This window comes from Lissotriton vulgaris, unplaced genomic scaffold (assembly GCF_964263255.1).
Source record: "Lissotriton vulgaris unplaced genomic scaffold, aLisVul1.2 SCAFFOLD_3316, whole genome shotgun sequence".
Lineage (NCBI taxonomy): Eukaryota > Metazoa > Chordata > Amphibia > Caudata > Salamandridae > Lissotriton > Lissotriton vulgaris.
In genome coordinates this window covers 1-251,268 of record NW_028250703.1, presented here as the reverse complement: position 1 = coordinate 251,268, position 251,268 = coordinate 1, and the positions used below count along the sequence as shown (strand labels likewise).

Below are 251,268 nucleotides of genomic sequence, written 5' to 3'. Positions count from 1 at the left end.
GTAAGCTCACACAGAGGCGGGGGTACCCCATAGGCAGTTCCTCCTAAAGGGTAGAGGACAGTGGCGGCTAGTGACATTTGAAAGTGGTAGGGCGTACGGGGCTTATTAAATGTCAGTCCTCTGCCATTGTTCGACAGCCATTGTTTTAATGTTAACATAACGTGCATCTTTTTGTAATCCTGATTGACGCATTCTTGTCTTCTGGCACGACAGGCAAAAAGCCACAAATGTAGCCATGACAAAGGGAATCTTTAGCACACAACGCAATTAGATTAAAAGAAGCATTCTCACCTGTTGCTCATCCTACCCAGCACTGCTGCCGGCCGCAGCCTCGGTGCTCTTCTTCTCCTGCCCCGAGCCAGAAGCCATTAACAAGAGAATAGCAACTGAAGGCCATTTAACAAACAACACAGCTACCCGAGCCCTTTCACAGAACGAGGAAGCTATGCATACTTCTCAGCTCGCAACACATACCATGTGGGATCTTGGATCACTCATGAGTTTATATTTACTAACGGGCTATCTTTGAGCAAGCAACGATCTGATAAAGCCAGGGGCGACTAATCTACAGCACGTGACTATTAACCCCCCCACACACACACAAGAAATATGAGAATGTCACACACTTCACATAAATGTAGATATTTCAGCAAACTGCCCACTGTCACATTTCAAGGTTTGGCATACGTTTTGCACTTTATTACACATCTATTTATGTATCTGACATACTTGTAAAGTGCTACATAGAGTCATAAAACTAATTCAAAGCACTGCACATATCTCAACCCAAAGGAAGGAGAAAAGTTCGGATACATTCACCCTTTCCTTGAAATGCTTGCATGACGGGGCCTGCTAAGTGTGTGAAGCAGTAAACGTGGGCATGTTTTTGGTAATGCACTTCGAGGCATTTTAAAAAACACCTCGTTGTCTATTCTTCGAGGGCGCGCCAGCAGCACAAAGGCTATGCCGCTACAGACAGGGATAAAAACGCACTTACTGCCGAAAGGTCGCTAAATGCTTTCAACAGTACACAGAAAAAGTTGTGTGGTAAACACAAGGCCCATTAGGTTGTGTCTCCAAAGAGTCGTTTGGGATATTTCCCGTGTTATACTTTATATGTGCATTTTATTAATAATTTGTTTTTAAAAGATCCATGTTAGAAGCACCGCTACACCTTAGTTGTCAAGTTCTGCCCATACGAGGCTTTGAAACAGAAACGAGACAGGGCTTTGTGTCTGACCTCCCAACATCTCGCACAAGTTTCCAAAGAGCATCTACAATGTGTATTTAGATTTCAAAAAGCGTGCTCAGGTTAAGGCTAGTAAAGGTGTGACCCAACCAAAAGGAGCGGGCTGAGTAACGTTCTCCGATGCGTCACTAGTTTAAAAACAAAGGGGAAAATTAGACATTCTTTTTTCAAAAGGGAATAATATTCTTCCACAATGTTTTAGGAGCAGAGGAGAACAAAGGTGGCCCGAATCAGACGTTTCGTGCTCACAATACCATTGTCGAACTCACGTGGTGCCGGGAAACAACGCATAAACCACTTTACCGACATATAAGGCAAACAGTCGCTGCCGGCATTACGGGCGGGAGGTGGAAATGGGGTTGTCGAGGTGGAGGGGATGGGGGGGGAGGTGGGATAAATAACTTACCTTGGCTTCCCGCTTTTCTTAAGTCCCGACTCTCCAGACTCCCGACTCCTGCCATCGCTGCATTTGAATTCCTCTGGGCTCGTCGTCATCAGGAAGGTGGCAGGCAGCCTCCCTCCCCTCCACCGCTGCGTTGTTGATTGGTGCGGCCGCTGCCCCACCCGCGTCATTTCTCTCTGTATGCTGGAGCATACAGAGAGAAGAGGGAGAGTGGGCGGTGTTACTCGAGGGCATGGGGGAGTGACTTTCCCACTGTTGTTAATACTGCTGCCCAAACAGACAGTATTAACAACAGTGGGCAAACCACTCCCCCCTGCCCTCGAGTAACACCGCCCACTCCCAACCAGGAACGTCTGCTTTCTCGCCGTGCGAGAAGGCAGAAACAAATGGTAGTTATTATGGTAATAACTACCATTTGTTTCTGCCTTCTCGCACGGTGAGAAAGCAGGGGGGCGGCGCCCAAACGCCCCCATAGAGGAGTGTCAGCCCCCCCCTGCTACAAGCACAGAAGGTAAACACAAATAAATAAAAAGGCAGTGCAATACTATTTTACTTTGCCACCGGCTCGCGCTCACTGAGTACAGCATGAGTATAAGGGCAAGGGGGATTCCTGTGATCGCAGGATAAGTGCTGCCCCTGCCAGTGCGCATCTAGGATTGGCCGGCTGTCTTGCGACGGCCAGCCCGACATGCGCACAGCAATCCCAGCACTGTGAAACAGCCATGGGATTGCTGGCACAGGCCCCTTGCCTCAAAATGAGTGCTGGGTTGTTCCTGCTCCGAACAATCCGGGAGCTGCTCTCGTCGCGAAAACAGCATGAGATTAGCTCCAGGATTGGCTGAATTAGTGTTACAACTAGGCAGAAAGGAAGTCCTTCCCTTTCCTGCTTGTCGTCACCAGGATCCCGCCGGGAGAGGAGAGACATAGCAGATGGATGTAGCATATATGGTGAGTTTTTCGACATACCGCCCACCATATTTTCATGGTGCCAGCCACCCTTGGGCTACCCCACCCTGTACTCCTGCGCTATCTGCATCCCATTTCTCTCAATAGACATCTCTTACTTTCTTACTAGTGATTGAAACTTTGCCAACTGATTTACTTTGCAGCCTATTTAACTCATCGTCCTTCACACATGACATAGCTGTGTTTGGTGTCTATTCAAATGTTATGTTCCAGTTTTACTGATATGCTAAGGAGTGTTTCTATCTTTTCCATGAAGCTTACCCAGTGGAACTGTTATTTCTTCCTATCTTTGTCATGGCCCCATTGTGTTCCAAGCCCAGCTTATGAGTGTTTCTTTGAATGCAACAATATGAGATTTCGTTTTGAATTATTGTATGTACATGAATTGTATATGTATAAAATAAAACAGAATATATTTTAAAAAATGATGTTAGTTGTATAATGGTTGAAAAAACACAAAATCTGCGAGTCTCATGGAAAGCACAGACAGTGCACAAACCACAACAACAGGGAGAGGAAACAAACTCAGGAAGTCCTATTTAAGAGGACGGAATCCCATCACCCACCGGAGTGGCATGCTTCACCATCTGGGATCTCCTCTTGGCTACAAACCTAGTGCAGCCAAGGACCTACAACTCCTTCACCTTGATGGAGGAGGTCGCAGATGTTTTATTGTGATCAAATAGCTAGATCTCCAGAGATCAATGGAGCATGAAATCAGTGTGAGTGGAAATGCGTTATGCAGTGCATGAAGTGACCTCTTGGCATTGCCGGTGCTTCTTTTCTTCATTTAGTCCCTTTGCTGAATGGAGAGCGTTTCAAGCATGCTGTACCCCAGGAATGAAGATGCCCGGGCAAGCAGATTCATAAAGGGGCGAAGTGAGACTTGCAGGGGCCCTGGAATGTGCCCAACCCGCACCGCAGCTGGCGCGCGCCAGACCGCCAGACCCTAGGACATCATAGGAATCGTGCAGTGACTCAGGGGCGTTCCCCTCTCCCGCCCTCGATGAGCCTGCAGTTGGGAATATGGGATGCTGAACTGTGGATTTGTATTGCCCTTAATAGGAAAGACCCTTACTTACAAGAAAAGCGCACGGGCTCCGGTTTTACTTTCAAGCTGAGTAGTGCGGGGGGGGGGGCCCGCGGGGGCACCAGAGAACGCCCGCCCCCTGCACGCCCCCGAGCTCGCATCCTTCCGAAGGCTATGTTAGAGGCAGTGGAACAAGAATACGGTACTTATTTCAGGAGAACGGGGGCCGTGTGTGAAAGAGAGGGGACCTCTGATAGACCCACGCCAGGCATCCCGTGCGCCCCCGCCGGGCACATCATGAGGTTACAACTCTGCTCCAAACTGCTCAGAACACAACTCGCCTCCAACTGGCGCGTGATGGAACTCCCAGGCACTGATCCGTCCCACGCGTCTGAAGTGACTGGGGGGATTCCCACTCCACCCCCTGATGAGCATGCAGATGGGAATGAGAACAGATGGACTTTTTGTCTTAAATAGGAAAACCCGTTACTTAAGGGAAGGGCGTCTGGCCTCCACCACAGTTTTACTTTCAGGCTGAGAAGCACCGGATCTCTCACGGAAACCCCACACCAAAGCACGCGCTGAAGTTTCACTTTTACGCTGACTGGCGCAGGATTATATTCATGCACGCACTGACCCCCTCCCTCCGTGCAGCTGCAGTTACAAGCACTGGGGCAACAAGGGCGCAGATTTACAAGCCCCTTGCGCCAACTTTACGCCATTTCTGTGACGCAGCGGCATCGTATACCATGCTCCAGGATGCAACATATTTACAACATGACGCATCTAGGGAGATGGGTCACATTGTAAAGCCCTGCGAACAGGGTGGGTGCTCCGTCGCAAGAAAGCCTCGTAAAAGTGACTTTTACTTTTACAACGTCACTGTGTCAAAACCTTGCGCCTGCTTGAAGCAGGTATAAGGAGTGACGCAGCATGGTCGGAATAGGCATTCCTGACCATTGCTGGAGTTGCGTTGTGCTTACGACACGACTCGAGCAATGCGTTGCCGTTCCGACATAAGATGCATCTGTATGTCCTTGCGCCACGATGCAGCGCATCCATGGTGGCGCAAGGCTTTGTTTCGGTCACGCAAATGAACTGGCGCTTCTCTGCAAATATGCAGAGATGCGCCATTTCTTGAAAATCTACCCCAGGGTACTTACTGCAGCAGGCCAGGGGCAGTGTGTGAAAGCGTGGGGATCTCCGATAGTCCCAAGCCAGGCATCCTATAAACTCCAGCTGGGGTACATGAAGTTATTTTGGCTGTAAGTGTATGTTCGCGTTTTCACGTATGTAAGATAGCGAACACCCTCCAGGAGTCTACACTCGCTCCCTGATTGCAGGGCCCACTCACTTCTGCTCTCCGCCCTGGTTGGCACAAACACGATGACATCACTTAATTTTCCGATCCTGCTATGGATAACCATTCCGGCTCCAGCAAGTGCAGTTCTCTTTGCCACAGATGCCAGGCTGTCCTCACATGTACACCTGCCTAAAATTATAACAGGCATTGGCAAAGGAAAAAGGTCTCAGCAATCCGAGAGCTATTGGCGTGGTCAATGAAAATGTCTTTTAGCCATGTTGAATAGCAGCACGGCTGAAAATCAAGTAAGTAAGCGCTATAACTCAGCCTATGCTGTATTTTAAACTCACACATTTGAAAACACTTTCATGCGTAATAAAGAAGAAAAATGTTTGGTTGGAAAAAAATATTTGGGCCAGAGCACACAAGGAGCAGCTCTTAAGCAAAATGCAACCAAGTGCACCAGCAGCAATTGCCCGAGCCCAGCTCCCACGACGGCCCTTTGGCCTGGCCAATTCTGGGCTCTGCCCAGCCCCAAACAGCAGACCTGATTTTGTCCCAGAACCAGCTTTGAGATGAGTTTTGAGTATTTCTCCATCAATAGTGAGACCTTCTGACTCGCCGTGACCTAAAAATGTAGGGGCCCCTGGGGAAAGATTTTATTAGGGATTGGGCGCTGGCAGGGCTTTAAGTAGGCAGGGTCCATTTCTAAAAAGCTGGTGCCGAAACGGGTCCCTATCAAGCTCTCCATTTTTATCATCACCCTGGGTGATTTTGTGATTTTTGTTTAGACTGTGCCACAGTACTACTTTTTACTGTCTTTGATGCAACTTCAAAGAGCCTGGTTATAATTTTTTCACTGTCCCATCATTTTAGAACTGATGCATTGTAAAGAGAAAGCCAAGCTGGGGCCGGCACCTGCACCTAAACAGGTGGTAAAAAACCTAGGGATTTGGATTGATACCGCCCTCAGCTTTCGAACCCAAACCAAGAAGGTGGCAGGGACTTGTTTTGGGCTACTGCGGGGGCTCAGACCTCTGTTGGGTTTCTTTGATCCCCCAATCAGGCAGGTTATTGTCCAGACATTGATTCTGTCGAGACTGGACAATGCCCGCTCCCTTTATTTGGGGGCTAACCAGTCTGAAATTGTCAGACTACAGAGGGTCCAGAATGCAGCGGCTCAAGCTCTCCTTGGCCTGCCGAGGAGGTGTACTACTTCTAATGCCATTCGTCGCCTCCATTGGCTGCCTGTAGCCAAGCGTCTAGAGTTCAAGGCCCTCTGCATTACTTTCAAAATTCTTAATTTTTCATCTCCATGTATTCTGGCCAATCTGCATACTTTTTACAGCCCCTCCCGCCAACTTCGTTCTATCGGTCTGAATCTTGTGGCTGGCCCCAGTGTGAGGAGGGTCCGTCCTGGAGGACGCTCCTTCCGTGAACTGGCCTCGAAACTCTGGAATGCACTCCCCATTTCCATCCGCAGTGTAAATACCTATCTGACTTTTCGTAAAGCTGTGAAAGCATTCCTCTTCCCTCTGTTATAAGCTGTCTTTTTTGCTACAAACTGTGCATTTTTCTGTTTTCGGTGCCGGGACACCCCTTAGCTGGGGCAGCCATGTGCTCTACAAGTCATCATAACATAACATAACATTTTCAATGATATATACAACAAAGACATAATTGTTGCTTTTTTATCATATGCAACTAACAGGGATTGACAAAGCCAATAGCTCTAGCTTGTTGTATGTGTAATGTTACTTGTTGTAATATGTATCTGGATGCAATGACAGAAGCAGCAAAATACCAGTCGGGTGGTACACTATTCTAAACACAGATTTTTAGTATGTGTTTTTAAGCCATGCCCATAATTACATCTACCATTCCCCTTTGAGAGACCCTCCAATTTTTTCATCCCATTTAAAGTCCTGTCCGCTGGGCTGGTGCTCTCCACTATCTGCGCTACACACTACCACTTCAGCCAGGGGCGTAACACCGGCCCCCGCATCCCCCGCAGTGCGGGGGGGCCCACGAGCTCCAGGAGGCCCCCTCAGCACTGCACTTTGGCGAGGGGATCCTGATAGAGTCCCGAGGGGGCCCCTCTAGTGGGGGACGCCCTCAATTATCGTTACGCCATTTGTGCAAGCCTGGTTCATTTCACACATTACAGGCACATCATGGGCAGCACTCTGTCACCGGTCCTGCAAACAAAAAACACATAGACACAGGGCAAGCACCAGAATCACACATCTTCTTCATACAAAGCCGATTCAACAAAGCAGGACACAGCTCCTTGACATAAACAAATCAAGCACATCTTGGGAAACACAAGCACAAGATTTGTTCATTAAAAAGTAGATGAAACAATTAAACTCAGCCAAACTTTTGTATCTCAATCACATGCATGTCATGGGCTGCTGAAAGACAAGCTTTCCTCACACACAAACACTAGCCTGGCAGCAGCACTGCAGCTTCGCACACATAGAATAGATACATCAGCCTTGAAGCAGAAGTGCAAGCTTCCCACACGCAGATGAGACGCAGCAGAGGCCTCAGCAGTTCTGGTGAACTAATGTACAGAGCAGGCATGGCAGGAGCCATGCGAGGTTCCAATGCACACAACTGAAATCGCATAGCATCAGCAGTGCAAGCTTCCCACACACAGAACTGAAACAGCCAAGGCTCTAGCAGTTCTGGTGAACTAATGTACAGAGCAGGCATGGCAGAAGCCATGCGAGCTTCCAATGCACACAACTGAAATCGCATAGCATCAGCAGTGCAAGCTTCCCACACAAAGAACTGAAACAGCCAAGGCTCTAGCAGTTCTGGTGAACTAATGTACAGAGCAGGCATGGCAGAAGCCATGCGAGCTTCCAATGCACACAACTGAAATCGCATAGCATCAGCAGTGCAAGCTTCCCACACAAAGAACTGAAACAGACAAGGCTCTAGCAGTTCTGGTGTACTAATGTACAGAGCAGGCATGGCAGAAGCCATGCAAGTTTCCAATGCACACAACTGAAATCGCATGGCTACAGCAGTGCAAGCATCCCGCACACAGAACTGACGCAGTCAAGGCCCCAGCAGTGCTGATGAACTAATGTAAAGAGCAGGCGTGGCAGCAAGCTCCCCACACATAGAACAGATACATCTTCAGCATGGCAGCAGAAGTGCAAGCTTCCCACACACATAACTGATACAGCCAAGGTCCCAGCAGTGCTGGTGAACTAATGCAGAGATCAAGCATGGCAGCAGCCCCCAACACGAAGAATAGATACATCAGCATGGCAGCAGAAGTGCAAGTTTCACACACTCAGAACTGACACAGCCAAGGCCCCAGCAGAGCTGGTGGTGAACTAATGCACAGAGCAGGCATGGCAGCAAGCTCCCAACACATAACATAGATACAAAATCAGCATGGTAGGAGTATTGCAAGCTTCCCACCTACAGAACTGATGCAGCCAAAGTCCCAGCAATGCTGGTGGTGAACTAATGCACAGAGCAGGCGTGGCAGCAAGCTCCCCACACATAGAACAGATACATCTTCAGCATGGCAGCAGAAGTGCAAGCTTCCCACACACATAACTGATACAGCCAAGGTCCCAGCAGTGCTGGTGAACTAATGCAGAGATCAAGCATGGCAGCAGCCCCCAACACGAAGAATAGATACATCAGCATGGCAGCAGAAGTGCAAGTTTCACACACTCAGAACTGACACAGCCAAGGCCCCAGCAGAGCTGGTGGTGAACTAATGCACAGAGCAGGCATGGCAGCAAGCTCCCAACACATAACATAGATACAAAATCAGCATGGTAGGAGTATTGCAAGCTTCCCACCTACAGAACTGATGCAGCCAAAGTCCCAGCAATGCTGGTGGTGAACTAATGCACAGAGCAGGCGTGGCAGCAACCTCCCCATACATAGAATAGATACATCAGCATCCCAGCAGAAGTGCAAGCTTCTCTCAAACAGAACTGATGCAGCCAAGACCCCAGCAGTGCTGGTGAACTAATGCACAGAGCAGGCATGGCAGCAAGCTCCCTACACATCGAATAGATACAACAGCATGGCAGCAGAAGTGCAAGCTTCTCACACACAGAACTGACGCAGTCAAGGCCCCAGCATTGCTGGTGAATTAATGCACAGAGCAGGCATGGCAGCAAGCTCCCCACACAAATAATAGATACATCAGCATGGTATCAGAAGTGCAAGCTTCCCACTAACAGAACTGGCGCAGCCAAGGCCCCAGCAGTGCTGGTGAACTAATGCAAAGAGCAAGCATGGCAGCAAGCTCCCTACACATAGAATAGATACATTTTCAGCATGGCAGAAGAAGTGCAAGCTTCTCACACACAGAACTGACGCAGTCAAGGCCCCAGCATTGCTGGTGTATTAATGCACAGAGCAGGGATGGCAACTAGCTCCCTACACATAGAATAGACACATCAGCATGGAAGCAGAAGTTCAAGCTTCCCACAAACAGAACTGATGCAGCCAAGGCCCTAGAAGGGCTGGTGAACTAATGCACAGAACAGGCATGGCAGCAAGCTCCCCATACAAAGAATAGATACATCAGCATCCCAGCAGAAGTGCAAGCTTCCCACACACAGAACTGACGCAGTCAAGGCCCCAGCAGTGCTGGTGAATTAATGCACAGAGCAGGCATGGCAGCAGGCTCCCCACACATAGAACAGATAGATCTTCAGCATGGCAGCAGAAGTGCAAGCTTCAGACACACATAACTGATGCAGCCAAGACCTCAGCATTGCTGGTGAATTAATGTACAGAGCAGGCATGGCAGCAAGCTCCCTTCACATAGAAGAGATAGATCTTCAGCATGGCAGCAGAAGTGCAAGCTTCTCTCAAACAGGAACTGACGCAGCCAAGACCCCAGCAGTGCTGGTGAACTAATGCACAGAGCAGGCATGGCAGCAAGCTCCCTACACATCGAATAGATACAACAGCATGGCAGCAGAAGTGCAAGCTTCTCAGACACAGACCTGATGCAGCCAAGACCCCAGCAGTGCTGGTGAACTAATGCACAGAGCAGGCATGGCAGCAAGCTCCCTACACATAGAATAGATACATCAGCATGGCAGCAGAAGTGCAAGCTTCTCAGACACAGACCTGATGCAGCCAAGACCCCAGCAGTGCTGGTGAACTAATGCACTGAGCAGGCATGGCAGCAAGCTCCCCACACATAGAACAGATAGATCTTCAGCATGGCAGCAGAAGTGCAATCTTCAGACACACATAACTGATGCAGCCAAGACCTCAGCATTGCTGGTGAATTAATGCACAGAGCAGGCATGGCAGCAGGCTCCCCACACATAGAACAGATAGATCTTCAGCATGGCAGCAGAAGTGCAATCTTCAGACACACATAACTGATGCAGCCAAGACCTCAGCATTGCTGGTGAATTAATGCACAGAGCAGGCGTGGCAGCAAGCTCCCTACACATAGAAGAGATTGATCTTCAGCATGGCAGCAGAAGTGCAAGCTTCTCTCAAACAGTACTGACGCAGCCAAGACCCCAGCAGTGCTGGTGAACTAATGCACAGAGCAGGCATGGCAGCAAGCTCCCTACACATCGAATAGATACAACAGCATGGCAGCAGAAGTGCAAGCTTCTCACACACAGAACTGATGCAGCCAAGACCCCAGCAGTGCTGGTGAATCAATGAACAGAGCAGGCATGGCAGCAAGCGCCCTACACATAGAATAGATACATCTGCATGGCAGCAGAAGTGCAAGCTTCTCTCAAACAGTACTGATGCAGCCAAGGCCCCAGCAGTGCTGGTGGGGAACTAATGCAAAGAGCAGACGTGGCAGCAAGCTCTCCACACGTAGAATAGATACATCACCATAGCAGCAAAGTGCTGGTGGACTATTGCCCAGAGCAGGCATGGCAGCAAGCTCCCTACCCATAGAATAGATACATCAGCATCCCAGCAGAAGTGCAAGCTTCCCACACACAGAACTGATGCAGCAAGGTCCCAGCAGTGCTGGTGAATTAATTCACAGAGCAGGCATGGCAGCACACTCCCTACACAAAGAACAGATAGATCTTCAGCATGGCAGCAGAAGTGCAAGCTTCTGACACACAGAACTGATGCAGCCAAGACCTCAGCATTGCTGGTGAATTAATGTACAGAGCAGGCATGGCAGCAAGCTCCCTACACATAGAAGAGATAGATCTTCAGCATGGCAGCAGAAGTGCAAGCTTCTCTCAAACAGGAACTGACGCAGCCAAGACCCCAGCAGTGCTGGTGAACTAATGCACAGAGCAGGCATGGCAGCAAGCTCCCTACACATCGAATAGATACAACAGCATGGCAGCAGAAGTGCAAGCTTCCCACACACAGAACTGGCGCAGCCAAGGCCCCAGCAGTGCTGGTGAACTAATGCACAGAGCAGGCATGGCAGCAAGCTCCCTACACATAGAATAGATACATCAGCATGGCAGCAGAAGTGCAAGCTTCCCACACACAGAACTGACGCAGCCAAGGCCCCAGCAGTGCTGGTGAATGAATGCACAGAGCAGGCGTGGCAGCAAGCTCCCCACTCGTAGACCAGATACATCAGCATGGCAGCAGAAGTGCAAGCTTCCCACACACAGAACTGGCGCAGCCAAGGCCCCAGCAGTGCTGGTGAATTAATGCACAGAGCAGACGTGGCAGCAAGCTCCCTACACATAGAATAGATACATCTTCAGCACGGCAGCAGAAGTGCAAGCTTCTGACATACAGAACTGACACAGCCAAGACCCCAGCAGGGCTGGTGGTGAATTAATGCACGGAGCAGGCGTGGCAGCAAGCTCCCCACACGTAGACCAGATACATCAGCATGGCAGCAGAAGTGCAAGCTTCCCACACACAGAATTGATGCAGCAAAGGCCCCAGCAGTGCTGGTGAAATAATGCACAGAGCAGGCATGGCAGCAAGCTCCCTACACATTGAACATATACATCTTCAGCATGGCATCAGAAGTGCAAGCTTCTCACACACAGAACTGATGCAGCCAAGGCCCCAGAAGTGCTGGTGAATTAATGCACAGAGCAGGCATGGCAGCAAGCTCCCGACAAATAGAATTGATACATCAGCATGGCAGCAGAAGTGCAAGCTTCTCACAAACAGAACTGATGCAGCCAAGGCCCCAGCAGTGCTGGTGAACTAATGCAAAGAGCAGACGTGGCAGCAACCTCCCCATACATAGAATAGATACCACCGGGTCAGGAGCGACTACAGTGCCTGTGCTCAGGCCTGGTCGCCCCCACGCTCCTGTGCTGCTCCTACCTACCTGCCTGCTGCCGCTTCCTGCCTGCTGCCGCTTCCTCCTCCCTGCGGCCCTGCCCCCCGCCAGCCCATTCGCCGCCCCGCTCCCGCCAACCACCTGCTCCGCCCACCCAGCTCCCTACTTATGCTGCCCTCACGCACGCGCAGCGGGCGCGCCGATTGTGCGCCGAAGGCGCGCCAAAGGCAAGCCCGTCTGCGCCCGTCCGCGCCTGGACCGCGCCCAGCGCCAGAACCCCTGGTCCCCACCGCCGATGCAAGACTACACGACAGACCTACGACGCCGCCACTCTCAACGCACTCAATACCGGCCGGAACCCTGCCTGCTACCGAGCCACCCCAAGACGCACCAACGGACCCTTCGCCTGCAAAGCCTGCCGTTTCACCTGCTACCGGACCTGCACCGCCCCCGCCGAGTCCAACACAAACAGCAACCACCTGAAGTGCATCCTGCTGAACACCTGCTCCGTCCACAGGCACGCCGTGGAACTCTGGGACCTGCTCGACGGGACAGCACCGGACGTCGCCTTCCTCACCGAAACCTGGATGAACGCCTCCTCAGCGCCCGACATCGCCACAGCCATCCCGGACGGATACAAGATCACCCGGAAGGACCGCGTCAACCAGACGGGAGGAGGCATCGCCATCGTACACAAGAACACCATCCGCATCTCGACTAACTCCGACGAAACCTTCTCCGCCGCCGAGCACCTGCACTTCCAGATACACACCGACCCCAAGACCACCCTCCGAGGCACCCTCATCTACAGACCACCGGGACCACGCACACAGTTCAGCGAAGACATCGCAGACTTCATCAGCCCGCACGCCCTTCCCTCCGCCTACTACATCCTCCTAGGGGACCTCAACTTCCACCTGGAGAACAACAACAACAGAAACACCACCGCCCTGCTGGACAACCTCGCCAACCTCGGACTCAAGCAACTGGTGAACACCCCCACCCACTACGCCAGCCATACACTTGACCCCGTCTTCTCATCCAGCAAGCACGTCTCCTTCAGCCACACCACCGGACTCCACTGGACCGACCACAGCTGCGTCCACTTCAGCTTCAGCAGAACTACGACCCACCACCATCCGCAACGGGTCCCCCGCCGCAGCTGGAGCAAGATCACCGCCGAGCAGCTCACTGCCTCCCTCAGCCAGAACACTCCCACCAGCACAACGGACCCCAACGAAGCAGCCAGCAACCTCACCAAGTGGCTGACCGCCTGCGCCGATGACCTCGCACCACTAAAGAACCCTCCCAGTAGACCCGGCAGCAAGAAAACCCCCTGGTTCACCGACGAACTCAAGGAATCCAAGAAGAACTGCCGCACCCTCGAGAAAGCCTGGTGGCACGACCACACCTCAGACAACAGGACCGCCCTCAAGCACGCCACCCGCAAACACCATCAGCTGATCCGCGCCACCAAGAAGACGGCACTCAAAAAACGACTGGACAACAACGCCCACGACAGCAAGGAACTCTTCAGCATCGTCAAAGAGTTCTCCAACCCCAGCGCTGGAATCAACGACATCACTCCCTCGCAAGACCTCTGCGACTCACTCACCTTGTTCTTCCACCGCAAGATCGCCGACATACACAGCAGCTTCGACGTACAGACCATGCACCCTACCACTGAACCAACGCCCGCCACCACCACCCTCTGCAACTGGACCCCGATCAGCACCGAAGACACCACCTGCACGATGAACTTCATCCACTCAGGATCACCAACCGACCCGTGCCCACACCACTTCTTCAACAAAGCCGACGCCATCATCGCACCCCATCTCCGAGACACCATCAACTCCTCCTTCCACACCGCAACCTTCCCGGAGAGCTGGAAGCATGCCGAGCTGACCGCCCTCCTGAAGAAACCAACGACGGACCCCACCTACCTCAAGAACTACCGTCCCATCTCGCTCCTTCCTTTTCCGGCCAAAGTCATCGAGAAGACCGTCAACAAACAGCTTGCCGCCTTCCTCGAGACGAATGGATCCCTCGACCCCTCGCAGTCCGGATTTCGGGCCAACCACAGCACCGAGACCGCCCTGACCGCAGCCACCGACAACATCAGAACCCTGATCGACAACAGGGAAACAGCGGCCCTCATCCTTCTGGACCTCTCCGCAGCGTTCAACACGGTCTGCCACCTCTAGTGAAGCGCCTCAGCAACATCGGAATCCGAGAGAAAGCGCTGGAATGGATCATCTCGTTCCTCACCGGAAGAACCCAGAGAGTCCGCCTCCCTCCGTTCAGATCCAAGGCCACAGAAGTCATCTGCGCGTACCACAAGGATCTTCTCTCAGCCCGACCCTCTTCAACGTCTACATGAGCCCCCTCGCAGCCATCGCACGCCAACACAACCTCAACATCATCTCCTACGCTGACGACACCCAGCTGATCCTCTCCCTCACCAACGACCCCACCACCTCCAGAGCCAACCTACACGAAGGGATGAAAGACGTCGCCGACTGGATGACGAACAGCCGCCTTAAACTGAACTCAGACAAGACGGAAGTCCTCATCCTGGGATCATCACCCCCGCCTGGGACGACTCCCGGTGGCCCCCGGCCCTGGGCACCACTCCCAAACCAACGGACCATGCACGCAACCTGGGCTTCATCCTGGACTCCTCCCTGTCAATGACCAGACAAGTCAACGCCGTCTCTTCCTCGTGCTTCAACACCCTGCGCATGCTCCGCAAGTTCTTCAGATGGATCCCCACTGAAACCAGGAAGACCGTCACCCAGGCACTCGTCACCAGCCGACTGGACTACGGGAACGCCCTCTACGCCGGAACCACAGCCAAACTCCAGAGAAGACTGCAACGCATCCAGAACGCCTCCGCACGATTCATCCTGGACATCCCCCGACACAGCCACATCACCGGACACCTGAGAGACCTGCACTGGCTCCCCGTCAGCAAGAGAATCACGTTCAGACTCCTCACCCACGCACACAAGGCTCTCCACGACCTGGGCCCCAAGTACCTCAACGACCGCATGACCTTCTACACGCCCACCCGCCAGCTACGATCGACCAGCCACGCACTCGCCACCGTACCACGCATCCGCAGAGCCACCGCCGGAGGAAGATCCTTCTCCTACCTGGCAGCCAAGACTTGGAACTCCCTCCCCACCCACCTTCGGTGAACCCAAGACCATCTCTCCTTCAGGAAGCAGCTCAAGACCTGGCTGTTCGAGCAGTAACATACCCCTCTCCCCCAGCGCCTTGAGACCCTCCCGGGTGAGTAGCGTGCTTTATAAATGCCGTGATTGATTGATTGATTGATACATCAGCATGGTATCAGAAGTGCAAGCTTCCGACACACAGAACTGACGCAGTCAAGGGCCCAGCAGTGCTGGGGAACTAATGCACAGAGCAGGCATGGCAGCAAGCTCCCTACACATAGAATAGATACTTTAGCATGGCAGCCGAAGTGCAAGCTTCCCACACACAGAACTGGTGCAGCCTAGGCCCCAGCAGTGCTGGTGGTGAACTAATGCAGAGAGCAGGCGTGGCAGCAATCTCCCCATACATAGAATGGATACATCGGCATGGCAGCAGAAGTGCAAGCTTCCCGCACACAGAACTGATGCAGCCAAGGCCCCAGCTGTGCCAATGCACTAATACACTTAACTGGCCCAGCAAAGCATCAATGTTGCAAGCTTTACATGCACATAACTAAAACAGCATCAAAGTATCCGTGTCAGCTCATCACACATAGAATAGAAACAACATCTACATGGCTTCCCACTACCAACAATTCTTGGTCACCAACACAGTAACCTACCACATAACTCGATGCTGCATGAAGAGGACATTCGATAACACCTGCGACCCACATCAGAAATTACTATGTACTTGTGATTCTGCATTTTTTTTTCAGCCGCATCGTCTCAGGGGTAAAGCAGGTTTACAACGCGTCCCGTTCAGCACCACAGACAGCTATGACAACTCTGCACCCGGAATCAATGAACCAGGTAAAATTTACTTGACTTTTGGTCCCTGGTTCTGGGACCTGTACCACCTTTACTCTGCAAGAGTACAAGGCAACTCGACCCTGGGTGACTGATTGTCACTGGTAGTTTTTGCCATTGACCAAAATGTTGAATGCCTGCTATATTTACTGCATTTATTTTCTATTGCTTTGAAAGTCTATAATTCCAGTTATATCTATGCTATTTTGTTCATTTTGGTGTAGGAATTAAGATAGAACTACTCTCTTTTTTCATAAATCGGTGTCGGATTTCAATTGAGTCATGTCAATTACTTGTGAACTGTAAGGGTACTGTAAAATGCTTAACACATGTTCCTCTGATAAAGCCTAACTGCTCTTTACTGCACTACCAGGACAAAGCTGTCGTGTCGTTAAGCCCCCAGAGATCACAGGACGCGGTGGCTGATTATAAGGTACCTTTATTTAGATCGTGTGGTACAGCATGTATATCGCCTGACCCCTTGGTCTGCTGGTCGTCTTCTGAATGTCCTTGTCCCCTCCCCTGACCAGAAGTGGTGTCCGGTGTCCCCCTGCCCTTTGCTCCAGCTCAGGGTCCTAGTGCCCACTGTCTGGGCACGACATCTCCCCCTTGTTGCAAAACAATATGTCAAAGAGAGAGAGAGAGAGAGAGAGAGAGAGAGAGAGACCTTCACAGGCCTCCATCACTTTACATCTCATCAATCAGTCTCTGTGGTTTCTTCCTTCTCGGCCGTGTCTCTCTGTTGTCCACTTGTGCCTCTTCCTCCTGTTTAACTTCCTCCAGCACTGGTGCTTGTGGTTCTTCTTCCTTTGTCTTTAACTCCTTGAAAAGCGAACTGTTTCTTGTGATGTGATATCGCCCTGCTGATGCTGTTATCATTGGTCCCCTTACTTCTGTCACCGTCAGAGGATCCCTTGAGAACGCGCTGTCCGACTTCCGCAGTTGTCTTTGCCGCACTACCACGGAATCTCCTTCTTTTATTTTTGTTTGTGTGGCGTGCCTCCTCCGATCAGCGTATGCCTTAATTTTTGCTTTCGCTTCCTCATCTCTGACAGCTATGTTGCTTCGCTCCACACTTGTCATTGCTTCTACTTGTGGTAGCCTGGTCCTGCTCGAGCGCCAACTCTGCGGGGCACCATCCCGTGGAGCTGTGAGGAGTGTTCCTGTAGTCCCGCAGAATTTGACATAGGGCTTGCCCTATCGATATTTGCGTTATCTTTGCTCGCTGTATCACCTTTTTGATCGTTACCATAAATCGTTCAGCCATTCCATTTGCTTGTGGCCCCAGAGGTGTTATTTTCGATGATGGATCCCTAGGTATTCCATAAATCTTCTAAACTCTTTGCCTGAGATTGGGGGGCCATTGTCTGTCTTTAATGTCTGCGGTGAGCCCCATGCTGCAAACACATCTTCCAGGAAAGGCAACGTTGCATTTGCCGATGTTGACGCTACCTGCCTTACAATTGGAAACCTGGAAAACTCATCGATTATCACCAACAGGTAATTTCCTGTCTCCATGGGCCCATAGAAGTCAGCCGCCAGTTCTGTTCACGCTGCCTTCGGGAGATCAGACATATGGAGTGGCTCCGGCTTGGACGGCGGCCCCGTCACTTGGCAGATGTGGCAGTGCATGATAGCTGCTTCGACCATGCTGTCAAGTCCCGGAAACCATACTTTTTCTCATAGAATTTTCTTGGTTGCTACCATTCCTCGGTGCGACTCATGGGCCAGCTCTACCATCTGTCTCCGCAGTGTGTGGGGCATCACTATTCTGGTGCCTCTCATCATGATTCCGTTTTCGCTTTCTGAGAGCTCTGCATGGATTTTTTTGAACGTCAGAAGTTCCTCTTTTACTACCCCTTCTTCCAGAATGCTGTTGTTGTTGACATGCCTCCACCATTAGTGTCTTGTCACCTTCTGTATCGCTCGCATGGTAGGGTCTTGTTTTGTTTCCCGTTCCAGATCTTCCATCGTTATTGATGCTGGTGTGTTGTGTTTCAGCACGAAGTTTAGGTATCCCTCCGCCATTGTGGTCGCCTCCACTGCACGTGGCATGGGGTGTCTTGACATGTAGTCAGCCGGGTTGTGTTCCTTTCCGGGCTTGTGTATTATTTTCAAATTGAAGTCCATTAGCCGTATTCCCCACCTCTCTATCCGGGGCGGTATTTTTGCATTGGGATTTTCCATAAATTGTTATCAGTGCTTGGTGATCCGTTATTATTGTGAAAGGTTTTCCATAGATGAACATGTGATAGTGTTCACATGCCCACACTACCGCCAGGCTCTCTTTCTCCGGTTGGGAATATGCTCTTTCAACACCTGATAGGCTCTTGCTTCCGTAGGCTACTACGCATCTCGGTGAGTCTTTGCCTGGTCTGTGTTGTGCCAGTATGGCCCCCAAATCCACTGGGCTGGCATCTACTGTCAGTTCAGTGCACAGCAGCGGGTCAAAATACGCCAGGTGATCTACTGCCGTCACGGCATGTCTTATCTCTTCAAAAGCTCTGCTGCAGTTTCAGTCCACGTGAAACTCTGGCCCTGTTTTGTCAGTTCTCTCAAGGGTGCACTCGCTGTGGCAAAGTCTTTGATATATCTTGCACAGTAGCTGGCAAGGCCGTGAAATGACCTCCCTTCTGCAATGTCACCTGGTTGTTTCGCTCTTTCCAGCGTGTCTACTTTGCTGCGATCTGGCCGCATTCCTTTCTTGGAGAAGATGTGGCCAAAGAATACTAGTTCGTCTTGCCCTAGTTCACACTTGTCCTCATTCAGGGTCAACCCCGCCTGTTCCAGCTGGGAGCATACCTCTCGCAATGCCTTGTCGTGCTCCTCGTCCGACTTGCCAAACACCAGAATATCATCACTGTTGTTTAAGCTATTTTTTACCGGCCTTATCACTTGCCTAATTGTTTCCTGAAATATCTCGGCAGCGGACGATATTCCAAAGCTCAGCCTTTTGTATCGGAACAGACCTAGGTGCGTGGAAAACGTGGTGATGTATCTGGACTGAGGGTCGAGCTCTAGCTGGTGATATCCCTTGCACAAATCTAGCTTGGAAAACCGTCTTGTGCCTGTTAGGCAGCTGATCATATCATCAAGGTGAGGTCCATGGTGTCTCTCACGTTCGATCGCTGTGTTTGGTATTCTCATGTCAACACAGATTCTTATTTTGGACGTGTATTTCTTCGGTCCAGCTCACTATTGGTGACACCCAGGGCGTCGGTCCTTCTGCTGGTTCTATGATATCCTGCTTGAGCAGCGCTTCAAGCTCTTCTTCTACTTGCGGTTGTAGGTGTATTGGCACTCGCTGGTGGTGCTGAGCTACCGGTTTCACTGTTTTATTGATGTGCAGCGTTATTTGACGCCCCTTTAGCTTCCCTAGTCCTTGCAGTAACTTGAGGTATTCCTTCAAGATGTTTTTTTTCTGACATGTTGTATGTCATTTCGATGAGGCCCATTATCTGTGCTGTGACATTGCTCAGTAAGCATGGTGCTGGAATGTCACCCTTCAGCATGTGAATCTCTTCCTTTATCGTTTGACCTTTGTATGTTAGGTTTTCTGTGAATTTTCCCATGTTTGTCACTGGTTTTCTTGCCTCTCATGTGAAGACTTCTACTTTGGACGGCTTCAACGTTGGTTTCACCTCCATCTTCTCGTATTCCGACACGCACATGATGTTACATGTTGCGCCGCTGTCCAAAACAGACCTTGCCTTGTGTGGTCCTACGCCTATGGTCACAGACTCCGTTTTCTTTATCGCACCAGGCAGATGCTTTCTTGCTTTCCGATTTCATCAGCAGACATGGCAGCAGCGTCTGACATGAGGTAGAGTCGTTCTACTTTTTCCTCTTCCCTTTCTTCTCCTGACTCTATCGAGGAGCTTCTGTTCGCTGTTTCGACATGTCTGACATGTCTGCTGGTCATCATTCGCGGTCTTCCCGCTCTTCCTCTTTCATTTCTAAATTGCAGTCCCTGGCATACGCTGGCAAAGTGGTTGTTTCTGTTGATTTTCTGCATGTTGGGCCAAATGCCGGGCAAGTGCCCCTGTGTGGAAACTCAAGGCCACATCTGCAGCAGGTAGATTCTGGGTGCTTCCATGTCACCTGTTCATTTTGCCCTTTTTTCCAGTTGCTCGTGCGGCTGCTGTCCATCATGCGGTGTGCTTGTTCGACTCGCCTTTCCTTTCGCTCCATCTCCTTCACTTGCGCTGTCGGTCTTGTCTCAGCTCGTGCTAGTGACAAGATCTTTTCCAGGGATGTTGGTTTCTTCAGGTTTCTCACCCGGAAGTTCGTGTAACGGCATCCTTCAATGATGCGCAGGCGAATCGCTTGTTCATTGTCGTATTTGTCAAACTCGCAATGAGTTACTAGCTTCCGCAGACGCGTTGCAAAATCATCCAATGATTCGTCCTCATGCTGAAACGTGATTGTGAAGGTGTATCGCTCAAAATCTACATTCCTCTGCGGATCAAACTTGTTCATTAGGCACTTTATTAGTCCCTTGTATGTGGTAGTCTCTTCTCCTGGTAGGGTCACTAGTAGATCCTCTACTTCATCGCCTACGAAGTTGAGGAATAGGCCCAGTTGTTTGGCCTCTGTCACATCCGTTGCTTCCATGTACCTTTCAAATCTCCTTATCCATTTCTTCCATTGTATACCCACTTGTGGCTCGGACAAGTTGAATGGGAGAGGTCTGCGATATTGGGCGCTCTGCCTTTCGCCCCTTTCATCTGCCATTATTGTTGTTCTTTGTGCTCTTTGTGGCACTTGCTTCTATGTTTTTCACTGTTGTTTTCTGTTACTTCTTTTATATATATATATATCTATTACATTTTCTTTCCTTTAAGGTGCCTTTCTTTGCATCTGTTTGTGCTTTAATTTCACCTTTTAAGCTTCTTTTGTCCTTATTTAGGCATTTGCATAGCCTTGTGCTTCTTTTTTTTCTTTTTGGTGCTCTTTTCGGCACTCTCGAGGCTTTTTCTTTGTTGCCTGACTTAAAAATGCCAGCCGCGCTGTTCTGCGCCCTTATTGGTCCAATTTCCTGACTCTTAAATGGCCGCCGGTAGTCTCGCGAGACTTCGTGACCAATCGGAGCACTGCCTGACTTCAAAATTGCCGCCCGATCTTCTCTCGCGCTTATTGGTCCTGGCTGCCTGACTTCAAAAGGGCCGACGGTATTCACGCGCAAGGTCACGCTCGAATTTCTTTATGATCACGCTCACCGGGGTCATTTAATCGGCTCACCGGCTCTCTCACACTGCTCCTTTTTCTTCTTCCGTGGCGGTCGGGGTGCACTCCCACACCGCTTCTTTCACTCAAACGCGACCCAGGGTGGGCTCCTGGTCTCGCTGAAATCGTCACTCGATCCTTGACGCGAATCAGGGTGGGCTCCTGGTCTCGCTGGGCATCAGACACGATGAATCTTCGCCGTCTTCGCCGCCAGTTGTCGTGACGTTAAGCCCCCAGAGATCACAGGACATGGTGGCTGATTATAAGGTACCTTTATTTAGATCGTGTGGTACAGCATGTATATCCCCTGACCCCTTGATCTGCTGGTCGTCTTCTGAATGTCCTTGTCCCCTCCTCTGACCGGAAGTGGTGTCCGGTGTTCCCCTGCCCTTTGCTCCAGCTCAGGCTCCTAGTGCCCACTGTCTGGGCACGACACAAGCTAAGGATTTTTTAGTGTGGATCCGCGTCCCTAGATATATACATTTCTTTTTCACTTACTCTTTACAAAACTACTGAACAGATTTACACCAAATCACAAAAAGGGCTCTTTCTGGACTAAGAGCTAACTTTCTGCCACATTTGGTGTAATTCCAGCCAGTGGTTCGAGCTGTAGTCCTGTCTAAAATCCCTATGTGAAATTGCATGGGAAAACATATTTTGGGACTCCCTCTTTTTTTCCACCCCTGCATGATGAATCACCCTGAAACCTTCCACGCAGCAGCTGAAGTGAGTTGCATACTAGTTTTGAAAATTATGGGAAGATTCATCAAATTGTGCCAAAGTTTTTATGAAAACAAAAAAGGCTTTTCCTATGGAACTAGTTCTTCACAATAACTACCTACATGGTCAGTGACATAATTAATGAATGCACTGATGACATCTTAAATTACATCACTGATGAAATCATCCAGTGACTGTATGTGTTTTTAAAAAGATTATTAGTTTATGAGTGTTAAATATATATACCTAGGTGTATTGTTAAATCAGTGGGTATATGAGTTCCTGTTTGGATGATTCAGTTGGTGTGGCGCTGACTGTATAAGTGAGTGATTAGGTGTCTCAGTGAATGTATGGGTGAGTGACTGGTTCTGTGAATGTCTGTATCTGTTTGTCAGTTGGTGTCTAAGTGTTTGTATGGGTTTGTGAATGTGTACATGAGTTTCTGTTTGAGTGAGTGATTGGTTGTCTGAGTACCTTTATGGGTGTCTGAGTCTCTTTGTGGGTTTGAGGGTGTGTGGGACAGCCTGTATGGATGACTTAGTGGGCGAGACAGTGGCTGTATGGGTTAATGAGTGTGTGTGTGAGGGGCTGTGTGGGTGAATGAGTGTGTGTAATGCTGTGTCAGTGAGTGAGTGCATGTGTCAGTGGTATATGGGTGAGCAACTGGGTATGTAAAAGGCAGTATCGGTGAGTGAAGGGGCATATGAGTGACTGTATGGGTGAGTGAGTGAATGTGAGAGTAGCTGCACGGCTAAGTGTGTATTTGTGTCTATGCTTATGGGTGAGTGAGTACATATTAGCATCTGTATGTATCTCTATGAGTGACTGAGTTTGTGAGTGGCTGCATGGGTTACTGAGTGGATGTGTGTGTTCTATGAATTAGTGAGTGGCTCTGTAAGTACTAGTATGGGTGTGTGAATGGGTTTGAGATTTGTAGTGTGGAAGTTGGAGTGGGTGTATGAAAGGTTATATGGGGTGTGAGTGGGTGCATCAGAGATTCTGTGGATGATGTCATTAGTGATGTCATTTAAGATGTCATCAGTGATGTCACTGACCATGTCATCAGTGATGTAATATGTGAGGTCATGAGCAGTGCACTACGAGAGCACGAGTTATAGTCAGCTCTCTAACTATAATGGTTGAATGTAACTAGTTTTGTTTGAGTGAAACCTGAGCCTAACTATAACATCCCTGCAACCTTTGGTTTTTTCATTAAATTCCCAAGTTTTTTTAATTACATTTCCTAACTATAATGTCCCTGTAACCTTTGTTTTTTGCATTGAATTTCTAAGCTTTTTTTAAATGCTAATTCTTACCTATAACTTTCCTGTAACCTTCGTTTTTTTCAGTGAATTTCTATGAGTTTTAACTAGATGATGTGTTTGCAGAGTGGTGCAGACCAGCTCTCAGCAATCCCGCAGTCTACTATGTACTGGAGGTAACAGAAGGGGCTCCTGGCCCCAAGGATACTCAGCAACTAAGGAGACTTCATCCCCCAACCAGCAGTATGCCAGGAGGCGCATTTGCAGAGTGGTGGAGAAAGGGGGTAGGGCCTCCAGCCAGCTCTAGGAATCACACTGTGTAGGACTTATAGGAGACGCCAGGAGGGCTTCTTGACCCCCAAGGTCCATCAGGAGTAAAGTGGACTTCATCCTCCAACCAGTAGTGTGCCAGGAGCCGCATTTGCAGAGTGTTGGAAAAAAAAGGTGTGGCCTCTCACGACCTCTTATCAAACCCGCTGTGTGGGACTTACTGAAGGTAACAGGAGTGTTAGTTCCCCCTCCTTTATTACAATGCCCCAGTGATCTGGCCCACCTGGGGGCCAATTAGAAACGAAGTGCTGCTACTAACTACTGGGTGGTAAAAGTGGTAAAGGTGTTTTAAGGTTTTGAGTTGGGTAAGGGTATTGGATGGTAAGGGTGTTTTCATGGTTTAGGTTTGGTAATGGTTTTGGGTGGTAAGGTTATCTTTAGGGTTTAAGGGTGAGTTCAGGTGTAGCGTGGTATGGGTATTATGGTTTTAAGAGTTGGTAATAGTATTGGGTAGTAAATGAACTTTTAGAGTTATGGGGTGACTAAGGACATTATGTGGCAATTGCATTTTTAGGGTTTAGGATGGGTAGGGGTATTAAATGGTAAGGTTGTTGTTGAGGTTTAGGGGTGGGTAAGGGTGTTGAGTAGTAAGGGTAGCAAGTGCCCATGCAGCATGAGCTGCAGAGTGGTGAGGGCATGGTGTGAAGCCGTGGTGCATTTTAGTGCACTCTGTCACAAATATATTGCTAAAGCATGGTGTGGTAGGACACCGTCATTTACAGACAGAACATTTTCCATTGAAATGGCCACTAAAGTTGCATAGACATGCAGTATTCCTGGTAAAAATATATAGTTCAAACACAAGGAGATAATGGACAGAGCACTGAAACTTTTCAGACTATCACCCCCAATCACAGATCTGGGCTGAATCCATCATCATTCTTTAGCTCACTTCGCCACCTCAGTTCATACCCAGCTACATGCAAATCAGTCTTGACCCTGTGCCTCATGGGAGCAGTCCAGCACAAACTGCCAAGTCAGGTTTTCCATGAACCGAAAACTAGTATCCTGGGACCGGTTTCGGGGTAACACCCCTCATCACCCAGGCTAGCTTGAATCCAGTGGCAAACGTGAGGAAGTACCCACGTCTGGGCATACCCTGCCAACTTATGGCTTGTTTCCGGTCCAGGGAAGATCTGGCTTTCCAGTTCGGGCTGGGCTGTTCCCATGAGGCACAGGGTCAAGACTGATTTGCATATGGCTGTGTCTGAACTGGGGTGGTAAAGTGAGCTAAAAAACAATGATGGACTCAACCCAGATCTATGACTGTGGGTGAGTGTCTGGAAAGGTTCAGTTCTCCGTCCATCATCTCCTTGTGTTTGCTTTGCAAAAATATATAGTGCATATATGATAATGTACAGAAATCGGGTTCTCTGAATATTTATAATTTGTGCATCACCAAGTAAAGTGTCTTGATTTGTTTTCATCCCATTCAATTCTTTTGTTTATGTCACACTTCAGAATGAAAGAAAAAGGGCTTCCATAATTGCTGATATGTTTTGAAATATGTGTACAGTATATTTACTTGCATATAAAGTAGTTGTGTGTTAGAAAAAAAACTGACATCCTACAGCCTTTCCTGCCACTTCCTGTACCTCAGCAAGATTGCAATCCCAGGTAATATTTACAAAAGTATTCTCACTTTGCAGACAGAGAAATAAAAGTAAAAGCTAGTTTCAGAATAAGCAGAAATTTGTCAGAAGACACAGCTTAACATTTGACCTTTGTATTTGAACATGTAGCAAATGTGCATACATGCCAACCCTCCCGATTCAGGCAGGAGACTACCGATTTCAAGGCTAGTCTCTTGCCACCCAATTCGTGCATGAAGACACCGATTTAGAGTTCTGTAAAACTGCCAAAAATAAAATGTTGATACCTTTCACCACTCTCCAATTTCCCTCTCCAAGAATTACCTTTGACATCAAAGGTCAACGCTTTGTCCTTAATTGTTGGAAAGGGAGATTAGAGAATGTGACATGCTTTAACATTTTATTTTTGGCAATTTTACTTACCACATACAAAAGCAGATTTTATAACTTTGTTTTTGTTTGCACTGGTATTAAACTGCCAAAAATGAAATGCTGTTTGTCTTTCACTATATATATCAATAGACCAGATTCAGGCAGTTTGTCTCTGCTTCATTATAAGTCTGTGTGGAAAATCCATTCTCTCGACAATTTGTTATAAAATCCAACTTGCCTGTTCTAAAATGTTGGCATGTATGACTGTGATATGATTAAAACAAAATCTAAAGGTATCTTTATAGCTCATTCACTGTCTGCACTCCAGCATTGCTATTTGTTTAGGGTGCTGTAGCACCCGCCGCACGTCTACTTCCAGCACCAATGTTCAAAAGTTTAACGGGCAAAGCCAGAGTGATTGGTTTCCCCAGTCTATTTTAAGTCTCACCTACAGAGAGCTTGTGCTGTGCTTGTAAAATCTCTTGTATTAAATATATCTTAAAAGAGGTCTCTTATCAGATCCCATTGCCGAATTACGGTGATCATTCGCTTTTGTGTGGAACTTATTTTTTGGCAACATCCCCTGGCTGCACACCTTTAAGATACTTCTACTAAAGCTGTTCACACTCTTTAAGCCTCATTCACTGTCAAGATAAGACCTCTTCCCACGGAAAAGGCAACACCAAAGATTGCTATATCTTACTACTAAACAGGCAGTCACAACTGCAGTTATCATGCAGGCACTAGGGCAGCAGCATCCCGTGCAGGTAAGAGCGATGGGGCAGGGTGGGGGAATTTCGACACAACATGGCAATGTAAAATTTGTTATTTATTTAACTTTCCTTTGTGGTCGCCTGTCGGTTCCCCCCAACCCAGCACCACCGCTCTTACCTGCACGGGCCGCTCCTGACAATGGAGCATGATTTGATGGTTGATTTGGTGCAGCAGGTGCAGTGGTACCAGGCCCAAAAATTGTTAGAACTCCTCTAAGCACATCATTTTGCTATTACATCAGTTCATTCTATTATTTCCCTCTTTCATTTCATCTTTCAAAATGTTTCAGTTACTTACCTGCGCTATACCACTAGTAATAGCACAATATATTGCCTTTTTGTAATTAAACAAGTCAAAACACTTTCTGTAACTTACATTGTACAACTACTCAGTAACCTACAACTTACAACAAACAGGCATTTGCAATGCAATAGGTCTTGCATTTGCAAGAGTTGGAGCTATTGGCATTGTAAATGACAATGCCTTTTATTCATTTGTTTTGTAAACCTGCAAGCGGTGCATAAACACGCACTTTGTTTGTATAGTCCTTGCTTACGAGAAGCAAGGCTAGCAGTAAAATAGACTGTCAGTCTTGATTCTCATTAGCAAGGACTATAAGTTCAAAGTGCTTGTTTATGCACAGCTTGCTGGTTTTCAAACGCATAAATAAAAGGCATTGTCGGGATCTGGTGCAATAGCAAGATTGTAGGCAGGATACTTCTTCCTTAAAACTATTAATTGCTCTTATACCCGATACATTTACATTCATTTGTTTAATATTTTTGAAAAACGCATTTTCATTTTTTTTACTTTTCTTTCAATTTTTAAATTTTTTGTTTTACATTATTTCTCAGTGCATATTTCATCTGAGAAATAGAGAAACACCTAGATAGCACGATTTCCGATGGATGAATGATGGATGGGTGACGGAAAGATGGATGGATGGATGGATGGAAGGGTGGATGAATGGTTGTTGAATGGATGATGAATAGATGGAGGGACAGACGGACAGATGGATGGACTGGAAGGACAGAAAGGTGGGATCATTCATACAGTGATGGATGGAACGAGGAACAGACAGACGGGCAGAAATATGGAAAGATTCAAGGTTGGATGGATACATGATTAGATAGATGCATGAATAGCTGGACGTATGTTCATTCAGTTGTATGAATGGATAGGCCATACCATGGATGGGTGGGTGGTTGTGTGTAAATTGCTGAATGGCCGGAATCAGACATGTAGATTGTCGGACAGAGATGCAAAAGGCAAACAGTTATGCTGTATTTAAGATACTACACGTGATCCGTGTGGTACTCACAATGTAAACACGATCCAGAAAACGCATTTTAGGTTTTAACTTTGCTTTGTCTGGGCGCACCCTGTGCTCCTCGTCAGCGCTCTGTGCAGGCCTGGAGGAAAGTCAAGGTTAGGAACCAGCTCCAATTACGCGGCAGCCCGTGAGGTCTGAGAATAATTTGCCGTAGCGCTGCGACCAGGGGGAATTGAGTCCTATGCATACGGAAAGGGCACCTCTGCTTCAATTATTTGTGCAATGAGGTGTCCCCCTAATGGGCTGCCAGCTCCGCGGTGGCTGCTACTGGCTGCCTGGGCAGCATCGATGCCTCACACTCGGGTCCTTCACTAATACGCGAACACGTGTGTCTCTGGTAGCCACCGGCCGCGATTACAAAATAAAAGCATCTGCATGTAAGCGAACAGGGGTCATGGTCAATTAGAACGGTAGGGAGTGGGAGGGGAGTTAAGAGAACTAAAACATGCATATCTCAACCACGTATTAAGATTAATCAAAGTTGTTGAATTCGAGTGGCCCTCGAGTGGCCATTCCTGTGCACACCACTGTTCGCCCAGGATGGCCCTAAAGCCATCCCTCCCTGAAACATCCGTGAACATGTTGATCTCAGGACTGTCAACCCAGGGAGCCCTCCAGATCACCGTCCCAGTGAAGTCAGACAGAAACTCCACCCACATGGCCAGATCCTTCTTCAGGCCCAGGGACAACCTGAAAAGGTGGTGTCGCTTGACGACCTTCGCAGGGGCTCTAGCCAATCTCCTGGCAAAGACCCTACCCACCGGAATGACTCTTGCCTCAAAATTGAGTTTGCCCAGCAGGCTCTGGATGACCCCTAGAGGCGCCTTGTCTCTACCCGGCAGATACTGGATGTCCTGTTGCAAGGCCTGCACCTTCCCGGCAGGGAGTCTAGGCATGCTCATAACCGTGTCCAACTCGATGCCCAGAAATGTGAGAACCTGCGCAGGGCCTTCAGTCTTGCCGGGTGCTAACGGCACCCCCAGGTGTCGGGCCAAATCCTTAAAGCATTGGAGCCCCTTGCTACATTCCTGCGTACCATTCCTCCAATGAATAGGAAGTCATCCAGGTAGTGGGTCACTGCCTTGACGTTATACCTCACCGAGAGTACCCACTGCAGGAAAGAGCTGAAGGCCTCAAAAAAGGCGCTGGATACCGCACAGCCCATGGGCATGCATTTGTCAAAAAAGAAGTCTCCCCGCCACTTGAAGCCCAAGAGGTGTTGGCTCTCCGGGTGGACCGGCAGCAGTCTAAATGCTGACTCAATGTTGGCTTTCGCCAACCAAGCGCCACTCCCTGCCCTCCTAATGATGTCGATGGCCATGTCCAGGGAACAGTAGGAGACAGAGCAGGAGCCTCCGCCAGCCACGAATTCACTGAGTCGCCTTCGGGGAAAGAAAGGTGTTGAATCAACCTGAAAGACCCCTATTCCTTTTTGGGGACTACGCCCAAGGGCGAGACCGCAAAATCCGGGAGAGGAGGATGCTGGAAAGGGCCCGCCACCCTCCCCAGAGCCACTTCTTTACCAACTTTTTCTCCTACCACCTCGGGTGGTCCCTAGTTGACCTTTCTCTGAATCCCTGCTAACCCTGGGGCCCTGGTATGGGATTCTGAAACCTTCCAAGAAGCCTTCGACTAACACGGCCCTATCATTGGCATTAGGATAGTCCCGCAGTAGCGGCAGCAAGTTTGAAATGACAATGGGAGACGGACCTTTGGACAGCGGGTGTCCAGAGAGCCCTCCGAGAGCAGACTTACCAGCAAGTAGTTGATTGTATGAAAGCGGGGAACAGGGGTACAAGGCAACTGCAGGGGAGGGAAGGGACCTGTCTAGCATTGGATTTTCAAGGCTGCTACTTGTCCTGCCTAGTGGGCCCAGCGGGGGAGTCCCGATTGTCACATGTGGTGGCAGGATGGGAACTGCTACATTTGCTGCATGTGTGGGCGAATCTACAGGCCTTCCCCCACGTGCAATTCCCCCCATTGTACAGCCGGCATGTCCCTGTGAAGCTCCTTCTGTTACCTTGCTTCAGACCACCTCCTCCTCGGCCCCCCCGAAAGGACTGCCTGAACTGGCCCTTTTTGTCCTTGTTCTGTCCCTTACTTGTTTCCCCGTTCCTGTCGTTGGATATCGGCTTTTCAGCAGATTCTACCTTTCCCTTGCCCATGTGCTGCATCCACAGCCGCACTTCCTTCTGGTCCCACCCCAGATCTTCTTCCTGAATTTGCAAACATACTTGTACCAACCCATTGGTTTCTCCCTAATTAGTTATGTTGCTAGCGTATTGAAACAGGCCCTACCCCTGCTCTGGGAATTGCTCCATTATTACTGCTGCCAGGATAGCGAAGGCCTGCCTCCACGTCTTGATGGATTTCTCGGGCCAAGCCTGAAAGCTCACTTTCTTGTCTTCCTCCTTGCCCCCCATTTTTCTGGTGTCCACCCCCTCCGCCCCGTGTATGAGCAGTGAGAAGATGTGAATAAACTCCCTGTGCCATATTCCTTTCTTGGTTGCCAGTGGCACTTCCCAGGCTAGGGAGCACCTGCCTGACAGCAGTGGGGCCATGGTTACTTGTGGGACTGGCACCGCTGGCACCACCTTAGTTGCAGTACTGGGAGAGGGGCTGGTCACTGCGGGATGCGGGGGCGCAGCTACGGCAATCGGGGGCAGTGGGGGCTGGACTGGAGTGGGTGAAGCGACAGGTGCTGCCCTCTGTTGGCAGCCTGAGTCCCTTGAGTCTCCCCCCACTACTTCTGCCCTGGCTGAATCGCTGCTTGTGCTTAGTCCTCCCTGAGGGCCCCTGCAGGGTCAACCCTTCCGCCCCAGACTTGGGTGATGGAAACCCCTGCTGGAGCCTGAAGTGTTGGTGCTGGCGTCACTCCCCCAACCCCCGGAATCACTGCGGCCGCACCTACGGGGTGACTGGTGGCCCTGAGGCCCGCTCTAACTTCTGCCATGAAGTCCGCAAGGGAGTTTGTGAGCTTACCAAGGTCCTCACGTGTAGCAAAGTTCGCAGAAGGGGACGCCGCAGGCGGGGGGGTCGCTGCCCTGGCAGTGGGGGCGGAGAAGCGGCACGCATGCACCAGTACTGTTCTTGCCGGCTCAATGCTGCGGACCTTGCTGGCAGCGGTTCTGCCAGGAAGTCTCCAACCGTGGGCTTACGAACCCTCTTGGACCTGGTGGGCCCTGCTTCTTCCACTAGTTTCTGCCCCGCCGGTGGGGCCGACATGGCAATTCCAGAGCCCCCTGGACTATTTGCCCTCAGTTGCTCACTGGCCCATGCCAAACCTTTAACCCTTATGTCCATAACAGCCGCCAACTGTGCATCTTGGGAGGTTCCTGGCAGGGAATCCTCCTCTTGGGACGTCTGCGAGAAAAGCGGGGGATCCCTGGCTAGTCATGCTGTCACTTCAGAGTCTGTACTCCTTTAAAAGAAATAGAACTGTGAGCCAGCGAACTTGCGGGCGGTGGTGGTCCGCATTCAGGGACCGCCTCCCGGTCTCTGCCGGGCCGTGCCCCCTTCTCATCGCCGTGTGACATGGCTGGAAACCCCCCCTCGACCGTCACTTCGCCTTTCCCTTCAACACCTGTATATTACCGTAGCAAACTGTAATCCTGGGCGTAGACGGTTGATGCGCTAGGCTGCGACCGGCGACAAATATTTAAGCATGTAGGCGGGCTGAAGGGAAAATTGACACATGAGTACTGCACTGTGGCCTGAGGCCGAGGGGTTACCTTCGGCGAAACTGCCAGGTAGCCCAATGGCTGGGCCCACGTCTGCTTCCCCTACTTCAGTCCTCACTCTCAAAGCCTGCCCTGCCCCGAGCCCGTTGTGGTTGTGGCCACCCTGCCGTGCCTACACCATGTCCCTCGTTGCCCCCTAAAATTACCTGGACCATGTGCATCAATGCTGCTCTTTGTACGCACGCGGATAGCCGCTGTCGTTGACCTGCAAAAGATGATAGAGGTGAGTGCACACAAACACACTCCACAATCCTGCCTTATCCTCTTAATGGCCCTTTGCCTCGCTCTGCCAAATTTGCGGCGCCTTTCGGTCGGTACCCACTGCTGTACGCCCTCTGTTACACCTGCAAGGGGAGCCCAGCATGGGTACATTTGCCAAACGCTGGCCACGGGCCCTCGTGGCGTGTGCGCCATAACCATTTCCCGAGCACCCCCCCGCTTGCCAAAACAGACTAGCTTGCCTTGCTCTGTGATCACTCGTGGGGGGAAGGAGGCGTGTGAACTGTTCTGTGTCGCTGGTGCTTTAACCTTGTCCCGCAGCTCCTGGGATATTTGATAGGAATTGCCGGCATCAGTCTGCTCGTACCCGTTCCCCTAGGGGGTGCCACCCTAAAATATATCCAGAGCTGCCTCCCCCTCAGACCACCACGTGTCCACAATTTATTAAATGCTGGCAGACACGGGACTAGAACCCTGGTCTTGAAAGGGGTTATAGGAGCTGAGTGCTACCCAGGTGATCCATGGGGCTGCATAACACGCAAAAGCCGCCATTTTGGAGCTCGATCCCCGGGCCGGATGCGCGCGGTGCCCGGTGCAGCCAAGCCCCAACCTGACCGATTCCCCCCCGGCACCCTCCCTGAGGTTATATCTGCAGAACGATGGGCCACCCAACACCCTGCCCATGTGTCAGGTTCAGCCCCCCCCCTTCAGTGCGCCATGGGTGCCCCCTATCTCACCTCGTGTGCCCCTTATGCTGCCTCATTTCCTAGCGAGAATTCCCTTTCTCCCCCACCTCGCTTTCCTACACGTTGCCGTTTGTGGAGCACGCGTGCAATGTCCTGCACGCAAGGGAGGTCGGCAGAAGCGTGAGGACTGTTCCCCGCTGAAAGGTAGTGGAACTGCCTGGGATCGCACTTGGAGCCTCGTACTGAAAAGCACGGGCTCTACCACTGAGCTACCAAGCCTCGTTTATGCTTGCTCTTCCGACTCCGGGGACCGGAGACAACATGGTTCCCGAGCTGGAAGGCAGGCCGCTGCCCACAACGGTGCCCGCGATGCATGGAGCCCGGCAGGTAATGGCGGACAAGAGGGGGGGGTGTGGAGGATCCTGAAATCCGCGCCCGATGCAGTGCGGTGTTTGGGGGTACTCTGCGGGCCTTACCGTGGGGCTCTCGTCTAACAGGCCAAACCCCTTACTTTTCAGGCCTCACAGCCGCCGGGTGGTCCCAACCCGTAAACGGGTGAGACATGTGTTTCATCTGGGACCTTCCCCGCCCCTCAGCGGCCCGCACCTAAGCAGGCCGCCCGCCCAGCATCGACCCCCATATTGGGGGGAGAGAGCAGAGGGGGGGGCATCCACACTTACCCGAGTTGGGAGCCCTCCCCGCAACCCCCAATCTCCGTCATCCTACTGCGGATGCCCCACCCCGACCGACAGCATCTCTGCTAGCACCACCAGACCCCTGCCCCCTCAGCGGCCCGCAACTAAGCAGGCCGCCTAGCCCAGCGTCGACCTACCGAGTGGAGGGAGCGAGCAGAGAGGGGGGACAGACTCGTTGAATCCCAACTCACAGAGAAGTTCAGGATATGGGCCTCCGAGATTGTGTGTTCCCACGAGGCCACCCCGACGCGTCCGGTGCAGCAAAGAGGCAGGTAAAATGGCGAGGGGGACTTAAGTACCCCACGCCCTGCCTGCTGCACCGGATGTGACATCGCAGCCCCCACGCTCTCTTCGGGACTCCTCCTGTCTAGGGGAGGAGAAAGGTGAGAGGGGGCACGGGGGGCGGGGGAAGCCCTCTGTTACTAGAGGGCGGCCCTCCTGAGTGGCCACCGGTGGTGGCCTCGGGCAGCCATATTATATTTGCACGTCTGACACCAGCATTTACAACTACTTGGAATATTTTATCTTCGGTCTAATACAGAATTATAAGATATTTTTTCTGAACATTTAGAACCAGGCCGTGTTTTGTCCTCACACTATCTGCACTTCTCCAATGCTGCAGCAGGTCCTCAGGGGGAGTTTCGGCGTGCAGCCTTCGGCACTCTCAAGGGGAGGGAGACCAGGCATTGTATCCACCGGCCACGTGACGTAAACTCAGCAGCAGTGCACTTTACACCCCTACGCTCCTCTGTATACATAAAATATCGTACAGGTTATGTGGTAGAGGGGACATAAGGACACTGGTGGAAGAATGGTTGCCTTCAAACGTAGCAGTGGTGAAGCGGCAGGCTGGAGGATTAATGCACTTTTGCTTTAGGGTGCCACGTCGCCGCGTTGGTTGTAGAATATTGCCCTGCAAAGGTGTGTGACTAAGTAATGGGAGGCAACGTTTAAAGATGCAATAACCCTCTAGCTCCACCCCACGCCTGGCCCCGGTAATGCCTACTATTTTCAATGATGACTTTCTGTCAGAGTGTTGTATACACGTTACGCCTTGCCATCGCCCTGTAAAATGAGACCGCGGCCCAGGTAGCCCTGCCTGCAGTAGTACACTGTAGCATACATCCAGTTCCAATTTCTCAACAAAAGTTGTGTGGTCTGGATTGAGGGAGGGAATGTACCGCCCTCGTTAGTGGCATGACATGCTTTGTCCTCTCTTCTCCTTTTGGGGTACTCTGTTGATTTCCCATGGTCAGTAAATGCTGCATTGTTTGAAAAAAATAAAAAGTCATGACACTAAGACAACTGTTGACTGCTTGTGCAGCTACTGTGCTTATAGGGCGTGCAGCCCAGGGACTCTATGCTCTTCCACTACTTTTCTGTGTGCCACACTGTGGGGTTTAGTTTCACCATGGCTATAACCAGGTATTGTAAAGTGCCGGTATACTAGCGGAACTTGCGCACTTCACTGGGAGAGAAGTAATCTTCTGCTGTGTAATGTTCTTGTCGTGAAGCACTGTGCTGAACTGTACAGTAGTAAGCAGTGTACTGGGTGTGGCGATTGAATGAAAAGCATGCATATGCACTGAGCTGTTGTGTACAGCAGCCGTATCTACTGCAGATTCAGTATCAAGTATTAGTATACCGCAGCACACACCCTGTGGGTACGTACAATTATTTACCTGGTTTTCCAACACAGCACCAGCATTTACTAGGGCTCCTTTACGGATTTGCAATGTAATGTGTGGTGATGCAAGAACACAGTGAATTCAGGCTTGTAACGCATGCACGTGGTCTTTGGCACACAATATAGGTTTTTGTGTTGCTTCTTGATTCCTGTGCCCGCCACCCCTACCCCAACCATAACACAAAGCACAGAGATGTTATTTACCTAAAACTGTTTTATTTCAATTCTTAACAGTGGGCCACTGTCATTTTGCAACCAAAGGCAATAAATATGTTAGCATTATTTTTACAAACATAAACACGATAAAATTTCGGCAAGGGATATGAAAGTGTTTTGTTATATCTGTTCAGATACGATGACAAGTGCAGTGGAGAAACTTGGAAAAGGCAGTGCGTTGTTTAAACATGTAAAACACAAGAACATGCTTTTGCAGCTTTTTTGTAAAACTTTGAAGGAAGCCGGAAACAAATGTGTGCGCTGAAACCTTAACATTCCCGAGGCAAAGCTCTAGAGCTCATCATGACATTGTATATTTACAAATCCAAAAATAAACAAGAAGCACACAAGACGTCAGCGGTTCTTTCATTTACTTGCTTCCCTGTGAAATGTATCAAGAAGCCCGCGAGTGGTGCGTGCACGCGCGCCACAGCCAGACATGTGGTTTTAATTATCGCGCTCTTGTCTGGGCACGATAATTGAAACCGCATGACAGCCAGTGCGCGTAATAGACACTAATAGGCCATGGGCGGAGCAATGCGCCCACCTTTGGCCAATTGCATGCTGTCTTTCATAAAAGGACGCACGAAAAGGCCAATAGTGTGGGCCGAAAGGAAAAGCACACGCACATGCGTGTGCGATTCCTAGGTCCATTTTCAAACCCCACACAAGAGGTCTCGGCAGTGCTGCGCACTGCAACGCAGGCGCGAGACCTAAAAACTGTTTATGATACACATCATGCCAACAGACCCGTTTCAGGTGGTAGACCTACTATTTTACAACCCAAAAATGGCATAAATTGACCTGTCTCTCGCCAAACATAGCCTCTGTTACAATATAAATCAATGGGAAAAATGCATTCTCTATATTTTGTTTTCAAAATCGCCTTCTTTCCTGTTGTAAACATTGCCATGTATGTTATTATTATTCACATAGGTGAAACCTAATGCATTTAAGAATGCTCAATACCAACTGCTCCTTCTGTGGGGGATTCAACGCTTCTTCCCGGAGCAAGATCTCAAAACCTTGGTCCAATCGCTGGTTCTCTCTAGATTGTACTACTACAATTCTCTTCTTACTGGCCTCCCCAAATCCCACCTTTCCCCTCTTAAATCCGTTCTCCATTCAGCGGCTCATTTTATATTTAGAGCCAAAAGAAGTGACCACATCACACCTATTTTGTCTTCCCTTCGTAGGCTTCCCATTGAGGCAAGATCAATCTACAAGACGGTTTGCATCACCCACAAAGCCTTGCACACTTCCTCCCCTCGTTACCTGGTGAATAAACTGAAAATCTCTGGAGGCTCTAGTCCGCTCATATTGTGGAAAAATTACTGCTTGAGCCTCCCAATTTCAAAAGGGAGAGATCGATGGTTCACTCCTTCTGATGCAATGAAGTGAGAATCTTGAACTCACTTCCGCTGCAGCTCCGCACCACAACCTCTACCCAGACCTTCAAAACTGACCTTAAATTTATTTTCTTCCAAAGACATTTCCAGAACTAATACACACTCTTTCAAGACCCTCAAGGAAGTTCTTTCACTATTGTAAATTTGTATTCTATGCCTAAGCAAGCATAATCCCAGTGTGCATTTGAGTGACTGAAATCTATTGCTGTATTATACTTCTTCTTGTATCTCATTTGCTTCTGTAACATGTATATTTGTAACATTTTCCTCATGTAACGTAACTGGTCTTACAGTGAAGCGCTCTGACACCTTTGGGCAAAGTCTGTGCTGTATAAAAATGCATAAATAAATAAATACCAATGCTTGATTGAACTGTGACCAGGCGCGCAACGCCCATTGAGCTCAACCCCCCCACCCCTCTGGTGTGTATCAGCTCAGGCTGAGACAGCTTCCTGGGCACCCACACTGCCGCACCCAAGTACTTCACAGGTCTTTAACCCATTGTGTGCTCATGACAGAACCACGCTGTCATGAATCATGTACAAAAGGGGGTGGTGATGAACGGAGCATCTGAATCAATCAAACACTCACACCCAGTCAAAAGATCTGGGTTTAATCCATCACCGTTCTTTAGCCCACTCTGTCACCCCAGTTCAGACATGGCTATATGCAAATCAGTCTGACCCTGTGCCTCATGGGAACAGTCCAGCCCGAACTGTCAAGCCATGTCTTCCCTGGACCGGAAACAAGCTTCCGAGGACCGGTTTCTGGCATTCCAGCCGTCTTCAGCCCGGCTTGCTTGAATCCAGTGGCAAAGTGAGCAAGGGACTCACGTCTGAGCATACCCTGCCACACTTATGGCGGCCAACAGCGGTACAAAAGGGGGTGGTGATGGATGGAGCATCTGAATCAATCAAACACTCACACCCAGTCAAAAGATCTGGGTTTAATCCATCACCGTTCTTTAGCCCACTCTGCCACCCCAGTTCAGACATGGCTATATGCAAATCAGTCTGACCCTGTGCCTCATGGGAACAGTCCAGCCCGAACTGGCAAGCCATGTCTTCCCTGGACCAGAAACAAGCTTCCGAGGACCGGTTTCTGGCATTCCAGCCGTCATCAGCCCGGCTTGCTTGAATCCAGTGGCAAAGTGAGCAAGGGACTCACGTCTGAGCATACCCTGCCACACTTATGGCGGCCAAAAGCGGTACAAAAGGGGGTGGTGATGGATGGAGCATCTGAATCAATCAAACACTCACACCCAGTCAAAAGATCTGGGTTTAATCCATCACCGTTCTTTAGCCCACTCTGCCACCCCATTTCAGACATGGCTATATGCAAATCAGTCTGACCCTGTGCCTCATGGGAACAGTCCAGCCCAAACTGCCAAGCCATGTCTTCCCTGGACCAGAAACAAGCTTCCGAGGACCCGTTTCAGGCATTCCAGCCGTCTTCAGCCCGGCTTGCTTGAATCCAGAGGCAAAGTGAGCAAGGGACTCACGTCTGAACATACACTGCCACACCTATGGCGGCCAAAAGCGGTACAAAAGGGGGTGGTGATGGATTCAGCATCTGAATCAATCAAACACTCACACCCAGTCAAAAGATCTGGGTTTAATCCATCACCGTTCTTTAGCCCACTCTGCCACCCCAGTTCAGACATGGCTATATGCAAATCAGTCTGACCCTGTGCCTCAAGGGAACAGTCCAGCCCGAACTGCCAAGTCATGTCTTCCCTGGACCAAAAACAAGCTTCCGAGGACCGGTTTCTGGCATTCCAGCCGTCTTCAGCCCGGCTTGCTTGAATCCAGTGGCAAAGTGAGCAAGGGACTCACGTCTGAGCATACCCTGCCACACTTATGGCGGCCAAAAGCGGTACAAAAGAGGGTGGTGATGGATGGAGCATCTGAATCAATCAAACACTCACACCCAGTCAAAAGATCTGGGTTTAATCCATCACCGTTCTTTAGGCCACTCTGCCACCCCAGTTCAGACATGGCTATATGCAAATCAGTCTGACCCTGTGCCTCATGGGAACAGTCCAGCCCGAACTGCCAAGCCATGTCTTCCCTGGAACAGAAACAAGCTTCCGAGGACCGGTTTCGGGCATTCCAGCCGTCTTCAGCCCAGCTTGCTTGAATCCAGTGGCAAAGTGAGCAAGGGACTCACGTCTGAGCATACCCTGCCACACTTATGGCGACCAAAAGCGGTACAAAAGGGGGTGGTGATGGATGGAGCATCTGAATCAATCAAACACTCACACCCAGTCAAAAGATCTGGGTTTAATCCATCACTGTTCTTTAGCCCACTCTGCCACCCCAGTTCAGACATGGCTATATGCAAATCAGTCTGACCCTGTGCCTCATGGGAACAGTCCAGCCCGAACTGCCAAGCCATGTCTTCACTGGACCAGAAACAAGCTTCCGAGGACCGGTTTCTGGCATTCCAGCCGTCTTCAGCCCGGCTTGCTTGAATCCAGTGGCAAAGTGAGCAAGGGACTCACGTCTGAGCATACCCTGCAAATATTTTAAGGTAAATGGAGTAATTGAGTGGATGAGTGAGATTGTGTGGTTAAACCGTCGGAAGGCTGTAGAAGCTTTCCGACGGTGGTAACCCCGGTGACGGTGGTAACCCCGTTAAGCCCAAGTCCTCCACTACTTTGTTGAATGCAGACAGGTGGCTCCCATAGCGTTTCCTCATACCTGGGGCCCAGGACCGCTCCCCCAGAGCTCTCAACTCCTGCTTCACTCCAAGATGCGCCAGAGGGTTGGTGGGAAGGGGGTCATCTCTGCTCTCGCCCGCGGCCAGGCCGCCCGGAAACGATCTCACTGGAAACAAGAGAGAGCGTCAGCTGACACATTTTTTACTCCCTCAATGTGTCTGACCCTAAACTCAATATTGCAATGCAGGCTCCCTCTAGCAAGCTCCCTCAGTAAACATAGGACCAACGGGCATCTGGCTGTTTGCCCGTTTACTGCCTGTACCACCGCTATGTTATCGGACCAGAATAGGACCTTTCTGTCTGACAAGGACTCTGGCCAGAGGTGTAGGGCAATGACAATAGGAAAGAGCTCGATTCAGAAAAGGGGGTGGTACAGAAAAGGGGGTGGTGATGAACAGAGTGTCTGAATTAAGCAGACCACTCTTACCCAGTCCAAAGATCAGGGCTTGATCCATCACCGTTTTTTAGCTCACTGCACCATCCCAGCTCAGAACCTGGCTATATGCAAATTAGTCTGTCCTTGGCCCAGTGCATCATGGGAACAGGGCAGACCAGACTACCAAGCCAATTCTTATACTGGGAAGCACCGTGATGTTGGACGTAATGCCGCGCTTGCGCCAGGCGTTGGTCCATTCCTGTGCACACCACTGTTCGTCCAGGATGGCCCTAAAGCCATCCCTCCCTGAAACATCAGTGAACATGTTGATCTCAGGACTGTCAACGCAGGGAGCCCTCCAGATCACCGTCCCATTGAAGTCAGACAGAAACTCCACCCACATGGCCAGATCCTTCTTCAGGCCCAGGGACAACCTGAAAAGGTGGTGTCGCTTGACGACCTTCGCAGGGGCTCTAGCCAATCTCCTGGCAAAGACCCTACCCACCGGAATGACTCTTGCCTCAAAATTGAGTTTGCCCAGCAGGCTCTGGATGACCCCTAGAGGCGCCTTGTCTCTCCCCGGCAGATACTGGATGTCCTGTTGCAAGGCCTGCACCTTCCCGGCAGGGAGTCTAGACATGCTCATAACCGTGTCCAACTCGATGCCCAGAAATGTGAGAACCTGCGCAGGGCCTTCAGTCTTGCCGGGTGCTAACGGCACCCCCAGGTGTCGGGCCAAATCCTTAAAGCATTGGAGCCCCTTGCTGCATTCCTGCGTACCATTCCTCCAATGAATAGGAAGTCATCCAGGTAGTGGGTCACTGCCTTGACGTTATACCTCACAAAGAGTACCCACTGCAGGAAAGAGCTGAAGGCCTCAAAAAAGGCGCTGGATACCGCACAGCCCATGGGCATGCATTTGTCAAAAAAGAAGTCTCCCCGCCACTTGAAGCCCAAGAGGTGTTGGCTCTCCGGGTGGACCGGCAGCAGTCTAAATGCTGACTCAATGTTGGCTTTCGCCAACCAAGCGCCACTCCCTGCCCTCCTAACTATGTCGATGGCCATGTCCAGGGAACAGTCGGAGACAGAGCAGGAGCCCTCCGCCAGCCACGAATTCACTGAGTCGCCTTCGGGGAAAGAAAGGTGTTTAATCAACCTGAAAGACCCCTATTCCTTTTTGGGGACTACGCCCAAGGGCGAGACCGCAAAATCCGGGAGAGGAGGATGCTGGAAAGGGCCCGCCACCCTCCCCAGAGCCACTTCTTTACCAACTTTTTCTCCTACCACCTCGGGTGGTCCCTAGTTGACCTTTCTCTGAATCCCTGCTAACCCTGGGGCCCTGGTATGGGATTCTGAAACCTTCCAAGAAGCCTTCGACTAACACGGCCCTATCATTGGCATTAGGATAGTCCCGCAGTAGCGGCAGCAAGTTTGAAATGACAATGGGAGACGGACCTTTGGACAGCGGGTGTCCAGAGAGCCCTCCGAGAGCAGACTTACCAGCAAGTAGTTGATTGTATGAAAGCGGGGAACAGGGGTTCAAGGCAACTGCGGGGGAGGGAAGGGACCTGTCTAGCATTGGATTTTCAAGGCTGCTACTTGTCCTGCCTAGTGGGCCCAGCGAGGGAGTCCCGATTGTCACATGTGGTGGCAGGATGGGAACTGCTACATTTGCTGCATGTGTGGGCGAATCTACAGGCCTTCCCCCACGTGCAATTCCCCCCATTGTACAGCCGGCATGTCCCTGTGAAGCTCCTTCTGTTACCTTGCTTCAGACCACCTCCTCCTCGGCCCCCCCGAAAGAACTGCCTGAACTGGCCCTTTTTGTCCTTGTTCTGTCCCTTACTTGTTTCCCCTTTCCTGTCGTTGGATATCGGCTTTTCAGCAGATTCTACCTTTCCCTTGCCCATGTGCTGCATCCACAGCCGCACTTCCTTCTGGTCCCACCCCAGATCAGGGCACATGGCCATCTTCTTCCTGAATTTGCAAACATACTTGTACCAACCCATTGGTTTCTCCCTAATTAGTTATGTTGCTAGCGTATTGAAACAGGCCCTGCCCCTGCTCTGGGAATTGCTCCATTATTACTGCTGCCAGGATAGCGAAGGCCTGCCTCCACGTCTTGATGGATTTCTCGGGCCAAGCCTGAAAGCTCACTTTCTTGTTTTCCTCCTTGCCCCCCATTTTTCTGGTGTCCATCCCCTCCGCCCCGTGTATGAGCAGTGAGAAGATGTGAATGAACTCCCTGTGCTATATTCCTTTCTTGGCTGCCAGTGGCACTTCCCAGGCTAGGGAGCACCTGCCTGACAGCAGTGGGGCCATGGTTACTTGTGGTTCTGGCACCGCTGGCACCACCTTAGTTGCAGTACTGGGAGAGGGGCTGGTCACTGCGGGATGCGGGGGCGCAGCTACGGCAATCGGGGGCAGTGGGGGCTGGACTGGAGTGGGTGAAGCGACAGGTGCTGCCCTCTGTTGGCAGCCTGAGTCCCTTGAGTCTCCCCCCACTACTTCTGCCCTGGCTGAATCGCTGCTTGTGCTTAGTCCTCCCTGAGGGCCCCTGCAGGGTCAACCCCTCCGCCCCAGACTTGGGTGACGGAAACCCCTGCTGGAGCCTGAAGTGTTGGTGCTGGCGTCACTCCCCTAACCTCTGGAATCACTGCGGCCGCACCTACGGGGTGACTGGTGGCCCTTAGGCCAGCTCTAACTTCTGCCATGAAGTCCGCAAGGGAGTTTGTGAGCTTACCAAGGTCCTCACGTGTAGCAAAGTTCGCAGAAGGGGACGCCGCAGGCGGGGGGGTCGCTGCCCTGGCAGTGGGGGCGGAGAAGCGGCCGCATGCACCAGTACTGTTCTTGCCGGCTCAATGCTGCGGACCTTGCTGGCAGCGGTTCTGCCAGGAAGTCTCTAACCGTGGGCTTACGAACCCTCTTGGACCTGGTGGGCCCTGCTTCTTCCACTAGTTTCTGCCCCGCCGGTGGGGCCGACATGGCAATTCCAGAGCCCCCTGGACTATTTGCCCTCATTTGCTCACTGGCCCATGCCACACCTTTAACCCTTATGTCCATAACAGCCGCCAACTGTGCATCTTGGGAGGTTCCTGGCAGGGAATGCTCCTCTTGGGACGTCTGTGAGAAAAGCGGGGGATCCCTGGCTAGTCATGCTGTCACTTCAGGTCATGTACTCGTTTAAAAGAAATGGAACTGTGAGCCAGCGAACTTGCGGGAGGTGGAGGTCCGCATTCAGGGACCGCCTCCCGGTCTCTGCCGGGCCGTGCCCCCTTCTCATCGTCGTGTGACATGGCTGGAAACCCCCCCTCGACCGTCACTTCGCCTTTCCCTTCAACACCTGTATATTACCTTAGCAAACTGTAATCCTGGGCGTAGACGGTTGATGCGCTAGGCTGCGAGCGGCGACAAATATTTAAGCATGTAGGCGGGCTGAAAGGAAGATTGACACATGAGTACTGCACTGTGGCCTGAGGCCGAGGGGTTACCTTCGGCGAAACTGCCAGGTAGCCCAATCGCTGGGCCCACGTCTGCTTCCCCTACTTCAGTCCTCACTCTCAAAGCCTGCCCTGCCCCAGCACGTTGTGGTTGTGGCCACCCTGCCGTGCCTACACCATGTCCCTCGTTGCCCCCTAAAATTACCTGGACCATGTGCATCAATGCTGCTCTTTGTACGCACGCGGATAGCCGCTGTCGTTGACCTGCAAAAGATGATAGAGGTGAGTGCACACAAACACATTCCACAATCCTGCCTTATCCTCTTAATGGCCCTTTGCCTCGCTCTGCCAAATTTGCGGCGCCTTTCAGTCGGTACCCACTGCTGTACGCCCTCTGTTACACCTGCAAGGGGAGCCCAGCACGGGTACATTTGCCAAACGCTGGCCACGGGCCCTCGTGGCGTGTGCGCCATAACCATATCCCGAGCACCCCCCCCTCTTGCCAAAACAGACTAGCTTGCCTTGCTCTGTGATCACTCGTGGGGGGAAGGAGGCGTGTGAACTGTTCTGTGCCGCTGGTGCTTTAACCTTGTCCCGCAGCTCCTGGGATATTTGATAGGAATTGCCGGCATCAGTCTGCTCGTACCCGTTCCCCTAGGGGGTGCCACCCTAAAATATATCCAGAGCTGCCTCCCCCTGAGACCACCACGTGTCCACAATTTATTAAATGCTGGCGGACACGGGACTAGAACCCTGGTCTTAAAAGGGGTTATAGGAGCCGAGTGCTACCCAGGTGAGCCATGGGGCTGCATAACACGCGAAAGCCGCCATTTTGGAGCTCGATCCCCGGGCCGGATGCGCGCGGTGCCCGGTGCAGCCAAGCCCCAACCTGACCGATTCCCCCCCGGCACCCTCCCTGAGGTTATATCTGCAGAACGATGGGCCACCCAACACCCTGCCCATGTGTCAGGTTCAGCCCCCCCCCTTCAGTGCGCCATTGGTGCCCCCTATCTCACCTCGTGTGCCCCTTATGCTGCCTCATTTCCTAGCGAGAATTCCCTTTCTCCCCACCTCGCTTTCCTACACGTTGCCGTTTGTGGAGCACGCGTGCAATGTCCTGCACGCAAGGGAGGTCGGCAGAAGCGTGAGGACTGTTCCCCGCTGAAAGGTAGTGGAACTGCCTGGGATCACACTTGGAGCCTCGTACTGAAAAGCACGGGCTCTACCATTGAGCTACCAAGCCTCGCTTAGGCTTGCTCTTCAGACCCCGGGGACCGGAGACAACATGGTGCCGAGCTGGAAGGCAGGCCGCTGCCCAAAACGGTGCCTGCGATGTGCCCCGCGATGCATGGAGCCCGGCAGGTAATGGCGGACAAGAGGGGGGGTGTGGAGGATCCTGAAATCTGCGCCCAATGCAGTGCGGTGTTTGGGGGTACTCTGCGGGCCTTACCGTGGGGCTCTCGTCTAACAGGCCAAACCTGTTACTTTTCAGGCCTCACAGCTGCCGGGTGGTCCCAACCCGTAAACGGGTGAGACATGTGTTTCATCTGGGACACTCCCCGCCCCTCAGCGGCCCGCACCTAAGCAGGCCGCCCGCCCAGCATCGACCCCCATATTGGGGGGAGAGAGCAGAGGGGGGGGCATCCACACTTACCCGAGTTGGGAGCCCTCCCCGCAACCCCCAATCTCCGTCATCCTACTGCGGATGCCCCACCCCGACCGACGGCATCTCTGCTAGCACTACCAGACCCCTGCCCCCTCAGCGGCCCGCAACTAAGCAGGCCGCCTAGCCCAGCGTCGACCTACCGAGTGGAGGGAGCGAGCAGAGAGGGGGGGACAGACTCGTCGAATCCCAACTCACAGAGAAGTTCAGGATATAGGCCTCCGAGATTGTGTGTTCCCACGAGGCCACCCCGACGCGTCCGGTACAGCAAAGAGGCAGGTAAAATGGCGAGGAGGACTTAAGTACCCCTCGCCCTGCCTGCTGCACCGGATGTGACATCGCAGCCCCCACGCTCTCTTCGGGACTCCTCCTGCCCAGGGGAGGAGAAAGGTGAGAGGGGGGCGGGGGTGGGGGAAGCCCTCTGTTACTAGAGGGCGGCCCTCCTGAGTGGCCACCGGTGGTGGCCTCGGGCAGCCGTATTATATTTGCACGTCTGACACCAGCATTTACAACTACTTGGAATATTTTACCTTCGGTCTAATACAGAATTATAAGATATTTTGTCTGAACATTTAGAACCAGGCCGTGTTTTGTCCTCACACTATCTGCACTTCTCCAATGCTGCAGCAGGTCCTCAGGGGGAGTTTCGGCGTGCAGCCTTCGGCACTCTCAAGGGGAGGGAGACCAGGCATTGTATCCACCGGCCATGTGACGTAAACTCAGCAGCAGTGCACTTTACACCCCTACGCTCCTCTGTATACATAAAATATCGTACAGGTTATGTGGTAGAGGGGACATAAGGACACTGGTGGAAGAATGGTTGCATTCAAACGTAGCAGTGGTGAAGCGGCAGGCTGGAGGATTAATGCACTTTTGCTTTAGGGTGCCACGTCGCCGCATTGGTTGTAGAAAATTGCCCTGCAAAGGTGTGTGACTAAGTAATGGGAGGCAACGTTTAAAGATGCAATAACCCTCTAGCCCCACCCCACGCCTGGCCCCGGTAATGCCTACTATTTTCAATGATGACTTTCTGTCAGAGTGTTGTATACACGTTACGCCTTGCCATCGCCCTGTAAAATGAGACCGCAGCCCAGGTAGCCCTGCCTGCAGTAGTACACTGTAGCATACATCCAGTTCCAATTTCTCAACAAAAGTTGTGTGGTCTGGATTGAGGGAGGGAATGTACCGCCCTCGGTAGTGACATGACATGCTTTGTCCTCTCTTCTCCTTTTGGGGTACTCTGTTGATTTCCCGTGGTCAGTAAATGCTGCATTGTTTGAAAAAAATAAAAAGTCCAGCATGACACTAAGACAACTGTTGACTGCTCGTGCAGCTACTGTGCTTATAGGGCGTGCAGCCCAGGGACTCTATGGTCTTCCACTACTTTTCTGTGTGCCACACTGTGGGGTTTAGTTTCACCATGGCTATAACCAGGTGTTGTAAAGTGCCGGTATACTAGCGGAACTTGCGCACTTCACTGGGAGAGAAGTAATCTTCTGCTGTGTAATATTCTTGTCGTGAAGCACTGTGCTGAACTGTACAGTAGTAAGCAGCGTACTGGGTGTGGCGATTGAATGGAAAGCATGCATATGCACTGAGCTGTTGTGTACAGCAGCCGTATCTACTGCAGATTCAGTATGAAGTATTAGCATACCGCAGCACACACCCTGTGGGTACGTACAATTATTTACCTGGTTTTCCAACACAGCACCAGCATTTACTAGGGCTCCTTTACGGAGTCGCAATGTAATGTGTGGTGATGCAAGAACACAGTGAATTTAGGCTTGTAACGCATGCAAGTGGTCTTTGGCACACAATATAGGTTTTTGTGTTGCTTCTTGATTCCTGTGCCCGCCACCCCTACCCCAACCATAACACAAAGCACAGAGATGTTATTTACCTAAAACTGTTTTATTTCAATTCTTAACAGTGGGTCACTGTCATTTTGCAACCAAAGGCAATAAATATGATAGCATTGTTTTTACAAACATAAACACGATAAAATCTCGGCAAGGGATATGAAAGTGTTTTGTTATATCTGTTCAGATACGATGACAAGTGCAGTGGAGAAACTTGGAAAAGGCAGTGCGTTGTTTAAACATGTAAAACACAAGAACATGCTTTTGCAGCTTTTTTGTAAAACTTTGAAGGAAGCCGGAAACAAATGTGTGCGCTGAAACCTTAACATTCCCGAGGCAAAGCTCTAGAGCTCATCATGACATTGTATATTTACAAATCCAAAAATAAACAAGAAGCACACAAGACGTCAGCGGTTCTTTCATTTACTTGCTTCCCTGTGAAATGTATCCAACAAAGAAGAAGCCCGCGAGTGGTGCGTGCACGCGCGCCACAGCCAGACATGTGGTTTTAATTATCGCGCTCTTGTCTGGGCACGATAATTGAAACCGCATGACAGCCAGTGCGCGTAATAGACACTAATAGGCCATGGGCGGAGCAATGCGCCCACCTTTGGCCAATTGCATGCTGTCTTTCATAAAAGGACGCACGAAAAGGCCAATAGTGTGGGCCGAAAGGAAAAGCACACGCACATGCGTGTGCGATTCCTAGGTCCATTTTCAAACCCCACACAAGAGGTCTCGGCAGTGCTACGCACTGCAACGCAGGCGCGAGACCTAAAAACTGTTTATGATTCACATCATGCCAACAGACCCGTTTCAGGTGGTAGACCTACTATTTTACAATCCAAAAATGGCATAAATGTACCTGTCTCTCGCCAAACATAGCCTCTGTTACAATATTAATCAATGGGAAAAATGCATTCTCTATATTTTGTTTTCAAAATCGCCTTCTTTCCTGTTGTAAACATTGCCATGTATGTTATTATTATTCACATAGGTGAAACCTAATGCATTTAAGAATGCTCAATACCAACTGCTCCTTCTGTGGGGGATTCAACGCTTCTTCCCGGAGCAAGATCTCAAAACCTTGGTCCAATCGCTGGTTCTCTCTAGATTGTACTACTACAATTCTCTTCTTACTGGCCTCCCCAAATCCCACCTTTCCCCTCTTAAATCCGTTCTCCATTCAGCGGCTCATTTTATATTTAGAACCAAAAGAAGTGACCAAATCACACCTATTTTGTCTTCCCTTCGTTGGCTTCCCATTGAGGCAAGATCAATCTACAAGACGGTTTGCATCACCCACAAAGCCTTGCACACTTCTTCCCCTCGCTACCTGGTGAATAAATTGAAAATCTCTGGAGGCTCTAGTCCGCTCATATTGTGGAAAAATTACTGCTTGAGCCTCCCACTTTCAAAAGGGAGAGATCGATGGCTCACTCCTTCTGATGCAATGAAGTGAGAATCTTGAGCTCACTTCCTCTGCAGCTCCACACCACAACCTCTACCCAGACCTTCAAAACTGACCTTAAATTTATTTTCTTTCAAAGACATTTCCAGAACTAATACACACTCTTTCAAGTCCCTCAAGGAAGTTCTTTCTATGCCTAAGCAAGCATAATCCCAGTGTGCATTTGAGTGACTGAAATCTATTGCTGTATTATACTTCTTCCTGTATCTCATTTGCTTCTGTAACATGTATATTTGTAACATTTTCCTCATGTAACGTAACTGGTCTTTCAGTGAAGCGCTCTGACACCTTTGAGCAAAGTCTGTGCTGTATAAAAATGCATAAATAAATAAATACCAATGCTTGATTGAACTGTGACCAGGCGCGCAACGCCCATTGAGCTCAACCCCCCCACCCCTCTGGTGTGTATCAGCTCAGGCTGAGACAGCTTCCTGGGCACCCTGCCCATGTGTCAGGTTCAGCCCCCCCCTTCAGTGCGCCATTGGTGCCCCCTATCTCACCTCGTGTGCCCCTTATGCTGCCTCATTTCCTAGCGAGAATTCCCTTTCTCCCCCACCTCGCTTTCCTACACGTTGCCGTTTGTGGAGCACGCGTGCAATGTCCTGCACGCAAGGGAGGTCGGCAGAAGCGTGAGGACTGTTCCCCGCTGAAAGGTAGTGGAACTGCCTGGGATCGCACTTGGAGCCTCGTACTGAAAAGCACGGGCTCTACCATTGAGCTACCAAGCCTCGCTTATGCTTGCTCTTCAGACTCCGGGGACAGGAGACAACATGGTGCCGAGCTGGAAGGCAGGCCGCTGCCCAAAACGGTGCCTGCGATGTGCCCCGCGATGCATGGAGCCCGGCAGGTAATGGCGGACAAGAGGGGGGGTGTGGAGGATCCTGAAATCTGCGCCCAATGCAGTGCGGTGTTTGGGGGTACTCTGCGGGCCTTACCGTGGGGCTCTCGTCTAACAGGCCAAACCTGTTACTTTTCAGGCCTCACAGCCGCCGGGTGGTCCCAACGGGTGAGACATGTGTTTCATCTGGGACACTCCCCGCCCCTCAGCGGCCGGCACCTAAGCAGGCCGCCCGCCCAGCGTCGACCCCCATATTGGGGGGAGCGAGCAGAGGGGGGGGGGCATCCACACTTACCCGAGTTGGGGGCCCTCCCCGCAACCCCCAATCTCCGTCATCCTACTGCGGATGCCCCACCCCGACCGACGGCATCTCTGCTAGCACTACCAGACCCCTGCCCCCTCAGCGGCCCGCAACTAAGCAGGCCGCCTAGCCCAGCGTCGACCTACCGAGTGGAGGGAGCGAGCAGAGATGGGGGGACAGACTTGTCGAATCCCAACTCACAGAGAAGTTCAGGATATGGGCCTCCGAGATTGTGTGTTCCCACGAGGCCACCCCGACGCATCCGGTGCAGCAAAGAGGCAGGTAAAATGGCGAGGGGGACTTAAGTACCCCTCGCCCTGCCTGCTGCACCGGATGTGACATCGCAGCCCCCACGCTCTCTTCGGGACTCCTCCTGCCCAGGGGAGGAGAAAGGTGAGAGGGGGGCGCGGGGGGTGGGGGAAGCCCTCTGTTACTAGAGGGTGGCCCTCCTGAGTGGCCACCGGTGGTGGCCTGGGGCAGCCATATTATATTTGCACGTCTGACACCAGCATTTACAACTACTTGGAGTATTTTATCTTCGGTCTAATACAGAATTATAAGATATTTTGTCTGAACATTTAGAACCAGGCCGTGTTTTGTCCTCACACTATCTGCACTTCTCCAATGCTGCAGCAGGTCCTCAGGGGGAGTTTCGGCGTGCAGCCTTCGGCACTCTCAAGGGGAGGGAGAACAGGCATTGTATCCACCGGCCATGTGACGTAAACTCAGCAGCAGTGCACTTTACACCCCTACGCTCCTCTGTATACATAAAATATTGTACAGGTTATGTGGTAGAGGGGACATAAGGACACTGGTGGAAGAATGGTTGCCTTCAAACGTAGCAGTGGTGAAGCGGCAGGCTGGAGGATTAATGCACTTTTGCTTTAGGGTGCCACGTCGCCGCATTGGTTGTAGAATATTGCCCTGCAAAGGTGTGTGACTAAGTAATGGGAGGCAACGTTTAAAGATGCAATAACCCTCTAGCCCCACCCCACGCCTGGCCCCGGTAATGCCTACTATTTTCAATGATGACTTTCTGTCAGAGTGTTGTATAACGTTACGCCTTGCCATCGCCCTGTAAAATGAGACCGCGGCCCAGGTAGCCCTGCCTGCAGTAGTACACTGTAGCATACATCCAGTTCCAATTTCTCAACAAAAGTTGTGTGGTCTGGACTGAGGGAGGGAATGTACCGCCCTCGGTAGTGACATGACATGCTTTGTCCTCTCTTCTCCTTTTGGGGTACTCTGTTGATTTCCCGTGGTCAGTAAATGCTGCATTGTTTGAAAAAAATAAAAAGTCCAGCATGACACTAAGACAACTATTGACTGCTCGTGCAGCTACTGTGCTTATAGGGCGTGCAGCCCAGGGACTCTATGCTCTTCCACTACTTTTCTGTGTGCCACACTGTGGGGTTTAGTTTCACCATGGCTATAACCAGGTGTTGTAAAGTGCCGGTATACTAGCGGAACTTGCGCACTTCACTGGGAGAGAAGTAATCTTCTGCTGTGTAATGTTCTTGTCGTGAAGCACTGTGCTGAACTGTACAGTAGTAAGCAGCGTACTGGGTGTGGCGATTGAATGGAAAGCATGCATATGCACTGAGCTGTTGTGTACAGCAGCCGTATCTACTGCAGATTCAGTATCAAGTATTAGTATACCGCAGCACACACCCTGTGGGTACGTACAATTATTTACCTGGTTTTCCAACACAGCACCAGCATTTACTAGGGCTCCTTTACGGAGTCGCAATGTAATGTGTGGTGATGCAAGAACACAGTGAATTTAGGCTTGTAACGCATGCAAGTGGTCTTTGGCACACAATATAGGTTTTTGTGTTGCTTCTTGATTCCTGTGCCCGCCACCCCTACCCCAACCATAACACAAAGCACAGAGATGTTATTTACCTAAAACTGTTTTATTTCAATTCTTAACAGTGGGCCACTGTCATTTTGCAACCAAAGGTAATAAATATGATAGCATTGTTTTTACAAACATAAACACGATAAAATCTCGGCAAGGGATATGAAAGTGTTTTGTTATATCTGTTCAGATACGATGACAAGTGCAGTGGAGAAACTTGGAAAAGGCAGTGCGTTGTTTAAATATGTAAAACACAAGAACATGCTTTTGCAGCTTTTTTGTAAAACTTTGAAGGAAGCCGGAAACAAATGTGTGCGCTGAAACCTTAACATTCCCGAGGCAAAGCGCCAGAGCTCATCATGACATTGTATATTTACAAATCCAAAAATAAACAAGAAGCACACAAGACGTCAGCGGTTCTTTCATTTACTTACTTCCCTGTGAAATGTATCCAACAAAGAAGAAGCCCGCGAGTGGTGCGTGCATGCGCGCCACAGCCAGACATGTGGTTTTAATTATCGCGCTCTTGTCTGGGCACGATAATTGAAACCGCATGACAGCCAGTGCGCGTAATAGACACTAATAGGCCATGGGCGGAGCAATGCGCCCACCTTTGGCCAATTGCATGCTGTCTTTCATAAAAGGACGCACGAAAAGGCCAATAGTGTGGGCCGAAAGGAAAAGCACACGCACATGCGTGTGCGATTCCTAGGTCCATTTTCAAACCCCACACAAGAGGTCTCGGCAGTGCTACGCACTGCAACGCAGGCGCGAGACCTAAAAGCTGTTTATGATACACATCATGCCAACAGACCCGTTTCAGGTGGTAGACCTACTATTTTACAATCCAAAAATGGCATAAATGTACCTGTTTCTCGCCAAACATAGCCTCTGTTACAATATTAATCAATGGGAAAAATGCATTCTCTATATTTTGTTTTCAAAATCGCCTTCTTTCCTGTTGTAAACATTGCCATGTATGTTATTATTATTCACATAGGTGAAACCTAATGCATTTAAGAATGCTCAATACCAACTGCTCCTTCTGTGGGGGATTCAACGCTTCTTCCCGGAGCAAGATCTCAAAACCTTGGTCCAATCGCTGGTTCTCTCTAGATTGTACTACTACAATTCTCTTCTTACTGGCCTCCCCAAATCCCACCTTTCCCCTCTTAAATCCGTTCTCCATTCAGCGGCTCATTTTATATTTAGAGCCAAAAGAAGTGACCACATCACACCTATTTTGTCTTCCCTTCGTTGGCTTCCCATTGAGGCAAGATCAATCTACAAGACGGTTTGCATCACCCACAAAGCCTTGCACACTTCCTCCCCTCGCTACCTGGTGAATAAACTGAAAATCTCTGGAGGCTCTAGTCCGCTCATATTGTGGAAAAATTACTGCTTGAGCCTCCCACTTTCAAAAGGGAGAGATCGATGGCTCACTCCTTCTGATGCAATGAAGTGAGAATCTTGAGCTCACTTCCGCTGCAGCTCCACACCACAACCTCTACCCAGACCTTCAAAACTGACCTTAAATTTATTTTCTTTCAAAGACATTTCCAGAACTAATACACACTCTTTCAAGTCCCTCAAGGAAGTTCTTTCACTATTGTAAATTTGTATTCTATGCCTAAGCAAGCATAATCCCAGTGTGCATTTGAGTGACTGAAATCTATTGCTGTATTATACTTTTTCTTGTATCTCATTTGCTTCTGTAACATGTATATTTGTAACATTTTCCTCATGTAACGTAACTGGTCTTTCAGTGAAGCGCTCTGACACCTTTGAGCAAAGTCTGTGCTGTATAAAAATGCATAAATAAATAAATACCAATGCTTGATTGAACTGTGACCAGGCGCACAACGCCCATTGAGCTCAACCCCCCCACCCCTCTGGTGTGTATCAGCTCAGGCCGAGACAGCTTCCTGGGCACCCACACTGCCGCACCCAAGTACTTCACAGGTCTTTAACCCATTGTGTGCTCATGACAGAACCACGCTGTCATGAATCATGTACAAAAGGGGGTGGTGATGGATGGAGCATCTCATTCAATCAAACACTCACACCCAGTCAAAACATCTGGGTTTAATCCATCACCGTTCTTTAGCCCACTCTGCCACCCCAGTTCAGACATGGCTATATGCAAATCAGTCTGACCCTGTGCCTCATGGAACAGTCCAGCCCGAACTGCTAAGCCATGTCTTCCCTGGACCGGAAACAAGCTTCCGAGGACCGGTTTCTGGCATTCCAGCCGTCTTCCACCCCGCTTGATTGAATCCAGTGGCAAAGTGAGCAAGGGACTCACGTCTGAGCATACCCTGCCACACTTATGGCGGCCAAAAGCGGTACAAAAGGGGGTGGTGAAGACGGATGGAATGCCAGAAACCGGTCCTCGGAAGCTTGTTTCTGGTCCAGGGAAGACATGGCTTGGCAGTTCGGGCTGGACTGTTCCCATGAGGCACAGGGTCAGACTGATTTGCATATAGCCATGTCTGAACTGGGGTGGCAGAGTGGGCTAAAGAACGGTGATGGATTAAACCCAGATCTTTTGACTGGGTGTGAGTGTTTGATTGATTCAGATGCTCCATCCATCACCACCCCCTTTTGTACCGCTTTTGGCCGCCATAAGTGTGGCAGGGTATGCTCAGACATGAGTCCCTTGCTCACTTTGCCACTGGATTCAAGCAAGCCGGGCTGAAGACGGCTGGAATGCCAGAAACCGGTCCTCGGAAGCTTGTTTCTGGTCCAGGGAAGACATGGCTTGGCAGTTCAGGCTGGACTGTTCCCATGAGGCATAGGGTCAGACTGATTTGCATTTAGCCATGTCTGAACTGGGGTGGCAGAGTGGGCTAAAGAACGGTGATGGATTAAACCCAGATCTTTTGACTGGGTGTGAGTGTTTGATTGATTTAGATGCTCCATCCATCACCACCCCCTTTTGTACCGCTTTTGGCCGCCATAAGTGTGGCAGGGTATGCTCAGACGTGAGTCCCTTGCTCACTTTGCCACTGGATTCAAGCAAGCCAGGCTGAAGACGGCTGGAATGCCAGAAACCGGTCCTCGGAAGCTTGTTTCTGGTCCAGGGAAGACATTGCTTGGCAGTTCGGGCTGGACTGTTCCCATGAGGCACAGGGTCAGACTGATTTGCATATAGCCATGTCTGAACTGGGGTGGCAGAGTGGGCTAAAGAACGGTGATGGATTAAACCCAGATCTTTTGACTGGGTGTGAGTGTTTGATTGATTCAGATGCTCCATCCATCACCACCCCCTTTTGTACCGCTTTTGGTCGCCATAAGTGTGGCAGGGTATGTTCAGACGTGAGTCCCTTGCTCACATTGCCACTGGATTCAAGCAAGCCGGGCTGAAGATGGTTGGAATGCCAGAAACCGGTCCTCGGAAGCTTGTTTCTGGTCCAGGGAAGACATAGCTTGGCAGTTCGGGCTAGACTGTTCCCATGAGGCACAGGGTCAGACTGATTTGCATATAGCCATGTCTGAACTGGGGTGGCAGAGTGGGCTAAAGAACGGTGATGGATTAAACCCAGATCTTTTGACTGGGAGTGAGTGTTTGATTGATTCAGATGCTCCATCCATCACCACCCCCTTTTGTACCGCTTTTGGCCGCCATAAGTGTGGCAGGGTATGCTCAGACGTGAGTCCCTTGCTCACTTTGCCACTGGATTCAAGCAAGCCGGGCTGAAGACGGCTGGAATGCCAGAAACCGGTCCTCGGAAGCTTGTTTCTGGTCCAGGGAAGACATTGCTTGGCAGTTCGGGTTGGACTGTTCCCATGCGGCACAGGGTCAGACTGATTTGCATATAGCCATGTCTGAACTGGGGTGGCAGAGTGGGTTAAAGAACGGTGATGGAATAAAGCCAGATCTTTTGACTGGGTGTGAGTGTTTGATTGATTCAGATGCTCCATGCATCACCACCCCCTTTTGTACCGCTTTTGGTCGCCATAAGTGTGGCAGGGTATGCTCAGACGTGAGTCCCTTGCTCACTTTTCCACTGGATTCAAGCAAGCCGGGCTGAAGACGGCTGGAATGCCAGAAACCGGTCCTCGGAAGCTTGTTTCTGGTCCAGGGAAGACATGGCTTGGCAGTTCGGGCTGGACTGTTCCCATGAGGCACAGGGTCAGACTGATTTGCATATAGCCATGTCTGTACTGGGGTGGCAGAGTGGCCTAAAGAACGGTGATGGATTAAACCTAGATCTTTTGACTGGGTGTGAGTGTTTGATTGATTCAGATGCTCCATCCATCACCACCCCCTTTTGTACCACTGTTGGCAGCCATAAGTGTGGCAGGGTATGCTCAGACGTGAGTCCCTTGCTCACATTGCCACTGGATTCAAGCAAGCCGGGCTGAAGACGGCTGGAATGCCAGAAACCGGTCCTCGGAAGCTTGTTTCTGGTCCAGGGAAGACATTGCTTGGCAGTTCGGGCTGGACTGTTCCCATGAGGCACAGGGTCAGACTGATTTGCATATAGCCATGTCTGAAGTGGGGTGGCAGAGTGGGCTAAAGAACGGTGATGGATTAAACCCAGATCTTTTGACTGGGTGTGAGTGTTTGATTGATTCAGATGCTCCATCCATCACCACCCCCTTTTGTACCGCTTTTGGTCGCCATAAGTGTGGCAGGGTATGCTCAGACGTGAGTCCCTTGCTCACTTTGCCACTGGATTCAAGCAAGCTGGGCTGAAGACGGTTGGAATGCCAGAAACCGGTCCTCAGAAGCTTGTTTCTGGTCCAGGGAAGACATGGCTTGGCAGTTCGGGCTAGACTGTTCCCATGAGGCACAGGGTCAGACTGATTTGCATATAGCCATGTATGAACTGCGGTGGCAGAGTGGGCTAAAGAACGGTGATGGATTAAACCCAGATCTTTTGACTGGGAGTGAGTGTTTGATTGATTCAGATGCTCCATCCATCACCACCCCCTTTTGTACCGCTTTTGGCCGCCATAAGTGTGGCAGGGTATGCTCAGACTTGAGTCCCCTGCTCACTTTGCCACTGGATTCAAGCAAGCCGGGCTGAAGACGGCTGGAATGCCAGAAACCGGTCCTCGGAAGCTTGTTTCTGGTCCAGGGAAGACATTGCTTGGCAGTTCGGGCTTGACTGTTCCCATGCGGCACAGGGTCAGACTGATTTGCATATAGCCATGTCTGAACTGGGGTGGCAGAGTGGGTTAAAGAACGGTGATGGAATAAAGCCAGATCTTTTGACTGGGTGTGAGTGTTTGATTGATTCAGATGCTCCATCCATCACCACCCCCTTTTGTACCGCTTTTGGTCGCCATAAGTGTGGCAGGGTATGCTCAGACGTGAGTCCCTTGCTCACTTTTCCACTGGATTCAAGCAAGCTGGGCTGAAGACGGCTGGAATGCCAGAAACCGGTCCTCGGAAGCTTGTTTCTGGTCCAGGGAAGACATGGCTTGGCAGTTCGGGCTGGACTGTTCCCATGAGGCACAGGGTCAGACTGATTTGCATATAGCCATGTCTGTACTGGGGTGGCAGAGTGGCCTAAAGAACGGTGATGGATTAAACCCAGATCTTTTGACTGGGTGTGAGTGTTTGATTGATTCAGATGCTCCATCCATCACCACCCCCTTTTGTACAGCTGTTGGCAGCCATAAGTGTGGCAGGGTATGCTCAGACGTGAGTCCCTTGCTCACTTTGCCACTGGATTCAACCAAGCCGGGCTGAAGACGGCTGGAATGCCAGAAACCGGTCCTCGGAAGCTTATTTCTGGTCCAGGTAAGACATGGCTTGGCAGTTCGGGCTGGACTGTTCCCATGAGGCACAGGGTCAGACTGATTTGCATATAGCCATGTTTGAACTGGGGTGGCAGAGTGGGCTAAAGAACGGTGATGGATTAAACCCAGATCTTTTGACTGGGTGTGAGTGTTTGATTGATTCAGATGCTCCATCCATCACCACCCCTTTTTGTACCGCTTTTGTCCGCCATAAGTGTAGCAGGGTATGCTCAGATGTGAGTCCCTTGCTCACTTTGCCACTGGATTCAAGCAAGCCGGGCTGAAGACGGCTGGAATGCCAGAAACCGGTCCTCAGAAGCTTGTTTCTGGTCCAGGGAAGACATGGCTTGGCAATTCGGCCTGGACTGTTCCCATGAGGCACAGGGTCAGACTGATTTGCATATAGCCATGTCTGAACTGGGGTGGCAGAGTGGGCTAAAGAACGGTGATGGATTAAACCCAGATCTTTTGACTGGGTGTGAGTGTTTGATTGATTCAGATGCTCCATCCATCACCACCCCCTTTTGTACTGCTTTTGGCCGCCATAAGTGTGGCAGGGTATGCTCAGACGTGAGTCCCTTGCTCACTTTGCCACTGGATTCAAGCAAGCCGGGCTGAAGACGGCTGGAATGCCAGAAACCGGTCCTCGGAAGCTTGTTTCTGGTCCAGGGAAGACATGGCTCGGCAGTTCGGGCTGGACTGTTCCCATGAGGCACAGGGTCAGACTGATTTGCATATAGCCATGTCTGAACTGGGGTGGCAGAGTGGGCTAAAGAACGGTGATGGATTAAACCCAGATCTTTTGACTGGGTGTGAGTGTTTGATTGATTCGGATGCTCCATCCATCACCACCCTCTTTTGTACCGCTTTTGGCCGCCATAAGTGTGGCATGGTATGCTCAGACGTGAGTCCCTTGCTCACTTTGCCACTGGATTCAAGCAAGCCGGGCTGAAGACGGCTGGAATGCCAGAAACCGGTCCTCGGAAGCTTGTTTTTGGTCCAGGGAAGACATAACTTAGCAGTTCGGGCTGGACTGTTCCCTTGAGGCACAGGGTCAGACTGATTTGCATATAGCCATGTCTGAACTGGGGTGGCAGAGTGGGCTAAAGAACGATGATGGATTAAACCCAGATCTTTTGACTGGGTGTGAGTGTTTGATTGATTCAGATGCTCCATCCATCACCACCCCCTTTTGTACCGCTTTTGGCCGCCATAGGTGTGGCAGGGTATGCTCAGACGTGAGTCCCTTGCTCACTTTGCCTCTGGATTCAAGCAAGCCGGGCTGAAGATGGCTGGAATGCCCGAAACCGGTCCTCAGAAGCTTGTTTCTGGTCCAGGGAAGACATGGCTTGGCAGTTCGGGCTGGACTGTTCCCATGAGGCACAGGGTCAGACTGATTTGCATATAGCCATGTCTGAACTGGGGTGGCAGAGTGGGCTAAAGAACGGTGATGGATTAAACCCAGATCTTTTGACTGGGTGTGAGTGTTTGATTGATTCAGATGCTCCATCCATCACCACCCCTTTTTGTACCGCTTTTGTCCGCCATAAGTGTAGCAGGGTATGCTCAGATGTGAGTCCCTTGCTCACTTTGCCACTGGATTCAAGCAAGCCGGGCTGAAGACGGCTGGAATGCCAGAAACCGGTCCTCAGAAGCTTGTTTCTGGTCCAGGGAAGACATGGCTTGGCAGTTTGGGCTGGACTGTTCCCATGAGGCACAGGGTCAGACTGATTTGCATATAGCCATGTCTGAACTGGGGTGGCAGAGTGGGCTAAAGAACGGTGATGGATTAAACCCAGATCTTTTGACTGGGTGTGAGTGTTTGATTGATGCAGATGCTCCATCCATCACCACCCCCTTTTGTACCGCTTTTGGCCGCCATAAGTGTGGCAGGGTATGCTCAGACGTGAGTCCCTTGCTCACTTTGCCACTGGATTCAAGCAAGCCGGGCTGAAGACGGCTGGAATGCCAGAAACCGGTCCTCGGAAGCTTGTTTCTGGTCCAGGGAAGACATGGCTTGGCAGTTCGGGCTGGACTGTTCCCATGAGGCATAGGGTCAGACTGATTTGCATTTAGCCATGTCTGAACTGGGGTGGCAGAGTGGGCTAAAGAACGGTGATGGATTAAACCCACATCTTTTGACTGGGTGTGAGTGTTTGATTGATTTAGATGCTCGATCCATCACCACCCCCTTTTGTACCGCTTTTGGCCGCCATAAGTGTGGCAGGGTATGCTCAGACGTGAGTCCCTTGCTCACTTTGCCACTGGATTCAAGCAAGCCGGGCTGAAGACGGCTGGAATGCCAGAAACCGGTCCTCGGAAGCTTGTTTCTGGTCCAGGGAAGACATTGCTTGGCAGTTCGGGCTGGACTGTTCCCATGAGGCACAGGGTCAGACTGATTTGCATATAGCCATGTCTGAACTGGGGTGGCAGAGTGGGCTAAAGAACGGTGATGGATTAAACCCAGATCTTTTGACTGGGTGTGAGTGTTTGATTGATTCAGATGCTCCATCCATCACCACCCCCTTTTGTACCGCTTTTGGTCGCCATAAGTGTGGCAGGGTATGCTCAGACGTGAGTCCCTTGCTCACTTTGCCACTGGATTCAAGCAAGCCGGGCTGAAGACGGTTGGAATGCCAGAAACCGGTCCTCGGAAGCTTGTTTCTGGTCCAGGGAAGACATGGCTTGGCAGTTCGGGCTAGACTGTTCCCATGAGGCACAGGGTCAGACTGATTTGCATATAGCCATGTCTGAACTGGGGTGGCAGAGTGGGCTAAAGAACGGTGATGGATTAAACCCAGATCTTTTGACTGGGAGTGAGTGTTTGATTGATTCAGATGCTCCATCCATCACCACCCCCTTTTGTTCCGCTTTTGGCCGCCATAAGTGTGGCAGGGTATGCTCAGACGTGAGTCCCTTGCTCACTTTGCCACTGGATTCAAGCAAGCCGGGCTGAAGACGGCTGGAATGCCAGAAACCGGTCCTCGGAAGCTTGTTTCTGGTCCAGGGAAGACATTGCTTGGCAGTTCGGGCTGGACTGTTCCCATACGGCACAGGGTCAGACTGATTTGCATATAGCCATGTCTGAACTGGGGTGGCAGAGTGGGTTAAAGAACGGTGATGGAATAAAGCCAGATCTTTTGACTGGGTGTGAGTGTTTGATTGATTCAGATGCTCCATCCATCACCACCCCCTTTTGTACCGCTTTTGGTCGCCATAAGTGTGGCAGGGTATGCTCAGACGTGAGTCCCTTGCTCACTTTTCCACTGGATTCAAGCAAGCCGGGCTGAAGACGGCTGGAATGCCAGAAACCGGTCCTCGGAAGCTTGTTTCTGGTCCAGGGAAAACATGGCTTGGCAGTTCGGGCTGGACTGTTCCCATGAGGCACAGGGTCAGACTGATTTGGATATAGCCATGTCTGTACTGGGGTGGCAGAGTGGCCTAAAGAACGGTGATGGATTAAACCCAGATCTTTTGACTGGGTGTGAGTGTTTGATTGATTCAGATGCTCCATCCATCACCACCCCCTTTTGTACCGCTGTTGGCAGCCATAAGTGTGGCAGGGTATGCTCAGACGTGAGTCCCTTGCTCACTTTGCCACTGGATTCAACCAAGCCGGGCTGAAGACGGCTGGAATGCCAGAAACCGGTCCTCGGAAGCTTGTTTCTGGTCCAGGGAAGACTTGGCTTGGCAGTTCGGGCTGGACTGTTCCCATGAGGCACAGGGTCAGACTGATTTGCATATAGCCATGTCTGAACTGGGGTGGCAGAGTGGGCTAAAGAACAGTGATGGATTAAACCCAGATCTTTTGACTGGGTGTGAGTGTTTGATTGATTCAGATGCTCCATCCATCACCACCCCTTTTTGTACCGCTTTTGTCCGCCATAAGTGTAGCAGGGTATGCTCAGATGTGAGTCCCTTGCTCACTTTGCCACTGGATTCAAGCAAGCCGGGCTGAAGACGGCTGGAATGCCAGAAACTGGTCCTCAGAAGCTTGTTTCTGGTCCAGGGAAGACATGGCTTGGCAGTTCGGGCTGGACTGTTCCCATGAGGCACAGGGTCAGACTGATTTGCATATAGCCATGTCTGAACTGGGGTGGCAGAGTGGGCTAAAGAACGGTGATGGATTAAACCCAGATCTTTTGACTGGGTGTGAGTGTTTGATTGATTCAGATGCTCCATCCATCACCACCCCCTTTTGTACCGCTTTTGGCCGCCATAAGTGTGGCAGGGTATGCTCAGACGTGAGTCCCTTGCTCACTTTGCCACTGGATTCAAGCAAGTCGGGCTGAAGACGGCTGGAATGCCAGAAACCGGTCCTCGGAAGCTTGTTTCTGGTCCAGGGAAGACATGGCTCGGCAGTTCGGGCTGGACTGTTCCCATGAGGCACAGGGTCAGACCGATTTGCATTTAGCCATGTCTGAACTGGGGTGGCAGAGTGGGCTAAAGAACGGTGATGGATTAAACCCAGATCTTTTGACTGGGTGTGAGTGTTTGATTGATTCGGATGCTCCATCCATCACCACCCTCTTTTGTACCGCTTTTGGCCGCCATAAGTATGGCAGGGTATGCTCAGACGTGAGTCCCTTGCTCACTTTGCCACTGGATTCAAGCAAGCCGGGCTGAAGATGGCTGGAATGCCAGAAACCGGTCCTCGGAAGCTTGTTTTTGGTCCAGGGAAGACATAACTTGGCAGTTCGGGCTGGACTGTTCCCTTGAGGCACAGGGTCAGACTGATTTGCATATAGCCATGTCTGAACTGGGGTGGCAGAGTGGGCTAAAGAACGGTGATGGATTAAACCCAGATCTTTTGACTGGGTGTGAGTGTTTGATTGATTCAGATGCTCCATCCATCACCACCCCCTTTTGTACCGCTTTTGGCCGCCATAGGTGTGGCAGAGTATGCTCAGACGTGAGTCCCTTGCTCACTTTGCCTCTGGATTCAAGCAAGCCGGGCTGAAGGTGGCTGGAATGCCCGAAACCGGTCCTCGGAAGCTTGTTTCTGGTCCAGGGAAGACATGGCTTGGCAGTTCGGGCTGGACTGTTCCCATGAGGCACAAGGTCAGACTGATTTGCATATAGCCATGTCTGAAATGGGGTGGCAGAGTGGGCTAAAGAATGGTGATGGATTAAACCCAGATCTTTTGACTGGGTGTGAGTGTTTGATTGATTCAGATGCTCCATCCATCACCACCCCCTTTTGTACCGCTTTTGGCCGCCATAAGTGTGGCAGGGTATGCTCAGACGTGAGTCCCTTGCTCACTTTGCCACTGGATTCAAGCAAGCCGGGCTGATGATGGCTGGAATGCCAGAAACCGGTCCTCGGAAGCTTGTTTCTGGTCCAGGGAAGACATGGCTTGGCAGTTCGGGCTGTACTGTTCCCATGAGGCACAGGGTCAGACTGATTTGCATATAGCCATGTCTGAACTGGGGTGGCAGAGTGGGCTAAAGAACGGTGATGGATTAAACCCAGATCTTTTGACTGGGTGTGAGTGTTTGATTGATTCAGATGCTCCATCCATCACCACCCCCTTTTGTACCGCTGTTGGCTGCCATAAGTGTGGCAGGGTACGCTCAGACGTGAGTCCCTTGCTCACTTTGCCACTGGATTCAAGCAAGCCAGGCTGAAGACGGCTGGAATTCCAGGAACCGGTCCTCTGAAGCTTGTTTCTGGTCCAGGGAAGACATGGCTTGGCAGTTCGGGCTGGACTGTTCCCATGAGGCACAGGGTCAGACTGATTTGCATATAGCCATGTCTGAACTGGGGTGGCAGAGTGGGCTATAGAACGGTGATGGATTAAACCCAGATCTTTTGACTGGGTGTGAGTGTTTGATTGATTCAGATGCTCCATCCATCACCACCCCCTTTTGTACCGCTTTTGGCCACCATAAGTGTGGCAGGGTATGCTCAGACGTGAGTCCCTTGCTCGTTTTGCCACTGGATTCAAGCAAGCCGGGCTGAAGACGGCTGGAATGCCAGAAACCGGTCCTCGGAAGCTTATTTCTGGTCCAGAGAAGACAAGGCTTGGCAGTTCGGGCTGGACTGTTCCATGAGGCACAGGGTCAGACTGATTTGCATAGAGCCATGTCTGAACTGGGGTGGCAGAGTGGGCTAAAGAACGGTGATGGATTAAACCCAGATCTTTTGACTGGGTGTGAGTGTTTGATTGATTCAGATGCTCCATCCATCACCACCCCCTTTTGTACCGGTCATGAATCATGGGCGGCATGTGCTCATGATGGGGTGGTTCTGTCATGACGCTGTTGCTCCGCCCACGAGGCACTAATTCCCCACCTCTGCGGGTGAATTAATGAGCGGGCAGGGTCATGGCGGAACCATGCCGTCATGAGCACACGCCGTATGTGACTCATGACGGTGTGGTTCCTCCATGAGCACCGAAGCGTCGCGCTCACCCTGTAGACCCCCCGCGCCGCAGCAGAATTCGCGGCGCAGGGAAGGGGTTAAAAGATCATTTACTTGCTAACAAGGCTTTGTGGTGTTTTCACCCCTCCTTAGAGCCCCTGTAGCTCCACTCTGCATATTTCTGGAAGAATCCCCCATCCCAAAATTTTTTGTTGCTCCTCCAGGCCTCGTTCTAGAGGGTGGGCCAGGCCCACCCAAATAAGATCCTGGCCCACCCAAGGCCATTCAGAAGTAGAAAACCAGGGCACATATCTGGGCCAGCTTTCCTGCTGTTGTACAACCCGAAAGGCTGCTACAGCTCTAGTGTGAGACTCTGCAAGCCACAGAGTCAGCGTGTCCCTTGTCATGGGCAGAATGACAATGGGCCAGCAGCGCAGGCACAGCATGGTGCACCTCTGCCCATCCCAGACCTCAGGAGGTGACTTTGATTCTCGGATAGCTGGTGATGCTATTGAGCAGCGCAAATAACAAGTCATAGGTGGGGACATGTCCTTTAGTCCCCTGCACCAGGTCTCAACGATCGGATCGGAAAGGTACAGGGAAAGGGAGGCTAGGGCCAGAATTCTTGGTTTAAAAACTGTGCACTAACATACCAAATTGAGATTGGAAGTTTAATTCTAATGAAATTCCATCCATTTGTAGATTGGGGAGGGTGATGCACACAGCTAAGAGTGATGGAACTTCAGAAAAACCCCACTAAGGACTGAAATAACTTTGCATTTAAATACAAGCTTGTGCAATGCAATAGGCCTCGCATTTGTACAAGTTTGAGCTATTGACATTGTAAATAACACTGCCCTTTATCTATGCGTTTTGAAAACCTGCAGGCGGTGCGGAAACACGCACTTTGTACTTTGCCGATTTTCTTAACACAAAAATAAAAGGGATTGTCATCTACAATGCCATATTGCATTGTTAATGCTTTTCGCAGTGTTGTTGACTCTATAAACTGTCTCTCCTGTGCCGCCCCTCTCGCACCTTTTCCATTATTCTCTCCTTTTCCACCGTTCCTCCCTCCCTCTCTGCATTACTCTGCAGGAACTCTGCCATTTTTATGTCAAAAGAGTCCAATAACCCCAAGACAAACTACAAATACACCAGACAGGAGCTAACTGCCCTCAGAAACCCCATCTCCTCACGCACTTTACATACCGTAGCCCCACATTGCAGGTATAAATTTCCTGCTGCTGTGGAAGGCCCCCTCGCATGCATTTATTGCAAATTTCAGACCATTCCACACAGGTCTCCTCACAGCCCTTTTATTAAAAATCCGCCCGCTACCTCGGACGCTACTAAAGCTAGCTGGAATTGCTTTCTAGCCAATGTCCGCTCCCTCCCCAAGCATGCTAATAATATCTGGGACCTCATTTCCTCCTCTTGCCCAGACATCGACTTTCTTACTGCAACATGGCCATAGAAATCCTTACATTCAGAATAGATATCCACTCTCAGCTAAGTTGGAAAGGAGCTTTGGTTTATCGCCCGCCGGGACCACTCCTCCCCTCCTTATCCCATCTCACAAACATGATCGCCCCCCACGCTATATCCTCAAACAAATTTCTCCTGCTAGGGGACTTCAATGTCCACAGTGAGATTGTCAAAGACCCAGACACAGCTACCCTCATGTCAGAAATGACTGCTCTAGGTTTGACCAAAATTAACGAAGCGCCTACACACACCACAGGCCATACACTAGACCTGATCTTCTCTAATTCCCCAGAGACAACTCACAAGTGATTACAGTTGTGTTTTATTTTCCTTCGACAGAATAACTATGCCCCTGAAGAAGGGCAAATTGCCCGAAATGCATTGGGCGTTGTATTATAATTGACAGTGAAAAATGTTTTACCACGAGTGTGAACAAAACTAATATTCAACTGAGTTGAAGTTTTTGATTAAAACTTTATTTGAACTTTAAACAAAATTTCCTAAGGAATTCTTTTTTGAGTGCGTTTGAGGACGTCATTCCCTGCAGGAATAGTGCTACCAATTACAAAAAAAAATAATAATAATAATTACTAATACTGTTTAAACAGCAATGTAATTGAAATAAAACAAATCAATGCAGCTATGCACACGCTTCTTGGTGTTTGGATCTTTCAAAGAAACAGGCTGCAGCTAGTGAATACTGAAAAGCACTTTTGAGTATGACATCGCAAATATCGTTGTGGATAATGGTTCTCATGACTGGCTAGGATGCGTGAGTAATGTTCCTGGAAATACAGTAATGCTGGTGAAAATCACAAACAGCTCTTCCTACAGGGAAAGGAAAGACTAACTGGGACTTAATCCTATGTTACATTTAAGTTGCAGATGCCTGGTGCTGCAGATGCCTGGTGCGCAGAATGACTGCTGTCGCAAAGCACAGGGAAACTGGATGGTCGGTGTTGGCACAAAAAAGACCCTATTACGTCATCAATTTTATTAGTGCCATTAACATGGTAGTCCCAACACCTCCATAGAAGAAATTCTGCTGTGCATACGATAGCTTAGAGTTGTATAGCAGCCAAGAAGAGTGGGTGTGGCGAATTGGCCCTGCAGGAAGAATAACCTCGGACTGAAGAAGATGCTTTCGATTTCAAATAAGCTGTCCTCAGTTTGAGAACCATGGAAGCTATGGACAGGAGAGTGATGAAGATATATATGTGAGATCGTAGTGTAAGGGGATGGAAAGATAAAGTGGAGAGTGGGAGAATACAAGTCCGGAGGCAGTGACAATCAAGAGGTTTTAGATTCATAACTAGATGAGGTTCTAACCGTGGACTGCAATTGAGAACATAAACTGGGGTTGGAGAGAAAGTCAGTGACAGATATTGATAAGCTAAGGAGGCAGGAAGTGTGACCTATATCAGGGACAGGGTGGCTAAGAGATTAACCGATCTGGGTGCCATGCTGCTTAAAAGCAGGTGGTTGCAGGTCAGAGCAACTAAACATATAACAGGGGTGTCCTCATGGGAGGTAACAGAAGAGAGGGAGGTACTAAGGAGGGACTAATAAGCCTACTGACTAATGAAAAGTCACTATTTACAAGGTCTGTGACGGGAGCCAATTACAAAGATGGGCGGAAAATGGGCCGAGCTTCTAGTCCATACCTGATTACAGCATGCCTCGCAGTGCAGCACATGCGCTGCCTATGCTCGACCTAAAAATTTATGACTAGATATATGTAAGAGGAAAATGTGATTTTGACAATGTTGCACTGAAAAAAATAATTCACCCTCTATGTTGGGGCAAAAGGAGAGGTAAGAGCAGAGATTGAGACAAAAGGAAATACGATCTCGAGTGGGGAGTAGAGACAAACGGAGAGGGGTAAAGGAAAGAGGGGGAAATCATTGACTAGAGAAGAGAGGAAAAGAGGCTAGAGGGAAGGGAAATAACTAGAGATACGCACAATGAGGGAGTGAGAAAGGGGGAAGGGGGAAATGAGAGAGGGAAACAGCCAAGGAAAAGATTAAATGAGGACAGACTAAGTGGAGAGAAGGGTAGAACAAGAGATTGGTAAAGGTAGGGTGGGAAACAAAAGTGGAGAGGAGGGCGATGGCAAATGGAGAAATGGTAAATGATAAAGCAAAGGATTGATGCAGAAGAGAGTGTTAGCAGTTTCCTGATCAGTAATAAGGAAAGGATGAATTGAGGCCTCACACACTTCATAGTTCTGACGTTCCCGCAGTCTACAGCTTGATATAGAGGATGGCAACACCTAGAGGAAGTGCCAATACAGGAGTAGAACCCAAGAAGGCTAATATGATACTTTCCCTCCAAGAAAGAGATACTATAGTAAAAGAATTGCCATCTGTGGATTCTCCACTGTATCTAACAATTCCTCCAGAAATAGGTGTATTTTCCTTTACCACTCAGCAATAAAACATACTTTTGGTCTAATCTCTACTTAAGGTAGAACAAGCTCCCTCCACTTTCCTGAATAATATTTGAAAGCATGCAGAACAGAACTGAAAGCACTTACAGGAATCTTTTTAATGTCTACGGAGAATGGTATTCTGAAAATGTCAAGGTTTGTTAGGTAGCTACTGACAGAGGTAACTCAGTAAAGTGGACACAACAAAATATAGCATTTAGTATAGGATACAAGCAAGTTTAAGGGCTAGATAGAAATTAGGGTGACTGACTTGACAAAACACAATTGAAGAAAATGACAAGTTTCAAGACAGGAAAAGGTCTAAAGTAAAACTTAAAGAGGCAATAGGAATTGAGAGAGTGGGGAATAAGGACATGCGAGGTAGAAAAGAACAACCTATATAGTGTACGTGGGTGACAGAGGAGTGCGAAAGAGGGAGGTAAATAGTACAGGGGCCTTGGAAATGGGGGAAATCAGGCCAAATACAGAGAGAGAGAGAGAGAGAGCGAGAGAGAGAGAGAGAGAGAGCTTCAGGAAAAAAGAGATGAATAACAAGAGAGATGGAAAAATTAGAGGGACTATGATAAAGAATGGTATTAAAATAGATAGAGGAGTTTGTAGAATTAGATTAAGATAGAGGGACGGATACAAAATGAAAAGTAGGTATGGACAGACAAAAACATAGAAAATCTAATAGATGTAATCAGTGAGAACGTTAGAGTGCAGATGAGGTGAGAGAGCAAAGAAAGAGGAAAAAAAGATAAACCCTAGCAGGAACAGTCATGGGCTGTTCATACTTGCGGGGGAATGAATGAGAGAGTAAGGACACAGGTACTATATAAAAAAAATGAAAAGAACGTCTGAAGTGATTTCCTCCAGCATTTCAAGCAGATTCAGATCATGTCTCTTCCCACAGTATTGATGTCACCAAGTACCAAGCTGAATTATACCTCCAAGACATCACACTCAGAGAGAGAGACTTCTGGGTGGCAACCAAAAGGGTCCATTAAAGACTTGGGTGTGTACAGCCACTGAAGCATGAAGTTTTGCAGTGAGTTTTCTGACTTATGAAGTGAGGGCAGAGATATCAGGAGACCTCCGGGTGGCCAGGAAAGTAAGTGATCTGAAGGTAAACAAGATCTTCTGATAGTTCAAATTGAGAAAAAGATTCAGCAACTTGAGAATGGCATGTGCCCCGGGGGTCTAAGGTGGACCGCATCTTCAGTGATTAATATCCCAGAGTAGGAACCTCTAGGCCCTTGAGCATGGCCAGGCAGCACAATTAAATAACACTGAGTAGGAAGCATGGTACCTCTGGTGAGCCAGAGCCATTGGGACAAGCAGGAGTCTTGAAGGCATTGGAGTGAGCAGGGTTTCGAGCAACTTGGAGTAAGCATAAACCTCAGGATACTGAGGGTAAGCTTGAGGCTCAAGGAGCTAAACTCAACTATGCTTCTGTAGCATATGCTCACCCCCCAATACCTACTGTGAGGATTGAGGGTAAGCAGAATCTTCAGCTGTATTGTGGTGACAATACACCTCATGCCCTTAGGGTGAGCAAAACATCAAGGAAGGCATACGGATATATAGGATTTACGAAATCTCATGGTAAACCTGATCCTCAGGGAAATGAGGATGTCCTGGAGCTTCCAAGTTGGAGTGAGCAAGAGATGCAGGGTCTCACAGGGAACAGGAAAATCAGGTGACCGGATGATGAGCTGTAATCCAAAGGCACCTGAGAGTCAGTGGCGTAATGAAACTTGAGGGGGCCCCCTGCAAACTACAGGGAGGGGGCCGCCCTCCCATCCTCCGTGCCAGCCTAGAGCACTCAGGCCAGCGACTCGCCATACTGCAGGGGGTGCGGGCTATTGTTACACCACTGTCACCAATCCAGCCGTTATAAGTAACACTGGATGGTGGAGTTAAAGGTTGGGCTTAGTCTGCCAGCAGGCTATCATAGGTGGTGGTCCATTCATTACAGGGTCCCTGCCATCAGTACGCCGGGGAAGTTTGCCCAATTTTAGGTGGGATTCCTGATTTAGACTCCTGTCATGCTATACAACATCGGGCCCACTCATCGTTCAGTTTTGACAAAAGTGCATCCACTGCTCCTTCTCCTTTCCATTTTAAAACATTAGACAACGCAACAATGCAGTATTTCAAAAGCAGATGTAACTACAAAGAGCACATTTTGATAATACATTTTTATTACTAGACAATAGCAATCTTAAGAGGCATTGCATAGCTTCATACACACTTTGACCCCAATTCCATCACAGTCTCTCTTTCTCTCAGTCAATCAGTCTCTCTCTCTCAGTCAGTCAGTCTTTCTCTCTCTCTGTCATTCAGTCTCTCTCAGTCAGTCTGTCAGTCTGTCTGTCAGTCGTCGGTCTCTCTCTCTCTCTCTCTGTCAGTCTCTCTATCTCTCTCTTTCTGTCAGTCTGTCAGTCAGTCAGCCAGTCTCTCTCAGTCAGTCAGTCTATCTCTCTCTGTCAGTTTCTCAGCCAGTCAGTCTTTCTCTCTCTCTGTAATTCAGTCTCTCTCAGTCAGTCTGTCAGTCTGTCTGTCAGTCGTCGGTCTCTCTCTCTCTCTCTCTCTGTCAGTTTCTCTATCTCTCTCTTTCTGTCAGTCTGTCAGTCAGTCAGCCAGTCTCTCTCAGTCAGTCAGTCTATCTCTCTCTGTCAGTTTCTCAGCCAGTCAGTCTTTCCGTCAGTCAGTATTCAGTCTCTGAGTCAGTCAATCTTCACTCTCTCTCCACTCTATCTCTCTCTCTCTCTCTCTCTCTCCATTTTCTCTCTCAACTCCGTCCACTCTATCTCCACTGTCTCTCTCCACTCTCTTTCCACTGTCTCTCTTTCCACTGTCTCTCCCTAAACTGTCTCTCCCTCACCTGTCTCTCTCTCCACTGTCTCTCTCCCCACTGTCTCTCCACTCTCTCTCCACTGTCTCTCTCTCCACTGTCTCTCCCTCTCTCTACTCTCTCTCCACTCTTTCTCCACTGTCTCCCTCCACTCTCTCTCCACTCTCTCTCTCTACTCTCTCTCCACTCTCTCTACTCTGTCTACTCTCTCTCCGCTCTCTCTCCCCGCTCTCCACTCTCTCCTCTCTCTCTCTCTCTCTCTCTCTCTCTCTCTCATCTCTCTCTCTCTCCACTCTCTCTCTCACACTCTCCCCACTCTCACTCTCTCTCCACGCTCTCTCTCTCCACTCTCTCTCTCTCTCCACTCTCTCTTTCTCCACTCTCGCTCTCTACTCTCTCTCCACTCTCTCTCTCTACTCTCTCTCCACTTTCTCTCTACTCTCTCTCTCTCTCTCTCTCTCTCCACTCTCTCTCTCTCCACTCCCTCTCTCTCCACTCCCTCTCTCCACTCTCTCTCTCTCTCCACTCTCTCTCTCTCCACTCTCTCTCTCCACTGTCTTTCTCCACTGTCTCTCTCCACTCTCTCTCCACTCTCTATTTCCACTCTCTCTCTCAACTCTCTCTCTACTCTCTCTCTCTACTCTCTCTCTCTCTCTCCACTCTCGCTCTCCACTCTCGCTCTCCACTCTCTCTCCGCTGTCTCTCTCTCCACTCTCTCTCTCCACCCTCTCTCTCTACTCTCTATCTACTCTCTCTCTCTCTCTCTCTCTCTCTCTCTCTCTCCCTCCACTCTCTCTACTCTGTCTACTCTCTCACCGCTTTCTCTCTCTGCTCTCCACTCTCTCTCTCTCTCTACACTCTCTCTCACTCCACTCTCTCTCACTCCACACTCTCTCACACAGTAGCGTGCGTTGCCATGGGTGTCCGCAGAAATGTTTCCGGGTGGGGTGGCACATTTTTAACTTCATCACCATCCCCCTTGCACTCTTCTCCCCTCTGCCTTGCACCAATCTCGCCCTCCCCCTTGCACCCTTCTCCCCCTCACACCCTTCTCCCCCTCCGCCTTGCACCCTTTTCTACCTTGCACCATTCTCCCCTCAGCCTTGCACCCTTCTCCCCTCTGCCTTGCCCCCTTCTCCCCTCTGCCTTGCACCCTTCTCCCCCTCCGCCTTGCACCCTTCTCCCCCTCCGCCTTGCACCCTTCTCCTCCTCCGCCTTGCCCCCTTCTCTACCTTGCACCCTTCTACCCATTGCCTTGCACCCTTCTCCCCTCTGCCTTGCACCCTTCTCCCCTCTGCCTTCCACCCAACTCCACCTCCGCCTTTCACCATATTCTACCTTGCACCATTCTCCCCTCTGCCTTGCCCCATTCTCCACTCCTCCTTGCACCCTTCTCCTCTCCGCCTTGCACCCTTCTCCCCTCTGCCTTGCACCCTTCTCCCCCCTGCCTTGCACCCTTCTCCCCTCTGCCTTGCACCCTTCTCCCCTCCGCCTTGCACCCTTCTCTCCTCCGCCCTGCACCCTTCTCCCTTTCCTCCTTGCACCCTTCTCCTCTCCGCCTTGCACCCTTCTCCTCTCCGCCTTGCACCCTTCTCCACTCCACCTTGCACCCTTCTCCCCTCCGCCTTGCACCCTTCTTTTACCAAAGAGAGTGGGCCCCACCCCCCCACCGCGGGGGCGTTTGTTATGCCCCTGTCTGTGGCTCGTTAATGACCAGACTTATTTTTCAAGACAGAGGAAGAGTTGGAAAGCTCTTACCGTTTGGAAGGGTAGAGAAGTACAGAATTATTGTAATTATGGAGAAATTGTTTTATCATTAGAAAGTTTGTGGCTATAAACATTTTCAGAGTTGAGTTTTTTTTCGAAAAACATATTAATGGAGAACTAGTAAGCTATGGCCAAGCCTGAACACAAGAGACTTCATTTAAGGCACTGTGTGACACAAAGTATAAAGTGGAAAATAGTTTACATTTAACATAAGTACATTAACTTATAGCAGGCGATGTGTGAGATTTGTTTAATGTCTATCCTGTTTATTGAAGGGATGACACTTTAAGCCTTTCATTCATTCAATCTGTGCAGAAGGGTTTTAATTTTGGCACATCCTGTACATTTAACATATGTTGAATATCTGTATCTTTTCATATAAAAGTATTTGTATTTGAGTAGCATATGTTTGGCTGATGAGAGATGTAGTTAATGTATGGACTTCTGACTCACTAAAAACACTGGTAATAACTCATGTTGAATTCTATTCCGTCGTTTTTAGCTCCATCTGTGCTATAACACACAAGGATTAGTCGTACAGAAATTAGCCTTGGCCCTGCCTGAATGGGGCATTTCAAACCAATCTGCCCGGCCATGTCCCCTCAAACTGGAAGAATAAGAAACCACAGTTTTTCTTTGGCCTGCTTGTCCGAATTGACAGGAAGAGTTTTTGTAAAATACCTGCAGAGATTTACAATTTTTAGGACTTAAAACCCACAGACATCCTTGGAGTATTCACCCCAAATTCCTGGAGATGGCTTTTATCCACAGCCACTGGCTATGCCTTGCCCCAGTCGCTCAGTGTCCGCTGAAATCTTGATCTGTGGGGAATGCTCTCTCTGGGCCCCAACTCCCACCCTTGTCAGGGCCCTGAGCAGTGCTCAGGGCTGACTCCTGCTCTCTGGGACCCCCACCCCATCCTCTTTCCGGGCTTCGCTGCTCTGACTGAAGAGAAACAATGTATGTTGATACTTTGTTTCTCTTTAGTTAGAGCGAGGGAGCCAGGGGCTTCAAGCAGGCTGCAGGCTGCACCTGCTTCAGATGAGACGAGATGAGATGAAGAGAGGCTTGCTTCAGCGCAATCCTCTCTCACAGCCCTCAGAAGAGCTGAGGGGGGCCGGGCCCCCCTTCATTTAATGAAGGGAGTGGGGCGCCCCCGCACCACGTGGGCTGCGGGGGCGTTTGTTACGCCCCTGCTGAGAGTGAGCTGGAACCTTAAGGATATGAGCCTGAGCAGGGGTCTCAGAGGATCGGAGAGTGGAAATGAGCTTCAGGGTCTCTTTAATAAGTGGGTCGTTAAGAGACTAACTGACGGTGAGCAAGAGTCTGTAGGCTTTAGGATGAGCAGCACCTATGGATTCTTAAGTCTGAACAGAAGCCTACAGAAAAGAGGATAGGCATGAGTTTCTGGGGTCTCCTTGGTAAGGGCCAAGCAAGGAATTATAAGAATGACCATGAGTTTTAGGTCCTGACTGCAGAGAGAGGATTCAGAGATCATTGGGGGAGTGAGGGCTTAGAGGATCTAAGAGTGAGCGACTGTTTCAGGGACCGATTCGTTGAAAGATGTGTGAGTGAGCTGCAGAGAAATAATAGTGTTTCCAGCAAGTGGAGAATGCTAATGGTCCTAGAACATTTGAAAAGTTTAATTTATCACAAATGTCTCCCCAGATTTGCTCCCTGATACTATCCAAGCAATGTTTCAAGAATGTTTGTGATCTGCAAAGGTAGGCCACTAGCTTTTGCGACCCCAGGCCATTATTTGGTACTCCATTTTTAACAGTGCTTTTTGAAGAACATACAAAAGGGGGGGGGAGCGGGGGGTACTGGACGGAGCATCTGAACCAATCAAACACTCACACCCAGTCAAAAGATCTGGGTTTAATCCATCACAGTTCTTTAGTCCACTCTGCCACCTCAGTTCAGACATGGCTATATGCAAATCAGTCTGACCCTGTGCCTCATGGGAACAGTCCAGCCCGAACTGCCAAGCCATGCCTTCCCTAGACCGGAAACAAGCTTCCGAGGACCGGTTTCTGGCATTCCAGCCGTCTTCAGCCCGGCTTGCTTGAATCCAGTGGCAAAGTGAGCAAGGGACTCACGTCTGAGCATACCCTGCCACACTTATGGCGGCCAAAAGCGGTTCAAAAGGGGGTGGTAATGGACGGGGCATCTGAACCAATCAAACACTCACACCCAGTCAAAAGATCTAGGTTTAATCCATCACAGTTCTTTAGCCCACTCTGCCACCCCAGTTTAGACATGGCTATATGCAAATCAGTCTGGCCCTGTGCCTCATGGGAACAGTCCAGCCCGAACTGCCAAGTCTTGCCTTCCCTGGACCGGAAAAAAGCTTCCGAGGACCGGTTTCTGGCATTCCAGCCGTCTTCAGCCCAGCTTGCTTGAATCCAGTGGCAAAGTGAGCAAGGCACTCAGGTCTGAGAATACCCTGCCACACTTATGGCGGCCAAAAGCAGTACAAAAGGGGGTGGTAATGGACGGAGCATCTGAACCAAACACTCACACACAGTCAAAAGATCTGGGTTTAATCCATCACCGTTCTTTAGCCCACTCTGCCACCCCAGTTCAGACATGGCTATATGCAAATCAGTCTAACCCTGTGCCTCATGGGAACAGTCCAGCCCGAACTGCCAAGCCTTGCCTTCCCTGGACCGTAAACAAGCTTCCGAGGACCGGTTTCTGGCATTCCAGCCGTCTTCAGCCCAGCTTGCTTGAATCCAGTGGCAAAGTGAGAAAGGCACTCAGGTCTGAGCATACCCTGCCACACTTATGGCGGCCAAAAGCGGTTCAAAAGGGGGTGGTAATGGACGGGGCATCTGAACCAATCAAACACTCACACCCAGTCAAAAGATCTAGGTTTAATCCATCACAGTTCTTTAGCCCACTCTGCCACCCCAGTTCAGACATGGCTATATGCAAATCAGTCTGGCCCTGTGCCTCATGGGAACAGTCCAGCCCGAACTGCCAAGTCTTGCCTTCCCTGGACCGGAAAAAAGCTTCCGAGGACCGGTTTCTGGCATTCCAGCCGTCTTCAGCCCAGCTTGCTTGAATACAGTGGCAAAGTGAGCAAGGCACTCAGGTCTGAGAATACCCTGCCACACTTATGGCGGCCAAAAGCAGTACAAAAGGGGGTGGTAATGGACGGAGCATCTGAACCAATCAAACACTCACACCCAGTCAAAAGATGTGGGTTTAATCCATCACCGTTCTTTAGCCCACTGTGCCACCCCAGTTCAGACATGGCTATATGCAAATCAGTCTGACCCTGTGCCTCATGGGAACAGTCCAGTCCGAACTGCCAAGCCATGCTTTCCCTGGACCGGAAACAAGCTTCCGAGGACCGGTTTCTGGCATTCCAGCCGTCTTCAGCCCGGCTTGCTTGAATCCAGTGGCAAAGTGAGCAAGGGACTCACGTCTGAGCATACCCTGCCACACTTATGGCGGACAAAAGAAGTACAAAAGGGGGTGGTAATGGATGAAGCATCTGAACCAATCAAACACTCACACCCAGTCAAAAGATCTGGGTTTAATCCATCACCGTTCTTTAGCCCACTCTGCCACCCCAGTTCAGACATGGCTGTATGCAAATCAGTTTGACCCTGTGCCTCATGGGAACAGTCCAGCCCGAACTGCCAAGCCATGCCTTCTCTGGACTGGAAACAAGCTTCCGAGGACCGGTTTCTGCCATCCCAGCCGTCTTCAGCCCGGCTTTCTTGAATCCAGTGGCAAAGTGAGCAAGGGACTCATGTCTGAGCATACCCTGCCACACTTATGGCGGCCAAAAGCAGTACAAAAGGGGGTGGTAACGGACGGAGCATCTGAACCAATCAAACACTCACACCCAGTCAAAAGATCTGGGTTTAATCCATCACCGTTCTTTAGCCCACTCTGCCACCCCAGGTCAGACATGGCTATATGCAAATCAGTCTGACCCTATGCCTCATGGGAACAGTCCAGCCCGAACAGCCAAGCCAGGCCTTCCCGGGACAGGAAACAAGCTTCCGAGGACCCGTTTCTGGCATTCCAGCCGTCTTCAGCCCGGCTTGCTTGAATCCAGTGGCAAAGTGAGCAAGGGACTCACGTCTGAGCATACCCTGCCACACTTATGGCGGCCAAAAGCGGTACAAAAGGGGGTGGTAATGGACGAAGCATCTGAACCAATCAAACACTCACACCCAGTCAAAATATCTGGGTTTAATCCATCACCGTTCTTTAGCCCACTCTGCCACCCGAGGTCAGACATGGCTATATGCAAATCAGTCTGACCCTGTGACTCATGGGAACAGTCCAGCCCGAACTGCCAAGCCAGGCCTTCCCGGGACCGGAAACAAGCTTCCGAGGACCGGTTTCTGGCATTCCAGCCGTCTTCAGCCCGGCTTGCTTGAATCCAGTGGCAAAGTGAGCAAGGGACTCACGTCTGAGCATACCCTGCCACACTTATGGCGGCTAAAAGCGGTACAAAAGGGGGTGGTAATGGACGAAGCATCTGAACCAATCAAACACTCACACCCAGTCAAAAGATCTGGGTTTAATCCATCACCGTTCTTTAGCCGACTCTGCTACCCCAGTTCAGACATGGCTATATGCAAATCAGTCTGACCCTGTGCCTCATGGGAACAGTTCAGCCCGAACTGCCAAGCCAGGCCTTCCCTGGACCGGAAACAAGCTTCCGAGGACCGGTTTCTGGCATTCCAGCCGTCTTCAGCCCGGCTTGCTTGAATCCAGTGGCAAAGTGAGCAAGGGACTCACGTCTGAGCATACTCTGCCACAGTAATGGCGGCCAAAAGCAGTACAAAAGGGGGTGGTGATAGACGGAGCATCTGAATCAATCAAACACTCACACCCAGTCAAAAGATCTGGGTTTAATCCATCACCGTTCTTTAACCCACTCTGCCACCCCTTTTGTACTGCTTTTGGCCGCCATAAGTGTGGCAGGGTATGCTCAGACGTGAGTCCCTTGCTCACTTTGCCACTGGATTCAAGCAAGCTGGGCTGAAGACGGCTGGAATGCCAGAAACCGGTCCTCGGAAGCTTGTTTCCGGTCCAGAGAAGACAAGGCTTGGCAGTTCGGGCTGGACTGTTCCATGAGGCACAGGGTCAGACTGATTTGCATATAGCCATGTCTGAACTGGGGTGGCAGAGTGGGCTGAAGAACGGTGATGGATTAAACCCAGATCTTTTGACTGGGGGTGAGTGTTTGATTGATTCAGATGCTCCGTCCATTACCACCCCCTTTTGTACCGCTTTTGAAGAACATATGCATAGAAAGTGAGGATAACTAATTCTAAAGTCTGCATTATTTTATTATGTAGGGGTGTGCAAGTTTGCCAGAGGGCTCGCTGCGCTTCATTTTTAAACCTCTGTGCTTTGCAAACTGCAAAGTTGACAATCTTGTTTTAAAAAAAGCATGAAAAGCTGCAAAGAGCTGTGTGGCAGCAGGAATGTTTCTGCTGCTGCCCATGAGCAGAAGCAGGCTGCAGCCAATCTATAGGCTGCGTCCCTCCCCTTCCCCAAAGCCAGAAGCGAAGCAGGGAAAACGAAGTAGACACCTCGTTTGTTGGTGTTTATGGTGTTAAAACAACAAACATTGACAATGTCAGTACCTAAAATATTACATTTCCGCAATACTTTTTACCATTGCCCATTCATCTTCGTGGCCCACCCATTCTTGTCCATGGCCCACCCATAGCAAGAATCCAAGAGCTGGGCCTGAGCCCCTCCCCGAAATTTGGCTCTAGTGGCGCCTCTGCCTGTGACCAGAATTGAACTGCGGCCTCTTCTTCCAGTAATTCCTCTTCTCTTCCTCTTCTCCTCCTCACTCTCTCCTCCCCCGGTTCAATCATGGATGGATCAGATGAATCTACTAAACAATAAACCCATCATTGTCGACAGCGCAAAATCCCTTGGTGTCATTCTAGACAAAAAACTCAATCTAACTCCCCACATCAATTCTATTGCAAAATCTGCTCGCTACCAACTGCGCCTTCTTTGGGGAATCCGTCGCTTCTTCCCGGGGCAGGACCTTATAACCCTGGTGCAATCGCTGGTCCTCTCCAGACTAGACTACTGCAATTCTCTACTTACTGGCCTCCCCAAATCTCACCTGTCCCCACTTAAGTCTGTCTTCCATTCAGCAGCTCGTTTCATTTATGGGGCCAAAAGAAGCGATCACATCACACCGATGTTATCCACCCTCCGCTGGCTTCCCTTCGAGGCTAGAGCTATCTACAAGACCGCTTGTATCACCCACAAAGCCTTGCACTCCTCCTCTCCCCTCTACCTGGCGAATAAACTGAAACTCTCTGGAGGCTCTAGACCTTCACGCAATGCGGAGAATCTACTGCTTGAACCTCCCACTTTCAAGAAGGAAAGAACAATGGCCCAATCCTTTTCAGGCAACGCAGTGAGAATCTGGAACTCGTTTCCGCCTCAGCTCCGGACCATCGCCTCCTCCCAGGCCTTCAAAAGAGACCTCAAAGTTCTCCTCCTCCAGAGACACCTCCAAAAGTAATTCACATCCTCTTGCTATTTGGAGGAAGACTTCCCACTACTGATATTTTCTACTTTCCATGACCTTGGAAGTGCCTTCCCAGTGTTTTTCCTGTGGTTGGAGTGTCTGCCTTTTTGCAGTATTCTCCATGTACTGGTGTTCGGTGCCCTTTTGTAACATGCACACACCACTTTACCCTTGTAACACACGGTTGCTACCTCTCACATGTTTTTACCTTTGATACTTGCACAAGTGCCACCTTGCCTACGTAACGCTTGTTCTTGTGCCTAGCACTTATTGCAGTATTATACCTCAAATTATACTCTGTTTTCTCTTATAACTACACACTTGTCACTTTTCCTCTTGTGCACTTTTGACTACCTCATGTATTTTTGGTTGCTCACAATTTCTACTACCTCAAGTATTTTGTTTGCTCACAATTGTCACTACTACCTTTACTACCTCATGTATTTTTGGTTGCTCACAATTTTTACTACCTCAAGTATTTTGTTTGCTCACAATTGTCACTTTTACCTTTACTACCTCATGTATTTTTGGTTGCTCACAATTTTTACTACCTCATGTATTTTGTTTGCTCACAACCGTCACTATTACCTTATGTAAGTAACGTATGTTCTTGTAATCTGCTCTTTTGTAATGTTTCTCATTATGTTTCATTTCTGTTCCTAATGTGAAGCGCTCTGACGCCTTCGGGTAAAGTCCGCGCTATATAAAAATGCATAAATAAATAAATAAATAAATAAATAATCGGCTTACAGGAACACGAAACTGAAAGCACCGACTCACTGCTCCCGCCCTCCCCCGGCTGCCACTCCTCTGTCCTCTGTGTGTGCGAGTCACTGCAGGTCCAGGCTCGGAGGAGAGCGCACGGCGGCGCCAAGCAGTCGCAAAAATACAAAAATAAAAAAAAGCTGCACGGAAATCTGACCATTCAGACTGCCCTTTATTATCAGCAAGATGAAAATTGCGTGTTGTGGGCCGAAGACGGCTGTGAAAGAGCGGGAGACGAGAGGCCCGGACGGACCTTATCAGTACGAGCAGTGCGGTGCAAGAACAGGTAAGGAGAAGAAACACACGGTGCTGCAGCTGCGCGCACCCACGAGGGGTCTGGCGCTCTTTGCTCGTTAATAGTGCATTTTGATCGTTACATGTGGAAATGTACTTCTATATGTAAAATGTTTTCGAGTGTTATCGTCTACTAAATGCTTTCTCGCCGCTGGTTGTATACTTCGTTCTGCGATTTGTTGGCCGCTTGCGCCCTCATTTGGATGAACGGTAGAATTGGAAAGTTACTGTTCGGAAAAAACGTGTAAATTTGGTATCGCTGACAAGTGTTTTTTTTCGAAATGTTTAAATTGATACAAACGTAAGGGCACTGCTTTCTCACATGCATCTATTGCGAGGCGCTTTCAGGGATAGATTCATACTGCCAGGGGAGTTCGGGAGTTGTCATGTACTTGTGTTCATTTCAATAGTAGTGAGCTCTCTCAGTGGGGCGTAACGCCTGCTGTTGAATGTGTGTGCAGCTATTCAGGTCAGGAATTGGCACACGTGCACAATAGGCCTGTGAGTAATTTTAATTATGCTGCTTTCGGTAATTCCATGTTCATAGCTGCCAAGGTTTCAGATTGCCATGTGTGATATTTTCATAATTTCATTGAAATTATGATTGACCTTTTAACGACTATAAGTGACACTTTGTTATGAGCAAAAATAAAGCAATGAAGACGAGGGAAACATATAGGGGCACTAATGGTAAATGAGTAAATGTGCAGTTTAATTTGTCGTAAAAGTCATAACTTTCTAACAGAAATAAAAAAGTGGAAATAATTTGTAGTTCTTGCCAAGATGTGAGGTTTTTAACAAACCTACACAAAGGCTCTGAAAAATCTCTTTACATCTTCAGGCATGGCTGCATGGATCAGTGTCACACATCACTCACTGCCTGGCACATTCCTGCTTGAAACATGGTAGCAGGCCGCTGAAGACGATCATAATGACCACACTATTAGTTTAATAGAGAATGTTATTGAGCAGAGAAATATTATTAGGAACTCACTTACTTTACGAGGCTGGCGAGCAATTCAGTAACAGGCCGCCTCAAGGTCGAAATGACTCTAGCGGAAAACACGGCAGTTGGTCATGCTTCTGGGGCTCAGCGCAGCTCTGCGCAGAAGGGAAGTGCAATGGTGGTGTGTTCTCAGGGCTGCTGAGAAACCACTCCAGTGTCAACCAGCACGGTCAGTGTGGTTCCCTCAGCAGCCGGTGGATCGTCTGGTCTGCTCGCTGGATCGGCATTTAATTTACAGTGAGACACGCAGGGGCAGCACTGCCATTGCCAAGGCAGCCTGAAACGTTGTCATCAGGAACTGAGGTGTGCAGCTGCCAGCCACAGCAATAGGAAGTCTGTCCTTGGCTATTTCGATCTGTGCTGTTCTACATTCTACTAGTACTTAACGTGCTCCACTCTGACTCCGAGTCATGGGGGTCACTGACTGAGTCCCCGCCGGGGTCTCTCATGCCGCCAACGCGGGTTTATTTATTGCGGCCGGCGCTCACCTCAGCTGCGCACGAACATAGTGCAGCACTCCAGCGACGGCGAGGACTCCCGCTCAATTTGAGTGGGCCGCCGTTCTGCCAGTGTGCTTACTTACACTACAGTGCCTCAAGTCGCGCAGAGCGCAGACACGGGCAGTCAGATAGGAGGAGATTGTGCCCTATTGGACACTTTTGGTCCAATTCCTGTTGCAGAAGTCATAAAGGAGCTAGGATCTCTGAAGAGTGGTTCTCCTGGGGATCCGGCCCCAATGAGGTTTCTGAAACAGGTGACATCTGCTGTTGCGGCCCCGGTTACGAACCTGATTAATACATCTCTTGCCCAGGATGTGGTGCCGCTGAGCTGGAAAAGAGCAGTGGTAAAGGCTCTCCTGAAGAAACCTAATCTGGACTCATCAGATTTGGCAAACTTCAGGCCCATCTCTCTGCTGCCGGGTCTTGGTAAGATCGCAGAAAGACTGGTTAATCACCGACTGTCAGACTTTCTGGAATCCAATGGTCTGTTACGAGAGTCACAAACGGGTTTTCAGCCAGGGCAGGGCACAGACACCGCCCTATTGGCAGTCATTGAGGAAGCCAGGAGCATTTTGGATTCAGGAGGGTCAGTGGCAGTGATCCTCCTGGACCTCAGTGCTGCCTTTGACACTGTAAACCATCAAGTGTTGATCCAACGGCTGTCCAATGTGGGGGTTGCAGGAGTGGCGTTGCAGTGGCTCCGGTCATTTTTGTGTGGCCGTACCTATCAGGTCTGGGAAGGCAGCGAACGGTCAACATCTATCCCCCTCCAGTGTGGTGTGCCACAGGGCTCTTCGTTAAGCCCCACATTGTTTAACGTTTATATGGCCCCCCTGGAGGATGTGGTTGCCCCATTTGGGATAAAAATTGTCAGCTATGCTGATGATACTCAGCTGATGGTTGCATTGTCCCAATTGGTGAAGAATCCGGATTCGCTGCGCCTATGCTTGACCAATGTACACACTTGGATGTGCGAATCGGCGCTCAAATTAAACAGTTCTAAGACCGAAATAATGTTGTTAGGGGACAAGACTCCCTCACTCCCCTCGACCATCTGGCCCAGTTGCCTGGGCGAGCTCCCCAGCCCTAAGCAGGAGATCAAGAGCTTGGGGGTCTGGATGGAGCAAGACTTTACCTTCAAGACCCAGGCTAAGAAAACGGCAGGGATCTGTTTCCGGCTCCTCCGTTCAGCCCGTAAAGTTTTGCCTCTCCTCCCTTTGACATCGAGGAAGCTACTCATTCAGGGGCTGATCATTTCAAGGCTCGATTACTGTAATGCTATATTCCTTGGCGCTCCTGAAGCTACATTCAGCAAGCTTCAGCAGGTTCAAACCGCTGCGGCTAGGATGCTGACGAATGTGCCAAGGAGGCAGTCCGCTAAACCCGCCTTGAAAACATTGCACTGGCTCCCAGTGCGGGAGAGGGTTACGTTTAAAGCTCTCTGCACAGCACACAAAATCCTCTAGGGGAAGGGACCCCCTATCCTAAGGAAGTTAGTGGTGCCCTATAAAGCGAACAGAGCCCTACGCTCTGACCAGAAACATGTGCTCCAGGTTCCTAGAGTTCATAAGGCCCGTACTGGTGGCAGAAGATTTTCGGTTCACACAGCCACTCTCTGGAATGCGCTTCCGTTGAGAATGCGTTTAGAGACCTGTACTCTTCGTTTTCGGAAGCTTCTGAAGACACATCTTTTCCCTATTTAATGTGTTTGATCTGGCTCTGTGGTTTGTTGGTTGCTGCCTGGACATGCGCTGGGAGGCCTGAGGGTAACTACGCGCTATATAAAATTCTAAATAATAATAATAATAATACTTCCTCCGGACATGACGGCAAGTAAGCGTCACATCTGGATTATAGCCAATCAAATCACTTTGGCGCCCTTTGAGTAAACCTGGCTGCCTTCTCAGAATCATGCTGAGTGGGCGGCCCGGCCGCCCCCGTAATTAATTGCTAACAGTGTGTGTCTGTCAAACTTAAGCCTCGGCGAGGCAGGCAGGAAATTACAGCGCCAGCCTGGAGCCAGCACCGAGGATTGTTTAATGTTACATTGTAGCCGCGCTCTCACTCAACCCACGAGCTGAGAGCAGCGATTAGAATATGCATGATTATAATGAACTAGAGTAGCTGCTGGCACTAGCTGCAGCACGCTCTCAAACAGGACTCGGAGCAGCAGGAGCCCTGCACAGGTGCCACCGGTGGCGTGAGCAGCAAAATGCGTAACAATTCATTTCAGTGCGGTGATGCGGAACACCGCACTGAAATGTGTGAGTGATCACACCTGAGATGCGTGATACTTGACAGGACTCCATCATGTTACTCTTTTGTAGAGAGCCACCCAGGCTCTACACTACAATGTAACACACACACACATCCATAAACCCTCTGGGCGGTCTCGACCCGACGGGAGAAATAAATGTCAGGAGATCGCTCGGGGTCTCCCGGCCAGTAAGTCGCATCCAACGCACGCACCGCCTCCAGCCCGGCAGGGGCCTTGCGGAGCCCCGTTCTTATGTTCAGAGGGGATTTCGGCCTGCACCCATGTGCGACGCCGTCTGCGGCCTGGGTTCGTGTCATCTGCCCTACACTGCTGTTGCTACTGAGTCCCACATGTGGATCAGCACCACGATCTCCGCCGCTGCGCCCTGCACCCATCTGCACGCCTCCCCAGAGCAGCGGGAGCGTGCTCAAGCCGGCGGTGTGCGCCGCAGCTGAAAACGTCAGCGGTGAGTGGCATACCCTGGAAGGGTTTTCCCCGCTGTGGCGCGTCGCGGTACTGCAGGCCAACTGCTCCAAGACACGGAAACATCAGGCATGGGTGTCTCCCACGGGGCCTCTGCTCTCTCTCTTCATCTGCTAGCGCTTAGGCCAGCCGAAGCCCCAAGGTCGCTGTGCAGGCCCAGGAATACGTCCAGGCCAACAGGCACCAAGGATCCACAGCAGTCCTGCATGTTGTCTTGTTGTCTACATGACTAAGGGAGAATGCCAGCAATGCCAGCTAGTCCCACCACCTACCACAGAGGCCACGCATCACCCGTGTGTTCCCACACGCGAACAAGGACATACGCAGGGGGAACAGAGCCACCTCGCTGAGGTGAAAAGGGCCAGAAGACCAGTCAGCCACACGTGGCCACGTACCGGCACTCAGGCTTATTCACCGGTCCCTAGCGCCATAGTTGCACCACCGCACACATGCATGAACATTCAGGCGCCATGAGCAAACAGGCTCAAGAAGGCGTTGCCGGCCAGCACGCCGTAGGGGGAAATCCTGACAGGGGTGCCAACGCACCACCCCAGGACACAGTCACATGGCTGTCGCCCCACTGCCGCACTTCAGCGAAACAGCAGACCCCGCCACAGCGGCCCCACGGTGAAAAGCATGGGTCGGACGGCTGAATCACTATTTCAAGGGCATCAGAGAGACTGATGGCACAGTGAAAAGGTTGCTGCTCATCTATTACGGAGGCTCAGAGATCTACGATCTTTTTGAAACACTCCCCAACACAGGTGATGATGACGACTACGAGGCGGCGGTCGCCGCGCTTAACGGCATTTTGACCCTAAACTTAACCTTGACTTCGAGCGGTGTAAGTTTAGACAGGCATTGCAGTCGGACACTGAGTCCGTGGACATGTTCTACCTGCGCAGGCTGGCTGGCACGTGCGACTTCACAGATCAGAGGGAGGAAATACGCGGCCAAGTCATCCAGGGGTCCCTCTCCAAATTGCTGTGGAAGCTGATCCTTCAACAGCCGGGGATCTCGCTGGACAAGATCCTCATCTTGGCCTGGTCTCACAAATTGTCGGACGTCCGGGCTGGCGAAATGGAGGTTGCTCTGCACAAGCCTGTTGCGGTGCCAAACGCATCCAGATATGCGTCCGTCAAAGAGGAAAGGGTGGAGGCAATTCAAAGGCGCCCGAACACGGCTCGCCAGGCACCAAGGACGACGGCCGGAGGATCATGTGGCTACTGTGGAGAGGACCACTCGGTGACGGCTGTGTGGGAAGCGAGAGGGAAGACGTGCTCCCGCAGCGAGAAAGTAAACCACTTCGCCAAGGTGTGTCGCAGCAGCTGGTCCAGACAGGCTTCTCCAAGGTTGTGAGTTATTTCGCAATACCTGCGCCAGATCTCACTCGATGACCCGCTGTCGCCAAGGGATGACCCGCCACAACAAGCGCTGCCTCGCTCTCTAAGAGGATGGCGGTGAAGTGAATAATTGTAACTTGCATGTGTAGGAAAGGAAAGGACCTCTTTCTGTATGGTCACCCTCACTTTTTTTCTCCAATTACCCAATTGCTGATGGTTATGACTCTGATAGTGCACTGGATTCTGTTGCGCAGACCCCAGTCCCACTGCTCTGTCCCAAACCTGTAATGTACACTTTGGTATTCCCAAATTTGCAAGGTCTTTACCCTATTAAAAGTCACTATTATGTATTATACCAGGGGTACACAGGGTGTTGGTGGTAAAGAGGTCTCCAGGGCTGCGGCACAGGCTTGTGCCACCCTGGATGACTCACACAAACTGCTTACAGCAGGCCTGCCATTGCAGACTGCTAGAGCAGTGCAAACCACTCAAACTCAACTGCGCCCTCACCATGTGTGGCCAGTCACATACAGTGCTTTTAATATATCAGACATCCCTAAGACAGGCCTCCCGAGCCCAGGAGGCAGGGTGCATTATACTTAGGGTGATGACATATAAGTGCAAGCCTAAATGTTCCTATAGTTGTGTTCCCCATTGGAAACCACTATAAGTGCTAGCTACCCCATAATACAACATGGTTTTGCACACAGGCATTTTTGAGGTCACCAGCTCAAATGTGGTACCACTAAAATATGTCCTGTTTGGCATCACAACATGCCTTCTTACCTCTGACATGATTCTCATGTTGGGCGCAATGTCTCATGCACCCACGCGAAGACCTTAGATAACAGCTTTCCAAACTTTTCATGTTGGTGACACAACTTTTAGAGAATCTTCAACTAGGGACACGGTAATGCGATCGAGCATAGCGAGCGAGCCCAAACCACCTCAGGGGGTGAACATTTTGAAAGAAAATAGTGGGCAAATGGTGCATTTGCAAGCAAATTTGAGAAAGCAGGAAGGTTAATAAAGCATTTTTGAATCTGTTCTAACAAAGACATATTAGTTTTCCATGGTTTATTGTTTATTGTGTAAAGAGAGAAGAAAAGATATAATGTGAGCTGCCAGGTTGCTCAGTGATTGTTAACATGGTGCCCAGGATTTTGATTAGTGATTGCAATCCTGCGTTCACCTATGGTGGCAGCTCTCCAGAAAACTATAAATTGTGGGTTGTACTGCGCACTCGGTTCTTCTTAAGTAATCCCTGGTTTCAACAGTTTTAAATCTTTTCTAACTGGGCGTGCTAGGTCGGGAGTAGGGCGCTAACCTCCTGTAGATCAAAAGTGCTTAGTAGGTGATAGGTTATCACTGACCCTTCCTGCACTGCAGGTGCTAACCATTGAGGTTGGCTACTATGTTTAAATTGTTTTATGTGTTTGTCCTTTCAAATAATACATCTTAAGAAAACTTTTTTGCAATGTTATGAATCTTTTTTTTTTTGCATTGCACACATTTCTATACAAAATTACATTTTCACAAAATGATTTGTTTCATACTGTTGTTAATACCAATGCATTTCGAGATCTTTAGATCTCTTCTTCAGGGGAACTGTACTGTGAAAAAAATACATGTTTAGTTCATCAAACAAACAAATAGGATCGATACAGGATTAAAAAATAATAATTCATATCAATTTCATGACAGTCATAGTTAATCAGAATTCAGAAAGTAGAAATAGGATGTACACCAGATAAACTGAGTGAGGGTGTAACTGACATCTGTAGCATGGTGGCACGCTAAAATTGATACCACTAGTACTTAGGCTAACCATTTAAGATGATAAATTCACAGTAAATAGCGAATTTAGAAAAAAAATTGCTTTCCAGCAGCAAAAGACAGTAATGCTTTCAATACTAGATGGGGTCCTAGATGGGGTCCTACTGATGTTAGTAGCGCAGAGCTGAAAACAAGAAACATCATCATAACCACTATTCAAAGTACCAAAACGGATAACATTAGTTGCTCAAGGCAACTTTCAGCAATATTGAGCACATGAAACTATGCGATGAAAAGTACGACAAAATATCAGCCAGATTCAACAGGATTCTTATAACGGGAGTACAAAGCAAAAGCTACTTGTTGGATCTGGCCTCGTGGCGTGGTTCCCCCCGTTTCTCAGCGCCCCGTTAGCTTAGCCCCGTGCCCAGAAATCCCCGGTCGTCCTGTCCATGTCAGCCCAAACGCCGACGACCAGCCCCGGCATACCCCCGTACTCCTCCCCGGCCCTGCGCGCCAGACCCACATGGCCCCATAGGCCCACCGACAGCCATTTTCCCTTCCTGAGATCCCTGACTCCCTGGGCCTAGCAGACCCCCAGCCACACTCAGGCTCCAGACACGCCAGCCCCCGCTGGGAGGATGAGGGCTACCCGAGTGAGATAAGTCAGGGAGTTTTGATTGCACCTCCGGCCTCCCCTGAGAGACTGGTTTCTGTCACACCTCGGGTCACCCCCTATTAGCCGGTTTCGATCGCACCTCTGGCCTCCCTGAGTGCTGGCTCCAAACCCTGCTGGGCATCTGGGAATTCCCGGACGCATCCTCAAAGAGATCAAATGGCCAACCGCCGGACCTCACCAACGACCAGCCCCTAAGACCTCCGCCTGCGAGGGTCCGGACATCAAAGGGCCACTGGACTATATCAAGGCCCGCCCAAGAACTAGCGGGCAGTTGTATCCTGGACAAGAAAGCCCTGCTGATCTTATCGCGGCTGACCCTTGGGGAAAACTGAACATTGGAACTCTTCGAGCCCTGCTGACGCTGTTGTGGCTCTTCCTCGTATCTACGGAACCGGAACATCGGAGCTCTGCTGACTTCGTCGCGGCTCGATCTTGAACCTTAAAGATCTTCATCGAACATCCCGAGCCCTGCTGACGTGGTCGCGGCTCCTCAAGAGCTAACCACCGGATCGAGCCCTGCTGACTTCGTCGCGGCTCGAGGAGTACTCTGGTCTGGCTAGACCATCGACGCTACCAACACAAATTGAGTTGACCTGAAGCGAGTAGGACATCCCGTACGACTATCATCTCCCGTATCCCCCCGGCTCAAGGATTGAGAACTGTGCGCAGGGTACGCATCGTACTGACCAAACAACTAAGACTGTCCCGCTTCCCTGTTACCCGAATCTATGAGACTTTACGATCCCTCGATCGCCTGTAAATAAGAGTGCTGATTCCTTTTCCTGTTCATAAAGAACGTGTTACTGAAAACGTAGTGTGGTGTCCGTTCGTAAGTGTGGTGTGATCTCAGTGTGTACGATTCATTACTCAAAGTCCTCCCGAGTGGGGACCTCTCGTCAAGGCTCTGCAGTATTGGCAGGAGAGGTGGGTCACGGAGCAGTCGGGCAGACATAACCTGACCTCTGGGGCTGCCCCTTCTAACACTGCTACACTGCGTATTGATTCTAACATGCACTGAACGAGTGTAAAACAGTCAAAATGCCAACAATACCTTATGTTCTGAGCGCTAGTATGAGCTGATAGCAGCCAAAAATACGACGACACCGTATCCTGAAATAAACCAAAACAAGCTGTAAATAAAAACGTCTACCGGGCTAAAAATCTTGATAAACTACGGATAACTCAAAGTTGAGTTATTTACCTGTTCGGCTTGAACAAAGATAATCTCGCTAATTCTTCGGTACTCGGGACGCCGATACTCTCAAACCGGATGTGTTTAAGGAGTTGATAAAAGTAGAAAGAGGACCGGCGTGAGACACACGATCTCGTATCGGCCATTTTTACACGAATAGAAGTTCTGCAAGAAAGTTTAAAAATGCGGCCATGGTTGACTAGTTTAAACGCGGCTCGTGAACCTTACTGAGACCCAATATAAATAGTTCTTTCTTCTCTATTTAAGTCAACATACAATGTCGGTGAACAGAATGATAGATTGATTTCACTGATAATAGTCAAGGAAAAAATAAAGTCATATCTGGGTGTGAAGGAAAAATAAGTTATTATAGACACTTCCTAAGAGGTGGACAAAACACCTAAGATGTTATCCCTTGGTAGTATCCTTCATCCAATAACAAGAAGAGGAGAGACAGTGATGGTTGTCGATGGCAGTAAATATTAAAGAATCATAAGACCGGCTAATGTGTACTCTATCTAAAATTACTTAGAATATGCATCAACAGATACCCACAAGACAAAGTATTTACATCTTCATTACATATTTTCCAACCACTTGGTGCTGAATCAAAAATGGCTTGAATTATTCATATAACAATTTTCCATGAAATAGAACTACTTTACAAATACAGTTTAACATATCCGCTTGGTAGTCAAAGTAGTGTTTAAGTTAAATGTCGCTATACTCTATGATCATGTGGTGGTATAGTGGAAGTTAACTGTGATATTTAAAACTAGTTAACTGTGTGATATCCTCAAGATAAGGTATCTCATAATGGTCAGTGTGTTGTTATTTATAAATCCTAGCTAGTTACAGGTAACACACCATGTCTATTTTGTCGTTAAGACCTTTGGGAATCATGGTTTCCATGTGTTTGATCCACCAAATTTTTCTTTGCGATAGCCATTTAATGTTGTCTCGATCTGTCTTCTGGTCAATCACTTCTATCACTTGAAATCTTAATTGAGGTATTGTGTGTTTCATTTCATTCCAATGTGTTGCCAAACTTGAAGTAGTGGATAGATTGCGAATTCGACTCTTATGTTCCGATATTCGTGTTTTGATTTTTCTGTCTGTTTTCCCTATGTATAACTTTCCACATGGGCATTTTATACTGTACACTACATGAGTAGAGTTACAGTCTGCATTGTTGCGTATCTTGATAGTTTTTCCCGTTTGTGGATTTTGAATGGTTTTACCTACTATCACGTTGTTACAATGAACGCAATTAGCGCATTTTTTCATTCCTGATTGAGTTGTGTTCATGTCAACTGTAATTGGTTTAGTTACCATCTCTTTAAAATTCTTGCTGCGATTGTATGCAAATAACGGTTTGTCTTCAAATAATCCTTTGAAGTCTTCCTCAGTCTCAAGTAATTCTCAGCGTTTGTTGATGATATTTTTGATTAGTGATGATTGAGTTGAAAATTTAGAAACAAATACCATACGTTCTTGTTTAGGTTTGTTTTTTGGTTGTAACAGGTTGCTCCTTGGAATTGCTTGGACTCTTGCTTCTGCTTGTTGTATGACTTGTTGTGGGTATCCCCGTTCTATGAATCTGTATTTTTGTGATTGTATTTCTTGAAGACAGCTTGCTCGGTAGATGAGATACGTTTGACCCTCATGAATTGTGAAAAAGGTAGATTGCGTAACAAGGCTTTGGGGTGAAAGCTGGTAAATAACAGAGTGTTGTTGCGATCAAAGGTGTCTAGCAGTTTATGTGATGCCGGTGGCATGAATGTGCTAGGTGGTTTGAATTCTTTGTATTCACTAGTGATGGTTGAGGGAGGTTCTGACAATGTGGGTAATATGTTGTTGAAAAAATGTCTCGGGCGTAGTGATCGCATGAATTGGAACACACTCACTTCAGTGATAAGATAATTACTTGAAAATGTAGGTACGAAGCTGGTCCCTTTCTGGAGGACTTGAAGTTGTTGTTTGTTTAGATCCTTGCTCGAGATATTTATCACTAGGGTTTCGCTTTGCTTCGTAGATTTGAACTTAGAGGTTCCTTTGCCGCGTCTTGTTTTGAGTTCCTGCCGTTTCTGGCGGTTTGCCTGCTACTGGGCCCTTCTCTAAAAAGCTCTGCTGAGCAATATCTTGGCTCCCTGAAGCTTGTGGTGGATTACTGTCTCCAGTCACAGGTGGTGTGCCGCTTGTTGGCGGCTGTCGTGATAGTTAATTCTTGGTCTGATACTATGCTTTCCTGTGATGATGTTACAGGTCTTGGAGGCGGTTTACGCTGTGCATACACCTCTGCCCAGGTGTAAACCTCGTTTAATTTGTAATCTATAGTATCGCGTTTGAATTTCCGCAACTTCCGGTCCTGAGTGTCTTTTCCATATGTATCTAGTTTGTCTTTCAAATCCTTCAAAATAGTATTCCATTCTTCTGATTGGATTTGTCGAGATAATTCATTTGTGAGCAATTCAAGTTCTTCTTCTAGATCTTTAATGATTTTAGCCACTTCCTCTACTAATAGTAGTATTAAATCAAGTGAACCTTTGTTGAGGATAGCATGCCATTTATCCATAAAGTGTTTATTATATTGAAATTTGAAAAGCATTGGTCCCGAGTACCGAAGAATTAGAGAGATTATCTTTGTTCAAGCCGAACAGGTAAATAACTCAACTTTGAGTTATCCGTAGTTTATCAAGATTTGTAGCCCGGTAGACGTATTTATTTACAGCTTGTTTCGGTTTATTTCAGGATACGGTGTAGTTGTATTTTTGGCTACTATCAGCTCATACTAGCGCTCAGAACATAAGGTATTGTTGGCATTTTGACTGTTTTACACTTGTTCAGTGCATGTTAGAATCAATACGCAGTGTAGCAGCTTTTGCCTTGTACTCTCGTTATAGGAATCCTGTGGAATCTGGCTGATATTTTGTCGTACTTTTCATCGCATAGTTTCATGTGCTCAATATTGCTGAAGGTTGCCTTGAGCAACTAATGTTATCCATTTTGGTACTTTGAATAGAGGTTATGATGATGTTTCTTGTTTTCAGCTCTGCGCTACTAACATCAGAGGGGCCGTAGGACCCCATCTAGTATTGAAAGCATTACTGTCTTTTGCTGCTGGTAAGCAAAATGTTTTCTAAATTCGCTATTTACTGTAAATTTATCATCTCAAATGGTTAGCCTAAGTGCTAGTGGTATCAATTTTAGCGTGACACCATGCTACAGATGTCAGTTACACCCTCACTCAGTTTATCTGGTGTACATCCTATTTCTACTAAATTCTGATTAACTATGACTGTCATGAAATTGATATGAATTATTATTTTTTAATCCTGTATCGATCCTATTTGTTTGTTTGATGAACTTGACATGTATTTATTTCACATTACAGTTCCCCTGAAGAAGAGATCTAAAGATCTCGAAATGAATTGGGATTCACAACAGTATAAAACAAATCATTTTGTGAAAATGTAATTTTGTGTTGATTGTTAAAGGAGAATAAGAATATTTTTATGTGAAAAGCAAAATAATGTATATAAATGTGTGAAATGCAAATAAATGAAGAAATATTCATAACATTGCAAAAAAGTTTTCTTAAGATGTATTATTTGAAAGGACAAACACATAAAACAATTTAAACATAGGAGCCAACCTCAATGGTTAGCACCCGCAGTGCAGGAAGGGTCAGTGATAACCTATCACCTACTAAGCTCTCCAGAAAAGGCTTTCATGTATGTGGTTGTTTGTGAATAAACTCGATTTCCCCTGTAGCAGTTGCATGAAGTTTACTTCAGTTGAAGAAAAAATTAAATGAAACGTCTCCACTGAAGTAAAACTTAAGACAGACTTAAGACAAAATCCTAACTTAAGTCTGTTTTAAGTCTGTCTTATGTTTGTCTTAAGACAAACTTTAGACAAAATCCTAACTTCTGTGAATACCAAAAGTAGTAAGTTTAGGATTTTGTCATAAGTTAGTTCTGTGAATCGGGCCCATGATCAATATTTAACTCTGTTAAAAAAAATTTTTTTGAGTATGCAGGGTATTATTCAAAACAACAATTTTCGTTTTCTTGTTTAGTACAAACAAAAAAAAACCTTGCCTCTTCATCTGAGTAACTTTGTCCTTGGGGTAAGAGTGGTTGGAAAAATGAGAGAATTTAAACATGTTTGCCACAATGAATGCATGGGTGGTGTTCATGAGCTATGATTACATTTGGTTATTGGCTAAGTTATTACTCTTGAGGTTCTAATCTTGCTTTTTGCGACTGGCTAGTAACATTATGATTCCTAAGAATCCATGCTATCTGCAGTAGTTGAAAATATTGACATGTAACATTTAATAGAACGTCATTTAGTGTTGTAATTCTTTATTGATCTGGAGCTGCACCCCCCGCCCCCCAGCGCCTTGAGATCCTCGCGGGTGAGTAGCATGCTCTACCAACCCCTGATTGATTGATTGAATGATTGATTGAGTATTCAAACATATGAACAAGGTAGATGAATACATACATAAAAGTAGGTTGCATTCACCTGGACGCTACCACTGAGCCACAGCGGTTGGCGTAACCACAGAAGATTGATAGCTAGCTCCTACGGACAGAAAACAATACTACATTTATGTGGGGTGGGAGGGGATATGGAAAAGTTGGTACAGGATATTAGGGGAGGGGGAACTAGTAAGCCTGAGGGGATATGTACAGGATTCTATTGTACCTGCCATTCCGCGCTGTATGGGTCCAGCTCCCTCAAGGATCATCTCAACAGGCTCAGGGGTCATATGTCGGTGTCTTGGATGCTTCCCGGCGCCTATAGGGTCATGGAATCAAATCTGACCGGGGATTCCTGTCTGCCAATCCGGACCGCTGGTGTACCAGCAGGGTCTGGAAAATTCCAGTGCGACATCCCATAAGGGCCGAGGATGGGAGTGTGGGAGGACCTGCGGAATTGATTGATACCACCGGTGGAAGTAATGATCTCTGGTGGATTGTTTAATGTGAGGTCGACATGTTTCTTGCCTTATCTGGTCATTAACCGATCTATGGCAATTCTTCAGAACCAAATATAAAGGATGATTGATAAGCACATCTACACAGTGCTAGGACCCAGAAATGTAGTTGCAGTGGTCCAGGCAGCAAGATAAAAATGTTAAATCACCGTTAACCCAGGTTAGGCTTTCCAGTTTAGCTCCGAACGAGGACGACCCAGTTTGGGTTGTGTGTGCTTTTCCTCGATGGTGTCTGGAGAGGCACGCTGAACTGGAGCGCGGTCAATCATGCGGATTACTGCAGCAAACTACCACACGAGTCATCATAGTTAGGCGAGGATGATTGATAAATACATCGATACAGTGCTGGGACCCAGAAATGTAGTTGCTATGGTCCGAGCAGCAAGATAAAAAAAAATTAATTACCGTAAACCCAGTTTAGACTTTCCAGTTTAGCGCCTAATGAGTATGACCCTGTTCGGGTTTTGTGTGTTTTTCCTCGATGGTGTCTGGAGAGACACGCTGAACTGCAGCGTGATCGTTCGTGTGAAATTCACAAAGTGTCCTACCCCACGGGTCATCCTCATTAGGCGATAAACTGGAAAGCCTAACCAGGATTTACGGCAATTAAACATTTTTTATCTTGCTGCTTGGAACAGGGCAACTACATTTCTAGGTCCCAGCACTGTGTAGATGCTTTTATCAATCATCCTTCTCTTTTGGTCCTGAGGAATTGCCATAGATCAGTTATTGACAAGATAAGGCAAGAAACATGTCGACCCCACATTAAACAAACCATCAGAGATCATGACTTCGGCCGGCTTTAGTCTTGAGTCCTACTTGATCTTTTATAGTCACTTAACCTCACTATTTCCATTCACACTTCCTATAAACATCTACAAAAAGAGCCCCACACACGCACTTCACATACGGTTTTTGGAAAAAAGATCTTCAACAAAGAGCCCCCTAGAGGGTACCCATCGAGCATTGCAGTGCCAGCTCGACGAGGAGCAAAGGCCCTATAATGAAGCATGACATGAGTGTGTGAGGGCTCTAATCCCAAAAAGGAACCACTCCAATGCTTCCATGAACAACCTAACTTGTTAGGACTTCTTTTACATACTATCCGCCCCTTTCCCCACAGGAACTGCATACCAGTCAGATAATGAGTATCCGTTTGGATCATGTTTGCTAGACCTCAATGTGCTCTTGGTCCCCCCTTAATTGTAATATATACAAACAACTGGGCATTTTTATTTTTAATGCATTTAGACAATAACAGAATTATTTGAATGTAGCAAACATATGCCAAAATATTTTATTTTCATTTTAAAAAAACTTTAAATAGTCACAATTTTCTTTTTTTTTTTTAAAGAGCCACACTACTATATTTTCTATGACTTTTAAAATTCTAAATAAAAATTCATAGTGGGGGTACCTTGCTTGTGTTTCATGTATGATGGGAACTTCTTTGTCATTTTGAGATGCTGTCTGATCTCAGCTGGATTTGCATAGTAATTGGTACTGTGATACTGCAGGTTTATGTTGATCACTAATACGGCACACCTAGTAACAACCTTTGTTAAGGCAGGCTTCTGGGGTCACTCAGGACACGTAATTATGGCATGTTACACTTCAAATTTGGGCAGCTTACTAATGGATCACCCTGTGGTGACCTGTGGTGCTGCAGGTTTAGGTTGATCACTCACTAGGTAGCTGGCTTTCACCAATCCAACTCGTGTTGATTTCATGTGCTAACCCACACACTTTATTTGTGTACACCTGTGATTGTATGAATTAGTGTATAAAAGCCAGAGTAATTTCTTGTTGCTTTTTAGGTCTCGGCATCAGACCTATTGTCGCCGAGTTCGCTCTCAAGGGACACAGAGCAGTGCACGCACGGCGATTCTGGTCTTTGGACAAGCACGTACAGGCACGCCCGCGTGCACATCTCCTGTCCCGCAGGCAAACCAGCATTCAGACAAGAGATGGCCACACGCAGTACGCTGTTCACACACACACACACACACAGGCACACACACACACACCCTCCCTCTCTGCCCCCCCACTCACCTGGCTCTTTCCGCGTGTCCCTCTTCCTCGGCAGCGGGTCAGTGTAGGCAGCAGGCAGACTCGGAGGTCGGCGTGTCTTCTCCGGCGATACGATGTGCACGCTCACAGCGGCGTGCGCTCCCACTGTGCTGTTTCGCGCCCGGCGATCCTCAGCGTGTTACATTAGCATTTCCGCAGTTGCACCAACCTGACCAAAAAGCACAACCATTGACGTGTGGAGCGTGGTCAGCTGATGACCAGAAGCATGCCTAGAATGACAGCGCAAGCGCGGACGGATAGTGCTCTTTTATTTAGAAACCTATAATTTAGCGAGCGCAGCTCATCCGTCGTGCTGTCCCTTTAAAGCACAGTGCTTGCGCATGCGCCGTGATCCAATACGATCGGCGAGTCGTCCTAGTCAACGTCGTTGAAGTCAGCCCGATCCGACCGATGACGAACTTGGGCAGCATGTGCAGGCATCGCCGCATCGATCAGCCAGTAGTACAGTACTACTGTGAGTCTGTGACTGTCTGGTAGCAAGCAGCACCAGACCCTGCCTAATTGAACTAATCCGTTATTAAACCGAGGCTGAGCAAAGGCAGTGCAGCCAGAGTGTGTTCCCTCCGGCCGGCCCACCACGATTAACGGTAAGACGCTAAGTAGAAAACAACTGACTTACTGTACTAGTAGCTAAGCTAACTATTTCAATATATTGATAAATATGCTGTGCCAAAACCAACGCTGTTTATTCTTTGTTAGCGTGGCGGTCCGATTGTAAGTAAGATCACCGGCATGGTGGGAGGCAGCTCGCCTTCGGTGCCTCCATAAGCTATATGATTAGCGGTTCAATCTCGAAATAGGGCCCGCCGGGTTTAAGACAACAAATATGTAAACGGTCATGGCCCTACCCGCCCAGGCCCCTAGCCCCTGACTTGCTGAGTTTTCCTTGTCCAACATCGCTGCTGGTGCGCAACGGGGCAGAAATTTGTTTCCAAGTCCACGAGGAAACTGTTTGTTTTCACACTTTCACTTTCTCATGTGTGGTCACCATCATACTCAATAAACTGCTTCTAGTAACCCCGGGCCTTCCCTAAAAGATAGGCAGGCACGCACCGGCATCCCCTCTTCCTTCCATCAGCATTACATTTATAGTAAAAAAACAGGCAATTACAGCAGTCAGAGATCTTACAATACCACATCTGCCTCAGATCTTACATGAAATAATCGGTCTAAATCCACGTCACACTCTTAAAATAGCACTTTCCAAGCTGATGTTATTTGACCTGCACCCCGTCTGGTTTTAGGAGATGAAAATAAGTCTTCAAAGGTAAAAGCCTGGAGTTAGCCACTTTGAAAGAAAAGTTTAGAGACTCCACAGCAAGTCTGTGAAACACACTACAGTCTATGTAAGTGTTTCACTCCCCCCTCCGAACATAAAGGGTTAGCTGAAGTCTCACCCTCTCCATTAATGACTGGTATGTTATAATTAACCCTTGCACAGTAGAGGGAGGCGTCCTGGTGTGGTTCGCGTTCGACGTTCCCTGTTCTGTGCGTGTGACATCACCAGGATCGTTGTTGTCATGTGTATGGTCCTCTCTTTCCAGCGCTTCAGTTGTCGGAAGTTCTTATTCTGTACCTAAACAGCTGTCAGTGCGGAGCCTTCACAAGCCATGGAGAAGAAGAACCTGGGCCTTCCCCTGGCGCCAGAGAGTTTGTGTTTTGACAAAGATGCGTTCATGAAGGTCTGTATAGTAATGTAAGAGAAGGGAGAGTGTGTACGTGGATAATTAAGGAAAATCACAAGTTCCAGAATCCAGCCAAATATGTTGATGGCTCACAAATGTAAACTGGTGCTGCACAAGACCTTCAGCGTGTTCCTTCAAACTGGCTGCGTATAGAGAAGGGGAATTAGGGCACGGGACAAGCTGTAGGGAGGAGTCAGTTTTATGTGCACTTTTTTGACCTTTCACTATAAGGACATTTACCTGTTATTAACTTGGCAGATCCCATCGTAATCATAATGCTAACGATAAAAGCGTCTATAGCGGGCAACGTGCCATGTTGGCAGAACTATGTGTAACGCCATACATATTGCGATTAGTATCGCCTGCATTTTGTATTGGCTGGGAAGGAGGGGTAAGCACATCTAGATGTTTGCAAGATGGGGAGAAAGTTGTACATGGGATGCATGTGTAAGAAACGATTTTCTTGACAATTACCGGTGTAGATGACTCGTGGAACAGTGCTGGTATTACATTATTTCAGCTCTATGAGGGACGCCTGTCGGCATGCTGTCATAATGACTTTCTTTGTTTCTCCATTGTAAGCCGGCTGCACTGCTACTAAAATATTACAGGAACCACATATATCTTATTCGTTTCTGCTCTGTGTGTGTGCTTCTGTTGTCTGTTCACTTCAACTGAGTTTTCAATAGACTTGTGCAAAAGGTTACAATAAAAGGTGCACGCCTTTTCTCTTGGTGACTTCTTCTCAGGTCTCAAACATTTTAAACAGCATTGTAAGGACATCTTCAGGAGCCTGCGATCGATTCCTTTTCGTAGCGTGGGCCAGCCCGGGTAGAATCGAAATGTTGACGTGGGTTGTTTCTCAAAGAGGCCGGGACGTTATATGCATCCATGAACTGCTGGGCGCTATTTATTATTTTCGGGTGTTATTTTCTTTTGTTGCATCCAATGTAGCTCCTACAGACTTTTACCCTGTTTTTTTTTGTTTGGGGGGGGGCATTAGGAGGAAGTGGAGAGGTTTCAAGGCTTGCAGATATGTGTTGATTGTATTATTTGGGTACAAAGCCCAGGTACCGGCAGCACAGTTAAAATATTTTAGTGCATACCTTTTCATTTTCATTTATGGTTTTATTTTAGATTTGTTTTTATTTATTCTCAAACCTTTTACTGTCTGTACACAAGATGCGTCACCTCCATGATCCTAAAATGTGCAGCCATACAGAAGTGGTTTAATAGCACATTGGTGTCTATTATTGAAGTAGAGGTGTTACAAGATAATAATATTCATCATCCTGATACGTGCACCCAATGCATCACCACCTACCTGAACTCTCATTGATTTTTTTCTTAGAACACTGTATTTTTATGATACGTTCTATAAGGACCATAGTACATTGTCTGCTGCTCTTCGGATAGTTAGGATGAAGGATGCATCTGCTACAGCCTCCTGCATGACTTCGACACAGCACATGTTCCTATAGATGTGTACCTCTTGTTATGTACTTTTTAGTGTGACAGTGTAAATTATGACACACCCTTCCCCGTTAACACACAATTGCTGGCCACCAACCTTACATTCTAGCTAGGCAGGTTTGGGCTAATAGCCAACATTTGCTACAGCTCTCCCACAGACCCGTCCATGCGTGACCTTTCACCCTCGAGGTCCAAGTATGTCTGTCCCATTCCTTACACCGCTGCCCGCTAAACTCTACATCCCCTAGAAAAGCACATTCAACTTACTTTTTTAAAACAGTAAGTACCAGGGCCCTTGTTCTTTTGACTGCTCCTGGGTGTGTGCTTCTGATTCTGATCCTCACCCCTCTCCCTAAAGGTTAGCAAGAGCACGTCATTTGAGGGAACAATATATCGCTTAGCAGTGCCAGTTCACAGAGGCATTTCGTGGCAGGCACCGATAGTCTGTCTGGAAACCACCAGATCACAAGCATCTGCAATGCAATTATTTTCACATTTACGCAAGTTTGAGCTATTGGCATTTTAAATGACAATGCCTTTTATTTATATTTTGGTTTTAAAAACATAAATAAAGGGCATTGTCATTTACAATACCAATAGCTCAAAGTAGCGTAAATGCGACACCTATTGCATTGCAAATGCTTGTATTATTTCTTTCTAGCCCCATATGCCATTTTCTGCCTCATGACAGCAGGGAGCAGCTCTATTATCACCTTCACAGAGCTGTCTGAAAATGTGAGAGGCAATTCGATTTTGCTCAACCACAGGGAGAGCGGATTAGAAAAACTACAGAATATACAGAAATTGACTAGATTGGTTTCTGCTTCAAAATACTGCTGAGGTGTCTTGTTTGAGCATGTACTTCAATTGCAATGTAGGATAAAATGATAATAAAACACAATCTATGGAAGTTATATTTTTATTTTTTGTGCTGCAGGAGTAGCAATTGCATCGCTTCCTAAAATGCATATTTCTTTTCTGTACCTGAGGGCAGTTGCACAATTCGTATTGGAGAATATTAAGAAGGTTCTTGTCATATCAAGTCAAATTTATATTGCTGTGACTTCGAATCATTTTTAAATCAGCTATTATAGTCAACCCCTTCGTGACATGCAGCCCTTATTGTTTAGCTAAATTGGGGGTTCTCCTAAACCTCGTTCCCATCATCCTCTTAACTGCAGGGACATGAGCAGCAATGAAATGAGCAGCTTTTTTGTCGGTCATTGTTAATGGGAGAAATAGAGTTTGCTTATGGGATACATTTTCACTCTGTTGTGCAGGATCCAGATGTATGTTTACAATCTGCTGTTTTTCACCCATGTATGGTCCAAAACACACTATGGTGCCTTTTTTAAACGTTTGTCAATGTGAAACAGTATTTTTTTTACCAAATACAACTCGCTGGTGTTTTGTAGCCTTGTCTAAATGGTATAATTTTAAGTATGAATTAATACAGCCATTTTGTTTTTAGTCCAACATTTAGAGATTGTTGTCGATTTCCTAGCCACTCTTTAATGATTGTCATATCTCTGACCTCTGGATCAGTTGCCGGGTCATTGTTGCCTTCTGTATTTGGAAAGACATTTTCATATTCATGTTAATCTGGAACTTTACCATGCAGCCAGATTTTGACAACTTAGTTTATGCAAAATTAGAGCTCAGGTTCCTGAGGCTTTCTCATCTGTGATTACAGTATCAACATTTAGACACTTTTGTAAGGGAATTCTATGGAATATAGTGAGTGCCTTTCTCTAAGTTATATAAGTATTTATTTTGAAAATTAGGAGAGAGATGTACATTTCCTTCCTTTGCTCTAATGAGCATTTGTGATTTTTGAGATTGACAGTGTCCACAAAACCAGAGTAGTTGCTCGTCTACAGTCAAAATATTTTCAAAGTCTCTCTGTAGCCTAGCAAAGGGCACAGAGATGCCACTATAGCAGCAGATTGTGTGGTATACACCTGCCAGTTAACATTCACAATAATTGGAGCACTGTAAACCCATAGGATCTCTGAATACCCCTATAAGGTCTTGTGCAGGTTGTACAATTGTTCAACATCAAGGTAGTGGTTGAGTGTATATGTTAATTCAGTTAATGTATATGCTGGACACTTGAGTCTGTATCTCTGAAACTGTTGTATGCTCAGTAATATTGCTGTAGTCTAGTCCTAAGAGGACCAGATATCTGTTCAGGTCTATGAAGGGAGCAGGATAAGTACGTTTTCACTAAGGCGAGTTAATAACGATTGAAGGGAGCCATGTTCACTTTGCAGGCACGATTAAATCAGCAATTTAGAGTAACAATTTTCTGATGTGAGTGCACTAGATCATGGACTGACCTTTTTTAGGTCTCGGCCTGCGTAGGCTGCGCTTGCGCAGTCTCGCTTGTGAGACATTTTGTTTTACAGTATGGGGGCTTGAACCCGCCCCTCTTCTCCATTGGCTGGCTTCCTAAACTGAGGCCAGCCAATGGAGGAGAGGGACGTCACTCCGTTCAAGCCCAGATTTGGGGGTGTGTTTTTTACGTTCTTTCTATTTTCTTTCTCTCCTCTTCCAATTGGCTGGAATTTTACATTCCAGCCAAGGGGAAGAGGAGAGAATGAAAAACACGCCCCCCAGTCCTAAAATGTCGGGGCTTTTTCGGGAGCCATTTCTGCTGGACCGCCGCCGGAAGAAGTAGAGAAGCTGCCGAGTCCTCCGGTGAGTGCTAGCTTTTCTTGCCTCTGTTCCCTGATTGTGTCAGTTTTCTTGCCTCTTTTCCCTCGTTGTGATTGTTTTTCTGGCGTTTGCCCCCTCGTTGTTCTAGGTTTCCTGCCCCCTCGTTCTTTGTGCTTGCTCTCCTGCCCCCTCGTTTTTTGTGCTTGCTCTCCTGCCCCCTCGTTCTTTGTGCTTGCTCTCCTGCCTCCTCGTTCGTTGTGCTTGCTCTCCTGCCCCCTGGCTGTGCTTGCTCTCCTGCCCCCTGTTTGTGCTTGCTCTCATGCCCCTTGGTTGTGCTTGCTTTCCTGCCCCCTGTTCCCTCGTTGTGAGCATTTTTTCAGGCCTCCGTTCCCTGTGTGTGTCTCTGTGTGTGTGTCTGTGTGTGTGTGGCTCTGTGTGTGTGTGTGTGGCTCTGTGTGTGTGTGGGGCTCTGTGTGTGTGTGGCTCTGTGTGTGTGTGGCTCTGTGTGTGTGGCTCTGTGTGTGTGGCTCTGTGTGTGTGGCTCTGTGTGTGTATGTGGCTCGGTGTGTGTGGCTCGGTGTGTGTGGCTCGGTGTGTGTGTCTCGGTGCGTGTGGCTCGGTGCGTGTGGCTCGGTGTGTGTGGCTCGGTGTGTGTGGCTCGGTGTGTGTGGCTCGGTGTGTGGGTGGCTCTGTGTGTGGGTGGCTCTGTGTGTGGGTGGCTCTGTGTGTGGGTGGCTCTGTGTGTGGGTGGCTCCTGCCCCCTGTTTGTGCTTGCTCTCATGCCCCTTGGTTGTGCTTGCTTTCCTGCCCCCTGTTCCCTCGTTGTGAGCATTTTTTCAGGCCTCCGTTCCCTGTGTGTGTCTCTGTGTGTGTGTCTGTGTGTGGCTCTGTGTGTGTGTGTGGGGCTCTGTGTGTGTGTGGCACTGTGTGTGTGTGTGGAGCTCTGTGTGTGTGTGGCTCTGTGTGTGTGTGGCTCTGTGTGTGTGGCTCTGTGTGTGTGGCTCTGTGTGTGTATGTGGCTCGGTATGTGTGGCTCGGTGTGTGTGTCTCGGTGCGTGTGGCTCGGTGTGTGTGGCTCGGTGTGTGTGGCTCGGTGTGTGTGGCTCGGTGTGTGTGGCTCGGTGTGTGTGGCTCGGTGTGTGGGTGGCTCTGTGTGTGGGTGGCTCTGTGTGTGGGTGGCTCTGTGTGTGGGTCGCTCTGTGTGTGGGTGGGTGGCTCTGTGTGTGGGTGGGTGGCTCTGTGTGTGTGTGGGTGGCTCTGTGTGTGTGTGGGTGGCTCTGTGTGTGTGGGTGGCTCTGTGTGGGTGGCTCTGTATGTATGTGTGTGTGGGTGGCTTTGTGTGTGTGGCTCTGTGTGGGTGCAAATGCAATAGGTATCGCATTTGCGAGCGATTAAGCTATTGGCATTGTAAATTACAATGCCATTTATTTATGTTTTAAAAACAAAAGACATAAATAAAAATGTCATGAGCAATGCCAATAGCTCTTACTTTAAGAATGCCGAGACCATTGCATTGTAAATGCTTGTTGTAGTTTATGTTCCTCCCCTTCTATCATAACTCCTAGGTAGCATTAGGAGGGGCAAGATATCAACACAATGATGTCATCAGGGGACAGAGGGTGCATAATGTCTCTTTTAGCCTCACCCTGACACATTGGTGAAATGACGTCTTTGTTCCAGTCTCTCTAGTCCATCGACCTCGAACCTCAGCAAGACCTAAAGTAATCTGTATGTTGGCTTAAACTTCATGTAATCTGTTTTTCCACTTGCTATTAGCTTACTTGCGGTATTGCTGTTGTTATCTCCCTTTCTGTTGGCTGTTGGTCATTTGCTACCTTCCGTGTAGTCTCGATTCAGCGGTGCCTAACTACAGTTTTAGTCCCCTCTGCTTGCACTTCTTTTAATTGCCTGCAGTGTGCCATCTGTTTATCAGCTGTAGCCTGCCTCTGTAACTATTAACATGCGTGCGCATCCTGGCCGCCAAACTCAGTCCCGGACTCAATACTCCCCGCCCCCACTGCTTTCTGGTGTACAGAGCGACCTGTTTAACAAGTGCCCGTTATACTCTTTTATGTAATGACGGCCGCTCACAGTTCACTGAATCTCCCACCTCACGCGCTGAGTACACAGAGTTGCTTCTTAGCTGTCTTCGGCATTTGAATGCTCTTTTCTTCTTCTCCGTGGATTAATGATGCTCTGTAGGGGGGCTTAGAAGGCAAGGATGGCTAAAACGGATCAGTGCACAGCTCAATAAGAGACACAGACGTAGCGCAGATCGAGGTCCCCATATGTACAGGGGGGGGGCAGATGGCTTGGTTTCACCTGGCTTTTCTCCCCGTCTTGTGTGATGTTTCCTTGATTGTCCGATCATGCGCTCCCAGATTCTTGATCCGATTTATTTTTGTATTTTAAACTGACAGTTCTGAAGATGCACATCTTATTTCACTCCAATGGCGTTAATTCTGCCTCCTACAAGTAGTTAATACTTTGGCAACAATGTAACTTCCTCCCCACTCGTCCCTTCTCTGTGCAGTGCACACAATTAAGTGCGTGCCTCGATTTCTGTATTGTATAAGTAGACGGAACAGGCCCGGCATTTTGGGTAATTGGTTGCATTGCATCATCGTCGTTTAAAAGCATGCAATGCTAAAGTCTACGTATGCAGAGGTCTGCCATTCTGTGCGTTTGTTTCTGTGTGGGATCCATTGCGTGTGGCGCCTATGGGAAGGTTATGTGCTTGTTTTCATGTTGCGTTTTGACTTGAGATTGCATTTTGACTGAGAGTGAGATTGTGTGCATTTTGTTTGACTTCCTGCGTCACAGGTGTTGGTTTGTTGTGTGGTGTATGCACTGATGTGGAAGTTATTAGTTGTGTAGGTTTCTGTGGTTTTTCGTAGGTGCATGCGTTTGTGGGGTTGGTTGGCGATTCATATTAAGGAAACAAGCATTTGCTATGCAATAGGTCTCGCATTTGATAGAGTTTGAGCTATTAGCATTGTAATGACTATGACTTTAATTTATCTGTTTTAAAACAAATAAATAAAAGCCATTGTCATTTACAATGCCCACAGCTAAAACCCTCGCAAATGCGAGACCTATTGCGTTGCAAATGCTTGTTTGTATTAGGAACTATTTGTTTACAATGAAAATACTCATTAGCTATTAATATTATAGGTGATGTAGGACTAACCACATCAGAAACAAGCATTTACAATGCAACGGTTTCGCCTTCGGAAAAGTTTGAGCTATTGGCATTGTAAATGACAAACTTTTTATTTATGTGTTGGTTTTGAAAACAGATAAATAAATGGCATTCTCATTTACAATGCCAATAGCTTACTCTGTCGCAAATGCAAGACGTATTGCATTTGCACACACACACCCACACAAGAGCCCCCCACACACACACACACAAGAGCCCCCACACACACCACACAAGAGCCCCCCTCACACACCAGAGCCCCCCACACACACACGCAAGAGCCCCCCACACAAACACACACCCGCAAGAGCCCCCCACACAAACACACACACGCAAGAGCCCCCCACACACATACGCAAGAGCCCTCACACACACGCAAGAGCCCCCCCCCACACACACACACACGCAAAGAGCCCCACACACACGCAAAGAGCCCCACACACAAACGCAAAGAGCCCCACACACACGCAAAGAGCCCCACACACACGCAAAGAGCCCCACACACACGCAAAGAGCCCCACACACATGCAAAGAGCCCCACGCAGAGGTCAGGGGTGGCACAGAAGCAGAGTTTCACCAGCTGAGGCTCGCATGAAGCCTCTAGCATGAAATAGAGGGAGAGTAAGGGAGAAGTGATGAAAGAGAGGAGGTAAACAATGAAGGGAGAGCTCCATACGTGGGGCGGGGGGTCCAACTTGGCCAGAGGTGGAGGAGGTGGAGGAAATAGAGGGAGGGTAAGGGAGAAGTGATGAAAGAGAGGAGGTAAACAATGAAGGGAGAGCTCCATACGTGGGGCGGGGGTCGAACTTGGCCAGAGGTGGAGGAGGTGTACCCCAGATTCGAGGGACTGCCCCTTCCAGCAATCTAGGAAGCTCTTTTCAGGAGAATTTGTTTGTTCCGTTTAACGTCCTCCGTGCATGAAAAGCATAGGACAAAATAATTCCAATGGGTTAATGTCTCTATGGTTACCAGGTCACAAGCTCAAGCTCGAATGCCATCCCAGGATCCCTGGCTGACATCAAAGGGGCTGATTTACTGTAGCTGCTACTTCCTCCAGAGGCAGGCAGATGGCGTGGCCGCCTCCACGGAAGTGTGTTCTTAATCTGGGGCCCTGAGTTTTAGCTGCGATAGTAGTTTGTGCACGGGTCCTCAACGAAAACATACACCTTAGCGATGCCTATGCAATGCATGCATGAGGAAACATTATGCAGTACGTTGTATCGAAAATATTGGCGTTTCTGAAACCTTTAATGTTGCTGTCAGGAAAATATATATATAGAATACACAGTATCGTTCCGAAAAAGGCCACGTCGACCAAAGTGCTTTACTGCCGGTGGGAAGTCTGCGTTCTTAACTTAAACATAGAAACCTGCCACATATCACCACGGAATGCTTGTAACGTCAAATAAATATACAACAATAAGCTCCACTGCGGTGCCGAATATAAAAGCGATCATACTAAGAGTGCGTGCTGCACTTGAATGGGCGCCGTTTCTCATTGGAGAACCTGTTACTGAGTATCATCCCTGGGGTACAGGGGGAAATGCATTGTGTATGAACGTCCAATTGAAGAGTTGCTGGTGAACCCCTGTATTCTAAAGGCACAGTTGAATACAATCAGGAAGCAGTTGGCCCTCCCCTTAATCGGTAGGTAGATTACACACATCCAGAGTTGAAGGCATAGGATTCCTTCCATATCTCTGACAGCGGTGTGTGTGCAACACTACCACTGCCTACGCACACAACTTAACCATAAAGTAAACTATCCAGATGAATAGGATGAAAGACCACGAGCAATTAAGCAGATTAACGTGCAGTGTACGAATAGGGCCGACTGTGGGCGGACACCTTAGACCACAACAACGATTCCAAAAAACACACTTAGATGCGAACTAGTTCCCAAGAAGGCACTCGTCTGCTGTACAACCGATAGTAATATTGGAGAGCACGAATGGATGAAACGAACTTCTACATAAATGCACTGACTAGAAACAAACAGCCCAGCAAAACACAGTGCTTAAAACACCTGCTACCCGCCCTTCAATAAAATGTGTTAAACCCCATGGTAATGAGTCGCCTTAAACGACCGCACAAACGAGTTTATAGTCTACATATTTATTTCGTGCAGGGATGGAATTGCACGACAACGTTTATAAGGGGTCAGACACATCACAATGAGAAATAAACTAACCCTCAATTCTAAGCCAAATGAGCATCTTAAACAGGGAAGCATGAATAACTATAAAAACCTATCCCAGGGCGGCGTGAACACCCGAGCAACACAGCACTCACCGTGGGCGGAGGCGCGGGGCTGCAGCTGTCCTACTCGGCAACACCTGCCCGGCAACGTCCTCCTTCATTTGTAGAAGCAGCGCTCCTGCCTCAGCTGGTTTCTCCCCTCAAATCAGGGAGATCGGGTATTGGGCTGTTATCCCCGGGTCCCACGCGCAATGCGGGGCACTCGGGAGGCGAGGCGCACGTCTGTGACGGTTTGGCGAGCGAGCGCACAGCCCCCCAGCGCTTCCTCTCTTCAGCCGGTGTCAATACCGGGTGCGGGGTGGAAGGCGATCTCCCCCAGCTTCTGGGCCGAAGACTCGCCCTCGCAGGCACGGCCCCCGTCGCAGCTCCCACTGGCCTCCGCTGACGTCGAGGGTTCCCCCGGAGTCAGCCACTCACAGCGCGGCTCCCGGGGCAGATCCTGATGACGCGGCGAGGCTCCAACCAACGGCGGCGCAGCTCACGGGGACAGGCCCACTGCAGCGGCCAATCAGAGCGCGCCTCTGCCGACGAGCCTCCGAAAAGCCACCAATGCGGTCGCAGCCCCTTCGTGCCTCGGCCAAGGTGCCGAGCAGCTGCCGGTTGACCCCCGGGCGGGACGGGATACCACAATTTGTGAGGACACGGGGGGGGCGGGAGAGGACGAGGGGGGCGGGCGGGAGAGGACGAGGGGGGCGGGAAAGGACACGGACGTCGGGAGGGAGGCGGGAAACGTGGGGACGGCGGGAGGAGGGACACAAGGCAGGACAGCAGCAAGCACGGCCCGGCCGGAGGAGACTCGGGGGCGTTCCCGGCGTCGCGTGACGTCGGCAAAAGCCAAAGAATCTCGGGAACGCCCCCGTGTCTGGTCCGGCATTGATGGACAGGCCCCTCGTCCAATGGCTAGGCTCCATTTATGGAGCTAGCCAATGGGACGGGGGGGCGTGTTCCAGAGTGCTTACTGTACTCAATAGATTTCTCTGGAAGCGGAGCCTAACGGCTCCGTCCCCCAGCGAAACCTAAAAATCACTTAAGGGGCCACCATGTGTATGATTAGTAGCAGTGATCACCTCCGTGCACCAGGCATGAGCGCCAGCAGTAATGTATAAAATGCTTTGTCAATGTGGAATGCATCTACACTGGTAATACATAAGACGCTTAATAAAAAGAACACAAAAAAGAACACAATCTGTGAGAAAAATTGATCATTTTGAAAATTTATTTCATGTATGGTATTGAGCCTCAGTCCTTAAATGAAATCATCACGGATGTATTCATTCAATGACATAGTCCTCTGTTTTTTATATGTACTCTCCTTGTTTTTTTATTTGAATCGGCTTTTAATGATTTTTTTATGTTTCTACTGTATTTCTTGATGAGATTTTGATGTAACAGAAACATTGGATACCTATGTACTGTTGAGTGTATGCTTTTTTAAACAAACAAAGAAATAAATCGATATTAAAAAAAAAAAATCTGCTTTGTAGTCACTAGTAAAGGGGTTGGAATTCTACTGTTCCCACCATGCATGTGGATAGTTTGAATGCAGGTGAGTGTGTCGTACAATAGAATATACAGTCAGTGGAGAAGTGTGGCTCACTGGTTAGAGCAGGCAGACCCTGAAGCAGAGGTCAGACCCCGGACCAGGGTTCAATTCCCGATGCGGCAGGGTCTTGAGCTCAAATGTCCATGGACTCGATAATTCTCGCTTTGGTGCCTGACCTAATCATGGGTTCACACTCTGCAACTCTGGGCATTAAGCTTGCTTAATCTCCACAACGGCCCCCTCGCGGCGGGATGCCTGGCTTTCACCTTGGGGATGCCCTGTAGGGGCTATCTCACAGGGAAAAGCCAGGACGGGTTCCCAAGGCAAGCGCAGAGATACCCCTTCGGGGGTCGATTCAGGCGCTATATAAGAAACATAATAATAATAATAATAATAGCACTAGAGTAGCAATTTTTCCAAAGGAAACACGTTTTGTTCACATGACTGTACAGTACCCAATTCTTTTGGTACAAGGGGTCCCTCAACTTTTTACAAATACTAATACATAACAGCCATAGATAGCTGCAGTGCCCCGGTACCAAATTAGTATTATTAGTAATAGTTTTCCCTACACTGTTTGAATTTTATCACTCAGATATTTCGATTTGGCAAAAAAAAGAAAAAATACATATATACATATATATATATATATAACCTGCACATGGAAGAGCTACTTCCAGGTAGCTGGAGAGCTACCAGTATCTCACGAGCTACTCGCTGGAGAAGCCTGCCCTAATCTTATTGCACAGCTATTTGATGTATGAACTACACCTGCTTGATGCTCCTACTGCAATAACAATTATCTTTATACAGTGCTCTAATAATTCTTAGGACCAGGTCCATTACATATAAAATATAGAAATAAAAGTGTGCATTTATAAGAGTTTTGATCGTTCCTTCAAAGATGACCTGAGCTGCTGAAAAGCCATGGCTCTTTCATAAGCTGCTGGGTGTAGGGTCACATTCAGTGCTTGTTCTAGGGCCAGTCATTCCCAGTTGGGAATTTTTACAAGGGAGGTCTTCTGGTGGACTGGTTGTATGGGTTAAAATTAATTTAAAATTAACTATACATGTCATGACTATACCCTCGTTAGATGTTTTTGGGCTGAAGATAAAAACTAACCTAATGGAAGTATACTTACTCAACGTTTATATTAGACCAAGGTTGTCCACCATAAAGTCCCCAGTGATGCCCCCTTATATAGAGAGCTCTTCACTCTGTGAGTTCTGAGGGTGCTGCCTTTATTGGCAGAGATTTCAGCTGCAGATTCGAGCCCTTAGAGGGCATGGAATCGATACTAGAGGAAGAAGTCACAGCAAGAGGCATTGCAACTCTTAATACAGACACCTCTGTCCCTTGTACAGTAACAGTTATGCTATTTGCCCATTTTGTTGCAGAACACGGGATGAGACCCTGCAATGGTAGGTTCCCCTCTGACAGCCATTGCGCCCATATTTTTAAAAGAAGCGCAACTAAGTCAAGAATCGATTACATCTTGGCGAGCATTGCATATTGGGGATATCCAAGTGATTTCAAAGTGGACAATAGGGAAAACGCGATCATTTCCCTTTGTATTTGACTGTGACAGGGAGTCTGATTGAGACACGGGTTGCTAACATCATAAATAACCCTGCTCAGCTGATAATCAGTAATAACCGTAGGACAGTCAGATGGTCTTATATTGCATATAGAGTTGATTCCTTGACTGGCATTTATAATGCCTTCTCAAAATAGGCTCTCTCCCTTTATTGACAGTTGCCAATATGATATACTGAAAGTAATAGTCCACCATTCTTTGGTTGAGAATATGAATTTTTTTTTGACTAAGCCCCAAAGAACAACTTTAAATATTGCTGCACCTAGAGGTCCAGCTAATAGCCCTTGGTATAATAAAGACTGTTTGTCTGCCAAGAGAAATGTGGAGTAGGTAAGATATTTTAGGGCAGAATACAAGAAAGTGCTCAACTTGGCAGCAAAGATTGTAGTACTACTATAGATCATTAACTGGATCCTTGTACCTGGAGTAGGCATTTCTATAATTTATACTCTGAAGCACCAGAGCCTTGTCAAAAATGTAATGAGCTCCTTCAGGCTTTACCCGACCAAGAAACAATATTCACTTCATACTTTAGCATAGATGAGACCAGGGCAGCGACTGACACAATTAAAATAGAGAAAGCTCTGGGCCCGAACAAAATACATGGGGATCTTTTGAAGTATGACTCTTTCGTGTGGGTACCATATGAAAACTTGTTATGTAACGCTGTAGCCTCCGGAGAATCAGTGCCAAACATGGAAGGAGGCTGAAATCGTCCCTATTTATAAAAAAGGCAACGAGCAAGATCCGGCCAACTATAGGCCTATTAGCCTAATCGATACTTTTCAAAAAGTCTAGGTAAAGCAGATAGTAAATGAACTTTACTAATGGATAGACGAGAACGATATTCTCTCCCCCTGCCAGGCGGGATTTAGGTCACAGATGAGCATGATCGACCACGTTTTTAGGCTTTCATATATAGACTGGAAATATGTAAAACTGAAGGCAGGACATTTGAATGTAGCTTTCATTGATTTAAAAGCTGCTTTTGATCAAGTGCCAAGGGGACTTTCATGGAAATCATTAAGAACACAAGGCATAACCAATGAAATTCTGACAGATAATCTGGTTCATTCAAGACAACTATGCTAAAGTGCGTTGGGGCCAGAGCGGTGAACTCACTGATGCTATCGCTTTTAGAAGGGATGTGAGACAGGGATGCATATTGGCACCTACCCTTTTCTCATTAAATGCTAACAATATTGTTCATTATCTACAGAAATGTAATCATGAGTCACCGAAATTAAGAGGAGTTCCCATATCTGCACTAATGTTTACCCACAATATGATCTTACTGTCACAGACATCGAGGGGGCTACAAAGGCTGCTTGATAGCTTTAGTTACTATTATAGACTGAAGGGACTTGAAATGAACTGCAGCAAGACCAAATATATGGCCAGGAGGCCGCTTAGGGGTTTTAAGAAAGATATTGTTATTGGCCATTTTTTACTGGAGCATGTGTCGAACTTCAGTTACCTTGGAATTACGATTGATGCAAAACTTTCATGGAAACCACATATTAACAAAGCAGAGGTAGTTTTTCTTCGAAAATCCCATGCCAATTGCAAAAAAGCACCAAGCAACTAAGTTGGAGGCAGTACCTTCAGCAATGGAGGTCTACAGATGTAGGACTCAAACAGCAACCCGTTACGGGGCGGTACTATGGGTAGGGTAAAATCTGAGTTCCCTTAGTGTGGGAGGATACAAAATAATCCAGGCATTACTGTGTCTTTCTAAAAATATACCTTTGATCCCATTGCTCATGATACTGGGATCAAGAGACTAGAATACGTAGCTGCTCTGAGACCGGTATTATATTGGATAAGAATCTGGGTCACACAAGAACCTAGCCCCTACAGGCTAGGATTTAGGCAGCTTGAGGATAAACAGCTCACTTTTCCATGGTTTCGCCGTGTGCGGACCTGGTTTAGTGAGGTGGCCTGAGCAGTGTCTGGAATATATCCTTGCTCTCTGATTGCCCACTCTAAGAATGAGTTAAAGTGCGTTTATTGGGGATTTATATTAAACAGGGCGCAAGAGAAGTGTGGCTCAACGGTTAGAGGTGGCAGACCAGGAGGCAGAGGTCGGCCCGGGACCAGGGTTCAATTCCCGACGTCGCCGGGTGCAGGACCAATGTCAGCGGGCCCGATAAATCTCGCCTCGGTGACACTCTAACCATGGGGTCCCACGCTGCAACTCTGGGCAATAGCTTGCTTAATCTCCACTCCGGCCCCTTTACCGCCGGGGATGCCTGGCTGCACCTTGGGGATGCCCAATAAAGGGACCATCTCACAGGGAAAGCCAGGACGGGTTCCCCAGTGGTACAGCGCTGGGACGCCCCAGGGTAACCACACGCTCTATAAATCCAACATTCATTCATTCATTTCGACCCTAAGATGGGAAGACTACCCTCACAGTTCATAAGTTTCAAGCCACTGCCAAGTTTTGAACCTTATCTTGATGATCTACAATCCCCAACTAGCAAAGACACTTTTCCTGAAGTTTCGTTTCAAGACCCTCCAGATCAACTCGATTATAGCTAAATGGTTGTCCAGTAGAACAGTAGAAGGGGAAACAAACTGCCCTTTATGTACTTTGAATGTCGAACTAAATATTGTGCACATCTTATTTTTCTGCCCGGCATATGCCCCTATGAGAACAAAATGTGTCAAACCACTGTATTTAAACTTGGGGATTTGGACTTTTTCAGAGGCTTCAAGAATTTTAAAAACGGACGCATCACAGTTTATAGAGTTTGGAGTTAGTAGATGTCTGATTGCAAGTGTACGAAAGATAGGATTGAAATTTTTGTTTTTTTTCGATTGAATTGCGACTTTTAGATCAATGTTAGCTAAATATTTATTATGATGCTGAATAGTAAATACTTTGTTATGAGTTTTTATATTTGTTGTATTTTAATATTATGCTTGTTATGGTTATTTTAACTGAATTAATAGCTGTTTGAATTGACAACTCTTTATAAGTACTGTAGTTGATTGGTCTTATCAATAGGTACAATAAAAGGGAATGTGCCCAGCAGCAGAACATTAGCAGGGGTGCTTTGTTACTAGAGCTGGAAGGAAAGCCGATCAGTCACTCGTTTAGATTGTTTATGTATCACCGCAAACAGTTATACCATGGAATAAACTATCTTGTTTAAGATCCTCCTGACAATTTAAATCCATATGGAATAAACCAGTGGGGACCAAATTATCAGTTGGTTCTAACTGTTTCCTAATAATATTGCAATGGAGGGTGAAAGTATTATGCAGGTCAGAAAGTTTGGTTTATTGTCATTCTGGAACTGAGTTGGCAAAGGGTGCAGAGTCCATCAGGAATAAGTCACTGGACCCACTGAAAATAGACTGCATGTGATGGAAACAATTTACAGGTTCTACGAACAGCTAAACACAAATGTGCCCCGAACTGTAGCTGACATAAGTTTTTTATTTTTTCAGATGGGAAAAATATCAAGATGCGCGTCATTGGTGGTGTTTGTCTAGCAGTCCTAATTATAATTATTCTTGCTCTGGCAACTGCTCTCTCAGGTGAGGTTTCAGAACTTATCTTTAATCTAGGCATTACTATTGTGATTTTGAGGGAATGCTGTTGTAGAAAATAAATATTGATGTTGTGAAGTGAGGAAGATTCCAGGTAAAGTGAAACACTGAAGCTTATCCAGCAGAAGTACAATGCCGCATCATCTGCCACTGGCATCCAATAACTGACCAACCATCCATAGAATCTTGGCAGAAAGCTTGGAGTGTACCAATGAGTTGTAACCTGCCATGGTTGTAATACATTCTGTGCACAGCTTCTCTGTTTCCCTTCCCTGCTCAGCCAGTGTGCAATGTCCTAGAATGTTGGTGAGTGACTGAAAGAGTGGATAGTTAGAGTGGACTGAGCAGAGAGGATGATACTCCTGGTAGAGTTTTGCATTAAGTAAATTGTAAGCTGTAACCTATCCTGTAACCTCTTCAATAAACCTACAACCTGTGATTCTACATGAACTGGCTATATGACTTCAACCCATCAAGTTTCAAAACAATGTACGGTCTGTATTCAGCATTCTCTATTTCAGGCCAAGCTGTAGGACTAGATTGTTGGATCCTCTAAAAGTGTAGGATTACATTCAGAATCTTGTGTTGGCAAAAACAGGGGATTTAGTTCTATGGAGAAAACAGGATTTGGATGCAGGCTGTTGAATAAAGTCCTTTTGCCTGATTGATACTGCAATTCATAAAGTGAACACAGAGCAGCACCTTAGTGAGCAGATCTCAAAAATGATAATGTGGGAGATTCTCAACTGGATAATATTCCTTTATTGAGAACATTGTATGATTTCGCTTCTGACAAAAAATTGTATTTCTTTTAAAAAATGGTCTTCATTTTTGAGCTCCCTTTGCCACACAGTCAGTTGCTGCAGTCGCTATGCCAATCTTTGCAGGTGGCCAACCCCTCATGGACAGCACCCAAATGTATACATGTTCATGTAATTTTTTTACGTTTTTTTCAGGATACTTTTGTTGTACCGTAGCTGAAGCAACATCCCTATGGTACCACCGCAAGACCATGCAAGCTTTATTTAGTGAAGCTTGCCTGGTTACTGCGGACGTTCAGCGGGACCAACCATCCTTATATCCTGTTTTTAACCCTTTGAAGGCCACCCTGAGCATCAATTTAAATGAAAATATTTCAAAATGGCTGAACGAATGTGTACCAAGTCACTAAAAGCATGCTTCCTTAGCAATCTTCTAATTTTCATTCAGATATTTCTTTCTGTTTTGCTTTCCCAAATTTCCATTGAGAATAAAAAAGTTATGTTTTGGGACCTCCCCTTCCTTTTTGCTCAGCCACACTGTACGGATTACACGGAAACTTTCCATAAAGGAGCTGAGGTGGAAAAGGTTTTTTATTTTGGAACGTTGGAAAGTTTTGTGAAGATTTGTCAAACATTACCCAAGTTATTAATTTAAAAAAAGGCTTTCTTTCTTTAGAAACTCTGACCTGACTATAAATACTGTAACTATACAGCGGTGACCACCATTGTGTAATATATGTTTTTAGCATTTGTGGCTGTTGATACACATGCTTTGAATACTTCATCTAGTGTTGGACATGGACATTTGCAAGCTGTTTTACTTTGAAGTAGGTTCTCAAATCACAGGATATAGTGTGACTCCTCCTCTTGATATGCATTGCCCATGGACACCCACTGCATGCTAGATGTTTGTTTTTTCCACCATTGCGTTCATGCCTGGATAGGGGGGAGACTACGGTGCTCATTTTCCTTGATTTGAGCGCCCAGCCTTTTAAAGTCTCTCCAGTCGGCAGGAGTTGAAGACCTTGCTCTAACTTGGTTGTTCTCCTTTCTCAGTGACCGTACATTCCAGGTCATCTCCTCTAAATCTTCATCTACCATCCGTTCATCTGCGTACGGAGTTCCCCAGGGGTCCACTTTGAGCCCTGTACTCTTTAACATCTATGTTAGACCCCTGGCGTCTATTGTGGAGGATGCATGCTTATCCCTCTACTCGTACGCTGATGACACGCAAATAATTTTTTCTCTGTCCCCCACTAAGGAAGGTTCTGTATCCTCCCTTCAGTTTGGTCTACGGCGGGTGTCCGAGTGGATGTGTGCTAATCTGCTGAAACTAAACGGAGACAAGACCGAGGTTGTTATTTTAGGTTAACACAAGCATCTCTGGGGTCCCCAACATTGGCCTCAAGAAATGGATATTCTCCCTCTACCGGTTACCCAAGTCCGTAACCTTGGGTTTATTATTGATAACAACCTCTCAATACTTTGACATCTCCTTTCAGGTCACCACTGATAATCTTTGTACTAAGTGCACAAAACTATCAGTCCAAGATTCCACCCTTCAGGATAACTAACGCTCCAAAGGTGCGGCTGTGGTCTCTTATCTGCGTATAACGCCATCAACTTTGTTCCGTGCCAAGATGACTGGATGATCAAGAAGAGCAGCAAATACAGTGCTTGGCACACACTCAATCAGTAGTGACACGACTGCACAGGCCAGGGTTTACCATCAGTTTAAAAAACCCCATCTCCAACCCCAACAAATCCAACTCTTCTTAGACTTAATTCTAAATGCTGTCACCACCCAGGCATAATGCTGCTGCCTCTTTTACACTCATGATGTTCTGTCACTGTAAGAACAGTATTGACACTGAAGTGGATGATAGCTTCGTGCCTTGTGATGGTCGCACACCACACTGCATATGTGCTTGCTTCAGGAATGCTTTGAGAGGTAATGGCCACAGGCGGAGGGTCAGTGGGAGGATCTAGTGTTGGTAAAGGTCAAAACCCAGGCTACCCCTATAATGGAAACAGCAACAACTTGTCATTCGTCAGGCCTTTCCTCAACCCTCTCCCGCACATGACCATTACACCTGACATTTCACTCACAGGCGTGAGATCATCTTCATAACATGACCATTAAGGTTTGGGACTGAACACACAGGTCCTCCACAGGTACTTCTGCCTGAGGGACACTCCGTACATCGACCTATTCGCCACTACTGCAAATGCAAAATGCCCAAGCTTTGCCTCCAAATTCCCACACTTCGTTTGAGTGCAATGCACTATGGATTTTGGTCCGGGATTTTTTATTACACCTTTGTTCCTCTGACACTCATTCCCTACATGGTCACGAAAATGAGGCTGGTATCCGTGAATGTCATCATAGTAGTGCCAACCTAGTCCAAACAACCTTGGTAATCTATGATCCTGGAGATGTTAGTCAGCCCACAAGAGAAGCTGCAATTAAAAATGAACCTCTCACTCAACACGCCCCCATCCTCTCCCCCAGAAGCCAGCAATGATCACAGATTTTTGAATCTCGTTTTTATCTTATGTTTTGTCATTGCACAGTACACGTCCACAACACTACACCACACTTACACTACTCACCTGCTAGGTGAGAAATTCAAGTATCACTTTCGAACAGTGTACCTTTTTTTGTTAGCCTGACATGTTAGACATGTAGTGGAACAGACTACAGAAATATAACATCTTAAAACGAGTTTTAGCCTGCCTTGACATCCACCTTCCAGCTTAAGAAAGAAGAACTGCAAATGGCTATTACCACTGGGTAGTCCAGTGCTCGTATTGCCTGATCATTTAGTCCTAGGCCCTTTAATCCTGCTGGACCACATAGGTGACCGGTGGAGTAAGGGATATGCAATAACATGTGCCACCAGAGTGGGCATGGAAACTAATAACTTCTCAAGTATTTCTTTGGACCGCAACTTGCAACACAATACTTTATTGACCTCTTACATGAAATGCAGAGCACAATGTGCTTGCTTAGTCTCACTGGGTCGTCAGGTGATACAAAGATTCTAGTTAGGAGTGAGCACAATATTGCGCCTGAAGGTGAATTGAATATCTAAGATGATTCCATCATGCCCTGGGGCAGATTTCTGAGTGTTGCGCCTCTTTCACTCCACAACCTCCTTGCCCAGCGAGTAAAAAGCCAAGGTGATTTGTTGATCCACCCTTCAACCAACCTGGCCGAAACAACAGAACGCCTGAAGAGAAGTTTATCACTTTGGATAATGACTGAAGCGAAGTCAATGGTATTTTCCTCCCACAACAGGTTTGGGTTTGAACTGGCTGTGTGTTCCCCCAGAGTGGCTGAAAATCAGAAAGAACCTTCCCTTGCTTCCCACCGATAAATGTCAGGACAGTTTACGTACCCATAAAACATAACAAAAAGTTGTTTCATAAAAGTAATACTAACTTGTTCCATCCCTGAGCTAATTATCTGCTGTTTCTAAAGTAAAAGAATACAACTTTGATTTGATTTTATGTCTTCTGATCCCCACATACCAGGATTAATTTTTAACGCTGGAGTCTTTTCATAAACATGTTATTTGCGTGGGCTGTGGTTCCTTCTGTACCGTAAAATAGTAGATTTGTGACACAGTACTGAATGTGTCATTAACAGTTTGCCCCAATGTTCTCCTCAAAGCCCTTCAGGAAAAAGAGCTTTGAGATGTCTAGGGAGGGAGTAAGAGAAGAGAGAAGCATAAGACAGGGGAGTAATTCGCATTGGCCAACAAAGAAATTAAAGGTTAGTGGGTGGTGGTTTAGGAAACAGGCAAGGTGAGTGTTCACCATAAAGAGGAGAGAAAATGAAGGCTTGCGGGATAGGCCCATGGTGGGAAATGCAGCATGAGAGGTGAAAGTAAGTGGATACAGTGTTGGGAATGAAAATGCAGAAGATTACAATTATACAAGATATTTAAATTACAAGTTGGAGCTTCAATAGGTGAAATTTTAATTATTTTCAGGTGTGTAGAAAGTCCATATTTTGGACATATGTCTTTGGGTAGAGAGCTGAAATGGCAGGGAGCTGGTCCTGAGAAAGATTAGGTTGCAACAAGGTGTATTCTGGACTTTAAATTTAAGCCTAAAACCTTTCTACTCCTGATATTGTTTTAACAGTTAAAGAAGATGATAAGTAGTCTGAATTTTGACGGTGGATGGCTTTAAATGTGATGCAGGGAACCTTGCATTTCGCGAGGCGTCACGTCAATATGTACCCAAACAAAAACTATATCTAATATTCCAATGCAGTTTTATTACACAATGGATCATATAAAAACAATAATATCAACATAATTAAGTGCAACTTGTTCTATACCCACAAAAACAACTATTCAAAATCTAAAGCAATTTCTGTAGTTAAGAGGCTGTCTTCAGCCTCCACAGTCCATAGACAACTATAAGGATACAATTGTTCCAGATTCGTGATCAGTTGATATCACAATCCTGATTATTGTTCCATAGTCGATTATTCTCAAATTCACAATAGTTAGGATTTGAATATAGTATTTTATGCTATATTTATTTATATCTCTTTAAGTTTCCCTTTCTTTTAAATTTCCTGAATAAAATGCAAGACGTCTTACATGGTGGCATCCTTTTCATCTGTTAGTTGGCGGTCAGTCAATCACTCAGAGATATCCAGTTCACGTTATCAGTGTGTGCTTCCATTGACCTTTGGGTATGCTGAATTCTCGTGTCAAGAGACTACTTATGGATGAAGTGCCCTCACGACCACCCACATATGCAATGGGCTATTTGGGATGCTCATTCAAAGGCTATTCCATCCAGTTTACCCGTTGTCAGTCTTCTTACGCAGTTGCTTAGTATATTGTATTACGATTGATGGTTCTGTGGCACTTGACTCCTTTCTGTGCTTTCCATATTTTTTTAATGCAGAGTTCATATGCTGGCTGAATGTAATTAAAAAAAGCTAATTTGAATACACTCTTGAAAGTGTTCACCAAATCTGGACAGTGTGCTCCTAAAGGTAATATACCGGCAACCAAATAACTAAATTCTGTTTCCTCACAGGGAAAAGAAAGATGAACAAAGCTAATACCAAGTTGTATGACTTGGCTTTTTTATGTGCAATTCTGGCATTTGGGCCAAGTGTAATCCTAAAATGAACAGGATGAGGTTTAGCCTCTGCAGTGATATTGCCACAAAATGAGCACTATTTAACAACAAGGGGTGGTGATGGACAGAGTCTCTGAATTAAGCAGCATACTCTCACCCAGTCAAGAAATCAGGGCTAGATCCAACACCGTTTTTTAGCTCACTGCACCATCCCAGCTCAGAACCTGGCTATATGCAAATTAGTCTGTTGCTGTCCCAGTGCATGATGGGAACAGGGCAAACCAAACTACTAAGCCAATTCTTACACTGGGAAGGAAACAAGCTTCCGGGCACAGCATTTCATTTAACATTAAAGTTCAGTTAACTTGCCTTATTTAAATGGAATGTCCAGGCAAGCATGGTTGCTGCTCTAATGGAGGAAAAGTAAGTGTGTTTACTGCACACACAAGTATCAATTTAAAGGCAGATTTAAGTTACTAGTTTAATAGGGAGAGAAGTTGTGTGTGTTTTCTGGGCGGGTGGTTGGGAGACTTAATATGGTAGTGCAGGACAGGAACTTCTAATGAAAGCATAGTGGAGATCATATGTGGTAACCCAAAGCCATCGTTGGGTTTGTAGATATCGATTCATACCACTACCTTCTGTATCAAATCGTCAAATGTTAATTGATCCAGGGCAATGTATCCAAAGTCCCCAAAATGGCGAGGCAAATTCAGAATGCCTGCCACTCTCCATGCAGCCTAAGGAATCATTGTTACAATGCAGTCTACGTGCACAACATGCGATGAAATGGTTGATACATACATACATAACTTATTCGTAGCCAACACATGCTGGAAGAGCCGTCCTTTGAAGAGGAGGTCTCCTTTGACTTCTGGTCCTGCTGTTGTCCTCTATTCTTAGATTCTCACACTTTTCTTTGTAATTGCAGTTCTACAAACCAAACCCTGCGATCCTGGGAAAGAGAGGAAGGATCATTCTCTGCTTCCATGTCAGGATGGGTGGATCTTTTACTTGGGCATCTGCTACTTCTTTTCTGAAACTGAAGGGAACTGGACCGACAGCCAACGCTTCTGCGCCTCCCAAAATGCCTCCCTTGCCGTCATTGCAACACAAAAGGAAATGGTAAGTTTACTCAATAATATGGGGCATTTCAAACGTAGACATGGTATAGGTGTAGGTTGGTGTGTGACATCTTTCATTAACATGCAAGCTTTTGGTATGACATTACTCTAATGTGAAATAATTAAGCAATCAAAAGTTTCAAAGCCTGCAACAAGGGTCATCACCACCCACACTGTGTCTCCTGCAGCCTTTGAATGTCACCACTGGACATTGAGTCTCACCCTTCGCTGTAGCGTGTCTCGCATTAATATTAGTCCACGGTTTTCACTTTTGCTTCTTTTTTGATAATTGTATACTGAATAAAATTTATTTTGGCACATCGAAACATTGCTGTCCTCTGGCTTCTCTTTACACTGTAGGAATGTTTTAGGTCAACGTGTCTATCTCAGCTGTTTTTCTCCACTCCCACCAGTGGCCATGGGAGCTCCAGCTTCAGATTTAGGTTTGCTCTTTTTAATCTAGAATCTCCAAGATGTTTCTTATAGATTTAGGTAATCATTTTGTCATTTTCTTTTAATATATGAAATAAAGGGGCACCTGGAAAATAGCAATGATTCTGTGTCATGTTCAGTGGAACAAATTATCTAAAAAATATTTACATTCATACAGAGTTTTTGTTCTGCCTGGTCGCCCAGATTTTCCTGAAGAATGTCTTAGCCCCAGATCACTGTCCTTATCAGGGCACACTTTTAGTCACACTCTAAGTTATTTCACTTGCTCTCATTTACTTTTCCACTCACTAACTCATCCTAAGGTTCACACAGAAAAAAAGTACATTTTCCACCCAAATCCTCCTGCTGGTGCAGGACTTTGACTTGATTTACTGTTGAGAAGACAGGCATTACAGGAAAAGCCAGGCTCATTTTTTAGGGCTATGTACTTTTTACCACTCCCTAGAATCAAAGGCTGGTACAGTGACACTCAGCTTTACAACATGAGACTGTCCACAGTACACAGCCTGGAGCTGTCAGTACCTCATCTAGTTAAAAGTGAACCAACAAGGACTTCAGCGCAAGCTCAATCTCTTGGATATTCTCCAGGTCCTCTCTAGGAGCTGCAGTCAACCCTTACTGGGGCTACACATACAGCTGGGCAGAGTACTCAGACATTCCATGGTTGTGTTGTCACTCTTTGGGTATTTTCATCAACAGTGAAGTTTTAAAAAATACGGCCTCTAACTCGGTGCTCCGTCTCTTCCCTTTTTCGAACACCGGCTAGAACCATGGCTAGAACTGGAAGAGGTTTAACACTTTAAGGTTAGTCTGCTTCGGTCATATGGTGCATCTGATGGTAGCCCCTTCACAAACCTCCAAGCTAATGATGATGGGCCTCTTTCCACCAGGAAGGTGTCCTCAGATAATGTATTACTCCATGTACATGAGCAATTCCCAACACATGGAAGAGAGAGAGTTACATTTAACAAGCTGGCCTTGTCAAAAAATGCATTGTAAAAGACACTGTAGTAAGTGGTCGATAAAAGGGTATTGGATTATTTCAGTATTACTTTTTTTCCCTCCCCAAGCACGCACTCGAAATCAATGAGATGATCCAAGATCAAGGCTTGGATGCATTATTTCTCACAGAAACCTGGCTTTCTGACAGCACCGATGCGGACGCTGTCTCCGCCCTTCCCCCAGGCTACCTCATCCAAACCCTTCATAGACCCAGAGGAAGAGGAGGCGGGTTGGCCATAATCTGCCTGGAACATCTCACCTGCAGAACCAATGACGCCAAAATTGAAGACTCCGAAAGCTGTCACTTTTCCCTTCAAACCTCCCCGACGCACTCCCTTTCGGGACTACTTATCTAACGGCTTCTCAACTAGCCGCCTCCGTTTCCAACTTTCTTATCGTTGGCGACCTTAACCTCCACTTTACAGATCCCACTGACCGGTCTGCCTCTGACCTACTAGCGGACCTTCTGTTACTTAATATTCGGTTGGTTAATAACGAGCCCACCCACGACAAGGGACACCTGTTAGATCCCGTCCTCACTAATGCCAATATCACCACCAGTCCACCTTTGCCACTGCCATGGACTGATCACCTTTTAATCCCCATTTCATGGGAGGCTCCTACTGTTACCACCCAGCCTGCGAAAATCAAAGTCACCGACAGACGATGGCACAAACTTATACCATCCGAATGGTCTGACATCCTCTCCAATACTACTCCAGCGCTTTCCTCTGACGCCATTACGGCCGATGAACAGTTTTGCTCCTGGATCACATCTTCTCTGGACACCCTCCTCCCCAAAACCGCCACCCTCAGACACAACAAACGTATACCCTCGGCCCCGTGGTATACTCCAGAGCTCAAGTCGCTACGGCAGGACTGTAAAAGAGCTGAACGGTCCTGGAGGAAGGAGAAATCCAATACTAATAAGGACGCCTACTCCTCCTCCCTATCAGCTTACAAATCTTTAATCGGCAAGACAAAAAGTCTATTCTTTCAGGAAAGAATCGAAAAAGCCGCCTGTTCAAGCAAAGAAACCTATACCATCCTGAAAGAACTTCTTAAGGTCCCCGACCCCGCCCCTAGAAACCCCCCAGTCCCAAAGGCAAACCAGGAAAAATGTCATCAGCTAGCCAGCTTCTTCCAAGAAAAAATCCAAAAAATTCTAGACTCCATCCCTTCTACTAATCCGAGCGAGACTGACGATCCCCCCGACACTCCGATCGCCCCTCGCCTAACCTCCTGGGGACAAATAACCAACGAAGAAGTCGAGAATACGCTCAAATCCATCAAAAGCGGATCTCCTAGGGACCCCGCACCGCTACGGACCCTCAAGGAAGTCGCTCCCATCATCATCCCCCCCCTCACCCATCTGATTAACGCGTCTTTTCAACAGGGAGTCGTCCCCCCTAGTTGGAAAGCGGCAGTCGTTAAAGCGCTTTTAAAAAAACCCTCCTTGGATCCAGCAGAACTGGCCAACTACCGACCAATATCCCTCCTCCCCGGGACCAGCAAGGTCGCCGAGAAACTGGTGAATAAGAAACTCTCCCAGTTTCTTGAATCCAATAATCTGCTAAAAAACTCGCAGACAGGTTTCCGCCCAGGACAGGGCACCGACATCGCCCTCCTGGCAGCAGTGGAGGAGGCCAGAGCGCTCTTAGACGAGGGAGGATCAGTGGCAGTGATCCTCCTCGACCTGAGCGCGGCCTTCGTCACCGTCAACCACCAACTCCTGATCAAACGGCTCAAGAAGGTAGGAGTAGAAGGCACCGCTCTATCCTGGCTTTCCTCCTTTCTGGCCCAACGCTCCTTCCAGATCTGGGAGAATAACACCCACTCCTCCGACACACCCCTCCAATGTGGCGTGCCTCAGGGCTCCTCCCTGAGCCCCACATTGTTTAACATCTACATGTCCCCATTGGAGGAGGTCGTCACCCCGTTCGGAGTGAGCATTGTCAGTTATGCGGATGACACACAACTAGTTGTCTCCCTTTCCCACCCTAGTCAACAGCCTGCGGACCTATTCAACTGCTTGACGCAGATCCAAGGGTGGATGAATAACTCAGCCTTAAAGCTGAATGGATCTAAAACTGACATTCTCCTTCTGGGTCAGAAAGGACTCACCTTCCCTTTGAACATCTGGCCACCCTGTTTGGGTCCCCCCCTGCCCCTAAACAGGAAGTAAAAAGCCTGCAAGTATGGATTGAAACAGACCTTTCATTCACCACGCAGGCCAAAAAAGTAGCCGGTACTTGCTTCGGGCTATTCAAATCGATGAGAAAGATCCTGCCCCTACTTCCACCCACATCGCAAAGACTTCTCATCCAAGGCCTCTTACTGTCCAGGCTTGACTATAGCAACGCTATATACCTGGGCGCACCCGAAGCAACCCTAAACAAACTCCAGAAAATCCAAAATGCTGCTGCCCGGATCCTCACGCATACTCCTGCCAGAGCTTCAGCCAAACCTGCACTGAAGCTCCTTCACTGGCTCCCAGTGAGAGAACGAATAACATTCAAAGCCTTAAGCCTGGCCCATAAGCTACTGCAGAATCAGGGCCCCCCATTCTGAGGAAATTCATACAACCCTATAAAGCCCCTAGATCCCTCCGATCGGACAAGGAGTCCCTCATCATCCTGCCCAGATTCAGGAAAGCCCGCACGGGTGGAAGACGTTTCTCGATCCACACAGCACGCCTATGGAACGCTCTCCCCCGAGACCTGAGGAAAGAACCCAACTACCTGCGCTTCAGGAAACGGCTCAAAACTCACTTGTTCCCTTAATTTTTAACCGCTTCTGTCTGAAAATTGTTGTCCCCCTCTTTTTCACCCCCGACTCCACAGGTGTAGGGATCTTTAGCGCTGGGATACCTCAGGGTGACTACGCGCTCTATACATTTTTTAAATAATAATAATAATAATAAACAAATGTTGTTGCACAGTTTCCACTCTACGTATTTCTTTGAATGACCTTCTGACAGGTACAGCTGAGGATGTAGATCAGGACCATTAAAAGCACCAATTTAGAAGCATGGGGCATCTTTTATTCTAAGCGACCTACATGTTTGTTGTACAAGATCTATCAGCCGCTCTTACTGAGTGGAGAATGAGCTTCTGTTGTGTGTTAGGAATCTGAGGGTAAGCACTGTCTGTAGGTAGAAACATTACAGGCAATAGAGGGCTGTCACAGTGGGTTGCTTTATAACCCCGCTTTCTTATTGAGTGCATACAGCTAGAGATGTGAGAGACTGGATTATGATGGCCCCTTCCACCTCTCCCCTCATAACATTTCCTATACTGGCCCCTTCCACCTCTCCCCTCATAACATTTCCTATACTGTCCACACATGCTGAAAATAGCTAACACACAGTTGAGGATGGCCACTTGTATTTCGCAATTGTCAGGAAATACACATATTTTCTGAAAGGTCTACCTTTCTAGTTAACGATGAACTGGTGATGGCCTTCTTGCTTGATGAAAAATCTTGAGATAGTTCAAAGTTGCTCTCCAGTTGCTGCTGACAAGGAGGTCAATCAGACCAGATGCATGGCTTGGTTGCCGCGTTGTTTATTGCCACCAATTTTAGTGTGACATAGTAAACCTTCAACAGAGATCCAAATCAAACCCAAAGTCTTTCAAATGGAAAACTCAGATCTCTGCATATACTAAGCGCTCATATGACAAGGAATGGTGCCTATTTTGACAGCATTTGGCCTGAGCCTTTTTATCCAAGATGTCCCTAGACTACCATGACATCATAATTTGATCTCGCCAGCCCTAAATACATCCTCTGGACAAAATCAAATAATGCCTTGAAAATTCTAGCTGCCCCAACTAGGGCCATATAATCCAATTCAATCAAATTCAAAATATCCTTACCACAATGGACATCAGACAATCAGTATGTTGGGATATGAATTTTAAAATAGCAATTATTAAGCAAAGGAACCACCCATATGATCAGCACTTTACCCATTCTACATTGGGGAGTGGTTGAAGGCTACCTCTGGTCAGCTTCGATATCTCTAGCTCCCTGGATAAAAGCAAGACCTGGCTTTACGCTATGGGATTAGAGCGTTGCTCGCTAAACATCTACATGGGAAAGCCAAACGACAGCAATGTCAATGCATCAAAAAGTTCAATGTAAGAAAACGCATTATAATTATAAAAAGCTTTAATGGCAAAATGTTGTCTGTGTTCTGTCTGCTGACATTAAATTTTTCAAGTAATAATATTCAGCGTGCGCCCTTTATTATTCTTTATGTATTTGGCTTTCTATAGCTAAAACACAAACATATGGCAGTCTTACTCTTGTGTGCATTGTTGTGTAAGGCACTTCTACTTAGTAGCATTGCTCTTAGAAAAGCTCACTTAAATATCATGCATCTGTAAGAATGAAAGATAGAGTGGACTCATGTAGTCAAAATGAATTATGTTTACATTTGTGTTATGGGCAGTACCTAAAAAGTTTGCTTGTTCAGGATGCTCTGAGTTTAAACTGTAAAAATGTGATTTCAAATAATAAAAAAGGCACTTAATCTGCATTAAAAGCAAAGAAAATAGCATTGACTGGTGATTAATATGTCCATTTAAAACAGCACAATTACATTGTTTTGGCAAATATTTAACCTCTTCAATGCTAATGACAAGGGTAACTCGTCATGCACTGCCCATTCATTTCAATGGAAATCTCATTATAAGGGGCCTAACTCCAATAGCGTCCAAGTGGTTAAATGGAGTGGTCATTCATCTGGCATATCATATTCTATATTAACCACCGAGCGTCAGCACACAACCAGCCACTGTGGCACAGCCATGTTACCTGTTGGCTCCATCAAGCTGCTTTACCAATCAGTACCCCACAGGCAGGCATTGCTCTCAAAAGCACAACATGCACCACATCAGAACACCTCTTGCTCATCCCACTCACACAGGAATATCATCAGAACAGATCCTCTAGGTCGTACACACAACATACACTCCATTGATCCAAGACAGCTGACATCATATAACAACAAAACATACATCCACTCTTCATCTTCTCACACCCACGTCCACACATCCTAGACCCCCGCCTCTCAAAACATAACATTCAAATGTTCGATTATGTGCATAAGGCAGGAAGAAGACTTGTCGTCAAAACACAGATCCACACCTTCCCATCACAATGCCTAAGCCAGATGAACTTCCTACATGGCACTTCAAATCTTTACATTCTGGACAGCCTCCTTCAATTTGGTCTAGAAACCCGTATGCCCCCCCCCCCCCCACCTCCAACAAGAACCTCACCGAAGAAATCTCAAAATGCATCACCTCTGCCTCCTGCCATCTCTCTGAATCTACATTCAAGTAATAAGACTTTAGTCTACCCTTACCAGAAGCACAAAGGCTGCAAAAGAAACTCTCTGAACACTTCTCAAACACTTGAACTTCCAGCAGTATATCATGAAACCTACCCACACCAAAAGCTACACATTGATCTAATCATAAAGCTACACCCCCAGTTCACTGCCTGGACTGAGCCTCCTGGATTGGACATTCCAATGCACCATCCCCTCCATTTTCTCCATGGTAAGCAATGTACTGCAAGCAGGTGAAAAGAGAAAAACAAAAATATAGATAATTTAAGGACTTTACCATAAACATCCTCCAAGATGAACTGATTAACTTTTCCAATTCAAACCACCCCACTTCAGATGTGAAAATACTTCTTAAGGGTATGCAGAACTGTACTAAAACACCATGTGGAGCTAAATGAGCAATGATTTTGCATACTCAAACGATCAGCATTATGGTACATGCAAGAACTCCCAAAGAACCATAATAAGGCAAGAAAAGAAAGAGCCTCAACACCCTCAGCCAACTCAATTCAACTTGGGATGCCTCCCCACTATGTCCAAAGCCAGCTTCTACAAAACGTCTATCAAATAAGTGAATCACCACAGCAAACAGGAAAAACACTTCTCAAGGCTGTAAAGCACCAAATCAGGTGCAACATATCAATCACTTCAATTATAAGAAGAAAAACAGAACTCATATTAGTAACACCAAACCGATGTTCACCTCACGTCGCACCCCGATGAACTACCTTAATCCCCTCTTGTATGTTAAACTCACAAACAGCCTCAATTCCAACAAGACCATCTCCTATAAAGACAACATTCTACTGTCATCCGTCATGAAATCCCTTCAAGGAGATGAACTCCCATCCCTACTTAGAATCATCAACATCTCTTCATCCAAGGAACCTACACTGAAACCCTTAAAATTGGACAGATCCTACCCTTGTTGACAAAAAACTGTGAACTAGACAAGCTACAGCAACTACCACATGCTCACTTATCTACCTTTTGAAACTGAAATCATGGAGGAAGAGGTAACTACCCTACTATAGGTCATATTCTCAAAAATACAAGATTATCAATCAGGCTTCAGATCACGCTGCAGCATGGAAGGAGCTATACTTCAAGAAATTGATGAAGTCCCCAACAAGGAACATTATCCCTGCTGTTACCTTTGACATAATTGACCACCACGCCCTGGACAACATGAGTTTCTCTGTCAAAATCCTGCAATAGTTTATCTCTTACGTTGCCAACTGCTGTTCATTTTTCAAAATGGGGGACCCAGAATCCAAGTCTCCTGTCTCCCTCAGGATTCCCACTTGGATTCATACTCTTCTCCATAGTCCACAGTTTCTCCATGATACTCCTTATATCCATATTTACTTCTAGCAGCTTTGTAATCCATCAACCAATCACTCATCTCTACATCATAATCTCCTTAAAATCAAGTGACCTAAAACATGCCTTGATATAATCCAGAATTAAGTCTCAAGAACCTACCTAAAACTCGGCCTGACAAAGACTGATTCTGCCTGCTCACGAAGAGTATTAAACATACATCATTTCAAGCTTGACTATCTGGCATGCACCATGATGCATTGAGCTGACAGTCAATAAAAATTACTTGAATGCATCCGCGTCACAGACCTCCTGCAAAGCGTGCATCACAGAAGATCAGGATAGCATTTTATCACCTCTTGCGCCTGAAAATGTGAAACCCTATCTGCCAGAAGAAACCATCAGGTAAGCTTCTTCTCTGTTTTTTTTACAATTTTTTTTAGGTTTTAAGCACAAAGCATAAGGATTACAATTTCTATTTTTGCATTTTCCACATCTACAGAGGCACATTATTTACCACATTAAAGTAAAAACATATCTTACAGAGTCGAGCGGTGGTGGGTCTAAGTGGAGTGGGGTAGGGTTGAAAGAGAGCCAGGTGCCAAATAAGTCTTAGCCCAACAAAACCCTCCAGAAGTAAATATACCATTCTGCCTATGATCTACCAAGAGCAACATCAAGTGCTTTACTGGAAGCGAAATGTCTATTCTGCCTTTGATGTGTGAATACATTTTGGAGCAAAACATTTTAATTTCAGGCAAGAGCACCTCAGACGTATCAGAGCTCCACCATCACCACTTACTTTTCAACATGTGTCTGGGCTCCCAAACATTGCTTTCAATCATTTAGGAGAGTGGCACCAGTTTGTCATTGGCTAACAGGCATTTTCCTTGTCTTGCACACATATTAATGAGTTTGCAGCCCTTCTCCAGATCATTAGTGAGGTGTCTTGAGAAATCTCTATTTTGAGATCCTTCTCCCAATTTATATACATGTGCTTATGGTAGGGACTCAGCTTTTGGAAATAGCGATATATCCAAATGGTATGCTTATGTCTTATGTTGTTGGTAAATAGATATTCTAAATATGTATTGTCTCTGCTTGATTTATCTTTTGTGTCTCTGCTAATATTCAGATTTAATATCTGGGTGATCCTGTAGTCATCATCCCGAAGTAGAGCAAATTTGTCTTTAATTTCTTCCTGTTTTGGGAAGGTCACATTATCAAAGAATTCTCGTAGTGATGGTGGATGGTTGTGATTCCTTTTATGAAATTCTGGAACAGAAAGGCCTGGTGAAAAATTCTGGTTATAAATTATGGGCGAACATGGGGAATGACAGGTAGAGGAATCATTTTTTTCATCAAATGCTGCCAATAACTCAACAGGGATGATTTAGTTCTAAGCATCCCATTAGAAGCAAGTTGTCCCTTAGGTGGAAACCACACCCTCCATTTAGGAGTGATGCCTGTGAATTCCTGTTTTACTTGTATCCATGGGCCCGATTCACAGACCTAACTTAAGACACAATCCTAAACTTACTACCATTTTGGTATTCACAGAAGGCACTTACTTATTTTGGAATTCACAGAAGGCACTTACTCATTTTGGTATTCACAGAAGGCACTTACTCATCAATAAGTAAGTGTTTTCTGTGAGTACCAAAATGAGTACGTCCCTTCTGTGAATACCAAAATGAGTAAGTGCCTTCTATGCATACCAAAATGTTAGTAAGTTTAGGATTTTATCTTAAGATAGTTCTGTGAATCGGGCCCCATGTTTTTTTTTTTATCAGGATCATAGTTCCAGTCTAGGGCAAGGCATTTCGGAAAAGTTTTTATCTATAAATTGATATTTGAGAAGCTTACTTGGTCAATCGTCCTTAATAATGGGAAGTTCTGGAGCAACTGGGGGTCTTAACTCCATTATTACAAGCTTTAAAATGTCTTTATCAGGATAATACCACATTCAAACGTTATGGGGAGTTCCATTCTTGATTGGAAAGGTTGTAAGACAAGGGTGTATATTAGCCCCAATACCTTATTTATAAAGGATGTAGTAGAATATCTTCTGGAAATACCCCTTGATGTTCCTAAAATCGCACACAGCAAGGTTCCTACCCTCCTATTTGCCTATTAATTTGATTTGTGTTAGCCTGTGAAATATCTGTTCCTCCCTATACCATAGCTCAAAGTAGTTTACCATTTAGTAATATATAGATGGTTCTTAATTTGTTTATTTACTACTCTCCTCTCTTTTATTGTTGAATGAGCCAATTCATCTCATATATTGCTGTATGGTGAATGCCACTTTCCCGAAGTTAAGAATGAAATGTTTTCATACAGGTCTCGTCATGAAGGACTATTTTTATTTGAATTGTTTGTAAGGCGTTTTATACTGCAACAATAACAATTGAATTGAATTAAGCAGCCAAACATTTGTCCAACTGTATTTCTGGTATATTTGTGCTTTGTGTTGTTCTTTGCCTCCTGTGTGAGTGTGGCCTGCAATTTGAGCCACAGGGATCAACCAAGGTTGTCTGGAATAATATGCAAGGAGATGTTTCTGTGCACCAACATGTGACATCACCCATGGCTAGGGGATTGTCCAATTGGGAAGTCTCATAATTCTCTTGTGAACACATTGAGGGAGGTTGATGTTGTGTGGCTCAATGCGGATGTATGAGCGGACATACATCATCACTGCTACCGTGGCACCATGCTGTGATTATCATGTAATATACAGGGACGTGTTATCTGCTATGATGTTTGCCATGCACGTACGCAGATTATTGTTGGTAGTGTTTCTATGGCTCCAATGAACTGGTGTCTGAGAGAGAACATTTTTGTAGCCACCATATCAGAGATCCATTTCCTACATCGATGACGGTCCAATGGAATGTAGGCAGTTTTACTGTAGAACAATTAATTTGTGAGTGTGTTTAATGTGAACAGTACATCAATGTGTGTTGAAATATTTTGGGTCATGTGTCATGTTAACTTTTCTGGATTATGACATCCATCTGTTCCTAACATCTCGCAGGCCTTTTCAGAAACTGTGTTTTACGACACCCTCTACATCTGTGGTATGCTCCCATTGTAAAGAATTGTGCTTTTCATAGTTTTGACTACCTGGTGATTCAAGATCTGCATGAACCAATGACTTTATTGGGAGAAGCGTGGCTCAGTGGTTAGAGGCGGCAGACCCGGAAGCTGAGATCGGCCGTGGACCAGGGTTCGATTCCCCACCTCGGCGGGTCTCGGGCTCAAAAATTCCACAGAGTCGACAATTCTCGCTCTGGTGCCTACTCGACTCACGGGTTCACACTCTGCGACTCTGGGCAATAGCTTGCTTAATCTCCACTACGGCCCCTCGCGGCGGGATGCCTGGCTTTCACCTTGTGGATACCCTGCCGGGGTATCTCACAGGGGAATACCAGGACGGGTTCCCTAAGCAAGTGCCTTGAGACCCCTGTGTAATAGTGCGCTATATAAATCGAAACACATTTACATTTACATCACACAGTTTATTATGTGAAGCTGCATAAAACCATAGTTATAATTTATGCAATAATCAGTAGCACCTACAGCAATGGTGCTAGGTCAGATCATTGTGGATATGTACTTAAATGACTTCCTCAGTGACAAACAATGAATGATGTGTGCTGATTCTGAAAGGATACCTAAAAACATCTACTGTGCGGGATTGCTGGCAGTGTTTTATCTATTTTTCTTTTAATACATGGAGGGATTATATTTATGCTGTAATTGCACTACTGCTTATTTTGGGTTTAAAACACTGTGCTAAATGAGCACTGTATTGTTCAACTGGAACCATGGCAATTTGTAGAGGAGCTGAATTTTCCACATCGTAAGGATATTAATTCAAAATGCAGTGCACACATGGAGGAACTGTTCAGTGGAGAGGAATGATATGGGGTGGGATTTAATGGAATGGTTTGCCCACATTTGAGTCCAGTGCAAACTCCGCCATGGGACTCAAGCTTTAGCTCCCTGATGAACCTCTAGTATGCCGGACCTGGTATGGAGTTGCTTATATGTATCTCTGTATGGATGTATGTGATACTTCTGCTGCACAGCCCTTTCCAAAATGAAGCAGAGCAATGTACAGGATAAAGGATGATTATAAAGTCGGCTAGTGACAGGACAGATAGCTGGTTTGTGGATAGTTTTTGAAGGGGTGCATCTTCAACTCTTTCTTAAATTGGATCACTGTTAGGCAGTGCTGATCAATTTAGGGATGCTGTTTCAGATCCATGCTGCCTTGTTGTTTGGCCTGCATTCGGATGGCATCCCAGCTTGCACTGAGAGCCACCTGTAAGCAAATGTGCTGCTTATGATGGATTTGTAAAAGATATAGCTGGTTTTGAAGCCACTGCAGTACCATCGGAATGGGAGTGATATGATCATATCGATCTTATGTTCCTATCTGGAGTGGACCTTGCCTCACGCTTATAGATCTAAATGTCAATCAATCAATCAATCAAGAATTTGTAGAACGCACTACTTACCCGTGAGGGGCTCAAGGCGCTGGGGTTAAAAGGGGGGGGGGGGGGCGCTACTGGTCGAACAGCCAGGTCTTGAGTAGCCTCCTGAAGGTCAGCAGGTCTTGGGTCTGTCGTAGGCTCAATGGGAGGGTGTTCCAGGTCTTGGCGGCGAGGTGGGAGAAGAATCTGCCGCCGGTGGTTGTTCTTCAGATGCGAGGGACGGTGGCGAGGGCGAGGTCGGCAGAACAGAGCTGGCGGTTGGCGATGTAGAAGAGTCGTCTGTTGAGGTAGGCTGGGCCGGTCTTGTGGAGTGCCTTGTGTGCGTGGATGAGGAGCTTGAAGGAAATCCTCTTGTTGATGGGGAGCCAGTGCAGGTTTCTCAGGTGGGGGGTGATGTGGTTGTGGCGTGGTACATCGAGGATCAGGCGTGCAGAGGTGTTTTGAATGCGTCGCAGTCGTTTGATGAGCTTGGCCGGGGCTCCCGCGTAGAGGGCGTTTCCATAGTCGAGTCTGCTACTGACGAGGGCCTGGGTGACTGTTCTTCTTGTATCTGTCAGGATCCACCTATAGATCTTGCGGAGCATGCGGATGGTGTTGAAGAAGGAGGAGGGGACTGCGTTGACTTGCTTGGTCATGGAGAGTGTTGAGTCGAGGATGACTCCCAGGTTGCGTGCATGGTCAGTAGGAGTCAGGGTTGCTCCGAGTGCCGTAGGCCACCAGGAGTTGTCCCAGGCTGAAGGGTTGGAGCCGTGTATGAGGACCTCCGTCTTGTCCGTGTACAGCTTCAGTCGGCTGATCTTCATCCAGTCGGCGACGGCCTTCATTCCTTCGTGGAGGTTGGATTTGGCGGTGAGGGGGTCCTTAGTGAGGGAGAGGATCAGTTGAGTGTCGTCGACGTAAGAGATTATGTTGAGGTTGTGCTGTCGGGCGACTTGTGCGAGTGGGGCCATGAAGATGTTGAACAGTGTCGGGCTGAGGGATGATCACTGGGGCACGCCGCAGATGATCTTGGAGGCTTCGGATCAGAATGGGGGGAGGCGGACGCTCTGGGTTCTGCCGGAGAGGAAGTAGGTGGTCCACTCCAGGGCCTTGTATCGGATCCCTGCGTCGTGGAGGCGAGTGCGTAGTGTGCGGTGGCAGACGGTGTCGAAGGCGGCAGAGAGGTCCAATAGGAGGAGGGCCGCGGTCGCACCGTTGTCCAGCAGGGTCCTGATATCGTTGGTGGCGGCAATGAGGGCAGTCTCAGTGCTGTGGTTGCTGCGGAACCCTGACTGTTTTCTTCGAGGTATCGGGTTAGCTGTCTGTTGACTATCTTCTCGATGACCTTGGCTGGGAACAGAAACAGGGAGAGAGGCCGGAGGTTCTTGAGGTCTCTCGGGTCTGCCTTGGGTTTTTTGATTAGGGCGTTGATTTCAGCGTGTTTCCAGTTCCCTGGGAAGGTCGCAGTCTCGAAGGAGAGATTGATTATTGCGCAGGTGGGGTGCGATGGAGCTGCTGGCTTTGTTGAAGATGTGGTGCAGGAGTGGGTCTGACAGGGAGCCAGAGTGGATTGTGCTCAGGGTCTTGATGTAAATGTAAATGTAAATGTAAATGTATAGGCATTTATATAGCGCACTACTTACCCGTAGGGTCCCAAGGCGCTTCGACCGCTGCGAAACCCTTCCTGGTTTCCCTGAGAGATGGTCCCTTAATGGGTATCTCCAGGGTGAGACCAGGCATCCCCGGCGGTCTGGTGGGGCCGTTAGTGAAGATGAGGCAAGCTAATGCCCAGAGTTGCCGAGTGTGACCGCTGATCAGAGTGGGCACCGAGGCGAGAGAATTATCGAGTCCGCTGACCCTGGTCCAGAAACCTGCCGCGCCGGGAATCGAACCCTGGTCCCGGGCCGTCCTCTGCTCTCGGGTCTGCCGCCTCTAACCAGTGAGCCACACTACTTCTGATGGTGTCATCTATGTTCACGTTGGCCCAGGCTTGCAGGGGATCGTGGTCGATGGTGTGCGGGGTGTCAGGAGTGTCGATGTCTGTTGGGGCTGTGTGGGTGTTGAAGCTGTCGTGGATGTCAGCATTCTTGCGGTGGAGGAAGTTGGCGAGGGAGTTGCACAGTGGCGGGATGTCATTGGTGTTGGAACTGGGGTTGGAGAGTTCCTTTACGATGTTGAAGAGCTCCTTGCTGTTGTGTGCGTTGTTGTCAAGGCGGTCTTTGAAGGAGGTCCTCTTGGCAGACCTGATAAAGTGATAGTGTTTGCTGATGGCATCTTTGTGGGCTGCAAGGCTGTCCGGTGTCTTTTCATTGTGCCGTTTCTTTTCTAGTTTCCGGCACGTTCGCTTGGAGGCTAGGAGTTCTGGGGTGAACCAGCTAGCTCTCTTGCTGGTGTCTCTGTGGGTGGGTTTCTTCAGCGGGCGAGGGTGTTGGCGCAGTCGTTGATCCAGCGTTTGAGGTTGCAGGCAGCGTCGATGTTGGAGGTGTCGGTGGGTGGGCTGAGAGCGAGGTTTGCGTGTAGTTGGTCATCCGTGATTTTGCTCCAGCAGCGGCGGGGGATCTGTTGGGTGAGGTGGTGTGTGGTGGGTTTCTGGAAGGTGAAGTGGATGCAGCATTGGTCGGTCCAGAGGAGTTCGGTGGTGTGGCTGAAGGAGACGTGGGAGCTTGAGGAGAAGACGAGGTCGAGCGTGTGGCCGGCGGAATGGGTAGACGTTGTGATGAGCTGCCTCAGTTCGAGGTTGTCGATGAGGGTGGTGGAGTTGCTGTCGTTGTTATTCTCAAGATGAAAGTTCAGGTTTCCAAGGAGGATGTAGTCGGTGGAGGTCAGGGCGTGCATGCTGATGAAGTCAGTGATGGAGTCGCTGAATTGGGGTCAGGGTTCGGGGGGGTCTGTAGATGGTACCTCTGAGGGTGGTGTTGGGGTCTGTGTGGATCTGGAAGTGCAAGTTTTCGGTGGTGCTGAGAGTGTCGTCGGTGTTGGTCGAGACCCTGACGCTGTTCTTGTGGACGATGGCGATTCCTCCTCCGACTCCGTTGGTGCGGTCTCTGCGGGTGATCTTGTAGCCATCTGGGATGGCTATGGCGATGTCGGGTGCGGAGGTGTCGTTCATCCAGGTCTCTCTCAGGAAGGCGACGTCTCCGGATGATGTGTCGAGCAGGTCCCAGAGCTCAACGGCGTGCTTGCGTGCGGAGCGGGTGTTCAGTAGGATGCACCGGAGGTGGTTGAGGTTTTTCTTGGGGGGGTGGTGCGGCGGCTCTGAGGCTTGTGTAGCTGCAGTTCCGGCAGGTGAAGGGACCATGTTTGTGTTTCGTTGCGGCCTTGATGCAGGTGTGGGTTCGCCTGGGTTTGAGGGCGTGCAGTGTGCTGGCATTGTAGCGGCATCGGTCGTCGTGGCGGGCGCCGGGGTCAGGAGTTCTGGCGCTGGGCGCGGCCCAGGCGCCAGGCGGGCTTGCTTTAGACACGCCTTCGGCGCGGACGAGCAGCAGCCGCCATATTTGGGTAGGTGGGAGGGAGGAGCAGCTGGGAGGCGGGGGCAGCCAATGGGCAGTCAGGAGGGTGGGGACGCAGCGGCGGGACAGAAGCAAGGACACAGAATTCCGAGGGCAACGGAGGGGACAGAAGGAGACAAAGGCACAGAATCATGGGGGCAGCGAAGGGGACAAAAGGAGAAAAAGGCACAGAGTCACGGGGGCAGCGAAGGGGACAGAAGGCGAAAAGAGGCACAGAATCACGTGGGCAGCGAAGGGACAGGAGGAGAAAAAGGCACAGAATCACGGGGCAGCGAAGGGGACAGAAGGAGAAAAAAGGCACAGAATACCGGGAGCAGCAAAGGGGACAGGAGAAAAAAGGCACAGAATCACAGGGGCAACGAAGGGGAGACAGGCAACAGCAGTCACGGACACCAAGAGAGTGCAATACAATGGGATGACAAATGACAAACAAACCTAAGGCCTACCACTGGCCACCAGGGATGAGGTGCTGGCGGGTGGTGGAGGGCCTCGAACTTCCTCAGCAGCGGCAGCTGAAGCAGGGGACACACAGGCGGTGCTGTGCAGAGGGGGAGCGACCTACCTGGTGGGGTCAAGGGTCACAAATGTGACAGGCATCAAGTGCCAGTGCCCAGTTAGCAGTTAAAAGTAACAAAATCATGCTAAAAGTATTATGATTGGCCTCCAGTAAAGTTGTTTCTGATTGCTGAATTTCTAAAGATGGGTTTCATATTGCACACTTTGTCTTGGATCACGATTGTTTAATGTGACTTAATAGTACCCTTCTACTGCTTGTCATGATACATGTCCTAATCACTGCAAAAGATGTAATTTGTTATGCTAAAGTTTGCCAGATAATTATTTATGTGCAGCATGAACTTCACAATCCTTTCAGAGACAGCTAAGGAGCGTTTTCTAACAGATGGTTAATAGTCGTTTGTAATCAAACACTAAAACTAGGTCAGACATTACACATATTGAGTAAATACCACTGCGCTCATTTCGCACCTGGAATTACCTGTATGGTGGTTATTGGCAATTGCATTATGCAAAATTATCACAGCATTTTAAGTAATCCCACATGGAATCCATTGTAATGGCGAATGATATCAGTAATTGTTGCTAGCACACCAGATTCTGCATGTCACACCCATATGCACGGCCTGTTTCTTGGACAAATGTCTCCAGATTTGACCTGGAGGGCCTGATTCTCAAACTGCACTCTGTAGTACACTTGGTATTGCTGCAAAACATAGTGCAAAGTGCTGTTCACAAACTCTGTGCAGAGTTTACGTCTCACCAATGATTTACACATTTGTGTGTCGAGTTTTTTCCCCACCTGTGGAGTCTCCATAGACATAGGCATATGCTTTAGTAGTAAACGTATGTGGGGCACAGGGAAGTGGCTTTTAAAAGGGGTATACTTAATCCAAATGGGGATCGGATTAGACATGACGAAGATGGGTTTACGAAGGAACACGGAGGAGTCCAAGGAGGGAAGTCACCCAGCCACACAAGAGTAAGTCAATTGCTATACTCCGGGGGTGGGGACACGTAACTTGCACATTGGTGGAAAATTTGCATTCAGAGTTTGTGAATACCGAAAAGTAGTACACTTACTCTAAAGTGTGAATTACTCAAAAGTTTAAGTTACTTTTGTGAAACAGGCTCCATTTTTTTTCCTTTTTTGTTTCTTGTTAGAGAAATCCATATGGTGGTGTCTGGACATAGACTCATTTCCTTAACTCTTTTTTTTTTAAATCGGAAGATAGCCAAGAAACACAAACCTAAAAGCCTTATTTATAAGGTCTCTTCAGTGAATTCTGATAACTTTATACTGATCGGAAATTTTAGTAGTATTTGATTTGTTGCGTTGCATTGTCAGAGAGCGGGCAGCACAGTACATCCAGTTCACAACCTAATATGGTAGGATAAGATATAGATTTCACTGAAAAGATACTGCATGTAATCTCAATATGGCGTCAGTGGCAGCAATTACTCCTGACCTGTAAAAGAGGAAAAACCCATGATAGGGCAAGACGAGCAGAACTTTAAAGATGTAAGGTACACTGAAAAATAGTGAGAAATGGGTGGGCTGTCACAGTATTGAAGTCATGAATATCACCCTACGTGTATATTGATACCACAATATCAACTACCAATAAATCGTCAGAGTAGACATACTATGGAAAGTATAAAATTACTATTTTGAGCTCCACATGTACTAACCTTGATGGTATGTTGGTTAGTCAATATTCTGGAGGTGATATGAATGCGGTTAATATTTAAATGAAATTGTTGAATATCTGTTTCTGCAAATTCCTAAATATTTTACAGGGATTGGAAAGGTGCTGTAGCTTAGAACTCGCCTGTTCAGTGAACCAATATGGAGTTTATCGAAATGCAAATATTTGTTAATTGTAGGCTGAGCCAGAGGGACTGTAGTAGATCAGTGGGGAGAGCAACAGCTCACATTATGAAATACCAAGTCCAGCAGCGCCAAGGTGGAATGAAATCAGAACAGCAGCATGCAGTGGTGCAAGGATGATGACTTGCAGAGATGAGCATAAAGGATAGACATCTGATCCCTGTTCACCTGCCGTCCATTCAGCAGTGTGCAATCACAGAACTCAATAAAAGTGCACAAGTTACTAGTTTGCATGTTGTTAGGGCTTATGGGGGGACACTTGTAGAAGTGATGTTCATAAGCAGATGCAAAAAATTGTAAGAACATGCAGAGAAGGATTTGCAGTTCAGGACTAGTCCAATGTGGACCTCTGAGTCCTTTCCAAGAAGAATCCTGGACTTCAGAGAGACTCTATGATCCAAAAGAGCCATTGTGATGGTTCATGTTCCAATAGAGCACCACAAGAGAATGCAAATCACACGAGGTTGGCCAACTTCTGTGGCTCAACATAATGTTGCTACGGTGCATTTTGCACTTTCTCTTAGAATTTGAAAATGTGTATGACTGTTAGCTTGCCTATTTTTTTTAAATTCCCCTTCACATCTGTGGATGTACTTTACTCCACTTCATCTTTCCCCAAGTGCTCTACTCGTTTAGCTGTTACTCTACAATCACCTATAATGTGGAGGTTAAAATGGCTGCAGTGCTCAAGTGATGCTCAGCAGAACAAGAATGCCATTTTAGTGCAACTAAAAAGGTATCAAAGTTATTCTTATTAATGTTTAAATTGTTGGAAAATTTGTCACTATCCATTTGTATAACTCTTTCAAGAATATACAATAGGCACATTAATTTCATCCGGGGTTTACTGCCCAGCTTTGAAACACAACTTTTGTTTCTAATATACTTAAAGTAGGCTTTAGGTCCATCTCTTTCAACCACTGAATTTTTCTTTCAACCTCTGAATGTTGTTGACCAGTATATTTCAATCATTGGCTTGAGACTTTGTCATTCACAACTTGGCACAGCCCACTTTGGCATTGATGTTTTGCTCAATTTGCTGTTGTCTGCTTGGGCATTTGGGATATCCTTTCACATATATTGGAGAGCTTCCAGAAAAATGCTTGAATGCATGGTATTCAGCATGTGGGTGGCACTATTTGGTCAACACAGAAGAAATCTTGAAAATAAATCTTCACAAGTGCATCTACATACTTTTTTGTTTTGCCCAGTCCGCACATTCCAGCTTTTGTACAATGCATTCTTTGTTGCATTTACTGATGTTCCATTTAATGGTAGTGTGGTGCACATACAATTTGCTTTTTTATTAGCTTCTCAGCCATCTTTCCTGCCTATCAGTCATGTATGCTTTGTCAGTACTGTCAGCTTCATTTTAACTGCTTCTGGATGTGGCATCAACCGATAACTACTTCATCCAGGCAGGACCGGGTGATTACTCCATATTCATACCAAGAGTCACCTACATCTTTCAAAGCCCCCTGCACCCTGAGCAATATATACTAAAATCCTTCATGTTGCTTGATCCTAACCTGCACTGTTACGGGTCAGAAATGTTCTAGTCCAGTGTTTTAATCCGTGATTTAACACATGGTGGTCCACCCTGCCTTCTTAGGAGTTCTGTGACTGCTTAGAAAATGAAATAATATTAACACCTTCATAATGTGTATATGAATTAAGAAACAAATTCAGAATTGAACATTTTAAAACGTTCTGTAAATGTAAAGGGATTAGAAATTGGAGGCTAAAAATTATATTAGTATTCTCAGATTATCCCGAAACCAGAGCCATGTCTCGGGCGATATCCAAAAACCCGGGACATGTATCGGGTCTAGAGATCATCAGTTCAACCAGTACCTACTTGCACCCACTGGGGTGAACCACTCAAGAACTCCATGTACCAGAGTCCCTAGGGGCGATCCGGAGGAGGGGCTAGCGGTGTGCGGTCCATTGCGATTGTGTCTACAAATTGGCTCCCTTGAGCTTTGAGCCGACAGGCTCCTGGACGACGAACCTGCGTGCCAGTTCGGGCATCGAGGCCTTTGACGGTTGCTTGGCGGCCTTCTCTTCCACCCCTAACTATTTTCTCTACTGATGAGGGAAGTTATCCCGAAACCCGAGCCATGTCTCGGGCGATATCCAAAAACCCGGGACATGTATCGGGTCTAGAGATCATCAATTCAACAAGTACCTACTTGCACCCACTGGGGTGAACCACTCAAGAACTCCATGTACCAGAGTCCTAGGGGCGATCCGGAGGAGTGGCTAACGGTGTGCGGTCCATTGCGATTGTGTCTATCCTCAGATTGATGTACGCATCAGGGCAAGTGCATCAAAGTGCAGCATTGATGATGGGTGGCCTCAGATGAATTTAGAAACGCTCCAACCATCCCATTTAAAATAAATGGTTTAAATTAAATCTGTATGATGAATGCTTGGTTCTGTATTTTCGTTCATTGTTTTGTGGTTTGGTCATCGAAACTGCTTAGGCTGAGGACCCCATATTCCAATAACGAGTCAGTGCGAATCCCTGGATTTCAATAATAACTTGATGGAGTGTGCCCGGATTCCAGTGATTTAGTGGAGGTCCTTGAATTTCAGTAATTATTACAGGGGGGTTCATAGAAGGCAAAAGGTAGGTTAAGAACCACTGTACTACAGTCAGTCCCCAGCACCCACCTGCGACAGCAGTAAACACAAACTTCCTAATACTTAATGAAGTTCAATCTCATTACCAAACTAATCTATTTTGGAATGAGGGATATTTTACATGGGACTCTTACAAAATTGACAATATGCTTCCTATATAATGAGTATTAGCTATCCTTGTTTCCTTTCTGTTTTCACAGTTCCATAAATTGAGTCTGGACTCTCACTCTTCTAATGCCGTCCAGTTAGTTCCTTTTTTTAGGTCGAAGCCTCCATTGCAGCGCAGCTGCTGCAGGCAAAGAGATATTGTGAGCAGAAGATTTCAGTACTGCGTGATGCCACGCCCCTTTTTTCCATTGGCAGGCCTCTCGAGACAGAGGCCTGCCATTGGAAAAAGCTCCTGTTTAGCAGATTTGTCTGCTCTGGATCCCACCTCTCGAGGACTCCATGACCTGACTTACGGTAGCACGACAATATTTTTAGAAATATTGCCTTGGCAACCATGAGGCAGGTCAGGGAGTCCTGGAGGGGCGGGATTCAGTATCCTGTTTCCGCCCCGTTTTTTTTTGTTTGTTTCGTTTGTGCTGTCATTCCTGTGCATTCCTGGGCAGTGGAGGAGGTAGGGAAGAGGCGGTGCTGCGTGCTTTCTAGAGGAAACAGATTTTAATTCGACCATGTTAGAGTGCTTAAACTGTGTAGAATCGGTACCAAACAGGAGGCGCAGGGCCTTTTAATAGCTCAGGTTTATACAGACAGTCTCTTCTGAAATGAAAGGATTCGTTTCGTTATCGATTTATCCCTTTTATTTGTTTACATTTCACATAACTACCGAAGGGAAGGGGATATATAATTATATAATTTTAAAGAATCACCAAAGGGGAAGCTGTGTGTATTAATTGTTATATATGCATAAATATACTGAGAGGAACAAGTGACTGCAGACAGATCCGCCATGTTCTTTTTTGTGAATCGCTGCAATTTGTATGCCACAGTGTTCATTCATGAAAAAACCCATAACCAAGCACATGAAAGCGGCAGGCAGAGCTAGCGGGGATATCTTGGGAGGGTCAGCTCACCTCCGTTGGCGGGGGGGGGGGGGGGGCTGGGGACCGAGCAGACAGCACGGAGGGGAAGGTCCGCCGCCGCCTTGTTCTCTTTTGCTTGTTGCCTAATTATGAAGAAAAATAAGCTCATGGCAGTGGTTCCCAAAAACAATTGCCGGTTCCATCACCTGCAAGTTCCTTTGCAAATTAAGCACCAGCATTTCTTAAAGTTAAGGACTCCACAGCCGATTTGAGGTTTAAGCAGAGTGAAGGGGCCCCTGATGAGGAAACTGAGCTGTGTGTTCTAAAGCGTGACTTTCATTGGGGCCTTGAATGTGAAGGCAGGTACTTGGTTTCACAAAGCACGTGGGCATCTAAAGTGCACTGTAGTTTAAAGTTCAGCTTCCTTCCTATAGGCAGAGCAGCATTATCAAAAACGTGGGTCAGCAAGTCCGTTATATTTTAAATTGACGTACCTAAGACCCCCGTAGCGTACTCAGTTGGATAGGTTACCAGCTATGTGTTTTTGCTTTGCATTCTGGTATTCGCAGTCCTGTTTTGATCATGACTAGGACACTTAAATTGCAAAGAAAACAATCAGGAGCTCTCCGACGTAGATGGTATAGGTTTACTTGTGAACTTCCAGGTATTGTTAAAGCCAAGGTGTACCACATGTGTGGTGCAAGGATTGGTTTCTTGCATCACAGGTTGGGCACACACGTTCTGGCCAGTGTGTACGTGTCAGAAAAGCCGCACTCCTCTGTGTGCACTATATGCAGTTTTGTATATGCTGTTGTGCTGCGTATGGCCTCCTTAGTGAGCAAAGCTACTGCACACCGAGCATTGCTTAATGAGGTAGTGCAGTGAGGACGGTGGCACGTGTATCACACCTGCACATGTCCTGTATGTAAGCAATATTAGTAAAATATTGTGAACGGGTCTTCGGTGGCAGATGGCCACAACCCAATGCATTCTGGGTATTGTAGTTCTGATTCACTTCGTCTGAAATTAGGAGGGTTCTGCTACTTTCTAGTACAGAATACATAGCAAGAGTGCCGTTTTTCCTAGAATTATGCACCTTTTAGTCTCACTTAATCCAGGACCGCCATCCTTGGAATGCTAAGGAAACACCAATACTAGGCTCTCAAGTTATTCATGGAACTGGGAAACATGGCAGCTTGGAACACCTCTGCAAAATGGTTTTGCTTCATGAGAGTTGGAACTTGCCCAGCTTTTAGAAATGCCTCTAAAAATTACCTATATGCTGGGGAGAGTGAGCGTTGCACATGCACATAGCATCCGCAATTGAATATATAACTTGGAAAAAATACAGACATGAAGCGTATGCATGAGATAGATAAATCCACTTACAGATGGATTTGCAGTTTAATTTTGAGCACAGAGCTGCAGACTGACCAGAGCCTGTGATGTTGCTGCATACAGTGAGCTGTTGGTCCATATTGACCTATCTATGTAACCTCCTACTATGTTTCTAAAATAACATTTGGTTTGCGTTTTCTGCATCTCCAAATGTGGCAATTTCCTTTGTTTATCTTGAGCACGATGCAAAAGAATGGAACACATCGTGCACCGAATTAAGATGGTTATTCGCACACCTACGTGGGCCTGCATTATTGGCACTTTATTCACATGTGGCAGATTAAAGGTGGGCGATCCACTGAAAGTTCAAGCCTGGCTCCGGCCCAACTCGGGCTCATGTTGGAACCTCGAGCCCATGACGAGCTGAACTTTAATGGGTCTTCTGCCTGCCCCCCTCGCTCTACCCAAATTGTGGCTTACTGGCCAGAACTTCAGACTTTGGAGCTGGGTAACCAGGTTGGAGTTTCAGCGTTGGTTGAACATACTGTGATTCTGAGAAAACCACTTAATCTCCCCATACCTGAAAAATGGAATCAGACATTGTTTAATATCTGTTTTTATGTAAAGCTCTGCAATGGCTTCCGGTTGAGTTCCCTGGTATATACAAGCTGCAGAAAAATGCACATGGAGGTAAAACAAAGCATGACCTAACAAGCATGGGCATAGACAATAGGTCTCGCCTTTGGGACCTTATAAGTGTTTAGTTATCCAGCACAATATCCTTGGTGAAACAACATTAAATATTGCATGGCTAAACGCTTATAAGATCCCAAAGGCGAGACCTATTGGCTATGCCAATGCTTGTATTTTTTATGATCTGTGTGTGCCTGAGTTGTCTCTTTCGGTCCATATCCCTGACCGTTGGATTGGCACACCACCAAATTTAAGCTACAGGAATATCTTTCTTTAGTTTCATTATAAATTGCTAATTTTATCTCTTTTCTAATTCTATGGCCTTAGTCTTCCCTGTATTTCCATAACTCCATTCTTGGGTTAAGCTCCTATAACTTGGATACAAGTTACAAGAGCCTACAGAGAACTCTTGCATCTCAATTGTGGATTTCAGCACTTTTGGTGATTTATTTTGTGAGGATGCAAACACTGTATTGTATTGGCAGAGTCTGCACCACAGCCTGGCCATGAAGTCGGGCCATCTTTACAATACTACTCAGTGGGTAACCAATAACAGAACGTTCGACTTGACCTGGTCATAGGATTGCAATATTGAGACATTAAGCAGTGCTTTTATGAGGTGAACATAATTGTGCTCTGTAAGGGTCCTCACCAGCTACTGAAACCCCTGGGGTCCCAGTTCGTTATAGACATGAAATTGACTATTACTCTCCAACACAATGGCAACGGTTGTCCTTATATATGTGTGACCAATTCCAGTTCTGCCCTAAATACAGTCTATTCAGAAAAGAAGATGATTAATATCACTATTAATGGAATTGTAAACATGGGTTTGTGTAAGTTAGCTAATGTATAGGAAGATTGCCAATTACCATAGTATCTTTATTTAACATGGTCAGTTCCTGAGTTTGATAGTAACAATGCTTTTGGTCATACACTACACAGCGGTGACGCGCTTAACGTGCTTGATCATGTGACAAGTCTCCTGTATGCTGTACCGGGGCCTCAGACTAAGTGCAGATTGCACCCACAATTGGGGCTGCCTCCACTGTGCTGGTAGAGGGCTGCTGGATGCACAGGGCTACTACCTGAGTTCAGGTAGCATAGATGCTTACATCAATTAAAATAGGGACAGGGCTCTGGGAGGCAGGGGCACTAGCAGAGTTGAGGGTGTACGTCTTTTATTTTTAAGAATTATGCTGAATATTCTAATTCACCATTTATTCCAAATATTTGAGCCACAATTTAACAGTTAATCACTGCTGATGTTGACTGATCTCTCTGGCAAATAATCCAGCAAACACAGTTAAAGCTCCACGCAACATTGTCTGATATTGTGCTTGAGCATAGCTGGAATGTCTACAGTATGAGGCCAGTACCTAGAGGCAGCAGCATATGAAGTGTTGTTTTAACCTGTCAACATATATAAAATATTTGGAACTTTTACATTTTGTTTATAGGGAGGTACATGTGTGCATGCCTCTGGGTTTGACAAAAGAAGGACCAGAGCAGCATTAGGAGAATAGAACAGAGAATTGGTCAGATGGGTGGCCAGTCAGAGACAGCTGAATATATAATGGAAGGTAGTGGTCTGAGAGAAAGTCGAAAGTCTGTTGCTGCCTCCTTTAGTGTTGTTTTGTTATTGGACAATTTTCATGGTGTGTTGAGAATGACCGTTGTTGCCTAATCATTGTGCAATGCCATGTTATCCAAAGGTTGCAGCTGTTGCAATCACTTCCATCAGGTCTTTGCTGTTAATACTACAGTTGCGCTTACAAAGCAGAAAATGCAGTTTGGCCAAGTTGAAAGTCCTTTGTGAAATAAATAATTGGTCATGAATCAGTTATTTGGTGCAAAAGTATTCTGGGCACCATTATATACGAAAAGAAATATCTAGGAAGCTTATTACAAACCAACATGAATGCAATGTTGACGGTCCAGTGTACTTTTTTGTCTTGACAGTCAAGACAAAAAAGTAATAGCTTTGCAAGGCCATATGTGTGAGAAGATAATAGAAGAGCTGGAGCACAGTTGTGGAATGGGATGTGGTCCCCTAAAGAAATCACCATTGCTGCATCTGCAACCAAGCGCTATTCCTGCAATGAATTAAGATACTCTTAGACGGATCGGAAGAATAGACCCAGGAGAAGGTAAGTGTTTAACTTTTGTTAATATCTATGTTAACATTGTTAAAGTCTCAAGATTTTGTGTGGTGTGTGTGGTGTTTCTGGCCCCAACATTTCTGATATGTCAATACGGTAAGCCTGTCTGCATTGGCGTCCCTTTTTACCCAGGGGAACCCACTGCATACAACATTTTTGAAAATTTGTATTTTTTTATTCCTAGTTCCCAATTTTTCTTTTTTGTAACTATTGGCCAGACATTTTGCAAACGCAACCTGAGTTTGTGTGCCTACTTATGTCAAATATGTATACTCACCCAATACCGAATCACTGTCTTGCAGAATGTTCAGTCTACTGAATATTCATTAGGCCATTTCTTTGCAACCTCCTCTGATTGGCTACTATCCTAGGGATGGTGGCTTGCAAAGGAAAGCACACCTACAGTCTGCGATTGCTTTCCTGAAACTGCCCATCTGATTCCCAAAGGTTGAGGAGTCCAAAAAAAACAGTTCCCCTTTGAGAATCAGTTACCAACCCAACTTTGGTCTTGGTGATAATTCAAGCAGAATTGTGGTTGCCAATCATTGATACATAGGGCACCATATCGAAATTGTGATTCGGTATCCATTTCCAAACTCATTTAGAGATTCAGAAAACACATTTCCGAATTGGTACATGAGTTTAGTGCATTAAAAAAGGGTTTTAGCATGCGCAACCCTCTGATTTATCAAATTGGATGATTTGCATACCCTAAATGCCTCCATACATCTGGCCATATGTCCCTCAATTGATTCAGATTTCTTATATTTATAAAATTTAGTTAATGTGCACATTTGTAATATACATAGGTGTTTTGAGAAATCCCTTTAACCTTTTACCAATATTTCAGCCTCTACAGATTTGAGAGAAAGAAAAATGAAGTGAAGCTACTGTAAAATAAAGATCATCTACATTACATGGCGTCAGTGAAGAAATAACAGTTACAGATAATCAAATTGGAAAAGAATGGAACAGAAAATAAGCAGAGCGAGACTCCTGTAATTTAAAAGCTAATCAGACAAGTTAACTCAGATTGGAATTCAGTCTTGCAAAAAGCACAGAAGATGAACAGCACTCTGAAAGACCATTTCTAGCATTGATAGTGACCAATATGATTTTTGATTGTGAGATGACTGTTAGTACCAACGATGAAAGGCAAAATTAACGCAAGTGACATGTCCACAATCCTCTGTATTATACAAAAATTCTCAAACAACGCAAGTGAAACTATTGATTATCCCTGCAATACCATGTCAATTAATGCAGATTCAACTTTAGTTAAAATACAATCACATTAGAACTTCTTGCGAGGCCAGTTGGTCATCGAATGTAAAAAGAGTATCTTTGTCATAAATCATTTGTGAGATCTGTACTCTTCCAAAGCAAAATTCAAATGACAGTGTAGAATTAATGAAGACCTTCGCTGTGACAAACAAGGGTGGAAGTGGATCTCAAAATGATGGTGAAGTGGCAAAAGCTTATAATGATTTTTGCACCATCATTTGCCAAACAAAAGGCACATAACCAAACTCTGTTAGATGGTGAAGTATGTGAAAATCAACACAGACTCTGAAACCCCTCATGAATTTTCTGAACAAGGAGGAAATAGAGAAAAGTCTGAAGAACACAAGAAGGAACTCATCAGTGATGGCACGTGTGAGTTACAGATGGAAGAAGGCAAAGTACAGATATACAAAATGAATGCAAACATCCATAACAAGAACAGAAACTGAAGAAGACTAAAGAAGCAGAGGAAACAACTGATTCAGCGTCAACATCTAGTCATACATCCAATCTGTCACCAATCTACACTGAACCCACCACTGTTTATGAAAGATGAAAAAGAGTACCTAAAAACATGATAAATAGTAATGTTTTTAATGGAAAATGTTGTGCTATGTTAAAAACCAATATATAGTTTTCTGTTGCAACATTGTACACTTTCTACTTTGAAAAGGTATGAAAACATGTATTTCAGCTAACATACGAAAAACTACATATGTAACCGGATCATTGAAAAGCCATGTCTAAATCTCAACTGATATTTTTGTATCATTACAGTTATTCAGTATTTTCATAAATGACATTTGTAAAATGATGCAAAGAAAATGTCTTGGACCTCAAATTTAAGTTGTATTAAAATAGGTTTACAATAAGTAATACTTATATTTGGCGCCTTTTATTTACTTGCGATGATACTTTTTAAATATATATATTTATTTAGATGTTCACACAGTACAGGAAAACTATGGAATTGTGATGTATTAAAATGAAGTTACTAGCACTTCTTTATAAATTCTAATTATGCAATAATTGAATTAATCACATTAGGCATATAGGAAAGAAAAGAGGAGAAGAAATGTCTGTTGTCAATGTATTTATGTAAGAAAACAATGATTCCCAAATAGCCCTTAAATGATATTGGTGACTGCTGTTTTGTATAATAGTTGGCTCCAACCCACACAAATTAATTAATTGATACCACAATTCCCTCATAGTGGTTGTATTTTTAGCAGGACATGATTTAGCAGTCTGTAGTCTAGCCAATATGATTGCCACAATTAGGATTCCCACATTTCTCAATGGTACAGAGTCAAAGAAGCAGAGGAATATTCCAATGGGGATAGATTACATTGTAATGTGTATAAGTCTAATATAATAAACTGAAAAAATCAGGGGTCTGGATGCCAACACTATAGCGGGCTAGCTTTTTTTTTTATATATTCAAATCGTTTTTATTGAAGAGAAATAAATGAAATACATTGATGCAACATTTACAGAAATTACATCAAATGTGCTGCTCAACAAAGAATACAATACTGAAATAAGTCAAAAATACAATTGTCTGTTGTTGCCTGGAATCAGTGCTACATAGAGGCAAATAAACAAAAAGAAATAAATAAATGTACAGTTACATGCAAATATAAGCTGTCGTCGGTTAGGTCAGGCACGGGAGGTCTGTAATATGTAGTCGAGACAAAATAGAAAGTAGGTCATACGACTAGGCTACTCACTTACAGTGGGTCAATGCATTACATTTACAATAACACAGTGCAATGATACAGCATTAAGTTATAGGTCACAGGGGATCAAAATGAAATGAAGACGCGTCAAGTGAGCTCCAGAGTCTCTTGTTGGAGGATCGCCAGGGGGAGGAGTGCAACGCCGGGTTGTCAGCTCCTCTCAGAAAAGATAGCCAGTCCTGCCAAATTTTGAAACATACCTCTGATGCATTTTTCCATTTACATAAAACCACCTTACATGCCAGTGTGAGCATCAAGTCCAGAAGCTGGGGATCTTGTGCATTTGGTAAGTTTGGTTCAAGAGCTCCCAATATGACGTATACAAACTCCCTCACAGGTTGTAACCTGAAAACATGTTGTATGCAGTCAAAGATTTTCCCCCAGTAGGGTTGTAGAGAGGGGCAGTGAAAAAGCATATGGGGCAGATCGCCAATTCCTGAGTAGCAATTCCAGCAAGTGGGGTTATCTCGTAAGAGGGATTTAAAGAGTCTATCCGGAGTCCAGAATGTCCTATTTAATAACATGTATTTTGTCTGAGAGAGGATTGGGGACACTTTATTAGAGAGGGCAGTTCTATGAATTGTGTCCCAGTCAAGCGCAATGCCCGTGGAATTGGGTTCTGTTTCCCATTTGAGTTCAACTTGTCTATGTGATTTCCTAGGTAGAGGAAGGAGTTGCTTGTATACTTTAGATACAAAGTGTCCGGCCGCTAAGAGACGTGGTATGTGCGTCAGGAGCCAGGGTGTGTGGGGAGTAAGGCAGCGTGCCGAGATAATGGCCTTCAGTTTCAGGAATTCGTAGAAGTCCATGGGTGTTAAGTTATGTACAGCCTGGAGTATGGAAAAGGGTAGGGGTTGTGTCCCATAATAAAGGTCTTTCGCTAAATTAATGCCCTTCGTGGACCAAGATTCCCAGTAGAGGGTTTTGCCATCAAGTTTAAAGTAAGGGTTCCGCCATAGGGCCATCATCGTGGATTTCTTAATTTTTAGATTGGATTTGTGGGCCTGGTCTAGTCTCAGGAGAGCGCGCCTGGTGTTCAACATAATGTATTTGGAGTGAGTGGGCTAGCTTCAACTCCTCACAAAGTAAGTCGGAACCCAAGTCACATGGAAGCCCATAAAGACAGAACAAGCAAGAAAAAAGAGAGCGAAAAAGCAAGTGATTAGTAGTGAGATCCAAAACCAATTGAATGGATTCCCATCAATATATCATAGTGATCAATCTTCTCATTTGGTCATCCATCTATCGGCATGGTATGTCTCTTGATCATAGAGACTTGTTACGTTATGTTAAAATTTATTTGTAGAGCGCACATACACTAGGTTGGTTTCTTGGCGCTACTCTAAGGGAATTGTACTAAGGTGTTATTAGTATGCTAGTTTGAAAAGCCAAGTCTTCAGGAGTCTGCGGAAACTCATGAGGTCAGTGCTGGATCTGATTTCCAGAGGCAGGGAGTTCCAGAATTTGGGGCCTATGGTGGCAAACCTTGTCTCTCCGGCACGTTTAAGCTTGAACGGGGGTATGGACCGGAGATGCAGATGGGCAGATCGCAGGTTGCGGGTAGGTATGTATCTACTAATCAGGCTGACTTATTGCCATTACAACGATAATAGGCTGGATTGGATCAGACCCACAGTCACTTTAGGCAAATAATGTGTTACTAGATAGTTGATCACAAGGGAATAGAGTGCAGTGCAAAACACAAAAAAATGTGGTGATTAAAATAGGGTGATGAGGCCGAAAAAGGAAAACATTTTATTAGAATACAGACGCATCCCCTAATTAAAAGCAGAACAGTGCAATGGGCAGTTTAAACAAATAACTGCACACAAAAGGCCAACATGTTTCAGCCAGTCTGGAAACAAATCCCTCGGCTATCTTCTCTAAGTGAAAGGTGTTGAAAGGGTGCATCATCGCACAATGCATGTGGGGGGAGGGGTGGGGGGTTGCCGGGTACCTGTGGTCCGTGATGGGTTCCAGGACAGCTGAGAGAAATTATGCATTACACTACATTTACCAAGCAATGCAGGGCCACGCATGGCTGGATGAAACTCATTGTATGATTTCAACCACACTGCGACGCCATGCGTGGTGCAGGGCAATGAAAAACCTAAAATAAATATGCCCTATAATGTTTGTGGTTATGATTGGTGCAACCTTTGCACTAAAATAAAGCCTAGCAATAGTTTTTTGCCGAACGTCAAATGAAAGACAAGTCTCCAAGCTGCACAAAAACTATGTGCAAAGTGATGGCAGATGTTCCACAATAAGCCAGAAAAAAATAAGATGTTTTTTTATTTGGCGCTTCCTGGCTTCATAGTGCTTTCATCTCTAGGCTGTGTAAGTAGCAACAAATTTTGCAAGTCTTGGAAAAGTGAATGAGTCACTGAGGGATCTTGCCGTCAGTAAATGGCAAACTGCAAAATCATTCCAGAACAGCACAGCATCAGTATTGCCAAGCCCTCTCTACACTGTAGAACACATACCCAACAAAATTCGTCCTGTAGAAATGGAACTGTTTTTTTAAATACACATCCCAGAGACCAAGCTTTCACAAACAAGCACTGCCAAAGCCAGTGGGTTTGACTTCAGGTTGCTAGCATCTACATCACTGGCAAGGTAATTTGTACATGCCAGTGTTTGTTTTCATTTGATAGCAGTGCCTGGTATAAATAGGGCATACAACTACTGATACAACAGTAAACTACCTAAACTATAAATTCTTTCATGTGTCTTAATTCTATATTATGACGTGTAGGTCTAAGCAAACTGTACAGTATGATATTTGTTTGACTAATAACATACTTTGCAGAAATCTATTTTATAAGAGAAATCTAAATGCTACCTATTTGTCATGAATCAAGGATTTCAACAAAGGCATTCTGAAGGACTACATATATATGTGTGTATATATATATATATATATATATATATATATGAGTACAGAGATTTTAAAAAGAATTAATCATGTTCCATTGAAGCCAACTTCTATATTGGTAACTCTAGACATACAGTCACTATACACAAGTATTATACATGAAGATGGAATTACTTCAGTGGAGCATTTTTAAGAGCCGGAACTTTAACTTTATTTGAACAAAGCTTAATGCTCATAGAAATTACGAGATTCTGCTTAGAAGAACACATCTTCCTGTTCAAAAATGTAACGTACAAGCAAACCTAATGGTGGTCATGGGGACCAGTTTTGCCCCAAGCTACATTTATTTGGTGATGGGCTGGTGGAAGGAACAGATGTCCATGGACCCAAAGATGAAAAAATACTTGGGGAAGGTTAACGATTTGACTTTGTTACATTGACAATGTGTTTATGATCCGGGATGAAAAGGGTGAGAAAGTAAATAACTTCTGAAAATGTTTGAATGAGAACAATGTGAATTTGAAATTTGTAATGGTGTCAAACCAAAAAGGAATAGAGTTTTTTGGGAAATTCATGTTGACGCAGCAGATTCATAGCTAGTAATGTCCCTTTTCAGAAAAGTAGCAATACTGTTCTACATGCCCTCATCAGCCTTCCAGGCCATATAAAATAGAACAGTCCCTATCTCCAGCTGTAAGGGTAAAAAAACGGTAGTACTGAGGAGAAATGTACTGAAGCCTGCTACACTCTGGTAAAGAGCTTCAAATCAAGGGACTATGGGCCAGATGTAGGTAAAATAGATTTACCGATTTTTAATTACCGAATTTTACCGATTCGGTAATTAAAAATCGGTAAATCTGAGGGGTGGATATGTAGGTATTCCAGATGTGCTGGAATAACGATTCGGAAGAATTCGGTATTTACCGATTCGGTAAATACCGAATCGGTAATGCCCATTCATTCCTATGGGCTTTGAAGCCCATAGGAATGAATGGACATTACCGATTCGGTATTTACCGAATCGGTAAATACCGATTTTCACAAGGGTGCAGGGGGTGTCACTTTGACACCCTCTGGCACCCTAAAACAGGCTTGGGTGCCATGTGGCAGGCATACATGCCCTAAGGGCAGGTCTGCCTGTCACATGGCATAGGTGTGCATGCACACATGTGCATGCACACCGGAATCGGTATTTTACCATCAAATTGGATTTGATGGTAAAATACCGATTCGGTAAGGCCTCTGGGACTCAGAAGAGTCCCACCTACATCTGGGTGCCTCAGAATCGGTAAACTTACCGAATTATTATTTTACCGAATCGGTAAAATTACCGATTCGGTAATTCTACCGATTCGGTAAAAAAATGCCCCCTACATACCTGTCACCCATTTACCGATCGGTAACGGCCAAAATCGGCCGTTACCGCTCGGTAAATGGACTCAAACGGCCACCTACATCTGGCCCTGAATAGAGAAAATCATGCAAAAAAGTGATAGAAATTCCTCTTTGACAGGGAGAACCTACTCTATGGAACTAGGAACTAAGAGAGTGTACTCACAGAAACAAGGAAAGATAGAAGGAATGCCAGTAAAGTCAGGGGCATCACGGCACTCAAAATTAACTCTACAGGGGTGCCAAATATACTATCAAATAACTGGGCTATACTGAAAAGTGACCAGAAGATAGATATTTACTTAGGGGACAGGCCAAGCATCACATATCGCAGGAGTAAGAACATCAGGGATATGTTAGTTCAAAGCCACTTTCAAATTAAAGCACAGCAAACTTAGCTGGGGAGTGAGCCTTAGTCTTTCTTCTCTTGCACCCAGTGCAAAACATATAGATACAGCTGTAACAGACCACATACTCAAACCCACATCAAGGAAAACACTATTAAATTAGGAAGCATATAACATGTATAACAGACCACTTAGTATATTGCATTGAGTGTCCCTGCCCAAAAAGGTAAATTAGCAGTACAATATTTCAAGTAAAAAACGAATCTTGCAACACACAAGAGCAATCACAAATAATGATCCTAGATATCCAGTGGCTCGACACTTCCAAGAAAAGCACAAGGGGGATTGGACACTTCTGTCATACTTTGGTCTTGACAAAGTAAGGAAACACCAGAGAGAGGGTAATTGATGTCTCAGCCTACATAGGTTATCACTTTGGAAATGGTTGAACCAGGAGGATTGGAAGTTAGTGAAGAGTTAGCTATGTACTTGGAGGTGTAAAGGATGCATACTCTAAGTGGGACTGTCTCCATTATGTGCGATGCGCCCCCTAGGTTTTGACGGTGGTAAGTTTCTAATATTTTTTCTTTTCTTTTATTAAATGTGTGGTATCATGCACTTTATATATTTTTATTGTATTGAATACTGTCTGTTTATACTCAATCTTGCAAGCCACACTTGAACTATTTTTGTATTAAGATGCTCTTGACTTGATTGCAAGGATAAGTATCTTTGCCCACTAGGGCTTCAGACAGTGAACTCTGTCACACGATCTGTTGGTTATTCTGTGCCAAGCATTAGATGTGAAACATTTGAAAAAAAATGAGCAAAAAAATCTATTTTTCCTTGCATTGCCTCTTCCGCGTGAAATATGGACTGCCTTTTAAATATGTATTCGTTGAAATATCGCTTCATAGACGTACATTTCATATTTTATATTTTGGCACAAGCCCAACACTGTTGTATATGAGAAAATACCTTAATAGGAAATGATATACAGTATGTTTTTCACTTTGTGAGTCACATGCACTTTTTTCTTTAAAAACGGTTGTGGAGAAAGCACTTCCTTCTGCGAGAAAGGCTCAAGAGTACGAGCCGAAACACATTGATCCGCTTTTGCCATTATTAAATAAACAAATATCCCGAGATACCAACTGTGGTGAAGGAGAGTTATTACTCTTCGATATGTATATATATATATATATATATATATATATATATATGTATATATCTGCAATACCTTGCAGCAGCTACGCTTTCCATCAGCGAAATACGAGGCAAGGACCACCTTTTCTTCAGCATACTTTATTTAGCCAAAAGACAGATTGCCATGACGCGTTTCGGCCGTCCCAGCGGCCTTGGTCACATCCATATATATATATATATATATATATATATATATATATATATATATATATATATATATATATATATGTATAGATAGCTATTTAGATAGATTGCAGGAAGGAGCTCCAAGTCTCCAACAGGGTTGAAGGTGGACAAGGAGCTCTCTGTGCACATTTAATAAGTGCACATTTTTTATTCTACGTCTTTGAGAGTTATCTCTTGTGTTGTCTCTCCTAAGCTGTTCGCATAAGACTCTTCTATTTGGCTTTCTCTTAATTTTTTACTTTTTTCTTATTTTTCTTCTTTTTTACTTCCAGCTCTTGATTTTAGTTTTTTCCCTTTTTTGCCTCTTTGATAATAATAATTGTATGGAGTTATCTGCAGCAATTGACATTTAAATCGTGTCTATCTGGGACCTACTAGGTTATTTTGGCATATTAGGGTCTTTATGGATGTTGGCTAATTTTTTGCTCTTGTTAGTTTTGAGGTTATTTTTGGGAATATCTTTTACTCATTGTGAAATGCATTCCAAAGACTGTAAACGTTGTGTTGCACAGTAATGGTTTGATCACGTAGGTGCTGTAGAAGAATTTGGACAACTTTAAGTGCTTTTGAAATATTTTGTGACTACTATTGACAGCTAATTTTGTGAGTCTTCAATTAACATCTGACTATTATGCCATTATACAGTGTTTTCACTAATATGTTTTTATTTCCAGCGTTTAGAATGATGTGTTCATGTCTTTCATTTAGATTTTTGTGTTTTGTTTTCTAAAATCAGCATGTGCTATGGCCCTGCATGAGGCCACTTGGCCTGAAATAAACAAATATGTATATTCTTTGAAGATGTTCTTGAACCTATTGCCGCGTAATATATTCTTTGCTTATTCACAAGAGGCAACTTGACCATCAGCCCGAATACAATGTATCAGCAACTTTTTGAACTATAAGGCAGTGTATCGTAATTTATTTCAGGCAGTCACTGTAGGAATGTATCACTGGCCCCCCATTATAATTTTGTTTTGTTCTGTTTCGAACTACATTTATGTTCTGCAAAGGCATACACATGTCAACTCTTCTTAAGGTTGATGGTGCACCTAATTCTCAATATATTGAAAATGATCCCCGGAGTGCAAGTCTTCTGCTACCTTTTGTTTAAATTATATGTAGCCACATGTATTGTCTATGCATCACAATGTAATATTAGTTGATGCCTACTCCACCCAGGTATAGATAGAGCACTATAATTTGTTCCCAAAGCTACTAGTCTATCTTCGTAACTTTTAACCTTTATCTCATTTGAGTATGGACCACTGATTTTTTTCACTTTTATGTATTATGCACACATTTAGGACGCAGGGTTTAGATCATGAATTTATGATTTATGAATTGGACATATGTATTGGGTGCCGTCTTTTTTAACTGACTTCTTACTGCGTATTTGCTTTTTAGATATTTAGGCTGGTGTCAACTTTGACTCCCCATATATTATCATTTTAGGACGTGACATTGGATAGCGTATTTGCACATGTTAATAGATATACTTAACTATGGATCGATTAATGGACGTATTAGTCCCTGGGACAAACGCTTATTAATTAGCCCTATGGTCAAGTATTAGCACTCAAATATATAGCAGTTTGCCCTTTTAGTACAAATGTATAGCTATCAGAGTTGTTTACACAGTAATGGATTTTTTTATTCTGTGTATTTGCACAGTAAAGTATTAGTATTGTAACATTTGTGTATTTGCACAGGTATATCCATTTATTTATTGTACAGACTTTGCACAGGTCTGTGTAATGAATTGGTACTGTAATAACTGCGTATTTTCACAGCAATATTTACCACGGCATATTTTTCACAGGCAAAACTGTCTATTTAGCGAATCTTGCACAGTCAAATGTATTTATTTATTGTCCAGGCTTTGCACAGGACTGTGTTATGTACCTGAAAGAGACACGTTCGTGATAGATTCCTTACCTTAGAATATCCCCAGGTGTCAGACTGGATCCAGAACGTTTTTCGTCAGCAGTACCCCTGCGTGTCGGTAGGTGGCGTTGTGCGGCTCCGTGTCCGTCGCTGGCGTACTGCTGACGAAAAACTTTCCTGATCCAGTCTGATGCCTGGGGATATTCTAAGGTAAGCAATCTATAACTAACTAATGTCTCTTACAGATATATTGTTACACAAGTGTGCATTAGTACTGTAATAACTGCGTATTTGCACAGTAATATTTACCATGGCGTATCTTGCACTGGCAAAATTGTCTATTTTGCGCATTTTGCACAAAACACCCCCCTCCCATCTCGGCAGCATTAGAATATCCAAATGCAACGGTGGATCTAATTATTAGGCCATCTACCATTATGATTGATGTTTATCTATCATAAATCAGATGTATGCTGATCTACTAAGCCGTAGGTTCACTGGGGCCTGTGCTACTCATTTCCATTCAGCATTGTACTATCTATGCATGTGCACTTAATCTTATATTATCTTTGTGCTTTAACCATTTCATTTATTCAATCAATATGATGTCACACAATGATAATTATGTTATTCAATTTAACTTTATTGACTATGTACGCCGATTCAAACTTACATTGACGGAAGAAAGATTTTTTCCCGATTTTGTCTTTTTCAAAGTATGACCTTCATTTTCATGATGATGTCAGCAATCATGTGGAGTGAACTGGTTTCCTTTATAAGGTTTCCAAAGACGCAGCGTGATTATGTGATCAAGGCCACAGGTCGTGGCCGAAACGTGTCATGGGCAGCACGAGCATTCAATAAAGCTATATACCTAAGCACCAGCAAGATACCGGAGTCCATTGCATCTGCGGGCGTTTGCATTTTTATGTTTGGATCCGTGTTGTGTGATATATATATATATATATATATTTCTGACAACATTTTATTTGAATTCCTATTTTCCTGGTGTGTGTATCTTATATTGTTGTATATTGGCCAAGTTGTTTTAAGTATTTTAAACAGGTTTTTGGATAACTTGTGGTGTTCCTATTGAAACCAATGGATAGGAGCAGGTGGTGTGATGGAAGTAATATAAGGTATCCAATAAACAAAAGGTTTACGTTGAATAAAGAAGAATCAAGGCCTAACCGAAATCTTGAGACCAGAAGAAAGAATAGAGTACATTTATTATTAATATCTACCTGTCTAAATGGTAGGATTTTTTTTTGTGTTTTCCAAATTGAATCAAAATATAAAAAATGTTGGTTATGTTGTGCAAAGGAAACATACATTTTAGACACTTACAGTAATGTATGCTGGGCAAAGTTTGAGTTTGTAAATATTAAAAGTTCTGAATCTGAATGGCAGAAGCTTGGTTTTCAGAAATTAAGCTTTCTGACCGTCTGCAGTCTTCACATTTGTTCAAGAATGTTCCCATAGAGTTCATGAACATATATAAAAGAAACAGACCTCAATGTGAGCTTGTTCTAAACCATATCAGATTTGGGTGAATTGGTGGAATTAAAATATTAGGTTCCCAAATATCTAAATTGTTTGCATGTTTTATGACTGTTGACTCATTTGTGTATATTTACTTGCATAAACTAACCTTTCAGTCTCACTGTTTGAGAGAAACTGGCTCCTCAAATTGCTGATAAATTAATGTCAGCCTGGTGCAGCACATCTGTATATGTTGACTATTTAGTCATTTCCTCCGCATATCTACTCTTCTTCATGCGTACAACCTCATTAGTTATGCTCTGTGCCATTTTCTTATCCTGTACTGAGTTTTCCAAAGGCGAGTCAATGATACTTTTGTCATCATTGTGACTGTAATAGTACTGTAGAGTATATTTAACCATATCCCAGACTTCTTAAGCATATTAACAGTCCCTTTCTACCGTAGCATAATGCTGTTCTTTGAATATGTTGGGCTCTGCTTTACTAATGGTTATAAGGAATATTACAAATACTAGCTCAATACTTAGTGTACTGTCTACAATGAGCCTACCTGGTAATATTGCTGAAAACTTGTGAATCTTTGACGCTATATATGGTACTGTCAACCCTGTACAATCTTTCTATTTCCTACGTGTCTGACCTTTGAGTTACTATTGTGGTAGTTACATTTTGTATTTTTTTGCATTTCATGTTTATGGCTGTGTATAGCTATTCGTAAACTGCATTCTCATAATTGATTTCAGTTGTTTGGTTTTTCACATTGTAAGTATCGAATTACAAATCTCAGCATGCAAAGTTCTGCTATCTAACCTTTAGAACTTGCTGCAGGTGTCAAGCAAGACAGCACCTGGCAGCTGTCCACTGGACCTGTTAAGCTGTGCATCCGACTGAAAATTGTTGCAGCTGTTTCTGATTATTCGTTCCATGATGATACATTGTGGAAGTTGCCATTCAGGGCTGTTTAGGGTGTAATTTATAAAAGGTAAAAAGTTGTTAATCTTTTTTTTTATTTTTACCTAACTTTACAAGTCAAACAAATTGCAACAAAAGTCAGCTGTGAAAAGCTGGTAAACATTGGTGAAGGATTTAAAAAGTTGTAGAAAAGGAGATATTCTTGTGTTAGGAATATCAAAATCGGCATCGCTACTTTTGATTACCAAAATTGAGCATGTTTTTCTCTCATGCTGGCTTAAGGAAAACATTTTTTTAAATTGTAAAATAAGAGACACAGTTGGATTAAGTTGTCCAAATAATACATAGAAATGTACAAGGAAACGTGATTTTGACTGCTGTTTCCTGGTTAACAAAACGCACAAATTATCCATTAGTATTTCACAAGCCCGGAATACAGATGTAGAGCATCATTTTTACTTTTTGTGTCAATATATATATTTGCATATACTTTTTCACAGAAATGTCGATGGCTTGGTGAAAGTGCTTGAGCAATGTACCTGGGTGCATATTCACTAAGATTTCACACAACGCTGCGTGGAAAGGACCTTGCTCCGCTGCATTACGTGAAAGGGAGAGAGCATAAATGCTCCTTCGTTATAAAGATATGGAGCATTTCTGCTCGTTCCTTACAAAGGCACACTTGTCTACTTGCTCAGCGCCAACGGCAACACAGGCACCCTTGAACCATAGTGCAACAAGTGCCTGCTTTATAGGGTATACAATACATCATGCATAGTAAGAAAAGAGGAGAAAATATGTTTCTCCTCTTTACGCCATGCTCTGGGGGGGTGGGGCGGAGTACTAATTTGACGCAATCGCAGGATTACAAAGGCCCATTCTAAACTCATGGAATTTCTCTGAGCTCAAAATAGAAGGTAACGCAGCGCAAGTTGCTGCGCTGCATTACATTTCATCATAAAGCCATGCAACCATGCACGTTGGTGCACATTAACCCTTGCGTGGCTTTGTCTTACTGATGTCTTTGTATTGTCCATGCAACGTCTGGTGTTGATGTTTATTTGCGGGTACAAGCAACAGGAATACCTTGGAGATAGGCTCTTACCATAACTATGTGATTCTGTCTAAAATCAGAAGACGTAAAGACATGATAACATGAAGTAATATTGATGGGTTGCTGTGAAAAACTGGGATACTTTCTTATCAAGGAGTCCCGTGTGACTAACCTTATCCTCAGACAATTTATGGTGCCAGGCATCCATTTGAACGCTTTTAATTTTTTATTGACACTGGGTTTTATAGGTATAGGGACAGTTCTTTGTTTGGTGACCTTCATGATATTTCTCGCTTATTAACTTTGTAGATACTTCCCCCGACGAAGTGCGACCCGCCTGAAATGCATCTGGAGATATGTTTGAACGAAGAGATGGATTGATACACAGTTTATCGATTTATGTTTGAGAGGATGCATTCATACTCTATGAAATATACACAGTTAATGAATGAACATTGGATTAGCCTTCACTGTTTGCAAACTTACGTTAAGCATCTATATCCTGCTCTTCGCAGGCTCCAGGCTGCGTCCAGGGGGATGTCGCTGATTTAAGCGCCACTGCCCACATGTGCATGTTCTAACTACCTACGTTTGTGAATTTCTGATCTCAGAACACAGCACCCTCATCTATACGTGTTAAACCGTGGCATATGATGACATTACCACCCTCAATGATTTAAATGCGGAGGCTTTCGCTTTTTCAGAGGAAAATGTCAATAAAATGCACGCATTGATACCAGAGGTCACCTCACAAGGGGGAACATCCTTTACAACGCAACGTTTACAACGCAACTACCATTACGATGCAACTTTTACAACGCATGTCATTACAACGCATTGCGCTGGGGGGCGCTCTAGGATAGGGAATAGATTTAATTTACTATCAAACACCTTCCCTACTATCCACGGGGACTGTAGTTGGAATAGTCAATTAAACTATTCATTATCCAGCACACCTCAACACTATGCGTTGTAACAGCATGCGTTGTAAAACCTGCGATGTAAAGGTAGGCGTTGTAAAAGTATGCGTTGTAACGTCATACATCCCCTCCAAGCATCTATCTCAAAGAACAAAGAAAGCAACATCAGACAATTACTATACTTAACCAAAATAGAAATCAACCACACCAGCACATTAATACGATATCACCGTGCACAAAGTGGAGAAGTGTGGCTCACTGGTTAGAGCAGGCAGACCCTGAAGCAGAGGTCAGACCCGGGACCAGGGTTCAATTCCCGACGCGGCAGGGTCTTGAGCTCAAATGTCCATGGACTCGATAATTCTCGCTTCGGTGCCTAACCTAATCATGGGTTCACCGTCTGCAACTCTGGGCATTAAGCTTGCTTAATCTCCACAACAGCCCCCCCCCCCCCCGCGGCGGGATGCCTGGCTTTCACCTTGGGGATGCCCTGTAGGGGCTATCTCACAGGGAAAAGCCAGGACGTGTTCCCAAGGCAAGCGCAGAGATACCCCTTCGGGGGTCGATTCAGGCGCTATATAAGAAACATAATAATAATAATAATAAAGGATTCCTAGAGGACTATGCATCCCTTTAAAACCCTTATTATGCAAAAACAGTCCTAAATTAGTTGAAAAATGGTATTCCATCCTCAACAAATGTTCACTCGACCTTTTATTGCTTATCATTGAGGAACTGTCTAAAATATTAGAGGATCTTAACATGGAGATTGCCCAGACGAAACAAGAATTGGCGGATGCCATGTCTACCGATCATTGGTCCAAAACACTCGCAGACATCAACCTGCATTTGGAAAAATATACTCAAAAAATAAATGACAGAAAAATTTGTAAATACAGACGAGACACCATACATTACAAATTAGGGGAAGTGTACTCTTGGGCAGAGGTATACGCCAGACGTCGACAAAATAAACCATATAGTCAGAACACTGAGACCAAAACATTGTCGTCTGAAGGTGACAACAGACGCATAAAACTTTCAAAATAAACCTCATACAGTTTTGGTAGAACAACAATTACCTTCCACCAGCACTGAATCTCAACAAACTGGTGTCCCTTTTTTAGAGGAAGGTATAAGACACAAAGACGACCCAGGCGGGGTCAAAGAAAAAGAAGGGTAGAGAGATACGAGGAGTTCAGTAGCTCTGAAGAAAGGACTCAAAAGGAAGAAGACCACAGCAACTTAGTCATCAATATTTCCTCTTAACAACTCAATTCTGCTGATATCAACACTCCAAAAAGGAACATCCTTTGTACTTACCAGCCACACAAATTGTCTAGAATTAGAGATTAGTTTGTTCAAACTAAAGCTCAACCTACGTTTAAGACATTTCTTTGACAACATTGTCACCGAACCCAGTAAAGAGGATCAAGATCAACTACTCAGTTTACGATGGATGGAATACTTATATGGCCCCAGTCAGCCACAAAAGCCTTAACACTTTTCAGATTCTTGTCAAACTAGACATTTGCAGACAATTACAAACGTGAATTAAAACACCACAATCTTTCTAACAAAGAATTTGCTATCTTGAAAAGAATTGCCAACAACCCAGACATTCTATGTCAGAATGCTGACAAAGGAGGAGCTCTTGTTATAATGGATACCAGCTTTTATTGCAAACAAGTACGTATACACCTATCAGACCATATTACTTATTGCACCACCGAGTACAATCTGACTGATCAATTTGCTTCTGTTCCTAACAATCTAGTGAAAAAGGCCATGGACGAAGGGGTTATCAATGATAAAACTGGAGAATATCTCATCCAGTCCAACCCCAGAACACCCACACTATATATGCTACCGAAGGTTCACAAAAACACACAACACCCTCCCTTTCGGCCAATAATATCGGCCAAGGGCAGTCTTAATGAACTGGTGGGCAAATTCATTGACAAATACTTGCAACCTTTTGTTGTCAACATGGGGACCTATGTAAGAGAAACTTCTGATCTTCTTTCTGAAATCAAGACTGTGAAGTTTTCTACTGATGATAAAATCTGGTTGTGTACAGTTGACGTGAAGTCTCTCCACACTTCAATCCCGCATAATCTGGGCTTGGAGGCTATAGAAGAAACACTCTTAAACTCTGAATTAGATTCGGATTTTCAACTTTTTTTGATGGAATTATTACATTTACTCTCTACCAGAGTTACTTTAAGTGGAAAGACCAATATTACCTTCATCTCTCTGGAACTTCAATGGGCAGTTGTGCCGCCCCTTCTTAAGGCAATATGTTCATGAATATATTTGAAGAGAACAACATACTCCATTCTACAACATGGAAAAACCAGGTAACTATCTTTTTGAGATACATTGATGAAATATTCATGACCTGGAAGGGCACCTACAAACTTTTATTTGAGGCTTTTAATACCTTGAACACCATCAATGATAGGATTCAGTTCACCTATGAAGTCAATCCTCAAACATAGCCTTTTTGGGTGTACTCATCCATAGATCAGGTAACACTCTTGAGACGAACATTTACAGAAAAAGCACTGACAGAAACAACTTGCTACATTACCAAAGCTTCCACCAGATGCCCCTCAAGAATCAGCTACCCTATTCGCAGCTGCTTAGGGTGAAAAGAATAGTATCTGATCCTGCGAAGCATGATCAACAAGCCATCAATATGTTACACAGATTCAGACAAAGAGGATATCCTCTAAACGTACTTGAAAATCAAAAAAACTATGCGCTGACAAAAACGGAGCAGACCTGCTTACAACACCAGCTAAGACGGAATCCAAGTGCACTGTTGTGGTATCGAAATTTTCTACTTTGAGTTACAAAAAATCAATCAAAGATCATTGGCCCTGTAACCTTTTTTTGAAGGCATTTTTAATGACTTACCCATTTTCGCATACAACAGAGGAAAGTACATTAAAGAACTAATTACGAACAGACCGCCATCTACACCATCACCAACCTATAAAGGAAACACCTCCTGTCTCAACTGTAACAACTGCAATAACATTATTAGAGGGACAATTATCACGCACCTATTAAAAGGCACCAAAATCAAAGTCGGACTCAACGCAAGTTGCGATACCAAAAATGTCATTTATATGCTGAAATGACTGTGCGGCTTAGTTTATACTGGGAAAACGGAAAGAAAGATCAAAATCCGAATAAACGAACACAAGAGCAATATCCGTATCAGAAACACCAAATCAGTCATTGCCAAACATTTCTTGGAGAATCGTCACATCATCAGCCAGTTACAATTTGCAGTCCTGGAAGTTATTGAAAAACGTGAGGGCATAGACAACAACAACTTTCTCTTACAGAGAGAAAACCACTGGATCAAGTTCTTGGACTCTATGAAACCTAATGGTCTTAAAGATTGTATGGAATTTCAATGTTACCTGTGAAACTCACACAGTGTGCTTACAACACACGGTGTGATTTCCACCGTCTGATGTGAATTCTTTCGACACTCTTTTTATTCCTCACATCCACGTTCTATCTACCTGTCAGCCCCACTGTTGCCCGTTACTATTTTCATGTGTTCTCCATTTATATCGTCATCTTTGTATTCATACCATTGCTTTTGTTTCCTAGAGTACCAGATCGCCCCCTTTTTTTCTTCTTTCTTTCCCTTCTTTTTCAACCCACACCAAAGTCTTTTTTTGTCTCATTTCATTCTCCATAGCCTGATTGTACACATTTATATATTTTTCTTCCTATTTACACCTAAGCTCAGTCCACCAGGATTACTACACCATCCTTTCTCCTTCCACTCTTCAACCAACCCTACAGTCCTTTTTGTCCCATAGAGAGGGAGAGGTGTGGCACAGCGACCAGGGTGACTGATGCTGGAATCTGGGGATCACGTTAGATCCCCGGCTCCGGTACCAAGTTTGCCCACTCATGGCAATAGCTTGCTTAATCTTCCTGACGGCCCCCAGCGCCTAGAGACCCTTACGGGTGCGTGTTCGCGCTTTACTCTTTCTTGAAATTAATTCAGGGGAGGACAGCTCGAGAACAGCTGCATTTAATGATTTCACGCGACGCCGGTCTGCTCCCCTCTCTCTGGTGTCTGGCCGACAGCATCAGGCTGCCTCGGACCCTGCCAGCTCTTCACAGAAGTAAGACTACAACTTGAACTTCACAACACATGACTACAACGTACAGTGGCGGCTGCCTGGCCATTTATTACCTACTTGTTCTATCTCTCTGTTTCAGTCACACTGCCGGCGGTGAGCCGCACGGCCCAGGTCTCCAGACTCTCCCGCAATCATCAGGAGGATTACGATGCTTGATGCGCGGGCCCATTTGCTGAGACTGTAGTGACAGTCACAGTGAATCACTGCAGGTGACTCAATGGATCATGATGTTGCCGTAAGGGTCTCGTCCCACTCAACATCATAGGTGGCCGGACAGTAAATAATAGTATTACATTTTGTATGCGCAGGCTGAGGCAGCGAGGCGGTGAGAGTGAGCAACTGAGGAAGCCCGCACGCTCACTCTCAGATTCCCCCGCCGACTGTACTAACTTCCTGTTGGCGGCCGGACGACGTGACGCAGGAGTACCGCACATCCGGATTTAGGACCCGGCCCCCTGGTGACACTTCGGTGATCATCATTGGCTGCACTGTGGAGGCAGCCCGGCCCCTGCGGTGTCATCATGTGCCCGCATTCTGTTTGAGCTGTTTCCAGGGCAACAGGCAGCTCTCCTGGCAGACAAGTGCAACTCGATACATTTGTAGCACCCGCCGCTGGCTCTCAGAGAGCTGCGCAGTCTGCCACTTACTGTTTGGGACACAGGCGGCACCTAGAGCAGCAGAGAGCCACAGTGAGTGACGGGCACAGTGACAGGTGCCGTTGGCTCGCCTGGCAGGTGCAAAATGCTTGACATTTCATTTCAGTGCGGTGATGCGGATCACCGCACTGAAATGCGTGGGCGTCGCACGTGTTGCGTGACGCTTGGCAGGACTGGGCATCCGTTTGAACGCTGGGTATAGGGACAGTGCTCTCGGTTCTTTGTTTGGTGCCCTTCATGCTATTTCTTGCTTATTAACTTCGTCGATACTTCCCTTGACGAAGGGCGACCTGCCCAAAATGCATCGGGAGATATGTTTGAACGATCAGATGGATTGATACACAGTTTATCGATTTATTTTTGAGATGAAGCATTCATACTCTGAAATAAATACAGTTAATTAATGATATACCCTCATATTCAGATTATAATTACACACCAAGAGGTGGTGTGAGTGCACTTTAGATAAAAAGTCTGCAACCCTCCTAGGAAGAGCAACATTGGTTTTACTGCCTGATCTAAAACTACTGCAGGGTCCCATCACAAGAAGTGAAGTCCAATGCCTCTTTCAAAAAGGAAGTAAAATCGATTCTCATGGCCAAATTCACCTGAGTATGGTCTAAAGAAATCTCAAGACCAAATGTATCCTCGTTACTTACCCTTTTTAGGGCGAGCGAAGCGAAGAGCCCTTTTGAAAGGGAGTTGAAAAATGCACCTGGAAATTCCTCACGCATGTGCGTGTGGTTTTCCATTTGCGCGTGCTATTGGCCTTTGCGTGCATGTTTGCTTTAATGATTGCATGCAATAGACCAGAGGCGGGCGCATAGCTCCGCCCATGGCCTATTGATGTCTGTTACGAGCACCACTTGTTACAGTTTCCCATGGTGACTCTTCTTTTCTTGCGACTGCCTCTGTTGCCCCTTTCCAGTGAGAGCTTACTTCGAAGGAGGGGGTCAAAGATAATACATAAAAGCCGTTACCGTAGAAATTACTTCACTTGTTGACTCACCCCCTCCCGCTACCGGCCCCCGTTGACTTCCGGCCGCCTGTCTCACTGGTGCACTCCAGGGGGTGAAGGTGGAGGATGACCAACACGCGGGACAAAAACTGCCACTTTTGAGGAGAACATTGCAGCCATTTGCGGGTTTTAGTCTCCTCTGCGCGCCTCGGTGGAGAAGCTTCCAGACTTTGTTTGTTTATTGTCTGTGTTGCTCGACCCGTTGAGGAGGACACTGCGGGGAGGGAGGAGGGGGGATACGTGCTGTCACCCATCAATCATGGCCCTCAGAACCAGCGACCAATCAGTGGGCGGGAGTGCTGGGAGGCTGACCACAGTGAATCTTGCAGTGAACTACGGGGCAGTTAATGGGCAACTGAGGATTGAAAAGATGACACTTATCTATCATAATATAACAAACAATGCTGGGAAATACAAGATAAAGATGACACTTATCGATCATAATATAACAAACAATGCTGGGAAATACAAGATAGACTTTGACCCATTGAATTTTCAGGAGGAGTCTCTGAAGGAGCAAGGCATCCGTCGATGGGTGGCACCGAGGATCAGATGGCACCTGCATCGACCTTTAGCACAGCGAGCCACCTGGCAGACAATGGACCACAGTAGAAAGATGCACCGAGCCATCAGACTAACGAATGACTAACTGCCAGTGAAGGAGCAGCCAGACAGCTGGTGGGGAACATCTGGAAACAGGGCTTCTTACCCATATGCATTTCCCACTGCAACCTTAAACCTCCCCTTCAGTTGTGGCACATTTAAAAATCAAAATGCACTTGAAAATAATCATTCACCAGGTCTTTTTGTGTAGATTTGTCTTTTTCTTCGCCGCCATTCAGTTCCTTTTTTCTGGGGTCCATCCTGAAGGGATGCACATGGGTCAAAATGCTTCCGTGATTGTTGAATGCCCTTGAAACATGTTTGAATTTTGCTCCCATAGTAGTGTTCCAAGTGACCTCTTTACATTCTGGTTGTATTCTGTGTTATTGCATGTTCATTTAGTTTCTAAGCCTGGATAAAAGTCTGAAGCTATTCAGACAAAAATGATTGGCATGTTATATGTATGGGGAGGAGGTAAGCCATCCTCTGTTGGAGGGGTTGCCAATGGAAACCAAAGTACTGTTGCAAAGTGCTTTTGTGTCTCAGCGCATACTCTGCAGCAATAAATAGTGCGCGGGTAGCATTGTTCATTTGGAGACACTGCACCTGCAGCTTACATCTCTACCACCACTGCACTGCAGAACAACTGCAACAACACCACAACTGCAACTTACCAATCCATGGTATCCTAAGGATTTCGGGGGGCCCTGGGCAAGAAAAACTTTAGGATCACTGTCTGGTTTTGTTTGACTTCAGTTTGTGCACACCCAACTTTGAAATTCCTCCGGAACCTGCATTGGACCCGAGCCTTGCTGCCTACCCATAAACAACGGTGAACTTTGTTTAGGCTCGCATTTAACTTTTTTTTTTTTATGTCTTCTTGTGCCCTTTAATTTATTCTTCGGGTGGCTCTGTTGACATAATGTTAGCAATTCAGATGTTTTCTAGATTAAAAATCTAGACCAGTGAGGCATTTAGTCTGCTCTGCCTTGGTGGAAAAAAGCTAATTGAGAAAGCGTTTTGAAAAAAGATTGTTTTTTCTTGGTTGTAGTTGTAATCCCTGGGAAATAGAAATGTCAATATGTTGAGACTTGTAACTGGGCATTGCTAATGTTGTGATTTGCAGGTGTTTTTCGACTATTGTTTATTGGTGAACCTCCTGTACAGCCATTGGTTTCCTGTTTCCGTAGCGTTATTTGATATGGCTGCTGCCTTCCAAAAGTAATTTTGTTGTACTTTTTGAGGGCCGAGTAAAAATGTTCTCTTGGGAAGCTGTTTGATGTCATTGATGTCTATAGAAAGAGCGATGAAAAATTGTCCAGGAAATAGAAGTCAGCTCTTGCGTCCCTGAATTCAGGATAGAGGGCTTCACTGCGAAGTACTCTCGGCCATTTCCCATAGCCGCTGAATATAAGCATAGTACATTGACCTTTGTGTTGGGCCCAGTTTATAAAGTACATAGCTCCTTATTTATCAGGCCTTGCGTCAGTTTTGCGCCGCCGGTGTGTCACTTTTTGTGACGCACCAGCGGCGTACAAAATGCACCTTGTTGCGCCATATTTAAAAAGTGACGCATCTAGGTAGATGCGTCACTTTTTAAACCCCTGCGCCACATTATACCTGCGTCAGGTATAATGTATGCAGAGGGGGCGTTCCCCCGCAAAAAGCCTCGTAATAGTGACGCAGTGAAATCTATGAGATTTCACTGCGTCACTTTTAGGATGCTGTTGCGTCAAAATCTTGCGCCTGCCTCACAGCAGGCATAAGACTGACGCAAACCCTTTCACACGGGGCTTTCCCCATGTGAAAGGACGCATTGCTGGAGTTGCGTCACTTTTGTGACGCACTCCAGCAATGCGTCACTTTTGCGCTTACAGATGCGTCAGAAATACTGACGTATCTGTAAGTCCTTGTGACATGATGCGTCATACATTAAATATGACGAATCATTGGTGTCGCAAGGAGTGCGCAGTGAAAAGTGACGCATCGCTGTTTTCACGCAGCAATGCGTAACTTTTCATAAATGAGGCCCATAGTGTGAATCCAGTTCATGGCTGGCAGTGCAATGGCCTGTCCTGTGGACACAGTGGTTGAATTTCAGATAGTGGAGTCAGTGCGCCCGTTTGACCTTCATGTGTTCATGTGGGCACAGCATAGCCATTCAGGACTGTTAACAAATGTAAGTTGTCAAAAGTGCAATACAATTATGCGCAAATGGATTTAAACTGATTTGAAATTGAATATAGGAATTGCATCACAGTAGATAACTGTTGAATGTGTGTTTAAGATGGACTGGAAAAACCTTGCTTTGGTACACCACAGTGTAAAAAACACCCACTAGCTTTATGCTTTCACGGTACTGTTACTCCGTAAGTGAGAAGACCGATTAGGCATTTCAAAGAATATGGAATTTGGTTGTGAAAATGCATTTCTAGAATGGGCTCCCCACTTTAAAAAAAATCCCTTTAGATTTTAATTAATCTACAAATTATGGTGGAAATGGTTATTGTTAAAGTAGGTTGATTAAGTGATGGGTATGTTTTGTGGTCTTGCAGAGTATGAGACCACTGACCACAATGCCAGCTGCATGTCTGACTCCTTAACTCTCTTTTCGAACGCCCCTCTACAAGGGTTGACCCACTAGCCAGGGCTGGCGTTATTGTGTCAGTTTAATGTTACCAGTTGACTCCATTCCTTGTCTGAATTGCCAACAACTTACTTTTCTGTTAAGTCACTAAAATAGACCATTTAAGCACACCACATAGTACATCTGCCCATTGGGCTCAAAGTGAGCGAGGCACTTCGGTCAGCAGTGTTGAAAACTTCTTCCGCTATGATCCAGACAACCTAGTATTTTTAAATATACCCAGATCTGGGTTTATGGGCTACAGCTGCATCAGAGTCATGAAAGCTAGTTGGTTATTTGAAGTTTTAGGTCTATTATTACACCTCATTGGTTGACCAGGAGGTTCTTGTAAGCTAATAGTGAAAACAGACCTGGAATCCCGTTGCAGACAGTTCATGCAAAAAGTAATAAGGCGTAGAATGCAAAACATGCATGTCTTTTGCCTAGCCTACTAGATGGGCGCCCAGCTGTCTGGGCACTGGAAGGGGTTTCCACTTTCCACTTTCTGGCTATTTTTGTAAAATGAATGGAATCTAATTCTCATCCCGGGATGCAACACGTTGATATGTTGCACTTTGTATTCATATTAATCCCGGTCCCTGACATACCTCCGTATATGTAGTTGTCCAGAGATTTTCATTTTTAGTTCTCGGCCTGCCAATGCGCTTGCGCATTGCTGGCGGAGATTATAGTAAGGGCAAAAGAACAGTCTACCAACAGCAGTTCACGTACAGTTCATGTGAGCTATGCGTGTGCACAAACCAGCCACGTTGCACCACCATTTGTTTGTGCCTCCATCAGACTTCAAAGGATCCGCTTCCCCGCCCCCGCATCAGACTTCAGAAGAATGCGCTCCCGCTCCGCTCCCCCGCCCCGCCACAGCAATGCCAAGAGCTTGTTGTTGTTTGTTCACCACATGGATCACCATGATTACTTGTGGCATACAAACTTCTCCCATTATAAGCATCCCATCTGCATGCAAGTGTTCGTGTTTCCTTTCCCTTAATCAGCACAGCGCCTCTTCACGGCCGCCCGCTTCATCTTTCACACCAGACCACTTACATTTTTTATCGTATTTCCTGATTAGTGCCCACATAGGGACATGCGAGAATGCGCTAATCCTTCCATCTTAAACTTGGTTTTCCTTGCATTATAACTGAAATAAACACGAAGACAACAGAGGAATTTCTATTTGCGAGAGCTGACTCTGCTCTGATGCTCCATGACTTGCTGCCACTCTGCACCACACATTAACTGTGGCCACTGCACGGTGTCGGCAACAAAAGGCAGAACCACTCCTCCTATAAACATAGCAAGTCTGTGCTGCTTCTTCAACCATGGCCTGGGCTTTAATCAACATGCAAGCATTCCCATAATGTACAAAGTCACCTTTATTTAGTTTCAGCTACAGCCCCCACACCCCCAGTAACAGATTTGCTTTCAACGTGCGGCTGCTGCACGCCTCACACTGCTGCATGCCACACACTGCTGCACGCCACACACTGCTGCATGCCACACACTGCTGCACGCCACACACTGCTGCACGCCTCACACTGCTGCACGCCACACACTGCTGCACGCCACACACTGCTGCACGCCTCGCACTGCTGCACACCACACACTGCTGCACGCCACACACTGCTGCACGCCTCACACTGCTGCACGCCACACACTGCTGCATTACTCGCACTGCTGCATTACTCACACTGCTGCACGCCACACACTGCTGAACGCCACACACTGCTGCACGCCACACACTGCTGCACGCCTCACACTGCTGCACACTTCACACTGCTGCACGCCACACACTGCTGCATGCCACACACTGCTGCATGCCTCACACTGCTGCACGCCACACACTGCTGCACGCCACACACTGTTGCACGCCACACACTGCTGCACGCCACAGACTGCTGCACGCCTCACACTGCTGCACGCCTCACTGCTGCATGCCTCACTGCTGCACGCCACACATTGCTGCTCGCCACACACTGCTGCACGCCACACACTGCTGCACGCCACACACTGCTGCACGCCTCACACTGCTGCACGCCTCACTGCTGCATGCCTCACTGCTGCTTGCCACACACTGCTGCACGCCACACACTGCTGCACGCCACACACTGCTGCATGCCTCATACTGCACCATGCCACACACTGCTGCACGCCACACACTGCTGCACCCTGCCTCCTTCTTTAACTCCCTGTTAACTTCTGCTGATCTGCTGCTCTCTTTCACCTCACCTCCTTCTCTAACTCCCTGTTCTATTCTCTTCTCCTGTGCCGATCTGCTTCTCTCTTCCAACCTGCCTCCTTATTTAACTCCCTGTTCTCTTCTGTTGTGCTGATCTGTTCCTCTCTTCCACCCACCTCCTTCTCTAACTCCCTGTTCTCTTCTCTTCTCCCGTGCTGATCTGCTGCTCTCTTCCACCCAGCCTCCTTCTCTAACTCCCTGTTCTCTTCTCCTGTGCCGATCTGCTGCTCTCTTCCACCCCACCTCCTTCTTTAACTCCCTGTTCTCTTCTGTGGTGCTGATCTGCTGCTCTCTTCCACCCGCCTCCTTCTCTAACTCCCTGTTCTCTTCTGCTGATCTGCTGCTCTAGTCCAACCGCCTTCTTCTTTAACTCCATCTTCTCTTCTGCTTTGCTGTTATGTTTCTCTATTCCACCCACCTCCTTCTCTAACTCCCTGTTCTCTTCTCTTCTCCCGTGCTGATCTGATGCTCTCTTCCACCCTGCCTCCTTCTCTAACTCCCTGTTCTCTTCATTTCTGCTGTGCTGATCTGCTGCTCTCTTCCAACCCGCCTCCTTCTTTAACTCCCTGTTCTCTTCTCCTGTGCTGATCTGCTGCTCTCTTCCACTCGCCTCCTTCTTTAACTCCATGTTCTCTTCTGCTGTGCTGTTATGCTGCTCTCTTCCACCCACCTCCTTCTCTAACTCCCTGTTCACTTCTCTTCTCCACAGCTGATCTGCTGCGCTCTTCCACCTCACCTCCTTCTCTAACTCCCTGTTCTATTCTCTTCTCCTGTGCTGATCTGCTGCTCTCTTCCACCCCACCTACTTCTTTAACTCCCTGTTCTCTTCTGTTGTGCTGATCTGTTCCTCTCTTCCACCTACCTCCTTCTCTAACTCCCTGTTCAGTTCTCTTCTCCACAGCTGATCTGCTGCTCTCTTCAACCCGCCTCCTTCTCTACCTCCCTGTTCTCTTATCCCGTGCTGTTCTGCTGCTCTCTTCAACCCCACCTCCTTCTTTAACTCCCTGTTCTCTTCTCCTGTGCAAATCTGCTGGTCTCTTCCACCCACCTCCTCCTTCTCTAACTCCCTGTTCTCTTCTCTTCTCCTATGCCGATCTGCTGCTCTCTTCCACCCCACCTCCTTCTTTAACTCCCTGTTCTCTTCTGCTTTGCTGTTATGCTGCTCTCTTCCACCCACCTCCTTCTCTAACTCCCTGTTCACTTCTGTTCTCCGCAGCGGATCTGTTGCTCTCTTCCACCTCACCTCCTTCTCTAACTCCCTGTTCTATTCACTTCTCCTGTGCTGATCTGCTGCTCTCTTCCACCCACATCCTTCTCTAACTCCCTGTTCTCTTCTTTTCTCCCTCTGCTGATCTGATGCTCTCTTCCACTGCCTCCTTCTTTAACTCCCTGTTCTCTTCTGCTGATCTGCTGCTCTCTTCTACCCGCCTCCTTCTTTAACTCCCTGTTCTCTTTTGCTGTGCTGATCTGCTGCTCTCTTCCATGCCTTCTCCTTCTTTAACTCCCTGTTCTCTTCTCCTGTGCTAATCTGCTGCTCTCTTCCACCCGCCTCCTTCTTTAACTCCCTTGTCTCTTCTCCTGTGCTGATCTGCTGCTCTCATCCACCCCACCTCCTTCTTTAAGTCCCTGTTATCTTCGCCTGTGCTGATCTGCTGCTCTCGTCCACCCCAGGTCCTTCTTTAACTCCTTGTTCGCTTCTCTTCTACTGTGCTGATCTGCTGTTCTTTTTCACCCCGCCTCCTTCTCTAACTCCCTGTTCTCTTCTCTTGTGCTAATATGTTGTTCTCTTCCACCCGCTTCCTTCCTTAACTCCCTGTTCTCTTCACCTGTGCTGAACTGCTGCTCTCTTCCACCCCACCTCCTTCTTTATATCCATGTTCTCTTCACCTGTGCTGATCTGCTGCTCTCTTCCACCCGCCTCCTTCTTTAACTCTGTTTTTTTCTCCTGTGCTGATCTGCTGTACCCTTCCACCACCTCCTTCTCTAACTCCCTGTTCGCTTCTCCCATGCTGATCTGCTGTTCTCTTCCTCCCGCTTCATTCTCTAACTCCCTGTTCTCTTCTCCTGTGATGATCTTTCGGCCATCTTCCATCCACCTCCTTCTCTAACTCCCTGTTCTCTTCTGTGCTGATCTGCTGCTCTCTTCCACCCCGCCTTCTTCGTTAACTCTGTTCTTTTCTCCTGTGCTGATCTGCTATTCTCTTCCAAACGCCTCCTTCTTTAACTCCCTGTTCTCTTCTCCTGTGCTGATCTGCTGCTCTCTTCCCCCCAACTCTTTCTTTAACTCCCTGTTCTCTTCTCTTCTCCTGTGCTGATCTGCTACTCTCTTCCACCCGCCTCCTTCTTTAACTCCCAGTTCTGTTCCCCGTGCTGATCTGCTGTTCTCTTTCACCCCGCCTCCTTCTCTAACTCCCTGTTCTCTTCTCCTGTACTGATCTGCTGTTCTTTCCCACCGCCTCCTTCAGTAACTCCCGGTTCTCTTCTCCTGCGCCGATCTGCTGTTCTCTTCCACCCTGCCTCCTTCTTTAACTCTATGTTCTCTTCTCCTGTGCTGATCTGCTGCTCTCATCCACCCACCTCCTTCTTTAACTCCCTGTTCTCTTCTCTCATGCTGATCTGCTGTTCTCTTCCACCTCACCTCCTTCTCTACCTACCTGTTCTCTTCTCCTGTGCTGTTCTGCTGCTCTCTTCCACCCCACCTCCTTCTTAAACTTCCTTTTCTCTTCTGCCGTGCTAATCTGCTGCTCTCTTCCACCTCACCTCCTTCTCTAACTCCCTGTTCTCTTCTCTTCTCCTGTGCTGATCTGCTGCTCTCTTCCACCCCACCTCCTTCTTTAACTCCCTGTTCTCTTCTGCTGTGCTGGTCTGTTCCTCTCTTCCACCCACCTCCTTCTCTAACTCCCTGTTCTCTTCTCTCATGCTGATCTGCTGCTCTCTTCCACCCTGCCTCCGTCTCCAAATCCCGGTTCTCTTCTCTTCTCCTGTGCTGATCTGCTGCTCGCTTCCACCCCACCTCCTTCTTTAACTCCCTGTTCTCTTTTGCTGTGCTGATCATCTGCTCTCTTCCCCCCACCTCCTTCTTTAACTCCCTGTTCTCTTCGCCTGTGCTGATCTGCTGCTCTCTTTCACCCCGCCTCCTTCTTTAACTCCCTGTTCTCTTCTGCTGTGCTGATCTGCTGCTCTCTGCCACCCCACCTCCTTCTTTAACTCCCTGTTCTCTTCTGCTGTGCTGATCTGTTCCTCTCTTCCACCCACCTCCTTCTCTAACTCCCTGTTCTCTTCTCTCATGCTGATCTGCTGCTCTCTTCCACCCTGCCTCCGTCTCCAAATCCCGGTTCTCTTCTCTTCTCCTGTGCTGATCTGCTGCTCGCTTACACCGCACCTCCTTCTTTAACTCCCTGTTCTCTTTTGCTGTGCTGATCATCTGCTCTCTTCCCCCCACCTCCTTCTTTAACTCCCTGTTCTCTTCGCCTGTGCTGATCTGCTGCTCTCTTTCACCCCGCCTCCTTCTTTAACTCCCTGTTCTCTTCTCCTGTACTAATCTGCTGTTCTCTTCCACCTCACCTCCTTCTCTACCTACCTGTTCTCTTCTCCTGTGCTGTTCTGCTGCTCTCTTCCACCCCACCTCCTTCTTAAACTTCCTTTTCCCTTCTGCCGTGCTAATCTGCTGCTCTCTTCCACCTCACCTCCTTCTCTAACTCCCTGTTCTCTTCTCTTCTCCTGTGCTGATCTGCTGCTCTCTGCCACCCCACCTCCTTCTTTAACTCCCTGTTCTCTTCTGCTGTGCTGATCTGTTCCTCTCTTCCACCCACCTCCTTCTCTAACTCCCTGTTCTCTTCTCTCATGCTGATCTGCTGCTCTCTTCCACCCTGCCTCCGTCTCCAAATCCCGGTTCTCTTCTCTTCTCCTGTGCTGATCTGCTGCTCGCTTCCACCCCACCTCCTTCTTTAACTCCCTGTTCTCTTTTGCTGTGCTGATCATCTGCTCTCTTCCCCCCACCTCCTTCTTTAACTCCCTGTTCTCTTCGCCTGTGCTGATCTGCTGCTCTCTTTCACCCCGCCTCCTTCTTTAACTCCCTGTTCTCTTCTCCTGTACTAATCTGCTGTTCTCTTCCACCTGCCTCTTTCTCTAACTCCCTGGTCTCTTCTCCTGTGCCGATCTGCTGTTCTCTTCCACCTGCTTCCTTCTTTAACTTCTTGTTCTCTTCTCCTGTGCTGATCTGCTGCTCTCTTCCACCCCGCCTCGTTCTTTAACTCCATGTTCTTTTCTCCCGTGCAGATCTGGTGCTCTCTTCCACCCGCCTCCTTCTTTAACTCCCTTTTCTTTTCGCCCGTGCTGATCTGCTGCTCTCTTCCACCCGCTTCTTTCTTTAACTCCCTGTTCTCTTCTCCTGTGCTGATCTGCTGCTCTCTTCCACCCCACAACCTTCTTTAACTCTGTTCTCTTCTCCCATGCTGATCTGCTGCTCTCTTCCACCGTCCCCTTCTCCAACTCCCTGTTCTCTTCTCCCGTGCTGATCTGCTGTTCCCTTCCACCGCCTCCTTCTCTAACTCCCTATTCTCTTCTCCTGTGCTGATCTGCTGCTCTCTTCCACCCGCCTCCTTCTTTAACTCCCTGTTCTCTACTGCTGTGCTGATCTGCTGCTCTCTTCCACATACATCCTTCTGTAACCGCACACACACACACACACATACATACATCCACGCACACACACACATACAACCACACACACAACCGCACAAACACACAACACACACGATCTCACACACAACCACACACACACAGCCCCCCACACACACACCACCCCCCACACACACACGCATCACCCCACACACAACCACACACATCTATCGCCCTCACTCTATCGATCTATCGCCCTCACTCTATCTATCGCCCTCACTCTATCTATCTATCTTTTGCCCTCACTCTATCTATCGCCCTCACTTTATCTATCGCCCTCACTTTATCTATCTATCGCCCTCACTTTATCTATCTATCGCCCTCACTTTATCTATCTAGCGCCCTCACTCTATCTATCTATCGCCCTCACTCTATCTATCTATGGCACCACCACAGCATCACTCAGGGGCACCACAGCATCACTCAGGGGCACCACAACATCACTATGCGCTACCACAGTAATCAATGAACACCACAGCATCACTCGTCCCCACCACAACACCACTCAGCGCCACCACAGTATCAATCTGTGCAACCATTCAACAACAACTGGTTCAAATATGTTCACTCAATGTTTCAAGCTTTATTACAAATGTTACAAAAAGATGTTAATATTTCACTTCTGTTCTTGGATTTTCGTCAATATAAAATACACTGAACATAATCTTCACAAAAGTTATTTACAAAAGTTTAAGCTATTGCCATTATAAATTACAAGAACTTTTATTAAGTATTAATTATTTAAAAAAATTAAAGGCCATTTATATTTGTAATATCAATACATCTAAGTCACGTAATTACAAAATATGTTGCATTACAAATGCTATAGGTGTCACATTTGCAAAAGATAAAAGTATTGGCATTGTAAATGACAAATCTATTAATTTAGCTATTTTCAAAACCAACACATAAATAAAAAAATTGTAATTTACAAGACCAGTCAGTCAGTCAGTCAGTCAAAATACACTTTATTCGATTTTTGTTAAAATCATAAAAGGCAAGACATACATATATTTAAAAAAGACATTTTAAAAATACCCACAATTCATTTTGTTTTTACATAGTGTCCATAAAAGAGTCACTTAATTAGTCACCATGGTACATACAATAAAAGTAACAGTTGATATATTAATTTGTAATTTAAAACAGTACAGTTCTAGGGATTCTTTTGTTTCTACCTCTGTGTGCGGCTGTTAAAAAACTCGCTACACAAAAAGTGACATGTGCATCCGGTAATCTTTGGAGGTAAAGCAAGGCAGGTCTCACTTGTATAAAGCCCAGTGTTTTCAAGAGGGGAATTAGATATTTTCTCCTCTCAGTATTGTACAATGCACAGAAAAACAAGAAATGCAGAGTGTCCTGATTAGAGAACTGGTCACACTCACAGGGTGGTGCATGTTCCGGTTTACCCCACGTAGGGAAGGTACCTAATGAATAGTGGATTAAATTCATTCTGAATCTGGTTAGCAAAAATCTATGCAAGGGTTTAGAGACATATTGCAGGTAAGGTTCCATCGAGGAGGAAGAGGACAAAACCAGGTGTGCTCTTACTAACGGTTTATTGACTTCAGACTCCTCTCTCTCTAAGCGTGTCCTCCCCTGGAATTCCTTCTTAATCCATACAATGTCCGCTTTCCTGATTATTGACGGTGTTGTATATAAGTCAGGTCTCCCGAGGGCAGTGAATGATGACTTTATGTATCTCAACCAGGCTATTTTCATTGCCCCCTCCCTTGCAGTCACGTCTTTAAGAATTGTATGATTTAAAGACAACTCAGTATTTATCCAGGTATTGGCCCAGAAAAGTAAAGGGGCCATTTTCAATCCATCTATAATATAGGGTAGGCCAACTTCCTCATGTATGGAGTAGGTGGGTGTGGAGTTTGGGACCGACAAAATTCGTCTAATAAGTTTATTCTCTACTATCTGTATACTATCCAGATTAGTATAACCCCACAGTGCTGCACCATATGAGGCTATCGAAATGCATTTGCTTTTGTAAACTTTTAACACAGCATCCATTGGTTTAGCCCCTAGTCTTTTAGTAAAATCCAACAGGGCTGCTGTGGACCGGGCTAAAGAAATATGTTTGGCCTTGATTTGCGGGGCCCAGGAGCCCTTCTCATCAAACAGGACCCCTAAGTAAGGAAAAACCGGGACCCTGGAGAGAACCTCGCCATTGCAGAAAAAGGTTTTTGTATGTGATTTATTTTTTTGTGGACCCACAATCATTGTGTGCGATTTAGTCACATTAATTTTTAGATCCAATTTGGCCATAAAGGAGCCAAAGAGTTCCAAAAGGGTCTGTAGCCCAATGCCCGTGCGGGCGATGAGAACAGCATCGTCCGCATATAAAAGAGCCGGAATCTGCTTCCCACCGACCCGCGGGACGTCAGCGTTGCCTTCTAACAAGGACTTCCCTAGATCGTTAATGTAAATAGTGAATAAAAGTGGGGCTAGGATACAGCCTTGGCGGACACCCTTGTTTGACCTAAAGCTGTCAGAGCATCGCCCTTCCCTGGTCACCCGGACCTTCGCAGTAAGGCCTTGGTGCAAGCTTGCTATGAGGGCCACCAAAGGTTCCTCGATACCAAGCTCGCGCAGTATAGCCCAGAGCTTGGCCCTATTAACCAAGTCGAAGGCCGAGGAGAGGTCCATAAAGGCCAAATATAATGAACCCTCCCCGGCCACCGTGTACTTCGATATTAGGAGATGTAAATTTGAGCATTGCTCTAAGGTTCCCCGATTTTCCCTGAAGCCATATTGAATCTCTGCGAGATCCCCACAGATCTCCAAGTTTGTTCTCAACTTCGTCAATAGTACTCTGCCCAGAATCTTAAAGGCAGAGTCTATCAAAGAAATTGGGCGGTAGCATCCCGGGTTCTCCCTGTCCCCTTTTTTAAAGATTGGTACTATGACAGATGTGTTCCAAGTTTCTGGAAAACATCCATCATTTGTTGCCCTGAAGACATTTGTAAGGACTTTAGACCAGGTGGTTGGGGCATATATGAAGAAGTCTACCGGGACTCCATCCGGGCCCGGAGCCTTATTTTTCGTGGAGTCCATTATAGCTTTATATACCTCCTCCTCGTTAAATTCTACTGCCACTAGGCCCCTGGTCAGTCCTGTCTCATTTCCATTCTCAGGATCATTGCCGCCATATATGTTTTTAAAATGATCAACCCATTTCTCATCACTGATAATGCAGTCGGAGATTGTGTTGATCTCCCCAGAGAAGAATTGGTTGTTTATGATGTCCCAGAATCTTTTGCTATTCCGTAGTACATCCACGTCAAGCAAATCATTCCAAGCATTCTTTTTAATTGTATTTTTTCTATTTTTGACAACCAGTTTATACTCTCGTCTTAATTTAGAGATTAAAGTTTTATCCCTAGGCTTTATTTTAAGTGCATTTTTCAGTTCTTTATGGGCTTTAGAACAATTTCTATCAAACCATTTAAATGGCTTGGGTGGCAAATTGGAATTGGGAACTGTAAGCTCTTCAGCCGTTTGTGAGCAAATAAAATTAAAAGCTGAAACAATCTCTTCATTAGAGGCATTTTGGTCTAAACAAATACGCATGGGTTCCTCTATCTTTGGGCACAGGGAAGCCATAAAGGTTTCCTGGACCACCTTACCCCACTTGAGCCGTCTGCCCTGGTCACTGGGCACCGTCGATGTGCAAGCCCTGGGAAGACCCAGGTGTTTGCTCCATAAGTCACTCCAATGAACCTGTACAGAGACTGGGTTATGATCACTATGTGGAGAGGCAGTTACCTCATAAATCCCCATCTTAGAGGTTAAGCCCTGAGAAACGAAAATGAAGTCTATCACAGACCCACTTTCAGACCCTTTGTAAGTGGGCGGGGATTCGCTACTACCAGTGCTAAGGGGTTCAGACATATTAAGGCTAGCAAGGAGAAATTCCAGCGCCTCCCCCGCTTTGGTGTGAGCAAAGTGCAGATTGCCATTTTCTGTTTGACCATCTAGGTTGCCTAAGTTGCATTTTAAAACACATTTTTGGATATTAAAATCACCTAGGATTAAGAAATCGAAATTAGTGCAAGATTTGTGACTGTAATCAATAAGAACATTTTCCAAATGATCCACATGGGCGGTGTCTGTTTGTCTAGCCCAGGAATTATAAAAATTTGAGACCACTAAGACCCGTCCTGGTGAGATAGTCCATTCTACCATTAAGATATTTGGGGAGCCAGACTCTAGTTGTTTAAACGTCCCTGCCAATTTAAGCGAGAAAAGGAGAACTAGTCCACCCTTAGCTCTTCCTGCACTACTCGGAGTTGCTGGAATAGTAAAACTTGTGAAACCGTCCAGCCAGAAAGTTGATGCAGTGTCCCATGTTTCTTGTAGGGCAATTACGTGGTTGCTGGCTATGAAGTCTATCCATGTGGGATCTAGTCTTTTGGCTCTAGTCCCTGCCACGTTCCAGCTAAGAAACCGACATGGAGTCAGTTCCACCTCCCCTAATGGCGCTACAGGCAGTGTCTGAGTATATATTAGTTGTTCATTAACTACAGACATAGGATCCTCCACCCTACCTAATTGGGTTTGTAGGGCCAAGTGTCCTTGCGCCACTGATGATTCTACTTGGGCGCCCTTTTCTGCGGTCTCCTTGGAGGCCTTTTCTATTTGTCAATCCACCCCCTCTAAACCATTTAAACAGTTAAACCGATTATAAGTTGGGAGGAATGGTGCCGTTCTACCCAAAAGTGGCCAGGGATGAGAAGCCTGATGGCGCCCTCTTCTTCCGACTCTCTCCCATCTGTCATGTCGTTGGGGTGGATGTTGAAGGCCTGGGGTACTTGGGAAGAAGAAAGACACACGGAGGGTATGGATGGTAGATTCCCTTGATATGTTTTCCCCTTGACAAATGTGCGACACCGTGCCCTTGTCCCTAAAACTCACCAATATACAGTCCCCAGTGATGGATTTCTGACTTCTCCCCACCCATGGGACCCTTCTTACCATTATAATCTCATTGTTAAGATGTCTCGGGAGAGGTCTATTTCTGTTTAACCACTTAATGACCCTAGATTTTAAAGTACAAAAATCCTCTATTTCACCTTCGTCAAGTTGAGGGACCCCTGCCATAACTACTGTGAGATCGTTAGTCTCAGGTGGAAGATTAGGGCGACGAGGTCTTGCAAGGGGCATTTTTTGATTGTCCGGGATGTTGTTTTCTGTCATATGTGCCTGAGGTACTAATGCAAGGGGAGGGTTAGGTGTATTAGCATGGGGTGGATTGGTGACTACAGGATTTGGGTTTAGTGGTTTTTGGGGGACTACCCCGTTTGCGGCCTGAGGTGGAATTGGCGTTGGGTTAACTACCCTGTGTTTTAACCCTTGCGAGGCTACGGGGCTAGTGATAGCTGTTAAATCACTTTCCTGTCGGCCACTGCGATTTTTCAGACTTCCCAATGTGGCCTCCAGTATGGTCAGTCTGATCTCGATCTTTTTAACGCTTTCGCTGATCGGGAGTAGCAGAGACCTTAAGAGAAATTCCAAGTTTCCCAGTGGCACAACAGAGAGGGGGACATTATCACTACTAGTTCCTACGTCTGTGCTCGAGGCGGGAACTATAACTTCCTGCACATTAGATTTAGAATGTGACTCTACCAGTGGTTTTGCTGTGGATACCTGATGTTTTAAGGATTTCCCAAAGTCTAAGTGTAGAGTCTTAGGTTTACTGCCACCCTGTGCTCCCTTTGCCCTTCTCCTGCGTTTTTTTGGGGGGGGTCCTGGGATTGCTTGTGTGGTGACTACTTTCAATTTGGAATGCCTGTCTTTACAGGTTGTGGGCGGTTGTGGCGTTAAAGCTATAGCCCCCCTAGCGGGACTGATGCTAATGGGTAGAGCAGTGCTCGTGATTTCAATTGGGGAGGTGTTCATCCCTTCCCTTAACAAGAGTGGAACATCCTCAATACGAGTTGACTCCTCCCTTAAAGTAATAGATAGATCTCCCAAGGGGGTGTTTTTCAGGTTGTCCACTGATCGTCTCCGTTCCGCCCTTAGCCTTGACAAATTTCCCTCTTTATCCGCCTCCCCCACAGCCCGTGCAAAATACTTTTCAAGAGTCCCATTTTTCACTCCACCCGGCTTCTGAGGGGTACTCTCCTTTGTTGGTGAAGGCATGATTAAGCTCCAGGAGGGTCAGTCAGTTATCTCACCCAAAACGGGTGCAACAATATTGTAAAGCCTGTAAGTACCTGCACAATGTAGAAAACCAAGAGGGTGGGCCCAGCCCGGCCTGCTCCGGCCGGTGACGGCCTTGGACGGTCCCGCCCTTGTCCCGGGCTTCTCCCGGCGCCGTCCCGCGCGCTCCCGCGCAGCGGGAGTGCCAGGTGCCTTAAATGGTGTTCAGCTACGTAGGTCAAGTGGTGGGAGGGGTCGGGGAGAGCGGCCCAGGTGTGGCGAGTCAGGCAAGCGGGCGCTCCTGGGATATGCAGTCCCAGTGGAGCACACACGCACGCTCGCAGCCCCGAAAGTTCAGCCTCCCACGAAGTTCCGCTGGTTAAGGCTGCAGGCGGCACTCCTGGCGCAGCGGGACCCGCGGAGCGGGTTCCGCAAGAAGTTGGTGCAAACAAGGAACTCCCGGTGGGTCCAAGACAAGTGGTTCAGCAGAGCGTCCCGCTCGCATGTACTGCGAGCTCTGTAGTTGAAGGCTCGGTAAAGTGGTGGGAGGGGTCGGGGAGAGCGGCCCAGGTGTGGCGAGTCAGGCAAGCGGGCGCTCCTGGGATATGCAGTCCCAGTGGAGCACACACGCACGCTCGCAGCCCCGAAAGTTCAGCCTCCCACGAAGTTCCGCTGGTTAAGGCTGCAGGCGGCACTCCTGGCGCAGCGGGACCCGCGGAGCGGGTTCCGCAAGAAGTTGGTGCAAACAAGGAACTCCCGGTGGGTCCAAGACAAGTGGTTCAGCAGAGCGTCCCGCTCGCATGTACTGCGAGCTCTGTAGTTGAAGGCTCGGTAAAGTGGTGGGAGGGGTCGGGGAGAGCGGCCCAGGTGTGGCGAGTCAGGCAAGCGGGCGCTCCTGGGATATGCAGTCCCAGTGGAGCACACACGCACGCTCGCAGCCCCGAAAGTTCAGCCTCCCACGAAGTTCCGCTGGTTAAGGCTGCAGGCGGCACTCCTGGCGCAGCGGGACCCGCGGAGCGGGTTCTGCAAGAAGTTGGTGCAAACAAGGAACTCCCGGTGGGTCCAAGACAAGTGGTTCAGCAGAGCGTCCCGCTCGCATGTACTGCGAGCTCTGTAGTTGAAGGCTCGGTAAAGTGGTGGGAGGGGTCGGGGAGAGCGGCCCAGGTGTGGCGAGTCAGGCAAGCGGGCGCTCCTGGGATATGCAGTCCCAGTGGAGCACACACGCACGCTCGCAGCCCCGAAAGTTCAGCCTCCCACGAAGTTCCGCTGGTTAAGGCTGCAGGCGGCACTCCTGGCGCAGCGGGACCCGCGGAGCGGGTTCCGCAAGAAGTTGGTGCAAACAAGGAACTCCCGGTGGGTCCAAGACAAGTGGTTCAGCAGAGCTCAAACTTTCCTAATGCGAGACCTATTGCATTGCAAATGCTTGTTATAACAAGGAACCATCCAGGCAACCTAGCCTTTTCATCTTCCCTTTATTTAACGATATGGGATTGTTTTATGATGTACTTTTACTATGCTGCCTTTACATGATGTGATATATTCGTGCTCTGGCCTGCCTTCATTTGATGTATAAAGAACTTTATTTACTGTGAAGCGCTCTGATATCCGCAAGGATCTTGTTTGCGCTCTATAAAACTTTCAAAATAAATAAATGGGGGTAGAGGTTTCATCCTACTGAATGTTGTGCTGTGAGCAATCCGCAAGTAGTACGGAGGAGTGCCTACGGAAATCTATGATCGGCATAGATTAACAGGGACACAGGAGTCGAACCCTGATGGATATGGATGGGGAAAACATTCTCAGAGTTAGCAGCGTGATACACCAGAACTAAACAATGAAAAGGGGAAACCCCTCAATCGTAACACAGCAGGATAACATCGAGCTGCCATCTTTGAAAGTAGTATTTCCGTGGAATGAGGAATCTGGGTCAGCTGTATGGGCGGAGTTTTGAGCCTAATACTAACTCGTCATCCATGGATTGGGGTGACGGGGAGGGAGGGGTAGAAGGATAACAAAGATATGGGGAAGGTTTAAGATCCCGCCGTTGCACTGTTGACCAAAACAAAACACAGTGGGTGGTGAGACTTCCACTGATGTCCGGGGAGGTTTTAAAGCCTTGATGGACGTCAACCCACCAGTCGTCACAGCTGCCATGTAATGAGATGGAATCCTGCTCCCCGCAGGGGGTTCTAGCTCACTGTGATATCACCTCTTCACAACTGAACAGTGTGAAGTGTCGATATTGTGTGACACACTGTGGTGCCATCTTAGGTGGCAGGCCTGAAAAGAGCATTTTAATGAGAAGCACAGATAAAATAAACAAGCACAGTGAGAGCCTTGGGTGATGCTATGTTTGGCTGCAGCATGCTAAACCGACATCCTACATAGTTAAACCTAGGCACACAAACAGACTTCAAAGTGGAAGGCAAAATAGGATATGTGTCCTTGTGTAGTGCAACTGGTGCTCATGTAAAGCGCTCTGATGCCCGATACCTTCGGGTGAAGGTCGCGCTAATAAAAAAAGAAAAAAATACAGAAACCAGCCCACCGTTCCTTTAGGAATTACATTTTTCGTTTTTGCCAACTGACCTCGGTCACAATACCTTTTCGCAGGGCTGGGGATAATTGAGCTGAAGTTCAGGCCAAAGCGCTGGTTAGAGGAGATAGTCCCGCCACTGCGAACAGGCGGCCGAGGCATGAACGGAGAAGATGTGCACAATGAGCTTCCTGAGCAGCGACGCAGCGCCCACCTCCCCTCACTGCGGGGCCATGGTCACGCTGTACCTGCCACACACTAGCAGCCCAGCAAAAAATGTTATGTGACTGAGGTCGGTATATTCAGCAAAAAATGTGCAAGCGACCAATAAGGGGCTGGCCGCCATTCATCTCTGCCTTGTCGGTGCAACCAATCTGAGCAGAGGCAGGAGATAGATGGTGGTGGTGGAAGGGACATTTCAACACGAGGAGATGGAGCGCGAAGCTGCAAGTAACAAGAGAACGTCGTTATTAAAAAAAATGAGCAGGAGATGGTGGTAGCGGAAGAGAGAGTATAACACGGGAAGATGCAGCGCGAAGCTGAAAGTAACGCAAGAGTGTAATTGTAAAAAACGAAACCAGGTGCCATGGTAGGCGCCGTGGTGGCACAGTTAAAAGTAGTGACAAAAAAATAAATGACTATTCCAGCATAGCAAAACTGTAGTTGGTCGGCGCTGCTTCCGATAAAAACAGAGGTGATGAATATGAGCAGCAACCAATAGGGAGGCCGAAAATCTGAGTGACACATAAATAACCCAATTGCAAGCAGCAGGCGGAATTACTCTCGCTATACTGTTTACTTTATTTTTATTTTTTTATTTTAAAGTGTTATGTATAGCACGAACTTGACCCGAATCAGTTATCAGAGCTCTTTACATAGCACCTGTTGAATTACATTCATTTTTAGGCATGTGGAGATTAAGCGATTTGCCCAGAATCACAGGATGTTCAGCGTCTTTGCCGAGACTTGAACCCAGTTCCCCAGATACGAGGTCGACCGCCCTAGCTGTTAGGCCAACTCCTCCCCTTTTGCGACAGTGCATGCCCTGTCTCGGCTCGACCTAAAAAAGGACAAGTAACAACCTAGGGAAGGTGGCAAGTATATGATGGAATGGTTGTAATAAAGGTGAGGCATATTAAAGGGGTTTAAAAGGTTTAAATACTGATGTAGGGTATAAGTAGGAAAAGAAGAGGGTTTAGGGAGTAGCAAGGCCAGAGCAGGGAAAGGAAAGGGAGATAGATAAAGGTGACCAATATTAAGGGTAAAGTAGAAGTAGAAATATAGAGGATGTGGGGGTGGTTTTGGGGGTGCAGCTCAGGGAATGCTAGAATGTTGTAGTGCCTGATGTTGGAAATAGGTGCACACTTAGGAAAGACTAAACGAGAAGTCATAGCAGGACAGAGGTTGGTTGATAGTAGTTTTAGGGAAGAGGTGAAGTAAAAGCAGTTAAGGATTGGAAGAGAGGCAGCGGGTAGGTTAGGGTATTTCAGAGGGTGCTCATAGGAAGGATATGAGGTGAATGGCAAAAGAAGCCTAAGGTAGGCAAGGGTAGGACAAAGATAGAAAAAGCAGAATGTAAGTGTTAGGGACGTAGTATAGTAGAAGAAGGGTTGGAAAGTAGTATAGTAGATGAAGGGTTGGGGAAGTAGTATAGTAGAAGAAGGGTGGTCTGGAAAGAAGTATAGTAGAAAAAGGTTTGGGGAAGTAGTATAGTAGAAGAAGGGTTGGGGAAGTAGTATGGTAGATGACGGGGTGGGGAAGTAGTATCGTACACCAAGGGTTGGGGAAGTAGCATAGTATAAGAAGGGTTGAGGAGTAGCATAGTAGATAAAAGGTTGGGAAAGTAGTATAGCACAAGAAGGGTTGGGTAAGTAGTATAGTATTTGAAGTGTTGGGGAAGTAGCATAGTACAAGAAGGATTGAGGAAGTAGTATAGTGAAAGAAGGGTTGGGTAAGTAGTATATTTCATGTGAAACCAGAGGATTATTAGTGACGGGACCAACGGATGTGCATGAATTGGGTTAAGGACCGGGCAGAGGTGGGGATTGGGAAAGAGTGGGACTGAAGGATGAGGAATAACAGAAGAGGTGAGCGTAGGGATGGGAAAGGAATAGGGATAACCAAAAGGTGTTTGGGGTAGGAATAAGAGGTCCATAAATGTGTTCATGATCATCAGTCTGTTTTGTGCAATGCCTACTTCTGCCGGGTTGACTGCAGAAAGCTCTGGTTCTTGCTCCCAGTTTTCTCCTCCTGCCTATCCAAGACATTTAGTGTGCTGCTATGAGCACACCGTTTCAACAGAACTAGTATTAACATAATATACATTGACCCAGAACACTATTGGGTCCACTGACAGCCACTGCCTTCTTAAGCCCTCGACCCTGTTTAAAATAACTTTATTGAGGTCAATGTTGTGATGCCAATGCTGTATAGTTCACAGCCCTGAACATCCACTACTGAGCCAGAATTACACCCGGACCCCCAACTCTGTCCGTACACAGGGCAGAGAAGAAACCAAGCACTTGAACACTCTGCTAAAAGTTATGGTGCAAATACCTTGCAAACATTGCACACCAGAACAGCGACAACGCCCAGGATATTGATTAATTTGAGTGGAATTCCTTGTTTCACAGGGTTCAGAAAGCTGAAGGTGCATTTAGGAGCTCACAATGACTGTGGGTGTTTTCGCTTAGCACTACTTTTTTGAGGTACGTGTTGAATATCATTGTCCAGAAAAGTTGAAGCCATGTTTAATTTCCTGTATGCTATTGACTGTGACTGAATATTTACCTTTGAGTTTCATTGTATACAAATGTATCTCACAGATATCCTACAGTTTGCATGGCTCCTGCCAGTGAGCACCAGTGTTGGTCGCCCGCCACCCTAGACATAGAGCAGCGATACATTTTATCTACTGGGTATATTTCAGGGATGGATTTGATTTATTAGTTAATATTCTGCTACTTTTTCTGCCGTAAATTCCTTAGTGTCACATTAGGTACCCAAATTTGGCTTTGACCTTCACCCTAGCAGATTTCTTTTGCTCATTTCACATAAGGTTTAGTTCTGTTGGATCACCACAGATGCGCCAATAAATATTCCCGTGCTCCCAGCTTCCTCTTCAAGCATTTGCTGGCTTTATGCTTGTCTTTGACTCTGTACTATGCTCTGCTGCCTTTTGGCTAGGTCCACGCTATCATAATACCACACACGTACATATGAGCGTTGGTTGTCCTCACCCATTCGATTTAAGTCATTGGCAACTGTTTGTCATGTACAGGCCGCATATGACGAGCTAGCATTCCAGTCCATATCTTGGTTATGTCTTTTTTGTTTAATTCCACAAATACACTAGACCCAAGAAGAGTGAAGAGCCATTGGTGTTAAGGCTCACCTGCATCTCACCTTGAGAACGTCTGTCCTTCCATGTCACCAACGAGAATGCTGATGAACACTTTTAACCCCTTGTCTGCTGATGACGGAACCGCTCCGTCATCAGCTGCGGTGGCGCTGTGCTGATGACGGAGCGGTTCCGTCATGGCCTGCTCGCTGCTCATGCGCGGCGCGAATTCCGCGCCTGCGCTGAGCGTTCTATTGAGCGGGGCGGGCCGTGACGGAACCGCTCCGTCATAAGCACAGCGCCACCGACGCTGGTGACGGAGCGGTTCCGTCACCAGCAAGAGGCCGCCGCGCGGCCGCCCCGCCCCCTTAACACTGCGGCGGAATAGCCGCCGCAGTGAAGGGGTTAAAGCCCATGGTTTGCCCCCTTCGTGCCGTCGCTGAGGAGAGTTCTTTTGTCAAGTACACCTTGATTCAAGCTATCACAACATTCACATGATTACAACAGAGAATTATTTGAGGTAATTAGAGGCAATTGTCCTTACTGTGTGTGAGCGCATGACTATTAGGGATGTGTAACAAACAGGTGGAGACATGTTTTGTATAACCACAGTATTACATCTTGATACAATGTAATCAAAGAGTTTGCAGTGTCCTATACTCTCCAGCAGGTGGAATCAGTGTTATGTATAGCATGAAAAGGTTACATTACCGTCATGGGGTCCAGTAGTGTGAATATTTCAGTGGAAAAAGCTTGTGAGAAATTTCTCACATCCCTATGTCGCTGTATCTCCGCCTGAGTTTAATAAGAGTGGTGGAAAGAACTAGTGACTCCTGTGCATAGTGGATCTGGTAGATGTATCACTTCCGGAAGTCCAGAATTATCATGTGTGGCCAGATGTGCTGTTATGTAGGGGAGAAGTGTGCTTGAGTGGGAAGCAGCAGGCCTAGGTATTTCCACATGAGGGACCTTGGCAGCCAGCCCTGCCCGATGGTTATTGCAGTCTATGTATTTCCTCGCTCACTACTAATCCACAGACCATGGATTCCAGCTGTTTTTCTACTGGACTGCGGATCCAGACGATTTGCTACAGATGAAAACTGTGTAATGACTCTATTAACCCAGCACCCCTGGATTATATTTATATGGAAAAATAGTTGCTGCATTGTTTGTCGATTGATACCTTTTCAACACAGAGACACTACAGGGTGCATCCATTAATTGTAATGAGACTGAAATAAAATACTTTTCAACTTTACCAATGTGTGGACATTGCATTCTTTTTAAAGTGGGTGCTCTGTTTTACAATCTCAGTCTACATTCAAATGGCATGATAACAAAAAAAGCACACATAGGCATGTTTTGCATTTGCAGGCAAGTGTTCGAATCAAATTCAGATCCAACTCATGAGAAACACAGCATAGAGTTCCTCTAGAAATTCAGTTGAAAGTGCAGGGGGGCCCTAGGGACAGACCACACAGGCCCACAGATGAGAGGAGGTGAATTCTGATCCCACAAGAGGACGGCGGCAGGATGATCCTAACCTCAGGCCAGCAAGAAGGCCAATTCTATATAATGCAGTCAATTGTGCTCTTTAGTTTTCCCTTTCATTGGTTGCTATTTTTAAATTCAGAATACATACTCCAAGTCATCCAGAAGGTAGAGAAAACAAAGGCAGCCTTCATTGAGCTTTGGTGGCTGAGTAACTGAACACTTGGGCCCCATTAGGATGGCGGGCGGACTTTGCCCACCCACCATCCTCACGGTACCAGGGACCGCCCGCCATAAGGGCGGGGGTCCCGTGCCTGGCATTAGGATGCACCCGCCACAGTGGCGGGTGCATCCTGCATTACTACCATTGTGGCGGGCGGTGCACTCAGCACCGACCGCCACAATCGCAGGAAAGCATGCTGTGCACTTCCATGCTGTGCACGAAACTGCTGGGGGGTACCGTAGGTACACCCCATGTGCCCCTCCAGAGTCCATGGGAGCCCGCATCGGGCCCCCAATGCAGACTCCGCATGCCTTTGCGTTGCGGCATTGCCACCACGAAAAGGCATTTAAAAAGTCCCATCTTAATATGCCTGGCGGTGTCTGAAAGACACCAGAACCATGGAAAACTGCGCAGACGGTCTTTCCGTCCGCCGCGGACCCCCCAGCCAAACTAATACGGCGGGGGGTCATCCGGGACGGATGGCGGGTGGATGGCCCCCTTGGTGATGTTCTACAGAATTAGTGGACCAGTGCAGTGCAAGAAAACTTTACATGCCACCTATGGATCAATAAAAGTGCATTCCACTCTCAGTATTTCTTAAAGTATTCTTTTTCAACATGGTGAAAACATGTGCCTAGTATTTTGAATAATTTTAATTGAAATACCCCAAACTCATGAACATTTGTTTTGCCATTCATCTCGATTCATTTTCAACTTTACCTGGAGGTTGTTACTGATTTTCTCCACAGTACTACGCAGGCACAATGAGCTGCCCTCACAATGTTTCTCAGAAATACTCTCTATAAATACACATACTTGTGTTCTCAGATCATGCCCCACAAATCTTCTGTGTGGAATCTCCTGAGAATTTTACATTCCATGGCATTTCTATAAGCAGCTCTATGAAGATCTAGAGGATGGATCCTGCGCTTGACCACAACACTCATTCAAGCACTTATTTGTATTCCCTTCATGAGCATGTTATCAACCAATGCTGTGCAGAGGTCACAGTAATAATGAATAACTGAGTAGACCAACATTTCATTGTTCCATTGACAGATGGGGGAAGGGAGAGAGCGGGTCAGAAGACTATTCTACTGGAAAAGTTTAGAGAAACTGGTGTATGACTGAGCTTACTGCTGGAAGTGGGTGGTCCTTAAGAGACACAGTGAAGGAGAGAGACAGGCCACTGATGATGTTCCAATGAGGTGAAAACAGGAGAGCAAGTTATCTGGAATTGGATAAGGCAAAGGTGGCATCCAGGTGAAAAGATGTTGATTGAATTAGCAGAGAGGTGATGTCGACCGTAAGAGAAGTTGTTTGCTTCCATGAACAGTATTATGCATAGGTGGCTCATTTTGCACTATAACCACCTTAAATTAAGAATGGATGAGCTTAGAGCATATCTTGGGAGCTTCAGCAGAATCATCGTAGATAGAGAGCAGGCGTAGTCTTAGGTTTAGAAGAAAAAGTAAGAGGTTGTTCCACAAATGTGCACGTGTTGATTAGGTGGATGTGGAGTAATGTAGCTACTAGTGAGGTAATGACTGAGTTGCATGTTGTTGACAACTCACACCTCTGGCATGTAATGGGAAAAATATCTGGGGGAAATGAGAAAATGGCGTGAAACAGGTGTATTATTAATGGTGAAACAGGCAATCTCGGTTTAGGATGCCTAACGCTTTGGAACACGAGGCGATCCGTTGGCGGATGGCAGCGAAGTAGAGCGGTATTTGTTCATTGGCAAATAGATGAAATAAGATGAAAGAAAATTAATAAGGAAATTCTGTTTTGGTGTGGGGATGATGCGCGTTCTGAGGGCTGAGCCTTGTGTTATGCCACTGAGGAAGCATGGCTGAATAGGTAACTGGAAATCCAGGAGAGTGCTTTGCCTTTGATGCTTTTCCAGGACATGATGTGGAAGCAATCAAAAGCATTAGAAAGGTCAAGATGGACTAGAAAGGAGAGATGTGGTGATGCGATGTGGGAACAAAGGTGGATTATAATGCATAAAATTAGGGTATGTTATACAGTTGTGCAAAAAACACGGTGTTTAGTCGTTGGAGGTACATTGGAAGATGCTGTGCGGAGAACATCATCGGTTTGGGGATGAATATTGTAGTTGTGATGCAATGGTCGCATATGCAAGGGAGCATGGAATAGTTAAAAAGCATTTGCAATGCAATAGGTCTTTCCTTTGGGACCTTATAAGGGTTAAGTAGTGCAGCATTTTCCTGCCCCCAGAGCTGTCAGAGTGGCGAGTCGCTGATGAGCAAGCTGTGCCCTGTGATTTTTGGCAAATCACTTAAAATACAAGCAGCGATCTCGGAGGGCTAGTGGGGGAGGGGTGAAGCTGTAGGGGAAGACAACACAGGGCGAGCAGGCTACCAAAAGCAGGAATCAAGACGCAGTGGTGAAAATGAAAGCAGTGTTTTCTGATTTTGGCCAAATCACTTAAAATAAAAGCAGTGATCTCAGAGGGGTGGTGGGTGTGGCGTGAAGGGGTAGATGCCACAGGGTGAGCAGGAAACAAGACACAATGGTGAAAATGAAAGTGGTGAGGCGGTGGGGAGAGACCACACACACAATGTGAATTAAACAGCATTTGAACTTATAAAGGACTCCATCTGGCAATATTAAAAAAAAAACAGCAATGAAACGTCATGAAACATGCTGTGAAGGGCATGCGGTCAGAGCTGCTGACTCAGCAGTTCGAGTCTCAGTGTCGGATCAACATGCTGTCATTTTGGGCAAATCACTTAACCTCTTGGCTGCTAGGCGTTTTCCCGCTGTGTGCTGGAAAATGCCATTTTAGTGGCACTATGACGAGCTGAGCTCGTCATCAGCACACGACACCCGTGGGTGATGACGAGCTGAGCTCGTCATCAGCACACGACACCCGTGGGTGATGACGAGCTGAGCTCGTCATCAGCATCGAAAGGGTTAAAATACAAGCAGCCATCTCGGAGAGGTAGTAGGGGCGGGTTGAAGAGAAAGACGGCACTGGGCGAGCAGGCTGCCACAAGCAGGAAACAAGACGCAATGGTGAAAATGAAAGTATGCCTGTCATTAAAAGCCACACATCCTCCAAAGTAAAACAATAATTAAACCTACAATGCAAATGCTGACCGAAACATGAAGCACGACGTCCGTGAAGTGGGCACAGCCTAAATAGCTAGTAGATAGCAGATTACAGCTGGAGAAGGTTGCTGATTGAGAGTAGAAAAGATATGAGGTGCTACGAACGGATGAGTAAATAATGTGGAAAATGTCAGTGGGGGAGTGTACAATGGCAGGTATACTCCTCGTTGTGCCTTCCCTGGGGAGGTGTAACATTTTGACGCTTTCCCAGGTTCAGCAGTATTGGTATATCTGGGAATGCATCAAAAAACACAACGTGAGTGGGGGCTAAGGGGAGTATTTAGAGACCAACTTGCATCCTATACCCCAATCTAGCTATCAAAAAACACAACAGGGATGCTAAGGGTCTAAAGAGAAAGCTACAAAGAACCAGTACATTCATAAGTAGTTTGTGTAAGGAGAGCAGGAAGAGTGTGAAATAATACCCATCAGCCCACCCAATGGCGGAGTCTCGTCATCTGGGTTTTGTTAAGAACTGGTATCTGCTAAGTACCTCCTTGATTGTATGTAGAGGAATACTAGCGACAGATCCACCAGTGATAGAGAGCCAGCAAAAAGTATAGGTGGGTTGAAAATGGAGTATTGTTGCAGTGCTGAAAAGAAATTTTGTGAAGTGGTGAAAGGGTGTGTATGTTAAGATTGCCTAGTGTGATGCCAAGAAACGACTTTATTAAGGGGAGGTCATCATACTGGCAAGATTAAAAGCATAGTGAAGATAGTGTGTTAAACAAATATCACTATCAGTTGTGAAAATAGAATGGTCAACATGTTTCAGCCATACAAGGCTTTCGTCAGGAGCTGTTGGATTTACACTACTGCAACTATAAAAAGTGAAAAAAGAATAATAAATGACCTACCAGAAATAAATTATTTATATGGTGGTCTCAACATCATGAACAAAGAACTCTCCTATAACAAAAACAAATGTAATTACATAGTTGTAGTAAACAGAAGCCATGAAATGAGTATGTAAATAGTCCACATTTCAGGTTCAAAGTTGAATAAACTCACCCATAAATTTATATGGAGATAGCCTCACCTCGCCTGGCACTCGCTCAGGTCAAAAAGAGGCCCCGCTCTAAAGAGATAAGAGGGAGAAAACATATCATTTATTATACTGTTTGAATTAATAGGCTTCAGAGAAATGACTCTGAGTAGAAAAAAGTGAACGCAAAGAGGAACCTCTAGAGCCCAGCGGGAAATGACGAGGAATACGTTCGTAAAAATGAAGTGAGAAAGTCCCCATTTCATAGTTGTAAAAAGGTGGACTTCTTTTTCACTTTTTAGCCAATCATTTATAAATGCTTTTCTCCATATTCTGGAGAGATGTTGTTTGGATCCTAAATAGTGTTGGAAGATGGTACCCCAAAACGAATTGTCAAAGGCGCGCCTCTTGCAGAACCGCTATAAGGCCAATACCTTGCAAAAGAAGTTTCAAATGCCAGAGACCCACCTGTCCGTCGGTACCTCCTGCTACCTTCTGAGCCGAGGGGAAGGTAGCAGGCATACCGATGTGCTAGGTGTTAAAGACACACGGCGGACCAGAATGGAAGCATGCGCTTCTGTCTTGTGATTGGGAACTAAGTGGACCAATCAACGAAGGGAAGCGGACAAGGCATGCCACTTCCTCATTGGTCGAAAACGAGGAGACACCTCGAGACTCCTCCTCCGATGTGCTAGGTGTTAAAAGCACTCTGCGGACCTGACTGGAAGCATGCGCTTCTATCTTGTGATTGGGAACTAAGTGAACCAATCAACAAAGGGAAGCGGAAAAGGCTTGCCGCTTCCTCATTGGTCGTAAACGAGGAGACACCTCCAGACTCCTCCTCCCGCCCCGTAGTTGTTGTAACCAAAACCCGAATCACCGGTCGGGCATCAAATAAAGCGAAAACAAGGGGAGGAAAAGAATTATTATTACTCGCCGTTTATCCATAGCCCAAGAAGTGTCCTGCATTATGCAATGCATATCAAAAGACTGAAGTGATGTTTATTTAACAGACTTAGGTGAACAAATTTCGAGCTCCTTCTCCCTTTTCCTTGATTGGTTGAGATTCAAAAGACCGGAAAACTGAAGTAAAACAGGTCAGAGACAGAATACAAAGGAGTTGGAGCACCGTATCTTATCCATCTATGTAAGGTTGGTGGAAAAACATGAGATTGTGAGCACAGGCCCATAAAGGGCCAAATTGGACCGCATTCATTTGCCATGGCTCTCTGCCACCATACCTTGCATATATCAACCAAGCGCTTAAGAGTTTGACCACATTCATTTAAAGGCTCTCTGCCACCGTACCTTGCATATATAAACCAAGCGCTAAAGAATTTTGGTTATACAATCACCGTAGTTAGTAAAGAGATATGTTATAAGACCACTCAACGTACTAAAGGCCATGTGTGATGGCACGTTGATAATGTGTGTAGGAGCAATAAGGATCTGTGTAAATTGTTTTTTCAGACCCTCGAATAAACAGATGTCTAACAAGAACTACAAAAGATATATATAGTATAATATATATATATATATATATATATATATATATATATATATATATATATATATATATATTATAGGTGGTCAGAAACTGGATTGTACAAGGAATGACGATATGACATCAAGGAAGGTAAAACTGAGAATCCAAGAACATAAGAGTACGATCAGGCGTAACAAACAGGCAACACGTCTTACTAATCATTTCATGACAATGAAACATTCTGCCGAAGACATGGAATGGCTAGTTCTGGAATAGCCGTTCATTCCTCACCATGTCAGTGACATCTCTCGATACCTGTTTATCAAAGAACAGAAGCCCGACCGGTGATTCGGGTTTTGGTTACAACAACTACGGGGCGGGAGGAGGAGTCTGGAGGTGTCTCCTCGTTTAAGACCAATGAGGAAGCGGCAAGCCTTTTCCGCTTCCCTTTGTTGATTGGTTCACTTAGTTCCCAATCACAAGATAGAAGCGCATGCTTCCATTCTGGTCCGCAGAGTGCTTTTAACACCTAGCACATTGGAGGAGGAGTCTCGAGGTGTCTCCTCGTTTTCGACCAATGAGGAAGTGGCATGCCTTGTCCGCTTCCCTTCGTTGATTGGTCCACTTAGTTCCCAATCACAAGACAGAAGCGCATGCTTCCATTCTGGTCCGCCGTGTGTCTTTAACACCTAGCACATCGGTATGCCTGCTACCTTCCCCTCGGCTCAGAAGGTAGCAGGAGGTACCGACGGACAGGTGGGTCTCTGGCATTTGAAACTTCTTTTGCAAGGTATTGGCCTTATAGCGGTTCTGCAAGAGGCGCGCCTTTGACAATTCGTTTTGGGGTACCATCTTCCAACACTATTTAGGATCCAAACAACATCTCTCCAGAATATGGAGAAAAGCATTTATAAATGATTGGCTAAAAAGTGAAAAAGAAGTCCACCTTTTTACAACTATGAAATGGGGACTTTCTCACTTCATTTTTACGAACGTATTCCTCGTCATTTCCCGCTGGGCTCTAGAGGTTCCTCTTTGCGTTCACTTTTTTCTACTCAGAGTCATTTCTCTAAAGCCTATTAATTCAAACAGTATAATAAATGATATGTTTTCTCCCTCTTATCTCTTTAGAGCGGGGCCTCTTTTTGACCTGAGCGAGTGCCAGGCGAGGTGAGGCTATCTCCATATAAATTTATGGGTGAGTTTATTCAACTTTGAACCTGAAATGTGGACTATTTACATACTCATTTCATGGCTTCTGTTTACTACAACTATGTAATTACATTTGTTTTTGTTATAGGAGAGTTCTTTTGTTCATGATGTTGAGACCACCATATAAATAATTTATTTCTGGTAGGTCATTTATTATTCTTTTTTCACTTTTTATAGTTGCAGTAGTGTAAATCCAACAGGTCCTGACGAAAGCCTTGTATGGCTGAAACATGTTGACCATTCTATTTTCACAACTGATAGTGATATTTGTTTAACACACTATCTTCACTATGCTTTTAATCTTGCCAGTATGGTGACCTCCCCTTAATAAAGTCGTTTCTTGGCATCACACTAGGCAATCTTAACATACACACCCTTTCACCACTTCACAAAATTTCTTTTCAGCACTGCAACAATACTCCATTTTCAACCCACCTATACTTTTTGCTGGCTCTCTATCACTGGTGGATCTGTCGCTAGTATTCCTCTACATACAATCAAGGAGGTACTTAGCAGATACCAGTTCTGAACAAAACCCAGATGACGAGACTCTGCCATTGGGTGGGCTGATGGGTATTATTTCACACTCTTCCTGCTCTCCTTACACAAACTACTTATGAATGTACTGGTTCTTTGTAGCTTTCTCTTTAGACCCTTAGCATCCCTGTCGTGTTTTTTGATATCTGGGAATGCACCAAAAACCATGGGTAGATGCGCGACACCCACACTCCAACCATGGAAGGCCTTCCCAGGGCAGAGTAATGCAAGGCAGCGATTTGCACTGTCTTGCGTTACTCCAGATTTATCAAGCCACTCAGGACCACGCAAGGGAGCCTTGCACAGCTGATGTCATTTAGGTATTGCATCACCCTGGCATCGCCTTGCGTGCTGCAAGGGTGACGCAAAACACTTGATAAATATGCACCCAATGGTCTTCAGAAAGTGTCATGTTTCAAACTTTCATATGTTTAAAACTGTCTTAGCTGTTCTCAGTCACTTACACTGTAGAAGCCTGTGCACTGCATGAGGCTGTTCTGAGTCACTTACACAGTAGAAGCCTGTGCACTGCATGAGGCTGTTCTGAGTCACTTACACTGTAGAAGCCTGTGCACTGCATGAGGCTGTTCTGAGTCACTTACACAGTAGAAGCCTGTGCACTGCATGAGGCTGTTCTGAGTCACTTACACAGTAGAAGCCTGTGCACTGCATGAGGCTGTTCTGAGTCACACAGTAGAAGCCTGCGCACTGCATGAGGCTGTTCTGAGTCACTTACACAGTAGAAGCCTGTGCACTGCATGAGGCTGTTCTGAGTCACTTACACTATAGAAGCCTGTGCACTGCATGAGGCTGTTCTGAGTCACTTACACAGTAGAAGCCTGTGCACTGCATGAGGCTGTTTTGAGTCACTTACACTGTATAAGCCTGTGCACTGCATGAGGCTGTTCTGAGTCACTTACACAGTAGAAGCCTGTGCACTGCTTGAGGCTGTTCTGAGTCACACAGTAGAAGCCTGCGCACTGCATGAGGCTGTTCTGAGTCACTTACACAGTACAAGCCTGTGCACTGCATGAGGCTGTTCTGAGTCACTTACACTGTGGAAGCCTGTGCACTGCATGAGGCTGTTCTGAGTCACTTACACAGTAGAAGCCTGTGCACTGCATGAGGCTGTTCTGAGTCACTTACACTGTAGAAGCCTGTGCACTGCATGAGGCTGTTCTGAGCCACTTACACAGTAGAAGCCTGTGCACTGCATGAGGCTGTTCTGAGTCACACAGTGGAAGCCTGCACACTGCATGAGGCTGTTCTGAGTCACTTACACTGTAGAAGCCTGTGCACTGCATGAGGCTGTTCTGAGTCACTTACACTGTAGAAGCCTGTGCACTGCATGAGGCTGTTCCGAGTCACTTACACAGTAGAAGCCTGTGCACTGCATGAGGCTGTTCTGAGTCACTTACACAGTAGAAGCCTGTGCACTGCATGAGGCTGTTCTGAGTCACTTACACAGTAGAAGCCTGTGCACTGCATGAGGCTCTTCTGAGTCACTTACACTGTGGAAGCCTGTGCACTGCATGAGGCTGTTCTGAGTCACTTACACAGTAGAAGCCTGTGCACTGCATGAGGCTGTTCTGAGTCACTTACACTGTAGAAGCCTGTGCACTGCATGAGGCTGTTCTGAGTCACACAGTAGAAGCCTGCACACTGCATGATGCTGTTCTGAGTCACTTACAAAGTAGAAGCCTGTGCACTGCATGAGGCTGTTCTGAGTCACTTACACAGTAGAAGCCTGTGCACTGCATGAGGCTGTTCTGAGTCACTTACACTGTAGAAGCCTGTGCACTGCATGAGGCTGTTCTGAGTCACTTACACTGTAGAAGCCTGTGCACTGCATGAGGCTGTTCTGAGTCACTTACACTGTAGAAGCCTGTGCACTGCATGAGGCTGTTCTGAGTCACTTACACAGTAGAAGCCTGTGCACTGCATGAGGCTGTTCTGAGTCACTTACACTGTAGAAGCCTGTGCACTGCATGAGGCTGTTCTGAGTCACTTACAATGTAGAAGCCTGTGCACTGCATGAGGCTGTTCTGAGTCCCTTATATAGTAGAAGCCTGTGCGCTGCATGAGGCTGTTCTGAGTCACTTACACTGTAGGAGCCTGTGCACTGCATGAGGCTGTTCTGAGTCACTTACACAGTAGAAGCCTGTGCACTGCATGAGGCTGTTCTGAGTCACACAGTAGAAGCCTGCGCACTGCATGAGGCTGTTCTGAGTCACTTACACTGTAGAAGCCTGTGCACTGCATGAGGCTGTTCTGAGTCACTTACACTGTAGAAGCCTGTGCACTGCATGAGGCTGTTCTGAGGCACTTACACAGTAGAAGCCTGTGCACTGCATGAGGCTGTTCTGAGTCACTTACACTGTAGAAGCCTGTGTACTGCATGAGGCTGTTCTGAGTCACTTACACAGTAGAAGCCTGTGCACTGCATGAGGCTGTTCTGAGTCACTTACACTGTAGAAGCCTGTGCACTGCATGAGGCTGTTCTGAGTCACTTACACAGTAGAAGCCTGTGCACTGCATGAGGCTGTTCTGAGTCACTTACACAGTAGAAGCATGTGCACTGCATGAGGCTGTTCTGAGTCACTTACATAGTAGAAGACTGTGCACTGCATGAGGCTAATGCACCACATTTCGACTGACCTTGTTTTAAGTTGATTTTTGCATGTTTAGCAAAATTAACTATTTTTAATACATATTTAATAAAAACATTCATGGCATGCTTATTGCTTAGTAAATCTCCAAGCTTCCTTCAAATATCGTGCAGACGCAAAACATCAATTTGAGTATACAGATTTTCTGATGGGTGGGTTTGATTGCCTTTATGAAAGTAATTAAAGTTGACATGGTTCACATCTCGATAAGAAAATTGTTCCATATTTCTGTTGTAAAAACAGAAACGGTCAGCTTCTCTTGGACGCCTGTCAGTACCGGTGGTTGAAAATTCTGGGTTTTTTCTTGGGGTGTAGGTAATTTCTTCAGGAGGCAGCTGGGACTTTCCCTAACATACTCATGTAGGAAAATCTATTTTGAACTTCAATCTGGCTCAAGCTGATAGTTTGTCAAAGAATCTTCTAAAAGGAATGTTTGTTAACAGACAATAACCTACCCTAGTGTATAATTTATGGAGAAAACATAATCAATTGAGTTGTCTGCTGGTCCAGCAGACAACTCTAAATTTTGGAGTCGGAAGTCCTTCCAAATGGTGCAGGTGTAGAAGCCTATTAATAAATAAATAAAACAAGAAGTATGCTGTAAAATTCGAAGTAGGACTTTTAAGGAACACATTTTCATAAGGACTACCTCCATAGATGGCTGACCTAAAGTACATTGATTCACATGTTTTTATACCTTTAATGCATCTTGTATGAATAAGACAAATCAGCCATCACCCAGCATTGCGCCTTTCCAAACATTTATCTGATCATTAATCAACTGTAGACATATGGCTATATCTGGATATTGACTTCTGAAATGTTCTGCAACTGAAGCAAAGTGGCAGTACATTTATAGTGTCATGATTTCCTTTATTTCTCAATTCTTTGCGGTCACTGCATGCTCGGCAAAACCTCCTTATTAACTGTCACAAAAAGGTACCTGCAATAAGATTTCTTCCACAGAGATACTGGCCTTCCCCATCCTACAAAGTAAATCCCATTTGTCGAACCCTAAATCAGACCCCTACAAACCTTATGGAGAAAAGAGCGCTTGTATTTTTTTATGTCATTCTACTTTTTCAGATGTCAAATTGTGTACCATTTTGGAAGTAAATATATATCTTTTGCATACTGATTTTGAAACCAAAAGGTAAAACCTCCAATGGAAAGTGTAATTGTCCCCAATGAAGGTGAAGGTGATGGACTAGTGGAGGCGATAAAGAATGCAGGGCCATATTATCAAGAAAGGGCGATGCATTATCGCCGCTTTTATCGGCAGGAAACTGCCGATAAAGAGGCGATATTGGGCTTGATAATATGTCCTTGTGAATTCCCATAGAAGCCCAGGTTCTGGGGTTAACCTGGGCTGCTATGGGAATTCACAAGGGCATATTATCAAGCCCATTATCGCCGCTTTATCAGCAGTTTCCTGCTGATAAAAGCGGCAATAATGTATCGCCATTTCTTGATAATATGGCCCGCAAACAATAGAAGTGACATTATTATAAACACAAAAATATCTTTATTTTTTTTACATCTGTTTTTTTTGGGGGGGTGGGGGGGCATTTCTTTAAGCCATTGTACACAAGTAAATACTAACCCGAGCCATTGACTAAGGAGATGCCATGATTGTCACAAGTGCTGGGCTTGTTCATCAATCTAAGCACTGTTCCAGCTTTGTGCATAAGGTTCCAATTCTGTATCTGTTTAGTGCCACTGCTGAAGTTTATACTTCTAGGTACTTCTTGAAAGGACTGTTTTTAGATGAAAAAGTGAAATAACAGTCTAAATTCAACATTGAATCAAAACTAGGAGCTACCTATTTGTGACGTACATTTTTTATTTTGCATTGGCAGGATTTTGTAATGCGATTCAAAGGTGTAGATGATCACTGGATCGGTCTGTCGAGAGAACCAAAAGGCGAGTGGAAATGGCCTAATGGAACTGCATTCAATAACTGGTAAGTTTTTTTATCTGTCTTGTATTGTGTTAGGTTCTCTGAAATAATACCAATGATAAAAATATAGAAGTAAAAAATGTTGATGCAAAAATATCGACTCCCTATACTTAAACAGGTAAGTAAAAAAATATTGGAACCAAAAATATCCTTTTAAAAAATATAGTTGTACAAAATATCGATATATATATTACCTACTGACGGTCGTCAGTAGGTATATATAGTTAGGACCTAGTTTCCTTAGGAAATCCCCAACATTCTATTGGGAATAACTTTGGCGCTGGTTGATGAATTTTCGCAAATTTCTCAAAGAAGATGGCTCGCTCCGCTCCTCTCCTTCCCTGAAAGTTTGGGGGGTATTAGTCAAGTGGGGGCTGAGAAAAAAGGGGGGTCCCAAAACGTGTTTTCCCCATGTTAATTTCCATAGGACCTTTAGACACGGCTACAGCTTGAACCACTGAAGGGAATTACACCAAACTTGTCAAAATGGTAGTGTCTGGTACGCAGATCACGCTTTTGGTAAAATAGTGTAAATGCCTCCAGTGGTTCCTGAGAAAAGTAAAAGAGAAACCAATTATATATCTATAAGCGCGCACGCGTGCGCGCACCCCCGCAAATTTTCAGAATTTTTTTTTGGGGGGGGGTTTGGGGGGCTTCTGTCTTATATTTTATTGTGTTTTATTTTCATTTCGAGGGTGCTCACCCCTCGTTTTACTGCCGAGATCACCGCCGCGGCCCGAGCCGCCTTAAGATGGCCGCCGCCGCCTGGTTGTGGGCGGGGCCGGGAGGACGTGGTTTCCGCTTCCCCCTGCCTGGGGGAAGCCTGTGCCTGCCGGTCTCCCGTGCCAAGGGGGAGACCGGATAATGATGCCGGCTGGTGCGGGGCTGGTGCGGGGCTCCCGTGTGCTGAGGAGCCCCGGGAAAAGAGGAGACGTCGTCGTGAGCGCTGATTGGCTCCTCCTGCAGCCCTGCCTGCACAGGTGTGTGCTCTGATCTCAGCGCACACCCGTGGAACTGGAGGGACCGGCAGTTGGAGCAGCATCGGCAGGGTGGCCGGAGTGTGCTAGAGGCAGCGAGGAGCTGGAAAGACGAAAGACTGGTGGCTCGAAAAGCCTTTGCTGTAAGGACGGCTGCGCTGTAAGGACGGCTGCGCGGGGGCTGTTGAAGCGGCAGTGAGGAGACGCTAAGCGCCGTATACGCCTGCGGTCTGTGGACTGCGGACATGGAGGAAGGAATTGAAAACCGGTGTTGTTACTGGCAGTGAGAGAGGAGTAACGGCAGTGGTGTTTAAAAGCGGGGACATTTTTGGCTTTAACAAAAAAGAATAACTACAGGATTTCTGCAGCTGGGGGCCAGTGTTAACAGCTATTGAAGCACTGCTGCGAGTTAGCATGCCTCCCAAAATGGCCTGCGGGGGAAATCAAAGCTGTGACTGAAGCTGTGAGCAGGGCGGAACTTGCTGGGTGTTCTGTTAAGGGAGCACTAGAGGGAGCGGAAGGGCTCATGGAGAACCCACTGCAAGGTGGTGAACAAGGGGCAGTGAGCAAAAAAGTACCACAAATACTCCTAGCAGGAAATAGGAAAAAACAGCCAAACCCGCATGTACCTAAGGTTCACCCGCGTAGCTAGGGCGGGGCGAGGGGGGCGGTCCGCCCCAGGCGACACTATTTTCGGGGCGGCGGGCTTTATAATTTATTTGCGGACACTGACAGTGTCCGCAAATAAATTATGAAGGCCGCCGCCATGGGCAATCAGTGCTGCGCAGTTGGCGGCATGGAGGGTGACTCTCTGATAGTGCCCTGGGTGTCGTATGAGAGACGCCTGCATATCTTTGGCACGTTTAACTGGAGAGCCTCTGTTGGATTGTAGCTGCCTTTGGGGGGTCTGTGAAGCATTCTGTGCCCATGTGCGTCCTAGGCTGCACTCCTGGATTCACAGAAGCCTATAACACATTCTCTCTGCCGTTCTTATTTCAGTGGAGTATTTTAGTTGAAGTGCCTATTTGGAAGGAGCACACGTACCGCCCCCTGCGCTGCAGTGACGACATCACGTGCTCCACCACTGCGCGCTTTCGAGTCTTGAGAGTGCAGGGAGATTTGTACCAGCTTATTGATCTTGTTTTAAAGAACACAACACAAAGATGTTAAAAGCGTGTTTTAAGAACATTGGAACCAGTGCGTTTTTTGTTCCTGCTGAACACCTATCATTAACTGGGATTTTCAGCGGTCTCATTATCCCGTTTAACTGGCTACATGACTGCATTACCTGATTACGATCTGGACTCTTACGCTTCTGTGAGGGTATGTGATGGACCTATGATATTTCTATCTGCTTTATTGCTGGTTAAGATAGGTAGAATACACGGTTATCATTCAAATATTTGGATCTTTGAGTAAACCCCTACAGCTGAGATGTTACTGTTTGAACCATAAAGGATGTACGTGTAAGCTTCCTTTTTACTCGGATACCTAGGTAATTGATGCAACGTTCTGTTTTAAAGACACTGTATCCATTGCCTTATGTTTTTGGATTTATTTAGTGCACCAAGACCGACTCAGTAGGTCCATTAAATATGGGTACATAGCCTACTAACTTCGGGTGCCCTTTGTGCCCCTCTCTCAGCATCTCTTACAAAAATGTTTTCATTTTATTTCTTAATGTTTGTACCTCGCCAAATATAGTTTCTTTCCTTCTCATATGTACTCCTGTAACCTGTACCCTTCGAGTTGTGTCTCAGAGTTTTACGTTCATTTCTCACATTCATCATCCTCGTAGGTCCGCACCAAGAAGCTTTCCTAGTGTTGTTCCATTTTTCACTTATCCATCAAAAGGTCTTTTTTTCATTTACTGCATGTCATATCGTGTTTCGTCTCATGGTTTGAGTGTTCTTTAGGTTTGTTCCTAGAACCAGTTAAGGGGTGTGCTCTGTCCTTAACATTTTTTTTACGTGACTTTCTGCAACTATTAGACTGCACAAACCCTATAATGCGCTTCCACCAGTGTCAGAGGAGGAAGGTTGCTTTGGACTGACTCGTCGATGGGTGGTCTGTGTGTGGTGTATGATTATCGAGGCCGGCTTGATGATGTCAGGGAGGTCACGGCGGCAGAGGTCGGAACGTGCATTCAAGCAGCGAGGCACGGTTGACACAGAGTGAGTTTATTTACAATAAAATAAACGCTTTGTGGTGGTAATGAACATGTCCCAAATGATGTGCAGCCGGTTTGATCCAGCTTTATTGAAAAACATTTGTGTTTGTTGGTGTTGCAGGGGCCTTTGTTACGCCACTGGCTCGGCTTTCAGGTTGCCTTTTCTCAATTTGCTTAATGGCACGTATTGTATTGTAATTGCATTTATATCGCGCTTACTTCCCCTGAAGAGGCGTCAAAGCGCTTTTCGGTGAGTAGCGCGCTACTCTGGAACTTAAACACCATGATTAGTTGATTTGGTGTAATGAAATATGAAAGTAATTTGAGCGTGACCATGTCATGAATGATGTAATATGTGACATCATCAGCATTGGATTGTGGATGCGCGAAATATATAGTTAGTGCAACTAACTATATGTGGAATTTAATTCGTTTTATATCAATAAAATGTCCAGCTAACTATATAGGAGGAATTTCATTGGTTTTTTATATGTTAGTTCCTAACTATATAAGGCCTAAAACCTATGGTTTTTTCAGTGAATTTCCAAGGTTTTTTAAAGGCTTATTCCTAACTATATATAGTCTATAACCTATGGTTTTTCCCCCCCAGGGGGCGTAAGGAAACGACTTTGTTGCTGGCATAATATTGGGACACAACTGCGAGTGGTAGCAGGGAATCGACGACGCCGCTCATACATCCAATCGTTCCCGCAGCACTCACCACGCCACCACACGGCATGCTGGGTCCTGTAGTCCACACGGCAGGTATCCAGTCGTCAGGTGAGCTGCATCATCAACGGCGGGGGCGGAGTTGGATGTTACCCTATCGGAGGGCGGCTGGACACTTCATCACCACGGCTCTCACTCACATCCCCACTTATTTCTCCAGGCGCTGAAGAAGGCACAACCCGTGCCGAAATGCATTCGCCGTCTTCATGAGAATTGCTCCAATAAAGATGCTTCCTGAACTCCCCCCCGGGCCTCTTCTCTCTTCTTGCTGTTGGGAGCTGCTCTTCATATATATATATATTCACAGAAAAAACCATAGGTTATAGACCATATATAGTTAGGAATTTGCATTTACAAAACCTTGAAAATTCACTGAAAAAACCATAGGTTATAGACCATATATAGTTAGGGATTAGCATTTAAAAAACCTTATTTTATTTGCACAAAACCATTGAAATTCCATATATAGTTAGTTGCACTAACTATATATCGCGGACCCGCAATCCACTGCTAATGATGTCACATATTACATCATTCATGACATGGTCAGTGACATCACTGATGACATCACTGATGACATCTCAAATGACATCACTGATGACATCACTGATGACATCACTGATGACAACACCCAGTGACTGTATGTTTCTGTAAAGTTAAAATATGTCTTACATATTGAAGAATGAGTGGATGTATAAGTGTCTGGATGAAGGATTTAGTAGGTGCATGACTGACTGTATGAGAGAATGATTAAATGTGTCTCACTGAGTGTATGGGTTAGTGATTAAAGTGTCTTAATTTGGCAATCATTATTTATGTTGTTCTGTAAACTGCTGCATGTTTAAATCAGTAGCTATATCAGTAACTATATGGGTTATTGAATGGTTGCCCAAGTATTTGTATGGGAGACTGAGTATGTGTGTGGGTGGCTGGGAGGTGTATAACTCTGTGCATAGATGTGTGAGCAGTTGATTCCCTAGGTGTATGGGTTCAAAAGTGCATGTAGAAACAGCTGTATGGACAGTTGACTGTGTGCATGAGTATATTGGTGAGTGAATGGATATCTCAGTGCTACATGTCAAAGTAAGTACATATGTAAAACACACTCCATGTGAGAGTTGACATATATAAATAACTGAACATAAGAGCCAGTGAATGTGTGAGTGGCTGTATGAATCATTGTGAACTTGTATCAAGGATTGTATAAGAGAGTAAATATGTGTTACTATATGTTTGAATAAGTAAGGTGTGTATAACTGTATAGTTGAGGAAATGGAGATGTGATTGATTCTTTGCATGACTGACTAGGTGTGTGAGTAACTCCATGGATGTGTGACAGTCTGTGAGTGCCTGTTTACACTGAGTGTATCTAAGGTTATATTAGAGTCTGAAGATGTATTATCACATAAATGATATCATCAGTGATGTAATCAGTAATGTCAAATGAGATGTCAGTGATGTCATCAGTGATGTCATTTGAGATGTCATCAGTGATGTCATCAGTGATGTCATTTGAGATGTCATCAGTGATGTCATCAGTGATGTCACTGACCATGTCATGAATGATGTAATATGTGACATCATTAGCAGTGGATTGCGGGTCCGCGATATATAGTTAGTGCAACTAACTATATATGGAATTTCAATGGTTTTGTGCAAATAAAATAAGGTTTTTTAAATGCTAATCCCTAACTATATATGGTCTATAACCTATGGTTTTTTCAGTGAATTTTCAAGGTTTTGTAAATGCAAATTCCTAACTATATATGGTCTATAACCTATGGTTTTTTCTGTGAATTTCATTGGTTTTTTAAAAGCTAATATCTATAGCTGTAAAATATATTCTTTATTAAGTGACGTATCACGTAGCCCGTGAGACGCCTCATGATGCATCGCATAACCGTGACGTATCGTCTCTGCAGCGCAAACCAAACCCAAAACGTAAGCGCGCCAGAACACGCTTAAAGATATATATATATTTTTTTAACCTTAATTAGACAAAATCCACACGTGCACATATCACAAACGTTCAAAAAACACAATATGTCGGACTCCCGTTACGCTGCCGGTTAGCTGCCCGGTTAACGTACAAGGAAGCACCTTTACCGCGAAAAATCGCAATTTTTTTTTCTTTTGCCCCGCAGGGAACTTTAATAGCCCCCCTCATCAATCCTAGGGGTTCAGGAGGGGTCTGCCTTACCCCTTTCATTCATTTACACCTTTTTTTTCCCACCTCTTGTCTCTCGATCCTACCGAGAGACAAGATGGCGGCCGCTCTGGACTGTTTACAATGTTGACAGCCAATCAGCTACTCCTCAGGATTTTTTTTTTTTGGGCCCCGCGTGGTTTTATAATATCCCCCTCATCAATCCTATGGGGTCAGAAGGGGTCTACCTTGCCCTCTTTCCTTCATTTCCCCCTTTGTTTTGATCTCCTCTTGTCTCTTGATCCTACCGAGAGACAAGATGGCGGCCGCTCCGGACTGTTTACAATGTTGACAGCCAATCAGCTACTCCTCAGACTCCCGTTACACTGCCGGTTAGCTTCCCGGTTAGCTGCCCAGTTAGCTGCCCGGTTCGCTTACCAAGACGCGTCTCTACGGCGAAAAAATCGGATTTTTTTTTTTTTTTTTTTTGGGCCCGGCGTGGCTCTATAATATCCCCCTCATCAATCCTAGGGGGTCAGGAGGGGTCTACCTTGCCCCCTTTCCTTCATTTCCCCCTTTGTTTTGGCCTCCTCTTGTCTCTCGATCCTACCGAGAGACAAGATGGCGGCCGCACCGGACTGTTTAGAATGTTGACAGACACCGGAGAGCCAATCAGCTTCGCTTTGCAAAGTTCCGATACGCGAAAGGTTCGCTAACCGGATAGCTGCCCGGAGCGCTGTTACAGATATATATCTTGATTTAAACGTTAATTTCTCAAAATCCACTGAAGCACATATATTGAGACCTAGCAAAGGCACATCGGGCTAACAGTCCCTACAATTTTGCCAAGTTTCGTGGAAATCCATTCAGCCGTTCGGGCTAAAAGTGAGTCCAACCGCCCTATGGAAATTAACATGGGAAAAACGCGTTTTGGGACCCCCCTTTTTTCTCGGCCCCCCCTTGACGAACCCCCCCCAAATTTTCAGGAGCTGCTCAGAAACAAAATGTGCCATTTTCCTGAAAATTTCAGCCGATTCCGTCCACAAACGCCAAAGTTATTAGACATAGAATTTTCAAAAGTCCCATAGGAAAAAAATCCTAAGTATATATACCTACTGGCTATCGCCAGTAGGTAATATATATATATATATATATATATATATATATATATATATATATATATATATATCCCAGAAGCCGCTTAAGGGAATCAGATGCAGCGTGTTGTCTCCAGCATGCAACGAAAAGCAGACACGGGCCCAGGTTGAGTGCAGAAAGTAGCGTTTATTTCTCGTTAGTCAGCCATAACGCGTTTCACCACCGGAGTGGCTTGATCACATGACAACGTTCAAACATTGAATGGACCATTAAGACAGCTAGCACCCTATGCACGTGACTGTGATGGTGATAGACATAAAGAAAAGGTGAAATACAACTATTTTCCTTCCTTTGAAAAAAGACTTGCTTTACAAAAAATGAAGCTATTAAAAGCAAAGCATTCACCATCTGATAGAGATTTAAAAGTATCTCAGTAAAAAATGCATGTAGCGGCCTAGGTTATTAACCATCGTAATTTACAAAAAACGGGAAAACTCATAACTTAAATGCATAAATAACAATATAAATACCTGGACAATTGCACAACATTGAGTTTAAAAGAAAGTAAGTAAGTGCAAATAGAAATATATAAGTACATGTTCTTAAAATAGGTATTTTCATACAAAAATAGATTCAGTATAAAAATTCATTTCATATATTTACACAAGTATTTTTACCCGAAGGTTAAAGCCTGTTGGTCATAACATAATTTTAGCATAAATGCTTAGTTGTGGTATATCTGAGTATACTATGTTGTAAAAAACCCTCACGGGTATGTGATGACCCAAGGTCAAAAACAGATGGTAGTTGAAGGAAAATATTGGTTAAAGTGTCATTAGGTGCAGAGAGTGAGTAAAGTGCAAATGTTTAAAAAAAACAACCCCAGTATGAAGGTTGTAGATTGGGAGAAGAAAATGGCAGCCACATGGGACAAGGTCCAATAAATTTTTGGTTTTGAAAATATTTTCATGCCACTTGACAGGATGATTTGACTAGAAAGTTAGGCCTATGAACAATTGGTTACAAGGAAAACAGGGAGGAAAAGGACACAAGGGACAGGTTGTCAATACATCAAAAGATCAGGGGAGAGGAAAGGAAATTATCACTTCCAGGGGGGCTCGGTGAAATATTTATGATCATAAACAGGTATGTAAATCTTCTGTGTTATTTAGACCTCCAGGGCTTTTACTATTGAAGTTCAGGATATACCTTGTCTCCAACTTGCGCATTTTTTGCTCACGATCACCTCCCTGTTTAGTTTTGGGAATCGTGTTGATGACATAGTACTTGAGATCCATTATATATATATATATATATATATATATATATATATATATACCCATGCTGCCGCACTAATTATGAGTATCCCCTTTAGGGAATTCTACAGAGCAAGGAGGGCATGTAGCAATCAGGAAGAATATGATGCAATAGAGAAAGATATCACATACATATTCATTCAGAGGGTATATTCATCTGATGTTATAAAAGGGGCATCGACCAAGGCTAGAAATCTAGAAAGACAAAAAAATCCTATTTGAACCATCTAGAACCAAAGAGGGAAAAAAACAGAAAAGAGCAGAAAAACCAAGATAATTCTAGATTTGTAACAACATTCAATGTTAAACATAAATAAAGCAGATCTATTTTAAATAAACATTGGTATCTGATAAGAAATGACCTAGTGTTAGGCTCTAGAGTGAAAAGACATCCTGACATCACGTACAAAAGATCTAAATCCTTAAAAGACATGATTGTCAGAAGCGAATATCAAGAAAGGAAGGGAGGTGCCCCTACTTGGCTACAAAAGAAACCAGGTTTTAAACAGTGCTCAAAATGCAATGCTTGCCAGCATGGCATGAATTGCACACATTTTAGATCATTTTTAAATACAACTATTACTATTAGAAGATTTTTGACCGGTAGATCAAGTTTTGTTGTGTACCTATTACAATGCTACTGTCCTTTAATATATAGGAAGTACAACCTTACCTGTGTATAAACACATTTTTCAGCATAGGAGAGCAATTGTAAATCAAGACAAAACTTACCCAATTGCAAGACATTTTGAAACCCATCACCAAAGTAACCTTGTGAGCTTGCAGTACATCTGTATAGCTGAAGTCCCCAGGAAAAGGAGAGGGGGGGGGGCAGGGAAAAAGAACTCAGGAAATTAGAAACGTATTTTATATTGGAGTTCAACTGCAAGGAACCCCGGGGGTTAAATGTGGATGAGGATCGTTATACTTGCCTGTCTTGAAATGTAAGAAGAGATATATAAAAAGAGAATCTGCACATATGTAAGACCATTAATTTCATGTTTTTAATCACCCCTTTTTCCAATTGTTGTGAATGATTACACCAATTGAGGAACGTACAACATATTGAATTGCTCTACTGGAAAGATATATTCTTGGGTTAATTCCTTGGCTAAAATGCACTTGCACTTTTAATAATCTTTGTACTGTATTGAAATATGGAAGGTTACTGGAGGAAAAGGCATATATTGGTGGAATGCCTAGTTTACAAATGCACTAGCACTTTAGACTAAGATTGTTTGGTGATATTAATCACTAAGAATGTTGTTTTTATGATTTTTAGGTCCCTTTTTATAAAGTGCATAAGCAATTGGTTTTATTAAATATAAGAAAATGACATTTTTATACAGGTCATGATATGTTATATTTATGAGGCATTTGCACTTTTTCTGAAACAATTGGAGGTCTTGAATTGTTGGAATGACTTCAAAGTAGGGAAACTGCTTATTTTGCACATCAGCACTAGCACTTTAAATTGCCAAGATTTGCACCTAATGAAACAGGCACTTGCCAGAGTACACTGTTGAAACTAAGCTTCAATAAAATTGCTTGCACTTGCACTTTTAACAAATGATCTGCACTATGATTGAATTTTAAATGTGATCAATTACAATTGTTGGATATAGAAATGCAAGGAACTGAAGTTCCTGCAAATTATAAAAATCCAGTCTGTTTGACCACTTTGATTCTTACAAATGTATGTCATTATTTTGTTTAAATTCCATGTCAGCGGATTTAAAAGCAATAGATGAAGAGATTATAAAGTATAAACCTGCTTCTTGACAAAGAATGAACATGTTATAAAATGGCTGCCAGATTGCAATCAGTAGAGCTTCGAATAGAATGTGTTGAGTCCCTTGTTAATGTCGTTCACTATTTTTGTGTATTTTATTGACAAAATAATGGCGCTCAGGCATCGTGAACAAGGCAGGGTGAGTCTGCTGAAACGGGTAGATGTTAACTTTGTTTCAATAAACAGACCGAGTGTTGAAATTTTCCTTTAAGTGGCGGATGATTCTTTCTATTAAAAACAAGTAATCTTATAATGGATATATATAGGCTCTGTTGGGAGCAGAAACGTGATGGCGGCACAGTGAATAAAGGAGTAACTACCTGGAAATTTGGGTCCATGTCCGTACTTTTGGATGTAGGAAATGCGGAGTGTGTTGATATATATGTATGTATATATATATAAATATATATATATATATAAATATATATATATATAATATTAGCCCGCCGTAGCGGGCTATACCGGCTATTAAAGGCCCGCTTCGGCGAGGGACTTTAACGAAACAGCGGGACTTTAATAGCCGGTATAGCCCTGCTACGAAGGGCTATAAGGCTATTAGAACATTCTGCCACTAGAGGGCCGAATGTTCTAACAAATTAAACAAAGGGTTCTCGAAGCTCGAGGGGATATAAATCCCCTCGAACTTCGAGAAGCCTTTGTAGAACATTGGAATGTTGCTCTGCGGGTCTTTACCGGTCCGTAGAAGCAGGGAGCACTCCATTGTCTGCAATGGAGCTCCCAACATTCCAATGTTCTAATCTCTTTTATCACTTTGCAGGCAGAGCCTCTGAAGATAACCCTTCCCTCTTTATTACGTATGTGTGCTGCATGGTGAATGACAGGAGAAGGTGTCTCACTCTCTCAGCAATATGACTGAGCGCAAGTCGAGATGAATCTTTAGAGTATGTGGGTGATGCACCGGAAATAACACTTTGTGGCAGAGGTGACCTATTTATGGCCAGTCTATTTGCTCATCTTATGCGAGACAGGAACAGACACTCTTTCCAAAGATAAGGTGCACAGCAATAACAACTGACCACACCATTTCCTTTAAGTGTAAAGCTTTACTTTTTTTTAATACATATTTAATAAAAACATTAATGGCATGCTTGTTGCTTAGTAAATCTCCAAGCATCCTTCAAATGTTGTGCAGACACAAAACATCAATTTGAGTATACAGATTTTCTGATGGGTGGGTTTGATTGCCTTTATGAAAGTAATTAAAGTTGACATGGTTCACATGCTCCCTGCTTCTACGGGCCGGTAAAGGCCCGCAGAGTAACATTCCAATGTTCTACAAAGGCTTCTCGAAGTTCGAGGGGATTTATATCCCCTCGAGCTTTGAGAACCCTTTGTTTAATTTCTTAGAGCATTCTGCCCTCTAGTGGCAGAATGTTCTAATAGCCTTATAGCCCTTCGTAGCAGGGCTATACCGGCTATTAAAGTCCCGCTGTTTCATTAAAGGCTTCGGCTCGTCCTTTAACGAATCAGCGGGCCTTTAATAGCCGGTATAGCCCGCTACGGGCTATAAGGCTATATTAAAGGCCCTCTCCAGCGCGGCTTGGGCCTTTAACAAGGGAGAGGGACTTTAATAGCCGGTATAGCCCAGCTATGAAGGGCTATAAGGCTATTAAAACATTCTGCCACTAGAGGGCAGAATGTTCTAACAAAAAAAAACAAAGCCTTATGGGAGCGTGAGGGGACTGGAATCCCCCCAGGCTCCTTGAAGCCAGAGCTGTGAACAAAGAAACATTGGAATGTTGGAGCTCCAGGCTTATACCAGCCACTATAAGCCCAGAGCACTCCATTGTTTTCAATGGAGCTCCCAACATTCCAATGTTCTAATTGTCTTTACATTTTCATTACTACTTTGGTACTTCCCACCACACCCTTGCACCCCGCATGGTTCTATCCCTAGAATGTTCCCCGCTGGTGAACGACCTATGGGCAGTTTCTGTTGGCATGTGGTGATGTGAAACAAAGAATAAATCTTACCCGCTACTTCATTTGTAGCCTGTTTTCACCCCAAAATACTGTGGGCAAGAATGATTTCAGAACTGCATACGTTTCTTTGTATTTGAAGGGCCATGGGTGTAATATGTGGGAGTGAATTCGCCCCCAAGAATTAACACCCATTCCCATTCACCACTTACCTCAACAGGTTTGACATCAGAGGAGACTCCAACTGCGCCTACCTGAACCACGATGGAGCCAGAAACGCAAGATGCTACGCGGACAGGAAGTGGATCTGCACCATTAGTGATGTCTTGGGACATCACAGGAAATCTCTCTCAACTGGAGGCACCACACATGACCCAAGAAAGGACAATTGACAAGTGGTGGAACCCTATATCTGTAGTTGCCCTGCTCACTTACAACCCGCTCAGACAAGATATGTGTTCATGCCACTTGCAATCACCTGCTTTCTTCCCAGTCAATCTCTTAAATTTGCTGGTCTGCATTTCTCACAGACTGGGGGGCTACACTGCACTGATGAGGGTCAAGAAACCGGAAATGTAGGGTTCGAGATGAAAGTGCTCAGAGGCAATGAAGATATTTGTGTAAATCAATGCTCTGTGCAGCATGGCAAGGTGTATGGGGAAGCAGGGATGTTGTGGTGGTGGTGGGAAGGCAGGGAGAAGGATGGAGAGGGAGAGATCCTACAGCACTTGGAAGCTGTGCCGCCACTCCCTGCAATGGATTCTACATTCTACAAATGTACTGGAATTATGCTAATGGTATTTTCCCTTTTTCTGCAAAACGGAATGGATTTTTCATAAACGCCTGCATACCGTGGTGTCACAAAACCCTACAATACTCATATTATGAGGCTTTAGCACTCATTATGAGTGGTTCACTATTTGCCCGTTCTTTAGAGGGGAAATAGCAGATCCAGTCAATGCTAATACTGTGGAATGACATTTTTTCCAACTTCCCTCTTCCCTTATCGCTCTGTATCGCACACCTTTTGTACTGGTGGATAATGAATATACTGTGAGAAGGGGCTACCAAGATCACATTGATTCATTCTCCACCTTTGATTCGAAAACTAATTAATGTAGTAAAAAAATATTTCGTAATAATAATATGAGTATCGTAGGGTTTGGTGACACCACGATATGCAGGTGTTTATGAAAAGTCCAATTGGTTTTGCAGAAAAAAGGGAAAATAAAATCCATTACTAATATCCATTGCATATTGTACATGAATTACATCCTTTAAAATCGGGGACCTACTCATACAAAAAGCCTTTCCTCACATTGCTTGCTTTCAAAATAAAAATACAGTCAAATGCTAGTGTTCAAGAATTTTCCCTTCACAATTAGACATCTTCTCAGAAGATGTTTTTGTGGTTTTTCTACAGACCTGGGGCTCTCGGAGGCTCCTCAACATGGTGCTTTTCTTTATGCTGATAACACACCCTTCTCTATAAAACCCTTTAGGGCTGAACATATAAACTGATCACACTAAGAGTGCTGCTGTAATACACTCCTGGGGCTGTAAAACCACAGTTCACTCATGTGAAGGGCTCAACATAGGTTATCTGTCCCCTGAAAACAAAGTTGCTTTGTAAACCTGACACAGTCTGGTTCTCGAACAAAACTCTAGAGCACAGCAGATGGCTCTTAAGTTTTCATCTAGACTCATGTTACCAGCGGGTCACCAACAAGCAGTCAAAACCAGGTTGCGGGCAGTGCTTAATTAGTAAAAAAAATAGTGCCGGGGCCCTCAAAAGGAGGACACTAGTGCTTGCACCATCCATTGCCCCTGGTAGCACTGCCAATGAACACACCAACACACTACTAATCATCACACTCTTAAATGTGTAACAATTCATACTATTACAGACTCCCAAAACTATAAGAATGTCTTTGGAGGCAAATACTACTAATTGGAAATTTAAATTTAAATAATAAACAGAAGTTGTTGTGCTTGTACCTAAATTGGCAGACACCACTACCATGTGGGAGACAGTCATAAGCCCCGGTGCTGTCAATTATGTGCCGGTGCTGAGCACCGGCACAAATTAAGAACTGGTTGCGGGCAGAGACCAACATTTCACTGCATGTTCGCCGCAGCCTATGAAGCACGGAAAGTCTGAGGACTCCTCACAACAGAAATAATGGAAAATCCCTGCCTCTTTCTGCAGCTAAAGTGAACTGATGGAAAGTCATTTTTGGATTCAATAGTCCTTTTCATCTTCAGTAGATCAGAGGGATCAAGAGGGATTCTACAAGGTCCTGCCCAGGCTTGTTTCAGAGGAGGCTCTTTGAGTTCGAGCACTTGCGCGTCATTTGTTAGATGCTACTCAAGTGATAACCCTCGCAGTAAAAGATTTTGTTTAGTTTCAACACTTAAATGGAGTTTTCACCATTACTCTGTCTCAAAAATCCAAGATCAGGATTATCTGAGGCACAGAGTACCTGAGTTAAATGGTTGGGTTTCCAAAGAGGGACCAATTTTGCCTAAAAAGGTGAACATTCGCCAAAAGTAAAAAAAACAGAATGGTCCCTGTAGGACTGCCATGTTAATGAAAAATGTTTAATTAGTCAAAATTCGCTAATATTTATTTCTCGGTGTTTGCACAGGTGGGTGGTGATGCACCTAGATCTCCTTATTAAGTTGGCCACTATATAATGTACAAATTCCCAGATTCTGGTCCCTGTTTCTCTATAGAACTCTCTGCGGCACGCATCACTTTTGCCAACAACCACCCCACTTACCCAAGGTCGCATTACTGTCCGAATGGGAAACAAATAAATGACCACATCTTGGGTTGTCATGCAGGTCAGACAATTGGTTCTTATTTCCAGTTTTAAGATGTCATGGGCTCGAGCAGCATGGTAATGCGAAGCAGAGTAGAGTCCGCCTGCCCCGGTGCCATTGTTTTGCTCTTTCCCATGATGCTTTGATATAACACTGGTAAGGCACCAATGTGTTTCGGCCACCGTTCAAATCTTGGAAAGCTTCCTCTGAAGGGACGATTCATGTCTTCTTCCAAGCAGAGAGTCTGATTTCCAGTCCTTTCTCTTCTTGGTCTGATTATGGACATTACTGCACAATCTTGGTTGCATCCCCAAACCCCCATCAACCAATAACGCATTCCTCTGAATGGGGAGCACTTAGAAACTGCAGCAGGGGGAACACTGTTTTCTCTACCAGGGTCATAATTAAACTTATAAATTCAACAACATTCAGTCACATTGAACATCTACCGATTAGTTTTACATGTGGACACCGACAGGATGAAGACCCCCCTTCATTTTCACTGTCATGTTCCATTTGTGATGTCACAGACCCTCCATGTGGGCTCAATGTCCTATTCTGCTTCATAATGTTGAGGTGATGTTTACCCGCCACTGTGTGGAACATGGCAGGGTTGTTCAACACCCACTTGTCACCTCAGACAGTCGGCTTTCCAAAAGCGGGCTCTTCTCTACTTTTTGAAAGACAGGAAGCAAATGTATTGACGCTCTTTGTTCTGCCATCAGCTGTTATTGTGCCATCAGATGCCTTCTTAGCAAATAACCATTCTGTTGGGCATGCTCTCTGATGGCATGAAGTGTGCAGCAGTGTAAATTGCTCTCAGTATGACAAAACCCTGATGGACTTCCTTGGATGCATACTGCACTGCCAAAGAACATCCCACCCCAGGCTGTAGTGTTGCCCACCTACCGCTGATGGCACACAATGCCGGACATGTATTACTAAAAGTGGAGTTATTGTCTCAAACAACAACATAATGTTACATTTTTATCCTCATATAAAAGTGGAAACAATTTAGTTGACTGCAGAAGCCCTTTGAGAAAAGCGTATACTTTCGAAATAACCCATTCAACTGAGGCGTGTTGATCTTGTGTGGGTACCTGGTGGCGTGACTGGGCCCGGAGTGGTCTGATTTTGTCCCCGCGGCTCAGGGACTAGCATGACCATGCGTCATCAATGGTCCCTGTGAAGGTGGCAACTGAATTCCAGGTCAATAGGGTACTTCTTAGATGGTGGACATCAGAGGGAGGCTCTTGGACCTCAGAACAGTCATGTCATTTTAACTCTCACTAGTGCTCTGAGATGGCAATCTCTCCAACCGAGAGGAGAAACAACCCAGAGAGTTCTATGGCCCAGACCAGTCTGGGCAGCAAATCTATTATATCTATATTCAACCCATTTACATAGACAGTGGTGACACTGAAAATCTATTATGGATCACACCCTCTTAGACCTGCATTGGACACATTTCTAAGGTTTAAGTTTCACTTCTTTGGATTTTAAGTATTGTACAATAATTTATCCACCTTCATCATTTTGATACAATCGTTAGCCGGTTTGTTTTTTGGCAGGAAGGGTCTCCTTCCTGCACAAAAACAATCCCCTGCAGAATTTTCCTCTTTCTCTGTGTGGTGAAGAATGCAGCAAACATAGAAAGAGGAAAAAGCAAGGAGAAATAAATATATTTCTCTGCATTATGCCTCACCTGGCGGGCGCAGCAGTTTTTACACATTTCCAGGTCTGCCACTTATGGTGAATCTGGGAATGCATCAAAATCCATGTGTTTCGCATGGAAACACCCACCCACCACCCATGGAATGCCTCCCTGAGGCAGAGTAATGCAAAGCAGCAATTTGTATTGCTTTACTGTGGATTATCATAAATCGCAACTCAAGGGTTGCGTTGCATTTGCCCCCCCATTGCGTGATGCAAAAACAATGCAACCCTTGATAAATGTGGCCCGGAAACTCTACATGCCTGATGTAAGTGGCTCCTTCACTCCTGGTTTATCATTTACATTCTAGTACTGGTAACCTTCCATTTGTAATGGTAACATATGGAAAAAGGGTTTGGAGAACCACTCCTAATTGACATCAAGCAACCGGGGATTTCATTCGAATTTCTGTATGATTTAAGTATATGGGGCTTGGATTTCCTTAAAATGCCATCTAATTTTCAGGTGAAGAATCCATTATTAATGTTCCCCTGCTCTCAAATGCTTGTTTCCAAATCTGTTTATTAATTGCTGTTATTTTTTCTGTTTGTCCATCTTTCATATGCATCAATGATTGACAATATTTTCACTGTGTATATTCAGAAGCATACTGAATATAAATATTCTATTATCTTTTGCCTGCTAAATCCAAGTCTTTATATGACATGCAAACTTTTTACGGACAGTTCAACAAAAAAAGAGCTCCCGTAATCTCAATGTGAACAAGGATGTCAAGTTAACCTTGGAACCGGTATTCACATGGAACTAATATAAAGAAAAAATGTTTTAATGACACAGAGTTTTCTGTGTGGACTTAATCTATACCAACGTGTAAATCAATATTTTTATGGTACAATTTTCTTATCTTGACTTAATCAATGTAAACGTGGATTCAAAGCAAACAAGCAGTATATTGCAGTATAATCTGATTCAGCCAAGCCACATTTTATTATTTTTAAGAAAAAGACAACTATGCATTCTTAACGTTCATAATGATGTGAGCGACAGAAGATGTTTTGAAAGAGAAAAGTAAACCTCAAGTGAGAAAAACCAAAACCAAAGAAAAGGAAAATATGGTGGTAAAGTTTGTGAACATCTAAGGTATATTAGTAATTTCATCCAAAAGACAGCCAATTATATTTTATTCAATGAAAGACACAAGGGGGTATTTCTCAATGTGCCACCCATACAAATATATATATAGACTGTCTTTTTTGTGTGTCAACGAAGTTTCAACCTGTATCCAATCCTAGGATCTCAAGAGGACTGTGGTAACCTGGGGATGGTTGGAAATTGAGACGGTCCAATCCACTCCTTTAAGTTAAGGTCAACTTATGTTATCTGCAGACCACATCTCAGATCGGGAGAGCAGTGTACTCTGTCATTCAGGGATTAATCTCTGTCCATATCACATGCTACAATTATTCAAGCCTGTCCTTGCCTAAATAAAAACCTTTGAATTATTACACCCCATTACGCCGTGGGAGTGTCAAGGGACATCATGCTTTTGTGAATTGGTCTTAAATGCCACCATCCCTACTCACCATAAGCCTGCCAGTGAACATAGTCTGGGCTTGCAATTATTCCTGGTCATCCGCACCCACAGTGGTCCTTAAAGGCGTGGATAGGACCTTCATACTTTTCAGCCATCTCCAGGTTACCACAGTCCTCTTGAGACCCTAGTATTGGATATAGGGTTGAAAACTCATTGTCACACAAAAAAGACAGACTATATATTTGTATAGGTGGCACATTGACAAATCCTTCTTTGTCTTTCATTTTATTAATTATAATTGTCTGTCTTTTGGACGAAATAACCAATATACCGTCGATGTTCACAAACTTTACCACCATGTTTTCCTTCTTGTTTGGTTTTTCTCACTTGGGGCTTACTTTTCTTTTTCAAAACATATTTTATCACTCACATCATTATGAATGTTAAGACTGCATAATTGTCTTTTTTCGTAACAAGCATAAAACTGGGTTTGGCTGAATCGCTTTATAACACAAGTTACAGGATGTTCGCTTCGAATAAAAGTTTACATTGATTTATTCAAGACAAGAAAATTCTGTCATTGAAAATTTAATTGACATGTTTGTATAGATCAAGTCTCCTCACAAAACTCTGCGTCACTAAAAATGTTTTTTCTTTAAACGAGTTCCATGTGAATACTTGTTCCAAGGTTTACCTTTTTACTGACTGCACTAGGCTACAAGAGATGAAATAATGTGTAATGAATTGTTTTTGCCTTCTGCTGAAGGTTATAACTGATGTTAATCCCCCCTCTCCTCATAATTATGAGAATCAGCTAAAGGTGAAGATAGATTATGAGGGACAAGGGACTGTGAACGTTGACAGCACCTGGCAATATGATGCGCCTGTCCCTTTAACGTACTAACAAGCCATTGGCCACTATTTGGTTTATGTCCCTGCTTCAGACTCACTCCAAACTTAGAATTCTGGCAAGATTAGCTAATGCTACCATTCAAATAAATCTGATTGGCTGAATCAACTTCAGGATTCCTAGTGCTTATCTTTCTTTCTTTCAAATGTTAAAGAATTGTAGGACATAAATGGTTATTAAATATTTACATGCTTTTGGGACAGAATAAACGAGAGCTCTTCTCAATATGTAACATTTCTTACAACATGTACAATCTCTTAAGTCACATGCATGTTTCAAATTAATATGGTGTTTTTGAAATTCGCATGGGTTTAAAGTTGTTGTTATATGAAATTCATCTTTAATGCATCATTGCTTATGTTAATATGTAATATCTCTTATGCGAGATGCACGTTTGAAATCAATGTTTTATAACATGGTAACAAATGAAGTTCATCTTTTAAGTGCTTGGAGAAGTAATGATTAAAATAATGTATACATCGTCTGTAATCCACTATGCAGCCATGTTAAAAAAGATTAGCACAACAGTATATTTTACTTAACAGTGTAGAGCGAATTAAAATAAATAGTTCTGTGCAAAGCATCAGCAGAATCTGGAGTATATTTTTATGTAAAACCATAAGTGCAACTTTGCATAACATCTGAACATCTCTTTTAAATGTTACCTCTTTTGAGATGGTTTCTACCTATAGCCGCATGCACTTTACTGCTGTTTACATCAATGCTCAACTGCTCTGTCTGATGCGTCTTCGCCATCTTCAGATACATGCCACTGGGAGATTCTGATTAACATTTTAAGCCACCTTATTTATTATATTTTGTTCTCCACTCGCCACTTATCTTAAAAATTTCCACCTTTCAATTCAGATAATAGATAGAGATAATGTTCTCTAAATTTAGTATCAACATGTATTCTTGTGCAGTGTGGGTGGGGCACTTGCTTGTGGCAAGTGGGTGGGAGGCTATATCAATTGCAACCATGGGATAGGATAGGCAGTATTTTCCCTTCTCCCAGCATGTGGGAGCCCTGCCTGGAACTTCGCTTGGGTCTTATTGGCAAATTGAAATGACGCTTTCTAATCAGTGACCTGATTCTATCTGTTAACATTTGTTGTTGATCTTATCACGGGCAGATAAGTACACTGGCTGAGGACAGATGTCAGAGAGACTAGATATAGCATCCACTGCCTGCTTCACACAGGCTCAGCTGAGATGAAACCAATATACATTGTCAAGTTCTCTTACAAGACAAATGATTTCCACACAAAACACCATTTGTATAAAACAACAAAATACCACATATTTCTGAAGATGTGTTAAATTATGTTTTCATGTGTATGGAAATAACATTCTCTTCTAAATGAACAATATATATAATGTACTTTAGGGAAATGAGAATAACGGCCATGTATGTAACAAAGAGCATACACAAAATATTTTTGGCGATTCATTTCAGGTATTTATCAGTAACCAATTCCCAAACTAAATGGTATGCCCTTTACCACTTTCATATGAATGAAGCCTAAGTTATCAAGCAGTCATTCAATCATATTCTTGGCACTTGACATGCAGGTATCTACTGTGGTTGTTCAACTCTGTGTGTTACTTTACCAAGAATTTACATTTTTATATAAAGGTTATGCCTGGATCCCTGCAATAACGTCAAACTCACTAAGCAGTCTTCTAGGATTCCACCTGTGACCTGCAAATCAAATATGGTACACTTTTGGACTTGTGAACTACAAAAGAGAAATGGTCATGCTGCCTGTGGACTCTACTCCCTGCAAATTGGTGGCTATTGTTTAATTTCCCTGCCTGGGTCATCCATGCCTCGCTTGCTGGACCAGAACAGAGAAGGTATGCACTGGGAAAAGCATCTAAACGGCTGTCACCCAATGCATGAGCGATGGCTTATCTGTGGCAGACGGGGCGCCACCACTGACTCCACTGGTGCTCAGCAGTTTCCCACCTCATAATGAGGTGAGAATCACAAACCTTGTGGGATGAGAGAACCTTAAAGTTCTACTTGGATTTCAAGCTATTATCATTATTGCCTGTTCTGAGATGATTGAATGTGGTCAAAAACAAATTCTCACAAAATCTCACAATTAGTTGCACACAATTAAGCAAGCATGCACACATAAGACTTCACGCTCTCACAATATTGTGTGGAAACTGCCTTGTGATGACCTATGCTCGAGTTGCGCACTACAACTAACTGTCTTCCATTAAGTGCAAACTCCAGTTTCTTCATCAGAACCCATACACTGTCCACTCTCAAATCATTACCTGCCCCTTCCTGTTTTCCATCTTCTCCTCTGTTTCCTTAATGTGCCTGATTTCCTTTATGGAAACAAGGCTGTCAGGTTAATGGTTTGTGAACAGAATTGTGTACAGAATTATAGCTGCAAACCACTCATACATACCATACTGGTTCTCAATTTGGAAGGAACCCAAAAACTCACCCTTCTAAATTGCGATTTGGCATGGATTCCTAAAGCCATTTTGCTACTCGTAAAAAAAAATCTGATTCGCCCAAATGGGTTTTGTGCATAAGAAAAAGTAAATTAGCAATCTCAGACCTTGCAATTTGCAGCTCTTGTGACCGTTAATTCACTTGCCAATCTGGCCCTTCAATTTTAACTAACTTATTGCACTATCTATATGTATGACTCTACAGCATGTCATGATAATGCTGAAGCTCATAAACTTTATACATATTCCTGCTTTCTCCATTAACTTGTCCTGCTAAATTTAAATTTCTTGTGTGTTAGCTCTTTACTATTGCATGGCTCAATAACCCTTCAGTGTGTGGTTTCCCCTCTAATAATGAATCTCTCTTTTCAGGGCTGATCTAGAGCCATAAGAGATGCTCTTGTGTGAGTGATGTTATGTAAAGCTGTATTAAGCAATAATTTGTGTTAAATTAAAAGTTACATTAAATCAGATGCATTGAAAAATATGGATCCAGCAATGCACAGAAATGTAAAACTTTCATAGCAATCACTGATCAATAGGCTATTGAAATTCACTAGTTTGGAACTATTTCATTCTTTAATAGGAGGAAACACTTGGCAATATGCTTTTAATTATGGATCCAGTAGGCTGGATCTATGATATTCTGTATATCCACATAAGCTATATTTACCTACAATGAATCTGAATGAAAATAATTTACTTGCTTGTTATCATGAAATGTTATGTTATGTTATGTTACGTGAATTTGTACTGCGCACAGCTGCCCCAGCTAAGGGGTGTCCTGGCGCATGGCAAGGTAATCCAGGCGTGGATACAGTCTTTCTGAGACTCATGCAGCAGATCCATTGCCCTTGACTTACATTTTACAAGCACAACTGAGTGAAAGGATTAGAAAGGATTAGAAAGTTAAAAGCCTTCGGGAACATGTCACTGTACTCTAACAAGCCCTGTGATCTATTGTATGAAGTGGTTGATCAGTGAACTGCTTATATTGATATCAATACCATGGTTCTTTGGTCAATCAGAACATTCAACATTGAAGTATATATGTTTTGTCTTTTTTAAGGTGCATCACTGTCTGTGTCTTTGTACCACTCTTATCACTATGGTTGTCATTCGTTGATAGTATATTACTTGGTGGTGTTCAGTCATTATTTTTCAGATACTCAGTAAGGTCTTTTATCATAAAGCAAACAAAACGAAAGTATGATTTTACCAATATCCTACTTGCCACCATGGCCGGTCCAGCTTCACCATGGCTGGTCCCAGGACCACCTGTGAGAGGAGGGTTCTGCATAGGGCTAGTTTCGCCACCATTTAAAAAAATCCTAACTACAGAAACGTCAGCCAAAAGACATCCCAGCCTGGGGAGAGAGGAATCTCCTTCATGGAGAGCTATGCCGCTTAGTGGTGAAAGACAGTGACTTATGGAAGCCACAAAGCCGATCCACCTGCTTTCGACCAAGACCATCGGGACATGGAATCTGAGGACCATGAACATGACAGACACGACCAAGTGACAGTGGAGTTGACCAAATACAAGCTTGCCCTTTTTGGCATCAGCGAGACCACATGGACATAGTTCAGACAGAAAAGATTGGCTCCAGGAGAAATGCTGCTGTGTTCTGGAATCGAGGAAGAGAACACCCCACATACTCAGGGAGTAGCACTGATGTTAATGCCAGCAGCAAATAGAGCTCTGACTGGATGGGAAGCCCAGAGTCCCAGAATCATCACAGCGACATTCCACAAAAAGAAAAACAATCAAAATAAATGCTATCCAGTGCTATGAACCTACAAAAGATAGCAAGGAAGAGGAAGAAGAACAGTTTTACAACAGACTCCATTCCATCTGAGAGAAATGCCTTGAAATAAACATCACCTTACTGATGAGGGACCGCAATCTCAAGACAGTAAGCAACAGCACTGAGTACGAAGAAGTCATGGGCAACCATGCCTTTGGCAACATGAATGAGAATAGTGAAAGGCTTGCAGATCTCTGTGCCCTAAACAGTCTGGTGATAGGCCGTAGTATTTTCCCACAAACAAGAATACACAAGGCAACATGGGTGTCACCAGACCATTCAACAGAGATTCAGATCCACCCCTGTCTACATTGGCAAGATGTTCAGGAGGTCCCAACCAGATGTGAGAGTGATGCGAGGAGTGGACATGGGATCAGACCATCACCTTGTCATGTTCAGGCTAAAGCTAAAGCTGAAGAAAGCATGGATGAAACCGGCAAGCAAATACCATTGATAGAACAGCACCATCTTCAAAGATGCACAGAAACAGAGTGAATACTCAGTCACCCACTGTAACAGGTTTCAAGTCCTGCAGGAACAAGAGCAGACAGAGACCCAGCAGAAAGTCAGCGGGAGAAGATCAAACAAGCAATGACATCAACCTGCCAGGAGGTATTGGGTTCCATGAAATGCCAGCATAAAGAGTGGATTGCCACTGAGACTTTCCACAAAATACAAAACACAAAGGAAAAGAAAGCTGCAGCCAAATAGGAACAGAAAAAGCAAATACTCAAGGCAAATACACAAAAAACAACTAGGAAGCAAAGAGAAGCTTAAGAGTAGACAAGCAATGATTTGTCAATGGTCTTAGCACAGAGGCCCAGGAAGCAGCAAGCCAAGGAAACTTGAAAGAACTCTACAACATAACAAGGACACTCTCCGGCAGATACAGCAAGCCTTAAAGACCTGTTAAAGATAAAGCTGGAAAGACAATCATGGGTAACGAGGACAATGAAGATGGGTCGAGCACTTTGAAGATCTGCTGAACCAGCCCGTGCCAGAGTCTCCACTAGATATACAGCAAGCTGACAAGGGAATCCCCACTGACTGCAGCAGATTAACCAATGAAAAAAATGCAGTAAGCCATCAAACATCTGAGAAATGGGAAGGCAGCAAGACCTGACAACATTCCTGCAGCGACATTGAAGGCAAACATTAAAACAACTGTAACATGGTCTACCCCTTGTTTAGAAGAAACTAGGAAGAGGAAATGGTGCCATCAGACTGGAAGAAGGGATATTGTATATGTGTGAGGTTTGGGATACCCGAAACCTGCGGGATGCACTGCTTAAGACACTCAGGTCTCGTCCTGTTTTAACTATAATTCAATCAAAATAATTTTTTTCAGTGTATTCAAACTCAAACACCAAAAAATTATTGGTTATACTTAGTAACCATATATTTACCGTTATGACAAAGACAATATGTGCTTCTGCACTCTAAATCAGTACATCATCATAGATTCACAAAATGACTCCATTTAAATGCATTATCGCAATATTACAAAAATGAAAATGGCATCTTTGAATAAATCCCAATGCATTTTGGGTCGTTATAAACCCTTCTTCATGGGTATTCTGTAACAACAGGATTATAAAGATGAAAGTAAAGTAGGCGGAGATCCTCCGTCTTGGAGATCTCATCTAGCTCTCCAAGAGAGGTGCCCTGCACAAACTACAGACTGAGAACTCTTCTATCAACCCCCAGCAAAGTACTCAATAGAGTCATCCTGAACAGAATGAAGGAACAAGTCAACACACCAGATGTGAAACCGGCAAGCTGTCTTCTGCAAAGATAGATCCTGCAAAGACTAGATTGCAAATCTGTGTATCATCATTGAGCAGTGGATGGAATGGAACTCCCCCCTCTACGTCAATTTCAACGACTATTCGATAGCTTGGATAGAGAAACCCTTTGGAAACTCCTTCCCCACTATGATGTGCTAAATAAACTTGTAAGAATCATCAGGTACTCTTACGAGAGAATGACCTACAAAATAGTCCAACTTGCGGCTTTTGAATCAGGAATGCATTAATTTGCAGTACATTTAATGACTTTGACAAATTTAATATGCACTAATTTGCTACTTGTTGAATAATAGTATCTAAATGTTCACTTTGTCCTTTGTTTAGTTAGATATCATTTATGTGAGTCTAATTGTTGATCCAAATGAATATGGTGTCTATATATGTAATGTAATTTATGTGGTGTTTATATATGCAATGTGGAATGTAATTTGCTTTGAAAATTTATGTTGGAATTGTTGAATGTACCTAAACTTGTTTTAATATAATGAAATAAAAAGCAAAAAGGTATTAAGTAAATATACCAAACAGACCATATAGTAATACTGGTTTGTTTTCCTCAATTGAGAGGTGTCAAGTAAGTTTAAGTTGGCAACTGTCTTTGTACACATAAACAAGCAGGGCGGCACAGACGCCAACATCAAGGCAAGAATCAGCAAAGCAAGGGCTGCCTGTATTCAGCTAAAGAAGATCTGGAGCTCCAAGTGCTGTAAACAAAAATCAGGCGTTTTAACACCAACTTAAAATAGGACCTTTTGTATGGGTTAGAAACTTGAAGGACAACAGTGACCACCACCAACAAAGTCCAGACCTTCATCAACACCTGTCAGAGGAAAATCCTCCTAATTCGCTGGCCACACACTATCAGCAACAACGACTGATGGCAGAAGACTATCCGCTCCCTGCTCATGAAGAAATCATGACAAGACGCTGGAGCTGGATAGATCCCACCCGTTGCACGTCTGCACCAAACACCACCAAGCAATCCCTGTCCGGGATCCCTCAAAAGAAATAGAAAAGAGGAAGGCCAAGAAACACCTGGCGCCTAGGCCTCAAAGCTGACTGTAAGGAGATGGGTTACACCTGAAGTCAGATAGAAAGAAAAGACCAGGACAGAGATGGCTGGAGAGTCCTTATTGATGGTGTATACCCCAGGAGGGTAGTAGACAGTAATACATACTTACCCATTTACTCAGAAGGTTATCCAGACCACACTAGCAGTGACCCAAAATTATTGTAGTTTTTGGTTACCAATGGTCACTCCAAATAAGCTGATGTCTTAAAATCAGTGGGCATTCTAAAAGAAACCCAGTATAATAATGAGTCATTGGCAGGCTCTTGTTGGCCTCTACTGTTATTCCAAAAATTGATGTGTGTGTAATTTGATGTACTACTTCTGACATCAGCAGGCAGGCTTCCCAAGAGCAGAGCTGTGTCAGATTGATGAACCAGTGTGAGGAAGCATCCAGGTCACCACTCATGCTGACATTCTGTTCTGGACCTTTGTATTTAGATGGTACCTGCTGTAGATCCATTCTTGAAAGTTTGTTTTGAATTTATAATGATCTTGTGTGCCTTGTAAGAGACCATCACCCAAGTTCCTGAGGGTCTTGCCTTGCTGACTGGGGTCACAGCTGACTACTGCATAATGCTTTTGAAGATGCCATCCACATTGTGGGTACCTGTTCTTGCATCTTCCTCCTTCTTGGATCCTAGCAACTGCTGTTTGTGGTTTCCCACTACATCTTGGGTGTGGATGGATCTCAGCAGAATTCCAAATGACTGCCTCAACCAATGTTCAGCAGGTAAGGGTCAGGTTTGGTGGCTAATCCTCTGCTTTGTGCCTCTAAATGATTTATCTTGATCTAGTGCATTTCAGTGTTAAAGATGTGGTGAGGATGGACTCCTGGATACATCGGCCTCCACTTCAGTGACCATTCAACGTATGAACAAACACATTACATGAACATTGTGTTTTCCTCCCCATTGAAGGCCTCAACATGACAGATTTCCTATTCCAAACTATGTCCTAGTAATGTGCCATGTGTAGATCATGACAATTCAAGATAATGGCTTTTTTTTCATTTATTGTAAAGATCTGTCAATCTAATAGTTGGAGCACCCTGGGCGATCATTCAGTGTACCAAAAATACCACTTTCTAATACTGTGTCCAATGAGCATTTGTATGCTGCAGCCATGACATGAGTAATGTTTAGAAACAATTGACAAACTTTGATTTCTGTGTCTGACTATTCACTGTTTTAATTCCTGCTACTGACTGTCGATTTAATGCTGGGTAGGCCAGACCTCTTATGATAAGAAGCTCAAGAGCATACCAATCAGTTTAGTTCAGAAACCGTGGCCTATGGGGTCTCTATCATTCTGCATTATTTGTCCTTTAGGAACACTCTGAACCATGCTTTGTCTTTATCATGCTCACACTGGCACCACCCCATGGTTGTCAAGTGCATGCACCTACAAGAATAAAGATGTGCAAGACTCCCTATGATGTTTGTAGAAATAGCTTGATGCATTGATGGTTTTGATATTTACTTGACTTAAAGTATATTGTTTCTAGATAGTAAGAAGTACTTACAATAAGTAGCACATACTTATTGCTTCATTACGAGGTACCTGGAAACCCACATGATAATGCGGCGGGATGCCTGGCTTTCAACTTGGGGGTGCCCAGCTGGGCTATCCCACAGGGAAAAACCAGGATGGGTTCCCAAAGCAAGCGCCGAGATACCCTTTGTGGTGATACGAGCGCTATATAAGAAACTACATTACATTACCATTTTTTATAATCCTGAAACCCAGGGTGAGAGTGATTGTGTGGACATTAGTAACTCAGAGGGTGGTCTCAACAAGGATTACAAGTAGAGCCCTGAGGGTCACTGTAAAAATTAGAAATTACTCTGTAAACAGTACTTTTGTTCCTCCAGTTTCTCTTCCTTTTGCACGTGATATTTTACCTGGAGACTCCATTAGCCTTTAGCAGATAGAGTATCGTAGTGACTGACACAGGACCCATAGTGTTCATGCTGGACTCATATGGCAGGTGTGACGGGTAACTCATGCAACTCGTAATCAAGTGCTCAGTAGAATTGGGTAGTTTGCCCAGTTTCTTTTGGATTACCTATTTTCTCTTTTTCCCACATGCTGCACTATTTTTAAATCTTACTGGTTTTTTTCTTTGTGGTTCCAAGTTATAATTAAGTGCTTCTTTAGTTTAAAGCATTGCACCTGATCCTACATGTTCTGCATTGTGTTGTTTCTTTCATATTTAAGACAGTTTCCCCGCTTCGGCATAGTGTTCAGGAGCTTTTCAGATCCCTCACTGGTGGTGTCCCAGTATCCCAGGCTCCTGCTAACTGGATGCTCCCGCTGCTGTGCTTTCTAACCCTGTGAGGACCTCTGTCTACACAGTCTATGCCAACACCTGGTGAGTTATTTCTTCTTTGTCATAATTTCTAGAGAGATAACCTATATATTTAATTATGTGCTGAAAGGGTATTGGCTCTGTGGTTTACTTCAGGATTTAGTGCAATCCATTAGGGGTTTAGGCAGTTTTTTTCCGAATCCACTCTATTATCAACATCAATCTGAGGCATCTTGACAGTGTTGTGAATGATGAAGCACCAACCAAGGCATTAATCCAAAGTTTTATTCATGCTCCGGAACAGAGACAGCTTCCCAAGCTGATAAAAGCAGCCATTTTTACGATTCCCTGTGGTGGAATAAAAAAATTGTGTTTAAACCAGGTGACAAAAATGGAACATTTTGAGGGGGAACTCGATGTTGTGGAGTCAGTATTAAAAGAAAAACGTGACTGGTTAATTGCATCCATTTGCAAACCAGGCAATGACACATCAGTGTGATACGCATATTCAGTATCTTCATGTGGACTGCAAGCCGGGGGATTTAACAAAAGATTAGTAACAGTGGTCATCTCTATGGCAATGTCAGGCCTGATGTTATTCGTTGAGTCCAAGAAAGAAGTCCTTAACATTGCTGGGAAGGAAACAGCTGGAGTCATACTAAGAAGAATTGGCCATTCACTGTAATTTGACATTGTCCACCGAGATGTATCTGTTATCCTTGCGACCAGGAAGTGGTGGTAAAATAACTGTACGAGTACACTTCACACCAAGCACTGGAACTGGTGCACGATGAGAGGGGCCAAACTCTTTCTTGTTTTCCACCTTCTCACAGACCAGGTCTCGAACTCTAGGTAGCCAGCCAACTACCGCAGCTTCAGTGGCGGACGGCACGTGTTCCTTTGCATGACTCTGATGAGTCTATTGTAGGTTCTGTAATACAGCAGAATGATTATCTACGTCAAAGGCTGTGGCTGTCGCTACCATGTCTAGACCCTCAAGGTCTGGGACAAACATTTTTATGCCAAAGCGCATTTCGTATGGGGTCCGCCCACCCAGAGATCTTCTTGGGAGATTATTAAGTGCACGTTGTACGCTATACAAATGGGCGAACCAGTTCCTGCCAGTACCTAAAACTCTAGCTGTGCTTCCTTGTACGCCTTAGAGGCGAACGCTGGACCCTGGTCAGAATGGAAGGTGCCACATGCAAAAATTCCAACAAAGACACGGAAACCCCCGATGACAGTTCGTGCGTCAGTATTAAGTTGTGGTCAGACCCATAGAAAGTGTGTGCACGAATCAACTGCAACTAAGATAAACTTATACACAGTATCTGAAGAAAATGGTCCGCAGTGATCTAAATAAACACAAACAAATGGTTAAAGTGTACAGCTGAGTTTGTGGCAGGCGCACAGCAGTAAAAGGTTTGATCTGCTGGAAGATGTCTCAAGAAAGCACATAATCATGGGTTTATTTATATAACCCAAGCCACCAGTAACGTTACTGTAAGCTAGAGACAGTTGCTGAAACACCTGCATGAGCTGAGGCCATGCCTTCGTGAGCGGCTGTTATCAATGAAAGTCTGCGGTCCACGTTGGGAATCAACCTATCACCAATGTCATAAATTCTCACTTAGAGAACTTTATCTGGACTTAACTGATGAGTATTTGGAAAAGAAACCTTTTGAGTAATAACTTCCCTTCTCTGTAGCTGCTATCGTTGCTAAAATGTCATCATCAATCTTACTCCTGGATCTTGTAACTGCTGCAACTATCTATGTGGCAACTGCTGTTTTAGCTGCTTCGTCAGCGAAACTGTTGTCAACAGCGTGTACTCCTACGCACTGGTGACCTAGAATATGAATTACATGTGTGAGAGGCAGACATTCTTTAAGTCCTGCGACTCGAACTCAAAGCATTTTATGCTTAATTGTGCTACCTTTGGAATCACAATAGTCATTCTGAGTCCATAAGAATAAGTTGTCGTTGAAGGACTGAACACAGTAGTAAGAGTCACTTACAATCAAAGTTGTCACATGTGGATCAGCAAATTTCAGTGCAGGCAACAGAGCACGCAGCTCTGCCAACTGGGCAGTACAGTCCCCTAATGCCTCCATGTGCACGACATTGGACTTGAATTCACCATTCACCATGGTACCCACTATAGCACACGCTGCCGATTAAGAATGTTTAGATTCCGTCGGCGGTTGAACCGAACCGACGGTGTAAATGATTCAATGGTAATCCTCAAGCGTGCGCATAGAGGAGCAGGATAAACAAATTCATACCGAAAAAACTCCTATGTTTGCAATGAAGAATCAAAGATAAATGTGACATCATGTGATGTCAGCAAAGTAGCTCATTGTATCCAACGAAGATGTAAAGCTTTTACATTTGGTACACTGGCTTTTGTCACTTCCACAAGCACAGGATATGGTGTAACAATCAACACTTGTTTTCGTTGCACAAGTGCGCGTTCCTTCAGAATCGCTATCTGGACTGCTGTCAAGACTTTTTCAACTGTGGAAAATCGTATTTCAGCCAAAGTGTACAAATGTGACTTGTAAGCTATAGGTACTGTGTCACTTTCATTAAATGTCAAGTGTGTAAAATCCACCGCGCCTGGCACAATTCTTATCACCAGGTTTTTGTGGTTGTCACGTGTTAACAAGTATTTTGATTCAAGAAGATCAGACTGCAAAGAGTGCAGTATAGCTGAATGTTCCGGGAACCAGCAGGCTTTTGTAAAGGTTGGTTGTATCAAGGCATATAGCGGCTTGATACACTGGGCATATTCGGTAATGTAAGTTCGACCGAAGTTCAAAAATCCCAGCAAAGATTGTAATTTTTTCAGGGTTGTTGGAGAACGCAAAAGTGTGCATTTCTCTAGGAAGTGAGGTGCCAAGCCTCTACCTTCATTGCGGAGCTCATAGCCCAGAAACAACACTGTGTACTCTGCAATATGTGATTTTTCAAAGTTACATTTGTAACCGTAGTCCGCAAACAAGAGTATAATGCGGTCCACGCGACAGGGATGCAGCCATAATTCGTCGTCCATGAGATAAATGTCATCAACATACAAGTACGCATCAGGGTCTATGCCGTCTAACAAAGACGACACATGTGGCAAAAAGACCTGGGCTGTTCTTGTAGCCCATGGCCAATCTTTTGAATTGTTTTTGTTTTGGTTGCCCATTGACTACTTATAGAGGACAGGTTATGACTAAAAAAGCCATTGGAAATGCCGAGTGCGGTTTTAAACAATTTTCTCACAAGACTGTCTACGAGGGCATTACTATGGGTATTTTGCACCGCACATGTTCGACAATGAGAGTTCAAATGTCGATAATCCCAAACTATGCGACACGACCCATCAGGTTTGGTCACAGTTAAAAGAGGATTATTCATCCGTGACACATGTCTCAATCACTCCTTGATACTCTAAATGATCCCGAATTTGAGAAACGGCAGCTTTTGCCTCCCGCCGGAGGGGATATTGGGTTTGTGGCTGTGGCATAGACCGCAATGGTATCTCATGTGGGGGGAAAGTTTATCCCACCCAACCTGAGTACTGTACAAAGCCGGTGCAAGTACCAGAGCCCACTCTTCCGCAAAATGTTGTGCCTGCTCTTTGGGCACAATGTGTGAAAAACTAGGGAGGATTACTTCCTCCACCCTCAGAGCGGCCAAAACAAAAGGCGGGGCCAATCTGCCTCCGCTAACAAGATGTCTATTGAACAAGTCAGATTCTCTCAAAAATTCCCTTTAATAAAACGTTGTAGAACACCTTCAATTAAAAATATTATGTCATATAGTCTGTCAGGGGGAGCCACTCGGGTGTCAGCAGTTTCAACTGTGATGAAAGTGTCAGCTGCTGTCACCTTCAGAAATGGACTCAGTGCTTGCCGCACTATTGTAACCTCCACTGTGCTGTCTAGCAGCGTTACTGCCCATATTAGGTACCGAAGTTGAGTTTTCACCGTCTGTGGCATATCTTGCTGTTAATGCAGCAACTTTCTTTTTCTGAAACAAATGACATTGACGAGGGAAATCATCCAGCTTGCTTTTACCGTCAGTCTGACGAGGTTGCTCTCGTCATTGCGGGGCACCTCGACCTCTGCCACGATCCTGGCGATCCCCTCCACCGGCTTGTGAGCCTGATGTTTGCTGTGAAGAACGAGGAGAACGATGATCAGGGTCCTGAAATCTATCAGGAGATCCAATTCTCGCGCGGTCGTGCAAATCATAAGTGCGCTCAGTAGTTTTGGGTATTGGTGACGCAGCACGCAACCCTGGTTTCTGTTCTTGCTTCCACTGCTATTAATTATTCCATTTCTTTTTTGGAAAAACTGGATGGTCGTCTTTATTAGACTGCGCCCTCTGAGTTTGCAGTTATGCTGCTGTTTTAGCAAAAGGCTTAAAATCCAAACTATTGCAGCCAATGGTTATATATGCCTCAGCAATAATCTTCAGTAACTCACGGGGTTTTGCGGCATATGGGACAAGGCGCAAAGCATTAGACACCTGAAAGTTAACCGTATCTCCTTTTACAATTGCATGGATGAGTTCAGAAACTACACCAAACACTCTGACAAGCCTCATACCCAACTAAACTGCCGGCTCCAGACCGTGCTCATCTCGAACATGCTTGAATACGGAGGGCAGGACTGTCATAGAAGGTGTGCCGAAGCACTTCGCATACACTGCTGCAAATACTTGACCCCAGTTTTCACAATCTGTTACCTCTGGTATTAAGTCTTTCTGCAAATTAATAGTGAGTATCCTGTGTTGTTTTTCCACAGGTGTGGTATTCGGAAATACTGCTTCCAGCAGGTCAAATTTCTCAGCAAGCCAGTAAGGTAAATCATCCTTATTCGCGGGACGCTTGCCCATAACCGAATTAACCATGACGGGACTAATCGACATCCCGACCGGTCCAGCTGGTTGCGCCGCTACCCCAGATGCCACCACCTGGAGATTGCGGGAAATGTATTGGACTAAAGGCCGATGCACCCTATTAAGGAGGTGTGCAAAACATGTAATTCATCCCCTGTGACAATCAGATAACGTGGATGCGGTGTGTACCCGGCCAAAACTGGCCAAGTGGCCCCTGCGATTGATAAAGGGCCTAAACGGATTGGAGTCACGGTGTGGGTGAGGGCACCATTAAACCAAATACAATGCTGCTACGCCGAAATCGGAACTTGAAGGGTCGTATTTGGAAGATATGCTACAAGTATGGCTGTGGCATTATATGAATGGAATAAGTTATCATCTCCATCCACAGCCTCAAAGGTAACCCAAGAGTAGAAAATTTCAAACTGTAACTCTGCCACAAAAATAAGCGCCATACCTGCGTCCGGCACTCCACACTGTGTCAAATGACGATGAAGCGCCGCGCGACTATGCAGTGCAATTTCGATTGCCATAATGACTAAGAAAGGAATACTACTTATATGTGTGGTAGAACAAAAAGGGTTAGCAATTCAATACAATAAAGTGAACCTTTTTAAAATCTCAAGCTTGAATGAACCTATAACTCATCTATATAGGTAGGTTATGCCGTCACAACTGTTTACAGGAATTAGGAATGAGGATATTGTGGACAAGTAGAAGCACTACTAAAGTGTCTCGAAAATAAGACCAAACGTTAGGTGCGCCATGTTGCAGAGATTCTGCTCATGCACAGAACTATGCGCAGGAAACCAGGACCTCGGTGTATTGTGGTGTACCAAAAAACCCACCTCAGTGCCCAGAACCCTGATCCGACTAGCATTAGTGTTTCATTCGTTCTTCGTGCTACAGCAAAGCTACCAATTGTTAGACAACCTAGAACATGCGACTTTGGAAACTTCTCAGGAATAGTGGGAATCAAGAACACGTTCATTTTCGCTCTCATACCAGTCCACAACGTGAGTAATCAGAGACACTGTATAGTTTAACATGTTTATTTTAACTAATGTGCTCTAAGATGCAGTACTTTCGCTAATACTAACAAACAGATGCATAAGAATAATACTATCAGCATTGTTACAATTTCATAAAACACAAAAGGGAAAATCATATTATAAATGACAGTGGAAACAGGATTATAGTGCCGGTACCACCCTCCCCGTGCTCGGAGCTAGTTTTAATTAATAATAGAAGAAGACCTCTAGGCTTTGACAGGGGACCCCATACCGCCAATATCGGATGGAATGAATCACATCCCACAACAAGAACAGCTCCTCGATGTTGGAAAGGTTGTCCCCAAGTGCCTCCTCATGCATGCAATGCAATATTAAAAGCACCAGAGTTTGAGCAGCTGCGCTTTCTGTTATGTTTAATGTGCGTGAAACTGATCAACATGAATTAACAGCATACATTGTTATTCGACCTTGGACGCGCTGTGCAGACTGAGGGCACAGAGCGTGCCTAGATATTTGAAAAACAGACAGTTCTCATGTGAAAGAGCGCAAGCAGGTTTTTACAAGAGCCATGTAGTGTTGTTTGCAAAAGCGGCAAAAGCAGCAAAATGGCACCTAAGCATATACCTCACTTATGCTAACATAGCAATGTCTGCAGTCGATCCCATATCCTCACTACAGAATAACTTTTAAATTAGCTTTCTGTAAATCACCACTACGTGGTGCCAACGCCACATTATCAACTGAAACTACTTCTTCAGGAAAATCAGCTATGCCTTTAAGAGAGGGTGTTTTTCTGATACATCTTCCCCTCACTGAAGGTGTGCGAGCTCTGCCCCTCCCCATTCCCACACCAGAAGAAGCAGACTGATGACTAGAGGTGAGAGAAGAGTCTCCCTTCATAACCTTATTTAAATCAATGGTAAATGTGAAGGGGACAGTCTCAGGGGAACTCTCCAACAAAGTACAAGCAAGCCACAGACACACCATTAGCAGAAGTTCTCCTCTTCTGTGAAAATCCGGTCCACGCTTGACCAAGAACCCCAGGGGCCACTAAATCCTCCCTCCTCTCTTGACACAAAACCCTGAGGGCCTCCCTCACGGCAGCAGAAGAGTCCGCCATGAAAATCCCCAGGAAAAACAAGCCAGAAAATAGCCGTAAGGCAGAAAAGACAGCACGAAAACAGCCGTGCTGCTGCCTACCTGAGCCTGGACTCCAACTGCCACTAGATTCAGAACGCGGCGTTTGAAGTCGGTGCGTTCTAAACCAAGCGCCTCAACAGCGCTAGCTCCCTGCGGACGATTCCACTGCCCTAAGAAGCTCAGGGTGGACATTCTTCGAATGCCACCCCCAAAGCCCCCGATTAGCGTCTGCGTCTTACGACGGGCGGCTCATCAGGGGACCTTTGAAGTACAAATCGGACGGGCAGTGGCTTAATGGTGTCCTGAAGGTGGCTGGGTCTTTGGACAGACGGTGTTGTCCTGCAGCTAAATCCACATGGGGGGGTCACTGTTCACCCCGAGATCCGCAGCCTGTCAATACAGCTGCTGAGCCCAATCACAAAACGTCTTACGCTGGATTTGTTTATTACAGTCGAGGTTAAGTAATGTCACGGGATAGGGAAAGCAGAAACTACTGGTTCTGGTGGGTCACGTAGGGTGGGTTCTAGAGATGCCTTTTCTAGAGTTAGGTGTTGACCCCAATGTCTTGCTCTTAACTTCTAATAACTGCATTTGTACACCATGTGCCAGTGAATTTGATGTGTGTTAGCCACAGTGAATTCTCTTCGGCAATTGCATTTATCACGAAGCTTGGCTAATTCCTAAGATTAACCTAAGCGCTCTGAGTACGGGTGACCTTACCTCCAATGTACCTTCTTTAAATCTGAGACAGCCTGGCTGGAATTCAAGTACGCAAGTGACTACTGCATGGCTGAGCAGCGAGTGTTTAACTCTCAGTCAGCCTTAGCGTTTTGTTACTGTTCTACTTATGGACATTATAACCCCAATAAGTATTTAATGAGATATGTTCCCTCTTACTTGGTTGTAAACTGGAGACAGCTATGTTACACAGGGCGGGGTGTCTCTATATTCCAATTTCGTAAAAATATACTTTAGAAAAATAAAATTGGTAAACACACGAACGCTATATGTGTTTTTAATTCTAGTAATGGAACGCTTTTTAGGTCTCGCCTACGCAACACGCTATAGCGAGACCTTTAGTAATGGATTCCGTTTTTTAGCCAAAAATGTGCACGCGTTGCATTGCTTTCAATGGCAACGTGTGCTTTCAATCACTTTATTCCAGCACGAGGCCCCAAGGAAGCATTTCAGATTTATCAACAGACAAAAGGCTCCACCATGTACTCCTTTTTTGGAAAAAAGTGTGTTCAAGCCAGACAAGTGAACCTGAAAGTGTTCCTGACCGGCAGTTTAACAGTTAATAAACACTCTGATGTGGGGGCTTCCTGCTGTGGGGTTGGCGGGTCGGAGTGGCCTTCAGGGCAGTCCGGTGGTGCCAGAAGGGCTGGGCTCAGAGGCCAGTGTTCAGCTAGTTTGTGGCTGTATGTGGTGTTTCATAGTCTGGTGGCTGCTTTTAAAGTTGCTTTCCCTGATATTACCACAAACATTTCTCGTAGCATACAAAAATGTATGTACTCTGTCATGCCCAGTCCCACTGGAATCATGTGACTGTGAAGCCGCAGCATTTTCCGAACATATATATATATATATATATATATATATATATATATATATATATATATATATATATATATATATATATATATATATATATATATATATACATTTGCCCCATAATCAATCACTTGCTGTAGAATCTGTAGATTCTAATGAAAAACAATCATCGCTCAAACGTTTCAAACATTACTAAAAACGCAGCAACGCAGTGGAAGGCTCTCTGCAAGAGTTGACGGGTCACCTTTCTGTTGCATATTGATGTATTAGGATATTAAACTGGTACTAAATAAGTGGCAACCAGTGCCCAGGAAGTGTTAACAAGTGTAACAAGCATTGGCATAGCCAATAGGTCTAGCCTTTGGCTAAACACTTATAAGGTCCCAAAGGCAACACCTATTGGCTATGCCAATGCTTGTTTTTTATACCAATTACACATCATAAGAATGTCACTCCTGTATGTTTTCCTCATTTCCTTGCAGATAAAGATGCTATGGAAATAGAAGATCAGAGGGGCTACAATTCTTCAGAATAACTTTCGATTTTTATTCAGAAGGAACACCTTTGCTTTGTGTGGACAGTGGTCACCAAAGCACAGTGAAAGAGCAAAGAGAGTTGGCGACGACCTTGTGGCCACGGGCAGGGAGTGGGCAGGCCGAGGGGGTACTTTGCTGGGCCTTACCTGCAGCCAACATCTTTTTTCCCCTCTCTGCAGTAGTTATGTGCCAGCGAGCTAAGAAACAGTGCACATGTTAGAGAGGCATCTAAAATAAAGTTTAAATAGCTTATAAGGACGTGCAGTGGTGTACTACAAGCCTGCTGCGTCGTTGCGCTTTGTTCCTGGCTAGTCCTTTGTAACTTGAAATAAACTTTGAAATCCAGTATTTTGTAAAGGGCACAATTACCCTAGGGTGTCAAGGCACTGGGAGCCGTCGGGAAGACGTCACATGGTGCCCAGAGTCACATGGTGCTGGACTGGGGATCGAACTGTGAACCCCGTGGTCCAGAGTCAGGTGCTCTGGCCGCTGCGCCACACCTCTTTCCAAGGCTATGAATTTAGCGTCATCCAAATACACATCCAAGGCCCCTCGAGCAGGACTTTTGTTTTCACAGTGAATTCTGCCCGAGGGGGTGTAGCTCTTACTCCCAGAACAGACTTGTTTTGCTGGTGGCCGCCACGTCTGCTGCTCACTTCCGACTGGTGAGGGTAGAAGTGTCCAGACACCCTAATGAGATTTGTAAGCTGACAAGGTTCTGTGTGTGGATGCAGTCTAACAGCACAATGTCCTAGCCTGGCATTTTATGCAGTTCCCTCGTGCGCTTGGCATTTAATTAAACAAACATTTGCAATGCAATAGGGCTTGCATTTACACGAATGCCAGAGGTAAGGGACAACTAAGTCCTACCTATATATACTCTTTTCTCAGTACTGTCTAGAACTAAATTAGATTTTTTCGTCCATCCTTTTCCTCATTCCATCTTTTTAGCATCTATTTCCTTCCATCCTATTGTAATTCCATCTCTTCTGGCTTGCCTGTTGATCACTTCCTGTAGTGGCGCGCACTAGTTGTTGCACGTCACGTCACGACGTGACGTACGGGCGGCCATTTTGGGTGGCTGCGCGCGCAACCCATTGCGAGGCGCGAAAGCCGACTGTATGCAGCAGCGGCTCGGCGCTCTTTAGGAGAGAATCTTGTATGAATAAATACAGCGTTTCCTCACAACCTTGTGCAGCGTTTTCATTGGCAGCAGCTACATTACAGTGGCGACGAGGTCGGGATGCCACACCCAGGCACAGCACAGGCAGCCTAGTGCAGCACAGTGAGGACAAAGTCGAACAAAGGTCACCGAACCAGGTACCAGACCCTAAAGAGCGCGGCAGAGCCCAAACACGCCCTGGAGGGGGGAGGCCAACCTGGCAAGGGAGGCTGAAGGACCCAGACAGTCAGGACAGAGCACGCCAAAACCTAAATTGAGAAGACGAACCTGAGAAACCGCGCTGGCTACCTGACCGGAAGGACTCAGAATTTACAAAAGCCTGGTACCCAAACTGAGAGGGAACACAGATGATGACGTTTATGCCCATGCCATTGATGACCTAAACGAACATTACCGGCCGACAGTATGTGTGTCAGTCGACAGATTCAATTTCCAGCAGAGGAAACAACGGCCTGGAGAGTCGGGAGAGGAGTATGTAGCGGCCCTGAAGAAGTTGGCGACCACGTGCAGGTATGGAGCATGGGAGGAAGAGTTCATCAAAGACCAAATAGTGATGCATACCACAAGCACGAACGTACAGGACAAGCTGTGGGCAAGCGGTGACACCACACTTAAGGATGCAATGGTCATCGTCAAGAGGGCTGAGTTTGCACGTAGGTGCGCAGACGCGACAAAGAAAGAAACGGCACCCAGTCCCATGGTGAATAGAGTATACGACGAGGAACCGCGTAGGGACTATAAGAACAGGAGTTCTGCCCCTAAAGGACCAAACAAATGGCAAGGTAACCCCGGACCACCAGGGAAACAAGCAGGCAACATCAATAAGAAAACGTGCTACAGATGTGGTAGCTGGTCCCATGAAGCACACAACAGGAAATCCCCAGCGTTCCGGGCCAAATGTATGTACTGTGGCATCATAGGCCACTGCGAGAAGGTGTGTCGGAAGAAATCGGCCAAGAGCATGGTAAAACACATTGACCAAGGTGATGAAGACCAAGAAGAAAACACAGAAGAAGAAGTAGTAACGGTCCTGTGTATATACGACCAGATACTATGTGTGGACGGAAAAAGGACAACGAAACCCGTACTAGACATGACGATGGGTGGAATACGTGTAGTAGCGGACACCGGCTCTCCCTACACCATCATCCAGAGAGCGGTGTGGAACGAAACATTCAGACCACACTTGGGCCCAGAACTAGAGAAACTGGACATCCGACCAGTCACATATAACGGCGACCGCATACCTATGGCGGGTTTCCGGCCCTTAAAGTTCGAGTTCAGTGGCCAATCCGCATTCTGTAAGCTATACATCTCAGAGAAGGGACCGTCAGTCTTGACTTGGAGAAAAAGGGGATAATTGAACCCATCACATGTGCCGAGTGGCTCGCACCATTGGTGGTGGTCATGAAGCCCAGCGGGAAGGTCAGGCTCTGTGTTGACCTGAGAGAGCTAAATAAGAACATTGTGGTGGAGAAATTCCCCATTCCAAGGATTGATGAAATGTTGGCAAAAACCCGGGGAGTCAAGTGGTACTCCACCATCGATTTAACATCTGCGTACCACCAAATAGTCTTGCACCCGGACAGCAGGAAGCTGACGTCATTTATCACCCCATTCGGATGCTATCAGTTCTGCCGCATGCCGTTCGGACTGTCCTCGGCGGCTGCGGTGTTCCAGAAATTGATGCACCAGCTGTTTAGGAACATGGAGGACGTCCAGTACTTCCAGGACGACATCCTGGTGATGGGGCGTGACAAAATGGACCATGATTTGAGCTCGGCAAGGTACTGAAGACCCTGGAGGGCAAGGGGCTCACAGCAGAATGGGATAACTGCCGACTGGGCCTAGAGTCGGTGACCTATCTAGGCCATGAGATAGGAGTGCAAGGAATCACGCCCAAAGCGGATAATGTAAAGGCGATCTCCGAGGCTCCGCCCCCCACCAACAAAGAGGAGGTCAGGTCATTTTTGGGCATGGCGGAGTACTACAGCAAATTCGTGGTACACTTCGCCTCGAAGACACACCACATGAGGATGCTGACCAGGGAGAGCACCACGTTCCAGTGGACAGCAGAGACGCAAAGTGAAGAAAGACGTCCCAGGAGCTGTGCCACTCCAAGGGTACGACCCTCAGGACACAACGACGCTCACAACCGACGCCAGTGACAAGGGGTTGGGTGCGGTACTCATGCAAGACTGAGGGCAAGGAAAGATGGAGACGATCAGTTTCGCGTCCCGTGCATTGAGTGACACCGAGAAGAAATACAGTGTAATCGAAAAGGAGATGCTGGCCGTAGTGTGGGCCATGACAAGATTTAGACAATTCCTATGGGGTACCCATTTCCAACTGAAGACCGACCACAAGCCATTGGTGAAAGTGTTAACTTCCAGCGGACATGCCAACGCCACCCCCAGAATATCCAAGATGACTCTAAAGTTACTTGAGTTTAGGTATGATGTAGAGTGCATTCCAGGAAATCGGAGCAGAGTAGCAGACTACCTGAGCAGAGCGGCGGCCATGGAGCCAGGAGTGGAAGACCAGGCAGGAAAGGAGGAGATGGTAGCCCTCATGGAGGACCAAGAGAGAATCATCAGCTACCAAGAGTGGACAAAGGCATACGAGGAGGACAGCGCCATGCAGGAAGTGAAGATGTACATTGTCATGGGCTGGCCGGACAAAAGACAAATTAACGAGAGCCTTAAGCCCTACTTCGAGGTCAGGGAAGAATTGTCGATAGATGACAAGGGAGTATTCACGTACAGAGGGGATAAAGTCGTTCCACCAAGAGGCATCATCCCCAAGTTACTGGACATTCTACACGATGACCACCTGGGTATAGGAAAAATGAAACTAAGGACCAAACAAAACTACTGGTGGCCAGGCATGGATATACGGGCAGAGAGACACGTCAGAGATTGTCCACAGTGCCAAGGAGCTGACAAGACGCTCAAGCCTTTGCGCCTGGCCTTGGGAAAGTCGACCCTCCGCAGAATCCGTGGGAGGAACTGTCGATAGACATTTTGGGCCCAATCCTTTACAGCCAAGGTACTCAGAAGTATGTATGTGTCCTTATTGACAGATACTCTAAATGGCCAGAGGTAAAAATAGACGAAGCTATGGACACTGAGAACATAGTGAAATTTCTGTCGGACACATTCGTGAGAGAGGGCATACCCAAGTCTATCTTGAGTGATAATGGCCCCCAATTCACATCCGAGAGGTAGAGCAAGTTCATGCAGAGAAACGGTATCACAACCAAACACACGTCGATCTACCATCCAGCTGGTAACGGCTTGGTGGAGCGATTTAATAGAGTTGTGATGGGCGCAGTACAAGCAGCAATCTCCAGCAACAAGGACTGGGAGAGGGAAATATGGAACATGGTATGGGCGTACAGAATCACCCCCACTGGAACTGGATACAGTCCATTCCAGATCTTGAGAGGCCGTGAGCCATTCACGCACGACAACCGTACTTGAAAGGAAAAAATAATAACAAGTGAGTGGTCTCCCGCAGTGGTACAAGCCAACCTGGAAAGGGCACAGTCCATTTATGCCAGCCACTACAACAAACGCAGGAACGTGAAAGAGACTGAGCTGGAAGAAGGCGAGTGGGTACGAGTGAAACTGGCAACGCTACAGAAGAAGGGAGACAGTAAATATAGTAAACCCATGCAGGTCAAGGAAGTGTATGACCGAGCGGCCTTGCTGAGTGACGGGAATGTGTGGTCCCAAGATCGCATGGCCAGATGCAACAAAGTCTTATGATGGCAGCAAGGCGAAACTGATTGGGAGGACATGGAAGAACCCAATGTGGAGCAGGAACAACCGGCAGGATGGCAGCAAGAAGAGAGAAGCGAGAGAGATGAACAACTGGAGGAAGGAAACCCTGACAGCGACCAAGGAAACGTAACGGAACCGCACAGGAGGAGAACCAATGGGAGCGCGGCTGCGCTGAGAGAGGGAAGGAGAACCACCGAGAGCCAGAGCAAGGGGGCCCCGGTGACCCTGACCCGGGTAACCCGGAGTGGTAGGACGGTAGTGAGACCCGCCAGGTTTCGAGACTACGATATGGACAGCGAACTGTAAGCGACTTATTAATTGTTTGGAAAAAAGGGAGATATGTAGTGGCGCGCACTAGTTGTTGCACGTCACGTAACGACGTGACGTGCGGGCGGCCATTTTGGGTGGCTGCGCGCACAACCCATTGCGAGGCGCGAAAGCCGACTGTATGCAGCAGCGGCTCGGCGCTCTGTAGGAGAGAATCTTGTATGAATAAATACAGCGTTTCCTCATAACCTTGTGCAGTGTTTTCATTGGCAGCAGCTACATTACACTTCCCTCTAAAATCAGGAAGGAGACATCGGATTCCTTGGCGGCAACATGGCTAAATCTAAGTAACAATTCTTTAAAGCAAGGGATAGTTGCTGCTAATTGGAAAAGAGCAATGGTGGTGCTTTTGCTTCAAAAAACACCGTCAGTCCGGAGTAATTTCAGACCCATTTCACTCCTGCCCTTCTAGGTAAAAGGTATGCAGCAATGTGTAAGTAAGCTCATCTTCCATTATCTTGGAGGCCAGGGCCTGTTGGACCTTGCACAATCTGGTTCTTACTCGCTCATCGTGGCACATAGAAATCCTTGGTCGCGCTACAAGACAAACTCAAAATGACAAAGGGCACAAGGGGTTTGTAAATATGCCCCAAAGTATTTTTTTAAATAAAATAACCATGTTTAAAACCTTCAAAATTAGACAACAATGTGTGTTTATGTGTTTTTTGTTTGAGCAAGTGTTTAAAAATCCCAGGTGAAATCGAACATACATCTTACTATGCCCGAATGAAAGCTCCTGTAGCCAACAACATTATTAAATATTACAGTTATTAGGAGGGTGTAACACCCCAACTATCCCGCTGAAGCTACACACTCCTGCTTGTGAGGTCATGTATGGAGTTCACGACACGATTCCTAACAGAGCATATAGTATTGCAACAAGCCTTCCCCAGTGTTTGCTAACACTCCTCTTGCCCCAACACACAACCGTACTGCATTGTACCGTGTAGCAGTAAAACATTGCATGTTGCACTATGTAAAAAAATATACACATTTTAATTTCAAAAGTTTTTATTGGAAATTTCAGGGGAGCTTTTAGAGGAGCTTTTCAACGCAGTGTGACCCTACAGGCGAAAAGAAGCCCCAGCTGCCTGCAGCGCGGAAATGAAAGGAAATTCACTTTAGCATGGTAGTAAATATTTCATTTCCATTAATGTTTTTTTTACTCATCTTTTCCACCGGATTGGAAGAAAATGGCGCAGCCTTTTAACTGTGTAGAATGAGATAACAACAAACAACAAAATGAAGCGCTGTGCACAGTAAACCCCGAGAGACCTCTCACACTGACGTAGATTTTCCATTCTTCTGAGTCACAGCCACATTGATACCGGAAGTGCACAATAGCCGTGTGTGTACACCCAGCTCCAATGTCCATGTTTTAAAAAGATGTGTGATGCTGATTTTTCCCGGTCAGATTGTTTAACTCTGTGGGACACCCCATGTATCAGTGATTTTCTGCTAAGTGGTCCCCAGGGGCGTCTTGGACAAGGGGTCGGGGGCAGGTGAGCGCCCTCCTCTTTCAGACTTACTGCGGGACATTTTTTTGTTGTAAATGGCTCTCCTCGCCAGCCTCACTGCCCCGGACTAGAAAAGCAAGTTCGGGAGAGCTGTCCCGGTGTGTCAGCCATAACAGCACCAGAAATAACCAGGGGAGGCGGCGAAAGCTGCGGCCTCTCCCTCCACTTCCCTCGGGTCTGGAAAGACCCGCGGGCGTCAGTGCACACAGGAGGCTGGCCCTGTGTGTGACGTCACAGCCACTTCCGTCCAGCACAGCACCCCGCGCGAGTCAGCGCACAGGGGACGCTGGCCCTATGTGTGTCGTCACAGGCACTTTCGTCCTGCACAGGGGACGCATGCCCTATGTGTGACGTCACAGGCACTTCCGTCCTGTACTAGGGACGCAGGCGCTATGTGTGACGTCACAGGCACTTTCATCCTGCACAGGGGACGCAGGCCCTATGTGTGACGTCACAGTCACTTCCGCCCTGCACAGCCCGCAGAAGTCAGCGCACAGGGGACGCAGGCCCTATGTGTGACGTCACAGGCACTTCCGTCCTGCACTAGGGACGCAGGCCCTATGTGTGACGTCACAGGCACTTCCGTCCTGCACTGGGGACGGAGGCGCTATGTGTGACGTCACAGTCACTTCCGCCCATCACAGCCCGCGGGAGTCAGCGCACAAGGGACGCAGGCCCTATGTGTGACGTCACCGGCACTTCCGTCCTGCACTAGGGACGCAGGCCCTATGTGTGACGTCACAGGCACTTCCGTCCTGCACAGCAGCCCCGGTGGTAGATAGTGCTGTCCCAAGCAGAGACAGGATTGCTGAAGGCTGCCACACTGCCGAAGCGCTACAGATGTAAGAGGCGCTTTCAGAGGCTTGACAAGATAACGATGCTGCCGAGAGGCAGGAGGCAGTGAAGTGACAGGCGCTTCAATCAGAGAAGAAAGGCTGCAGGCCAGGGGCTAACCAGTGATGATGTGGGGTAGCGGGTGGAGGGACGAGGTGCCTCCGCCCCCCTGCATTAACCAACGTGCTCACTGCTCCACAAAGCACTGCGTGACTGGGCGGGACCAATTAAAGCTGTCAGACAAGACAATATTTACCCGTTTTTAATGCAAAGATGAGGCTGGTCAGAGCGTCCCAGGATCAGCGTCAGCAACTTCAACTAAGCGCCTATTAGCGGGCCTCGTGGAACCTTCTCACGTGCAGGCCAAGGGCTGCTGGGGGCGCAGGCAGGGGCTGGAGACAAGGGGTAGGTAGTATGCTACAGCAAACAGATTGGGAGCGATCATAAGAGCACGCGTGAGACTAGCGCTTAGAAACAGTCAGGTCAGGACGCTGTGCATAGAACGCAGTAAGTACAACAGAGTGGCTCTCGGGTATGGAAGAAGAGGGCGAGGAGGGCGTGTTGCCCACCCAAGATGATCGCCTGTGAAGCGTCCTCTGTGAGTCTCCTTATTTCGGTCTGAACTCTAGAGGGGCTTTGGGAGCTACACGATCCCTCTACCCTTGCAGGCCTTGCTCGTCTCTTCGTGTACCGAGCGTTTCGTACAGGAAAGGATTTAAGTGATTGCTCTACAGAGCCTCGAGAGGCGGACTCCTCAGAGTGACGCATAAGTTGAGACTTGCAAAAACTCGACTGAAGAGTTCTTTAAGATAAGTTAAACAACTTGCAAATGTCCTTGAAAATAAGAATGCACATTTAAATCAATCCTTTTGTAATATATACAGTCTCGTATTTTAAAAAAAAACATTCACTGAGTACAAAGATCTGGACCCAAATACATCGTTTTTTTGCACTCCACACCACCCTAGGTCAGACACTGGCCATATGCAAATCAGCCTTGACCCTGTGCCTCATGGGAACAGTCCAGCCCGAACTACCAAGCCAAGTCTTTCCTAGACCGGAATCAAGCATCCAAGGACCGGCTTCTGGGGTGGCAGAGTGGGCTAAAGAACGGTGATGGATCAAACCCAGATCTTTTGACTGGGTGTGAGTGTTTGATTGATTCAGAAGCTCCGTCTATCACCACCCCCTTTTGTACCGCTTTTGGCCGCCATAAGTTTGGCAGGGTATGCTCAGACGTGAGTCCCTTGCTAACTTTACCACTGGATTCAAGCAAGCCGGGCTGAAGACGGCTGGAATGCCAGAAACCGGTCCTCAGAAGCTTGTTTCCGGTCCACGGAAGACATGGCTTGGCAGTTCGGGCTGGACTGCTCCCATGAGGCACAGGGTCAGACTGATTTGCATATAGCCATGTCTGAACTGGGGTCGCAGAGTGGGCTAAAGAACGGTGATGGATTAAACCCAGATCTTTTGACTGGGTGTGAGTGTTTGATTGATTCAGATGCTCAGTCCATCACCACCCCCTTTTGTACCGCTTTTGGCCGCCATAAGTGTGGCAGGGTATGCTCAGACGTGAGTCCCTTGCTCACTTTGCCACTGGATTCAAGCAAGCCGGGCTGAAGACGGCTGGAATGCCAGAAACCTTGTTTCCGGTCCAGGGAAGACATGGCTTGGCAGTTCGGGCTGGACTGTTCCCATGAGGTACAGGGTCAGACTGATTTGCATATAGCCATGTCTGAACTGGGGTGGCAGAGTGGGCTAAAGAACGGTGATGGATTAAACCCAGATCTTTTGACTGGGTGTGAGTGTTTGATTGATTCAGATGCTCCGTCTATCACCACCCCCTTTTGTACCA

General features: G+C 46.1%; 1 protein-coding gene across 3 annotated transcripts; it reads left to right on the top strand.

The window, feature by feature from the left end:
• The first annotated feature begins 79,031 nt into the window (after nt 1–79,031).
• Nucleotides 79,032–223,743, top strand: LOC147663158 (C-type lectin domain family 2 member B-like). Of its 3 annotated transcripts, XR_015305419.1 has the most exons (6): nt 79,032–79,270; nt 113,491–113,580; nt 120,397–120,590; nt 203,946–204,049; nt 216,436–221,485; nt 222,939–223,743. XR_015305419.1 is itself a non-coding variant. In XM_086950625.1 (5 exons), exons 1-5 carry the CDS (start codon nt 79,171–79,173, stop codon nt 216,605–216,607), a joined length of 660 nt encoding a protein of 219 aa, XP_086806751.1. In that variant the 5' UTR covers nt 79,032–79,170; the 3' UTR covers nt 216,608–223,743. The 3 variants fall into 3 exon arrangements, 2 of the variants coding, with proteins under 2 accessions (XP_086806751.1, XP_086806752.1); XM_086950625.1 differs by having other exon boundaries at nt 216,436–223,743; XM_086950626.1 differs by lacking the exon at nt 222,939–223,743 and having other exon boundaries at nt 79,150–79,290; nt 216,436–219,927.
• Nucleotides 223,744–251,268: the final 27,525 nt, after the last annotated feature.

What these genes read in the sequence shown, in the direction of transcription:
- LOC147663158 (XM_086950625.1), top strand. Translation starts at nt 79,171, where the DNA reads ATGAAAATTGCGTGTTGTGGGCCGAAGACGGCTGTGAAAGAGCGGGAG. An exon ending in TCTGGCAACTGCTCTCTCAG is followed by an intron (nt 113,581 to 120,396) that starts GTGAGGTTTCAG and finishes TTGTAATTGCAG; the next exon opens with TTCTACAAACCAAACCCTGC. An exon ending in TTGCAACACAAAAGGAAATG is followed by an intron (nt 120,591 to 203,945) that starts GTAAGTTTACTC and finishes TTGCATTGGCAG; the next exon opens with GATTTTGTAATGCGATTCAA.